The 284,832-nt window shown below is 46.8% G+C and overlaps 6 protein-coding genes and 1 long non-coding RNA gene across 23 annotated transcripts in view; 5 read left to right on the top strand and 2 right to left on the bottom strand.

The window, feature by feature from the left end:
• RASGRF1 (Ras protein specific guanine nucleotide releasing factor 1) overlaps nt 1-30,137 on the top strand; it is a 63,864-nt gene extending 33,727 nt beyond the window's left edge. Inside the window, exons 6-27 of the mRNA XM_081169156.1 lie at nt 751-830; nt 1,099-1,292; nt 2,439-2,548; nt 3,861-3,979; nt 5,034-5,194; nt 7,785-7,848; nt 9,951-10,087; nt 11,276-11,358; nt 12,396-12,644; nt 13,088-13,461; nt 13,733-13,858; nt 14,249-14,419; nt 15,876-15,982; nt 16,370-16,482; nt 18,488-18,548; nt 20,096-20,199; nt 20,540-20,624; nt 23,998-24,195; nt 25,690-25,769; nt 27,336-27,453; nt 27,696-27,764; nt 28,607-30,137. Coding sequence (XP_081025282.1) covers nt 751-830; nt 1,099-1,292; nt 2,439-2,548; nt 3,861-3,979; nt 5,034-5,194; nt 7,785-7,848; nt 9,951-10,087; nt 11,276-11,358; nt 12,396-12,644; nt 13,088-13,461; nt 13,733-13,858; nt 14,249-14,419; nt 15,876-15,982; nt 16,370-16,482; nt 18,488-18,548; nt 20,096-20,199; nt 20,540-20,624; nt 23,998-24,195; nt 25,690-25,769; nt 27,336-27,453; nt 27,696-27,764; nt 28,607-28,699 — 2,896 coding nt within the window. The 3' untranslated portion in view covers nt 28,700-30,137. The remainder of the gene's footprint in view (nt 1-750; nt 831-1,098; nt 1,293-2,438; nt 2,549-3,860; nt 3,980-5,033; nt 5,195-7,784; nt 7,849-9,950; nt 10,088-11,275; nt 11,359-12,395; nt 12,645-13,087; nt 13,462-13,732; nt 13,859-14,248; nt 14,420-15,875; nt 15,983-16,369; nt 16,483-18,487; nt 18,549-20,095; nt 20,200-20,539; nt 20,625-23,997; nt 24,196-25,689; nt 25,770-27,335; nt 27,454-27,695; nt 27,765-28,606) is intronic.
• A 3,177-nt stretch (nt 30,138-33,314) lies between these two features.
• CTSH (cathepsin H) lies at nt 33,315-54,174 on the top strand. Its single transcript, XM_081170304.1, has 12 exons — nt 33,315-33,468; nt 35,279-35,310; nt 37,277-37,382; nt 37,481-37,551; nt 45,858-45,962; nt 46,732-46,818; nt 48,214-48,269; nt 48,902-48,983; nt 49,081-49,149; nt 49,946-50,052; nt 51,263-51,388; nt 53,904-54,174. The coding sequence occupies exons 1-12, from the start codon at nt 33,390-33,392 to the stop codon at nt 53,977-53,979; spliced, it is 996 nt and encodes a 331-aa protein (XP_081026430.1). The 5' UTR covers nt 33,315-33,389; the 3' UTR covers nt 53,980-54,174.
• A 2,966-nt stretch (nt 54,175-57,140) lies between these two features.
• Nucleotides 57,141-81,368, top strand: BLM (BLM RecQ like helicase). 3 transcript variants are annotated; one of them, XM_081170395.1, is made up of 22 exons: nt 57,141-57,245; nt 58,920-59,035; nt 59,818-60,527; nt 61,002-61,167; nt 61,401-61,510; nt 61,874-62,006; nt 62,757-63,454; nt 64,292-64,483; nt 65,545-65,663; nt 66,217-66,330; nt 67,467-67,565; nt 67,668-67,816; nt 68,676-68,782; nt 69,166-69,326; nt 76,468-76,663; nt 77,193-77,383; nt 77,723-77,858; nt 78,356-78,555; nt 78,831-79,026; nt 79,725-79,847; nt 80,282-80,480; nt 81,113-81,368. In XM_081170395.1, the coding sequence occupies exons 2-22, from the start codon at nt 58,938-58,940 to the stop codon at nt 81,267-81,269; spliced, it is 4,254 nt and encodes a 1,417-aa protein (XP_081026521.1). In that variant the 5' UTR covers nt 57,141-57,245; nt 58,920-58,937; the 3' UTR covers nt 81,270-81,368. The 3 variants fall into 3 exon arrangements, with proteins under 3 accessions (XP_081026521.1, XP_081026520.1, XP_081026522.1); XM_081170394.1 differs by having other exon boundaries at nt 62,757-63,478; XM_081170396.1 differs by lacking the exons at nt 57,141-57,245; nt 58,920-59,035 and having other exon boundaries at nt 60,392-60,527; nt 61,007-61,167; nt 62,757-63,478.
• A 3,825-nt stretch (nt 81,369-85,193) lies between these two features.
• WDR76 (WD repeat domain 76) lies at nt 85,194-123,217 on the top strand. Of its 7 annotated transcripts, XR_014002169.1 has the most exons (15): nt 85,195-85,409; nt 87,598-87,957; nt 88,089-88,184; nt 89,190-89,245; nt 91,889-92,015; nt 92,889-92,990; nt 93,091-93,134; nt 93,225-93,378; nt 93,923-94,078; nt 101,624-101,841; nt 103,711-103,863; nt 104,545-104,598; nt 104,932-105,132; nt 121,518-121,614; nt 122,636-123,217. XR_014002169.1 is itself a non-coding variant. In XM_081171153.1 (14 exons), exons 1-14 carry the CDS (start codon nt 85,323-85,325, stop codon nt 122,673-122,675), a joined length of 1,848 nt encoding a protein of 615 aa, XP_081027279.1. In that variant the 5' UTR covers nt 85,195-85,322; the 3' UTR covers nt 122,676-123,216. The 7 variants fall into 7 exon arrangements, 6 of the variants coding, with proteins under 6 accessions (XP_081027281.1, XP_081027280.1, XP_081027279.1 ...); XM_081171153.1 differs by lacking the exon at nt 121,518-121,614 and having other exon boundaries at nt 122,636-123,216; XM_081171152.1 differs by lacking the exons at nt 121,518-121,614; nt 122,636-123,217 and adding an exon at nt 107,099-107,359.
• On the bottom strand, nt 107,080-250,747 carry FRMD5 (FERM domain containing 5). 5 transcript variants are annotated; one of them, XM_081171166.1, is made up of 15 exons: nt 250,433-250,746; nt 134,201-134,305; nt 132,744-132,786; nt 130,892-130,970; nt 124,825-124,922; nt 124,183-124,306; nt 123,253-123,340; nt 119,667-119,755; nt 115,963-116,026; nt 115,236-115,327; nt 113,259-113,333; nt 112,212-112,280; nt 111,669-111,775; nt 109,010-109,362; nt 107,080-108,830 (listed from the first exon to the last, which is right to left on the bottom strand). In XM_081171166.1, exons 1-15 carry the CDS (start codon nt 250,532-250,534, stop codon nt 108,783-108,785), a joined length of 1,536 nt encoding a protein of 511 aa, XP_081027292.1. In that variant the 5' UTR covers nt 250,535-250,746; the 3' UTR covers nt 107,080-108,782. The 5 variants fall into 5 exon arrangements, with proteins under 5 accessions (XP_081027292.1, XP_081027291.1, XP_081027290.1 ...); XM_081171165.1 differs by having other exon boundaries at nt 107,080-109,362; nt 115,978-116,026; nt 250,433-250,747; XM_081171164.1 differs by having other exon boundaries at nt 107,080-109,362.
• Nucleotides 250,748-263,304: 12,557 nt separating this feature from the next.
• On the top strand, nt 263,305-283,956 carry GOLM2 (golgi membrane protein 2). Of its 5 annotated transcripts, none has more exons than XR_014002094.1 (12): nt 263,305-263,453; nt 264,615-264,987; nt 268,588-268,642; nt 269,959-270,061; nt 271,135-271,225; nt 271,959-272,106; nt 272,420-272,500; nt 273,544-273,639; nt 276,446-276,604; nt 280,145-280,312; nt 282,263-282,456; nt 283,127-283,622. XR_014002094.1 is itself a non-coding variant. In XM_081170357.1 (11 exons), exons 2-11 carry the CDS (start codon nt 264,661-264,663, stop codon nt 282,331-282,333), a joined length of 1,296 nt encoding a protein of 431 aa, XP_081026483.1. In that variant the 5' UTR covers nt 263,305-263,453; nt 264,615-264,660; the 3' UTR covers nt 282,334-283,622. The 5 variants fall into 5 exon arrangements, 3 of the variants coding, with proteins under 3 accessions (XP_081026483.1, XP_081026482.1, XP_081026484.1); XR_014002095.1 differs by adding an exon at nt 281,243-281,301 and having other exon boundaries at nt 282,263-283,622; XM_081170357.1 differs by having other exon boundaries at nt 271,962-272,106; nt 282,263-283,622.
• On the bottom strand, nt 269,955-271,237 carry LOC308573450. The gene is made up of 2 exons (XR_014002096.1): nt 271,107-271,237; nt 269,955-271,000 (listed from the first exon to the last, which is right to left on the bottom strand). It is a non-coding gene; the product is annotated as an uncharacterized lncRNA (long non-coding RNA).
• Nucleotides 283,957-284,832: the final 876 nt, after the last annotated feature.

The following is a 284,832-nucleotide window of genomic DNA, read 5'->3' as shown; positions in this document are numbered from 1 at the left end:
AACATGTGCACAGGTGTTCTGAGCTGTGTGAAGCAAGACCAGGTGTTATATACTGAAGTTCTCACCCTGGGCCAGCAGGGGGATACTGTAGATAGTTCAGGTCCACATATGCAAATAAGGGATCGAAAGTAACGTTCAGTGATTGGATAGTTACATAAAGTTGTTACAGTTACGTTGTAGTGGAGCTCTATATAAGCAGGCTGGCTGAACCCTTCAGTTCACTTCTGTTCTGGCCTGTGAATGAACAAGAGCTGTTTGAAGAATCGCTGTGTCGTCTGATATGTTCACCCACAACTTAACACCAGGCTTGTCCAAATGGAAGGAGGCCAGCAGCACCCAGTTGAGCAGGTTTGCTGAAGAAGATACAAATCTATATTGCGACTACCATGTATATTTCTGGCCACCTCACCTCGAAAAGGATATTGTTGAGTTGGAAAAGGTTCAGAAAGGGGCAGCCTAACTGATCATGGGGGTTTCTATGAAGAAAGGTTGTGGCATTTGGAACTTTTTAGTTTAGAGAAAAGGGGAGTAAGAAGCAACATGATAGAAGTTTATAAAATTATGCCTGACGTGAAGAAAGTGGATAGAGATAGGTTTTCCTCCCTCTCTCATAACACTAGGAGTCCTGTGTTTGCAGAGAATAAAAGGTTCATTCTTAAGAACTGAGGACTCACTCCCCATACTTTTTGAACCCTGGGAGCTCCAGGAGGATGCCTAACACAATGGCTTTCATTTTCTTTTCTCTTTCAGTGAGACGATCATGTTTTTACACCAGATCTTTTACCAGGGCCTGAAAGCACGCATCTCCAGCTGGCCAACCTTGGTGCTGGGTGAGTGTCTCTCTTTGCTCTTCATTCTCTTCCTGGTTCAACAGGAGGACAAGTGTCAACCACAACAAAATGTTGCCGCGCAGAGTTGCTCCTTTTCTTCCACGACCTCTCCTCGGATGCTGCATTCCATGCCCTCACCCCCTGGTTTTCCATACCCCTACAACAACCAGCCAATATCCTGTGCCCACTAGGCTCCAGGGTGGAGTCAACAGGGGCTGGCTGCATCTCCTATCCCCGCCGCTTCTCACTGTCGCCTCTTTGCTCACAGCTGACCTCTTTGACATCCTGTTGCCGATGCTCAACATCTACCAGGAGTTTGTCCGGAACCACCAGTACAGCCTGCAGATCCTGGCTCACTGCAAGCAGAACAGGGATTTCGACAAGCTGCTGAAGCACTATGAGGCCAAGCCAGACTGCGAGGAGCGGACGCTGGAAACTTTCCTGACATACCCCATGTTCCAGGTGTGGGAGGAAGCAGCAGGTGTCTGTCACAAGGGGGTGCCCAAGACAGCCTCTCTCTCCTTGCCCAAGTGCAAGGAGAAATTCCAGTGTAGATCCCTGGTGCCAGGGATGCCAACTTAAATAAAATATTGGGGGGCCCAGGTAAGCCCCACTCGCATAATTAATCAAATATTTTATTGGGGGTGTGGATCTGAAGCAGTGGCGTGCAGTGAAATTTTTCATAGGGGAACAGTTAGGGCCAGAGGCGCTAGGTTGCGAAGAGGATGGGGGGGGGGTTAAAGTCATGCATGTGACATTGTGGCGTCCTGACGTCACGCACGTGAGCATCATGCCTGCCTCCCTAAATCGGTCAGAAGATTCCCAGCCTTTGCAAAGGAGGTGCCAGGGCTCTGAAAGTTTGCTGGAGCCCTCCTGCCTCCTTCCAAAAGCCGGATGGGCTTTGGGAAGATGGCAGGATGGATCTTAAACCCATCACAGCCTTCCACCTCCCTCCCTAAGCCAGGCAGAAGCTTCCTGGGCTTTGGGAAGGAGGCACCAGCGGAACATTTAGGGGACTAGTCACTAGCCTAGTCCCCTTAGTCCAATAACCGCACACCCCTCAGTCCCTAGGAGCTGACTCTTATGCCTGTTGCTGGGATGGAACAGAGCGGCAGGGCATCTTTTTAAAGCCTGGCTCTTTCTGAATCAGGTCTCTTAAGTACCCTATTAACATTTGAAGAGACTTTCAGGATATTTGTGACAGGCTGGTTTAGGGTAGATCAGGGCATTGCTCTTGGGGTGGCCATTTGGGATGGAGAGCCTCACTTTTTGAGCAATGGGGCCCAATACATTTTGCCCACCCCCAACACAAAAAAAGAGGTCTGAGTGAACTAGAGCCACCTTCCTTCACCTGGTGCTCTCCAGACATTTTGGACCAATGCCAATGCCATTTTGGACCTCCTGCCAGTGGCCATTCTGGGCTTCCCCCACTTATTCTCAACAGCCATGGGGATTCTAGGGCAGCTCCAAAAAAATGCATAAACCAAATAGCTTGGATCGAAGATGCCCAGAATTTCCTCCTGCTGCTTGCAGGTCTTACCTGTGGACTTTTCTGCATTGCACGGAATTGTTCTTCTACTCTCTCTCACCTGTCTCTTCTTCGCCCAGATCCCCAGGTACATCTTGACGCTGCACGAGCTCCTGGCTCACACGCCCCATGAGCATGTGGAGAGGAACAGCCTGGACTACGCCAAGTCCAAGTTGGAGGAGCTCTCCAGGTGGGGAGATTTGGCCGTTCAGGCTGTCGGGTGGAGGGTGTGGTGTGTTGAATTTCAGGCTCAAATTTTGCCATGAGGTTCTGGTTCTGGAAGGCGAGAATGTAGCCGGGTGCTACGTGACTGTATGTGCACCCCTGAATACTCGTCGCCATCCACGGAGAGAGCTCCCCACAGCACGCTTAGCTCAGCGCCTTAATGAATGCTGAACTTCTCACATTTTTGTATAATTATCACATTGGGGAAAATAAGCCTCCATCTGTACTCCAGCAGAGACACCATGTTCAGGATGTGTGAAGGGCAGGATGACAAGGCAGCATATGCTATTTTAGAAAATGCTGAGAAGGGAAAACACACATCCCCGAGGAGAAGTTTCAAGCTTGCTTGAGAAACTTCAAAGGCGTGTTGGTCTCGGAGAGACTCCCCGTCTTTGGTTAGACCTGGGACTCTTCCACTGGCCAAGGCTTGGCCACATGGGCCAGAGATGGACCAGCTGGTGGGAAAGGGGCTCTGTTGGGTCAGGCAGAGGAAGAGGAGGAATCATAGAACTGTAGAGCTGGAAGGGATCCAAAGGTCTAGTCCAGCCCAGTACAATGGGGGGGGGGAGAGGTGTGAGCATCCTGCCCTTTTCCCCCTCCAGCCCAAGTGATGGAGACCAGCTCTACCATTAGGCAGAGGGAGGTAGCTGTCTCAGGCAGCAGGTGCTAGGAATGTGGGGAATGGCTTAGAGGCCTTAGAATCATAGAACCAGAGAGTCATAGACTTGGAAGGGACCCAAAGATCCATCTAGTCTAACCACCTGCAATGCAGGAACCCTTGGTATCCCACATAGGCTGCCTGCCATCCTCTACTAAGCTGCCCTCAGGGGCACTGGAGGGTGCTGTCACCCATCTTGAAATAAGATTCAACTTATAGAATCCAGTCCAATGAACTTTTGTCCATGGAATGGGAGGGGGGCCATTTTGTCCTTCACCTCAGACAGATGAATGGCTGAAGAATGGTCCGGCGAGTGACCTCCCCTCTTCCCGAATGGCCTTTCTGTTCTCCTTGGGGTGGAGAGAAGGCACAGAGAACAGCCACCTCCCCTGAAAAACAGCTTTTCTGTCAACCCTTTGCCACAAATGGCTTAAACTGGTGGAATGCTTGCTACACTTGGAACTATGCTGAGTGGTAACTCTGTGCCAGGTGCTGTTCTCTCCCCCCCCCCCCGCCCCATCTATGGGTCCATTTTCTGGACTAGGGGTGGGGAAATAAAATCAGCTGCAGCCGTCCCAACGCAGTTGGCGTTTTGCTGACCTTTTCCCTCTTCCCATAGGATAATGCATGACGAAGTGAGCGAGACAGAAAACATTCGGAAGAACTTGGCAATCGAAAGGATGATAATCGAGGGGTGTGAAATCTTGCTGGACACCAGCCAGACATTTGTCAGACAAGGTAGCTTCCCTGCAGAAGAGAGACAGAGTGGCCTTTTTCCAGCCTCTCAGCACAGCACCATTTCCAGGCCATTGCTACCTCCAGTCACCCCTTTGGTCGGGGCAGACCATGATGGTGCCCTCCAGATGCCATTGAACTCCAACTCCCATCATTCCCCTGAGCACTGGCTGTGTTAGAAGTCATTTGTAGAGTTGGAAGGGACCCCAAGGGCCATGCAGCAATGCAGGAATCATAGCTAAATAATCCATGACAGGTGGCCACCCAAACCCTGCTGAAAAGCCTCCACTGAAGGAGAGTCCACCAACTTCTCATGTGGTCCATTCCATTGCGAAACAGCTCTTGCCATCAAAAAAGATATTTAATGATAGCTATCATACCACCTTTCAAGTCTCCTCTTCTCCAGGCTAAACATACCCAGCTCTCTCAACCATTCCTCATAAGGCTTGGTTTCCAGACCCTTGGTCATCATACTCACCCTCCTCTGCACACATTCCAGCTTGTCAATACAGTGGTACCTCGGTTTATGAACTTAATCCATTCCGGAAGTCCGTTCTTAAACCGAAACCGTTCTTAAACCAAGGCGCACTTTCCCTAATGAGGCCTCCCACTGCCGGTGCCCTTCCACCGTTTGGATTCCATTCTTCGACCAAGGTAAAGTTCTCAAACCGGGACACTATTTCTGGTTTTGTGGAGTTTGTAAACCAAATTGTTCTTAAACCTGGGTACCACCGTATCCTCCTTAAATTGTGATGCCCAGAATGGGACACAGGACTTCTGTGGATGCAGCCTAGAATTGCATTAGTTTTATTGGGGGGGGGGTGCTAATTAGGTGTTGTCTGGGACTGATGAGATTCCTACATTACCATAGGTTGGCTCCCCCTACTCTTGAGGATCCCTCCTCTTCCGTTAGAGAGTGAGAGGGGACGATCCAGTCTAGGGCCAAGCTAATGACTCTTGCCTGCTGCCCCAGCCTGTCTCCTGACTGTGGTGCCTGGGAAGGAAGAATGCCATGTGCCCAGCCCCTGTGACCTAGTGTTTCCCCCCCTTCTCCTAGGTTCCCTCATCCAAGTGCCAATGTCCGAGAAGGGGAAGATCACGCGGGGTCGCCTGGGCTCCCTTTCCCTGAGGAAGGAGGGTGAGAGGCAGTGCTTCCTCTTCTCCAAGCACTTGATCATTTGCACCAGAGGCTCAGGTGGGAAGCTGCACTTGACCAAGGTGAGTGGATGGGAGCAGGTGGCACCCAGCCTTGCAGCGGAGGGCAGTGGGTTCCCTCTGCCCTTGGAAGCCCTCTAAGAAGTTGCTGCAGGAGAGGCACTGTGAGCAACATCGTGGGAGGGGTGTCTCTAGGACCAAGGTGAAACTGTCAGGCTCCCTTGTTATTTTTGCTATTGAGTGCTGGGTGTTGTTTGCGTAATCTTGTTCTATTTATAGTATCGCCATGTTGCTTTTTATATGTTATTATATTTGCCATTGTGTTGTTTTGCTCTGTTATTATGACATATTTTTTTTGCACTGTTTACTTTTGAAATGCCTTTCTGTTTTCCTTGTCATAAGTCCCATCGAGCATGATTTTTGTGTTTGTGGAATAACAGCATACAAATAAAATGAGTGGCTGGCAGGTGCGAAAGGGATCCATTTCCCACTCTTTGAAGAAGCTCCAGTCGGCTGTCACTCCCCTGAAAACTCCTCTTGCAGGCCATGCATGTCCCGCGAAAGAGACTTCCACAATTCTTTCAGAACATCTCCAGCCATAGCTTTTTTACACTGTTGGTTTCTACCTTGTGAAGGAAAGCTGAGTGTGGAGTTCCTTGGCTCTGTGGACCCAGGAATGGGGCCTGAGCTGGACTGTGACACCCTTTCAATCACCTTAGTGAATGAACAGTGCACACATACATTTGAATCCCATTATTTTCCCCAAAGGATCCTGGGAAGTGTAGTTTACCCATTGCAGACTGACAGTTCCCAGGACCTTGAACAAAGTACAGTTCCCAGGATCCGGGGGGGGGGGGATAATGGGCTTTAACTGTATAGTGTTGGCATAGCCCCAGTCAGAAACCGCATATCAACCCCCACCCCCACCCCAGTACAGCTTTAGAAACATTCAGTGGGTGGAGTAATGGAAACCCAAATCCATACATGGGGCATAAGAGACATTTCTGGTCCAGAGTGGAGAGCTGTGCCTAAGAAAAACTTGCAATAAACCAGGCAAGGACTCTGCAAACTGGAAAGGGTGAAATCTGGCTTGGCCAAGACACCTACTAAAGACCTTGTGCAAATTGTTCATGTCCCTTGCAGGTGAAATCAAAGGGTAGGTGCTGCCATACTAAAAGAGGTATAAGGGAGTCATTGGAGCACCCCACAATAGCCTAACCTTGGCTCCCATAGGTTCAGGTCAGGGGTCACAAGCAAGAGACTTCAGCCAGGAAATAGAAGCAAAACTGCGCCCAGTAGGCCTGATCTTTATTGTTGCAACAAGACTTCAAACTACCACACAGAAGAAGCAGAGAGAAGCCCCAAACAATGGTTACATCAGTACTTTAAAGTTTCCCAAAGTTTCCCATAATACATTTCCAGAAGCATCGTCAAGACATCTGTAATGGTTCTAGGGGTTGCTCGTGCGTAAGCCAGTGCAAACACCTGGCTGGGTTGCCTGAGTGAACCTTTTCTGTCCAGACAGCCACTCACCCATGGCTGTCTCAATCGCTGGCAGAATCCGTCAGTGGGCGTTTCTTAAACTTCTTCCAGCAAAGAAGCTCTTTGACGCCTAGTCTCCTCCTACTCTCTCTGCGCAAAAGCCTTCTGCGCAAGGAGGGCGTAGGCAGCGGAGGACCCCTACTCTCCCCGCTGGTCCCCGGCAAGGAGTCATGGGACCGCCTCACCGCTTCCCCCATCTACCCCCCTTCTCCACTGGTGCTACGCTGATTCTCTTCCCCAGAAGATGGGCTGCCTCTCCCAATCCCGGGACGCTCTCTGGAATCCCTCTGGATTTTGCTCTCTCCCTCCGGCACTGATGGCAGTTCCCTTACAACATCATAGATATGTCACAGAGATCCAGGCATGCCCCTGTCACTCAAATATAATCTTTCACATGTACTCCATCGCAGTACAAAGGAAAGCATTTACAGTTCTCTGGTCCCCGAGTCAAGTCAAATACACCTCTTTGTCTTGTCCTGGCTTCAGCCCTGACTATCACTATTGTGATTGAGATGCTTATCTGTTTGACACTTTGGGGGCAGGATATCACAGGTTATGAAGATGCCTTGGAAAGGCCCTGCAGATGTGACTGTACAGCTCAGAGATTATGGTGGGCTAACTCACCCCTCCCCTTATACCTCACTTCCCTGGGTCCTAAATGCCATTGGAACTGAGAATATTGATACGATGTGGTTTCTTAGGAATTTCTAAAGTTTTCCCATTGAGCCAGTACATAGATACATTTATCAGTGATTTGCTAATGTGCAGCGGAGGCTCTTTGTCATTGCCTTGTACTGTAGTGCCAATTCTGCCAACTGGAGGGTGTCTATGGGGCAAGACTACCTTGTAGGTAAACTGGTCCCAAGTTGCTAAGGGCTTTATATACTAATAGTAACACCTTGAACTTGGTCTGGCATTTGACTTGACATCCTGACTGATGTAGCCAGAAAGTTATAACATCCAAACCTAGAGAGGCAGGTCTCACTAGGCACCACCACCTCCTGCCCCTCCCCTGCCTCCCCAGGTGGGAGGAAAGACCTGGAAGAGAAACAGGGTGGTAAGAACTTTCCTCTCGAGTGGCCTCCTCCTCATGTTTCTTTCTTTATTCCAGAATGGCGTGATCTCCCTCATTGACTGCACCCTGGTGGAAGACACAGAGAGCACCGATGAGGACAGTAAGTACTACTCAGACCTTAGGCAAAGTCTACAAACCAGAGTGAGCCTCCTTCCTTGCCCCCTGCAAACTTTGGCCCCATCCACACAACACATTTAAAGCAGTACCGCACCACTTTAGTCAGTCATGGCTTCCCCTAAAGAATCCCGGGAACTGTAATTTGGTAAGGGTGCTGAAAGTTGTTGTAGTTTAGTTGTTCAGTCGTGTCCGACTCTTCGTGACCCCATGGACCAGAGCACGCCAGGCACTCCTGTCTTCCACTGCCTCTCGCAGTTTGGTCAAACTCATGTTAGTAGCTTTGACAACACTGTCCAACCATCTCGTCCCCTTCTCCTTGTGCCCTCAATCTTTCCCAACATTGGGGTCTTTTCCAGGGAGTCTTCTCTTCTCCAGAGAGTCTTCTCTTCAGTTATTAGGTAAAGGTAAAGGGACCCCTGACCATTAGGTCCAGTCGTGGCCGACTCTGGGGTTGCGGCGCTCATCTCGCTTTATTGGCTGAGGGAGTCGGCTTACAGCTTCCAGGTCATGTGGCCAGCATGACTAAGCTGCTTGTGGCGAACCAGAGCAGTGCACGGAAACGCCGTTTACCTTCCTGCCAGAGCGGTACCTATTTATCTACTTGCACTATTTGACATGCTTTTGAACTGCTAGGTTGGCAGGAGCAGGGACCGAGCAACGGGAGCTCACCCCGTTGCGGGGATTCGAACCACCAACCTTCTGATCGGCAAGTCCTAAGCTCTGTGGTTTAACCCACAGCGCCACCCACATCCCTTATTAGGAGTTATTAGAAGACCCCTATTTCCTGCATAGAGCTATGGTTCCAAGACTTCACCGGGGGGGGGGGGGATATTGGTTGTTAAATGACTCTGGGAATTGTAGTTCTGTGAGGGGAATGGGGTGGGTGTGTCTCATCTCTTAGTACCTTTATCCAACTATGGTGCAGATGTGGTCTGAAAATCTTGAATTTTCTATGTGCAATTATGTGCACTGCTGTTCCCATCTGCTCCATCTGCACTATACATTCGAAACTGTATTGTACCAATTTAAACAGCCTCTGCTTCCCCCAAAGAATCCCACAAAGGGTTGTTTGTTAAGATGCCAGGAGTTGTTAGGAGACCCCTATAAACCTCCCAGAGCTGCAATTCCCAGAGTTCGCTGGTTGGAAGAAGGATGGTTGTCAAATGACTCCTGGTTATCTAGCAGCTCAATATTGCTGACACAGACTGGCAGTGGCTCTCCAGGTTTTCAGACAGAGGATATTTCCCAGCTGTTGCACCTGGAAATATCACCAAGGAATGAACCCAGGAATTTACACACACACACACACACACACACACACACACACACACGTATAACAAACAAGACTAATAAAGTATTCCATCATTTCAAGGGGGAGAGGGAGAAGTAAAGAAATGAAAGATAGGAAAAATAATACCTATATGAGGGCTAGGCATGCTGTGTGTCTGAGCTTTGTCTAAATGTTATGCAGAAGTCTTTAGAGTTAAAAGGTACTGTATGTAGGTTTAATTCATGCAAGGTGAACAATAAGTGCTCTCTTTTATACAATATGCATTGCATCTGGACCCTAAGCATATAAATTGGTCAGTGAAACTTCTGTGAACGTGAAGAAAAATTATTAAAAGGCATTTAAATGAAATAAAAGAATTTTCAAAAAGAAGAACCTGGGGCTTTTTGCATGCAAAGTAGATGCTCTGCTTTCCCCACCCCACAGTTTAATTGAAGCTGGCCTATGAAGTGGTTAAAAATTGTATCTGTGAAGTTATATTTTGAAGAATGACTAAATTCCAGTGTGGGGGGAATCACAGATGGTCCCTGAGCAAAGACTGAGCCTGGAGTTGCCAGAGAAGACTGAGCTATGCAAATGCGGCAGAGATGGCGGCTCCTCTCCCACAAACAGCTGAGGAGGGTTTGATCCTGATGCTGCTCACAAATGCAGCAGTCACTGTGCCACCCTCTTGGCGTTGCACCAAGGCGGGGCCCAGTGCAGTTATGGTTTGCACCCCCAAAGTTACGCTCACCCACCGTCAATCTGTAATTCACCCTCACAAATTGTCTCGCTGTTCTGTTCTCTCGATTCCAAAGCAAAAGGATCCGGGCAAGATATAGACCATCTTGACTTCAAGATTGTGGTGGAGCCAAAAGACAGCCCATCCTACACAGTTATCCTTGTGGCCTCATCCAGGCAGGAAAAGGCAGCCTGGACCAGTGACATCAGCCAGGTAAGGCGGAGTCAAGCCCAGGGGAGGAGGAGCTACCCAAATCAAGGTGCCGGAGGATTGGGGGGTGAGGCACACCCCCACCCCACAGGCCACTCTATAAAGAAAGGAAAATATCCAAAAGAAGTTGTGGGGTGTAGCCCAGGAGAGGGCTTTCTCTGAGGCCGACCCTAAGCAACGGAATCCCTTCCACAGCTGCATCTGTCATCTTTATTCTTATTTATTTACTGCATTTATGTCCCACCTTTCACCTCAAGGTGTGGGGCACATGGTTCTCCTCCTTATTTAACCCCCACAACAACTTTGTGATTTGAACTTGGGTCTCCCAAGTCCTGGCCCAACATCCTAACCACTAAACCACACTGGCTTCTGTTATACGGATTTCTTTAGGGATTCGCCTCTTTGCCCTGGCCTTTTGACACCTGACCTGAGATATGTGTTTTGGGGACCCAAATTCCTGTGGCTGTGATTTTTTAAAACTCTTTTAATGTTGAATTTTAGATGTTGTAATCCACCCTAGGACCTGCTAGTGAAAGGCTGTTAATAAATTTAGTAATACTATCATCATCATCAAATGAATCATTCAGTGTGACTATAATCTTCAGGCCATCTGTAATATAGGTTATTCTAAGAATATTTTGGGATTGGGGGAGGAGTTTTGAATTGAGCCAGCATGGTGTGCTGCTTAGAGCAGGGTTCCTCAACCTTGGCCCTCCAGATGTTTTGAGACTACAATTTCCATCATCCTTGACCACTGGTCCTGCTAGCTAGGGATGATGGGAGTTGTAGGCCAAAAACATCTGGAGGGCTGAGGCTGAGGAAGCCTGGGCTAGAGTGTCAGACTAGGACCTGGGAGACCAGGGTTCAAATCCCCAGGCGGCCATGAAAATCACTGTCAGTCAGTCACTGCCTCTCAGCCTAACCTACTTCACAGGGCTGTTGTGGGGATTAAATGAGGAGGAAGAGAACCATGTGTACCACCTTGAGTTTCTCAGAGAAAAATGCAAGAAATAAACTAATAATATTTTTTTTAAGGTGTGAGAATGGGTGGGCTTTCCAGACATCCAGACACCTCAGAAAAATTCACCAATGCAGAACTCTGTTGCAGAATTGCAGTCCCTTTGCTGTTTTCCACAGTTTTGAATGCAGCGTTCATTCTCCATCCACCTCACTCTTGTGTGTGTGTTTCAGTGCGTGGATAACATCCGCTGCAATGGCCTCATGATGAATGCCTTTGAGGAGAACTCAAAAGTCACCGTCCCCCAGATGATCAAGTAAGTGCCTGAGACGAACGGAGGCACAGGAAGGTAGTTTTCATGGAGTGCTTTTGACGTTGTTGGCTTGCAGTTCTGTTCTCCACCCTATTAGGAGCTGGGGTCCCAGCGATGCAGTCCTGGAAGACTTGCCTCTGTTGTGAGAGGGATGTGTGAGCATCCCAGGGCCCTTGCACAACCTTCCCTGACCCCAGTAAGCAAGGCAGAAAGCCTAAAAAGCTCTTTCTGAAGCTGGTTTACCCTGCTCTCCATAAATTTATTTATTTTTCAGCTGTGTACCCAAGGTTTCGATCACATAAGTACAGACATCCCCAAACTCGGCTCTCCAGATGTTTTGAGACTACAATCCCCATCATCCCTGACCACTGGTCCTGTTAGCTAGGGATGATGTAGTCCCAAAACATTTGGAGGACCAAGTTTGGGGATGCCTGCATAAGTAAATTAGGCGTAAGTGGCTGGTCAACTTTATTTTTTAAAAAAATTTGTTCAGACTTTTCCCTTTAGATACACAATATGTTTTCAAGAAAAGCAATCTGCCAAACCCTAGGATTCCAGCAATCCAAATTATTAAGATTAAAGGTCTTCTAGAATTTGGCAACACAACCCTGGGCTGCTGTTAAGAGATGAGAAATAAGTTATTTCAAACCCCGTACCATTTCCATAGACAAGTTCAAAAGCACCAGGTGGAAAGATGGAGTAACAGTTTATTTAGTTATCGAAGAGATCTCAGCAAACACCTTATTCCAAAATTCAGCCACCTTTGAGCAGTCCCACCACATCTGTTCATAGGTACTAACTATGGGGCGGGTTGAGGTGTATTCTTGCTTCCTTCGTTTAAAGCGGCTGTGAGCAAGATCCTTGTTATGGAACAGCGGCAAACAAATAAAATGATCAATGGACAACTGAACCAGCTTACCCAGTTTGTCAGAGAATGCTTGCATGGTCCCCATGAATATTCTGGTTCCCCTATGTTCTGTGGCCAGAAGGAAATGATGGTTTGCCATGCTGCCGTTTATCTGCATCTTTTCACTTTCCAGGTCTGACACCAGCTTGTACTGTGACGATGTTGACATCCGATTCAGCAAAACAATGAACTCCTGCAAAGTCCTCCAGATCCGCTATGCCAGTGTGGAGCGGCTCCTGGAGAGGCTGACAGACTTGAGGTTCCTCAGCATCGACTTCCTCAACACCTTCCTGCACTCTTACCGGGTCTTCACCACGGCTATGATTGTCTTGGACAAGCTGATCACTATCTACAAGAAGCCCATCAGTGCAATTCCTGCAAGGTGAGTCTTGCAGGGGTGTCATCTCCTCTTCTCCCCTGTTGGAGGAGGATACTTTCTCCTGAGAAATGCAATATGGGCTTGAGGAGGTGAGGTGAAAACGCCATGCATGGAGGAGAAGGCTATTGATGACTATTAGCCAGGATGGGTATGCTCTGCCTCCACAGTAGGAGGCAGCAACACTTCTGAAGACCAGTTGCTGGAAACCACTGGAGAGGAGAAGGCTCTTGTGCTCAAATCCTGCTTGCGGGTTTCCCACGGACATCTGTTGTTCCACTGTGAGAACAGGATGCTAGGCTAGATGGGCAACTAGGTAGATTTCCCAGCAATTAGAAGTTCCAGCCTCTATACTGCTTGGGGATGGGACAGACAAAAGAAAGGGAAAGGGAAAGTGATATCAGGTGCAGAGAGTCAATGAGGTCTGTTCTGGTTTTGTTGCCCACCAGGTCTCTGGAGCTCCTATTCGCCAGCAGCCAGAACACCAAGCTCCTTTATGGGGAGCCTCCCAAGTCTCCACGAGCCAACCGGAAGTTCTCCTCCCCACCACCCCTCTCCATCACCAAGTCCTCTTCCCCAAGCCGGAGGAGGAAGCTGTCCTTGAACATCCCCATCATCACAGGTGGGAAGGCCCTGGACCTGGCTGCCTTGAGCTGCTCCTCCAATGGCTACGCCAGCATGTACTCCTCCATGTCGCCCTTCAGCAAGACCACTCTGGACATCAACAAGCTCTACGTCTCTGCCAGCAACTACTCCAACAAGATCTCCGATGAGGGGGAGGCGGGCACAGAGAAGCCGGAGGAGACCCTTCTGAACAAGCAAAGTAAGTTATTTCTGGAGGAAGGGGATGTTCCTGTGTAGATCAGGGTCAGGAAGGGGGTAATAAAATTGTAGAACTGTAGGATCATCTAGTCCAACCCCCTGCAATGCAGGTATCACAGCTAAAGAATCCCTGGCAGGTGGCCATCCAACCTTCCAGTCTTAGAGAGTCCACCACCTTCCAATGCAATTCGTTCCGCTGTTGAACAGCTCTTGCCATCAGAAAGTTCTTTTGTGTGAAATCCTTAAGTGATGCCTCCGCTTGCTCCAACCAGGCCCAGAGACGTCTGTCCGAGAAGAGTCTGACATGGATCCCAACCAGAGTGATGAGGCAGAAACGGAGACCTCGCCAACCAAATCGCCCACGACCCCAAAACTGGTCAAAGGCAAAAACTCCTCAGGTAATGCTAGCAGCCAACGAGAGCCCTCTGTTCCATGAATTTGTCCAGTCTTCATCCAAAGCCATCCAAGTGGGTGGCCTTCACTGTCTCCTGTGGAAGTGAGTTCCACAGTTTACCTATGTGCTGTATGAAGAAGGACTTCCTGTTGTATGATGAACATCATCATGAACATCAGCTCTCAGCCATGCCTTTCTGAACACCATTGCACAGACCACTTGAGAGAGGCTGTTGACTCTTGTCAATGGGTGTTTGCCAGTGCAGTTCCTGGGGAAGGATCTGGCCCTCTCTGAGTCTCCTTTAACAGCCAGCAAGTGGGGAAGGAGTCCTTGGGGAGTGTTTCATGCCAGAGGAAAGCTCACTGCGAATTTTCTCTCCCTCTTCCTGATGCAGAATTCCCTTTGTTCTCCTATAACAATGGGGTCGTGATGACATCCTGCCGGGAGCTAGACAACACTCGCAGTGCCCTCTCGGCTGCTTCAGCCTTTGCCATCGCAACCGCAGGTGCCAATGAGGGCACGCCAACCAAAGAGAAGTACAGGAGGATGTCCCTTGCCAGTGCAGGTGAGAGAATGGGAATTCCTCCCCTTCTTGGGGGCCCCACCCCACTTTCTCTGCAGAGAGAAGAGGCCATGGGGACCCTGCAAAAGCCTCATTGATTTGCATGCTCCCTTTGCAGGGTTTGTATCCTGAAATGTAGGGCATTAACACTTGCAATGTGCTGCTGAGGGATTTATTTATTTAATATTTGTATATCACTATTATCATGCTTGTGTGTGTGCTTCACAACACCCCACTCTCCAAGCAGAGTGAGGTTCTAGGAGCTTACCCAGAATTTGTGTTTGCTTTGGAATGAAGTATAGCGGAAATTGTGGTGTCTTTATGATATATGGTTTATTTACACATATATACAACCTGAGCCTGCGATGGATGGGTTCACAACATTAACACCCCAAGACGGCCTTGCTTTTCCTATAGCTACAGCCATGGATTCCCACAGAAATCAGGCATGGCTCTTTCTCTCTGCCTTTTCAACCTGCCTTTAGCTTTTAGCTCACAAAGCTCAGCTCTCAATTCTGGCCTTTTGCCTTTCTAACTGGCAGCCAGTTGAGGGAGTAGAGTCCACCCTTTTGCTATCTAGCACAGAACTATTCCCTTTGTTTCCTTAATGGCTCATTTCCTCACCAGGAAGCTGGACTGGCTATTCCAGGACTTAGACAGGTCTTGACATACAGCCTATTCCCCACCCCGTGCCCCCAAGCTATACATATACCGTATTTTCCCATGTATTGGACGAGGTTTTTTGGCTCAGAAATCACGTCAAAAACTGGGGTCACCCAATACATGGACAGTGGCATGGGGGGGGGGCGTGGAGAAGCTGCGCGCCACCAGCCAGCTTGTTGGTGGGAGTGCAACTTCCCCCAATGCCCCTGTGTGTGGCGGGTGCTCCCTGGATCATTTCCTGTGTGGCAGCATCAGACGAGGTTGTGCTCCCAGGAGCGCAACTTCCCCTGTTGCTGCTGCATGTTGGAAACGATCTAGGGAGTGTTTCCTGCCCACAGCTGCTTGGGGGGAGAGGCTCAACAACTTTGGGCCATCTCCCCTTGTTTTCCTAAAATTGAGTCCCCCAAAATAGGGGGGGTCTTATACAAGGGGGCGTCCTATAGACAGAAAAATACGATATATGCAGTTTCAGCAATAAAAACATAAAACCACACAATAAAAACCATATATAAAAAAGTAAAAACAGACATCAATTAACCATTGTGGGAGGATGTAGTCTTAAACTGGGTGGAACAGAAAAGTTTTCAGCTGGCATTTAAAAGTTGGCACAGAAGGTGCCTGCTAAATCTCACCATCTAGGAGAACTTGGCGGGTCTTAGAAGGCAGGGTCTGGGCAACCCTCCTGACCTCCCAGCTAGGTTGGAGCTTATCCTCCCAGGCATCCCTGCACGGCCTCTTCCCGTCCCCTGCTCTGACACTGACTCAGCCTCCTCTGTGCTCCTTGCTCTCCTTCCAGGCTTCCCCCCTGACCAAAGGAATGGCGACAAGGAATTTGTGATCAGGAGGGCAGCGACCAACCGGGTCCTCAATGTCCTGAGACACTGGGTCTCCAAGCACTCCCAGGTATGCTGCTCCCAGAACAAGTGGAGGCAGGAAGCTGCACCGGTAACAGTTTAATTAATTCAACGAGATGGATGAACTTGGTCCAGTGATTCCAGCTTCTCGAAGTCTGATAATCATTCTCACCTCCTGCTACCCCCTTGCCTATTAGTGTTCCCCCTAGATAACCCCACCGTCCTCCAGGGGGCAATGCCACCCACTTTGGGAGCCACTGCTCTGACTTATGAAAATGCAGAATTGATATAGAGGCTGTTTTTTTTAAACTAAGTCTTAGGTAGATTCATTGAAATGAGTGAACAGGACTAAGTTAAGCCCATTAATTTCAATAGGTGTACTTTGAATGTAGCTTAGTGGAATAACACCCAAACATTTCTATTTTTCTTTTTGCAGGATTTTGAAACAAACGATGAACTGAAGTGCAAAGTGATCAGCTTTCTGGAGGAAGTCATCCATGACCCAGAACTGCTGACACAAGAGAGGAAGGCAGCAGCCAATATCATCAGGCAAGTTACCCTCCTGCAGATCTGTGGTCGGCTGGCAAGTGAGCTGGCCAAGGGCAGGGCTGAATCCCTGGCCACCCAGCTCTTCTCCACTGCCACACTCAGTGTGGTGTGGGTGAGGCTGAGGGTGCTCATAGACCAGGGTACAGTTAAGCGTTGAGACACTGGGCTGGGCTGGGCCTGTGAGCTGCTAGTTGCCACCACTTAAACTAAAGCAGCTAGCAGTGAGAAGGCGCAGAGGGTTCTTCATGGTAGTTCCTCAAAAGTTGGTGGAGGAACTACCAAGAGGGCCCTCTCCTTTCTTTTCACTGGTAGCTGCTTAGGTAGGTCTAGGTGGTGGCAACTGGTGGCCCATAGGAAGTGGCCCAGGGGAGGGCCTTCTCTGTGGCAGCCCCTCAGTTGCGCAATTCCCTTCCCACAGAGGTGCATCTGATACCTTCATTATACAGCTTCCAGGGAATGCTGAAGATGCACCTCTTGATGCTGGCCTTTGCCATTTGAGATGTGTATTTCCAGGACCCACCTTATCCCTGTGACTACAATTTGTTTTAGTTTCTGGATCTTAAATTGCCGTAATCCGCCTGGGGCCTGCTGCTGAAGGGTTGGCAGTACATTATTACCGTATTTTTCGCCCTATAAGACACACTTTTCCCCCTCCAAAAATGAAGGGGAAATCTGGGTGCGTCCTATGGGGCGAATGCAGGCTTTCGGTGAAGCCTGGAGAGCGAGAGGGGTCCGTGCGCACCGACCCCTCTCGCTCTCCAGGCTTCAGGAAGCTATCCCAAGTCTTGCAAGCCCGGCGGGATGTCCCGCGGGCTCGCAAGGCTTGCGGGCAGCAGCCTGCACCCAAAAGCTGGGGACAGCGGGGAGGCGCAGAGCCGCCACCCCGCTATTCCCCGACCTGATCTGGAGGCTGGGGGTGGGAGAAGCAAGCCTGCTTCTCCCCCCCCCCCGCCAGCCCCACAAGTTCGGGGGATAGGGGGATGGCGAAGCGCCGCCACCCCGCTATTCCCCAACCTGATCTGGAGGCTGGGGGTGGGAGAAGCAAGCCTGCTTCTCCCCCCCGCCAGCCCCACAACCTCCAGATCAGGTCGGGGAATAGCGGGATGGCGAAGCGCCGCCATCCCACTATTCCCCGACCTGATCTGGAGGCTGGGGGTGGGAGAAGCAAGCCTGCTTCTCCCCCCCCCCCACCAGCCCCACAACCTCCAGATCAGGTCGGGGAATAGCGGGATGGCGGTGCTCCGCCATCCCGCTATTCCCCGACCTGATCTGGAGGCTGGGGGTGGGAGAAGCAAGCCTGCTTCTCCCCCCCCCCACCAGCCCCACAACCTCCAGATCAGGTCGGGGAATAGCGGGATGGCGGCGCTCCGCCATCCCCCTATTCCCCGACCTGATCTGGAGGCTGGCGGGCGGAGAAGCAAGCCTGCTTCTCCCCCCCGCCAGCCCCACAAGCTCGGGGGATAGGGGGATGGCAGAGCGCCGTCATCCCGCTATTCCCTGACCTGATCTGGAGGCTGGCGGGGGGAGAAGCAAGCCTGCTTCTCCCCCCGCCAGCCCCACAAGCTCGGGGGATAGTGGGCCAAGCTGTCCCTGAAGGCAGAAGAGGGAGACGGAGCACTCCATCTCCCTCTTCTAGCTTGGGATGGTTGCGCAAAGCCTCTGCTGGGCAGCGCAGTGCGCTGCCCCACAGAGGCTTGGGAGGCTGTCCCTGAAGGCAGAAGAGGGAGACGAAGTGCTCCGTCTCCCTCTTCTAGCTTGGGGATGGCTGCGCAAACCTGGGAGGAAATCAATTTTTTTCCTTTGATTTCCCCCCTCAAAAAATAGGTGCGTCCTATGGGCTGGTGCGTCCTATAGGGCGAAAAATATGGTATTTTTAAAAGGGAGGATGTTTTACCTAGGCCTTTCCACCTCGATGCAAAGAGGCTTCTTTGGGGAAGCAATGAAAATCTCCCGTGTGTTTTGGGCTCTTTTATTCCAATGCTGCCATTTGTCTCTTGCACCTCAGGACCTTGACTCAGGAGGACCCTGGAGACAATCAGATCACACTGGAAGAGATCCTGCAAATGGTAACTGTCCTCCCACAATTTCTGTCCTCCCGCGACTGGATCACAACGAAGAGCTGTGCTTATTTTTTATTTCCCTTCAGCCTTTATTTCCCTCCGATCCCTTTGTGTTTTGTGGGAAAGAGATGCTTTCATCGCCCACTAGTGAGCATTTCACAACCCAACATAAATTACGAGAGCCTGCTGGGCTTTTTCTAAGTGTCTTTGGGTGGTTTTTGTGTAACTCCCCGGTCGTCATGCAAAGGGCCATTTTAAGGATACGCCTGCTTGCACCAGTGAGTCAATGCTGGAAGTTTTGGGGCAAAATTCTTCAACAGCCACTTTAGCAGAGAACAGGAATGTCCCTCCTGGATGGCAAGTGGGCTGCCTGCCCAGGAGTCTAGTGGCTTATCCGGGAACATCCTGCACTTTTCTCAGCAAAAAGGAAAAGGGAGTGAGGGCTTTCCAGTCCAGAGCCCCACTCAAGACAAAACCACTTTGGGAAATTCCTCCAAAGAGAAGAGCAGAACAGAGTAGATGTCCCTTTACTTTGCAAGAAAGCGGAGTAGCAGGGGGCATTTTCATTTGCGCAGGAAGTTCCTGCTTTACCTTGGTCCATCTAGGCCAATGATGGCCAAACTCGGCCCTCCAGCTGTTTTGGGACTACAATTCCCATCATCCCTGACCACTGGTCCTGTTAGCTAGGGATGGTGGGAGCTGTAGTACCAAAACAGCTGGAGGGGCAAGTTTGGCCATCACTGATCTAGGCCATATTGTTGACACTGACTGTCAGTAGCCCTCCAGGTTTTCAGGCAGGGAGTCTATCCTCACCCTTACCTGGAGAAGCTAGGGTTCGAACCTGTGATTCTGTGAAGGGAAAGCAGATGCTCCACCACTGAGCTAGATCCCTTCCCCTTCCTGTGTGTGCAAAGAGGCAAAACTGGTGCATTGTGCCAAGCACTTGAGGAGCCCCTTGGAGTGCAGGCTTGAGTCTGCATGGAGTGCAGAGTGGCATTCCCCCCCCCCTCACGTCAACAAACTTCTAAGGTAGGGCTGCCATACGTCTGGACATTATCGGAATTTCAAAGGAGTAACTGACATCTGGGGGGGGGGGGAAGAGTTCCCACTTAGAGAGGATCCTCATCATGAAGCAGGCCTCTGCAGTCCAAGCTCAGCACTACTGTCATGCTGCCTCTTGTTCCAAGATGTAGATGCTGCCACTCTGTGGCACCTGTAACAGTGCCGGTTCTGTGAATCGAAGCAGTGGAATGGGCATATTTAGGGTAAGGCAATTTGTAGGTATTGCCCGCCTGGCCTCCAATGTCAACAGGCCTCAGGGTGAGCCCTCTGTGACTCTAGCTGGTGCTCACAACACACACACACACACGTGTGCACATATGCATAGATGCTCACCCCATTGAAGAAGAGGCTGAGCAAGGCCTGGGAGGAAAAGGGACCTCCCCATAGTAGCTCTCTGAGTCTTTGCTTGCTACCAGCAGATTCTGCGCTTGTTGTCTTTGCTTCCATTGAGGGGCTTAAATAAATGCTGGGGCTGTCTTCTTTCTCTCCAGGCTGCGGGAGTCAAGGCGGAGCCCTTTGAAAATCACTCTGCATTGGAAATCGCAGAGCAGATGACTTTGCTGGATCACCTGGTCTTCAAAACCATCCCTTATGAGTGAGTCACAAAGAGGCTTCTTTTTTCCTCCTTTCCATCTCTGGCATGTATGGAGAAGGCAATATTTATTTATTTCATTTCATTTCTCTTCTTCGCCTATTTCTCCAAAGAGCTCAAGGTGGCAGACATGTTTCCCTGCCCCCCCCCCATTTAATCCCCACGACATCCCTGTGAGGTAGGTTAGGATCCTGATCCTAGGCTCAGATGCTGCTGGCTGGTTTCCCATGGGGACATCTGGGTAGCCACTGTGAGAACAGGATGCTGGACTAGATTTGGCCGTTTGGCCTGATCCAGCAGGCTCTTCTAACATTTCTATATTCTTACCACTTTGCATTTTCAGAGAGTTCTTTGGGCAAGGCTGGATGAAGTTGGAGAAGAACGAGAGGACTCCGTACATCATGAAGAACACCAAGCACTTCAATGATGTGAGTTCGGGCTCTAGGGCTCTGAACAGCTTTGGAGGAGCCCAGATGCAAGAGGGACTGCTCCCAATTTGGGGAAGAGGGAGCGGTGTCGCATAGCATTGCAGTCAGTGGGTGGCCGGGCTGGAGAGGTCCTTGTTCCCAGATCTGCCTCTGTGGTGTAGTGGTTAAGAGTGGTGGACTCGTAATCAGGTGAACCGGGTTCGCTTCCCCACTCCTCCACATGCAGCTGCTGGGTGACCTTGGGCTAGTCACACTTCTCTGAAGTCTCTCAGCCTCTCTCAGCCTCACAGAGGTGTTTGTTGTGGGGGAGGAAGGGAAAGAAGATTGAGGAGGAGGAGGAGGAGGAGGAGGAGGAGGAGGAGAAGAGGAGGAGGAGGAGGAGGAGGAGGAGGAGGAGGAGTTTGGATTTGATATCCCGCTTTATCACTACCCGAAGGAGTCTCAAAGCAGCTATCATTCTCCTTTCCCTTCCTCCCCCACAACAAACACTCTGTGAGGTGAGTGGGGCTGAGAGACTTCAGAGAAGTGTGACTAGCCCAAGGTCACCCAGCAGCTGCATGTGGAGGAGCGGAGATGCGAACCCGGTTTCCCAGATTACGAGACTACCACTCTTAACCACTACACCACACTAGCCTCTTTGAGACTCCTTATGGGAGTGAAAGGCGGGATATCAAGTCTAAACTCCTCCTCCTCCTGTGAGAATCTGGACCTGCTCTCCTTTTCAGAAGGAAAGCACTCAGGCAGAAGTTTGACTTTGGTAGGATTCCAGAGGGTCTGCTTGACATGGAATGGCTGGAAAGCTTTGATGTTTGTTCAGCAAATGGCCAACTGGCTAAACCAGTCTCCAAAACCACCACCCCTCCTTCTCTCTTCTAAATAGGATTAGCACTTGTAAATTACAGTTGAAGTTTTCTCCTGAGGTGCTGGAAATGCACATGTGATTGGAAAGGGCAGAGGCAGAGGCAGGGGGCAGGGCAGGGATTGTTAAAACTGAGGCCAGGTGAAAATGAAATGCAGAAAAGCATGGATGGCCATAATGATATCATGATCATTTCAACCTCCCAGAATTCTCTGAAACTGACCTTACTACTTCGAACTGAGGCTGCCAAGTTTAAACTGTTTTTGAGAACCCCAAAGCTTGCCACACTTTGTGACACTTTCCTCCTTTGTCCTAATAAAAGGTATTATTATCCTAATGAAGACTGAAGCTCCATCCCCCTTATTGACCTCCCTTTTTATGCTGAATTACAGTTCACCAAGAGGTTCAGGGCAGATAAAAGAAAGTCCTCCTTCACGCAATACATAGTTAAACTGTGGAACTCACTCCCACAGGAGGAGCTGATGGCTACCAACCTAGATGGCTTTGAAAGAGGGTGAGGCAAATTCATCAAGGAGAGGGCTATTGATGCCTACCAGCCATGATAACTATGCTCTGCCTCCACAGTTGGAGGCAATTGCTGGAAAGGGAGAGTGCTCCTTCTTGCTGGTTTCCCATAGGCATCTGGTTGGTCTCTGTGAGAACAGAAAGCTGAGATAGATAGGGTATTGGCCTGATCCAGTAGGCTTTTGTTCTCTTCTTATGTTCCGAGCTATTTTTTGTGGATGGAAACAGGACAGAGGTTTTTATCACATGATGTGTGTAGTTGTAGTAGTAGCAATAGTAGTAGTAGTAGTAGCAGTAATAATAATAATAATAATAATAATAATAATAATAATAATAATAATAATAATAATATACTGTATTTATACCCTGCCCATCTGGCTGGGTTTCTCCAGCTACTCTGGGTGGCTCCCAACAGAATATTAAAAACACGATAAAACATCAAACATTAAAAACTTTCCTAAACAGGGCTGCCTTCAGATGTTTTCTGAAAGTCAGATAGTTATTTATTTCCTTGACATCTGATGGGACGGTGTTCCACAGGGCGGGCGCCACTACCAAGAAGGCCCTCTGCCTGGTTCCCTGTAACCTCACTTCTTGCAAACCGCCAGAAGGCCCTCAGAGCTGAGTGATAGGGGTGGAGAAGCTCCTTCAGGTATACTGGGTCGAGGCCATTTAGGGCTTAAAGGTCAGCACCAACACTTTGAATTGTGCTCGGAAACATACTGGGAGTCAATGTAGGTCTTTCAGGACCGGTGTTATATGGTCTCGGTAGCCACTCCCAGTCACCAGTCTAGCTGCCACATTCTAGATTAGTTGTAGTTTCCGGGTCACCTTCAAAGATATCCCACATAAAGTGCATTGCAGTAGTCCAAGCGGGAGATAACTAGAGCATGTACTACTCTGGCGAGACAGTCTGCGGGCAGGTAGGGTCTCAGCCTGCATACCAGATGGAGCTGGTAGACAGCTGCCCTGGACGCAGAATTGACCTGCACCTCCATGGACAGCTGCGAGTCCAAAATGACTCCCAGGCTGCACACCTGGTCCTTCAGTGCCAGGATGTCTGTTCATATGGGCACTGTTCATAACGTAATTATCCCCATCTGTACTTTCCTGTGTCTCATTTCTTTCTGATCTCCCTATTTACAATCCTGTGTAAGTGTGTGTAGATAGTTAGGTTGCAACAGACCCCCAACTCTGGGTAACACTTCATGCACCTGCTGGAAACAACAACAACCTTATGCCATAATGAATTTGTTAGTCAGCTGAAGCAAAACAGCAACCAAGGTTCTTGCGGCACCTTAAAGATGAACATGGAAAACATATGGATTTCAAAATCTTTACCCATCTTAGTTATAGATAGATGTCCAGTAAAAAGGTAAAGGTACCCCTGCCCGTACAGGCCAGTCGTGACCGACTCTAGGGTTGCGCGCTCATCTCGCTTAAGAGGCCGGGAGCCAGCGCTGTCCGCAGACACTTCTGGGTCGCGTGGCCAGCGTGACGATGCTGCAGCTGGCGAGCCAGCACCAGCGCAGCACACGGAAACGCCGTTTACCTTCCCGCTATAAAACGGTCCCTATTTATCTACTTGCACTTGGGGTGCTTTAGAAATGCTAGGTTGGCAGGAGCTGGGACCGAACGACGGGAGCTCACCCCACCGCGGGGATTTGAACCGCCGACCTGACGATCAGCAAGTCCTAGGCACTGAGGTTTTACCCACAGCGCCACCTGCGTCCCTGGTAGATGTCCAGTAGGGGGCAGCAAAAAAATGTGGCGAAACCTTGGCGACCTCAGGCTTTAGGAGCCAGCCTGCGGACAAGTTCTGTGAACTCAGAGCCCTGTCAAGTCCATGCATGCCCCTGAGATAAAAGTATATTTGGTTTCCTGTCCTCATCTTTTTGTGCTTGAGCTCAGGGCTCTGTGATCCTTTTAAATGGCACACAGGCGGTCCTGATGACCGCCGGCCTGTGCGGCTCCCCTCCCCCCCTACAGATCAGCAACCTGATCGCCTCCGAGATCCTCCACAACGAGGACATCACCGCCAGGGTGAGCGCCATCGAAAAGTGGGTGGCCGTGGCCGACATCTGCCGCTGCTTGCACAACTACAACGCGGTCCTTGAGATCACCTCGGCCTTCAACCGCAGTGCCATCTTCCGCTTGAAGAAGACATGGATGAAGGTGTCCAAGCAGGTGGGTATGCCAGCGGGGAGCATGAGGCAAAGCTCTGGGGTCACTTTGGACTCGTAGAATTGTAGAGTTGGAAGGGACCCCGAGGGGCCATCTGAACAAACCCCCCTGCAAGGCAGAAACTGCAACTAAATAATCCCTGACTCTCATATATTGAAATTTTGAGAGCTGTCATAGTAGTAAATAATAATATAAGAAAATAATTGTGGGGTTTATTTTATTTAAATGCATATGCTCACTATTAGTAAAATTGATGCAATAACAAACACATCTATCTATGTATCATCTATCTATCTATCTATCTATCTATCTATCTATCTATCTATCTATCTATCATCTATATCTATCTATCATCAATCTATCTCTATCATCTGTCTGTCTGTCTGTCTGTCTGTCTGTCTGTCTGTCTGTCTGTCTGTCTGTCTGTCTATCTAAAATCATTCAGGGAAAAGGGTTGTAGCTCAGTGGTTGAGCATCTGCTTTGCGTGAAGGTAAAATATTCAGTTCCTGGTGGCATGCCCAGGTAGAGATGGGAGCCCCCCCTGCCAACAAGAACTCTGAAGAGCCATGGCTGCCAGTCACTGTAAAGCTAGAGGGATTATTGGTCTGACTTGGTAGCTTCTGAGAATGCAGATTCCTTCAGAATCATGAGAACTGGGCACCGATCCATGCAGCCCAGCACAATGACTGGCTTTGTTTGATCTTTGACTTCTGCTGCATGCCAGTCTATGTGCAGAGGCGCATGCTAGCTGTGGAGTGCTGAGATTTTTTTACTATGTAGCCACCCCCCTCTCCCAGCCACAGCAAAGAGATTTGCTTGGCCTATTTTGTGCAGCTCCTGCTTCCTCCTTTCATCCAGAACTCCCCTGCCGGACCACTTAAGAGGCTGAACTTCCTTCTTTGCTGGAACTGAGACCTGGCATTCTCCCCGCAGATACTTATCATACGCTCAGATGGTTCCTCATAACACAAAAGTGCAGCCAAACCAGATGCAGCAGATTTCTGGCTCAGCTTCAGTTTCTGCAGAGGATTCACATAAAGAAAACATTAAGCTGGAACCTCTGTGGTCTTAAGGCAATTTCACAAGTGACCCCCACCCCATTTTTGAACTTCTGTGTTGCCTTCAGCCCAGTTGTCTCTATTAGGCAACTTAGCTGTGATTCCAGCATTGCAGGGGGTTGGACTAGATGACCCTTTGAGCCCCTTCCAACTGTACAATTCTATGATTCTAGGGTTGCAAGCTGGGATTATTTGGTACAACTAATAGAACGAAGCTTCCCTGGCCAACTGATATTTGCCCTGCTTCCTGATTTTGATTCCAAACTGCTTTTTGAATTTGCTGGGCCTGCCTCTTCACCATGTTGACCAAAGCGCCCATTTGATTTTCAGTAGCTCAGAAGCTATCATTCCCCAAAAAGGCGGCCCCCACCCCAGCCTGGATTCTTCTTTCTTCCTTAACCAGAGTCTGCACTTTCTGCCTTATGTCTTTCTTTTCAGACGAAAGCTTTGATTGACAAGCTGCAGCGCCTGGTGTCTTCGGAAGGCCGTTTCAAGAATCTGAGGGAGGCCCTGAAAAAGTAAGTGGCTGGCAGCAGAGCTCGTCCGCCTGGGGGTGGTGCCCATCATGCCTTTGTTTGCAAAATGTGAGACCTTGTGTGGTGTCCGAGGTATGTGCATGCGCACACAGAAAGACAAAGCATGGCACACCTGTGAACACCTCCAGCAAGTGCTCCTTCCCACTAGGTATTTGGCAGATATTGCCAGGACCTGATAAAGTTCAGCTTTGTTTGTTTGTTTGTTTGTATTTATATTCCACATTTTTCCTCCAAGGAGCTCCAGGTGGCTCACCTGGTCCTCCCCTTCCTCGTTTAACCCCCTAGACAACCCTGCAAGGTAGGCTAGGCTGAGAGGGAGAGTGGCTGGCTCCCAAGGTCACCCAAGTGAGCTTCATGGCCGAGTGGGGGTTTGAACCCTGATCACTCAGGTCTTAGTCCTCACAACAGCCCTGGAAGGTAGGTTAGGTTGAGAAGCAGGGATTTGAACCTCAAAGCCTCAGCTGAGGAGGAAGAGTCACGGTGGGTAGCATGCTGGACAGCTGGGCTTCCAGCCCCTGGGACTTTGCACGCCCCTCATGAGCAAGGGGAAGGGAAACCAGCTATTTAACCAGGCAAAAGAGACTGTAAAAGGGAAGAGGCCCTTCAGAGGGCAGGGAGGAATGTTTTGGCCTCTGCACTGAATGCAGAGAATCTCATAGGTTCCAGAGTTCTAAGACATTCCTATTTGCGCAAGGGAGAGGGGTCTGCGAAGCTGGGAACTCATTCATACTTATGTGGACTACATTGGAAAGTACCTTATTTTTTGCTCTATAAGACTCACTTTTTCCCTCCTAAAAAGTAAGGGGAAATGTGCGTACGTCTTATGGAGTGAATGCAGGCTGCGCAGCTATCACAGAAGCCAGAACAGCAAGAGGGATTGCTGCTTTCACTGCGCAGCGATCCCTCTTGCTGTTCTGGCTTCTGAGATTCAGAATATTTTTTGTCTTGTTTTCCTCCTCCAAAAACTAGGTGCGTCTTGTGGTCTGGTGCGTCTTATAGAGCGAAAAATACAGTATGGCTTGAAACAGGGAAAGTTTTTCTCCCTCTTTCATAAGGCTACAACTGGCGGGCATCCAATGAAGCGGAACGTTGGATGATTCAAGACAGATAATAGGAATTCCTTCTTCGCACATTGCATAATTAAGCTATGGAGTTCACTCAGGTGGCAGTGGTGCCTATCAACTTGGATGGCTTAAAAAGAGGATTGGACAAAGTCATGAAGGAGGAGAGGGCTATTGATGGCCACTGGCTCTGTCTCTCACAGGCATCCAGTTGGCTTCTGTGAGAGCAGCATGCTGGACTAATGGGTCATTGACCTGATCCATCAGACCCTCCTTATGTTCTTAAGTATCAGACTTGATGTGAGGAGGACACAAAAGCTCTCCCTGCAGGGTGTAATCTGTGGTGACGGTTTATGAACCCATCTGAGCTGACATGGAGTGAGGACAGTGCCTGTATGAACTGTGGCCAAAGAGGAAACTCAGGAGAAAGACTATTGGATCACATTAAGCCCATCACATTAAGTGGGACTTCTTTTCTCCCTTCCAGCTGCGATCCACCCTGCGTCCCATATCTAGGGATGTACCTGACAGACCTGGCCTTCATTGAGGAGGGCACCCCCAATTACACTGAAGACGGCCTCGTGAATTTTTCCAAAATGAGGATGGTAAGTTTCCTGGCACAGTGCCTTTTGGCAGGGAGAAAGGGCAAATCATAAGGAGCTTTCATAAGTCTGATCAGATGTCAAGAATAGCCTGACGACAGGATAGTCCGTGAAGATGTGAACCGCCTGATTACTCCATTCACCAGCCTCAGGCCCTTTTATTTCATGAGCTTTGAGTGTTTCCCCAACAACTTTTATTCCCGGGAGCACAAACATAAGCACCAATTTCTTTTCTTTCTGCACAGATCTCCCATATCATCCGAGAGATCAGGCAGTTCCAGCAGACGGCCTACAAAATTGAGCATCAGGCAAAGGTAACTTCACTGCAGACCCTTTCGGGGGGTCGGGCTTGTCCCTTGCACCCACTGCCCAGAGGTGAGGGTGTCTGAGAGCTCAATTGGAAGCAGCCTTCTCCACCCTGGAGTCCTCCAGATGTTTTGAAGGACATCTTCCACTAGCATGGACATGGTGGCTGGGGTTGATGGGAGCTGTGGTTCAAAACATCTGGAGGACACTAAGTTGGGGAAGACTGTTTGGATAAAAACAATGGCTGTAGCTTGAGATCCACCTTGCAGGCTTCCTATAGGCATATGCTTGGCCCCTGTGAGAACAGGATATATTCCTGAATAATTGTTCCTAGGTAACTGTTGCTGAGGAAGGTACTTATAACTTCATGGAGGAGAGGGCTATCAATGGCTACTAGCCAAGATGAATGCTATGTTCTGCCTCCACAGCTGGAGGAAGCAATGCTTCTGAACACTTCCTACAAAACTAGCTCCCATAAAGAGAGAGAAACTATAAGCAGAGGTAGTCTGCTTCTGAATAGCAGTTGCTGGAAACTGCAGGGGAGGAGAGACGCGGTTGCACTCAAATCCTGCTTGCGGGATTCCCACAGGCATCTGGTTGGCCACTGTGAGAACAGGATGCTGGATTAGATGGGCCATGGGCCTGATCTGGCAGGTGCTTCTTCTGAGGCCATTAAGGAACCCTATGGTTAGTTGGTTGCACGGTATCCCAAGACCAACAGATCTGTTCCCAGCCATCTGACAACAAGCTCACAACACTGGGCTCTCTCCCCTTAGGTCCAGAGGGAGCAGCATTGACCCCTTGCTGCCTCCCTTTCCTTCACCCTCTCTCCATTTTCTTTCTCTTCCAGGTCACCCAGTACCTCCTGGACCAGTCCTTTGTGATGGACGAGGAGGGTCTTTACGAGGCCTCGCTCCAGATAGAGCCAAAGCTGCCCACCTGAGTCCAGAGTGGCAGCAGCCCCCTGGGGGCCCTTCCCTGTACACCATGTACCATATTGTACATAGCAGCTGTTTGTTTCTTTTGGGAACCCTCAGTTGACTTCCTCGTATGTGCTTCTCCAAGACCCCACCACCACCACCACCCCTCTCCTTGTCCTTAGAATCTGACTAGCCACCGTTTGTCCTGGGGAGTCCGGCATAGACCACTTTGTTGACTGCAGTCCTGGTTCCTATTCAGCTATGTTCTCTTTGTTGTTGATTCTTTGCGTGCGTGCACTGGGGGCGGGGGGAGGGACGGAGGGGGTGGCAGCCGGGAAAGCCACCCATGGGGGCATGTGGGGCATTGCACAAGGGAGCCCCTCCTTACCTGAGGAACAGCTGCCTGCTTTCCAGGCCTCTGCAATCTGGGCACGGCCTTCCATTTTGCCGGGAGGGGGGCTACGAAACACACACACTCACTCCGAGTCATTTCGGACGGCAACCGCTAAGTCCCCCAATACAAGTCATGTAATAAGGGAAAGCAAATTCTTGAGGACGCATTTCACTGAGCAGCGGCAGGAGCAGAGAGAGCCAAGGGGACTCTGACCTCCTGTTGCCAAGGAGATAAGAGAGGCTTGAAGGAGAATCTGACCCGTGGTGGTCAACTGGGCAAAACAGGCTTGATAGTGGAAAGATGGTGGCTCTCTTCAATGAGGCCAAGGTGGAGCAGTAGGGTTTGGGTGACAGAGTAGGAAGGAGACAGGCAGGCAGGTCTCCCCTGGGGAACAGGTACTCTTGGTGCAAGAGGACTCCCTTTTGTGGGGGTGCTGTCTGTCCCCACATAAATGGGTAGGGAAGCAGGGCAGGGAGGAGACAACCACCATTTGGGTTTCCTGCCTCAAGCACCCAGGTGGCTTGGGCCAGCCACGAGAGGAAGACAGACAGACAGAGACCAACCATATCTTTGAACCTTCCTGCTTCATCGCCCTCCTGAGAGGCTCTGTGTGAATTTCGCTCCTCCGTCCGTAGACTTTAGTGACTCTTCTTAGTAACATAATGTAGAATTAGAGAGGGGAGGGGAGGGGAGGGAGGGGAATGGCCAAGTGTTTTTATTACATATACTGTAATCCTGTCTAACCACTTGCTAGCAGGACTACAGTAATGTACTGCTTATTCTGTGAATATTATCACGTATTTTTTACATTGTACAGGATATAAGCCCAGGTGAATTTTTGAGTGGCAGGCATGATCCACAGTAACGGAAAACCAGAAGAAGAAAAAACAAAACAAAGCCTTTTGCTGTAAGCAATACCCATTGGTATGAGAATTCTCTTTCAAGACCTAAAATATTTCGACTTACAGCTTGTTTGTTTGGGGAAAAGGAAAAAATTTCCATTTTTTGTAAAAATATATGTTTCCTGATTACCTCTTGCTAATAAATCTATTCTATCTCAGGGTGAACAGTGGCTTTGCAAAGGTGTATTTTGGACCCATCAGGGTGAGCTGTTTGGGATGGGCAAGTTTAAGCAGGGGAGGTTGCCTAGTTCATTAGAAAAGCCTGGTTAAGACCCCCAAAATATGGCTAAGCAGAAGGTCACCTGAGAGGAGGACGGTCTGCAGGAACTCTATGGGAAAACAGGGAGTGGTAACTGTTGTAACCCATCAATCACCAGTTACGAGCCATGCAGCAAAGCTGGGGGCCACGTTTCCTTATGGCAGAGGTTTTCAACCTTTTTGAGTCCATGACTTCCTTGACCAACTGCATTCTTTCTGCGGCAGCTCTGTGGGGCTCAGAAGCCCAGTTATGCCACCCCTTGCCAGCAGAGCTGGCAGCCTCTCATCCTTTCTTCAACATCCTCCCTTATGCAGTGTTACCTCAACCTCCTCTCTTCTCCCCTCTCCTTGAAAGTCCTCTGGGCAGCCGCTGCTTCTGCCCCTGGTCTCTGAGCTGCCCCTCCCTGCCCCAAAGAAACACGCCTCCTCATACTGCCCCACAGGGGCCTGGGACTTGTCAGCCCATTCCCAATAGCAAGGGCTGGTGGACTGGCTGGGCTCCCTTGCCTGTGTACTTGCTTACTCCAAGGCTGCCTCAGCTCCTGGCAACCAGCACCCCCCTGGCCAGCCCCAGAGGCACAATTCACCCGCAGAGCTTGTAGCCAGGGCTGCTGCAACAAACCGCTGTGCGAGCCTTTGGAAGGCAGAGACATGAGAGGGCATCAGAGGAGGGAGGGAAGGAAAGAAAGAAAGAGGGGCAGAGGCCAGTGTTGCCTGTGGCACCCCTGACCATCCTTCAAGGCACCTCAGGGTGCCACAGCAGCCTGGTTGAATACCACTGCCTTATGGGTAACCTTCCAAGGGTCTCAGCCAAGAAGTGGGCGGGGCCAGAGGCAAAAGTGGGTGGTGCAATTAATGGAAATATTTCCTTCCTTCGCTAGCCCACTTTCTGCACACACTTGCACATCCCTCTCTGTCTTCCATCCAGATAAACAAGGCATTGTTTATTTTATTGCTCATTTTAATTACTCCATTTATATCCTGCCCTTCCTCCTGAAGGAGCCCAGGGCAGCAGACACAGCAATTGTGTGTGTGTGTGTGTGTGTGTGTGTGTGTGTGTGTGTGGTTTGAGAGCAAGCATGGTGTAGTGGTTAGAGAATCAGGCTACAACCTGGGAGACCAGAGTTCAAATCCTCACTTGACCATGATACTCACTGGGTGACCTTCAGCCAGTCACTGCCTGTCAGCCTAACCTACCACACAGGGTTGTTGTGGGGATTAAAAGAGGTAGGGAGGAGCCTTCTACATCACCTTGAGCTCCTTGGAGAAGAAGATGTGATATTAAACAAATTATGTCTCTCTGTGTGTGTGATCAAAAACCTAAAAACATCCTAAAACATCCTAAAAAGTTAGAAACTATGGGTGGAATTCAACATTGTGCTTACAAATTTTCTGGCTGCATAAGCATGTCAGGTTGCTAGAGGGAACTGTCCCCTTTCTGCCATGTACTGTTCTGGAGGTTCTCCCAAGCTGCCCCTCGAGTCATTTTTTTTGGCTGGGGTGGAAAAAGGGAAAGCTCTGTTGCACAAGCAGAAGCCATTTCACTCAAGTTTGTTAGGTGAATTTCACCCACTATCTCAACGGATGATCTCAGGGCGGCAGGACCAGTGTCCTTCAGCCACCACATTCACTTGGGTAAATATGAATGTGTTTAAATTCCTCCTCAAAGTCAATAATGATGCTGGCAGATGCAATCTTGCTAGGGAAGGCATTCCACAAACAGGGAGCCACCGCAGAAAAGGCCCTGTCCCAGGTCAACGCCAACCAGATGGCACCACCAGCGAAGCCTCGCCTGCTGATCATCAAAGGGTCTGAGATGGTTGATAACAGAATTCAAAGACACATGTTCCATCCCACCAAAAACACTTGAGGTTTGAAGGAATGTGGCCTGCGGAGAGTTCCAGGGGCCCAACAGAGGGGCTGGAGGGGGGGCTACACTTGGGATTTTCCGTGCATAAGGGGTCTTTGACTGAGATGAACCCTTTGACTGGGATCAATCCCAATGGGAGAGGCAAGGAGGCCTCTGGCAGCCAAAGGGATGAGTTGCTCTAACCTTCTGGTCCTGGCTGGGTTGATGGGAGTAGCAGCTCCAAACACCATGAGGGCAACAGGTTGGGACAGGCTGGAGGTAAGCTGGGGCGGGAGTAGTAGAAGAAAACAGGGAGGGAGTCCAAGCTTGAAAACAACTGGTCCAATTGGGCTCTCACTCTGCTTCTGCCCCCACCAGTGAAATGCAGTGTGGTGTAGTGGTGAGAGTCTTGGACCAGGTTTTAAATCACCACTCGCCCATTAAGCTCATGGGGGCAGGGACTGCATTTCCCAGCCTAACCTACGTCATAGGCAGTGCTATTTTTATGGACAAAGAGGTGCCGGAACTCACCATGAACACCTCCCTCGTTCACTTAGAATGGCAATGGCGCGGGAACTGTTCTGGCTAGTTCCCCCTGGGGGAAAAATCCCTGCTCCCAGGGGTGCTGTGAACATAAGAAGAGGCTGCTAGATCAGGCCAGTTGCCTATCTGGTTCAGCATCCGTTTTCCACAGTGGCCAACCAGATGTCTGTGGGAAACCTGCAAACAGGATCCGAACACAAGAGAACTCTCTACTTCTGTGGTTTCCAGAGACTGGTATTCAAAAGAATTGCTGCCTCCAACTTTGAAGGCAGAGCATAGCAGCCATCAATAGCTCTCCCCCCCCCCCAATGAATTTGTCCAATCCTCTTTTAAAGGCCTCCAAGTTGATGGCCATCACTGCCTCCTGTGGGAGGGAGTTCCAGAGTTTAACTTTGTGCCACGTGGGGATTAAATGAGATTGGGGAGAAGCAGGTCCGCTACCTTGAGCTCTTTGAAGAAGAATGGTGGAAAGAAAGAAAGAAAGAAAGAAAGAAAGAAAGAAAGAAAGAAAGAAAGAAAGAAAGAAAGAAACTCCTTCTTGACAGCCTCCTTGGAAGCACCTGCTCTTCGTTGGGAGAGCAGCAGCGTGGCTTCTGAGCGCGGGCAGAGTGCGCCTCTCGCCTCCCCCCGCCACGGGCTGGAAGGGGCCGGCCTTTCCTCCCTCTCTGCCCTCCCCAGAGGCGGCCACCGCTGCTGCTGCTCCTCCTCCTCCCCGCCGGCGTCCCGAGGCTCGCAGTCCGACTCCGGCCGCCTCCACCGTGGGCGAGATGCGGGCGCAGCTGCTGCCGCTGTTCCTGCTTGCGGTTTTCTCCGCGCTCGGCTCCTGCCTGCTCAGCCACCAGGAAGGTACGGCGGAGCGCGACTGGGGGTGGGGGGCACGAGAGAGTGAGCCAGGACGCCTCCCCCGAGAGGAGCAGGAGGGGGAGGAGGAGCCGGTGACGATTTGTGGGGGGCTCCGAAGGGGGCGGCTGGCGCAATTGGGGGGGGGGAGAGAAAGAAAAACGGGGGCGTAGGAGCCTCCGCGCCTGGCCCCGTTTCTCCCCATTCCCCATTCCCTTTCGCTTTCACTACTTCGTCCTCGGAGGGTTTGGCCAGGAGCGCGCGTGTCCTCAGGCGCCCGCAGAAAAATGGAGGCGGCTAGGGGGAGAGCAGTCACAGTCAAAGTGAGCCTGCCTCCCCACGCTCAGAGTTTTGTGTTTTTATCTTGTATTTTATGCTGTGATCGCCCTGAGATCTCCGGATGAAGGGCGGTATACAAATTTAATAAATAAGGATTATTCAGTATTATAATATTATCTCCTCTGCCTCCCTTCACTGGCTGGGATGGCAGGAACTTGGGTGGGTGGTCACCATCGTCCTGGGCGAGGGGTGTGCGGAGGCGCAGCTTGCTTCTGTGCATAATGTGCGGTGTAGTGGTTAGAGTGTCGGACTAGGGACCTGTGTGAGCAGGGTTCAAATCCCCGCACAGCCATGAAGCTCACTAGGTGACCTTGGGACTGACCGACCTCATAGGGTTGTTGTGAGGATAAATTAGTTATGCCTGCTATCTTGAGTTCCTTGCAGGAGAGGCAGGATATACAGGGTGAATCTTTTAAAAGAGGCCCCGTGGGACATGTGTACAGTACAGTGGTACCTTGGGTTAAGAACTTAATACATTCTGGAGGTCCGTTCTTAACCTGAAACTGTTCTTAACCTGAGGCATCACTTTAGGTAATGGGGCCTCCCGCTGCCGCTGCACCGCCGACCCACGATTTCTGTTCTCATCCTGAAGCAAAGTTCTTAACCCAAGGTACTCTTTCTGGGTTAGCAACGTCTGTAACCTGAAGCGTCTGTAACCCGAGGTACCACTGTACTCTGTATCCACGGGGCCTCTTTTAAAGGACTCGCCCTGTAAATGCTAATAATAAGATGTGAAACAGAATCTTGCTAATTAGTAGCTTAGGGTAGCACTTAATACACATCCAGCTCACACTGAAAGCAGATGACTTCCGCCAAAAGACTTCAGGGAACTGTCATTTGTGAAGGCTGTTGCAGCCTATAGCTCTGTGAAGGGGAAACTACCATTCCCATGATTCTTTGGGAGACGTTAGGTGGCTTACAGCGGCGTAGCGTGAGTTGTCAGCACCCGGGGCAACGCAAGTAATTTGCGCCCCCTAACCCGGGGCAAGGCACGTAATTTGCGCCCCCCCTAACCCCTAACCTGCGAGTTGCCGCTGGCGCTGCCGCCCAAACGACGCCGCTTGCCTGGAGGAGGAGGGGGGCAGAGAGGCGAGGAAAATGCAACGGCCCAGCAGCTGCAGCAGCAGCGGCGGAGGCGGGGCTGTGAGGAGGGGCTGCCTGGCGCGTCCTCCGCGGCGAGCGCTGAGAGCCGCTGCCTGCCGGGCGCCTTCAGCCGGGACGCGTGCACAGCTCGTCGGTTCGGCGAGACATGCGGCTCTGCTACAGCCTGCGCCCGAGGCTCTTCGGCGACTCCGGAGGCAGCGAGCGTGCCCCCCCCCAGATGTTGCGCCCGGTGCGGCCTGCCCCCCTGGCACCCCCCACGCTACGCCACTGGTGGCTTAATGGGGAGTTGGATGTGCATTAAATGTATGGTGCAGATCTGCCCTTTCTTTTTTAAATAGTCTCTCATTTTGTCTTTTTCTTCTTCCCTCAACAGAGGAATTTCTCTTCAAGACATGGATGTCTCAGGTAAGGCCCTCCTGCCCATTCATAAGCCGCCACTCCCCCAAAGTTAGGTATAACCCCCCTATGCTCAAGGCCTGTTTCCCTTGGCCTGGTTCCACTGGAAGGGACTTTCCTGCGGACTTTCAAGGGAGAGTGGGAGGGAAGAGAGCAAGTGCCGCCTTCGCCTGCCTCCCTCCTTCCTTCCTTCCTTCCTTCCTTCCTTCCTTCCTTCCTTCTCTCCCTCCCTCCTTCTTCCTTCTGTGTTGTCCTGGCTGTTCTCTAGTGTGACCCTCCAGAGGGATTTTTTAGGTCTTTCTCAAGAAGTGCTGGATTTGGAGAGTCCCTTTGAATTAAATCGGAACTAATGGGAAATATCTCCACAAGAGTCAGCATTTTGCATAACTGTCTTCCAGACAACCACCTCTTTTTGTCACCTTTCAGCAAGCAGTAAAAGGCAGCTCATTTCCTTCCATCCAGGAAGTACCTCACCCTTCCTATTCTATCCTCCAGGGAGGGTGGTCTGAGCTGTGTGTGTTTTTTCCCACACAGGTGCCTGCCTGCCTGCCTGGAAACAAAGGTGCAAAGCCATGCAGCCCCAGTAAGCCAGTTGCTAGGTCTGAAATGATGACAAACTGGTTTCTGAGCATCTCTCTTTATTATTATTAATAATAATAATAAATACTTAGGATATACTGTTGTTCATAAAAATATATATAGAGTCATACATATAGCCATGCAATAAAAACTGAAATTTAGATTTTTTTGAGCATGTGGCCAAGAGGACCCCATGCTAAAGAATTGTTCGTTACAGGACCAGCTCAGGCACTCAGTGGCCTTTTAAACTGGGTTGGGGCGGGGTTATTGGTTTTGTTTGTTTTTATATTGCAATCTGCCCTATGATCTTTGGATGAAAGACAGTATAGAAATTTAATAATAGTAGTAGTAGTGGTGGTTGTTGTTTAGTCGTGTCCGACTCTTCATGACCCCATGGACCAGAGTACGCCAGGCACTCCTATCTTCCCTCCCAGAGCTCGGTCAAACTCATGCTGGTAGCTTTGAGAACACTGTCCATCCATCTTGTCCTCTGTCCTTTCTCCTTGTGCCCTCCATCTTTCCCAACATCAGGGTCTTTTCCAGGGAGTCTTCTCTTCTCATGAGGTGGCGAAAGTATTGGAGCCTCAGTTCAGGATCTGTCCTTCCAGTGAGCACTCAGGGCTGATTTCCTTAAGAATGGAGAGATTTGATCTTCTTGCAGTCCATGGGACTCTCAAGAGTCTCCTCCAGCACCATAACTCAACTCAAAAGCATAATTCTTCAGCGATCAGCCTTCTTTATGGCCCAGCTCTCACTTCCATACATAGTAGTAGTGGTAAGGTTTATCTTGCCACTACTACTATGTAAAGGGACCCCTGACCGTTAAGTCCAGTCGTGGCCAACTCTGGGGTTGCGGCGCACATCTCGCTTTATTGGCCAAGGGAGCCGGCGTTCAGCTTCTGGGTCATGTGGCCAGCATGACTAAGCCGCTTTTGGTGAACCAAAGCAGCGCACAGAAACGCCATTTACCTTCCCGCCGGAGCGGTACCTATTTATCTACTTGCACTTTGACGTGCTTTCGAACTGCTAGGTTGGCAGGAGCTGGGACTGAGCAACGAAAGCTCACCTCGTCGCGGGGATTTGAACCACCGACCTTCAGACGGCAAGTCCTAGGCTCTGTGGTTTAACCCACAGCGCCACCCGCGTCAGTAGTAGTGGTACTAAATGGAATAAATGATGCCTGAAGAGCCACAGGTTCTCTTACCACCCACCAGTTCCCATGTCTCAGTTCCATGACTGAAATGGCTACTTCAGATTGAAGTGGGGTGGGGGATTTCCAAAGAAGGTGCGGTTTGTGAGCAAGGGAGGGGGAGGCACTTCTCTGTTCTAAATCTGCCCAGGGTTGCACTTTCACTTCTGTGTCCTGCAGCTGCTGTATGCTTCCTCTCTCCCACAGAACAACAAGCAGTACGGCCTGGAGGAATATCAGCGGCGCTTTCAGATCTTCCTTAGTAACAAGCAGAAGATTGAGAAGCACAATGCTGGGAATCATACCTTCCAAAGTACGGATCCTGCTCTTGAGATACCTTTTAAAAGAGAGCAAGGTTGACAGCAGATCTGGCTTCACAACTCCCTCTTCTCTCTCTCCTTCTTTCCTCAGTGGGTCTGAACCAGTTTGCCGACATGACATTTGCTGAATTCAGGAAAAAGTATCTCTGGCACGAACCCCAGGTAAAGGCTTGCGCCTTCCTGCCCTTTCCCTCCCCACCCCACCACCCCCATCATACAAGGAACCTTTGGGGGCTCACCATGCAACCCTGGGCTTGCGTCCTTGCCATGTTCTCTATTGCACATGTCTTTCGGAAGTCACAGGTGTGCGTCCTTCACACCTAATCCTTAAGCATGCTTGTACAAGAGAGGAATCCTTACATGGGTTGACTGTGTGCCTTTGCCCCAGAGAATGCATCTAAGAAAGTTCAAAATCCAGGAAGCCAGACCCACACACAAAGCCCGGGATTGAATGCCAGTGCATCTGTTTATTGCAGCAGGTGGCGGGAGGGGTGGGGGTGGGGATTCAGTTTCACAGCAAGCAATGCACTGCAGCATACCAACATAAATTTATTGTCGTAGTTATCATTATTATGTTTATTTATTTATATCCTGCCTTTGCCCCAGAATGGGACTCCAGGTGGCATACCCAAATTAAAGCAACACAGATAAAATGCCAAAAGCTAAAAACATATAACAGATAATGGTTAAAAAGCAATTCAACTCCGAAAGAATTAAAAATGTATAAAAAACAAATATACAAAAATGCAAATAGTATAAACAGCACAGCAATACAGTTGTACTTGGATCCCGAACACCTTGCAAGTCGAACGTTTTGGCTCCCGAATGCTGCAAACCTGGAAGTGACTGTTCCAGTTTGCGAACTATTTTTGGAAGCTGAACGTCCGCTGGGGCTTCTGCTGCTTCCGATTGGCTGCAGGAGCTTCCTGCAGCCAATCAGAAGCTGTGCTTTGGTTTCCAAACATTTTGGAAGTCGAATGGACTTCCAGAACAGATTCTGTTTGACTTTCAAGGTACGAGTGTATTGAAACCCTTTCCTTTTAAAAGCAGTCCTTTACCAAAGCCTGTCAAAATAAAACAGTCTTCCCCTGCTGGCGTAATGGCAACAAGGAGGAAGCCAGTCTAATTTCCCTAAGAAAGGAGTTTCTGGGAGCAGTCACTGCCAGAGCCCTCTCCCATGTCACCACCAAGCATGCCTCTGAGGGTGGCAGGACTAAGGGAAAGGCCTCCTCCAAAGATCTCAGAGCCCAGGCAGGTTCGTATGGGAGAAGATGATCCTTCAGACAGCTTGGGCCCAAGCCAAATAGGGCTTAATAGGTCCTAACTTGTGCCTTTTGCACCAGCGTCAAAGCAATTATTCTTCAACATCAACTTCGTTGGACTGGTCATGTTGTGTGGATGCCTGATTATTGTCTTCCAAAGCAACTACTCTATTCCGAACTTAGAAATGGAATGCATAATGCTGGTGTTCAACAAAAGAGGTTTAAAGACTCTCTCAAGGCAAATCTTTAAAAATGTATAAACACACACCGACAACTGGGAAACGCTGGCCTGTGAGCACTCCAATTGGAGAACAGCCTTTACCAAAGGTGTCATGGGCTTTGAAGATGCTCAAACTCAGGACGCAAGGGAGAAGCACACTAAGAGGAAGGCACGCTTGGCAATCCACACTGTGATCAACTCCCGCCCGGAAACCTATGTCCCTACTGTGGAAGGACGTGTGGATCCAGAACTGGCCTCCACGGTCACTTATGGACTCACTGTTAAGACCGTGTTCGTGGAAGACAATCTTACTCGGCTACAAGTGATCGCCAAAGAAGAAGACTGTGCTCTTCTACTTTCACAACTATATAGAAAGAATAAATTCTCAGAAGAGGGACTTCCGGGTTGGCGCGATCGGGAAATGGCGGATTCCCTCCGAGCTCCGGAGGGAATCGGCTCAGCGGTGGATGGGTCTTTGCCGTGCCGGCGACACGGGGACCCTTAAAAACCGCAGGCGCGGAAGCCTGCGGACTGAAGACTCGGCGGGTGCCTTAAGCGCCCCCCCTGATTCGCAATGAGCCTTTTTAAAGGCTACGGAGGGGATACAGGGGACGGCGTGGCACTGAGAGTCGACCGCTACCGCCGCTGAGCGAAGCCGCGAGCCATAACTGGAGAGCGCTGACTTCCTTCCTTGAAATTCGGACTGAAAAAAGAACCCGTGAGTAATTTGGAACTGAACTTTAAAACTTTTACCTTTTGAATTTGAGACGACCGGGGGGTGTGCTAAAAGGAAGTCCCCACCCCCCCCCTTGCAGACGATCCAGAGCAACGAAATAAGAACTAAGCTGGAGTGCCTACCCTGTAAAGGGTGAGTTTTAAAAAGACAGTAACTTCCAAGATTTAGAAAGGTAAATTTGAGCAGGAGAGTGGAGTGTTGGAAGAGTCTTTGTTTTGTGGTAAACAACCCTCCCTCCCGGGCCCGGGAGCGACCTGCTTTGGAGCCTGTATAGAGGAGCAGAATTTGACAGCTGTCAAAAGCTGTCAAATGGACTATTAATAGTGAAAAAAAATTGTTGTTTAAGACCTCTCCGGATTAAAAGGAGTTACAATTGAATTAAAATTTTGAGAAACAAAGAAACAATAATAGGACAGAGGATTGTTGGAGAAAAGGTTACTCAGTAACCAGATTCCCTCTAGGGGGAATTCTGTGGAATTACAATGGCTGTGGGTGGAAAGATACTGAGAGAAATCGAAAGAATGTTCTCACTGGTGGGAACCCTACAGGAGCAGACTACAGCTATGAGTAAACAATTGACGACCTTGGATTTGGAAACAAGTAGTTCTGCTGAAAGTAATGAGGGCCTGAGTGAGAAAGAACCCACAGCTGAATTTGAAACAATAAACAAAGAAGAGGAGAAGACAAAACAAGAAAGAGAACAAGTGATCTGGGAAAGTACTAACCAGAAGCCGACATCTGGAGAACACAAGCAAGGAGACTATTGGATTAAATCCACTCTAAGCCTACGAAAGATACAGAAGATGAAAGTGGAGGCCCTGGGACTTTATGGAATTCAGGAGCTCGAAATAAAGAAGTACAATTGGGGCCTCCACATAGACTTTGATTTTGACTATCAGCAAGACTTAGGCCTTGTGGAAATTCCTCAGCAGTTGCCTTTAAATATGGGAAGAGACTATGGACTGATTGGATTGATTGTTAAGGAAATCTTTCGAGACTCGATGATAGACAAAAAGGACTACCAACAAAACCGGCGGAGAGGGACTAAAAGAGAATTGAGAGCCTCGGATATCCGGAATCCAGGCTAAAAACTGTTAATTTGGACATGTCTCGGGAAAGGACGCAAAGCGGGGAGGGGAGGGAGGGAAGTATCAAATTTAAACAACACTCAAGACCAGGGGGTTTAGTATTAAGAAAATTATGTAAGAAAAAATGAGAAATCGAGGGAAGAGAACTGGGGTCCAACTTAGGGAAAATTTATTTTTGTTTTTTATAAAAGGACTAATATTAAGATGGAAGAAATGCCAACTTGCTGACATAAGTTTGGGAATAGGGATGCAGGGGAGGGGGTGGGGGGAAGTCAAGGACTAGGGTTAGAAAATAAGATTTTCGGGAACTATTCTTGTTCGTTGTTTTTTATGCTTGTTTTGGTGTGTTGTTTGTGTTTATATAAAATGTGAAAACCCAATAAAAATATTTAAAAAAAAAAAAAATAAATTCTCAGAAGAGAGGGAGAAACACATTGTCCTGAAGAAAAGGAAGGAAGCACATCAGTTTGGTGCGAAGCTCTGGAAGATAGAACAGAGCTTAAAATTTATCTGTCACAATTGTGTGTGTGTGTGTGTGTGTGTGCTGTATTTAATTTTTTAATTTCATAAAATTCATATACAGACAGTTAAAATGCCTATTTAAAGCATTCAGTAAATTAAAATTATCAGTGATAAACTAAACACAGATTAGAACACAGATCAACATTCAACATACCTGGATAGGCTTTCCTAAATAAAAAAATTACAACAAAGGCTCCTCCCTGTCAATTGGCAGGGAGTTCCAAAGTGTATGTGCTAAAAGACTTGAGTTTTTACACCTCTCTTTCCAAAGGATATACATTGGACTTAGTATTTATATGGCCCCTTTTCAGGTGGTCATAGTGATTCACTTATACTATCTCAAGCCTGAAATTAAAGGTGATGCTGGATTAGCAAGGACCCAGCACCCAGGGGGCATTTCAGGAGGTTCCTTCACCTTCGCATGCCACATTCACGTGCCAGGGGATCCCATGGACCAGGCAGGTGCTGTATGGGGAGTAGCCGAGCACCCAGTTTAAATATGGAGTACTGCATTTTGTGAACACGTTATTACCCAAATTGCATTCAGGTTCTGAAAATAGAGCTCTAACCGTCTAAAAATAAGACATCCTGGAAACACACAAAGTCTGGAGGAGGAAGAGAGCGTGTTTTAAATAGAGGCTTTAAAAATACTTTCCTGTAAGCAATAAAATGCTGGGGTTGTGTTTTGTTTTTTCAAAAATAGGGACTTGAGCAGTTTTATTTCATCGCTCTGTAATGCATTGAAAGTGAAAAATATTTTTGTAAACCATGGAATCGGAAAAAATATTTTCTTAAAACAGGCTAGCCAACTTACTTGTGAATTTTACTCTCAAGTCATTATTGCAATTCCCAGTAGGATTATCCCAGTCGGTGGCAATTTAAATTTGTATTTCTTTCCCCCCCTTTTTTTCTCTTGTTGGGGGTGGGTGGGTGTAATGGATATTTGGTTGGGGATTAATTTTAGTATAATTGTTCTGTTTTTGTTTTCTGTTGTTTTATTGGTTCTGTATAGTTTGTGTTTTGTTTTTAAGGGGCGGGATCAGGGCTGCCTAGGAGTGAGGCCCCAGCCAACACGATGGCTGGGACAAGTTCCACAGGGGGGGAAGCACTGGGACATCCGATCTCGGTGATCATGGGCAGGAGGCGGAGTTACGCTAAGACCAGACCATGTCATTACCGAGGAGGCAGGTTTAGTCATTGTTTGAAGACTATCCCTGCCTCCGGGTCTGGCCTTGACCGGATGGATACTGGAATCAACAGGGGAAACCCACATGACCTGAAGGTGTTGCTGTGTAATGCCAGGTCAATGATGAATAAAACCACTGCCATCCACGACCTGATTGTGGATGGAGGATTTGACCTGGCTTGTGTGACAGAGACCTGGTTGAATGAGGCAGATGGGCCTGTCCTTGCTGCCGCTTGCCCACCAGGTTTCTCTTACGCACAGCAACCCAGGTCATGTGGGCGGGGAGGGGGGGTTGCAGTGATTTTTAGGAAGTCATTAGTTTGCATCAGGCGTCCTACTGGGAAGACCCAGTTTTCTGAGTGCATGTTCTGGAAGTTGGGCAATAGGGGCAGTACAGGATTCCTACTGGTGTACCGACCTCCCCGCTGCACCAAGGATTCCCTGTCCGAGCTGCTTCAGGTCGTGGCGGATGTTCTCCTGGAGACACCTAGTTTGGTTGTCCTAGGGGATTTTAACATCCACGCCGACACGACCTTACAAGGGGCCACTCGGGACTTCGTGGAAAGCATGGCCTCCATGGGGCTGTCCCTGAATAAGTTGGGCCCAACTCATAGTCATGGACATGCCTTAGACCTGGTATTTACCTCTAGTGACGTGGGTGATCTGACACTAAGTAAAAGTGAAACCAAAGAAGTGCCATGGTCAGATCACTTCCTGGTGCAACTGGACTTCTCCGCGACCCTTCCCCTCTGCAGGGAGGTGGGACCAATTCGGATGGTCCGCCCCCGCCACTTAATGGATCCAAATGGTTTCCAGAGAGTGGTAGGGGATGCTTTATCCCATGTTGATGGCCTTTCAGCTGATTCCCTGGTGGCCCGCTGGAATGCGGAGTTAACCAGGGCTATCGACTGTCTGGCTCCGAAGCGCCCTCTCCGATTGCATGGAGCCCGGACAGCCCTGTGGTTTTCTTCGGAGCTGAGGGCGATGAAACAATCGCTGAGACGGCTAGAGCGTCGGTGGCAGAAAACTCACTCCGAATCTGACCGGACACAGGTTAGAGCTCAACGTCGAGCCTACCAAGTGGCGATAGCGACAGCGAAGAAGACTTTCTTCACCGCCTCTATTGCATCTGCAGAAAATAGTAGCAGGAGACTCTTTCAGGTGGTCCGCAATTTAACGGAACCACCTTTACCACCGGGGCCTTGTAAAGACCCCAAGATCTCCTGCAACGATTTTGCAAAGTTTTTTGCAGATAAAATCACTCATATTCGGAAGGAGCTAGACACCACCGTGGGAGCAGGGCTGGGGCGGGAGAGTGCTGGAGCTCTGTCTGGTCAAGTTGCATGGAATCAATTTCAATCCGTTACCCCCGAGGATGTGGACAGGCTGCTTGGACGCGTGAAACCAACCACCTGTCTCCTTGATCCTTGCCCATCCTGGCTAATAAAAGCAAGCCGGGAAGGGTTGGGCGATGGGCTCTGCGGGGTGGTGAATGCTTCCCTCTGTGAGGGAACATTCCCAGATCCGCTGAAAGAGGCGGTCATTAAACCGCTTCTTAAAAAACCATCTTTAGACCCGGCCAGTATGGCCAACTATCGCCCAGTCTCAAATCTTCCATTCTTGGGCAAGGTGATTGAGCGTGTGGTTGCTGAACAACTCCAGGCACGCCTGGAGGATGCGGACCATTTGGATCCCTTCCAATCAGGGTTCAGGCCTCATCATGGGACTGAAACTGCCTTGGTCGCACTGGTTGATGATCTCCGGCGAGCTAGGGACAAAGGTGAGAGTTGTTTCCTGGTTCTGCTGGATCTCTCAGCGGCCTTTGATACAATCGACCATAACATCCTTCTGGACCGTCTAGAGGGGTTGGGAGCTGGGGGCACTGTTATACAGTGGTTTCGCTCCTTCCTCCTGGGCCGTGTTCAGAAAGTGGTGGTGGGGGATGAGTGTTCAGACCCTTGGGCCCTCACTTGTGGGGTGCCTCAGGGTTCCGTCCTCTCCCCCATGCTTTTTAACATCTATATGAAGCCGCTGGGAGAGATCATCAGGGGGTTTGGACTGGGTGTCCATCAATATGCAGATGATACCCAGCTCTACCTTTCTTTCAAATCAGAACCAGTGAAGGCTGTGAAGGTCCTGTGTGAGTGCCTGGAGGCGGTTGGAGGATGGATGGCGGCTAATGGATTGAAGTTGAATCCTGACAAGACAGAAGTACTGTTTTTGGGGGACAGGGGGCGGGCTGGTGTGGAGGACTCCCTGGTCCTGAATAGGGTAACTGTGCCCCTGAAGGACCAGGTGCGTAGCCTGGGAGTCATTTTGGACTCACAGCTGTCCATGGAGGCGCAGGTCAATTCTGTATCCAGGGCAGCTGTCTACCAACTCCACCTGGTACGCAGGCTGAGACCCTACCTGCCCGCGGACTGTCTGGCCAGAGTGGTGCATGCTCTAGTTATCTCCCGCTTGGACTACTGCAATGCGCTCTACGTGGGGCTACCTTTGAAGGTGACTCGGAAACTACAGCTAATCCAGAATGCGGCAGCTAGACTGCTGACTGGGGGCGGCCACCAAGACCACATAACACCGGTCTTGAAAGACCTACATTGGCTCCCAGTACGTTTCCGAGCACAATTCAAAGTGCTGGTGTTGACCTTTAAAGCCCTAAACGGCTTCGGCCCAGTATACCTGAAGGAGCGTCTCCACCCCCATCGTTCTGCCCGGACACTGAGGTCCAGCGCCGAGGGCCTTCTGGCGGTTCCCTCATTGCGAGAAGCGAAGCTACAGGGAACCAGGCAGAGGGCCTTTTCGGTGGTGGCGCCCGCCCTGTGGAATGCCCTCCCATCGGATGTCAAGGTGATGGACAACTACCTGACATTCAGAAGACATCTTAAGGCGGCCCTATTCAGGGAAGCTTTTAATGTATGATATTTTAGTGTTTTTTGGTTTCTGTGGAAGCCGCCCAGAGTGGCTGGGGAAACCCAGCCAGATGGGCGGGGTACAAATAAATAATAATAATAATAATAATAATAATAATAATAATTATTATTATTATTATTATTATTATTATTATTATTATTATTATTATTTTACATATAATTAGTGTAGTCCCTTCTATGGAAGATATTAAAAAGAATAGTAAGAGAATACTGTAATAAAAATAAGGGAAAATATATGGAGAAGGGTTGCCAAGCGTCATATGGTGAACTCATGTTCGTGTTGGTGTCTGATACTATTTTGCTCCTGCAGCTGATGTGAGGCTGCAGGTGGGAGACGGTGGCTTGCAGAGGTGGCAATTGAGCCAGAGACTCCACCGGCCTCCAAGCCCCCTTCTTATTTGATGGGCCGCATTGGATTGTGGCCAACCAACCTGGCAACGCTCACCACTTGTGACTCAGGGGCTTCTGTGTCTGGGGTACGTCAGCTGCCAGCTGAGTGAGGGCTCTCTTGTTGTTTCCAGAACTGCTCAGCCACCATTGGCAACTTCATCAGCCGTGGTGGGGCCTGTCCAAAAACCATAGACTGGAGGAAGAAAGGAAATTTTGTGACACCTGTGAAAAATCAGGTAAGGAACTGATCCTGAAGACCACTCCCCCTCCCCAACTGTTGGTCCCACAGAGCAATTGAAAATATGTTTCCACTGGAGGCTCAAAAGGGTTTTAAATGTAATTCCAGTTGTGGGCTTATGTTTTCCTAAGGATTTTGCTGATAGGGATAGTGCTACAGATATAAACTTGGTTTGCACATAACATTAAAACACAGTTTATTAACCCACGGCTCAGTGTTATGTGTAAACTATAGTTTCTCTACTGCCAACAAACCACGACCTGAAGCCATGGTTTGATGTCAACTTAAGCCCTTGGGCTTAAACTTGGGCTTGGTGTTACATGCGAACGTAGTCCCTTTCCTTAACTATGGTTTGTTTGGCTCCCCTACCCCAGATGCTCACCAAACCACAAAGGCACAAGTTGCTGGAAAACAAGCTGTGAGGAACAAACCATGGTTGGTTTGACTATCTGCGGCACAGCTTTTGGTTTGTTGAACAAACCATGGGTTAGAATTAGGTGTGAACCAGGCCACTGTGCCTTCCTTTACCTGTGGGAAGAGAGTTGTTGCTTTTTCTCATGCCTTCCCCTTCCTTCTTGCCATTTTTTAATTTACTGACATGCTCTGTGTGTTGTATATTTATCTGTCCAACGAGCTGTATTTTGATGTTCTGAATGTTTGCTGTAAGCTGCTTTGGGTGCAACTTATTGTGGAAAAGCGCCATATAAGTAAACTCAGTCAACCAGTCTTCTTCCTTCCTTCCATCTGACTTCTCCCTCCTCTTCAAGGGTCCCTGTGGCAGTTGCTGGACTTTCTCAACCACTGGGTGCTTGGAGTCTGCTATTGCCATCGCAACAGGAAAGCTACTGGACCTGGTAAGGCTCCCCTGTTGAACTCTGGCCTTGTTGAACTCTGGCCTATCTGGTTCCCTCTGTTCCATGTCTGTGTGGCCTGTGTTAACCTCAGGAAAGTCTAGGCCACATCCGGGTTAAGAAAAAGTGGCTTGCCTCTTCAGAACCAAGTGGAGACAAAAGGACTGGGGGCATTCATGGCAGCAAAAAGGGAATGTCAGAAGCTCAACATGCATTTAAAGTAGCTGAAAGCAGCAAAGCTCATGTACGTGAAGGAACACACAGCCAAAAAGCTGAAGGTCTTGCTCAAGGAGATTTTTCCACAGCCAGAGGCAGGCGTTACAAGTTAATTAACAGTTAATCCTCTAACTTGTAATGCCTGTTCCCTTTCAGGAGCCTGCCTCTGGCTGTGGACAAATCTCCCTGAGCAAGAAAAACATCTGGAGGGCTGAGTTTGCCTATGCCTGGATTAATTGAATGCAGGTTTTGGAAGGGACAGACTTCCACTTCCTACTTTTGGTTCAGGCCAATTTACCTGGAAACCAGGGATTGAAGAAACCCTTCTCAGGCTGTAGTTAATGTAATCTTTCTATAAGGTGTGACTGGAAAGTTCAGTGAATGGTCACAGAAATGGACAGCAATAAATATTCGAACCTACAATCTTACAGGCCTTCAAAGTAGCCCCCCTCTGATACAATGCACCATTAACAACGTTCATAGAACTGTTGGAAACTTCTGGAGAAGTCCTCTTTTTGTACTGCTTTCAGTTCCCTCATCACAGCAGCTTGGACATGTGAAATGTTGGGAAATTTGTGCCCTTTCAGTGCAGATTTCAGTTTTGGAAAAAGAGAGAAATCCAGTGGGGCAGACTGGGAGAATATGGAGGGTGGGACAACTCAGTAATGATTTCATGCGGAATATGCCATCATTTGGACGGAGAAATGCCGATCCCATATCAATAACTCACAAACTCTGTTGTTGCCGCCGTTCTGCTTGTCGACGGTCTGCCAGACTGAGAATCATCTTCAATGGTTTACCGCCCTACACAGAAACGCTTAAACCACTCATACACCGTCTTTCGAGTTACAGCTTCATCTCCGTACACAATTGTGAGCATTTCGTGGGTTTCCAGTGCCGATTGTATGTTTGAATATTTCTCACTGTCCAATTTCTGTGACCGTTCACCGAACTTTCCAGTCACACGTTGTGAATTTATAGTACTGATTTTTTTTGTATGTTCTTATATTTGCTACTGCGCTGTTTTATTATGTTACTATAACATTGTTTTTGCACTTTTTGATTTTGAAATGCATTCCTGTTTGCTGTAAGCTGTTACGAGCATATTTATTATTTTTTTGTGTGAAAAGGCAGTACACAAATAAAATTATAAATGAATGCAGGAGTGTCTCCCTCCCCCAGGCTGAACAGCAACTGGTTGACTGTGCTCAGGCCTTCAACAATCATGGATGTAGTGGGTAAGTTCAAGGTGTTACTATTAGTATATAAAGCCCTTAACAAGTTAGTACAAGTTTATATGCATTATCACTTTACCTCATATACACCCACTCAACTGCTTTGGTTGGCGGAACTGACATTGGTGCCAAGTAACTTCTTCTGCATTTGTAATATTCATTCTTTTAGTGTGCCAGCACCTACACTTTGGAACTCCCTGCCTCTTGATATCATTGGACATTTTTCGGTGCCAGCTGAAAACATTTTTGTTTAGATCGGCCTATTTAGACATTTAAAACATTGATGCGACTTTTAATCTCTTTGTATTTTAACTTCCTGAAAGTGTTAAATTATGGTTAATTTTTCTAGGTGATAGTCTTATGGTTTTGTCTTTTCTGTAAACTGCTTTGGGGATTTTCACAATCTAGCTGCATATAATTTTTATGAAATAGATACGTAAGTGGCAGCATCTGGGAAACAACCCCCCCCCCAATCTTCTGAGTAATCTCAGCCCTTCCTTATCATAGTAATACCTTCAAACTCAGTGTTCCATCCCCTGCATCCCCCTTCCCGCAACCTTCCTCAATCTCCACAGTGAGAGAACGAGCTCAGAATGAGCAGGCTGATTTGTGCTGTTGTGTTTCTGTCTCCCCAGGGGACTCCCTAGCCAAGCGTTTGAATACATCCTGTACAACAAAGGGCTGATGGGGGAGGATGACTACCCATACACCGCACAGGTATTGTTGCTAGGATTAGGATTGCAGAGTAGAAGGGGGCAGGCACTGCCCTCCACAATGAGCCATCTCTAATGGGCCTCCCTTGTCTCATGCACAGAACGGGACCTGCAAATTCCAAGGTCAGAAGGCCATTGCATTCGTCAAAAAAGTCGTCAACATTACACTGGTGAGTGACTCCTCCTGCCCTGCATTTTGCTTTTCCCAAGAGGTGAAATAAAATGTAACTGAACTTCTACTGGATGTTCGAACTTGTCCGGCCCCTTCTTAGAAAGAGGGGTAACAGTAAACAGAAAACACCTGGCTGTAGGTGGCAGATAGCTACTACTTTCCCACTTTGCACATCTTCTCTGGCCCTTAGGAAATGGGTCCTGAGTCTCGCCATTGTTTGCTTTGTGTCCTGGGGAGTCCGTCCTCAGCCTTTGCTGAGCCAGGGCCAAGCATTGCGTATTAAGACAGAGGCAGAGAAGAGAAGAGAAAGGACTTATTCACGCAGCACATAGTTAAACTCTGGAACTCTCTGCCACAGGAGGCAGTGATGCCCACCAACTTGGATGGCTTTAAAACCGGATGAGACAAATTCACAGAGGAGAGGGCTATCAATGGCTATGCTCTGCCTCCACTGTTGGGGGCATCATTGCTTCTGATAACTAGTTGCTGGAAGCCGCTAGAGCAGCCTTTCTCAACCTGTGGGTCCGCAGATGTCGTTGGACTACAACTCCCATCACCCCTAGCTAGCAAGGCCAGAGCTCAGGGATGATGGGAGTTGTAGTCCAACAACATCTGCGGACCCACAGGTTGAGAAGCGCTGCACTAGAGGGAAGGGTGCTCTTGTTCTCAAATCCTGCTTGTGGGTTTCCCACAGGAGTCTGGTTGGCTTATGTGATAACAGGATGTTGGACTAGATGTGCCCCTGGCCTGATCCAGCAGGCTCTTCTTATGCTCCTATGACTTTCTCCTTCCAGAATGATGAGCAAGGCATGGTGGAAGCTGTGGGGAGGTACAATCCATTGAGCTTTGCCTTTGAAGTGACAGACGACTTTATGTTATACACGAAGGGTGTTTACACCAGGTGAATATATTGAGCCGTGAACAAGTGTGTGTGTGTGTGTGTGTGTGTGTGTGTGTGTGTGTGTGTGTGTGTAATGGGACTGGTTTATAGATAATGCCAAGGGTCATTGTCATGGCCCTGTTGCTCATCTTGCATCTTTCAGGGCATGTTAGCATTTGTGTGGTTACACCACGAGGACTCAATGTTTGTCGAGCAAAGAAGGGAGAACAGGAAAAGATGCTTGACTTTTCATCTGCTCTCCTACCTGGGTTACTTCAGTCTGTTCTGATTTGGTCAGATGACCTCACCTGGAGACTGCTGAAGCCATCAGAGTCAAGGGTCCACCTGCCTTTCCTCTCCCTCCCACCCACCCACCCCAGTCTGGGACCCTTATAAGGCAAAGATGTTGCTTCTAAATGTACTTTTTCTGACTGATGGTCGAATAAAAAGGTTGATTGATTGATTGATTGATGTTGCTTCATATCCTTGTCTTCTCTCTTAACATTTTTGTAAGGAAGGTTCTTTGCCTTTTTGGCAGGAACATGGATGTGTTGGGTTTTAAATACTGTTGAAATGTTTTGAATCTGTATCCCGTCTGTATTTGCATTGTTGTATTAGAGCTGCCTTGGGAAAGCAGCATATACTGTAAATAAAACAGTAATTTAGCATAACACTTTAGGGCATTCCAGTTTGAGAAGTACCTTGGCACCCTGGATGATGTGTCTAGAGGGGAGCAAGTCAGGGCCTGGAGACCAAATCCTAGGAGGAAAGGTGGCAAGAGTTGGGTATTTATGCATGATGGGGTCTAATAATCTAAAGGGCTGTTAATATATAGAAGGGCTCTCACATAGGTAGGGGTCTTAGGCCCTGCAGATATTGTTGGTAAAAAGTGATTGGAGTTGCACTCAGGCTACAAGATCCCCATCCTTGATGTACGTGATGGACCACATTAGTTTTCTCTTGTTCCAGAGGTACAACCCAGAGCAACAGGGTCAAATTGCAAGAACAAGTACTGAGATTGAACACTAGGAAGCCTCAGTCTGGTCTGAGCTGCTGGACAGCGCAAGGGGCTGTCTTCGAAGGTGGTGGGCTCTCTTTCATGGGAGGGTTTTAAGCAGAAACTGCACGGCCCCTTCCTCTCATGGATTCTGCAAGAGTAGGTTTCCTGGACAGTAGGTTCCATATTCAACACACAGTAAATATTTTTTAAAAAATCATTTTCTTTCTACAGCAAACACTGTGAGAAAACTCCAGACAAAGTCAATCATGCTGTCCTGGCTGTAGGCTACGGAGAGGAGAATGGCCTTCTGTACTGGATTGTCAAAAATTCCTGGGGCCCCTCGTGGGGCATGGATGGGTAAAGTATTTCTCTTTAGTCTCTGAAACCACCTCCTTTGCTACAGACTCTCTCGGATGCTAAGATCTGCAGAAGATGGCCTTTTGGTAACTCCTCTGCCTTCAGAGGCATAGAGTGGTGGCGGCAGCAGCCCAAGAGATTGCCTTCTCTGTGGTGGCCCCTAAGCTGTGGAATGCCCTCCTCACAGTGGTTTGTCTGGCACCTTCATTATACAGCTTCTGGAGAATGCCAAAGACACACCTCTTTCCTGTGGCTTTTGGTACCTGTGGTGTATGTTTTTAGGGCTCACCTAATTTTATGCTTCTGAGTTGTTTTAAATGGTTTTTAAGGCTTTAACCCGCCCTGGTACCTTAGGGTGAAGGACAGGTAATAAAATTATTATTATTAATAAACCAACCTTTGCCAACTTGGTGCTGTCCAGATGTTTTGGGTTACAATTCCCATCAGCCCCAGCTGGCTGGTGAGAGTTATAGTCAGAAATATATAGCTAGACTCAATGGCTGTTTTGGGATTCTTAGCTGATTCTCTGGCACCATCTAGTGGCTTGCTTCAGGGCTGAGGATAATAATATAAAGAATTAGGTTGCCAATTCCATCCATAGAAAGCCCACAAAGGATCCTCCCTGCCAGCTCTCCTTAGACTCTATCAGGCCATAAATATTCAAGATTTACTTGGGCATCATGAAAACCCTGCCCTTTCTCCAAAATCTGATTTATAATGCAAAAGATTCTTTGGAGTTTGTTGAAACATCTTAATCCTGCCTATGCACATGTGTCTATGTCGTCCAGGAGCATTATTATTGTTGTTGTTGTTGTTGTTGTTGTTAAATTTTTCATTCTCATTAGACAGCTGGGATATGGGGCAAAAGAGGGTTTGGGGCTGGCAGCATCAGCTCCCGTAACTTCTAGGCTAGATTACTGCAATGTGTTATATGTTGAGCTGCCTTTGGAGACTGTTTGATGCTAGTACAGAATGCAGTGGCCAGACTACCAATTGGGACTAGGCTGGTTTGAACATAGAGCAATTCTGGCCTGGGTTCACTGACTGATCATTTCTTTCTGAGCCCAATTCCAAAGTGCTGGTTTTGAACCACAAAGCATTGCAGGGCTTATGGTCCCAGTACCTTAAGGAACCTATTTCCCTATCCAGCCAGACGCTCAGATTAACACCAGAGGCCTTTCTCCTTGTGTAGTGGCCCATCAATTGCAGAATACCTTCCCCTGAGGCACCTCTGGCACCAATTTTGTTATCCTTCCAGCGCCAGGCAAAAATGGGTTTATTTTGTCAGGTATTTGGACAGCACTAATGGTCTGGCTTTTGGACATCTATTTTTGGTACTCAGCCTTGTGGTAATGGGGTGGTTATTTTGCTGACTGGTTTTTGTGGAAGAACACTGTTGCATATTTGTTTTATTTTAATGGATTTTTAATGCATAGTGTTCTGCTGTTATGTCTGTAAATTGCCTTGAGACTCCTTTGTGTGAAGTGAGACACTTAATAAATTGAACTAATCTAATCAAGAGACGCACCATCCTTCAAACTGCTTCTCATGGTCTGGGTGCAGCAGGACAATTTTCTAGGAAAGCCTCAAGCATTCCAAGACACACCTTGTCAAATAGAGTCTTAGGAACATAGGGAGCTGCCTTAGACCAAGGGCTTGTCCACACTTCCGCTTGTCCTGTGCCTAGAAATTACGGGTCTGAACAGTTTTGCTTCACTGCTTCCCCCTGGAAAACCAGCTCTCCAGCTCTAAATCGGAGCAAACATTAATTCGTAGAAAAGCCGATTGATGTTTGCTCCGATTCAGAGGTAAAGATTGTGTTTTCTCAGGGGAAAGCTGCAAGACGAGCAGAAGTCTGGATGAGCCCCAAGTCAGAACACTGGTCCATCTAGCCCAGTGTTGTCTGCACTGATTGGCAGTGCCTCTTCAGGGTTTTACACAGGGAGCCTTACCTAGCCCTACCTGAAGATGCCATTGGGGATTGAACCTGAGACCTTATGCAAGCAGCTCTACCTCTGAGCCACAGCCCTACCTGCCCTTAAGGGCCAGTTACAGATAGGTAGCCGTATTGGTCTGCCATAGTCAAAATAAAAAAATTCCTTCCAGTAACACCTTAAAGACCAACTAAGTTAGTTCTTGGTATGAGCTTTCATGTGCATGCACACTTCTTCAGATACACTGAAACAGAAGTTGCCAGATCCTTCTATATAGTGAGAAGGTGGGGAGGGGTATTACTCAGAAGGGTGGTGGGAATGGGTGATAGGCAGATAGATTCCCACCACCCTTCTGAGTAATACCCCTCCCCACCTTCTCACTATATAGAAGGATCTGGCAATTTCTGTTTCAGTGTATCTAAAGAAGTGTGCATGCACATGAAAGCTCATACCAAGAACTAACTTAGTTGGTCTTTAAGGTGCTACTGGAAGGAATTTTTTTATTTTGCCCTTAAGGGTTTTGTGTACTTTCCTCTCTGATAAGGCAACGCCTATGAATGAAAACCTGTTTTCTCTTTTAGATACTTCTATATTGAACGTGGAAAGAACATGTGTGGCCTTGCTGACTGTGCATCCTTCCCAGTCCCTCTTGTCTAAAGCTGGCCTGGATTTTGGTGCCAGAGAACTGGTAGTGATGGGTCACTATGCTGAAAATTGAAGCTGAAATGAAGTTCATCACAGCCAAGAAGCGGGGCAATTTATCTTGTAATGGATTTTCAAGCACACACCTCCTCTACATGTGTATCTGATACTGTGAAAAAGTTTTTGACCCAAGTTGCTGCACTTTCCTAGTTCCCTGTGTATCTTGTTTTTCTAGCACAGTTGCTCACCTTATCCAAAATCATGCTCCTTTTCTTAAGATTTTCTTTATTCCATACCATTCCCCTTGCACGAGCTCAGGGCAGCTCACACAATCATAAAAATCCCAGGGACGCGGACTTAGAAAAAATATTGGGGGGGCCCGGGAAAGCTCATGAATAATAAATAAGCTCATGAATATGCAAATAAAGTGGCTCCGGCCCTAAATAGGGCAAGCCACGCCCCCCCAGCCAGCCGATTGGCTGGCTGGGAGGTGTGGCCAGTCGGGATTCCCCTGTTCTCGCGGGATTTCCGGCCGGGGCTCTCCGATTAGGGCGCGCGGCTGGCTGGCTGGCGAAGGAGCAGGTGGGGAGGAGGCGGGGGACGGCGGCGGCGCTCTGCTGGAAGGGCGCCCGCCCGAGATTATTGGGGGGGCTGAGCCCCCCCAAAAATTTTTTTGAGGGGGCTCGAGCCCCCTCAAGCCCCATGGAGTCGGCGCCTATGAAAAATCCAGCACTAAAACCAAGAGTAAAATCACAGTTTGCAACAAAGTCCAGTAAAAATTAATGTATCACAACCAGCAATAAGTTAGGTAGGCCAATTGCACTTATGTTCTGAAGGCAATCGGACAAATTTTTAACTACTGTCTGAACACAGACCAACTGAAACAAGGTGGGGAAAACAAGTTTCATAACTGGGGGCCATGTGTACCTTTTACACTCTTAGATAACTTCTTGTTGGGCTCATTGCTTTGCCTTTCTGTGCCCCAATGCCACTTCTTCTGCTTTCCAGAAACACCTCTTAGTGACTGACTTGAAATCTGTTCTCTCCCTTTCAACAACTTCAGTGAGGGCTCAACCCATATGCCAAGAAATGCTGAGTTCTGACCAATTACTTTACACTATTGTTGGTTATCAGCTGCTTTCCCCCACTGCCACAAGGGTTGAGTGTCTTTCTAGTGAATTCAGCTGGCATGTGGTATAATGCGCTGGAAGCCTTAGAGCAGGGGTCAGCAAACTTTCTCAGCAGGGGGCCGGTCCACTGTTCCTCAGACCTTGTGGGGGGGCCGGACTATATTGGGGAGGGGGGAGAATGAACGAATTCCTATGCCCCACAAATAACCCAGAGATGCATTTTTTTAAAAAAAAACACCAGGCAGGCCCCACAAATAAGCCAGAGATGCATTGTAAATAAAAGGACACATTCTACTCATGTAAAAACACGCTGATTCCCAGACTATCCATGGGCCGGATTTAGAAGGCGATTGGGCCGGATGCCTACCCATGCCTTAAAGCAGGCATGGCCAAACTTGGCCCTCCAGATGTTTTGGGACTACAACTCCCATCATCCCTAGCTAACTGGACCAGTGGTAAGGGATGGTGGGATTCAAAAAGCTTGGCTTTCTCATTCAGCTCAAGCTGCTTCATATCTCCCAATTCCCAACATTTTCACAGCTTTTGTTATAAGAACCCTACAATAAGAAGCCTTTGTGGAAGAGCTGGCATGCTTTTAAACCAATCCGTTTGTTATACAGATTAGCAAGGGGGGCACTTTTACAGCAAGGGATCGCCTTGTTGATCACAGAAAGAACAAAACAGAGACAAGGCTGGATTTTTCTTTATTGTTCTGTTTGCAAGTGAGAGTCTCTTTCCACCCTTGCCCCCAATGCAAAGGAGGTGAGAATTCTAGAACAATGAGGAACAACTTTACAATACTTCAGAAATAGTCCAGCCCCTTAGCCAAGACCACTCAAAACCATAATTCAAACATCACTGAAATGGGTTGTACATGCAAATCGGATCATGCTCAGGGTTTTGTGTTTATTCAACATTTTTACAAGTCTATTACTCAGAGATTTGAACAATACCTGCTAATCGCTTTTCCAGGCCAAGCATCTTATTGAAAAGGTGAAAACCTTGATGTCATAGATTATTGACACATACTGGCCCCATTCAAGTACAGTATTTTCTTTTGACATGTTTAATTGAGTGCTTGAAAGTGTAAAGATTTGTGGGCTGTGAAGGAGTAATTTTATCTAGAACTTCCTGCAACCTGTTTGGAGGGGTCTCACAGTTCAACCTGAGGCTGAAGATCGCCTTGCTCTTGCTCTGATGATTTGCCTGGTTCATGTTTTATCTGTACACCTATTCCTGAGCACATTTATGTACATATAACCCAATTTTGTAAAACAAGTGGTAATGTCTTTGCTCAGATTGTTTTTAAAATTATTTGAACTGTTCTGCTTGAATTGGGACACTCCTGTATGGTGTTAATATTGTAATGCCGAAGAAATCTTTAAAATGTTGGCTTATCTGAAATAATCAGTTGCCTTTTACACAGTTTATTTACATTAATCCTGTGTTTAAGCCCATAGCAATAAAACCATGGGCTCCTGTAGGTGATGATGATGAAGATCATGGGCTTAGCCAAGTAAAACAATAGAAATACTTAACTAATTTACGAATCGCATCCATTCCCCCCCCCAACAAAGTCTTGCCTCCCCCAACAAAAATCTTGGCTACACCCATGAAGATGGCAGAGCCCCCTTGTTCCTTTAACAGTCCTAATGAAGTGCAAATTCCCGGAAGCTTTTCTGTCCTCTTTGCTAAAACACTGCATCAGGGATCTTGTAATCTGCCCTTGGTTTGCGGGGGGAGGGGCGGGATGTTAATAGTTTCTTTGCATTTAAAAGCCTGATTATTTTTGTAAGGATGATATTTCTAGTTTTGACAAATAAAGGCTCATTGGATTAATAATAATAAAAAAGGCTGGTCTTGAATTTGTTCTGGGGGCGCCGGATCTGCATCAGAATGAATTAACCGGGGGAAATGAGGTTGGGGCGGGGAGCTCCTCGGGCGGAGCCATTCCCCGGCCCGCAAAGGCCCGGAGGTGTCCTTTTCCCACCGGACCTTCTGCGGGCGCTGGACCTGTAGGCGACGTCACTTCCTTTTCAGCCGGGAAGGAGCTCTTCCTTAGCCAATAGGATACTCGGGAGGCTGAGAAGGCGCTAAATGCGAAGAGGAGGGAGCGAGGCGACTGCGGCGAGAGCCGCTTCTGCGGTGAAGGTGGGTCCTTGGGAGCGGTGAAGTCGTGGGGGGAGAGGGGGTGCCACGCGGACCGATGCATCGCAGGGGGTTGGACTTGATCATCCATTGGGCTCCTTTCGATTCTGCGAGAGGCCGCCTGCTGCTGGACGACGACCAGGGTTCTCACCCCACTGCAAGCAGAGCTGGAGGGGGGCGGGAGCTGCGCTGGCAAGCGCAGACTGGGGTTGGGGGGGCGCGGGGGGCGGAGCTCGGAGCTGCTGTGCTCCTGGCAGTGCCGGATTTACGTATAAGCTAAACAAGCTATAGCTTAGGCCCCCCAAAAAATTTAAAGGGAAAAAATGGATATACTGTTCATTTCCAAAATATAAGATAATAAACAAAGTAAAACCTACATACAGCAACAGTGTTTTGTGTTGTGTAGGCTCCTATGATGTAAATAATGGGCCCTGCCTGCTTGCCTTTTGTTATGTGCCAATGGCTTTAGATACCTATTGGGCCAAAAATTACCATATAGCATATAAAAAGGTAAAGGGACCCCTGACCATTAGGTCCAGTTGTGGCCGACTCGGGGTTGCAGTGCTCATCTCGCTTTATTGGTCAAGGGAGCCGGTGTACAGCTTCCGGGTCATGTGGCCAGCATGACTTAGCTGCTTCTGGCGAACCAGAGCAGCGCATGGAAACACCGTTTACCTTCCCGCTGGAGCGGTACCTGTTTATCTACTTGCACTTTGACGTGCTTTCGAACTGCTAGGTTGGCAGGAGCAGGGACCGAGCAACGGGAGCTCACCCCGTCACAGGGATTCAAACTGCCAACCTTCTGATCAGCAAGTCCTAGGCTCTGTGGTTTAACCCACAGCGCCACCCGCGTCCGTAGCTTAGGGCCTCATCAAACCTAAATCCAGCCCTTGTTCCTGGGGACATTGGCTGCTAGGCATCTCCCCGGAACGTGGGGAGCTGCTTCCTGCCGAGTCAAGCCATTGACCCTTCTAGCTCAGTGCTGCCCATGCTGACTGGCAGCGAGAGTCTCTCCAGGGTTTGAGGCAGGGAAGCCTTCCAGGAAACGCTGTTGGGGGTTGTGGTGATTGTGGTTGTTATGGTTGTGATGTTGCTGGGGTTGTTGTTGTTACCTGCATTTATATACCACCTTTTTCTCCAAGGGGTTTGGGGTAGTTTGCATGCAAAGCAGCTATGCTGTTGCCGAGCTATTATGGTCCTTCGTCTGAGTGAATTGGGATCATCTTCAGCAGATATCCCCCTGCCTTTGGCGCTGGGGCAGATGGACTACCTGAAGCTGCCTTATGCTCCTAGACCATCTAAGCTGGCAGTCAGAAGTCCTCCAAGGTCTATGGGAGAATCTTTCTCCCATCTTTTAATCTAGCAATGGCCTTATTATAAGTAAAGCAGGCACTCTGCCGCAAAACTGGAGCCCTTCAGGAAAGCTTGAATGGGAATCTCAGCACCTTTGAACTGGCTAGTGATTACAATTGCTGGGGCATTTGTCTAGCTCAGCTTTGCTGGTTTTGCTTTGGATACCATTGTCAAAACAGAGGCTCAAGCTCCTGCTTCTGCCTACAGTGGGAAATATAACTGCCCTTAAAGTCATTTTCAACTTCTTATTGACCAAAGTTTATTTTCGCTTACGATACTTATGTATTTCAACTGTGTAGGTTTTGTTTGTTTTCTCTCCCCTAGCCTACTTAAAAAAACAGAATGGCAGCCGTTCCTCAGAATAACCTGCAGAAGCAGCTTGCACTTCATTCAGCCAAAGCCCCTCTAAGAAACCTGGCGCCTCTCAAACCCAAGACTATGTAAGTATTGCACCACCCCCCCGAGCATCTCAAACTGAACATGATCAAAAAGTGGCAATCAATATTTACCAGATATTGAGCGTGTACTAGACATTAATGATAGTTACTTGGGGAAATATTTATTTTCCTCTTGCCATAACATGGAAAATACCTTAAGAACTGCATAAAAATAAGGGGGAAAGTAACTCTCTCTCTCTCTCTCTCTCTCTCTCCCTCTCTCTCTCTCTCTCTCTCACACACACACACACACACACACACAAATAAAAGTGAACGATGTATACAAAATCCTTTTAGAAATTTTAAAAATAGGAGTCCCGGAAAGCTTGGGTAAATGTAAAACACATTTAAAGGTAATTTCTGTCTAATTTCAGGCGTTTGTAATGCTTAGAAATAGTTAATGAGCAATATGTTTGGGAATTTAAATACATGGCTTGAAATGAAATGAAAGGCTAATTTTTAAAAAAAATCTGGGCATGCTCACTTTCCTGGTCCAATTATCTGTTTCCTGGTACATACTGTATATTGATTGTTATCTTTCAAGATACTTTGGTCCACTATAAACATGAATACTAATTTGCTGTTTAAAATTTAAACAGAATAAGTGATAAGAAACTGAATGCCAAAATGAGACTAAGATTAAATATCTCATTTATTTATTTTTGCAATGTTTGTATATGGTATTCAAGCATATGTTTGAAAGCAGAGGAAAATACCGTGGCATAAAGAATGCAGGACTTGATGAATCACTCAAAGTCTAAATAAACTGTTTGGCTCTTTTGTAGGGGATTTACATTCAAAAAGAAAACCTCTCTTGGTAACTGTACGCCAGTAAAATATTTAGCTGAAACAAAGGATTTGACCTTAAAAGAGAAGGATGCTAACTCTTCCTTGACAAATGCAAGTGTGTCAAAGGATAAGCAGATGAGAATCAATGAAGTTTTTGAAACAACATTGAAAAAGCAGGAAGGAAAGCACAATTATCCAAATGAGCAATGTCGAGATGTTCTGGATTGTTTCCAGTCTTCTGTAAAAGAAAGTGATGTGGGTAGAAAACCAGATGACCATCAGCTCCTGAAATCAGACCATAATTCTTCATACAATTCAGTTATTAATATTGATGATGTCTGGGATGACACTGATGACTTTGAAATATCTGGTCCGCGAAAGGTATGCTCAAAGCGGCCTGGTTCCTTTTCAGACACCCAGTCTGTAAAAGCTAGGAAGGCTCCAAAAAACCATAGTCCCATCCCCACTAAGTCATTAAAGGCAGATGGCATGGGAAAAGCTAACCAAGAATGTAATGGACCCTCTGTGCGTGAGAAGAACAAAATACAGGTGCTTTACAAGGAACCAGATCCTGCTGTAAGCCAGTCTGTCATTTGCCTTGATTCTCCCACACCCAGCCCTTGTGAAAGCTTTGTAAGTGAAAATCTTCAGGAGGAGAAGCCTGTGGAAAGTCCCTTTGGTGACAAAAAGGAAGAGCATTTGAAAGGTAGATGGCTTTCTTTCTAGTCAAGTCTATTAATAGCATTATTTATTTTAAATGTTTATATAGCATCCTTTGTCCAAGATCTCGATCTGAGTAACAAAGAATCATTAAACCACCCAATACAGAATAAGCCATAAAACTTCATATACTAGTTCATTTTCACACCATGCAAATAGATGTATTCAGTCAGTTATCAAATGCTTTCTAGCACATAGTTGGCTAAATATAGAGGAGCAGGAAGTTTTAAATCTGGGGTCCCACCATGGAGAAGGCCCATCTCCATATGGGATACAGCACCCAAAGGTGGGGGTTTTTTGCAGTGGGGATAGGTGGCTGGGTTTTTAAGTTGTGTCTGTTAGATATTTTTTTCTGGGTGGATTTTATGTATTATTGGGTGGGTTTTATTGATTTTTTAAATTGTCCTCAGTGTGTTTTAAAACTGCTGTTAGTCAAATATTCTTATTGCTTGTGTTAAAGCACAGAATGACGCTGACTTCATCCTAAATGAAAGTGAGGAACCAGATGAAGTGTGGAATGATCCAGCTATGTATGATGCCTTTGAAGATGAAAACTACGTAGACTGCATTCCACCCTCTCCAGAGGAAGAAATACCTTCTTCTGCATCCTCTTTGAAAAGCATTAGGTATGATGGAAATGATAAGTCCACAACTTGGTTCTTTACCAGGACCATCTCTGGTAGAAGTAGCCCGGGTAGGATGGTGAAATCATGGATCTGGAGTTTTTTCATCAGTGAATGACCAAAATGCTGGTGGAACAAATAAGCTTAGTAAGAAGTGTTTTCTAGCTGATGTGAAAAACTTTATTCACAGCAGTGTATTTATACGGGATGACTTAACGACTTCTTTTTAATGTTAGGTATGTTTCCAGAGAAGCTGCTGTTGAGAAAACACTGGCCCCTGGAAGCTTGAAAAGCAGCCTGCCAGACTTTGGAGAAACCACCCATGGAAGCAGTGATAGGCAGGAAGGTAAAATAACTCCTCCTGAAGGGGCTTCACCTGCTTGCTTTCAGAAAGTGCAGACCTCATTGTGGTCTTCAGATACAGACCTGTCTGCAGCCTTGCACCTGACTAAATCACGGGACTGGGTAGTAAGTGCTCAGCTTCTGTTAAGATTTTACAATGTGACTTCAGGTTTTTTTAAAAACACCTAAGAACTGTGTGGTGGGCATGTTTTCCTGTAAAACCTCCTTTGTTTCCCTTTGAATTACAAACATGCTTAAATTCCACTGAAGAGAATTTTAAGGACTTCCTTGAAAAAGCAGGTCATTTTCAGGTTGCTGGTAGATGGTGACTAAAGTGGTGCTTTAACCTTACTGTGTTTCATTTCAGACAAGCATTCACTTTTGGGATGGTCCCTCTACAATGTGATGGAAGACATTTGCAAGCTGGTGGATTCCGTTCCAGAATGGGAGCTGAAGTCTTTGTCGTGTGGAAAAGAGCTCCTTCAGCATAGAGATTGCAGGTCTGTCTTGAGATGCCACTAACCTAGAGTGTGGTCACAGACTCTGTTTATCTCTTGTGTCTCTGAGATAAATAGGTAAAGGTAAAGGGATCCCTGACCATTAGCTCCAGTCGTGACTGACTCTGGCATTGCGGCTGTCATCTCGCTTTACTGGCCGAGGTCATGTGGCCAGCATGACTAAGCTGCTTCTGGCGAACCAGAGCAGTGCACGGAAACACTGTTTACCTTCCCGCTGGAGCGATACCTATTTATCTACTTGCACTTTGACGTGCTTTCGAACTGCTAGGTTGGCAGGAGCAGGGACCGAGCAACAGGAGGTCACCCCATCACGGGGATTCGAACCGCCGACCTTCTGATCGGCAAGTCCTAGGCTCTGTGGTTTAACCCACAGCAGCACCTGCGTCCCCAAGGGGGGCTTTTTTTTGCCACCAGTGTCCCTCCTGAGATAAATACTCTCAAGAAATCTTGGTCTGGCAATTGAGGCAAGTTTATATCAATTTTTTTGGTAAGCAAAGGCATCTTTATCTGGCTCTTTGGCTATTAACCTGACCTATAAAAAGTTGAAATAAGAGGAGACTTGAGAGAAGATATGATAGCCATCTTCAAATATCTAAATGGTTGTCACATGGAGTAAGCTTGTTTTTGCTGAGATCCTTGCATTGCAGGCGGTTGGACTAGATCACCCTTGGGGTCCCTTCCAACTCTGTGATTCTGTGTATTAATAGTTCATTTTTTTTTCTTTATTTCCAGAAGAAAACTCTTAAAGAATGGCACTAATGGAAGTAGAAAGGACAGTGGCATATCTTTGGATGAAAATTGCAAACTTTATTCTGGACATGAAAGATCTATGGATGGTGGTGTTTCTTTTCAACTGGGAAAAACCTCTGCCACTGACCCTTGTAGGGAATTGTTCATGTCTAGACAACCTTCCCCAAAGGTTGCACCCCAGCATAACTTTCATTCAACCCCCTCCTTTGTACCAAGCACTCAAGACTCCAGTAATGCTGACCTGTCAGTTTTTTCCAAGACTTTTGCTATGGAGAGTAGCATCTCGGAAAATGCAGGATTGTCTCTTTTTAAAAGAGGAGTCGAGAAAAGAATCTCCTCTCTGAACAGTTCCACCAAAAATCCAAGGACAGAATGGGGAGAAAAGGGTTGGCTGTGTTCAAAGGGGAATCAAGACCAAGAGAAATTCACTCTCCTTCAAAGTAATTTGAGAGAGAATTCCTCAGCAACAGAGAATGTGGCCTTTGATGATGATTTTGATATTGATGACTTTGATGAGTTGGACAACGTAATAAACACTTCAACTTTACAGCCACCTAGTACTTGCTACCAGCGAGCTGAGGAAGCACAGCCTGCCAAACCATTCCTGGAAAAAAGCTCCCTTACAGCTAAGGGAAATGGTCATTTTTCAAATCCTATTTTTCCCAGAGCAAACTGCCAAGGTGTGCCTGCCAAGAACTGCTTGGGTAAATTATGCTAATTCTCTGTCACAGAAGCTAGTTGTGCCAGGGAGCTATTGTGTAGAGAGTAATTAACTAATCTGACACATTGCTTGAGTTGCAATGGGAATACTATTCATTGCTTCATCACAGTCACTTGGTAGCAGCTTTGCTTTTCCTTCACGAGGTCACACTTTTGTCACTGCATTTCTGAGTTCTGAAATACTTTGAGAAATGTGACACACACACACACACAGGATTTTTCTTCTATACCGATACCAAATTCTGCTGTAGGGAGTGTATAGCATTTTCCTTTTCAAACAGCAGGAATTTGCTCTCACATTAACTTGAGCAGTGACGTTCTCTGGTTTTGCATTGTGGTTGTGCTGCTGCTGCTTCTGTGGGGGTTAGGGCTGCTGTTGTGAAATGTCAGCTTTGCTGCCCGACACTGTTTTGTTTCGAAGATAAATTTTGAAAAGATTCACTGTGTCATTTTCAAAGTGAGAGTTAAGCCGGTGCCAAACTCTGCTGTTATAAATAGCGGGGACCAAAATTGCTTAGATGTGTGAATTAATTACATTCAGTGAGACCAGAAGCATGACTTTGAGTTTAGATTTCACAGGGTCCTATAGTTATATTATTAAGGAATCCAGGATAACTCCCAGCTCTTGATTTTGCATTGCCAACACAGTTGAGGATCACACTCCACCTATCTAGTTCCACTAGTATACTTATAATATAATTATGCAAAATGGGTTAAGAGTAAGCTGTTGATATGCTACAGAGCACACACAAAAACCAAGCAATTGTTATTTATTCTGGTAACCTGTTTTCTTCTAGATCCACAGGTTAAAAATTCACCTTCCAGAAATCCATTGCTAGAGCACTTCAGAGGCTTAGCATTTCCCCATTCTAACGAAATGATGAAGATATTTCACAAAAGATTTGGTCTGCATCACTTCCGGACGAATCAGCTTGAAGCCATCAATGCTGCTCTGTTGGGCGAAGACTGCTTCATCTTAATGCCCACAGGTGTGTGGTGGCAAGGGTGCCTGCCAACCGCATGTGGTCTAGGGGGCTAGTCTGGCAACCTGGGAGGTTTTCAGAAGGCGTGCAATAAGTAAAAAGGTGCGGGAGACTCCTGGCAGATGACCTTTTGCCTCCTGAGGTGATGAAGTGCCACAACCTTTTATTGTGTATGTCAGCAAAGTGAAAGGTGCTGTCCTTAAGGACACACAATGTGCATTTGGACAGCAAAGTTGAAGACTGACAAACAGGTTGTGGGGAGATCTGGATCATAGTGGAGGTGTGGGGTTGCTAAATGCAGGGTGAATTGATTTAAATCACTGAATATAATCCATGAGTTGAATCATTACTTGTACCCGACCCATTTGACTAGGTTGCCCCAGCCACTCTGGGCGGCTTCCAACAGGATATAAACAAGTTGCTAATATTTTCTAAGCTGGCATGCATTCCCACTGGCTCTAACGATTAAGCATGATTCTTTGCAACTGGTTAGAGACTTTATGTGACCTAGACAAAGTCATGGAGGAGGGGCTATTGGGGGCTACTACCCACGATGCCTGTGCTCTGCCTCCACAGTTGAAGGCTGCAATGCTTCTGAATACCAGTTGCTGGAAACCACAAGAGAGGAGCGTGCTCTTGTTCTTTGGATCCTGCTTGCGGGTTTCCCAGAAGAGGCATCTGGTTGGTCGTTGTGAGAACAGGATTCTTTGGCCTGATCAAGCACAACTCTTCTGATGTTCTTATGTAGACAGTGTAGCAACTCTTAAAGCATGACATAATGAGAATTTTTGATTAAAAAATAAAAAACTGTCTGACAAAAGTTACCAGAACTAAAATTCCTAATGCATTGATCATAAAACCTGTACTTAAGTTGTGTTTGCAGTGAACCATTCTTAGTAGGAGTTGAAGGAGTGCAGAAAGTAATTTTGAAACCCAGATTGAAAATTTGTTGAAATATTCTAGGGCGGAGGTTTCTGGCTTTTGCTAAATCTCATCTGGACAACCTGCATTTGCTTACTGCCCAGGTGAGCTTTCCAACTAATCCTTGGTTTTTCCCCTTCCCACAGGAGGTGGGAAGAGCTTATGCTACCAGCTACCAGCTTGCGTTTCAGCGGGAGTCACCATTGTGATCTCCCCCTTGAGGTCACTGATAGTGGATCAAGTTCAGAAGCTAACATCAATGGATGTGAGTTCAAGCCCATGGTTTTCTCATTGATCCTTTGCATGAGGAGAGTTGTCTGCATCTTCATTAGTCGTGACCGATTCTGCTCTTTGCTCTGGGGTATGACTTCATGCAAATTAGAAACTTCCCTTCCTTATTTCCAATATTTGGGCATTGTTATTCAGATTCAAGTTGATCCAAAGTTTGGGAGCTCGGCACCATAGCAGGCAAGGAAGGGAGCATGGACACACATTTAGGCCTACATCATGGAAGCTAGTACTTTATCTGTGTGTACTGTTTTTGACTTACTGTAGATAATAGTATAAAATGAGTGTTGAATTCACCAATCCATTTGCTGTTGCATCTATTTAGTCTATCACTGTATCTCAGTGGGAGAGCACCTGCTTTTCATGCAGAAGATCCCTGATTCATTCTAGGGCTGGGAGAGAACCCTATCTGAAATCCCAGAGAACCGCTATCAGTCATTGTAGATAATAGTAAATGGACTAATAGATCTGACTCGGGAACACAGGGAGCTACTTTATACTGAGTGCAAACAGCTCTTCTTCTGTCATAGATTCCAGCAACTCACCTGACAGGTGACAAGACTGATGCTGAAGCATCCAGAATCTACATGCAGCTGTCGAAGAAAGACCCCATAATAAAACTCCTCTATGTTACTCCAGAGAAGGTTTGTATAAGGTCTAAGCACCACCAGCATTGGGTTTTATCATATACAGGATACAGCCCACCAGGCAAAGGAAGTCAGCAGGTTTGGATGGAGGAGAGCTAGGCTTCCATCCCGGCTCAGACATGAACTCTGCTTGCATGACTAGAGCAGGCCTCTGCTTATCAATGGTGTAGAAAAATTGGGGTTTAGTTTTTTTGCTGCCCAACTCCCCAAGGGACTGAGACTCCTAAGTTCATGATCACTCAGAGATGAGTGGATGGAGGCAAGGATCTAAAGAAAGCAAAGCAGATCCTTATTTATTCTTTTTGCAACAGAGTTCCCTCCCCTCCCTGCAAAGGAGGTAAAAGACACCAAGCGCAAAGAAAAAACATCTCTTTTTAAAGAGCTACATTTTGGCCCCTTTACAAACCAGAAATTACATCACACACAAGGTGGGGCTACAGTGGCTCAGGCAGGTCAAGGTGTGACATTCCCGAGGATTTAGCAAGTTTTACATAGTTCCAGACAAGGTTTATGCAAAATATTAGCATTTGTTGAGACAATCAGGATGTCCAGCCAACATCCCTCAGTGCAGAGCATTTCGACAAACAATGACAATTAACACAAAGGAGGTTCATAGATTTGGGAGAGGAATCCCTTCAGGAACTTTCCCTGATTGCTATCTGCCTATGTGTTCTCAGGAAAGAGGGATTATGGAGGACTCAAATTATACAGTTATAAATGATTTTATACAATGTTCCATAGGAAATTCAGGTTGTCCTTGTTTTAACAGGCTAGAATGAAAGTATACTGGTTCTCCAAGATACTTCCCTCTGCAGAGGAAAACATTTAGAGTCCTTAGGAGAGCCAAGATGGCTTTTTGAGATTGTTCTGTGTGTAATTTCTCTCGAGAAATTTTCCAAATGTTGAAGGGTGAAGGATTAGTTTTCTGTGGACTGGGTGTCTGCTATGTGTGCACCCTAAATTTTACAACACCAGGTCTATCTGAAATGGTGGATGAGGGCAAATGAGATAAGGAGGCTAAAGCACTTTTTATGCTGAAAAGTGATGTAGAAAGGAATTTGCTACGTGCGAATATACAGTGATAGCAATTCTCCACTAAAGTTTCTGGATCCTTGGGTGTGGGTCTTCCTTAGGTCTGCTCGAGTGGCCGGCTGATGTCAACCCTGGAGAATCTCTATGAGCGGAAGCTGTTGGCGCGCTTTGTGATTGACGAGGCACACTGCGTTAGTCAGGTGACCTTCTCTTTTTTGGAAATGTCAAAGGTTGGGGAACCAGCTGAACCCTTGCATTGATCTGTAAGCAAATTAACTTTTTTAAAAAAATATTTTGACTAGTGGGGCCATGACTTCCGCCAAGACTACAAGCGGCTGAATATGCTTCGTAAGAAATTTGCTTCCGTTCCTATGATGGCTCTTACTGCCACCGCAAACGCAAGGGTGCAAAAGGACGTCCTGAATCAACTGGAGATGCTGAAGCCACAGGTGTAAGTTTGATCTACACCAGGAATTCTCCAACTTACTATACCCAGTGGCCCACATGGGATCGCTGAAAACCACCAAGGCCCAAAATGGTGGCGCAGGGCAGGCAGCATTAAAATGGTGGCTAGTGGCATTTGCTGTGTCTGGCATCATCAGCTGGCAATTGCTGACATCTTTTTCTAAGCGATATCTAATCAGTCTTTGGAAATTCTCTGGCACAGCCTTTAGCTCATGAAAAGGAGTTCCATAGGTCAGCTTTCCTCAAGCTACCTGCAGGCATTTGTTCTGGAGGTATTGTGACTCAGCCTTACCATTTTTGTCAGAATTCAGTCCCATTTTAGTCGGGTAGAGAAGGCCTTTTATTTTTATATTTTCCTTGCCCTGCCCCCAAGCATCCCAGAAGTTGTTTTTTTTATCCCATCTCCTATGATATCTCCCCCCTATTTTCCTTTCACACTCAGCTTGAATCTTCTCCCCACCCCACAAACCCCAGCCACTAGTTTTTCATCCTTCTGGCCTATTTCCTTTAGATTGACTTCTTTGCCCTATAACAGATCTGTTATCTCTTTCTCTTCCTTTCTCTTCCCTGTGTTTGTTTATTTCCTTCAGCGCCACTTCTGGCCCTTTCCCTTAAGAGAAAGAAATGACTTACCTGCCCTCCTTGGCCTCTCAGCCTCCTTTACTTAGCATACAAGGAGCTGCTGGTGTGTCCAGCCCAAATGCTATGGCATGGTGGGGGCCATGCAAGTACATGGGAAAGCACTGGTGGCTCTTCTTAAGATATTATTTAAGATACACATATCCTTTAGCAATTTACTGTTTTTTTAAAGAAGAAAAAAATTTCTTGTAATGGATATTTTCCAGGTTTAGCATGAGCTTTAACAGGCGGAACCTGAAATACGATGTTTTGCCCAAGAAGCCCAAAAGTGTTGCGCTGGACTGCTTGGATTGGATCCGAAAATACCACCCAAGTGAGTTTACTTCCTTTCCTTCCTCTGGCAGGATTTATTTGTGTGAATCGAGGCTTTTTTAAAGAATGAAAGAATTGTAGAGTTGGAAGGTGCCCCTGAGGGTCATCTAGTCTAACCCTCTGCAATGCCGGAATCTCAACTAAAGCATCCATGACAGGTGGCCACCCAACCTCTGCTTAAAATCCTCCAATGAAGGAGAGGCCACCACCTTCCAAAGGAGTCCGTTCCACTATCAAACAGCTATCACTGTCAGAAAGTTCTTCAGTTCTGTGAAATGTAGCTCAGAGGGGTGTGCGACTTCCGCTGTCACTTTTAATTTACTTTATTCGATAGGACTGAATACTCCAGCTCCCATATTTTGCCTGTTTTTTCTTTTTCTTTAGATGACTCTGGGATAATTTATTGCCTCTCCCGATACGAATGTGACTCGATTGCCAGCACTTTGCAGAGCTCTGGCCTTTCTGCACTTGCCTATCACGCTGGTCTCACGGACAGCACCAGAGACCATGTGCAGCAGAAGTGGATTAATCAGGACGGATGTCAGGTAAAGGAGACGAAACTGTAGAAGGTGCTGATATCACACACAAGTACAGTGGTACCTCGGGTTAAGTACTTAATTTGTTCCGGAAGTCAGTTCTTAACCTGAAACTGTTCTTAACCTGAAGCACCACTTTAGCTAATGGAGCCTCCTGCTGCCGCCGCGCCGCCGGAGCACGATTTCTGTTCTCATCCTGAAGCACAGTTCTTAACCTGAGGCACTATTTCTGGGTTAGCGGAGTCTGTAACCTGAAGCGTATGTGTCAGGGGTTCAGGAGCAGAAACGCAGAGAAGGGAGGAGACAGAGAGCGAGGGGGAGGAATACGAAGGAAAGATGAGTGGGGATGACGAACCGAGATCGCCGAGCTTATCCAGTGAGTCAAAAGATTCCCAGAAGGGAGCGCCAGCGGTCAGAGCAAGGGGGGAAAACAGGGGGACACCCCAGGAAGAAGGGTCCAGAGAGGGATCAGAGAGCAGCAGTTGGAGATCGGGACCCACGTACCCAGCCGGGAGCAGAGGGGAGGAAGGGGACCAGATATCGGGTTCTGGAGGCTTTCAGAAAGAGGGAGAGCATGAGTCAGGAGTAGCCACGCCCACCTCGGGGAGCGACGAAACGATCAAGAGGAAGGTGGAGAGTTGGGCGCGCGCGCGCCAAGTTCAAATGTAGCGGAAGCTGGCGCAGTAAGCAGCCCAGAGAGTGAGCCAGGTCCCAAAGCCCGCCGCAGGGAGGCGGAAGGGTCAGGGGGGTCCGCGTCAGAAGAGAGTAGGAAAGAAGAGACCCCGGGGGGCAGAAGGACCCAGAGACGGAGGGAAAGGCGCAGGAGGTGGAGCAAGGCTAGGATATTAAGCTGGTGTGCTAGAGGCGGAGACTCAGACGGGTCTTCGCCGGTCTGACCTAGAAGAAGTAGGGCTGCACATTGCAGTTTGGAAATGCAACTTGTAATCCAATAAAGACTCTTTTAACTTGAACGCTGGCTAGCGTGGTCCTATGTGAGCTGGGACTGAGTGGCAGCCCTGACAGTAAGACCCGTCTCATTAAAGCTTCGGACACCTGATACCTCGCAGCGGAGGCAGAAGCAGCGAGAGGAGGAAATTGGTGTTTGGGAGCAAGCTCACAACGGTTGGCAGAGATGACGGAAGCAGAGAAAATTTCAGCGCTGCAACAGGCAGTGACCCAATTGAACGCGGAGGTACAGGCATCCAAGAAAAGGGAGGAGGATGCAGCAGCCGCCTACAGAGATCTCCACGCCAGGTTTGAAGCCTTGGTTAAGCAGGGGCAGCCAGGACCCAGACCGGAGGGGGTTGGGTTGGCACGGAGAGCAGGAGGGCTTGTGGCTCACTTCGATGGGAATTTACAACAGTACCCCAATTTTCGAGCAGACGTAATGTGCGCACTGCAACTGCTGGCGAAAGACTTTAGAGATGAGGAAGAGAAAGTGGGGTTTATACTATCCCATTTGCATGGGGATGCGAAAGCGTGGCTACGCAATTTGTGGAGGGATAAAGATCCGGCGCTTCAGAATGCTGATGCCTTTATCAAAGCGATGGATGCGTGCTTTTTATCTACCATTGACGTGGATCTTGCCCGACGGGAGATTCATGGACTGAAACAAGGGAGGGCGAGCGTACGCCAGTATCACGCCCGCTTTTTTGCGCTGGTCAGTGCCTTAGAATGGGACCGGGATTCGCCCCCAGTCAGAGACCTCTTCTGGGAGGGATTAAGCAGTGCTGTTAAAGACGAAATTGCGAGGGGGGAGAGGCCCCGGAGCACGCAGGAAGTGGTCCAAAGGGCGCTGACTGTGGGGGTGAGGCTGGAAGAACGTCCGTGGTGCAGAGACGAAGGACGTGGAGGGCGCGAAGCAGCGAGAAGTTTCTCTTTCGTTCCCAGGGAAGCTGCGCGTGCGCAATCCACACCTCCGCCAGCAGGGGGAGTGGAACCTATGGAGGTGGGAGGCGCCAGGGCTCAGTCAGCTACCAGAGCCCCTGCACCGGCGGCAGTCAAGACTAAAACTCCTAGAGGGACCAGGAAGTGTTATATATGCGACAGCTCTCAACACTTGGCGAAAGAGTGTCCCCAGAGGAGCTCCAAGCACACTGCAGCCTCCGCAACGGTGAAAGCGGCCACGCAACACAGCGAACAACAGCAGGGAAACGACGATGTCTGGCTGGAGACAGAGGCACTGGGGCCCAGCCAGACGCATCACTGAAGCAGTCCCCAGCAATCTTGCAACCCACAGACCCCCTCCCACCCAAACCAGTAGTGCAACTCACAGCATCTCTCCAGCTGCCCGATGGCGTCACTATCGAAGTGCCGCTTTCTGTGGATTCTGGAAGCAACGCAGACTTTATAGCACAGGATTTTGTGGAGCAGCACGCTATACAGCTATTACCGGCCACTCTGCCCCTGCAAGTCGTCACAGTGGATGGTAGAGAGTTGCTGGGGGGGCAGGTGGTGAAGCAAACGCCGCCAATGGTGATGCGCCTTGGCAACCACAGGGAAGTCATCAGTTTTAACGTCACCCGCCTGTCGGACACACCCATTGTGTTGGGCATGAGTTGGCTGGACAGGCACAGTCCGACACTGGCTTGGTACCAGCGACAGCTGATCTTCGGCTCCTCTTACTGCGCAGAACACTGCATCCTGCCCGAACAGGAGGGAAAGGAGGAGGAATCACAACTGCAGTTGGGAACGTTGCAAGCAGTCCCCCACAAATACGCAGACTTTCTGGAGGTCTTCTGCGAGAAGGAGGCAGACAAGTTACCACCGCACAGGCAATATGACTGCAAGATTGACCTCCTACCAGGGGCGACGCTACCGAAGGGGAGGCTGTATTCCATGTCGGAGGATGAACTACAGGAACTCAAGCAGTTCATAGATCACAATTTGGAGCGCGGTTTCATCCGGGAGTCCAGGGCAGTAGGGGGCAGTCCTGTTTTCTTTGTGAAGAAGAAGGACACGCCCCAAAAAAGGCTGGTGGTGGATTTTCGCCTCTTGAACAAGATGACCAAGCCCTCTGATTTCCCCATGCCCAGGATTGACGACCTACTGGCGACGGTCCGCAAGGGACGTGTGTTTACCAAGTTGGACCTGCGAGGAGCGTACAATCTCATCCGCATGAGGGAGGGCGATGAGTGGAAGACAGCCATGTTCACGCCTCTGGGAACCTACGAGTACAGAGTGATGCCGTTTGGATTGCAAAACGGTGCTCACTGTTTTCAAGCTTTCATGCATCATGTGTTGGCGGGACTCCTCTACAAGAAGTGCGTCTGCTTTCTGGATGACATCCTGATATTCTCCGAGACGCAGCAAGCGCATGACCAGGATGTTCGGGAGGTGCTGGAGAGGTTGCAGCAGCATAGACTGTACGCCAAACTGGAGAAGTGCCAGTTCGACACGACGGAGGTGGATTTCTTGGGTTACAAGTTGTCGGACAAGGGGCTAGCCATGGACAGCGCCAAGGTTCGAGCGGTGTTGGATTGGAAGAGCCCGCGCAACCGGAAGGAGGTCCAGCGGTTTGTCGGCTTCGCCAACTTCTATCGCAAGTTTATCAAAGGGTTCGCGATGCAGACGGCAGCTATTACGGACACGCTAAGCTCCAAGAAAAAGAAATTCATCTGGACGGAGCAGGCGGAGCAGTCCTTTCAGGCACTCAAGCGTCTCTTCGCGTCGGAAGAGCAACTGCTGCATATCGACCCCAGCAGACCGATGCGGGTAGAGACAGACGCGTCCGATAGAGCAGTGGGAGCTGTACTGCTGCAGAGGGACCCACAGGGGGTCTGGAGGCCGGGAGCGTTCTACTCCAGAAAGCTCACCAAGTCGGAGCAGAACTACACCATCTGGGACAGGGAGTTGCTTGCCATTCATGCAGCATTCAAAGCATGGAGACACTTCCTGATCGGCGCCAAGCACACGGTGCAGGTCTGCACGGACCACAAGAATCTGGAGCACTGGCGCACGGCGAAGTTCCTGAACCAGAGGCAGATACGTTGGGCGGAGTTCTTTGCTGACTTCGATTTCCGAATAGAGTACGTCCCGGGCGACACCAACATCATGGCGGATGCACTGTCCCGAAAACCGCAATACCTCGAAGAGGCGACGCCAGCGGCGGCCATGCACATCTTCGCGCCAGCTGCGTGGGCGTGCGCTTCAGCCACAGTAGACCTGGATGCGGTGCGGCGGGCGTTGCAGGACGACTCATTCGCGCAGGCGAAGATGGCCGAGGTGCACAAGGGCACAGCGAAGAGCGACGAGTTCCAGATACGGGACGGCTTGCTCTTACGTAAAGGGGCCATCTACGTGCCTGGAGATGAACTTCGCGCCAAGGTACTGCAGCAGTTGCACGACGCACCCACGGCAGGGCACTTTGGCACGGAAAAAACGGTGGAATTAGTCGCAAGGGACTTTTGGTGGCCCAGACTGAGAGGGGAAGTCGCGGACTACGTCGCGAGGTGCGACACCTGCCAGAGGGCCAAACCGGTGCACAAACCACCGGCGGGACTGCTGGAACCGCTGCAAACGCCGTTTGAACCGTGGGAGAGGGTGGCCCTGGACTTTGTCACGGATCTCCCCAGCTCGAGAGGCAAGACAGCTGTACTAGTGGTGGTGGACTTGTTCACCAAGATGGCACACTTCATTCCATGTGCGAAGGTGGCCACGGCAGAACAAACAGCCAAACTGTTCATAGATCACGTGTTCAAAGTGCACGGGCTGCCGCGGTCTATACTGTCCGACCGCGGTCGCCAGTTCATCTCGAATTTCTGGCAGAAGCTGATGGGTTTCCTGAACGTCAAGATCAACCTGACATCAGCGAGACACCCGCAGACCAACGGGCAAGCGGAGAGGGTCAATGCCATCATGCAGCAGTACCTGAGATGCTATGCCAATCAACAGCCTGCGACGTGGGTGGATTACCTGCCGCTCGCCGAGTTCGCCTACAACAACACGAAGCACGTGTCCACAGGGGTGACGCCGTTCTTCGCCAACAATGGGAGGAATCCCAGAACCTTCCCGGGCCTGGACAGAGTGGGGGAAGGGGAACCGCAGACGGCGGACGCTTTCGCGTCTGAGTTGCAGGAGGTCCACGATCAACTCCGACGGCAGCTGGAGCTAGCGAAGCACGCTTACAAGGTGCAAGCGGACAAGCACAGGCGGGTTGGCGAAGAGATCCGAGTGGGAGACTGGGTCTGGTTGGCAGCCCACGCAGTGCCGACCAGATCGTTAGCCAAAAAGAAGTTGGGGCACAAGCAACTCGGTCCATACCAAGTCGAAGCGCAGATCAACCCAGTAGCTTTCAGGCTGGTGCTACCGGAGGGTTCCAGGATGCATCCGGTGTTCCACAGGTCGGTGCTCACTCCCTACAGGACACCTCACAGGTTCCAGGAACCAGGAACAGCACCGAGTCCGTCTCAGGAGCGGACGGAGGCGGGGAGATTGCCACAGCAGGACCCCATCAACGAAGTCACGGAGATTTTGGACTCCAGGTGGGGGGAAGACGGAGTGGAATACCTCCTAGCCAGAGAGGGCACCCGGGCCAGTGCTAATAGCTGGGTGCCAGACTACGCTTTGGAGGAACCCCTGCTCAAGGACGAGTTTCATGCCCTTTTCCCACACAGACCCATGCCAGCAGGCTTCTTCGACGACTGGCTGTTCACACCCACACTTTCCTCCAGCACGTTCCATGGCTTCGACTCGGACAGGGAGCCCGCACAGCGCACACGTTCCCCAGAGGGGTCGCCGGAGGGTTCGGCGTCCGACACCTCGTATTGGTGGGACGATCGGCCAGAGGAGCAGTGGCGCCGGAGGTGGCTGGAGATGCCAGGGCAAGCGACCGACGCAGAGACTGACATGGACGTGTGCGGGGAGGATCTCGGTTTCGAGCACGGCGGCACCGAAGTGGAGGCGGAGCAGCTCAACGTTGACGAACGTGAGGAGGAAGACTCGGAGATCTTCAGTTGGCGGCCAGCGACGAGGAGCGAACTGTATCCGGCATTCACTCCTGTGATGAGGGAGCACCCAGCAACCACCCTTGAAAGTGGGGAGGGGGGAAGGGGGGGCTTCGAGGGGGGGATGGATGTCAGGGGTTCAGGAGCAGAAACGCAGAGAAGGGAGGAGACAGAGAGCGAGGGGGAGGAATACGAAGGAAAGATGAGTGGGGATGACGAACCGAGATCGCCGAGCTTATCCAGTGAGTCAGAAGATTCCCAGAAGGGAGCGCCAGCGGTCAGAGCAAGGGGGGAAAACAGGGGGACACCCCAGGAAGAAGGGTCCAGAGAGGGATCAGAGAGCAGCAGTTGGAGATCGGGACCCACGTACCCAGCCGGGAGCAGAGGGGAGGAAGGGGACCAGATATCGGGTTCTGGAGGCTTTCAGAAAGAGGGAGAGCATGAGTCAGGAGTAGCCACGCCCACCTCGGGGAGCGACGAAACGATCAAGAGGAAGGTGGAGAGTTGGGCGCGCGCGCCAAGTTCAAATGTAGCGGAAGCTGGCGCAGTAAGCAGCCCAGAGAGTGAGCCAGGTCCCAAAGCCCGCCGCAGGGAGGCGGAAGGGTCAGGGGGGTCCGCGTCAGAAGAGAGTAGGAAAGAAGAGACCCCGGGGGGCAGAAGGACCCAGAGACGGAGGGAAAGGCGCAGGAGGTGGAGCAAGGCTAGGATATTAAGCTGGTGTGCTAGAGGCGGAGACTCAGACGGGTCTTCGCCGGTCTGACCTAGAAGAAGTAGGGCTGCACATTGCAGTTTGGAAATGCAACTTGTAATCCAATAAAGACTCTTTTAACTTGAACGCTGGCTAGCGTGGTCCTATGTGAGCTGGGACTGAGTGGCAGCCCTGACAGTATGTAACCTGAGGCATATGTAACCTGAGGTACCACTGTAGAAATATTTAAAATGAACATAGGGTGTAGCCAGCACAGATCTAAATGGTTGTTAGCTCCTGTGGCAAAACAAATGGCCCCGTCTGTTTAGCTGGTCAGTTTTCAGGCCTTTCTCAATGGATTTGTGTGTGTCTTCGTCTTTACCCTCTTTGAGGTGAGCCTGAAGTCGACCAGAGTATCAAGCCAGAAAGCACTGTGTCAGTTCAGTGTATAAAGTGTGTTTGTGATGCACTGCTTGCCCTTGGCAGTATGCAAATCCTGTTTTTTGTTGTCTTCCAGATTATTTGTGCAACCATTGCTTTTGGCATGGGGATTGATAAACCTGATGTGCGCTTCGTGATCCATGCCTCTCTTCCTAAATCTGTTGAAGGTTACTATCAGGAGTCGGGCAGAGCTGGGCGTGATGGAGAAATTTCTCACTGCCTGCTCTTCTACACCTATAGTGATGTCAACAGGCTGAGAAGACTCATATTTAGTAAGCATTTCTCTGCGACATCTCAAATCTTGTGACCAGAATCATGCAAGAATGGGCTTTAATGTGTGTGTGGGGAGGGGGGTAATTTTATAATTGTCATAGAACAGTGTTAGCAGCCCACTTCAGCCATCATGGCTATACAACATAGAAGCACTGCCTGCAATAGAATGACTTGGCGTTTGCGTCTCAAGTTTTAGGCTTTAAGCGTTTTCATCTAGGTTGCTTGGAACAAGCAGTGTGCAGCATCTAGCCATAGCAGACTATAAATACTGTAAACTTCCTGAAGAATTCCTTTCCCATAAACTCTTCAATTTTTATATGGAAAAAAATGCTGCAGTGTCTCATTCCTTTCTCTTCTGTGTATCCTACTAAAAAGGGTTGAAATCCAGCCCACAAACTTAAAGTTTGAACCTTTTGGCTTCTTCTTCATACATATCTTCAAATTGTTGGTCGGAAGGAAAAGCAAGCACTCGCTCTTTGTCTTGCCTTTATTACGGAAAAGTCAAAAGGTGCATTATTTGAATTTCAGTGGAAAAAGATGGGAACAGCCACACACGGCAGACACATTTCAACAATCTCTACAGCATGGTCCATTACTGTGAGAATATCGTGGAGTGCCGGAGAGTACAGCTGCTGGCCTACTTTGGGGAAACAGGCTTCAACTCTAGGTTTTGCAAGGAACACCCTGAAGTCAGTTGTGACAACTGCAGCAGGAAGCAGGTAAGCCAGTTCTGCTTCTTAACTCTTCAAAACATGTTATCTCTTTGGAGGTTAGAACGCATGTATTTCTGGTAGCGACTGGGCAGGAGTGATTTTTGGGCTGAAGAAACTAAGGATTGCAACTTGTGGACAATGACTTCCAGCTATTTTCTTCAATGTATGACTTGTTTTTTCTTGTATTTCCTTCAGATTAATCTCTCAGATTTAAGCTAACACTTCACTTAGCTTGTATATCTTGAGTTTGGAACAGTATCCAAATTGGGGCCAATACTGTATTGTCAACAGCCAGGTGTAGTGCAACAAATCAATCTTGCCTCCTCAAAACTGTTTTTTTTTTAGGATTATAAACCACGGAACGTGACAGAAGACGTGAAAAACATTGTTAGGTTTGTTCAGGAGCATTGTGGCGAGAAGCGAGTAAGAAGGAATAACACAGGGAGATACACCTTGAATATGATGATTGACATTTTCTTGGGTAAGTTGCAGTGTATGCTGTCAACACTCAGTGTTGGATTTGTTTCTTGGATCACTGGTTCCCAAAGTGGGTGGTACCAGCTCCTGGAGTGGGGGATTACCTAGGGGAGTGCTAAGAGGCAAGGGGGAGGCAGAGAGGTGTCAATTACTATCAGACTTTGAAAAGCTGGTATCACTGGATTAATTTAATCAATTTTGTTGAATTAATTAAAAAGTTTTAATTGGATTTTGAACAAATATGCAATTAGTTGTTACTGTTTTGACTTCTGTTATCTTCCTTAGTGGGTCATGTATGTTAAATAATAATAAATATTCCTTATGTAATTTTCTGGTGAGTGAAGAGTAGCTAGCCAACCTCCCATGTGGTTTTGGTTCATTTTGCCATCTGGCCTTGGTCATGAGAGGGAAGGTGGTTAAATCACTCTGAGGATTCTGGTGCTGAAGCATCTTTCCTGCTTTTGCCTTTATCAAGAAGACACGCTGTGTTTTTCTGTACAGGTACAAAGAGTGCCAAGATTCAGTCTGGCCTGTTTGGCAAAGGAGCAGCCTACTCACGCCATAATGCTGAGCGACTCTTTAGGAAACTGGTACTGGACAAGATTCTAGAGGAAGACCTTTACATCACTGCTAATGACCAAGCAGTTGCATATGTCCAGACTGGTGAGAAAGCTTATGCTGTGCTGAATGGATCTCTGCAGGTGTGTAAGAGCTAAATTCATCTACTTGCCTAAAGTGTCATGCTCTGTCTCCTCCTCAAGTAGGTGTTAGGACCTTGGAGCGACCCAGGAATATAGTTAAGAAAATCTCAAGGTCTTGCAGAGAATGGCTGAAAAAGGAGATGCTCCTTTTCCTCTAATGGGTGCCTTCATCCTCTACCTGTGTTGCTGTCATAGTCTCAAGCTGCATAGAAGGAAACTCCACGTCTTAGATTCAGTTGTACATTAGTGAGATTTTCTTCTTCTGCTTCCTTCAGGTAGAGTTCCATGAAACTGAAAGTGCCAGCAGCATTCGCAAGCACCAAAGGGCATCAGTGATCAAAATTTCCCAGCGGGAAGAGATGGTTAAGAAATGTCTCTCAGAACTCACAGATGTCTGCAAAAACCTTGGGAAAGCGTTTGATGTTCATTACTTCAATGTTTTTAACACTGCCACGCTTAAAAGAATTGCAGGTAATGTTGGTGCTCATGGAGAAACGGTTCAAGTCTGTGTCTGTTAATGAAGTACAGTACCGTTGCATCTTGTATGCACAATTTCAACCTTGTGTAGTTGAAAGCCAGCCAGCTGAAATCCTGCAAATTAACTGCGTGCAAGCTCATTTTACGCTGCATTTTCATGGCGTTGGAAAGAGCTTTTAAGCTCTCAGACTTCCTTACTCAGCTGGCCCAGCAAGATTTTGTGAGAGCGTTCCAGAGCCAGTAAGCTAGGCATGAGCTTAAAACTGCTCTGCCTTGCTTGGAAGGTGTAAGGATGGTCATGCAAGGGTGGTCCCAAGGGAGTGGTTCAGGTGTATGTGTTTTTGCATATATGCGCCATCCCCAGAGCATATCCCCCACGCAAGATGTGGTTGTACTGTAACTCTTTCCCTCTGTGATATTCCTGGTGTCTGCCAGGCTTGTATGGCCCTTGCATGGGAATTTCAGAACAGCACTCTTAATAGCAGAACAGAGAGATTATGCTGTGCTCTTTTTGTATGAAGATAGAAAGCAAATGGACTGTTCTGCTTGTAAAAGAAGTCACCGCCTTGTGTGGTGATCAATCTTTTCAACAACAAAAAATGTTCAGCATATGTATCCTTGTCCCTGCTTATACCAGACATTCTCAGATGTCAAGCCATTTTAAAGATCTGTTTTTCTTTCCTGGTCTCCAGAGACACTGTCTCCAGACCCTGCAGTTCTGCTTCAGATTGATGGTGTTACAGAGGACAAGTTAGAGAAGTATGGAGCAGAAATCATTGAAGTGCTGCAGAAGTATTATGAATGGACACTGCCAGGTATTGTGTGACTTCTGCATTGTTAGAAACATTTTCCGGTTATGCACGTTATTTATTTATAAGTGTAGTCACTTCAGTTATTGTATTTCTCTGCATGATTACCATTGGAACGGGGAACTCCTCGGGGAGCCCTTTATTTGAAATGGCTTTTTAATGCAATCTTGGTCACTTCAGTCATGATGATGATACTTCCCCACCCCCCATGATGGAAGCAACTCAAACCATGCCATGCAGACTGCTCACATATTCCTTTTTCCGTGACAGTGGTGCAAATGGCACTGTCACCCTGAAGTGGTTTTCAGACCAGCAATTCTCTTGCTTTACATCATAACACTATCTGTGCTAAGGGGAAGCGGAGAAGCTGCAGGGTTATGGTCTCTGTTTGGCAACATCCAAAGCCGCAGGATTAAAGACACCTGGGTCTGTTTCAACAGCGGAAAACAAGCCTCTTTCGGCTACAGAAGCTGACGCTGAAAGAAATTCCAGTACTGATGAAGCAGAGGAGGAGCTGCATACAACATCTGCTTATTTCCACAACAGACCCAACAAGGGAAGGAAGAGAAAAAAACCTCAGTTCTTCAGAGAATCAAAGAAGAAAATGAGGTCTGGAGGCCAGCAGGCTCGTTCTAAAGGGTATAGCTGTTTGTTTTTTAATCCTTCGGTGGCAAGCCAGATATAACAGTGGGATTAAAGCCCTTCTACGGTGTCAATTAAGAACACTTTTACAGTAAAGTAAAATATTTTTTATTGTGAAGACCTCACAAGGAGTGAGGAGCACATTGCCATAGTAGCAACATGGGATCACTTAATTTTAAGCCATCCCATGAAATCTTGACTGACAAAGCTGTGATGCCAGCCTGGAAGTGCTGTCCCTTTCAGGGTGTCCTTGTGGAACACAGCAATTCCCACCTTATTTATGTGTAAGGCTGGGTGTGTAGGGCTGGATGAAATGGAAATGGACAAAAACAATTGGGAGAATTCCAAGCACCTAGAAGAGAGGGACAGGCTGGTGCTAAAGGGTTAGTGTATCAGCAGTGAGGTCAAGAGCCCCAATGCCAAACTGAAATCATGTTGGTATTCTGGTCTCCACCTTATAAATGTACAAATGAAACATTTGGCCAAAATGCAGAGCAGAAATGTTGGAGGTTGTTTTTTAGGGATTTAAATCTCATAAGGCTCTTGAAACAACAGATAAAGTATATATGCATGTTTACAAAATTATTGGGTCAATGACCTATTCTATATTTCCCTTTCTAACTTTCTAGGGGTTACAGAACCGGCAAGAAGACATCATCTAACTCCAAAAGTTCCACATCTTATATTCCTCCTGCCAAGCCAGGAATTGGCAAAAGGCCTGCAATTATGGCACCGCCAAAACCACAAAGCAGACAATACCTTAAGCCTTCTTTCTCATTTTTGTAATATCCTTAGAGACTTTTTAATTTCTATGGAAGCTGTTTAACTAATTTTTTATTGAGGTGTAACACTCATGCCTAATGTTAATAAATACATTTGCTTGAACCATACTGTGAGAGTTTCTAGCAAGGCACCTTGTGAGCCACGCTAATAAAGTGTTTGGTGGTATATAAGTCCTCTGTATTGGTTCCCATTTCCCCAAATAGCTTGCTGATTTCAGTATTTTATTCTGAACATTTTGTCCATGAGAGATGGAGAACTTCATGCATTTGTGGATCATGCCACATCTATTTCATTTTACTTTGTTTGTTTAAAACATTCAAAGCAGCCCACTGATAGGTAATGAAGCATGAGACTATTTTATTCCTAATGGTAAGAAACCTTGCAAAATGTATGTTAACAGACAAGCTTCTGGTCTGAACAGCTGTGAATACTAGAGTTTTGAAATTTGTCTTTGCAGAACTTTTTACACAGACGACAATAATTAAATATATGAATACAAACTCTTGAAGAAAAAGACCCCAATGTTATTAACTGATTAATAGGACTAGTAACTTCATGTAATATTAGCTGAGGCTTGCATGTTTTGGGTAAGTGTACTGAACACATCCCAAGGCCTTCCTGACTCCCAGGTTTAACCCTCAGGGCCTGTCTGAGAAAGCCTCCTTCAACCTCTCCAAAATATTTCTCAGGATGCTTGCCAGGGTTCCCACCTGCCTTAACCTGCTCCACATGGATTCTGCCACAGTGCAGAGCTGATCAATGTTCAGTTCCCTCTCTAGGTGTTCAAAATTATCCTTTGATTATATCAAAGAGCAAGATGAATCCTCAAAAATGTGGACTCCATTCTGTGGATACAAGTAGTGCGTAAGATCTGTGTAGAGTTTCTCTCTCTCTCCCCCCAAATTTGTAAGCCAAATTTGTAACTGAACTGGTACTCAATTCAGTTAACACTAAAATACCCCATTAAACATAGCCTCATTAACCACATGGCTAGAGGTATTAAACACATCTTTTGCTAGGATATCTCAAGTAAGTGTTCTAGAACAGGTAAATGCACTTAAAATGCTCCAAACCAATGGCTGCCAAACACCTAAGGTCTAATATTTATGTGACAATAAACAAATTGGTCATTTTACCTAAGTAAATTTGGACTTCTGGGTCACCATACAGTATCAAAAAGGCTGGGAGCCACTAGTCCAGATGAATTCCAATGTACTGCAGATTTCACTGCGCAGCTGTACAAGCTAAGCTGCATCCCTCAGCTTGTCAGCATTAACCTACCTGGCTAGCGGCTGTTCAACTAGTAATCTTAAAATATCTTTTTAAGTTTCACTCCTGCAAACATGGCAGGTGTTCTGTAAGCTGTCACGATAAGAACCCCCTTCCTGTGTTCTGTCAGGCCTTGCAGAACAAATGCATATGAATGCAAATACTGATGCTGTCTTTTTGTAAGTAATGAGAACACGAGTCTTGTCACAGTATATTAAGATATACATGTTACCTGAAGAGCCAAGCAAACAAAATTAATTTAAACATTAATCTGCAGAAACATCAAAGCATGTTGGTGACAAGGGTGGAAAATATCTTTTGAAGGGATGGCAGGCTTGCTTGGCAGAATACTTGGAAAAAAATGTGTAAAATGTATAGTTTTAGCATTGAGTTCATAGCTCACTCTAGCCTGGACATCCAAATCTGAAATACAGCAGTATTGCATATTGCCATTCCTCACTGCTCAGGTTATTGTATATTGCAATCCTAGTTGCTTGCAGTCCTAGTTGGCAAAGCCACCCCCTGGCTCCCCAGAAGGCTTATTCTTGCCCTATTTTACCACCATAACCTTTCTTCACGTGCTGCCAAACTCCAGCACCTTGTAACTGGTGCACAGGTGCAAAGGAGATGAGGTTCCAAGCCGAGGTTTGTGGGAGCCATTTCTGGCTGCATTCTTTCAGGGCAAGCAGGATGCATGCTGTTATAAGAAAAACTGCTCCCTTTCCCTTATGGGGTATTCTGGAGCTCGTATAGAGTCCTTAAGTGGGTTCCCTATCGGTAGGAGAAGATAACATAGGCCAACAAGAGGTATATTGAGAAGCAAAGAGGATGGTAAGCCTGACCTTATTCAAGGAACAGTTGCAACAGGGTCCCCACTCACCACATGCAGGAGGAAGAACCCTGAACAATGGTGCGCAAGCAGTTTTCTGAAATTGCCCACCCTGTAGCCCAAGACCACCACCCCTCAAAACATCATACATACATCACAGAAGGAAGTGGCCTATGGCAAAAATCCTGTCTGCTAGGATACCTACTAATGGTTACTGATTGCATTACCTGGGCAGTCTCTTGCCATTCTTTTGTGATGGTTAATACTTAGTTCCTCAATCCGGGTCACAGGCTCACCCTATTCATACACAGATATGCCCTTACAGCAGGATTTGTCAGTCCCCATTTGCCTCCCTTACTGCAGAGGAATATTTGAGGTCATTGTGAAGGAGCCTTCCTTTGGTTTTTCTTTATTTGATACTAGGAGCATCAGAGACACTGCAAGGAGTCAAAACGACAGCAGTAAAAGGATCATTTATTTTGTCATGACAAAAATGGTACAGACAAGCGTTTGCCCAATGTCTGCCCCCCTCTGGGCGTGCCAGCCATTTATACCCTGTAGAATGGACAGTCATCTGATTTCCGAGAAAACACGTGTTTTACAAGAAATGCCATAAAAATTAGGTTTCGTTTTTCCATATTTGGATCAACTTCCTTATTTCACATATTTCCAGCCCCTCCTTCCTCCTGTTTCAGCCTTCCTCCCTCTGGGGTTACAATAACACCCATTCAACCTTGCTCTTATCTCTACCCACCTAAGCCAGACATTCCTGAGAGAGGCCTATTTTCACTGTAACATCTAAAGCCTTGTTCTTCTGGCTGGTGTAAAAACTCCCCCCCCCCCTTAGGGATAACATGAGAGAGGAAAAAATGCCTCAAAGAGTTTTTGGGATCATTGATAGAACAATATTTTAATGGCCCTTCACTTGGGAGAGTCAAAATGGCTTCAGGATTGCTCTCCCATACTATTTCAGACACACGGTTCATATATGCAGATATGTGTGCATTTATGAATATTCTATATTTGACACCTTAAAATTCTTACAGCCAAGGAGATAAACCTGGCATTGCTATTCTTTCTCTCTCCACCTCTCCACAATAGCTGCCACATGGAGACTTTTTAAAGTGGATGCCTAAGCCCCAGACTTTACCGTTTGCAAAACTTCCTGTGCCTTTTCAAAGCTGTTTGAGTACAATCTCTCCTTATCTGTTCTTGAGGCAAGGCTGCTTTCACTTGGGGAGACCCAAGTTCAACCCCCCCCCCCGCAGCCATGAAGCTCACTGGGTGACTCTGGGCCAGTCGCTGCCTCTCAGCCTCACCTACCTCACAGGGTTGTTGTGGGGATTTAATGGGAAGAGAATTATGTATACTGTACTGCCTTGATTTCCTTGGAGGAAAAGCGAGATAAAAATGCAATAAATGGACAAACAAAACTATACGCTTTAAGGGTCTAGTTGTGTGCATGTGCTTTTCTATTTTTTACAACTAGGTGGTATATAAATTTTATTAATAATAAATATGCAAAGTCAAAATGGGCCGAGTGTTTCCTCCCTGTACCTCTGCATAGCAGCAACCAGCTCTCTCGCCCGCTTTGTGCCCAAAAGGCTGAAGCAAGAATGGCGGCATTTTGACTTATTTGGGGGTGGACAGTATGTGAGGGAGGAGGAATGTCCCGCATTTTAACGGGGCGCTGCATTTGCTGGTGGCTTTTCAGCGTTTGACTCGTCTTTCGTTGCAACCTGCTTCGAATTTACACAGAATGAATTGGATTTTTTTTAAAAAAAAAATAATCACAACGGGCGCGCAAGGTTTTATGAGTGGCCCAAGGCGGGAAGATACGCCGCTGAGCGGGTCACGAGGAAGAGGAGGAGGAGGAGGAGCAGAATTGGCGCCTTTTCCCCGCCCCGCGCGGAGCCCAGGAAGCCGCTTCAGCGCGCGGGAAAGGAAGAGAAGCCGGGATGAGTGAGCCGGCCGGCATGGAGACGGAGCGGATAGTGGTCGAGGAGGAGAAAGAAGCGGTGGCGTTGATCCAGCAGCGGGAGCAGGTGGGTTTTTCTGCTGCCTGCCTGCCTGCCTGCCCTACCTTACAGGGAGGCGGGGAGGGAAGCGAGGTGGCGGGAGGCTCCGCAGGCGCGGCGGGCTTAAAATAGGCAGCGGCCACTTTTAAAATGGAAGCCCCACCTCAGTCGCCCTAATAATGAAAGCGCTGCTCCTCGTGAGGCTCCTGTGGCGAAGGCGGCTTCCTTGCTATTCGTAATAGGCGGCTCCCAATGGACATGCTGGAATTAACACTCTTAAAAGTGGCCATGTGTGCTTTCATTTCAGCGGGTCGCTTCTGAGTTGCACCCAGCTTCGCTGAGATTAGACCCACTGGGCCCAAATTAATCAGTTCATCAGTTGCAGGAGGTTTACTCTTGAGCAACGGTGCATAGGCTGGGACTCAAGCCCTGTTCCTGTTTCAGCTGCTGCAGGGGTCCCTGCCAGGTCCAGCCTCCTAGGGCCGCCTCATCAGCATGAAGGTGAAGCTTTTTAGCCACTGCACGCTCCAAAATTAAGCACTGAAGGACACTGGAAAGGCATGGGGCGCTTTTTGGGTTCAAGAGAATGGGGAGAAAATTAAATTATGTTCCAAACCCTGGAACTTAACAGGAGTTAAGTCACTCCAGAAGAAGATAGTGGAGCACTCCAAATAATTTGTTCCTGGTAGTGCAATTATGGAGTTCTGTGCTGGTTGCTGTAGGTTAACCCCTTAATCACTATTATTGTGTAAGTAATAAGGTTATTGTATAATCTTAGAAAGTTGTATAATCTTGGGAGGGGTGTGGCTGTGACTATCACGAGGGAACCCATACTTCTAAATTTGCCACTATGCTGCACTTAAGTAGCACTAGTATTGGATTATTATTACTTCTTACCTGCTCTTCACTGTTAGGGTCCTGGGTGGGTTACAAGAATCTGAAAATAAGATATTCAAAACAAAGCAGGTTGCAATCAACATAAAAGTCCTAAAATACATGCATATCTCAAGTGTTGGGGGGTGGGGGTGGGTAAAGAGGTCGGTGTTTACTTGGGGCTCACTGGCAGGGACAGTACCAAGTTTTGCTGCGACAGCCTTCCTAGTTGATGTGATGATAATAGAATCAGAGTTGGAAGGGTCCCTGAGGATCATCTAGTCCAAACCCCTTGCAATGCAGAAATATGCAGCTGTCCTTTACTGGGAGGGTTGGTTTGGGATGACAAACTAGTGAGAGGGCCCAGAATGGACACAGGCAGCCATCCTCCCACATGGATGGATCCCAGAGTCTGTAAATTAACAAAATCTATACACTGCTTGAGCATAATAAAATCTCTTTAGTGGTTTACAACGCAATGTTGCACCTTGTTGCAAGGGTCCTTATGGGTGTACTGTTTAAAGAAGACCATGCAGATGGACCTGTGGTACAATGTGTGGCCTTCCCCAGCCAGTGGTTCTCCAAATGTTTTGGACTGAAACTTCCATCAGCCCTGCCAGAATGTGCTCTCTGAGATTGACTGGAGTTGTAGTCCAAAACACCTGGAGGGCCCCAATTCTGTGTGTGTGTGTGGCATTCCTGCTCCCCAGTGTTAGATGTTTGTTCTCTGTGAGCTCTTAATGCAGGCATAGGCAAACTGGCCATCCAGATGTTTGTAGTGAAAATGCAAAATTAGGGGATTATTAGCTAACTCTTTATACTGCATGTTTTTTCGAAGCAACACCCCAAGTGTTCGATGGTGATTACATCTTACATGTGTTTCTGGTCAGCGTTCATTTCCCCACTTGCAGCTGAGCATAAGTACCTCAGGGGCTGAGGTCACCCCCAATAAAATATTTGAGAGAGCTGCCTCCCAATAAAGTTGAGGAAGATTGTCATTCAAATGGGGGGGCATGTGCTGCATCATGTGATCAGTTATGTGGGGGGGCTCCCCCCCAGTATTTTATTCAAGTTGATACTCCTACAACTGAGAACACCGTATCAGATTTTTAGAAGGCAGAATACGTTTTTTAAAAAATTGTGTTTTGGAATGGGGTGCATCACTAGTGATATGATGATCTGGAGTAGAAAACAATTCTCAAATGACAGACAAACTTAAAACATTTCTGCTAATGGATTTCACGTAACTCCCAGTAAAAGTTCATTGGGAATGTATTGCAATAATAAATCAATAGATAAGGAATAGGTAACTGTTTTTTTTAAATTTCTTACACATCTTCAGGAGACAACACCCACTGAAAATCCGACCACATGTCTCCCCAGAAGCCCTGTGAAGAGTAAGACTTTGACAAAACAAATCAGAATTCTTCTCACGCCTGTGTCAGCCACATGCGGAGAACACAACAAGCATTTGCCTCAGAAACGTTTGTTAGAGCAATTTTCCAGCTGTGAGGAGTCTTTCGGTAAAGAACCCAAAGCCAAGAAAATCTGTAGCGATTATTCAAGTCCAGAAACAAGGGCTATATCTCATGGCGTAAGCGAGGTAGTCTCCAACACGGATTCTCACAGATGTGGTTCAGTCGTAGAGGCTGTCAGCAGTGATTTGGAGACCGATGGGGATTCCGAGAGTGACAGAAATGATGTAAGTGTCTCTTAATTTGGTGAGGAAAATAACTGCTTATATACCGTGCTTAGAATTACATGTAAGATATGGCTTAAAACTTCAACTCCTGTGAATATTTTGAAACATAATTGCTTGCTTGCTTGTTGCAGGAGGAAGTCTCAACACAACTATCGGCTTATGAGAGGAAAAGACTGAAGAACATAACAGAAAATGCCAAATTTTTTGCTTCCCTGAAGCTGTTTGAGGTTTGTTGGAATATCTTCTGGATTAGAACAACAAGTTCTGATACTTGGGGTGCAGCCTTGGAAATACCAACCTGGAAGTAAGGCCCATTGAACTCAATGGGTCTTACTTCGGAATAGGATTACGCTGTTGATCTTGGTCTTCATCACAGCCATATTTTTTAGTGGTATAATTTACTTGAGAATCAGTGTTTGAAACTCCTATTGTTCTAGGCGCATTGTGCAACAGGGAATTCCATTAGTGCAAGCAGTTTCTGAGCTTTGGGCGCAGTACTGCGCCTAAGATTTCAGATTAAAACTGCAGAGTGGAAGGAAAGGAGGACCTTTTTCTGCGTCCCCACTTCCAGCTACTCTTTGAAGACTGGAGAAGAGATCCTCTTAAGAATATTAGGGGGTGGGCAGGAGTAGGACTAGGTCATGTGAAAAATGAACATATTTTAGCTGCAGTTCATTGATTTTCAGCTTTGTATTCTTGTTATAAAAAAGCGCACCTAGACATTCTGTTGTTGCGCCCATAACCTAGGTTTAAGGTGGCATTTAGCTCCTAGCTTTCATATATCAGGTTCTAACACTGTTGAGAATCTATCTTCAGCGGTGGTTCCATAGCTAATAGTTGATACAGCAAACATCAGGGCCTTCCAAACATTTCCAGTAAGTCATAAAGCAGAATGGGTGGCATTGAGTTAAGTTTTGCCAAATTTTGCCAGTCAAACTGGTGAATGGACCTACCTTAGTTATGTTCATTAATTTTAGTGTGTCTACTCTGAGATAAACTTAGTTGAGTACCACTCATTAAAACAGTAACAGCAGTTGACATCAGTAAAGGGTATCGCTAAAGCCAAACGCAACAGAAATAAAAATACCTCAGAGGTTAAAAGCCTAGGGAAATAAAAAGATAAATGTGGGATATAAATGGAATAAATTGAAGCAGAAACAATAATTTTCAAATTTTATGAAGTGGATAAATCTTACATTATATGCATCTGATCTTACTCTCTCACTCTTAAGTCGGCAGCAAGTCTTCGTAATATGACAGCCAGAGTGCAGTCTCCGAAAATACAAAGGTAAAACTACATACCCATTCATTATGGTTAAATATTTTGGCAATTTTTTTCCCTTTCCCTCTTTATGTCGTGACAGTACCTGAATCTACTTAACTAATTAATACTGAGAGCTGAACTCCTGCTGGTTGGCTATTGGGAATTCTTACCTGCTGTATTATACAGGGGTACCTCGGGTTAAGTACTTAATTCGTTCTGGAGGTCTGTTCTTAACCTGAAACTGTTCTTAACCTGAAGCACCACTTTAGCTAATGCGGCCTTGTGCCGCTGCTGCACGATTTCTGTTCTCATCCTGAAGCAAAGTTCTTAACCCGAGGTAATATTTCTGGGTTAGTGGAGTCTGTAACCTGAAACGTATGTAACCCGAGGTACCACTGTATGTGATCATTTTAAAAGTAGTACAGTGGTACCTCAGTTTAAGAACAGTCCTGTTTAAGAATTGTTTGGTTTACGAACTCCGCAAAACCGGAAATAGTGTCTCAGACTAAGTCTAAGAACGGAATCCAAACAGTGGAAGGGCACTGGTGGTGGGAGGCATCACTAAGGAAAGCACACCTCGGTTTAAGAATGGTTTTGGTTTAAAAATGGACTTCCGGAACGGATTAAGTTCGTAAACTGAGGTTCCACTGTATTTGGATTAATAATGTCATGACTGTGACAGTAGGAGAATATGCAGTTGCTCCGTCACCACCTCCTTGTTCTTGTTTTAGCATGTGGGACTCCAGTTTTACTCTTGGCAAGTGAGAGGGGGAGAAGTGGAGTAGCAACATAATGTTTGCTATTTTGGAGCATTGACAGCTTCGTTGCATTTTTGCTGTTTCATTTCTAAAGTACTCTGGGAGTTTCATTGCAAACCGAATGGTAAGCTGTGGGTTACCGTATTTTGCGCCCCATAAGACGCTCCGGCCCATAAGACGCACCTAGTTTTTTGGGGGGGAAATAAAGGGAAAAAATTATTTCCCCCCCAGGCGCGGGGCTGGGGCAGCCCGAGCTTCCCCCGACCCCAGCCCGCAAACAGGCAGCTCTCTGCAAGCCGTGGGAGCCCAGCGGTGGTTCCCGCTGCTTGCGGAGAGATCCGCGAAGCCTGCACGCGCTGGGATCAGCGCGGGCAGGCTTCGGGATGCCTGCAACTCTCCCCAAGCAGCGGGACCGTTCCCGCTGCTTGCGGAGAGATCCGCGAAGCCTGCAGGCGCTGGGATCAGCGCGGGCAGGCTTCGGGATGCCTGCAACTCTCCCCAAGCAGCGGGAACGTTCCCGCTGCTTGCGGAGAGATCCGCGAAGCCTGCAGGCGCTGGGATCAGTGCGCGCAGGCTTCGGGATGCCGGCAACTCTCCCCAAGCAGCGGGAACGTTCCCGCTGCTTGCGGAGAGATCCGTGAAGCCTGCAGGCGCTGGGATCAGCGCGGGCAGGCTTCGGGATGCCTGCAACTCTCCCCAAGCAGCGGGAACGTTCCCGCTGCTTGCGGAGAGATCCGCGAAGCCTGCAGGCGCTGGGATCAGCGCGGGCAGGCTTCGGGATGCCTGCAACTCTCCCCAAGCAGCGGGAACGTTCCCGCTGCTTGCGGAGAGATCCGCGAAGCCTGCAGGCGCTGGGATCAGCACACGCAGGCTTCGGGATGCCGGCAACTCTCCCCAAGCAGCGGGAACGTTCCCGCTGCTTGCGGAGAGATCCGCGAAGCCTGCAGGCGCTGGGATCAGTGCGCGCAGGCTTCGGGATGCCGGCAACTCTCCCCAAGCAGCGGGAACGTTCCCGCTGCTTGCGGAGAGATCCGTGAAGCCTGCAGGCGCTGGGATCAGCGCGGGCAGGCTTCGGGATGCCTGCAACTCTCCCCAAGCAGCGGGAACGTTCCCGCTGCTTGCGGAGAGATCCGCGAAGCCTGCAGGCGCTGGGATCAGCGCGGGCAGGCTTCGGGATGCCTGCAACTCTCCCCAAGCAGCGGGAACGTTCCCGCTGCTTGCGGAGAGATCCGCGAAGCCTGCAGGCGCTGGGATCAGCACACGCAGGCTTCGGGATGCCGGCAACTCTCCCCAAGCAGCGGGAACGTTCCCGCTGCTTGCGGAGAGATCCGCGAAGCCTGCAGGCGCTGGGATCAGCGCGCGCAGGCTTCGGGATGCCGGCAACTCTCCCCAAGCAGCGGGAACGTTCCCGCTGCTTGCGGAGAGATCCGCGAAGCCTGCAGGCGCTGGGATCAGCGCGCGCAGGCTTCGGGATGCCGACAACTCTCCCCAAGCAGCGGGAGCATTCCCGCTGCTTGGGGAGAGGTCCGCGAAGCCTGGAGAGCGAGAGGGGTCGGTGCGCACCTACCGCTCTCGCTCTCCAGGCTTCAGCGAAAGCCTGCATTCGCCCCATAAGACGCACCCACATTTCCCCTTCATTTTTGGAGGGGGAAAAGTGCGTCTTATAGGGCGAAAAATACGGTATATTAAATGTACAGAGGGACAAGCAAGGTCTCCAGGTTGTAATTTTGCAACCATTGTGGTGTCTTGATGGAGGAAGATAGAAAAATACGGTGGAGGGAGATGGAAAGCAATAACAGAAAATGCAGAATAATCTAAAGGAAGAAATAAGGCTAAATCTTAGCGGCATGAATGAGGAACACTTGAAACCCTGCAAGGACTTAATGGAGAAATGATGTTGTCTCCGTAGAATTAAACATTCCAAGGCAAAAACTGAGACAACTTGTCGAAGATCGATGCGCTTGCAAAAAGTGGATCCACTGAGCATTCCCCTGCCAGAAGCACAAGCACCTCCAGAACCTTCAGTTGACGAATATGTAAGTTGACAGATACAAAGGGAAAGGGCTTTATCTTCAAGTGCTCTCACTGAAATACCCAGACTTGACTTTGCAAGAGTATTTCGTTCATTCATTGTATTTGTATGCTGATTTTCCACTCAAAAATCACGCTCAAAGCAGCTTACAACAAAGAAATAGGGCTGCATTTCAAACAAACACTACAAAAAATTCAGAAACAATAACATAGCAATGATTTCATAATACAGCAACAATTTTATGATGGCATAGCAAAGCAGTAGCAAATATAATAGATATAACAAGATACCGTAAACAACATGCAGCTTCCAGTGTAGCAAAAATGGCAGGGAAGCTTCACAATTTCACGTAAGTTCTAGAAACACCCCTCCCATGATTTTGCTCACAGTCCTCCTGCAGCCACTTGCAAGGCATTTTACTCTGAAACGTGAGGGGTTGCTGAGAGAGCTTTTCTGCTGTCTAGCACTAATTTGGTCTGAGCATCCTTAGACTTCCTTGGTTCCTCACGGATCAAGTGTATAGTTGCTTCAAACAAGTCTTAAGAACTTGGCTTTGCGAAAATAATTGGGGTTGGTGAATAAAGTGGAAAGATTGATTGTGATGTGGGAGAATAAATTTTTATTCATTATTTAACAAAAATTGTATACAGCTTAACTAAAAGAAGCCCATGTGGTTTACAAAAAAGCATAAAATATTTAACTTTTATCAATAAAAGTCAAAGTTAAAAAAAAACCCTGAAAATACAATTTAAAAAATTGAAAATACAATTATTATTTTTTAATTAAGTGGCTCTCTTCGTTATTTTCTGTGGGGTGCACTGATGAGCAAGTTGTAAAGCAAGCCAGTGATGTTTTGTGCCATTTCCTCTCTTGAAAGCCTCGTTTGCCACCCGGACCGCTTCAGATGATACCCATAGATCAAGAGGAAGGAAATGATGTAACTGAAGGTTTTCTGAATATGTGGGCAAAAATAAGTCAGGTATCATTGTTTTGACATGTAGCGAGCCTAAATGCTTTTTAAAAAAATTAATTCAATATCTGCATGGTAAATTCTTTTTGTTTTCCAACCAATTTTACAGGTAAAGCCTAAGGTGATTGAGACGCCTACATATAACTTGGAAAGGTAATTTAAAAACCAGTTTTAACTCCCTCCCCCCCACCCCCCATTTGCTTGTTTTTTGTGGATGTTAACATTCTAATGATTTTGTCCCAGTTACCAGGCTCGTCTGCGTAAAATGGTCCTCCGAGAAGATTCTGTAGCAAAAGTGGTCCGAAACCGGATTCACTCCGTGGCTATCCATCCATCTGAAAGCAGAACTTTAGTAGCAGCTGGAGACAAGTGGGGACAGATCGGTCTCTGGGATTTGGTAAATAGCTTGCGCTCTATTGTCTTTGCTATCTATTACTGTTTATATCATAGAATCATAGAGTTGGAAGGGACCCCAAGGGTCATCTTGTTCAACCCCCTGCAATGCAGGAATCTCAGCCAATGCATCCAGGACAGATGACCATCCAACCTCTGCTTAAAAAGCTCCAATGAAGGAGCGGTCACCACATTAAAGCGTATTCTGCTGGGTCAGGCCAAAGGGTGCCTATCTAGTCCGGCATCCTATTCTCAAAGTGGCTAATCAGATGCCCCAATGGGAAGCCCACATGCAGGACTTGAATGTAACAGCAGCGCACTCCCCGCTTGTGATTCCCAGCAGCTGGTATTCAGCAACAGTCTGCCTTCAGCATTGGAGGTAATACATTGCCATGGTAGCTTTGAGCCATTGATAGTTTTGTCCCCTGCAAACTTTTATGGCTCTGTCTTCTAACTGAGAAGGGAACCACACTGTAAGTTCTATTTCCAATTTTGAAAAGAGAAATTATGAGAAATGTACTAATTCTGTGTCTGTTTGTACTTCTTAGGACAGCGGATTGGAAGATGGAGTACACACCTTTGTTCCCCATAGCCAGGCAGTTAGCTGTATGTATTTTTCTCTGTCTAATCCTGCTCATCTTCTATCTGTGAGCCACGACGGCACGTTACGACGTGGGGATGTAACCAGAGCGGTCTTTGATGAGGTGAGTGTTGGTTGCAACGTTGCATCTATTGCAAGGTCTCAATAAAGATTATTTATTCATTTATTTGATTTCTAATTCACCCTTCACCGTAAGTTCCCAGGGTGAGATACAATCATTAATGGAAAATAGTCATAAAAACAGATAAAATAATTAAAATTATAAAACAAGTAAAACCATTCCAAATGGAACAGAATAGTATACTGCTGCAATGACTTCTGCTAAACAGTAAAACTGAAAGAATGGAAGGAAATGTCATAAATTATGTGGTCAAACGTTAGCAGAAACGCAACAAAATCGCAATATTCCCTTGTTTAGAATGAGATCCCTTTGGATGTAGAATGCAAAATCAGATATGGTATTCCTCCATCTTTCTATCTTGCTCAAGCAGCTCCTCCAAGATGGATGGAAGATGGAAAAGAGCAGCTGTCAGGGCTGCCACTCAGTCCCAACTCACATAGGACCACGCTAGCCAGCGTTCAGGTTAAAAGAGTCTTTATTGGATTACAGGTTCCATTTCCAAACTGCAATGTGCAGCCCTACTTCTTCTAGGTCAGACCGGCGAAGACCCGTCTGAGTCTCCGCCTCTAGCACACCAGCTTAATACCCTAGCCTTGCTCCACCTCCTGCGCCTTTCCTTCCGTCTCTGGGTCCTTCTGCCCCCCGGGGTCTCTTCTTTCCTACTCTCTTCTGACGCGGACCCCCCTGACCCTTCCGCCTCCTTGCGGCGGGCTTTGGGACCTGGCTCACTCTCTGGGCTGCTTACTGCGCCAGCTTCCGCTACATTTGAACTTGGCGCGCGCGCCCAACTCTCCACCTTCCTCTTGATCGTTTCGTCGCTCCCCGAGGTGGGCGTGACTACTCCTGACTCATGCCCTCCCTCCTTCTGAAAGCCTCCGGAACCCGATATCTGGTCCCCTTCCTCCCCGCTGCTCCCGGCTGGGTACGTGGGTCCCGATCTCCAACTGCTGCTCTCTGATCCCTCTCTGGACCCTTCTTCCTGGGGTGTCCCCCTGTTTTCCCCCCTTGCTCTGACCGCTGGCGCTCCCTTCTGGGAATCCTCGGACTCACTGGATAAGCTCGGCGATCTCGGTTCGTCATCCCCACTCATCTTTCCTTCGTATTCCTCCCCCTCGCTCTCTGTCTCCTCCCTTCTCTGCGTCTCTGCTCCTGAACCCCTGACATCCATCCCCCCCTCGAAGCCCCCCCTTCCCCCCTCCCCGCTTTCAAGGGTGGTTGCTGGGTGCTCCATCATCACAGGAGTGAATGCCGGATACAGTTCGCTCCTCGTCGCTGGCCGCCAACTGAAGATCTCCGAGTCTTCCTCCTCGCGTTCGTCAACGTTGAGCTGCTCCGCCTCCATTTCGGTGCCGCCGTGCTCGAAACCGAGATCCTCCCCGCACACGTCCATGTCAGTCTCTGCGTCGGTCGCTTGACCTGGCATCTCCAGCCACCTCCGGCGCCACTGCTCCTCTGGCCGATCGTCCCACCAATACGAGGTGTCGGACGCCGAACCCTCCGGTGACCCCTCTGGGGAACGTGTGCGCTGTGCGGGCTCCCCGTCCGAGTCGAAGCCATGGAACGTGCTGGAGGAAAGTGTGGGTGTGAACAGCCAGTCGTCGAAGAAGCCTGCTGGCATGGGTCTGTGTGGGAAAAGGGCATGAAACTCGTCCTTGAGCAGGGGTTCCTCCAAAGCGTAGTCTGGCACCCAGCTATTAGCACTGGCCCGGGTGCCCTCTCTGGCTAGGAGGTATTCCACTCCGTCTTCCCCCCATCTGGAGTCCAAAATCTCCGTGACTTCGTTGATGGGGTCCTGCTGTGGCAATCTCCCCGCCTCCGTCCGCTCCTGAGACGGACTCGGTGCTGTTCCTGGTTCCTGGAACCTGTGAGGTGTCCTGTAGGGAGTGAGCACCGACCTGTGGAACACCGGATGCATCCTGGAACCCTCCGGTAGCACCAGCCTGAAAGCTACTGGGTTGATCTGCGCTTCGACTTGGTATGGACCGAGTTGCTTGTGCCCCAACTTCTTTTTGGCTAACGATCTGGTCGGCACTGCGTGGGCTGCCAACCAGACCCAGTCTCCCACTCGGATCTCTTCGCCAACCCGCCTGTGCTTGTCCGCTTGCACCTTGTAAGCGTGCTTCGCTAGCTCCAGCTGCCGTCGGAGTTGATCGTGGACCTCCTGCAACTCAGACGTGAAAGCGTCCGCCGTCTGCGGTTCCCCTTCCCCCACTCTGTCCAGTCCCGGGAAGGTTCTGGGATTCCTCCCATTGTTGGCGAAGAACGGCGTCACCCCTGTGGACACGTGCTTCGTGTTGTTGTAGGCGAACTCGGCGAGCGGCAGGTAATCCACCCACGTCGCAGGCTGTTGATTGGCATAGCATCCCAGGTACTGCTGCATGATGGCATTGACCCTCTCCGCTTGCCCGTTGGTCTGCGGGTGTCTCGCTGATGTCAGGTTGATCTTGACGTTCAGGAAGCCCATCAGCTTCTGCCAGAAATTCGAGATGAACTGGCGACCGCGGTCGGACAGTATAGACCGCGGCAGCCCGTGCACTTTGAACACGTGATCTATGAACATTTTGGCTGTTTGTTCTGGCGTGGCCACCTTCGCACACGGTATGAAGTGTGCCATCTTGGTGAACAAGTCCACCACCACTAGTACAGCTGTCTTGCCTCTCGAGCTGGGGAGATCCGTGACAAAGTCCAGGGCCACCCTCTCCCACGGTTCAAACGGCGTTTGCAGCGGTTCCAGCAGTCCCGCCGGTGGTTTGTGCACCGGTTTGGCCCTCTGGCAGGTGTCGCACCTCGCGACGTAGTCCGCGACTTCCCCTCTCAGTCTGGGCCACCAAAAGTCCCTTGCGACTAATTCCACCGTTTTTTCCGTGCCAAAGTGCCCGGCCGTGGGTGCGTCGTGCAACTGCTGCAGTACCTTGGCGCGAAGTTCATCTCCCGGCACGTAGATGGCCCCTTTACGTAAGAGCAAGCCGTCCCGTATCTGGAACTCGTCGCTCTTCGCTGTGCCCTTGTGCACCTCGGCCATCTTCGCCTGCGCGAATGAGTCGTCCTGCAACGCCCGCCGCACCGCATCCAGGTCTACTGTGGCTGAAGCGCACGCCCACGCAGCTGGCGCGAAGATGTGCATGGCTGCCGCTGGCGTCGCCTCTTCGAGGTATTGCGGTTTTCGGGACAGTGCATCCGCCATGATGTTGGTGTCGCCTGGGACGTACTCTATTCGGAAATCGAAGTCAGCAAAGAACTCCGCCCAACGTATCTGCCTCTGGTTCAGGAACTTCGCCGTGCGCCAGTGCTCCAGATTCTTGTGGTCCGTGCAGACCTGCACCGTGTGCTTGGCGCCGATCAGGAAGTGTCTCCACGCCTTGAAGGCTGCATGAATGGCAAGCAACTCCCTGTCCCAGATGGTGTAGTTCTGCTCCGACTTGGTGAGCTTTCTGGAGTAGAACGCTCCCGGCCTCCAGACCCCCTGTGGGTCCCTCTGCAGCAGGACAGCTCCCACTGCTCTATCGGACGCGTCTGTCTCTACCCGCATCGGTCTGCTGGGGTCGATATGCAGCAGTTGCTCTTCCGACGCGAAGAGACGCTTGAGTGCCTGAAAGGACTGCTCCGCCTGCTCCGTCCAGATGAATTTCTTTTTCTTGGAGCTTAGCGTGTCCGTAATAGCCGCCGTCTGCATCGCGAACCCTTTGATAAACTTGCGATAGAAGTTGGCGAAGCCGACAAACCGCTGGACCTCCTTCCGGTTGCGCGGGCTCTTCCAATCCAACACCGCTCGAACCTTGGCGCTGTCCATGGCTAGCCCCTTGTCCGACAACTTGTAACCCAAGAAATCCACCTCCGTCGTGTCGAACTGGCACTTCTCCAGTTTGGCGTACAGTCTATGCTGCTGCAACCTCTCCAGCACCTCCCGAACATCCTGGTCATGCGCTTGCTGCGACTCGGAGAATATCAGGATGTCATCCAGAAAGCAGACGCACTTCTTGTAGAGGAGTCCCGCCAACACATGATGCATGAAAGCTTGAAAACAGTGAGAACCGTTTTGCAATCCAAACGGCATCACTCTGTACTCGTAGGTTCCCAGAGGCGTGAACATGGCTGTCTTCCACTCATCGCCCTCCCTCATGCGGATGAGATTGTACGCCCCTTGCAGGTCCAACTTGGTAAACACGCGTCCCTTGCGCACCGTCGCCAGTAGGTCGTCAATCCTGGGCATGGGGAAATCAGAGGGCTTGGTCATCTTGTTCAAGAGGCGAAAATCCACCACCAGCCTTTTTTGGGGCGTGTCCTTCTTCTTCACAAAGAAAACAGGACTGCCCCCTACTGCCCTGGACTCCCGGATGAAACCGCGCTCCAAATTGTGATCTATGAACTGTTTGAGTTCCTGTAGTTCATCCTCCGACATGGAATACAGCTTCCCCTTCGGTAGCGTCGCCCCTGGTAGGAGGTCAATCTTGCAGTCATATTGCCTGTGCGGTGGTAACTTGTCTGCCTCCTTCTCGCAGAAGACCTCCAGAAAGTCTGCGTATTTGTGGGGGACTGCTTGCAACGTTCCCAACTGCAGTTGTGATTCCTCCTCCTCTCCCTCCTGTTCGGGCAGGATGCAGTGTTCTGCGCAGTAAGAGGAGCCGAAGATCAGCTGTCGCTGGTACCAAGCCAGTGTCGGACTGTGCCTGTCCAGCCAACTCATGCCCAACACAATGGGTGTGTCCGACAGGCGGGTGACGTTAAAACTGATGACTTCCCTGTGGTTGCCAAGGCGCATCACCATTGGCGGCGTTTGCTTCACCACCTGCCCCCCCAGCAACTCTCTACCATCCACTGTGACGACTTGCAGGGGCAGAGTGGCCGGTAATAGCTGTATAGCGTGCTGCTCCACAAAATCCTGTGCTATAAAGTCTGCGTTGCTTCCAGAATCCACAGAAAGCGGCACTTCGATAGTGACGCCATCGGGCAGCTGGAGAGATGCTGTGAGTTGCACTACTGGTTTGGGTGGGAGGGGGTCCGTGGGTTGCAAGATTGCTGGGGACTGCTTCAGTGATGCGTCTGGCTGGGCCCCAGTGCCTCTGTCTCCAGCCAGACATCGTCGTTTCCCTGCTGTTGTTCGCTGTGTTGCGTGGCCGCTTTCACCGTTGCGGAGGCTGCAGTGTGCTTGGAGCTCCTCTGGGGACACTCTTTCGCCAAGTGTTGAGAGCTGTCGCATATATAACACTTCCTGGTCCCTCTAGGAGGTTTAGTCTTGACTGCCGCCGGTGCAGGGGCTCTGGTAGCTGACTGAGCCCTGGCGCCTCCCACCTCCATAGGTTCCACTCCCCCTCCTGGCGGAGGTGTGGATTGCGCACGCGCAGCTTCCCTGGGAACGAAAGAGAAACTTCTCGCTGCTTCGCGCCCTCCACGTCCTTCGTCTCTGCACCATGGACGTTCTTCCAGCCTCACCCCCACAGTCAGCGCCCTTTGGACCACCTCCTGCGTGCTCCGGGGCCTCTCCCCCCTCGCAATTTCGTCTTTAACAGCACTGCTCAAACCTTCCCAGAAGAGGTCTCTGACTGGGGGCGAATCCCGGTCCCATTCTAAGGCACTGACCCAGCGCAAAAAAGCGGGCGTGATACTGGCGTACGCTCGCCCTCCCTTGTTTCAGTCCATGAATCTCCCATCGGGCAAGATCCACGTCAATGGTAGATAAAAAGCACGCATCCATCGCTTTGATAAAGGCATCTGCATTCTGAAGCGCCGGATCTTTATCCCTCCACAAATTGCGTAGCCACGCTTTCGCATCCCCATGCAAATGGGATAGTATAAACCCCACTTTCTCTTCCTCATCCCTAAAGTCTTTCGCCAGCAGTTGCAGTGCGCACATTACGTCTGCTCGAAAATTGGGGTACTGTTGTAAATTCCCATCGAAGTGAGCCACAAGCCCTCCTGCTCTCCGTGCCAACCCAACCCCCTCCGGTCTGGGTCCTGGCTGCCCATGCTTAACCAATGCTTCAAACCTGGCGTGGAGATCTCTGTAGGCGGCTGCCGCATCCTCCTCCCTTTTCTTGGATGCCTGTACCTCCGCGTTCAATTGGGTCACTGCCTGTTGCAGCGCTGAAATTTTCTCTGCTTCCGTCATCTCTGCCAACCGTTGTGAGCTCGCTCCCAAACACCAATTTCCTCCTCTCGCTGCTTCTGCCTCCGCTGCGAGGTATCAGGTGTCCGAAGCTTTAAAGAGACGGGTCTTACTGTCAGGGCTGCCACTCAGTCCCAGCTCACATAGGACCACGCTAGCCAGCGTTCAGGTTAAAAGAGTCTTTATTGGATTACAGGTTCCATTTCCAAACTGCAATGTGCAGCCCTACTTCTTCTAGGTCAGACCGGCGAAGACCCGTCTGAGTCTCCGCCTCTAGCACACCAGCTTAATACCCTAGCCTTGCTCCACCTCCTGCGCCTTTCCTTCCGTCTCTGGGTCCTTCTGCCCCCCGGGGTCTCTTCTTTCCTACTCTCTTCTGACGCGGACCCCCCTGACCCTTCCGCCTCCTTGCGGCGGGCTTTGGGACCTGGCTCACTCTCTGGGCTGCTTACTGCGCCAGCTTCCGCTACATTTGAACTTGGCGCGCGCGCCCAACTCTCCACCTTCCTCTTGATCGTTTCGTCGCTCCCCGAGGTGGGCGTGACTACTCCTGACTCATGCCCTCCCTCCTTCTGAAAGCCTCCGGAACCCGATATCTGGTCCCCTTCCTCCCCGCTGCTCCCGGCTGGGTACGTGGGTCCCGATCTCCAACTGCTGCTCTCTGATCCCTCTCTGGACCCTTCTTCCTGGGGTGCCCCCCTGTTTTCCCCCCTTGCTCTGACCGCTGGCGCTCCCTTCTGGGAATCCTCGGACTCACTGGATAAGCTCGGCGATCTCGGTTCGTCATCCCCACTCATCTTTCCTTCGTATTCCTCCCCCTCGCTCTCTGTCTCCTCCCTTCTCTGCGTCTCTGCTCCTGAACCCCTGACAGCAGCTCTCTCTTGTGCTCTCTAACTCTCCCCTTTTCACTTCTGTCTCATTAAGGACCATAACATAGTATTACAGCACGTGCTTTACAAGCATAAAGCCTGAGCTTCAATCCTTGGCACATCCAGAAGAAAAGGGGTGGCCATGGTGGGAGGGGGCGGTAATCAAATAGCAGGTGATAGGAATGACCTCAGCTTGAGACCCCAGAGAGCTACTGCCAGTCAGAATAGACAGAACTGGGTTAAGTGGACATACAGTTCCACATAGCACAAGGCAGTGTCCTGTTGTTTTTATCCATTGCTACAGGCAGAATTCAGTTTCTTAGGCGGGGATGGGAAAGTCAGGATTTTTAACTCTGTACGTTTGGAAATCTTGTCTGTCTGCAAGCGTGCTTGTAGTAATTGGAAAAGAGGATTGAGGAAACCATGGTGTGGCAGCCGGAGAATCATCCTACAGTTGTAGGGTATCCTACAGCTATTGTGATATATCAGCATAAAATTGGTAATTTGAAATAGGTTTAGACTTCACCTAAAAGTAAACCTCTTTCTCATTCTCAGGTGTACAGAAATGAAGAGGACAACCTTTCCTCATTTGATTTCTTGGCTGCAGATGCCTCTACTCTGATAGTGGGAATGTGGGATGGAGAGGTAGCTGTAGTAGATCAGAGAACGCCAGGAGCTTCCGCTGAGCTTTTCGCAGAACTTAATTCGAAGACGACAAGGACCATCCATACCAACCCACTTAGCAGGCATTATTTCGTAGCTGCTGGAGCAGGGTAGGTACAAGCTGTGATACACGATTGCTTGTTACAGTACATTAGGAATTTGGATCCCAGAAATCAAAGAGATGTGATTCTAGTAAGTGAATAGAGGTCTCCTCTTGGGACTAGAGTCACAATAGATTCTTCCCAAGCCAAAGACCTCTGGACATTCTCTAAATTTAGGGGAGGGGGGACTCTGAAGAGATTATAGTGTTGTTATACAAAACAACTGGTCACAGCCATTGACTAAAATCTTTTAAGTAGTTTTGCTTTCCTGTGCCCTTTAAAATTCATTTCCACCCCAAAAGAAGTGTCCTGCACAAATTATAGCATTACATACATTGTTTCCCTGTTTTTAATTTACAGAGAAAATAGATCTATGGTAAAAGATTGCACAAACTTACAGATTTTATGTGGGGCACAGAGAGAACTTCACGTGCTCCAAGATGATGAATGCTTTTCAGAGATTACAGAAAGAGTAAGCCTTTCTGTAAGAGCAAGCTTATTTTTATCTCCACATTCTTCAGTGGAGGGGGATATCCTGGTGAGGACACCCCTCCCCCAATGAACGCAGAGCCATTACTCTCTGCCCCCTCCTTTGGAGAATTCAGTTTTTGGAGGAAGAGGAGCTCATTTAACACAGTGGTAGATAAAAACTCTTCACTTCGTTCGAGCCCTGGATAAACAGAAGCAAAATTCCCAATCTCAGCCTTGGCAGAGGGACATAAATATGGGAAGGCCCTAGGACCCCATGGTTGCAGGGGAGCCTGAATGGCCATGGAAATTAGGAGTTACAAGAGAGGAGGTGATGTCAGAGAGCTGTACCCAGCATGCTAGCTAGCATCACAATCTCTCGAGGAACTTGCGACCTCACAGACTGGTTGAAAAAAGCTGTAGCAGACAGTTGAGAGTAGTAGTTTTCTCCCTCCCTTACTTCAAAACTTTTAAAAAAGTTTTGGCACTTCCTTTTGCTTTCCCTGTGTTTTCATTTCCCGTGGACATCTAATTGCAATGAGAGAAAGGAAGAGGAGAAAAGCGACTGTTGCCAAAGAAGGGCAATGCACCCACCCACACTGCACACTTAGGGACCAATGAATCCACCAGCCAGGACGGATACTCGCCCCACCTCCACACCCCGAAGCAAAGAGGGAGCAGCACCTTGGACTGCTGTGGATCTTGATCCAGCAGACTCCTGGTCTTGAGAACACAGCATAGGCAGAAACAGTGCTCCCCTTTGAGCCAGAAAGTGGGCACCGATTCAGAGATGTGGTCTCATGGGTTCTGCGGAACCTTAGGCATGAGGTCTCCTCTGAGCTTTAGCATGGCATCTGGTAACTCATCCACAATGGGAGGAGGAAGTGAGTGTATATTCTGAGCAGCTCCCGTTAACCACCTGATCTCTCTCATAGGAGGAAACTTGTTTCACTCAGAATTCGTACCAGTGTATTAAGATACTTTTATATGTTTATGATATCAAGAACATAAAATCAAACAGATCTGCAATTTATAGGCCAAAAGGGAAACAGGGGTACACACAGGGACATCCCATGACTTTTTCCTTCCCCAAATAATTATTGTCTCGATTGTAAGCAAACAGTGGAATCGTCCTCAAATTCTGTTATTCCCCCCACCCCCATATTGATACAGTGGTTTCTCATTTTCTTAAGTGCAGTTTGTCCCAGTATTTTGTTTGACACCTGCAGGGTTTTATGTTTTCAATGGCCTTTTCCCCTTGATGTGTGAGGAGCTCTCACCACCACAAGAGACAGGAAGTCTAATAGATTAGCTGGATAGTCCATTGGGAGATGTCCCATTCAGGACATCCTCCGAGCCACTGAAGAGACACCCAGGATGAAAGTCTTAACGTTCCCATTTATGCCGCAGGGATGTTGATATTTATGATGTTCGGCACCTGAAGGCGAGTGGCAGCAAGCCCGTGGTCTCTCTTGCCGGGCACACCAAGAGTGTTGCTTCTGCTTATTTTTCACCTGTGACTGGCAACAGGGTGCTGACTACTTGTGCTGACGATACATTGAGGTATGTGAGAGTGGGAAGGGAGCTGGCTTTTGTATTAACAATTTCCTCCTGTGAAAGTCCTTTTTCACAGATAACTGAATTTGCTGCCGTGAGACTTGGCTGTGGCCCGTGGCTTATATGGCATCAGTAGTGGAATTGAGCAAGTTAATAGGACTGTTGAAACATAGGGCTGCTGTAGATCCTACCATGTTCAGAGGCAGTATATTGCCAAGGGTGGGAGAGGTTTGGAACTCATGCGTCTTGCTGACCATTGTTGGAAACAAATGTAGGAGATTCTGTGAGAGATGTGTATGGCTGAGTTACGGCAATTAAATATTTTGCATTGAGGTGTGTGGGCCCTTGCTTATGACCTTTTAAAAAATCTACCTCAAAATACTTGCTTGTATTTAGAAATCTATAGCATATTTTCACTCAATGAGCAGTAGGGAGACCCCTTGCAATATAATTGTTTACATAGTCTAAACCAGAGGGTAGGGAGCTAAATGTGGCCCTCAGGATTGTCCTCAGGCAACACACCTTCCTTGAGTGTTTTTGCCTGACTGGACTGTGTCCTTGAACTCTTTGATAAAGTTTCCTGTTGATCCTCATGCTGGATTTGAATAAGTAAATAAGTAGTTTTTTGGGGGGCTAAATCGACTATTTAGGGTTTTTTTTAAAGCCCCCACTTTTTGTCTCTTGCAGGATCTTTGAAACCACATGTATATCATCTTCAGTCCCTGTTCTCACAACTATCAGGTGAGTTAGAATAGGATTTGCTCTGGTGCTAAGATTCAAGTTTGGTGGAGGGGATTATGAGATCACAGTGAGCAAAACACAATATTTGACCGTAGCAGAGTGGTTTTTCCATTAGAGAGCATGTGCATCAGATTTAAGAACCCTGGTTTTCTAGATCATCCCTCCCCACCTAGTGCCCTCCAGATGTTTTGGACTACAACTCCCCATCAGCCTTAACATCATTCAGTTGAGTTGGCTAGAGCTGCTGGCATGTTGCTGTGCAGAACAACTGGAAGGCAGCGATGTAGATGAATCTTAACTATTTCTCTCCCCCCCCTTCCCCTTTCTGAATAGGCATAATAACTACACGGGAAGGTGGCTCACAAGGTTCAGAGCTATTTGGGACCCAAAGAGGGATGACTGCTTTGTGGTGGGGAGTATGTCTCGACCAAGGCAAATTGAAGCCTTTCATGCGACAGGAGATTTGGTGCATTCCTTCCTCAGCGAAGACTACCTTGGCTCTGTTTGTTCCATCAATACCTGGCATCCTACCAGGTACATTCTTGCAGGTGGTAACTCTAGTGGCCGCCTCCATGTTTTTAAAGAGTGAAAAAAAGCTGAAGAGAATGTTGAACCTTCAGGTAACAAAGAGTATGAGTTGCATTTTGGTTGTGTTAGGACTTTGTCCCTGGAGAAAGACAAATATATTCAATTTCAAAACTTTCTAAGTGATAACAGAAATAAATAAGGCTAGCCTTGTTATTCAAATGCAGTGACTTATTGCAGGTTTCTGCAAGGTTGTTTATGTGAAACTGTTAAATGGTTTCAATATATTTAAGTTCATTCATAGTGGCTTAAAAATCTACAGAGCAGGCTGTGTACTAGATCATGTTTAATTCAGAGGTCAATTGCTAACAATTATTCTGAGATCAAAGGGGTGTTTTGGTGTGTATCAAGAGTGGTGAGAAGGTACAGGCTTTCTCTTAACACCCACTAACTTGAACATAAGCAGCATGTTAATAATGCTTATGCATCGTTGCAAGATGGAAAATGCAATTATGTCTGGTGTGTAGTAACACCAGATGGCACCTTACACCAGGGAAGCATTCATAGTAAATGAATCAGTGTTAGACCTGCTCGTCATGTTCAACTTTTTAAAAGTACGCACAATAAATGCTTTGGAATCTGTGTAGCATCATGTGGTGGTTGTACCAAAATCATATGGATGATCTGGCAGCAAAAATATATATATCCAATTTAAGTTGGTTAAGCATTCAAGTTCTGAAAACTTTAAGGACAGAGAGGTTGAAAGAAATTTTCCACAGTAGCAGGTAGCATTTCGGGAATTGTCTAAGCAGACATGTCACATGAGCAGAAGCATCAATTTACTCAACAGAGAACATTTTCATCATAATTAAATATTTATTTAAATTTAAAAATACTTCTATATGGCACCAATGATTTATGCTAACTACAGGTTGAATATGTAGAAAAAAGGTACATTATTTTGAAGGGAAAATGTAACACAGCATTTGGCACATGAAAGGTTAACGTCTATATTGTTATGAAAACTAAAATTCACATTTTCAGGTAACTTACTTCTACTGCTTTTAAATATGCAGTACGCTAGTCCTTATTAAGAGTTTGTTTCCTCTGATACAGCAACCTATGGAAACCACCACAGTTTATACAATGAGACCAGGAACAACTTAGTAGTAAGTGAAACATGAAACGTAACATGGGGCAAAACAGGAAAAATGACTTTTTTTCAGTTGCCAGCTGGAAAGTTTTCAGGATAAAACATTTGGCAAAAACGAGACACAATCCATTAGGAAGAGGTTCTGCAGTGCAAGCCCCAGAGAAATGAAAGTGCACGGGAGACCTTAACTCTAGGATTGTGGCCAGAATTTTTAAAAAAGTAAAATAACTATCTAAAGCCACCATCAGTATTCTTAAGTTGTCCACTTTGAAAATGAAAATGTCCATTGTACAAAATAGTTACAGATAACAGGACAGGTGTGTGGCATGATCAACAATACCAACATTAAAACATGAAATAAATACTGCATCGTTATCTGGGATGGAGAATGTTAAAATTAAGACTTTTCACTCACTGCATAGAAGCATCGTTTACTACAGACTGAGGTAGGAACACTACACTAGAAGTTAATTTTGTTGCTGTGTTGCATAAAACAGTGTGTATCCTTGTAAAATCTATCCCTTGTATCTTCCTGGCAGGCATTCAAAAGTTTGTTTTTATGTACCTGTATAAGCAAAAGTGAAAGCCAAAGTCTCTCTTGGCTCTTGTGACTTCCAAGCTGGCAGTTGCAGTTAATGGTCAGTAATCAAACAGATCCTTGTAGCACTTCCACGATGTGTTCAAATAACAGGGAATCCTTTTCTAGTGTACCGTACACCCACACCCACACCCCAGTCTGCGTCCAGTAACCTTTGCCAATATTTAGTGTATTGCTAATAGTGTCATTGTGCTCTTTTTCCCCCCCAAATGATGAATGACCAGCTGTGGGCAGAGTGTAACTGAACTTGGAAAGGAAATTGGTGCTTGAGATTCCCACGCCTATCCACGCACCCTCCCATTGGGCAAGTCCTGGCAGTGCTTCAGTTCTGCGTGAACTTGAAGGGCTTGTGTGCCTGCTGAAAATTGTAGTAGCCAAGTCAGAGACAAGATAAATGAAACCAGCCTCTTGAAATATTTCTGATTTAGATTCCCAAGTGACTTGAAATCTCTCCCTGAGATGAAATAAAACACTTGCCAGTCTGATTTCATTCTCTTGCTCTGCTCATCTTGGTGAGTACTCTCACCATGTTTAAAATTTATTGCTCCTTTTACAAATGAGCTGCTATTTGTCAGGCTTTTAGATTAGACTATCCACATCACAAGACAAAAAGTAGGAAAAAAATTTCTGAATTGCCTTCAGGATGGAAACGTGTGGGTCAGATTGTTCTATGTGTTTTCATTCCAGTGCTACTTCCCCCACATCCTTAAGTTCTCCATCGTTTTAATGGCACAAGGTAACCCATTTTCCTTCCTCCAGAAGTTATGAATGGGTTAGCTTGATGCTCAAATTCCATCCTAAAAACAGCCATCATATTTTGTTTACCACCAATCACTTTGAATACCACACTATATTCACCTAATTCATAAAGTAAAAAAGACTTGGTTTGCTCGTTAACAAAATAGCATTTTGTTCTTAAAATATATAGGTTGAAACAAGTTTGTTCTTTTGTAGTACAAAAACAAGTACAGCTTTCTGAGGCAAAATGTCTTTCAAAGAAATTGGATATGATCACTACTACTAAATACAGCAAGACTCGGTCAAGTATAATCAAATACATATATTTATTTCCCCCATATACTAACTCTTGCTTTATATGGGGACGTTACTGCTCTAAGAAAAACTGCATTTCTGGGATCCTAAAGGTCAGAAGTTGAAATTCACAAAGGACAGGTTTCTCCTAGTCACACTTTTCAATGCTAGGGGGAAGAATTAGATTTACACCTCGTTGCTGCCTCCTTGTCTCGTGCCTTACCTATTGCTTATAAAGAATTGAGTGTGTTTGGGTGACCATATGGTGTCAGAACCTTAATCCCCCCTGCCCCCACCTTCAAAATTCCAGATTAAGCCAGAAGTTTGATTGGTAAAATAGCAAGACTATGTTTAAGGTGGTAGTGCTGTACACAGTGGCAGTTTTAACAGAATAATAAAATACTAAAGTTACAACTCAGTAGCACCATTACAAAAGCTCCTGCATAAAATGACGCTGCCTTCTTGAACTAGTGTCCTAGCTGGAGGCTGGCACTTAATGCAATAATCAATAGTAATAAAATAAACTCTCTTTACTTGAAATTTTTGAAATGGCCACCTCTAGGAAAGCTTAAAATTAAACTTGGAAGAGTGCAGAATAATTTAAAAGTTGGAAAGCAAACCAGTTGAAGACACTTCCAGGAAGAGGACGTGTAAAGAAATGGGCATTGTTTGAATCTGGCGCATGTGAGAAAGTCTTATCCCTTTCTTCTGCTTGGAAACAACTCTCCTAGGCCGCTGTTTACTTTGATTCATGAAAGGAGGACTTATTTTATGTGCCGATGGTGCCACGATGTGTCCCATTTTTCTGGGAATGGGTAGCAGGGATCTTCTGCAATCCACCTGGCTAGTTACTAGGAGGAGTCCTGCCTTCAGGTGTCAATGAGTAGGCTGAGCACGGAGCGGATTTTGCAGGCAAACCATCGCCTGAGGGGACAAAAGTATTGATAATGGAATTGTTCAAACTCGGGGGTCTGGCGAATATCACGGAAAAAGGCAATGTCAAGGTCAGACTCGGTAAGGATGATCAGGAGGAGGAGCAAAACAAAGAGGAGCCCACCGGTCACAAGGAGCAAACGGAGGACACTGAAAACAAACTTATTCACCTGTTCTGCTTGGGCTCCGCCACCGCTGCCCACACCCTGGCACAAGGCTCGGAGCTCCCTCCCCAGCTCCTCGGCCTCGGCCACCGTGGGCGTGTTGGCCTCAGACTCCTTTTCTTCCTCTATGCTGCAAGGGGCTCCGTTGATCTGCCTGGAGAGCAGCATCAGCTCAAGGCTCTGCTCAGCTACCGGCGTGGGAAGGACGCTGTCCGAGGGACTGTAGATCTCGTCCGAAATGATGGTCACACGCTCGCTGCTCTCGGCCCGGTAGGCCCGTGAATGCGGCAGGAAGGCATCGCCATGGGAGGCTGACCGTACTGGGGTGGAGTGGGCACTGTCCCGCAAACACTCAAGCCCTGGAGAGAGGGAGGGAGAGAGGAAGAAAGGGGCTGGCTATGGAGAAAGATGAGGGGAGTCGCCAACGCATTAGCCAGCCTCAGCATGGAGACACGGAAGTTGGGCTTTCAATATAAAATACTGTTTATCCCAAGATCAAGATATCACTGTAAATTGAACATGGAAGTGAGGGCTATAATCTGGCCAGGTTCAGAAGAATCCTGGAGGAAGTTAACCTTCGGCAACCTAATTCAAAACATTCCTTAGATTCCTCTTCAGTGGTTCTGAATGCCAGAAATTCAAGCACAATGCAGGCTTGTGCTTTTTAGTGGTTTGGTGGAAATCGGTTGCATATTCCCAAAATCTGAAACTCCAAAAATTCCTCATCTGTATGGTAAGCAAATTTAGGGCATGTTTGTGAACACCTGGAGGCTTCCTGGCTGGATTCTCCTTCCCAAAAGAAAGAAATGGCTGTCACTGCCCTGAGCAGGCTGAGAGCATCTCTGAAGGCTTTCATATCAATGGCTTATTCTGTTCTGGCCCAGAGAGCAGACCTAGATCTCATGGCCTTAAATTAAAGGTAGATTTTGGTTGGAAACATTTTGATGAAAGGAGCGACTCAACAATGGAACCAGTTGTGTGTTTTAGGAGGAGGGCTGTTATTTGCTGGGCAGCCATGTCTGCAAGGCTAGGTGGTCTACACAGCCTCTCTGCAGCACTTCTATGATGATAGAATTGGTCACATAAGAAAAGCAGGCCAAAGGGGGGCCTTCTGGTCCAGAATCCTGTTCTCTTAGTATCCAACCAGATGCCCGTTAAGGGACACCTGAAAATAGAACCTGTGTGCAACAGCAGTGCTTATCTCATTTGTGATTCCCGGCAGCTAGTATTCAGAGGCACATTGCCTTCAGCGCTGGAAGTGGAGCCCAGCATTCATGGCTAGTAGCTTCAATGTTGCCCCAACCTTGAGAAGAAGTGACGTGGAGCTAAAACACATGGAGAAAATGGGGGTGCATGGAGCACCACAAGTGATTGCACATAATCTTTACTGCTTACCTGGTTCAGAAGTTGTGGCCTGGGTGAATTTGCAACAGCCCAGACTGCCCTTTAAAGTTCAAGGTTTTTAAATTTTTCTACTCTTTTAGTTAGGCCTATCATGTTAGTGGCACAGTACACACCATTGCACACTGTTCGCATAGGCCCTAGGGAGTGACACTTTTTAATTGGGGGAATAACTTGCTTGGCTGATAAAATCTGCCAGATTTTACCCATTGTGGTTGTACAACAGATAAAAGAGGGCTATCTCGTTTCGCAAGTTAAAAATCCAGCATCTTGCTAAAAGGTTCCATCAGTGCTAGCATTTCCACCTGCCTGATGGAACCACCTCCTTTCCCACCTTCCTGTATGCTGTTCAGGTGGGGGGGGGGGGAAAGCCCCATTGCATTAGCCAGAGCCCTTTGTGTTGGATCTCCCATTAGTGGAACTGCTTAGATGAAGCTGGCTCTACATAAAAACTGCCTTTTTGTAGCCCAAAGGACACTACAGAAACTGGCAGTATACCCATGAAGCAGCCTCTGGCTTCACCTTGGGTCTTGCTCTTGACACTGACCCAACTTCAGACATTAAACTCCCGAGCTCAGTTTAGCAGGTGCAACCCTGATGCAGATCGGCTTTTAATTTCCTCCATGGGGCCTTGCCAGGGGTCCACCTTTAGCTAGTCTGCTGTATGTGTAGAAGGGGAGAAACCCTTCCACAGCCATGTGAGAAATTTCATTTAAAAGGGTCAATCTTGCACAGGATTTTGCCTTTCCCCATTAAGATGCAGGTGGCAAAGCATTTGTAGCAAGCACACAGCATTCTAAAACCATACACCAGCAGAATAACAATGCATGGAGCTGGCCAGCCCTCCCTACGGAAATTAGCATAAGTGCATATGAAACAGTCTCCTGTCCTTGCGTTCCATAAATCACTTGAGACAGCTGCCTCCCAATTTGGCCACAAGAGAGTGATACAGCACATACGAAAGGACTCAGTGGAAAGGCAAACCTGGCATTTGTGAATGTCTCTTTCATTAAGACTGAAACTGAAATCACATTTAAAATAACGCTCCTCGCCCCCGGTAACTACAGTAGTTCCACAAAATAGACTCAGATTCCATTCCGAGAAAAGATTAACAACGGATGAGGAGCTTGTAGCCCAAAGACCATCCTAACACCCCAAGGGAGGCGAATGTACAAATGTGCCCTTGGCTTTGTTCAGAAGAGAGATTAAATCTGGAGAGTGTGCTGCAAAGCTACACGAAGTCACAATTGTGTCCAGACCTCACCTTCCATGATAGAGATGTGCACAGCTCTCCTTCGAGTTCTGGGGACGCTGCTTAGCCGTGGCCCATGAGTGATGGAAGGACAGCTACGGCTAGGAACCAGCCCTGCCCTACAGAAAGGAAGCACACAAAACGGTGTTGGGAATGCAGCCTTCCATTCAGAATCAGAGGCGAGCCTCTTTAAGATTATGAGCCAAACCCAGGAAATGGCCCCTTCCAGAAAATGCAGGGGTAGAGCTGGAAAACACATCCCGGGTGGATTTTGCAACTAGCAGAGGAACAGTCTGCTTATACTGGGTCAGACCACTGGTTCGTTCAGGCCAGGACTACACTGACTGGTGGCAATGGCTCACCAGCCCAACCTGGAGATTGAATATGGGGCTTTCTGGATGCTTTGCAACTGAGCTATGGATCTTCCTCTATGGGGAAGAGAGATGGGGAAGCTGCCCCCCCATTTGTTACTGAACTGCCACCAGCTGCAGCCAGCGTGGCTTCTCGCAGGTGAGCCCACAGCTTGTCTTCCAAGCTGCCTCTGCTGAGCCTTACCTGTGTATTTCTGGAGGCTCCCTCTTGATCTTGGCACTAGACTCCATCACTTCTTTTGCAACTCGGCCACTGAAAGTGGTTGGAGAACAGAAGCCGTGACAATAGCAGAAACCACCCTTTCCCCCTCCAGAGTTTCTGCTAGCAACTTTTGCCTGCTATAGACAGAGGAATCGGACTTGCTTGAAGCTCAAAAGAAAAGCCATCCTTCCTGGCAGACCCATTCAATGAGCAGAAAGGACACCCCCAGTATATCGGCTGTGCTATTTACTTCGAAAAGTTACGTTGTTTTCCTTCCCTTGTTGCATGGCCTTTCCTGCAGCACTTTCCTTGTCACCTATTACTGGCTTTTGCTTCTTGGCTGTGCACTAGAGTGCATGGAAGCAGAATTTGGCCCAGCTACGGCAGTCCTTTTATTTCAGATTTTTACTTACTGTATTTATATCCCACCTTTCATCAAGGCGGCTTTGTGGCTCTCCCCCAGTTTAACTTTGCAACAACCTTCTGAAGTAGGTTAGGCCAAGAGGCAGTGACATAGCCCAAGGACACCCAGCATGTCCCATGGACGAGTGAGGGTACCAACCCTGGTCTCCCAGGTCCTACTCTAGCACTCTATAACCACTACACCTCACATTTAAATTCTGGCATACAACAAAACAGCTCGCTCAGAAAACAAAGGGGAAGGCACCTCTTGAATCCCTGCATTATATCGGGAACATCAGATGAGCAGCCTTGCCTTAGGGAGGAATCCAACCTCACCCTCTTCCAACTGTTTAGTCAGCACCAGCATTTTAACTTGCCTGATGAAATGATACCCGCCACAACCCCGTGTGCTGTTCTGGGGGTTCTCCCAACCTCCCTCCACAGCCAATTGTGAGCTAAGCTAGAAGGAGCTCCTATCGCACTGGCAGGGCCAGTTAGTTGGATCTGGCCCGATAATTTTATCTCAAATTCAACACAGCTGAACTTATAACAGACTCGTTCCTCAAGCCACCCAGAGGAAGCATCCAAGAACATACCCAGTAACTGCTACTTACGGTCATTATTTACCTGTATCGGAACCGACTCCCTTTGAAAAATAGGTTACTGCTGGACACAGTGCGGACTTGGCTTGACTTCTCCAACCTGAAACAAAAAAGCAGGCGTTGGCAGAAGGCCCATAACTTGGGTTTTGACAGCATTCTGCTGGCAGACTTTGTTGGAAATGATGTCAAAGCTCCTGCTCTGGGAGCAAGTAGAGAGATACAAGAAGCCCTTGCGCTCCCCTCGGTTTGGTACTCCTGCCAGTGTCCAAGGTGAACAGTTTTTTAACTTGGCATCTTTACTCCTCCAGAAGCTGCTCTTGACTTCCCCCTTTTTTTGCATTCCAAGTCAAAGCGAAGGGTCTGGACATGAGAATATAAAAAGAGCCTGCAGGATCAGGCCAACAACCCTATCTAGTCCAGCATCCTGCTGCCACAGTGGTCAACCAGAACCAGATGCCCCAATGGGAAACTCACCAAGAGGACCTAACAGCAACTTCCCCCTCCTGATGTTCCCAGCAACCAACATTCAGAAGCATTGCCACTTCCAAGTGTGGAGGCAGAACACAGCCATCATGGCTAGTAGCCACTGCACTTGTTGCCCACCCTGCAGTGCCTATGCATGAATTTCAGGCTCATGTCTGAATTTCAGACTCAATTTCAGAGAGTGAGGTAACTTAGCTGCAGAGGAGAAAGAGGTGCAAACTGATCCAGAGTGGTAAAGCAAATGCAAAAGTCTCTCCTTCAGTGAGATCCACAATGGAACATTATCGGCTAGAAAAACATTCCGCCCAATCTTCCTCACCTAGAAGTAACTGGGCGTGCACAGGAGGCTTGGGGTTGACACCTCACTGCTACCAAACTGCTGGAGCTGATCAGCAACTAGGAGGAGGAATGGGCTTGCTTTTTAGATAAGGATACGGGTTCTGGCTGCTTCCACACTGCCACTATTTTGCAGGTACACAAGTAAATTTCAGTCATGTAATTAAAGTAGATTTTGTGCTGTTATAAAGCAAACCCAGCTTCTGGGGGTGGTGGTAAGGAAAGTTTTGAGAAAATGCACTGGAAAGTGTGGGTTAAGTGGGACATCACATAGCATCATACAACCTCCACGCAAACAGAGAGTGAATGCTCACAGTGGGTGTTGTATAAACTTCCACACACATTTTAGCTCAACAAACAGGTTGTCTGGAAGAGCCCCTAGCCTAGAATCTTTAGGAGGGTTGCTTTGGGTGAGGCACTGGTTCTGTATAGAGGGGATCAAGGACAGAACAGAGCGGTCTTAATTGCATCCATCATCTGGTTTCTGGGGATGCATAAGCAGAAGACAATGTACCAGTGCTGCTATTCATCTGGAAAAGAAGCAAAAAGATTTGTGAAGCAAAACGGCAGCTGTGCTTCATGTTAATATAATGAGAAATGAGACAGCCTGATTGCAGCTTACCCAAACAGAACAAAGCAGCACACATTTTCTTGCAGCCCACCGACTACAAGGAAGCACACTAGAGAAAGCAACCTTCTATTTTATAAGCAAAACACCAAATTAGAGGGAGAGAACAAAGGATTCTGTTTGGGGGCTACTAGAGATGAAACGCCTCTTCACAAATAGTCCATGTTTCTGGCCCATTGTTCCTTAGTTACTTCTCAAGCTGGCTGTTCAGTTGCTGGTCAGAAACTTTCTGGGGCCAAGATATTCTTGCAACACCCAGTCAGCCTACACCTTGCCCTAGATCCAAACTGCAGCTAAAAGTGGGGTGGCCTAGGCAGAAGTGAAAAGGAAGCTGGCAGGAAAGCAGGCCTGATCCCTTCCTGCAAGTAGTTTTGTTGTTTTTTTGCAGAAAGGAGGGGGGCAATCCACATTCAGAGCAGCCCCCCCCCCCCGCATATACACAGTTTGCCCAGGCATGTTTCCACATCCACACCCAACACTGTCAGCGGCTGCTGGGAATGATCACAACTGCCCCATGGACAAAATTAATCCTGGGGAAATTTATTTCATGCTTACTTATAAAAGGCTTGATTTTCAATCCCACATTTCCAGAGGTGCTTGCAGGCTTCAGGAGTTGGAGCAAAATATGTCAGAACAATTTTCTTTTCCTATAGAAAGCCCAGGGGGGGGAAAGCCGTAAGGTTAATTCACAAGCTTGGTTCACAGACAGCATGCTCAGTGAGCTAGCTTTAAATGCAAATGCCCCGAATGCTATTTGAACGGAAGAAGGATGGGAAAGCAATTTCCCTGAAGGAGCTGTGGGTTTGCTTTCCATAAATAAATATATGTGGCTCTATAAGCAGCATCACACACTCTGCAAAACCTGGAAACTGCTCAGCATAAGATGGCGATGGCATACTACAAGTGGTGGTGCGATTTTTACTTGGGCCGCGTAAACAGTGGATGAGATTGTAATGCTATTTGTGAGGAGTCTTGCACAGAAGGCTCTGGTTGTTTGTTTCCACTGTCAGAAATGATGGCAGGATTCGAATTCCTCCTGGCAATACCAACAATGCTACCTTTGCAAATGCATGTGACTCTTAAGGATACCTAATAGAAGTTATTATAAGGCCAGTAAGTATTAGATTGAGCATCCTTAAACTTAGCCGTGCCTCTCAATATACGTGGTGCTTCAGGATGGAGTGTGGCCAGAAACAGTCAGGAATCCTAAACATTGCATTTCTCTTGGAACAGAGGCAAAAACTGTACCTACACAGTTACAGCGGCTGAAGAAGGTACTCACCTCTTTCTGACTTACATATAAATAGAACGTCTTGCCTTCAAATTTCATTTTTGTCACTTCGTTCCTACAAGCACAAAAAAGGCACTTGTGTAAACCAGAGGACGCAGCCCGCCTCCCATCGCACAGCATTACGAATACAGAGCCCACACACAGCGTGGAATAGATTCCGGCAAGATGCAGAAATTGAAAACCAAATTGTTTGCATGAAACGCAAAGTCAAGAAACAAAATGTTTTAGAGGGCAGCAGTTGCAGGAGTTTCAAGTCCAACATTTGCAGTTCATCCAAAGTGTAACATGGTTAGAGAAGAGGACTCCTGGCTCAAAAACAGTGGCTGAGGCGAGAGAGGAATCTCAGCGCAAAAAGGTGAGTCTTAAGTGGGGGGTGTCCAGGAGCCACCTTGCAAACTTTTGCTTTATTAAAAGGGGTGCATATCTGGATGAGAATACCAAATGTAAGATAACCACACTTAGCTGATGAGGCCAAAATCTGAGATACAGCAAAAGGATGAGCAACAATGCGACCAGGTCTGGAGCAGGGTCTGGAGGGGCTTTTAGGTGACTGTGCCAATAAACATGGACAATGCAGTTCAATGCAGACAGATGTACAAAATAATACATTTTGGGGCAACAAACCAAATATTGAGAGTACAGATTACATGGAACAGTCATGCAGCGTACTGACCAGGAAAGGGGTTTAGGGGTTATTGTAGAAAAATCCTTGAAGCCATCAGCCCAGTGTGTGGCTGCAGTAAAAAAGGCAAACAGGATACTGGGGTACATCAACAACGGGATACAATACAAAGCAAGAGAAGAAGAAGAAGTGACACTAACTACATTGCATGGACCAGATCACAGCTCTGCTTCTTGTGCCCTGAGCAGCGGGGTTGGGGGTGGGGAAAGAGGCACTCGTGCCCCTTGTGACAAAACACAGCTGAGGAGCCCCCAATAGGTATGGCGGGGGGGGGGAAGAATGTCATTCTTTTCTTCCCTGGGAATTTCAGGGGAGATTATCCAGCATGGAAAACCCACAGGGGCTTTTTTGGAGGACGGATTCTCTGATTAGCTATGGGCGTTCTGTACAAAACACCATGGATCATGCTTTCTTACTAGGTAGGTAGATGAAAAACTATCTCATCGGAGGAGAAGGAGGGCAGGAACAAGAATCTTGCATCACTGCATGGCCATTTTTTTGCATGGCAACAGTAGGATTGAAGGCCCAGGTGAAAACTGGTTCATAAAGACATCAGAGCTAATAGGTGAACAATCTGTCTTGGGAATTCCAGATGAAGCATTTTGCATATTTAAAAAACCACAGAAATAACCACAAAGGAAAGATCTTAAGGAAATGAACAGTATTGCGCAATATTGAGTTGCTCCCAGGAATGCTGCTCCTATGTATTGCCCTGCCCAGCTATCTACCTTCGGGGCAAGGACAGCTTTCAGGGTGTCTTGGTCCTTTGTAAGGAGAGAAATTTGACCCTGGTGAGTAAATGACTTCTTTGGAAATAGCCACTGGTAATTTCAGAAATAACAAAAAAACTGGACAACTCTGAGCCTTAGTACCCATCAACTAGGTCCCTAATTACCAGGAACTCTCTTAGAGAAACATAATATGCTTTCAATAAGCAAGGGACACAGCTCCTTGGGTTGTGTCCACTGATTGCCAAAGCATATTCCCTCCAGCAGCTAAAATGCAATGCCCACAATCTTTAAACAAGGGGATAAATTCTGGGAAGGATAACTGGTGGAGGGTGGGGGATCCTAAGGCAAAAAGAACAAGTAGGCTTGGGTTTTGCAGAATGACAAGATTTTGGCTTTTCACTTCCAAAAATGAAGTGTTGTTGCTGCTAGCTCTGAGAGCAATAATGTGGTGCTAATAGGACACAGATTGGGCAGATGTCCCAAGTGCTGCATGCTAATGGCTTGCCTAAAGCTTTTCCTGGAACAAAATGCCTAGCAGCCATTTTCACTAGCCATAATAAAGTCTGGAGCGACAGTGTGTAGCTCAAGGCCAAACACAGCTTCCAGGGTTGCAGACAGCCCTCCACAACCTCATTGCATGAGGACACCAGGATTCTCTTCCAGGTACATCAGATTGCTAGTTGCCTAGGTGTGAAACTGCACCAAGCTGGTTATTTACCTGTCACTGAAAAACTTAATGTGGTCACCTGTGCACTCACAACCCAACTTCCTTCCCTACTACAGGTCCTCTGACTTTAGAGTGGATGCCTTGCAAGGAAATGGGTGGGAAGGTGCTAATCCTGCCCCCCTTGATATAAGTGCATAAGTCAAAAAGTCCTGGTGCTCCAACTCCCTGGAAAGAGCTTTGGGATGTTCCTAGAGAATGACACAGGGCAGGTGAGAAACCCAGAGATAGGTGGGACTGTACAGGTGACCACTCAACACTAGACTGAGAGAAGTTTCACAAATTCAAAGCTGCACTTCTGAAAATTCCCCAGTTTTTCAGAACAAAATACTTGTACGTTATATGTAAAATTAATAGTACCCTTTACATCTCTGCTGTCCCAATAAAAAGGATGACTTGCCACATTGTCTCATATCCGGCTGACTGCCCATTTGCTTTTAACCACATGATCCCCAAGAAGGTCAAGGGGACCCAACTGCTACCCTTGGGGAACAGGTGGATCCATGGCAAGTGTCTTCCAATATAATCATGACTTGAGAGAGGCCATCAGGAACACGGCGTCCAGTAGAAGCAGGTGGGACCAAAACCTGCTACCGTATTGGCCCGAATATAAGCTACACTCCCCCCCCCCCAAATTCTGACCATGAAAAGTTAAAGTGCGGCTTAAATTCGCGAGCTTACAAAAATTGGCTTTTATGATATCGCTGCCGAAACAGACATACAGTAAAACGGAACATTTGCCATTTGTGGGTGTGAGTGCCTGTGGAATTTTAAGGAAGTGGCTTATATTTGGGTATTCTTCCCCCCCCCCCCAATTTTAAAGGTGTGGCTTATTTGCAGTTGCGGCTTTTATTCAGGCCAATATGGTATATCTGAAATTATTTCCTTGCATTTCAGGTATCATCCCCAACTCCCAGCTAAGTCAGCTCCCTACCCTCTGCACCTATTGCATTGTTTAGTGGGAAGCAGCTGCATGCTGGGTTGCTAAGTATTTGTGCCCAGTGGAAGCTGGGTTGTCCATGTAGAGCAGAAGCAGTAGCATGCCTCTCCTCCCACACATGTTCTGGGGACTGCAGTTCTGGCCCCGATTCACCTTTTTTAAAGTCACCAGTTGTACTCTCCACTAAGTGAAATGCAAATGGTACTTGTCTAGGACAAGAATTAGACAAACAATTAGTTTGTGTGCGAGTGTGAGTTCCAGCTCAGTTCCAGCTGTAGAATTTAGTCATGGGTTCCAGGAGAATGGAATGCTAAATCTGACTAGAAGAGGAAACAAGGAAGGCTCAAAACCTGAAGCTCGCACCCCCACATTAGAAGCAGTCCTGTCAAAACACACCAGTTGGCTGTGAAGGCCTTCCAGCCTCTGAACAAAAGGGGCAGGGCAGAGCAAAAGTGGGATACCAAGCCAACTAGAAGGTCAGATCCTGTCTTGGTCAGTGGGTCTCTGTTCTGCACCAAATGAGGGGGTAAATGAGGGGCAATAGGGTGATATCAGAGAAAGCTTCCACTGCCACCCAAAAAGGAATGGTAGAACTGGGGTTTCCAGAGCAGAACTCACCATTTGATGAAGTGGACTCGCTTGTTTCCTTGCAGGACAACAAACCCAAATGGGGTGAAGGCCAAAAAAGCAGCATTTCCAGACACATCCTGCAAGAGAGCAATAACTTCTCGTCACACAGCGCAGAGCCAGTAAGGCTTGTAGGACAACCTCCACTCGCATCTACTGGCAAAAGAAGCTGTTGTGTAGGAAAGAGCTGACAAGAGGCCTGTGCTGTGAAAATCTCCTTTTTCAGCAGCAGATAAATGAATCAGGGACGAAAGCAGATCCCACGTCTCTCCTCTTGAACATGGGGAGGAGTGGCAAATTCCTCACCTGCCCTTTCAGAAGATTTAACAGCCTCAGTGCCTTGGATCATGTTCCTGGTTTCCCAAATAACTTTATCCATCATTTCTTCACATCATTTACTGTATATCAGGTCATATTCTTTGCTCCCTCCAGCCCAGCCAGCCAAGGATCCTGCCCCAAAGTCTAATAACCTCTTGACCACCCTGGAGACAAGTTAATTGCTCTGTTTTTAATAGTTAGAACCTCACGGGAGGTTTTCATACAGAGGTTGGATGGCCATCTGTCAGGAATTCTTTATCTGTGTTTCCTGCATTGAAGCATGGGGTTGGACCAGGTGACCCTCGGGGTTCCTTTCAACTCTGCAATTTTATGATTCTGTATCTTGCAAGTCCCTTTTTGTTCTGATGTCTCTAGCCATGAGGCACAACTCTTAAGGCAGGCTGGAGAATTCACACAGGGCCAGCCCAAGAGATTTTGCCACCTGAGGCAAGGACAAAATGGCACCTTCCTCAATTCCAAGCGGGAAAGCCAACCACTCAGGCAGTTGACCTTCAATGTTGGCAACAGGACACCAGAGTGCCACGTGGCACACATCCCTGTAGCGTTTGCCACCCAAGGCAGCTGCCTCCCTTTGCCTCATGGTAGGACTGGCTCTGGATAGAGACATTATTGGGAGCAACCTCAGCCTTTGTCAGAGAAGAACTGGGGCCTCCCTGAGGCTTTCCCTCCAGCTCACCCACTTGCTTGAAGGATGGAGATTGTTAAAGGACAAACCCCCTGGCCTGGAGGTGGGCACTTCTCTGTGGCCTCTCATTAGCCACATTCCCTGCATGACTGAGCAGGCGTGGGAGGGTAGTGTGGGAGGTACCCAATTCCTCAGGCTGAGAGGAAGGCGCCCACAAGGGTTCCGCAGGTCCTTTACTCCTGACAACCAGCCTCCTTGGTCCGAGTATCAGGATGAGGAGCCTGGTCCAGCTCTTTAGATGTTGGCACAGAAAGCCTCAGACTTGGTCCATCCACTCGCCTCTGGCTCCAGACCAGGGCCAGGAACCCACAGGGGTTGTGAGATCAAAAGACTGGCTAGAAAGAAACCTTTTGGGGGGGGGGGGAACAACTGTGATGCGAGAATTCGTATTGTCAGGCTTGTTAGTTGGCTAAAGTGTAATCTGACCCTAGCAGTTGTTTTGGAAGTAGGATGCACCCAGTTATTTCATGACACCTGATTATCTTCCTACAATGGGACAAACTGAGGCTCTTATGCGTTACCTTTTCAAATGCTGAATTTATTTATGAATTAGAGCTAAATTTCTAACACCATTTGCTATCAAGGTGAGGAAGATGGGCCAGACCTTCAAAACATTAGCTTTTTTCTTAGCAAACAGGTGTCTAGAAGTACCTCTTTAAACCAGCAGCTTTTGCAGCTTTTACTGAATTTCTCGGCACAAAATCTTCCTATGATCATGGTAGTGGCTGTTTGTCCTATCTCATGCCTATTGCAACACTCTGCAAAGAGATGGTTCCATTAATAATCATTTAATGTACTTCATTTTCTCATCCTTCTAGTGACCTGTGGCCAATACAGAAATGAAAATGAATGGAAAATTTAGATCCCTTGAAGTTGACTCATCTGTCTTTTGCAAGGGAATTCCTTCACGGACACGTAAATAGTGTGTGTGTGTGTGTGTTTTGCGGGGGGGGGGGGATTATGCTAGAATCAGACCAGTGCACAGCTTCCAGCATGCCAAGGAGCAAGTTGGGGGCAGTTGGTGGCAATTCTCTGGGCTTGCTGCATTGGAGCACACAGCCTACCAAGCACAGACCCCTCCTCCAGGGCTGACAAGGGGAGTGTGTATGGGGAGAAACTGGTACAAATTACTGGGGCCCAGCAGTCCAAAAGGGGCCCCAACTATCTTGCATATGTTTTGTGCAATTCTTAACAAAATACATATTTCGTGTTCAATGCATGCACAATTCTAAATAGCGCCTTTGCAAACTTCTGTTGTGACCTGAGCATTTCTGACTCTCTACGAACATTTGCACTTTGACAGTACGGCAGCGTAGTCTCATCTTATTAAACACAGTCACATTCGTATGTTTTCATAAGTGCAAATACAAAAAAGTTGTGTGGTGCTCATTGTGTTGCGCTGCATGTACAAGTTTAAAGTTCAAAGTGTCTGGTTAGCTCAGCAACGATGGTCTGGGTGCTTCTATTATTGATAATAGTCATTAAGATCTTAGTATTTTCAACAGACACAACTATTACCATATTATTACCATAAAAAATGAGACCACACTTTTATTTCACACTCTATGTAAATATTTTTAGCCTGTCTGCCCTTGCTGGGGGGATCCCACAACCTGCTCTTGGCATCCCTGCCCTCCCCCCCCCCATTGTGGCAGAACCTGTGGCACCCACTTTGCGTTCATCACATCCACCCACCCCCATCTGAATTGCAGCCACCTTCCACAGAGAGGCCTGCCAGGACCCCCTGGGGATAAATTAGTGCTTTGCCCTGCTCAGCCTAATTAAATGAACTGGTAGTTTCTTCTAAAGATGAAGATCGCTCCCTAGGAGGGCAGCAGTAGGAACAGGAAAGGGAGGCATGACACTGGTTAGGTGAAAGTGAAGAACCATGCAAATTATGACTGTCTTTGTGCCATTGTTAATATTCTATCCTCAGGCTGATTGCAACTCAATTTGCTGAATTGTGGAATGCTTGAATTGGGGGATATTGTAACATTAGACTTTATTGCTGGCTGCCCTGAATGCTTGATCGAAGACCAAAAGCAACAACCACCAAGCATAGAAGTTTTACAAAACCATCTCATTGCAAGTCAAAGCTAGAGGGAAAGGGCATCTGCTTTGTATGTGGGACATCCCAGGTCCAGTTCCTGACAGCATCTCCAGGTAAGGTGGAAGAGAATGAAAGACCCCTGCCTGAAACCCTGGAGAGCTACTGTCAATCGCTATAGATGGTACTGAGTGGGATGGAGAAAGGGTCTGATTCTACTTAAGGCAGCTTCCTATGGTCTCCAAACTGTCCATGGGCTGGTCTCCATTAGTACTGGGCCTAGAGTACTTCCTTCAAAGGAAGATGGATACAGCCACCAAATTGTAGTTTATTTTACTCTCTGGTTGCATGGCCAACTGGTATGTGTTTGAAGCAGCTACTTCCTCCGTTACTGACCTGCAAGGCCAGCTAACGTCTAGAAAACAGCTCCATGTAGAAGTGACTGAAATCCTACAAGAGATCTCCCTAAGGCACCGCCAAGTGTCAGGGAGGTTGCTGCTTTGTACCTTACACGGATGTGGGTCAACTCCGTACGTCTCCAGGGTCTGAGCTTTCCTTAAAAAGTTTAGCTCTGAAGTAGCTGGTGTCTGACCACTGGAAGAGAGGGGGGGGGAGAGAGAAATGGGGGCAATCAACTTGAATCAAAACATGCCCTGTTTACATTCATAGGTAAAGAGACAGTAGTATACAAATGAAGTAGTATACAAATTGTTGAAATGAAATGAGGAGAAAAGGAAAAGTTCACATCTTAGCCATATGGTGCCTGTTGAATTTCTGCCTGTCACACAGCTGTTAAAGAACAAGGTGCAACCCTTAGGAAGTCCCAGGGTACCCAATCTGGGTTGCTGCCTTGGCCTGACCTCTGTCGTCTGCCTGTGGCCTTTCCCTTTTGCCAGTGTGGGGGTGCCCATCCACAGTGCATTGGAAGCATCCCAGAATTGTAGAGTTGGAAAGGACCCAAAGGGTCGGCTGAGGAATCCCAGCTAGGAGAGTGAGCCCTGCTAGGCCAACTGCATCTAAGACCCTCTGGGCTGCTGCAAATGGTTATGCAAACTGGCCTAATTTTCTTTTATAAAACTTTACTTAGGTCTTCCTGTTCTAGTTATTAACAGCTGCATTTATTATGTTGGGATTGTTTGATGGCTTTTACTTCATCAACACACGGCAGCTAATAAACCTAATATATAAATAAATGAATGATTTCCGACTTGGATGGCTAGCGGAGCAGGGACAGCTCAGAAGGAGCAGCCTAAGTGGATGGGCACTACTCACCCCCCACCCCACCCCACCCGCCTAATGCCCTCACCCCCAGGCACGTCCCATCTCAGGGCAGATTTGTGTCCGCATGATTTTCACTGCAGACCTAAGAATGGATTGCGTACCCACCCCCTGCCCCCAAGTAAGGATCTGGACTAAGCACAGAGCTAGAAGGTCACCTGAGCTCAATCTTGTGGATCTCTGCAATCTTCCTTTCCAGCTTTTCTGAATGCTTGGGAAAGAACTGGAACTTTGAGCTGTAGCCCTCAGGGTGCTTTCCAGGGTCATAGTCGCCAATCTCCGCTGAAGGACAGGAAAGAGAGAGAGGACTCAGCCACAGGCCCAGGCAAGGGCTGCTCTGTTCCCTTTCAGTATATGGAGCAAGTCAAGTCAGAGAGCACTAAATGCCACAGCCTTCCCCAAGCTGGTGCTCTCAAGAAGAGCCTGGCTGGATCAGGCCATTGACCCATCTAATCCAGCATCCTGTTCTCACAGCGGCCAGCCAGATGCCTGTGGGAAACTCACAAACAGGATTCGACTACAAGAGCACTCCCCCCCCCCCGCGGCTTCCAGAAATTGGTATTCAGAAGCACTGCTGCTTCCAGCTGTGGAGGCAGAACATAACATCCATCATGGCTAGTAGCCATCCATATGGGACGTATAGGATTCCACCAATCCCTGCCCCGGATGGCAGAGCAGCCCAGAAGCAGGAGCCCAAGACAGCAGCCATATGGCATTCCTATGCACGCTGCCCTTGTAGATGAAATTATGCCATCAGTACTTATCATGGAAAGCAAATGTACCTTGCCAAAAGGCATTACCTTGAAGGATGTAGGCAGCTAACAGAGCAGCGTCTGATGTCTTGCACAGGAGGCGGCCGTGATAGAGATCTCTTTTGATCTGCAAGAAGACGAGATACCTGACAAGAGAACCACAGCAAACAGGGAGTCAGTGACGCCTCTCATTAGACCCAACCTAGAGTAGCTTCCGCTACGCAGTTCTTGCAAGGATCAGGGCTTCATAGCAAGGCCTCTCCCATTTGTTCCACTTGCAGAAATAAAGAACAGAAGGAAGGTTTTCACAGTGGCCAGCCAGATGCCCCCAAAGGGAAGACTGCAATGAGGACTTGGGTGCAACAGCCCTCTCCCCTCCTGCAGTTTCCAGCAGCTGATAATCAGAAGCATCGCTGTCTCCAACCAGGAAGGCAGAGCATAGCTATTGTGGCTTGAAGCCAATGACACCCATATCCCCCTCCATGAATTCATATGATCTTTTAAAGCCATCCAAGGTTGGTGGCCATGGGAGAAATTTGGGTAGTTAGATCACCTGCCATTATGCATCTGTAGAAAACTCTGTATTGCCCACTGTGCCTCAGCAATTTGCATATAGATTGCACCAATCTAAGCATTAAAGCAGGGCAGTCTAACCTCCCAGACCAAATGGGCTGCAAGAGCACTTTGACAGATAACCCGACAGCCACACACTGAATTAAATTTCCATATCATAAATTAAAGTGTTTGCAATATAGTTTTTTTTAAAAAAATAAAATAAATATATACACAATTAATGTATTTAATTAAACATATATATTTAAATAGAACAACAGATTTAATTAGATACAAAAACTAATAGATTTAAAACACTTATTTATTAAACAGATTTAATACGCAAACAGATGCATGCATTTTTGTTAACAATGCAGACATCAGTGGGATGCACGAACTAGAGAATTCTTCATATGTTGATCAATGTCCACCTTGAGGTTTGTTGTTGACATCCACAGGAAAATCTTGAGTGAATTGTGTTGCTAAGTTGTTTAGAGTTTTGGACTTTATGAAGTTCATGTTTGAAAATGCTTGTTCACAGACCTACCCCATGCTTCTTGGCACCAAAACTCCTTTCTCTCCCCCACCAATTGGTGCACCTCAAAGCTCAGACCTCTCTGTATTGCAAGAAAGAAAGTGAAGTATTCCATACTGAAACAGACACAGACACACCATGCTTCTTATCTGTATTGCCCGCATCCCAGGAAGCTCCAGTGCTCCAGAACCTGTCAGTCTGGTGATGCAGCCACACTCTGAGTGGGCTCAAGAGCACAGCCTGGTGGCTTCACAGAGCTCGTGCAACAGCGGAGGAGGAGGAACAGTAGCCGCATCAGCCTGCCTTCAGCGGCAGCACACACACTCACTACTGTCTCCCCCAGCTTGGCTGTGTTGCCCTGGATGAGGTAGAGGGTGGGGAGCGGGAAAGCCACCAAGATTGGCCTCAGGGGCTGTGTGTTGGACCACTCTGCCTTTGGAAAGAATCTTTCTTTGGGTTCCTGTTCTTCCAACAACTGGGAGGCAGGATAGGTCTGTGCACAGTTGGATGCACACTGTTCTATTCCTGCACTTTTGCAATGGAATATTGAGCCACACTAGTCAAGACAGGAGCAAAGGGGGCCCCTAGGGTGTTCAAATCCATTTCCCCAAAGAGCTGTTCCTCCTCTGAGCACCTGATTGCTGTCCAACCTTTTCAGAAGCACTTTAATTTCATTTGCTTATTAAAATGAGAAGTTTTACTTTGCCCTGGTCCTTGCTTTGCCCTAGTGAAATCAGTGCTCAGTTGTGCCATTTTCCCTTTTGATTTGAAGCGTTCCAGTAAATACAGAGTTTGCCTGTATCTTTAGCAAGCAGAAATGATCATCTTTCTTCAATAAACCCGAATTAAGAAACTCTTGGATTTACTTTCACTGGAGATATTAAGAAATGACATATTTTTCAGCTGAAATGAACTGACTCACCAGCGGCCAGGCAGTTAACCATTTTGATTCCTACTTTCTCATTTGTTACATTCTCTGACTTTCCAACCCAGAAGATTTGAGAGACGACATGAATTAGCTTACAGACATGCCAGCTAAAATTAGGTTTGCCCCCATTTAAAATCTCCTGGCTATGAAAAGCAGAAATTGCTGGGTTGCAGGGACAGAGAAAGTAATCTAATTCCTCACCTGCACGAGGGAGATATGCCAAGAGAGGGGGCCAGGCAGCCAGAAAATATGTAAAGCCAGATTATCCGGGAGCCAGGGCAGCAACTGGCTCCAGCCCCCACCTGCAGCAACTCAGCCTCCTCCTCTGCAAATTCTGGGATTGCAAGGATTTGTTTTGATGACCTGAAGTGGTTGGGTTTCCATTGCCTCCCCAAATACATTTCTGGATGGGATTTCAATTTGCCTTATTATCTTTGATGACTGTCAAGGCACTGACCTCTGAGCAGTCCTGATTAGCATATCAACCATGGACATAATGCCAGCCATACCTCCTACTGGCCATTCCACATTCAAATTCAGGCCTAATGGATGCACAATGCAGCAGTTGCTGAAAGAAGCATTTACCATAAAATCTGCAAAAAACAGGGCAGCTGTGAGGATGACTTGGAAGCCTGGGATGCATCCTGGCAGATTCCAAGGAGAAGGGAGTTGGCACTTTTTCCAAATAAGCACCCAAACTGAGCTGCCACCACCCAGATTGTACCCTGTTATTCTGCACTCAGTTAGGCTTGAAGAACCATCAATTGCAACAGATGAGCAGCCATGGTGGACTAAAATGGGTGAGAAGAATAAAAAAACAAAACTCTGCACTACTTTGTACAGGTTGCTTGCCTTTTTTTTTTTTTTTTTTTTGCTAACTCTAGGTAACAGTTGTGTGGCATCTTGGATGGTGTTACTATTGAAGGGAGCATCACAGCACCAGTAAAATAATGACAGCCAGAGTGGTGCAGTAGTTAGCATGTCAGACTAGAATTTGAGAGACCAGGGTTCAAATCCCCACTTGGTCATGAAACTCACTGGGTGGCCATGGGCCAGTCACTGCCTCTTAGCCTAACCTACTTCACAGGCCTGTTGTGAAGATTAAATGGGGAAGGAAAGAACCATGTGTACCACACTGAGCTCCCCCAGATAAGTTTTGGTAATCCACAGCCTGCATCCCACTTCGGCTCACCTAGGTAACTAATCTTCTCCTGGTCCAGTTCCTGATCATGATGAAAGTTGTACAGAGCATCGTTTTCTTATTTTCTTTCTTTCTTTCTTTCTTTCTTTCTTTCTTTCTTTCTTTCTTTCTTTCTCTCCCTCCCTCATCTCTTATTTACCTGCTCCCTCCCAGCTGTTTGGGTAAAGCAGGACATTATCTCAAAGTGCCCAGTAAACTACAAAATAACATAGATTAGAAATGAACCATGGAATTTAGAAATTATGTTTCACCAGCAGATGGGCTGTGGAGGCTAGGAAACCAAATCTTCAGTTGGGAAAGGAAATAAACTTTTTTAATTGGAGCATTGTACAACAATAAACACATTGATTTGCTTCAGTTATAACCTTGAGTGTGGAGTTATCTTGTTATGCTTTACTCCCTGTGTCACTAGTAGTGAGCAAATTTCAATCCCGATTAGATTCCCAAATTAACCGACCCAAGCCAGAGGTGGACACCGACATACTGTCAATAACTCAGATCTTCCTGGCAGCTGTTTTGGGGAGGAAAAAGCTAAGCTCATCAACTTCGCTGTTCAAGACTCCCCAGGCTGCCTCATCTTTCCATCTGATAATGTGTTTACGGACCACCTGAAATGGCCAAAATCCATGTTTTCTACACTTGCACTGGCTGCAAGCTGCCCCAACCAAGCCCCACTTCAGAACAAAATAGGCTTTTGCCTGCTGCTCTGATTTTTGGCAAGGGGGGGAAGGAAGCAGAGCCAATGTTCCACCTCTGATCATGATGGTGAGCATATCTGCAAAAAGCCACCTTCTCAATGCACACAGGTAAAAGACCTTCTTTCCAGAAACTTCCACGAACTTTCCATGTATATGACTTACAGAACCTTGCACTTGCTCAGTGTGCAGTATGTGCAGTCATCAATGAAAACAAAGGAGTAGCAATTCAATAGCAGTTCTCTGTGAGGCTCCAGGCACCCCCTCCACACCCTTTTTGGCTTCAGCCCTACAGAAAAGCTGATTAGAATGAGGACTGAGCATGCTCATGTCCCACTAGACAGCCTCAGGGGACTCTCAGGGAGCTTCCAGGCAGATGTTTACTGAGAAATGGGGGCTCCTCATTCATGTAAAGTCTGTTGTTGTTTTTTGCAGCATTGACATGCATAAAAACGCAGGCCCATAATTCCCTCTGCCACCGCTTTAATCCGGATTTACCCTTTAAAAAATATATCTCAAAAACTGATGTGGCAATACTAGAAAAAAATGAGAAACTGAGAAAAACTGGAAAGGACAGAATCCACCCATCCCTGTTGGAGGACCACGAATTTGGGAGCCAGAGCAACTGGCCAAAGCCTCACCCTGAGGCATTCAGTACTGGACATTTTGCACTGCCAAAATAAATCACTGCCTGTTCCAAAGTATGGCATTCTAATTCTGGACCAAGACCTCAGAGAGTTTAAATCTTGCAAGAGGCTTTTTTTGGAGGAAGAGTCAGGGGAGGCCAGGTGAAGCTGTCCCAGCCCAGTAGAACACTGGGAAATCGGGGAGGGGAGAACGAGATAGAGAACAGGTGGCCATTATTGATTCATGAGCATCCTGCTTCCCTCCTTCAAGCAAAACCATGACTATTCTTCTTAACGTTCTTCTGTCAGATGTCATCTGGGGCCCCAGAAACAGTTACAGAACATCACATCTTGCAAATTAATATTAAGTGGCATTCAGTTTTTTTAAAAAAAGGAGAGCAAGTGTTGGTGAAGATTGATCAAAAACAACATTATGCCCTACATTTTTGGAAAATTCAGAATAGTCTTCTAGATTTTAAAAATACCTGAGATATAAGAGGAGCAGCGAAGAAAACCTGGCTTCCAATTTATGGAACAGAGTGCAGCTTTACAACCCCAAACACGACTTTGTTTCCTGCTATACAAATGAGCAAGAGCTCATCGCCACACACAATTTCTCAGTTTGAGAAGAACCTAAATCGCTCTTCTCTTACAATCAGAGAAGCTGACTTGGCACAATGGGAGTCTGCTAAGAAATCACAGTGTCCTGACTGTCAAATAACTTTTTTTTTTTTTTTTTTTTTTTTTGCGTTCAGGAAAACGGTTAAGTGGATCATCTGCTTCCAAGGCTCCGCAAAGCTCTTTTTCTAGAAAATGGCAACATCAGGAAAATCTGGGACTCTGCTTTTGGTGAACCAAACAGCAGTAAACAAAGGTGCCTTGGATGGGAGAGTTGGTCGCTCAGCAGCACAGCACCTGCTTTGTATGCAGAAGGTGCCCCTTTAGGCAGGGCTGGGAAGGTCCTCTGCCTAAAACCCTAGGGGCTTCTAGGGTCGACAGTACTAAGTTAGATGGACCCAAGTTCTGACTGGGTATAGGGCAGATTATAATGTCTCCACAATGTCTCAATATGCAGACACTTTCTATGTCTTTAGAGTGGGGAGGCAAAGCTACTCCTTTGCAAAATGCCCAAGGATCCTCCACATCACAATCAGCTCCTTTTGTGGCCAGACCCAATGATGTGGGAGGTGTTGGATTTCTGTTTTGTGCCACTGTGCAGTGCTTGGAGTCACAAGACTCTGTTTACATTCCAGAGATTCCAGACTGTTGGAAGTCTCATGGGAGACGGATGTTGATATTACTGGTTTCCTGTTCCTTTGTTCCAGTTGCCTCTCTGCTTTCACAAAGAGAGGATGTATATTTCTTTTCTGTCTGCATAGTTAGAAATAAAACTCTTAGCAAAGTAGCTCCTATTTCTCATCCTTTGCTGATGCTTGAATACTCTGCGTAATGAGGGAACGTGCCTGGAGCATCAAAGGCTTAGGTCGTTCATCACCATCGGAGGGCTCGACCGTCGGAGTAGCTCAGCTGAACGCAAGTTCTGACAGGAGGCACACACACACACACCCCTCGCTTTACCTGGTGATTTCCTCTTTCAGGGCCGCAGGGTCGGTAGGGTAGAACTTCACCCGGAAGCACATGGTGAATGGAGGCTGTGCTGCAGGAGAGAACAGCATCATGATTAGCATATCAGCTGGAGAATCAACAACAGCCTCCCCACCACCACCACCACCCATGACCTGTTAGAAGCCTGTCCCTCCAGGCAAGATCCAGGGACAAGGCACAGCTTGGCAGTCTCCCTAACTCCGTCTTCCCAAATGCTACACTCAAATTCCAGTGAGCAAATACACTCTTCCTCCTGGTGCAAGCTCATCTTTGTAATGACCACTCTAGCAAGTCATTGCAACAACTTTGTACTAAGAAAGAGCACTTATTTCCTCCTCCCCATCAATCCGCTTTCCTTTTGTGCCATAACTTTTCAACAGAGGGCTTAGAGTTTCTTTTCGCTGATATTTGCAAGCCGCTCTGGGAGCTGAAGAGCAGAAAGGAAAAACGTAGGCTGGGAACTGGACACCCAAAAATATGTCTAAATGAGGAAACTGAATGGCTGAAACTAGAGGTGAAGCTTATGATGAGGAACTTGCCCTTGGACACAGACACAAGTGCACTCATGGCGACATGTGCAGAAGAAAGAATGAGCCTTCTGTGCATCAAAGTGATGTTATTAGGAAGAGACAGATTTGTTTGGAGTTTGTGGTTTAAAAAAACACCAATACAGTGGTACCTTGGGTTAAGTACTTAATTCGTTCCGGAGGTCCGTTCTTAACTTGAAACTATTCTTAACCTGAAGCACCACTTTAGCTAATGGGGCCTCCTGCTGCCGCCACACCACCGGAGCATGATTTCTGTTCTCATCCTGAAGCAAAGTTCTTAACCTGAAGCACTATTTCTGGGTTAGCGGAGTCTGTAACCTGAAGCGTATGTAACCTGAGGTACCACTGTACAGGAAAAAGTCAAGTCGAATAATACATGGTGTGAGAAGTGGGCTCAACTAGTTCCTTAGAAGCAAGTGTGGTAGCTCCTAAAGTCCAAAAGTGCTTAGAAAATACCAGGAAAGTTTGATGTCCCATGAGGACATTCATGTACAAGCAGAGTCCCAAAGGTGGATCCAGGCCAATGACCCATCTAGTCCACCATCCTGTTCTCACAGAGGCCATCATGGGAAATCTGCAAGCAGGATCCGAGCCCAAGAGCCCTCTCCCCTCCTGTGGTTTTCAGCAACTGGTATTCAGAAGCATTACTGCCTCCAACTCTGGAGACACAGCATAAGCATTGTGGCTAGTAGCCATTCAAAGCCCTCTCCTTCAGGAATTGGTCTAATCCTCTTTTAGAGCCATCCAACTTGGTGGCCATCACTGCCTCCTGAGGGAGAGAGTTGCATACATTGACTGTGGGCTGCATAAAGACATACTTCCTTTTATGTGCTTCATGAAGAAGTTATTTCTTTTATCCGGCCCGAATCTTCCTACATTCAGCTTCATTGGATGTCCACGAGTTCTAATCTTATGAGAGGGAGTAAAACCTTTCTCTATCCGTTTTCTCCATACCATGCCTAACTATAAACTTCTACCATGTTATCTATCATTTGCCTTTTCTCTGAACGAAAAAGTTCCAAATGCTGCAAGCTTTCTTTGTAGGGGAGTCACTCCATAAAGCACTGTCCAGACCAGTGCAGAAGCTTTTTGCTCCTATTTTATTTTAGTAATTCAACAAAATGTAAATACAACTTGATTGCAATAAAACCTCAAAAACACTTTGCAACAAAAAGACATGCCACCCCCAACCCCCTTGGGCAGAATCGAAAGCTGCTTCCTCCATCACAACAGGGGCTGCTTCACTGTCTCGGCTCTCTTAAGGAGGCAATACTTACATCGCATTTGCTTCACAACAGACTTTGTGAATTCCAACCAGTGCTGAAATGAAGAAGAAATCAGTTTTCAAAATGGGGGGAAGCAAAGTACTAGCTACAAAACCTGTGGGGAGGGCCTCATGCAGACAACCAAACTGGATTACAAAGGGTCCTGACCTAGATGGACCAGGGTGAATTTCAGGGGCAGTCTTACTGGGATGTTTTGGTTGGTCGTGTTGTTTTAAGGAGGCAGCCTGCAACTTGGATTGGAGGAACGGCCAAGGGGAAAAGATGCATAGCTTTGGATGGCCATCTCACTGGATCTCTTGGAAGATCAGCAGCCTTTGGCTCCCCAGCTACCACCTACAGTAGCAGCAACCATTCCATCAGGCTGCAACGGAAGGAAGGAAGCAGGGCCACTCCACTGGCTTTGCTGAGAGACCAGCTGTGTCCAGCTCTTCCTTTACCTCAGCTGTCACTATCGGCAGTTCTTTCATCAGGCTGCCATAGAAGGAGAGAAGGGAAACAGGGCCACTGTATCAGTTCTGCTTAGTGACCAGCTCCTTTTGGCTCCTTCCCTCCCTCCCTGAACTGTGTCCATCCCAGCTGGAACCACTACGAGACTTTTAAAAATCAGTGATTAAGTTTATTGGTTTTCCCCCTCTTCCCTCCTCATCCCATTTTCCTTACATATCACATCTTTTAGATTGAAAGCCTGAAGGCAGGGTCTGTCTCATTTCTTACTGATTTGCTTTTGGGAGCCTTTTTGAATGCAGAGCTAAGTAAAACACTTTACATAAATAAGCACACAAACCTTTTCCGCATGGGCCATTTTTTTCCTGTTTGAAATGAGATCCCTTCAACTGTTTTTCCACCCATGAAAGCAAAGATGCAATTATCTTTCCCCCCCAGTGCTGCGAAAGCAGCTTAGGGGATTTTAAGTAAGAAAATGTCCAGTGGGGTGGGGGGTACAGTACGCATCCTCTCTGCTCAAATGTGCAGCAACCCCAGGGCTGCTTTTCATTTAAAAATAACAAGTTGGGTGACTTGGAAGAAAGGTGAGATATAAATGTAATTAATAATATAAACCCTGACAACTAAGTCAAGCAATGGGAAGGGTTCCCTGCAGAGGGGAAAGCAGAGCACCAAACTGGAAAAACCAAAGCCAGCCTCAACCCCACCCCACCCCCACGGTCAGGAAGCAGGAGTTGGGGCTGTATCCACATTTTGCATTCTCTCTCTGGAGTGAAGGGCTGGCTCACAGTTGAATGGCAGGCAACCAAGAAGCCCCATGCTGCAGAGCAAGGAGGTCAGATTTTGCACCCTGAATAAATTTTGCAAAGCCAGCCAATTTGCATAGAGTGCTTTTGCTTCTGCATAATTTATTTGTTCTGCTTTCACTGCAGCACCAGGCCTTGCTAACTCCCACTCCAAGCTTTGAAGCCTGACCAAGCTGGGCCCTTTTCGGCAGGACTCACCCGTTGCTTGTCGGGGTCCACGTAGCGGATCCCAAAGTAGTCCTTCTCCAGCAGGTTCAGGTGATGGCAAAGGAGGTCGAAGAGGTACTGCCCTTTTGCATCTCTCTGCAAAACAAAGGAAGGACCCTGATCAGAGCAGGAACAATAACCACCACCGTGACTGTTACCAAATGGCCTGAACACATACATGAACCAGGAAGGGCTCAGTGACAGAGCATCTGCCTTGCATACAGATGGTCCCAGGTTTAATCCTCAGCATCTCCAGGTAGGGCAGGGAAAGAATCCAGTCAGTGTAGGATGCAGAGCTAGGAGGACCAAAGGTCTGATTCAGCATAAGGCAGCTTCCTATGACATGTGGAATCGCCAAGATATGTGGACAAGGGGACATGATAGCATGAGTCCTACCCCAGGGCACCTGGGCTTATGAAAGGGACCCTGGTGTGGGAAAATGATTGCTTGTATATGAGAGCATGAGCAAAGTTCTTATTGTTGCAGGGTGATCTCATAGCTAGAAGCATCCTTGGAGCATGAACAGCGCGTGAACAGCTCGTGCTGTCCTATATGATTGGCTAACGTAGCATGGCCTGATCGCTCGCACGGTCTAGTACGAAGGTCTTTATCTACTGGCTAGAACAAATTGCTTGGCTTGTATTTTGTATCTTTCCTTGGCTTGTATCTTTCTGATTTCACACAATAAAAGCTGAGCTGCCATATTAGCCCTAGGAGCAGCCATATTTCGGAACCCCTCATGGTGTGAGACTGATTTTTCCCTGGATGCCGAGCTGCAACTCGACACCCTGGACCTCCAACAGCTTTTGCTAAAGCCAGGTTGGAACCTTCTGAGGCACCTTCACTGCTTCCCTGGGCTAAACCAGCCATATCAGCCGTTTCAGACCATTGTTTGGCCAGGTACACCTCTCCTAGTAAATCCCACCTTGTGCTGAAGCAACCTCTTGCACATAGGCGGAACAATGTTCTGAACAGATCTGGAATTGGCAACAGACAACTAATTACACAAATCTATAGAATCGAGGGAGATCAGTGCTTAAACTACAAATGTCAGGTTTACCGTTTTCCAGCAGGTAAAGAAAGGGATAAATGCACTGCTGATGGCGGAGCATTTGACAGCAATGTCAATATATCCAACCTTCAGGCTCTGCAGAATCTTCATCCTTCCCAGAAGACCCTCTGGGTGGATAAATAACCTCTTCCATCTCCTTAATTCTACAATACCCACTTTCTGCTTTCCCCTCTAATGTCCGCTGCCATGTTTGGCATCTTTCTTCCACCTGCCTCTTGCCCACAGGAGGCAGAGCTCTCCTTCCGGCAGAGACCACATCACTCCTCGTCTTCTCTGCAACGCCAAGCACCCAACTAGCACTCAATCCCTGTTAAGCAGGCCAGCCATTGATTTAGTTGGCACTGTCTATTGATTTAGTTGGCACTGTCTATACCTTTTAGACAACAGGGAGCTATTGTAGTGCTCTCCAGACATTGTTGGACTACAGCCCCCATAATTTCTGACCAATGACCCATCTAGTCCAGCATCCTGTTCTCACCGTGGCCAAACAGAGAGCCCTGTAGGAAACCAGCAAGCAGGATTTGAGCACAAGACACCCTTCCTTCCTGCAGTTTCCACCAACTAGTATTCAGAGGCAGTTCTGCCTCCAACTGTTGGAGTAGAACATAACTATCATGGCTCAAAGCTATCAATAGTGCTCTCCTCCATGAATTTGTGTAATCCTCTTTTAAAGCCATCCTAGTTGGTGGCCATCGCTGCCTCCTGTGGGAGGGAGTTCCATAGTTTTAACTATGAGCAACATGAAGGAGGACTTTCTTTTATCTATCCTGAATCTTCCAGCATTCGGCTTCACTGGATGTCCATAAGTTCGTGTTGGGAGAGAGCGATAAACATGTTTCTCAACCCACTCCCTCCATGCTATGCACCGTTTTATAAACTTCTATCATGTTGATTCTTACGTGTCTTTTTGAATGTCCCAAAGGCTGCATCCTTTCTTCATAGGGGATTCGCTCCACCCCCTTAATCATTTTGGTTGCCCTTATCTGAACCTTTCCCAACTCTACAATATCATTAACCTCCCATCAACTCTGTCTAGATGAGACAGATCCCATTTTTATGAGCAACCACGGAAGGTAGAAGGGCAACCCATTGCCAACTCCCTCCCTGGCCCTTGCAGGGCCCCCAGTGTGGGCACCTCTCCCTGCTGTTGTTGGGGAATCTGGTAGCAGCTCCTTCCTGTTCCTCCCAGCTCCCTTCAGGGCGCCCTCGACGACGTCCCTGCAAGGCGGAGAGTGCAGCAGACCGAGATAAAGATTGAGTTTAATTTCAAGCTCTGTTAGGAATATTCACTGTTGCCAGAAGGAAGGAAGGAGAAATGAAAGGAGGAAGATTAGCTGGGGAAGAGGCAGCCTTGTCAAGAGGCCGCCAATACTAAGTTGTGGCACTTCACAGTTCACACACGTTCAGAGCTGCCTGTTTAGGGTGTGTGTGTGTGTGTGTGTGTGTAGACAGCAGCACCCCCTCCCTTTTGAACTCATGGTAAAGGGAGCCCAAATCTACAACTAACCATTTAGCACAGGGGAAGGAAGAGAAACCTTTTTAAACTGAGGGCCACATTCCCTTCCAGGCAGTCCTCTGGGGGCCACATAGCAGAGGCAAAAACAGGCAGAGAAATGCATGAAAATGCTGCCTTTGGCCCATCATAAGAACATAAGAAGAGCTCCGATGGATCAGGCCAATGGCCCTTCTAGTCCGCCTCAGTTTCTAACTTGGGCCAGTTCTTACGGAGAATTGCAGCCCTGAGCCCAGCTTGTTGGCTCCTTCCATCCTGTGCCCGCCTGCCATCCAGGAAATCCTGTATTTTCCAAGCAATTTATGGTGTTCTATTAAATCAGTCCAGTGATGCCATCCTATGCACATCCAGGGGAGTTAGGTGCATTCGACAACCACAGTTTCTCTGCAGCAGCGAACTCCAAACAAAATCCTCTCTGGAAACCTGTTTGGGATACTTTTGAGTGCTTTGTGTCACTAAAGCGCCAAATGCCCTTTCGAAGAGGCCAGGGGAAGACAGAAAATACAGCTTGCGTCTGCAGCCAGTGGACTGATTAATTGTGCTAATTGATTGATTAATGCACTTGGCCTGGCTTCCTTTGGGTTCAGCATCTAGCAAGATCCTCAGGCCAGAATCCTCCCCATGATTCCTCTACGCACATGCAGGAATGTGCTGTCTTCATGAAGTCCAGGATCTCCAAAGCTCATGCCCTCCCCCCCACTGCCTTCTCTTAGTGCTTATAAAAGCAGAAGGGCACTGCTTGGCTGCTGTGACAGAATGTGCCAAAACAGAATGTGGGGCTGCTGACCTGACAGAGATCTAATCCTCCTCCTTTCACACAGCACATGCTGGGATGGGGAGGTGCTGGCTGGCTGGCTTGGTGGCATCCGTGCCTCCCCTCCTTCTTGCACATGGACTGAGCAACTGGGCTGTAAGTGATCAAACAGCCTCCAGCCATGGCGAGTTGTGCCATGTGACTTTGGAGCCCCCCCCCCCCCGGTGGCTTGGGCCACTGCTGCTTTTCCGGGGTCTCTGCCGCTAAATGTCACTGCATCTGGAATCGTCAACAAGCCCTGCCTGGATTCCGGCTGCCGCTGCAATGACAAGCTTGATGTTCCCATTTTGCTCGCTGAGAGAGGTGACCTTTTGCAAACAACTCTCCAAACTTCGCAAAGGCCACCACGACTGCAAGGAGAAGCAGGAGGGTGCATGGAGGATGGTATGGAGCCTGGCTGAGGGCTAAGCTAGACCTCTGGGCCAGGCTAGCTTTCTCTAGCCGATGCTCAGGGCCAAAATGTGCTCAACGAAACACAGACAATGCACACAGCACCTGCATTCTTGGCGCTGTGAAAGCTGCAGCCCCCTAAAAACCAGCAAAATCAAAGGGAAGCTGCAGCTGCCTCAGGAGAACAGGAGAGGAGGCTGCTCCTTGGCTGCAAGAATTTGATCATCAGGGACATGGCTTCTGCCCTGCTTCCCACCCGCAGGCATCACACAGCCCCAGGCAAATGCTCTCCTTCACTGCTCCAGTCTTTGCCTTCAAAGGCAAGATTGTTATCCAGCACTCAGCAGCACTGACAGGAGTCAAACGCAGCAAAGCTGGGGGGGGATATCAATAGCCCTCTAGATAGCCTCAACACCCCCCAGGCCTCAGCTAGCAGGGTCACACCAGAAGGTGCCAAGTTCCCTGCCCCTTGATGCATGGACCTGCCTCTCCACTGCTGCTCTAATCATTTGCTGCAGAGAAAGAGATCTTGCCCGAGACTTTTCGTTCTTTAAAAGCAATCATAAGAAAGAAAAGGAGACATTTTAAAGTTCATACATCTCGTTCCTTTGAACCACTAATAATATCCAGCTGAACCAATATCCTAGAATCAAAGGGCTAGCCTTGCCTTTGAAAACCCATCAAGACTTGGAACAAGGGTACCTAAAAAATGGCTGGTTCCCCAATCAGCTCAGGTGGCTGCAGGGTTTTCAAAGGGGGCTTATCTGCGGTGGCCTCAGTTGTGGGACCCTTTCCCCAAGGAAGCTCACCTGGGCCCAAGGGTGCCTTCCAACTCAACTGTTCTACGATTCTTTGCAAGCTGACCTGGAAGCGTCTTTGAAGAGGAAGGCAGAGTTCTGTAGGAAAAAGGAGCCACAAGGGCTCGCCTCTTTCAACAGAACCACATTTCTGAGGTTTCTATATGCAGGGGAAGGAAACGTCTGTGCTGCTGTCTCACTCCTTGCAGCATTGCTGGAACCAGAGGACTGTGTGCTGTTGTCAAAGCAGCCTCTCCCCCCCCCCCCCTCACACACACGGACATCTCTGTTTATGTACATCAATCCCTTCATTGAAAACCATCTGATGGTTTGGTTCAAGAGGCTTTGTTAGAACAAGACACCCATTTTCTTTTTTGACACATGATGTGGAACCTTGGGGTTGTTGGATCAATCAAAGATTAAGCCATGAATCACCACCTTGCCTCCACTTACTCCCCTTCACGGATGAGCAGCCCCTAATGGGCACCACACTCTTTTACAACGGCACCTTACACCAGTGTTTCCCAACCACTGTTCCGCGGCACACTAGTGTGCCGCGAGATGTTGCCTGGTGTGCCGCGAGATGTTGCCTGGAGGGAGGCGGGCGAGTCGGGCGGCGGCGGCGAGGAGAGGCCGCCCAGCGCGGGGCTCTCGCCGTCTGCCTGCCTGGCTGCCTGCGAGCTCGGCGGGCAGCGCCTCCGTCCGCAGCGCCCGCCTCGCGGCTCTCATTCCCTGCCCCTGCCAAAGCTCACCCAGCCAAGCCGCGCTCTCCTTCCTGCCTCGCTTTGCTGCCTCCTCCCCCCCCCACCCCCAAAGCTTGGAGGTTCCCCGGCAAGGGGGAGGGGGAAAAATTGAAACTTACACTTTCGTGCGTCCCTCCCGGCGTGACGCTGCGCGCTGACGTCACGGGGCTGTAATGGTGGTGTGCCTCGAGATTTTTTTCATCAAACAAGTGTGCCTTTGCCCAAAAAAGGTTGGGAAACACTGCCTTACACCACGTGCGATGTGGCTGTGCGTTATCACGAAGGCAATGAAGCAGGCATCCCGCTGGAGATCACAAAGACAGCCTTCCGAATAAAATGCTGAAACTTAGCAAGGGCTGCTTAATGCTGCCACACAAATGTATGGTGCGGCTGCATTTGGAATACGGTGCACAGTTCTGGTCGCCCCAGGATATTGTAGAGATGGGAAAGGCTTTAAGAGTAATTTAAACGATCAAGGGGATGGAATGACTCCCCTATGAAGAAAAGTTGCAGCTTTTAGGATTTTTTTTAAGTTTAGAGAAAAGGCATGTAAGAGGTGACATTATAGAAGTTTAATAATGATGGTGGGGGTGGTGATGATGATAATAATCAGTGCCTCCCCCCCCCCCCGGCGGTACTCAAGGGTACACACTACTGGCACCTTTTTTTCCTAGAAGAAAAGCACTGATAATGTTATTTGTACCCCACTCAACCTAGATGGCTTTAAAAGAGAATTGAACAAATACATGGAGGAGAGGGCAATCAATGCCTTTCTTTCTTTCTTTCTTTCTTTCTTTCTTTCTTTCTTTCTTTCTTTCTTTCTTTCTTCCTTCCTTCCTTCCTTCCTTCCTTCCTTCCTTCCTTCCTTCCTTCCTTTCTTTCTTTCTTTCTTTCTTTCTTTCTTTCTTTCATGAAATGGCATCACCGCCCGATTGTGAACTCAAACAAACCTCACAATAGTATACAAAAATAAAAAAAATTAAACAACTATTTAAAGCATTCAAAAAGAATTAAAAATCAGTGATAAACTAAAAACAGATTAAAACACACATCCACATTCTGCGTATCTGGGTAGTCATGTCTATAAAGAAATATGTTTTTAGCAAGTGGCAACAAGAGTCCAGCAGAAGCACTTGCCTGATGTCAATAGGCAGGGAGTTCCGAAGTGTTAAGTACTTCCCTATGAAAATATCGATTTATTACAAATGCAGAACGGGTATCACGTGGCACCTGTAACAGAGCCGGTTCCACATGAATGGCAGAGATGTACAAGATCAAGAACAGTGTGGAGGAAGTAGCTCGTATTATGAGACAGCGAGAAAAAGTCTCAGAGGCCAGAGGGGTCATCTAGCAATGGAGCAGACAGGCTCAGGAGGTGATGGTGTTTCCTTCACTGGGGATATTTAAGCAGAGATTTGACAGCATCTGTCAAGGATGCTGTAGTTCCATCCTGAGCAAGGAGGGTAGACAGGATCCTCCAAGATCCCTTGGGACATTGTTTTTTATCTTGCCATGACAAATGGTAACGTTTCTCATTATTTCCAAATGCAGACAGCAAGATCCCAGGAAGCGGAGGAAAAGCAAACGTTTGCACCTTCTTGAAAATTTGATCTGAAGTTATAATGCAGAACTTTATGCTTCATTCAATAGAGAACTCTCTCTCATTCTCTCTCTCTCTCTCTCTCTCTCTCTCTCTCTCTTTCTCTCTGTCTGTCTCCCTGCTTGGGCAGCCATGCAAAGCCTGAAAGCTGCATTCTTCTGATATTGTTGCAGCAACTTTAAATAGTATTTTACTGTAGTGACAGCAAATGCTGCTAATAACCCAGGAAGGCACCAGAGGCTGCAGGATTTCCACTTGAAACAGACACTAGCAGGCAGCAGCCCATACTCTCTTCTCCATCCTGCTTCAATGTTTCTTAAAAGGATTTGCAGGGGGAAGATGCTCAGAGTTCATCCTGATGCCTGCAAGATGTTTTCCATTTCAATTTCAACAGAGAAAACATCACAGAAAACAAGTCAAACCGCATCCTGCTGAACTGCAGAGAAATGAGGTTCCAGTGTCAAAAAGCAAACACTGATATGCATAAAATTGTTTCCTCTTTGATCTCCCTAACTTGAATTAAACAGGTTTTAAATTAATCATTAAGAATGTGTCCTCCAAGGAGTTCTCTGCATTCTTATGAAAGTAACAACTTGAAAAGGGAGGCAAGTCCCATCCAGAGATCCAGATTAGGAGGTTTTTGGGATCACTGTTTTTCATCTTACAGAAATGAGATTTCCATCTGTCTTAGTTGTTTGGCTGCTCTCTTAAATTGAGTGTTAAGTCCTTTGCAATTTGGAAACCGGGGTTGGAAAAAAGGAAGGCGTTTGCTTTCCCACTGCTATGTCAGTTCAAAAGCGGCTCAATAAGCACCACCAGTCTCTCAGAAATCCCTAACACAAGGTTTCCACATAAATTGTCAGCAGGGACCAAGCAGGCAAACTCATTCCAGAGCACTGATGCTGCCTCTGGGCACCAACTGGGGGTAAGAGGTGGTCTCCATCCATTTGCACCCTTTGCTGTTGCACCTGAGCTCCAGGAGCTGCCTCAGCAGCAGAGGGTTATTGAAATTGGGTATTTCTCAGCATTGCAACCATTTCCAAAACCCTTCATTTGCAAATGCTCCACGACAGTGCAAAATGCAGGTGTTTTCAATCATCTGCAACTTCCCCTTTGCAAACAGACTGTTACTATTTGTGTTTCAAATCAGCTTCCTCTACATATTCCTGAGATTATTATTTTTTATCATTTTGGGTTGGCACAATAAAAGCAAACCACTCTGCCTGCTTCTGATCTCCCATCCCTGGGGAATAATGCAGGAGCCACTCTTGACTGAACACTGGATAATAGACACGTCTCCACTACGAACACCAGCCTGTCTGTGCAAATGCGCACAGATTGCCTGCATGGATCAGAGAGGAGCTTGACCCTGTGGGTTTCATTTTATTGACAACCAGCTCCAAGGAAGCAGCTGCTCTAAGATAATCATCTGGAAAGAGCAGCTCACTTCAGACACTGCTTTCTTTCCAAAAAGCCCATCCTTGCGACAGTGGGGATATTTCTTGCAACTGGGAGGCTGGCAAGGCCTCGGGCAGGAATGGGGAACCTGTTTCAACTCCAAAGCCACATTCCCTCATGGGTAGACGTCTGGCGGTGTGGGAGTGTAGCGCATGGGCAGGTAGAGCAAAGAATGATGTGTCTGTTCCCTTTGTACAATTGGCTTTGCAAAGCTCACAGGTACTACATGTACTCAGACAACCCTTTCTCTGTCTACCCAGGCAAACACAACAACATTTATACCCTGCCCATCTGCCTGGGTTTCCCCAGTCACTCTGGGTGGCTTACAATACAGTGGTACCTCAGGTTACATACACTTCAGGTTACATCGCTAACCCAGAAATAGCACTTCAGGTTAAGAACTTTGCTTCAGGGTGAGAACAGAAATTGTGCTCCAGCGGTGTGGCGGCAGCAGGAGGCCCCATTAGCTAAAGTGTTGCTTCAGGTTAAGAACAGTTTCAAGTTAAGAATGGACCTCCGGAACAAATTAAGTACCGGTACTTAACCCGAGGTACCACTGTACAGATAAAAACGTAGTAAAATGTCAAACATTAAAAACTTCCTGATACAGGGCGGCCTTCTAAAAGTTCTGTAGTTCTTTATCTCCTTGACATCTGATGGGAGGCTGTTCCACTCCGAGGGCAGTACTGCCAAGAAGGCCCTCTGCCTGGTTCCCTGTAACTTCACTTATCGCAGTGAGGGAACCACCGGGAGACCCTTGGAGGTGGACCTCAATGCTTTTCAGCATCTTATTTCTTGTCATTTGAATTCCTTGGTTCGGATCCTACCCTCGAGCAGCAGAAAACATGCTTTCTTGGAGCAGGCGGGGAGTTCTCTTTTGCTTCCCTTTTTAGGATATGCTGGGTACAATCTTCCCTGCACAGGTTTTCAGGCAAGGAGAATGGCATTAATATTCCTAACTGCAACTCAATTGTTCTTTAGATATAAAAGAGAAATTAATGAGATTCTGGCTGGTGTCACAGTGGTATTTATGTAATTACTTTTGATAATGCCGCCAGCTTCAGGCAGTTGGGGATGAGATCTCCTAATCAGCCCTCTGCAAGCGAATGACACCATCCAGCCCAGGCAATTGGGAGGCTCTGTTAGTCATCAAGCCATTCTGCAAAGGTGATGGTTGGTTAAACCACCGACAAGATCCCCCGTGCATGCAAATACCATTCTCTCCCCCCCCCCTCAATTTTGCCAAATTGGTTTGTTCCATCGCAGCAGCCTGGCTCATTCCTTGCCTTGCACTTCGCTGTGTGTGACTGAAGAGGACATGACTAGGCACAGGTGAGGACAAAGCGAGCTCAGCTGACAGCACCACCTCCAAGGCTGAAAGAATCAGCTTTGCCAGTCCTCAGAGCCACAAGCAAAGTGATGGGGATTGGGCAGACAGTTCAGTTATTAGAGCACGAGACTCTTAATCTCAGGGCTGTGGGTCCGAGCCCCACATTGGGCAAAAGTTCCCTGCATCGCAGGAGGATGGACTCGATGACCCACATGGTCCCCTTTCAACTCCACAATTCTATGATACCAAATCTGTTTTTTTGGAGGCAGCAATGCTGGATACCACAGGAAAGGAGAGGGTTTTTGTGCTTGAAACCTTGCTTGGGGAATTCCCACAGGCATCTGGTTGACTACTTTGAGAGCAGGATGCTGAACAAGACAGGCCATTGGCCTGATCCAGCAGCTGCTTATGTTGATGCTGTTTTTTAGGGTTACAGAGCAAAGGCTGTGGAGTTATTCATATATGATATACAATATCTTTATTACAGATAGGTAGCCGTGTTGGTCTGCCATAGTCAAAATAAAAAAAATCCTTCCAGTAGCACCTTAAAGACCAACTAAGTTAGTTCTTGGTATGCGCTTTCGTGTGCTTTTCTTCAGGTATCTGAAGAAGTGTGCATGCACACGAAAGCTCATACCAAGAACCAACTTAGTTGGTCTTTAAGGTGCTACTGGAATATCTTTATTGTCATTGTCCCATACAGAACAATGAAATTGAAAATCTACATAAAACATTCAAAAACCCCTAAAAACTCTGAAACCCCATTTTAAAATACAATATACTATAGAGACTCCTTATGCTGCGTTTAGAACCAGAATTGCATTTGTGTAGAAACTGTTTCTCAGGCGGCTAGTCCTGGTCTTTATAACCCTATACTTTCTTCCTGAAGGCAGAAGCTGAAAGAGATCATTTCCAGGGTGCGTACTATCCTGCGCTATCTCTGCAGCTTTCTTATGGCACCTGACAGCATAGATTTGATCTAAGGGTGGTTTGCAGGAGCCTCTCCCATTCTGGTACCATCCAGATGCATTGCCCTCAGGTCCTGCATGTGGGCTTCTCATCTTAAGAAGGTCTACTATGACAGCAGAACCTCCAGGCCCAGAGACAGTCTACCTCTTAATACCATAAGATGGAAAACTGCTGTTGGAGAGCTGCTGTTGCTTGTGGGCTTCCCATTGCAGTATCTGGTTTGCACTGTGAGAACAGGAAGCAGAACTAGACGGGCTCCTTTCGGCCTCATCCTGCAGCTTCAGGGCACTTCTTACATCATCACTACTCTTGCTGTGCTTACAGATCTGCTCAGAAAGTCAAGGGAGGGAAGGGTGCAAAGTTTCTTCAATCTTTAATCTCAACTTTTAAGTGGTGATCTTGACATATTTGAGGCAAATACATTTTGAGGCTAATTCCTTTTTCCTCTCTAATCCTCCTTCCTGTTAACTGACATTTTAATCTCTCCCTTCAAGGCTCATTATGGGAGGTCTTTTTTCTCCATATGTTTATATAAGCCCGCAGGAAGAGAACTTACTTAAGAGAAATGAGCTTCAAGTGCCTCTTGGTTCCTTAAGCCCCAAATTAGAGTCTTTATCTCTTTAAATTTTAATTCGTGCGCTGGATTTCAAAAGTCTTTCATCTGCCTTCACCCTCTCACCAGGTGCTCTCAGTGGGACAGATTCCCATTTCCAACTTCTCTCTTGCTCATTTGGGCAAATGTCAACATGCTGAAAACCCTCCACTTTGTTCTTGGACTCTTCTCCATCCTCCCCCAAAAATTCTGGGAGTTGTAGTTTGGTAAAGATGCTTAGCATTGTTAGGAGACCCCTATTCTCCTTCCGGAGCTACAATTCCCAGAGTTCCCTGAGAAGAGGGATTGATTGTTAAACTGCTCTGGGAGAAGAATAGAGGTCTCCTAGCAACTCTCTGCACCCTTAACAAGCTACAGCTCCCATAATTCTTTGGGGGAAGCCATGACTGTTTAAAGTGGTGTCATAGTGATATTAGGACAGGTAAAATTGTTTTTGTATACAACCACAGCTGCCAGGATGTTCTTTGCCCAGTGGTGGAAAGAGGACACTGTCCCAACAAAGGCAGAAAAGCAAGTAAAGTTAATGGACTATGCAGAAATGGCAAAACGTACGGGAAGATTAAGAATTCAAGAAGAAAGAACTTAAAGAATGGGGGAGACATGTGGATTATTAAAAAATATATTGTAAACATTTCAATACATTAGCAGGATTAATTCAAAATCTAGTGGTTAAAAGGTGACTTTGGAAGACTTAAAAAGAGTGATAAACAAAAGGTGCTAAGGAAGAGATACCGTTTTTGCAAATGTTTGTGTAGGGAACCAAGGAAGGGGAGGAGGGAAGTCTAAACAACTACAACTATGTATGCAATCGTATTTGACGGTTATTGCTGTCAATCTGAAAAACTGAAAAATAAAATTTATTTTAAAAATAATTAAAAAATAAAGTGGTGTTATAGTGCTTTAAATGTACGGTGCGAATGTTGTATTGGTGTAAGGCAACTTCCTGTGTTCCAGTTAATAAAAACTAAGAAGATCCCTGCTGGATCAGGCCCATGGTCCATCTATTCCAGCCTTCTGTCCTCGCAGTGGCTGACCAGATATCCCAATGGGAAACACCCAAGCAGGATTCGAGCGCAAGACCCCTCTTTCCTCCTTAGTTTCCAGCAACTGGAATTCAGAAGCATTGCTTCCTCCAACTGTGGTGGCAGAGCACAGCCATCATGGCTAGTGGCCATTGATAGCCCTCTCCTCCCCCATGAATTTCTCCAATCCTCTTTTAAGGCCATCCAAGTTGGTGGCCTCCTGTGGGAGCGAGTTCTAGAGTTTAACATTCCGCAGTGAATGAAGGTCTCCTTCCTTCTCTGCCCCCAAAGCCATCAGAGTTGGAGAAAAAGCCCTAACCAGCTTGTACCAAGGCACCTCCTCCAAAACAAAGGAGAAACCCAGGAGCGCTGACCTCATCTGCCCCCGAGCCCAGGGTGCGTCAATCCCTCTGGCGTCGTGGCCATCTGTTTCCTGCTCCTCCGTGGCTCCCAATTAAGGACACGCCGGAGACACGTTTGTGCCGCCAGAACAAGCCACTTAGCACCATTCAAATATTCATAATGAACGGGGCGCAGAGGAATGCTTCAGAATGCATTTTTTTTTAAAGACAACATTGCACTCGGCAGAAGCCGCAGGAGCCTCCAGGCAGCCTCCTGCGGAACAAGCCAGGCAACGGAGGATGTGTCAGAAAAGCAGAGTTCCTGCCATGAAGGACTTTAATAAGGAATCCGTCAGCGCTGGGGAAAGAGACGCTCCTTCCACCCCCTGGGATTTGTGTCCCATTACCCACACTTGGGTTATTTGTCTGGATAAGGCAGCCCTGCTGCGCTGGGGATTGGCATCACCGCAGGCCACTGCAACTTCTGGCATCCGAGGAGTTATGAGAAGAGGAAGGAGCGGGAGCAGCTCAGAGAAAATCCAAATTCCCATTTAGATCCTTCGCTCTCTTGGTTGCAGGAAGGAAGCACAGGTCGCCGCGACCCCATTATTACAGAAAATTGAGTTATTAATACATGCAGGAACCTAATAGCCGAGGAGTGGAAATCTGCCTCCCCAGCGACATCTCCAAACCAGAGGCTGCCTCATTTTTAAAAACAATTATCTAGAAAAGGGATGTCGCTTTCTTTCCTCACCATGTTAATTAAACGGTGGGGCAAAACCAACCTCCCTCCACTTACAAGGAGTCAGATCGAAAGGCCTGCAGATGTTCTGCTCACTTTCTGCAAAAAATCATCATTTGGGGATTTCAGGCCAAACCTTCTCCATCAAAACAGGTCACGGGGAGCTAAATCAGGGCTGTCACATATGAACACGCAGCTTCAGGTCTTGAGTGAAGGAAGTGCAATCCCAACACACCGGCAGGAAAAACGAACAAGGCTGAGTTCTGAAAAATCTGACTGCTAGCAGAGAAACAACTGAATTGAACTTCAGGTGCCCCTGTGAGGTTCTGTCTCGTTCTTGGTTAATTTCACAGAGTCCCTCTGAGGTTGAGGCTGTCACATTTGAACCACTGCGCGAAGAGCCTCTACCAGACATATACCGTATTTTTCAGCCCATAGGACGCACCGGCCCATAGGGTGCACCTAGTTTTTTTGGGGGGAAATAAAGAACCCCCCCCGGCACAGGGCTGGGGCGGGAGAAGCCTGAGCTTCCCCCGACCCCAGCCCCCAGAACAAGCAGCTCTCCACAAGCCATGGAAGAGCTGCGCGACTTCGCCTCCCACGGCTTGCAGAGAGCTGCGCAAAGCCCGAAGCCTGGGGGGCGCTAAGCTCCCACGCCTTGCGGAGAGCTGTGCAAAGCCTGGAGAGCGAGAGGGGTCGGTGCGCACCAGCCCCTCTCGCTCTCCAGGCTTCAGCGAAAGCCTGCATTCGCCCCATAGGACGCACACACATTTCCCCTTCATTTTTGGAAGGGAAAAAGTGCGTCCTATAGGGCGAAAAATACGGTAAATACAACACCTGCCCATCATAACAACCTAAGGAGAGGCTGATGGGATCAGGCCAATGGCCCATCTAGTCCAGCATCCTGTTCTCAAAGTGGCCAACCAAATGCCCCAATAGGAAACCCACAAGCAGGATTTGACCACAAGCACACTCTCCCCTCCTGTGGCTTCCAGTCACTGGCATTCTGAAGCCCTGGTGCCTCCAACTGTGGAGGCAGGGTATAGCCATTGTGGTTAGTAGCAATTGATAGCTCTCCACTCCATGAAGTTGATGCTAGTTCAAGTATATCCTAGGAAATTTATGGACATGATGGTTTAGAATTAATGTATTCAATCACTGTTACTCTTATTGCAGAAATCTAGATCCAAGCTAGGCACTTTTTGCTTTGAAGTCCACAGATGCCTCTCCTTTGAAGGCTCCCATTTTTTGCCTGGAGGAGAGCAGCAGAGTACAGGGTGACTCTCTGCTTAGCATCTGCATAGCCTGTGTCTTGGCATAATTCCACTTGCAACCACTGCAAACGCTCAAAGGAATACCTATGAGCTGGTGTCCATGGCATTGTCACGACAATCAATTTTCCAGAGTTGTTTGTGTGATTCAACAGAGCGATTGTCTGATGAACACAAGACCCATGCAATACTCAGGTAATACAAAACCCATTCCACGGCTCATTCACCTCACCAGTTATCATGGCAGCTATTATTTATTTATTATTATTATTTCTTCATGGGAGAAATGTTGGAGGGTATGGAATCACAGCTATGGCATTTCCCAGAACAAAGTCTTCTCAGAACAGCTCACAATCATGGAATCCTGATGTTTAATCAAAATACCTTTTCATGCAATTCGCCCCTGCTGTTATGTTTCCTGCCTTCTGGAGCAACAGAAATGAGGTCCATCACCTTTGTGAGAGTCCTCCTATATGTGATGACTATTTTGCCTCCTCATCTCAAAATGCCCAACTTCTCCTGCCACCTTTCCTCCTAGGATTTGACCCTTCAGCCTCCTCACCATCTCTGATGCTCTCCCCTTTGGAAACATCCGAAGGCACCAATATCCTTAAAGAGGAATGCCTAGAAGTGGACCCAGCACATCAGGTAAAGTCTGACCAAAGTAGAACACAATGAGGCCATGACTTCTGACCTTCTGGATAGTATATTTCTTGTTGATGTAGCCCAGAATCACACTAGCTCTTTGTTGCAGCTGTACCACACAGCTGGCTCATGTTCAATTTGACATCTACTGGAACCCCAGGTCCTTTCCCATTTTTTTAAAATCAAGGAAGGTGCCACCCACCAGATATATTTGTGCATCTGATCTTGCCTCGCGAAAAGGAGGATTTTACATTTATATTGGTTGAAATCCATTTGGTTGGCTTTGGCACTGTTCCCCCATCCTGTTGTTTGTTGAGGGTGCTGGTAATTGCAGCTCTGTGAGCGCTCTCTCTCAGGTTTCTTTGGGAAAAGCCATGTGCTCTAAATGTGTGTGATAGCACACGGTCGTTGCCTAAAGTCAAGCTAATTTGGTCTCAATAGGAATGAGACAGAAAATCTGAGTTCCAGCTGAAAGGATGCGTGCTTAGGTTAAAGCTAAGCATGTCTCTCTCTTGGGTCTGGGCAAAAAATAGTAAACCAGGTCGCTTAAGTTAAAAAGTTAACCATAAAACTGTAGATTTTGGAAGGGACCCTAAGGGTCTTCTAGTCTAACCCTTTGCAATGCAGGAATCTCAGCTTAAAGATTCCCTGGAGATGTCCAATTGACCTCTATTTAAAAGCCCCCAAGGAAGGCAAGTACTCCAGCTTCTAAAATAGTCTGTTCCACTGCCAAGCAGCTCTTACCGTCAGATAGGCCTTCCTAATCAAAATAACACCGTCTTTGCTCCCATGGCTCCCAAACAAGCCCCATCTTTCACATTTCACAAGCATAGCCAAAGCTTTGCACCTTTGCCTACACAGCCTTGCACCTTGCAATGCCAGCATGGAGGAGCAGGAGCAGAGAAGAGAAGTGCCTTGGGCTGGATGTTTGCTGTCCTCCCCGGACTGCACAGCCTCATAAAATAATGACTCTCCTAAGAAGGTGCATTTGCTGCAGTGATAAGTGGAGCCAGGCGTCTTGCTTGCACTCCTGATTGGAGAGGACAATAAGCTCTAATCAGCATAGCCCTATTTCCCCCCTGCGTAATCTTCCAAAGCTGTTTATGGGAAGATTTCTGCTCTTTCGCTCCACTTCCAGACACAGCCTCCTCCTCTCCCCCCCCCCCCGCCTCAATTAACATGTTTCAAAATTTAAAATCTTGGCTCTTGGAGTTGGAGAGGAAGCAACAGCGCAGCTCCCCACCACCCTGATGTAGGAAGGAGCGGGGGTCTCTTTCCCATCAGCAACAGGAGCAACCCTCAAAATGCATTATTTTAGCAGTTGCTATTTTACCATGGGACACGGGTGGCGCTGTGGGTTAAACCACATAGCCTAGGGCTTGCCAATCAGAAGGTTGGCGGTTCGAATCCCAGTGACAGGGTGAGCTCCCATTTCTCCGTCCCCTTTCTAACTATATAATTCTTTTATTCTTTATTGTGGACAATTCCTCACAGCACCAGCCACAAATTGAGCTGCTGTCGTGCAGGGCAGGGGGTGGGACTGGGAGGCTCTCCTCTGTCCTCCTTAGCTGTTTACCAAGGATCATTCCTGTATGGAAGAATTTCAACCTCATACTTTTCGTTTGTGCAAATACATCTCCCCAAATACCATAATGCACATGCCTGCCTTGTCTTGTGGAAAGGGCACACGGCTGTATATGTTGTAACAGTCTGGTGCCTTCCAGATGTTTGGGACAACAACTCCCACCAGTCCCAACCAGTAGAGCTGAACGATGCTGAGGCTGATGGGAGTTGTAGTCCAAAGCATCTGGAGGGAACCAGCCTGAGGAAGACCCAGCCCACAACTGAACAGACCTGGCTGAAACAAAGCCGAGAGGGGCCAGGTTTTGAGGACACGTCTCAGGGAAAGAGTTCCATAGCTGTGGAAGAAGAAGACCTTGACAGATTAGAAAACTGGGCCAAAACAAACAAGATGAACTTTAACAGGGAGAAATGTAAAGTATTGCACTTGGGCAAAAAAAATGAGAGGCACAAATACAAGATGGGTGACACCTGGCTTGAGAGCAGTACATGTGAAAAGGATCTAGGAGTCTTGGTTGACCATAAACTTGACATGAGCCAACAGTGTGACGTGGCAGCTAAAAAAGCCAATGCAATTCTGGGCTGCATCAATAGGAGTATAGCATCTAGATCAAGGGAAGTAATAGTGCCACTGTATTCTGCTCTGGTCAGACCTCACCTGGAGTACTGTGTCCAGTTCTGGGCACCACAGTTCAAGAAGGACACTGACAAACTGGAACGTGTCCAGAGGAGGGCAACCAAAATGGTCAAAGGCCTGGAAACGATGCCTTATGAGGAACGGCTAAGGGAGCTGGGCATGTTTAGCCTGGAGAAGAGGAGGTTAAGGGGTGATATGATAGCCATGTTCAAATATATAAAAGGATGTCACATAGAGGAGGGAGAAAGGTTGTTTTCTGCTGCTCCAGAGAAGCGGACACGGAGCAATGGATCCAAACTACAAGAAAGAAGATTCCACCTAAACATTAGGAAGAACTTCCTGACAGTAAGAGCTGTTCGACAGTGGAATTTGCTGCCAAGGAGTGTGGTGGAGTCTACTTCTTTGGAGGTCTTTAAGCAGAGTCTTGACAACCATATGTCAGGAGTGCTCTGATGGTGTTTCCTGCTTGGCAGGGGGTTGGACTCGATGGCCCTTGTGGTCTATTCCAACTCTATGATTCTATGATTCTATGATTCTATGCACCCGAGTGAGCCTGTCATGCAAACACAAAGCATCTTGCAGCACCTTAAAAGAGGAGGAAAGGGAGCTTTCTGGAAATGGGGAGCCCTTGTCAGCAGAAATGGCTGCCTGTGACATAGCCAAGGGTGGCTGGAAGGAGGAAGGGGGGTGGGGCCTGGTCTTTTACCTACCAAGGAGCTGCCTGCCTGCCTGCCTGGAAATCTCCCTCCTAGAAGAAAGTCCTCAGGAGCCCTCACAGGATCATGAGCTCCTGTGTCGTGAGCAAACCAAATACATGTGTCCTCAATGACTCTCTTGCTTTGCACTCCATCTTTGAAAAGGAAGGAATTGTTAAGCGCCCCCATGTGCAAAGGAAGGTTCCATCAAAATGAGGAGGGATGGGGAATAGATGAGAAGAAGAAAACCTCCAGCCAGGAAGCGACCACCTGATGCGAAATAAGTCATTGTACGCCAGGCAAACGAGGTGGAAATGAAGGAATCACATAGTACATAGGCTTTTTAAAAAAAGGCTTCTTCAGCAGAGGTCAGGCATCCTCAGAATCCCACCAGCAGCCTTCCTCTGCTGCAGCTGCTCCCCCTGAAACCAGGACCACGGCATCTCCACTCCCCTTCAGAGGCTCACAGACAGTGTCACAGCTCAGAAAATGCAACCAGGGAAGCATGCTGGCCAGGAAAGGAGGCAGGACCTTCCCAGCCCCTCAAATCAAAGAAAGGGTAAAGAGAGAGAAAGGGGAGTCAAGGAAATAACCCCACCACCACTCAAGTCATACTCAGAGGAGACCCATTGAAATGAATGCATCTGAGTCAGTTGTGTTCATTAATTTCAATGGATCTACTCTGAAAGGGATTAACACTGGACACAACCCCTTGGTTTCAACACTGCTTTAGGCTGAGCTGCTGCTCTTACTCAGGAGTAAGCCCTACTGTGGGACTTGCTTCTGAGTTTGTTTATGATTATTAATATTGTTTTATGGATTATGAGTCATGTAATGCTTTGTGAACTTTATGACTTTTCTTGTGGTTGTGCTGTGGTTTTTAATGTTTTAATAGTGTTTATTTAGGACTTGTTAATTATTTCGTATAATTTATGTTGCGATTGTGATGTTCTACTATATTCTTTATTGTATGTAAGCCGCTTTGTGACTCATGTGAGTGAAAAGCAGCATAGAAATAGAATGAATGAATGAAACTGAAATATACTCGGAGTCGAGAGTGGATTTCATGCTCTTTATTCAGCGCATAGTGGTGAGGAGGAATGGAAGTTCCCCCAGGATGTCTGCTTTATATACATTATTTACACAATGGGCCCCATGTGATTGGCTAATTCCGGGATTCTCCTGTAGGCCAATCAGGTTGTGGATTCACTTCCACCTGGAGCTGGATTGGGTGGCTCCTGCGGACCAATCAGACTGCTGCATTGTTCTAGGACCAATCAGACTGCTGCATTCTGAATCCTATTGTTCTAGGACCAATCAGACTGCTGCATTTTGGATCCTATTCAAATCAGTACATAACAGAAACACACACCTGGCCCCGCCCTTCATGCAGGATACATGGGTGAGAGTGTAGAAACCAACCTACAGCACAAAGGCAAAATTTACATTTGTTGCTCCACCTCCTTTTGCCTCTGTCCCCATCAGCCACTGGCCCGTGGCCCCCAGAAGGTTGCCCAGATGAAAATGCGGCCCTTGGAATGAAAAAGGCTCCCATTCTTCTGCTGTCACATTGTTTAAAACCATTTTTATGCTGCGCTGTTCTTGTGGGCTGCTCTGGGCTCCCTTTAGGGACGGAGGAACGCCAGCTACCACCGTGAAATCAGACAGAGCTCTCTCCTGTGGCTCCTCCCCTCAGAGCAACCCTTGAGGATAGTGGCCTTGCTTCTGCCGGCGCTATTTGTCCCCATGTGCTTTTAGGGTCCTTTAATAACATTTTAATCATTCTGATTGCTGCTTTAATGTTTTATTGCTGCTTTGATGTTTTAATTATGGAAGCCGTCTATAAAAACCCTTTAAATGCAGAATAAAAATGGCTGTATTCATTTATTTAATGGAAAATAGCTGTTGGTAGACCTTTTCTGCATGGATCTGGCACTTAAATGGGGCCAGGAGTCAGACTGTCAGCAGTGAAACTGTTCCTTTGCAGGATTTTTGTCTTCTTCCCTATTTTAAATATTGATTATATTTTTATGGGTTTCTTTTTACTTGCAAACTCATCCTGCTATAATGGAAGTGGTGAAATACAACCAACCAATCAAGGAAGCCATTTAGGTCATTGGCAAGTGTGATGTCCTGAGGCAGCGAGTTCCACAAGTTAACTCTGAAATGCCATAAAGTTCTTCCCTTTGTCTGTTCTCAACCTCCTTAGCCCATAAACTTCTCAGTGACCCAGAGTCCTTCTATTAGGAGGGTGTGGGTGGATGCAAACCTTTCTACAATGTTCCTAGAGACAATATATAGCTATTATTACTAATAGCCATTGATAGCCTTATTCTCCATGAATTTGTTTAAGCACCTTTCAAAGCTGCCCTTGGTGGCAGCTATTAATACATGCAGGGGCTATATAGGATTTCAGACAGGGAGTTTTCCCCAGCGCTACCTTGAGATGCCATCAGGGACTGAACCTGTGACCTTCTGGATGCAAAACAGATGTTCTGCGCTTCCCCTCACGGCGGATCATTTATGAACATGTTCCAACTCATGGCTCCCTACTGCTGGGCTGAACTTCTGAAAATCCTAAAGTCTAGCCTGGAAGGGAGTTTGCATAGGCATGGGTAGGAAAACTAAGGCCCGGGTGCCAGATCCGGCCCAATCACCTTCTAAATCCGGCCCGCGGACTGTCTGGGAATCAGCGTGTTTCTACATGAGTAGAATGTGTCCTTTTATTTAAGATGCATCTCTGGGTTATTTGTGGGGCCTGCCTGGTGTTTTTACATGGGTAGAATGTGTGCTTTTATTTAAAATGCATCTCTGGGTTATTTGTGGGGCACAGGAATTCATTCATTCCCCCCAAAAAATATAGTCTGGCCCTCCACAAGGTCTGAGGGACAGTGGACCAGCCCCCTGCTGAAAAAGTTTGCTGACGCCTGGTAGAGGGAACAAAGTCCTTCTGGGTCTTTAATAAGAGGAAGTTGCATGACTTAAAACAGGTGCTTTTTTGTATGGCAAAATGTTCTAAAAAGGTGCGCAGCAGCTCTCTGCTTGCCATCTCAAGGAGCTTCTTACTTTGCCTGCAGGGTTTAACATTTCAAAACGAGAATTCATTTAAATGTTTTTCTTTTCTTTTTTTGTTGTTGTTCCCATTAGGGACTTGACACATACAAAAATCTTGCTGAGGTAATGTTGAATTTTCGCATTAATTTCTCCTTCCTCCTTGATCCTCTCCTTAACTTATCAAAGCCATGAAACAGGACTCAGTTTCCCACCCAAAGCTGTGAGATGAAGAAGAGTTGGAGATGGTTGAAGATGGAGGCTCAGCACCCCTGAAACAAGGTCAGGGTGCCCTTTTTGCCAGAGACACAATCGATGCAGGCAAAGAAAAAACAGTGTGGGATGGAGTTGTAAGTGTTGAATTACTAGGACCTGGGAGAACCAGGGTTCAAATCCCCACTTGGCCATGAGGCTCGCCGGGTGACCTTCTGCCACTCACCGCCTCTCAGCTTAACCTACCTCACAGGGTTGTTGTGGGGATGAAATAAAATGGGGCAGAACCACGTGCACCACCTGGAGCTCCATGGAGAAGAGGTGGGATATTAACACAATATATAAAATAAAAAAATGAACGGCACAGCTAGGTGGCAGTGAGAGAATATTGCAGAGGCAGGATTTTAATCTAGAGTAAGGAACACAATCGGAGATGGAGGCAGCATTTCCAGGGAAGGAAACCCACTCATTTCTCCAAGCCACTGCTTCGCTGCTGCTGCTGCTGCTGCTGCTGCTGCTGACTTCCTCTCTTCCAGAACCTGTATGCATTGGATTATTCAAGGTGGAGTTGTGGGGCAGACAGTCTCCAGGGCCTGGCTAATTCAATTGCACACATCCATTCATGCAAGGTGTGCGCAATCACCCCGGGGCCCAAAGGAACCAAAGCGTGTGGCTTGGTGGCGCATGGTGGCGCTCCTGACAATGAGCCCCACACAGCCTCCCTGCACCTGAAATCACACAACCCGGCAGCTATATTCGTGACACACGCCTCCTGTTTCCCATTTATCAGCTGAGCACCTGTAATGAGAGACCATCCAACTGCCATTAAATAAATTAGTCTTCTCAGGCACAGATATGCAGAAATGCTCCCCCAGCCACCAGCATTTTACGACAGGCCTTTCAAGGTGTGCTCCCTGAAATTTCCTGTTGCATTAAGGGACCTAGTCTGCCTGCCTGCCTCTCCTGCTCCCCATTCGGGCCTTAAAACCCCTCATTCCCTGGTTTCATCTTCTTGTACTCTCCCATTGCATTGCTAAAGGGTCTCTGCAACTGCTCCAAGTGAAAGCCACTGTCCCCTTTGATATGACCTAGAGAACAGCTGCTGCTCCAGGGATGCAGATTAACGTTGTGCCTGATTTGCTCTGCCTTTGAGGTGGAGTAAGAGGCATCCCGGTCTGAACTCCAACACAAGAACATAAGAAGAGCCTGCTGGATCAAGCCAGTGGCCCATCTAGGACAGCATCTTGTGCTCACAGTGGCCAATCAGATGCCCTTATGGGAAATCTGCAAGCAGGATCTCAGCACAAGAGCAACCCTCCCCTCCTGGGGTTTTAAGAAACTGGTTTTCAGAAGCATCACTGCCTCCAATTGCAGAGGCAGCGCAGAGCTATCATGGATGGCAGCCATCAATAGCCCTCTCCTCCATGAATTTATTTAATCCTCTCTTTTAAAGACATCCAGCTTGGTAGCCATCACTGCCTCCTGTGGAAGGGAGTTCCATAGTTTAACAATGCACTGCATGGAGATGGGCTTTCTTTTATCCACATCTCAGGTTCCTCTTTACCAGCCGACTCCCAGCCAGCCCTCTTTCCAAGCCGAGCCATGACCGTGCTGATGATCCCTTTGAAAAGAATGCTTTCTTTGCGGATAATCGGAACACACTTTCGCCTAATTAGAAAGGTATGTGGCGCTCTCTGCTGGTCAAGGTGGGGAGGAGCAACCAAAGGAATTACTAAAATTAAAATGGAAAATGCATTTGCTTCTGGAAGGAAGGGCTCAGCCCCATCGGTCTACCCCTTTCAGCATGATGCACTTCCTTGGAATAATCTGAAATGTAAGGTGTGAAGAATGGAGGTAGGGGTGCTCAGGAGAGTCTCCCATACTCCCTCCCTTACCCAACTGCAACACAACAGCCCTGCAGTGCTGCTAGTTGAGTCTTACTCTCCAGTACCTGCTGCCACCGCCCCCTTTTTGTCACCCACATCCCCAGAACCAAAGGGGGAAAACGGGCTGCATCAAAGCGCTTAATTTGAAAAGGCTCTGAGACCGTGCACCTGGCACACAAATTACTGGGGAACGCAGGGCCAGCTCCCAGCTGCCTTATCCTGGTCCAATTTCAAAGCATCTTGTTTGATTCCCTGGCAGACCCCCACTAACTACCTAAAACACAAGAACTCTGAGGCCAAAGCACTCTGCATTTCTCGGACAGTTCCCTTATAAGCCACTCAGGGCGGAAAGGCAGCCCACACTCCCTACACTCTCCCAGATGTGGGAAGAATGTGCTGGTCCCTTGCAACTCTGACCCTTCGTTTTCAGGAGCATGGAGCCCAAGCATCTAGGCATGCGGATTCTGAGGCTGGAAGGTTCACACATTTCAGTGGTGAAACTGTGGAACTTAACTCAAACTAAATAGTGGGGTAGTAGAGCTGAAAATAATGCCAATATGTTTAACATCTGGCAGGCAAGTCTAAAAAGCCTGGGACACAAATTTTCACAACCCTCTAGCAGCTATGGTGGCTCATAGACCAGAAGTAATGTATTTAGCGTTAACTCTGAAAGTGTATACTCGATTCTGACCAAACTACGCCTCCTAGAGCAAAATATACATCAGAGAGAACGAGAGAGAGCAAATCAAACTTGGAAGTTGGGAGTTTTTCAGCTGAAAAGTTTTAATTCCCAGAAGACGTGTGTGTGTGTGTGTGTGTGTCTGTGCTATTTTTGTCTTACTTAGTCTGAAAATCTCCGCCAGCTGCTAGACAATAGACACACACATGTGGCCAACTCTTGACCTTCATGAGGAGAACTGTCAGATCAGAATGAACTTCTGAGAAAATCTGATCGAGGGGATGGTTATTTGGACTGACAGTCACAAGAACCAGAAGCAGCTTGGTATTTCCATGGGACTCGTGCAAAACACAAATCCTGTTTCTGGGGGAAATTAGCAAAACAAGGGCAAAAATTTCATCATCACAAAGAGATCAATCTTGTCTTCCATGTACTTTACAGAAGACACTACCCTTTACAATCACGGAGGAGAGGGGGATGCTATAAATAACTGAATTCTGTTTATTACAGGGGGAAAAAATGCTATCCACTCATTCATCACACCTGAGTGATCTGCTATCTTAGCACCTATGCTAATCCCCACAATGGTGAAACAATCTCCCTGGTCTATAAACCCCCATTTTCCATTCATTTCAATAAAGGCCTCACTAAGGAATTTTGTCAACCCCTCTTTATGTGGAAATCCTGAGTGTTTCATGAAGTGAAAAAATTCCTGTCGTTCCCCCCCCCCCAATCTTTCAGTGAATACCCCAACATGAGTATTTAACTTTCCTTTCCCTCCAAATCTCTTATTTCAGGTTTTGGAAACCGTGTCAGCCTTCAGCAACCAAAACGCCCTCCATTTCCAAATAATTCCCATCAGCCACTGTGTTAATTTGTCTCATCTCCTTTTAAAGTGAGCTTCTATCATCAGCCTGTCCTGCAGCAGGCAGTTCCACCAATTAATTAAGTATATGCTGTGAAAAGAAGTCCTCCTCTCTGCCAGTCCAGAATGCCTCAGCGCCACTGGCATTCACAAGGATGAGACAGAGAGAAAAAGGTATCTCTCCCCACTTTCTCCACACAAGGCATAATTGTATACAGTGGTACCTTGTGTTACGTACTTAATCCGTTCCGGAGGTCCATTCGTAACAGGAAACCGCTCGTAACATGAGGCGCACTTTCGCTAATGGTGCCTCCCACTGTTGCCGCATCGCTGAAGCGTGACTTCCGCTTGCATCCCAGGGCAAAGGTTGCAACAAGGGGCATCTACTTCTGGGTTAGCTGAGCGCATAACCTGCAGCATTCGTAAGGGGGGGCGGTACGTAACATGAGGTACCACTGTAAATGTATGTCATGTCCCCACTGAAGTAACCTTTTTTGTAAACTGAAAACAGGTAAACAGGTTCCTTTCCTTGTCAGATTACACACACCATTTAGAGGGCACTTTCCCACATTCCTTTCCAGTTCTACAATATAAAATTTAACAACAGCAACAACAACCACAACATCTGGTAACCTTAACCTGCATGTACTCAGACAACCCTTTCTCTGTCTACCCAGGCAAATACTACTACTACTACTACTACTACTACTACTACTACTACAAAAACATCCCGCCCATCTGGCTGGGTTACTCCAGTCACTATGGGTGGCTTCCAGCACATATAAAAACATAATAAAACATCAAACATTTAAAACTTTATTGAGACAGGTTTGTCTTCAGATGTCTTCTAAAAGTTGTATAGTTATTTATCTCCTTGACATCTGACAAGAGGGTGTTCCACAGGGTGGGTGCCACTACCAAGAAGGCCTCCTGAAGGCCCTCGGAGCTGGGATGGGAAGATCAGAACAGCACACAGTATTCCAAGCAAAGCTACCCCATAGATTTGCATGAAGGCATTTCCATTCCTTTCCCTAAATTATTCCTAGCATGGAATCTGCCTGCCCATAAGACAAGAGCAGCAGGGAAGCAGGTCTCCTAGGGTGATTTGCCTAAGATGTCGCTGTCTTCCTACAGCCAAGTGCAAAGGGTCTCATGCCTGTTCTGTAGGAATCTGCCTTATACCAAGTCAGAACGCCAGTCCATTTAGCTCAATATTGTCTACATTGACTGGCAGCACCACAGCAGGGTTTGGGGCAAGGGACATTCCTAGCTCTACCTGGAGACGCTGTTGGGATTTGAACATGGGACGTTCTGCATGCAAAGCGGGTGCTCTACCACTGAGCTACGATGGTTCTACCATTAGAAAGGGTAAGATTATTTTTTTTTTTTTTTTTTTTTTTTTATAATGATTTTTATTAATTTTCCAAACATATAATAAAACACAAACAAAACAAAAGCATACAAAACATACAAACAAATAAACATGTATAATTACTTAAACTTATTTTCCTAAACCTTCTTTCCCGGACTTCCCCATACCTCCCTTTTTCTGCATCCTTATGTTAACCCTTTCTCAGCAACCCTTCGTTCAATTAATTCGATCATTTTCATTATGCATTCTTTAAAGTTATGGTTTACTGCTGCAACTCTTTTTCTTATAACCATGACATTTCAACCATCATCAATTTTACAACAGTCTTTAAGATATTTTTTGAATTTCTTCCAGTCTTCTTCCACCGTCTCTCTCCCCTGGTCGCGGATTCTGCTGGTCATCTCTGCCATTCCCATGTACTCGATCACCTTCGCTTGCCATTCTTCCAGAGTGGGTAGCTGCTGCGTCTTCCAATACTTTGCCAGAAGAATTCTAGCCGCTGTGGTAGCATACATAAAAAATGTTTTATCCTTCCTTGGCACCAATTGGCCCACCATGCCCAGGAGAAATGCCTCTGGCTTTTTCAAAAATGTCCACTTAAGGACTTTTTTAATTTCATTATAGATCATTTCCCAGTAGGCTTTTACCCTCGGGCAGGTCCACCAAAGGTGATAGAAGGTACCTTCAGTCTCATTACATTTCCAACATTTGTTACTGGGCAGATGATAAATTTTTGCAAGTTTGACTGGGGTCATGTACCACCTATAAATCATTTTCATTATATTCTCTCTTAATGCATTACATGCTGTAAACTTAATACCTGTATTCCACAACTGTTCCCAGTCATCAAACATTATGTCATGTCCTATATCTTGCGCCCATTTAATCATGGCTGATTTTACTGTTTCATCTTGTGTATTCCACCTCAGCAGCAAGTTGTACATTCTCGACAAATTCTTAGTATTGGGTTCTAACAATTCTGTTTCCAATTTCGACCTCTCCATCTGGAAACCTATTTTCCTGTCTTGTTTAAATACCTCGTTTATCTGATGGTAATGCAGCCAGTCTCGTACCTTAGACTTTAATTTATCAAAACTCTGCAATTTAACTCTTTCACCATCTTGTTCTAAAATCTCAGAATACTTTGGCCATTTGGATTCCATATTTAGTTTTTTTGTCTCCTTAGCCTCCATTGGTGATAACCACCTAGGGGTTTTACTTTCCAGCAAATCCTTGTATCTTATCCAAATATTATACAGTGCTTTCCTCACAATATGGTTTTTAAAGCCTTTATGCGATTTTACCTTGTCATACCATAAATATGCATGCCAACCATATCTATTATCATACCCTTCCAGATCCAAGACATCTGTATTCTCAAGAAGTAACCATTGTTTCAGCCAGCAAAAAGCTGCCGATTCATAATAGAGTCTCAAGTCCGGCAGGGCAAAACCCCCTCTGTCTTTTGCATCAGTTAAAATCTTAAACTTTATTCTGGGCTTTTTGCCCTGCCAGACAAATTTTGATATATCTTTTTGCCACCTCTTGAAGCAATCCATCTTATCCAAGATCTGGAGTGTTTGGAATAAAAACAGCATTCTAGGCAATACATTCATCTTGATGACAGCAATTCGGCCTAACAAGGAAAGTCTCAACCTTGACCATATTTCTAGATCTTTTTTCACCTCTGTCCAACATTTTTCATAATTGTCTTTGAATAAATTTATATTTTTAGAAGTCAAGTTCACACCCAGGTATTTCACCTTTTTTGTTATTGTTAAACCTGTTTCACTCTGAAACTTCTCTTTCTCTGCCGTTGTTAAATTTTTCTCCAACACTTTGGTTTTTTGCATGTTCAATTTAAATCCTGCTACTTGACCAAATTTCTCAATTAATTCTAACACTCTTTTAGTACTAGTCTCTGGCTGGTCTTCCGTCAGTGTCTCTCGCTGGAATAATCTAATTGCTTACATTTGGTACTAGACTCTGTTCAAGGGAATCATCAATCTGAGGACATAGGCAGCTGAGTGCAATAAGAGATTTTCGCTTTGCTAAATACTAGGCTCCAAAAGGCACCCATTTGGAGGGTGGGGCAAGAGGGGGCCACCAGCCTTGATCTCACACAAAATGCAGTTTGGTGATCCTCAAATGCATCCCAGTTGACTCTTTGTTCATTGGGAGAAGCCAACAGATTTAAGCAAAAACAAATGCCCCAAAGCTGCAAAATAATCACCTGCAATATTGCTTCGGTGGTTGTCGAAAGCCGCGACGGCAGAGCATGCAGCTTAAACCGCTGAGCCTAGCCTAGCCCAGGCCTCCAACTCCAATTACATTCGTGGCTTTGCTTTTAACAGCAGCAAATACAGCTCACCAACAACCTTTTCCGCAGGACTCAAAATGTGCCCAGACGGGGCCAACCCAAACTGCCTGCAGGATGGAAATAATTAGCAGAGCTGCACGCTCTGTGGTTTTCCTCAATCGCCTCAACCATAAAATGGGAGCAATTAGAACCCAGGCCCATTGGGGATTGTCGGAAGGGGAGGAGGAAGACGCTTCTCCGAGCTGCAAAGCAGGAATGGAAATGGAAGCAACTTTTGTTCTCTGTCGATAGCAAAGTCCGTTTTCTGACTCTCCTCCAGCCTCCAGTATAACCACCCTCCCCAAACAAGGGCTAAAATGCATTGCAAATCCCATTACGTTAAGTGAGGAGAGGTCAGCCCCTTCAATTACTGCAAGGTTTTTAGCTGGGTGATAAAGTGTTCCAGGGAGAGATGACAGCGATGCCTTTGGAGCCTCCCCCACCGAGAAGAGCAATCCTTTTTGTGACACACACACGCACAGTCCAGCGCAGCAGAGGCTGCCCAGCTCACAGACACAGTGCTCAGCCATCCCAACACGTCTCCACCAGAAGGATGCTAACGGGGCACAATCTCCGCTCTGTGCTCTGAGGCTCCTGCGCTGCTCAATGGCAGCTTTGTGCCTCCTCGCTTGTGCTTCTGACATTTGGAGCCTGCCCTTGCAAATCCTACCCTGCTGCTGCAAGAGAGGAACTGTGAGCAATCTCATATGTGAATCATTTTATTTGTAAGCCGCTTTCCCACAAAAAAATATCATGCTCATAGCGCCTTACAGCAAAGGAAGCAGGAAAGTATTTCAAAAGCAAGGCTGCAAAACAATTTCATAACAACCCAGTAGCAAATGGAACATACCAAACGTAAGTTACCTTGTTATCTAACAGCAACCATATTCAACAGCAAGGGCCACCCTTTTCCTTTTTTACCTATTTTTTTTTAAAAAACCCAGCAATGATGTTGCTCACCGTCTTCTCTCATCATGGAAGGGGTCTCTCTAGGACCAACGTAAAACTATAAAGCCCCCTTGTTATTTTTGGTCCTGGATGCTACAAATGTAATCTTATATTTATGGTACTGAAATGTTGCTTTTTGTAAGTTATTATATTTGCTATTGTGTTTTGCTGTATTGTTGGGAAATTGTTTTTGTACTGTTTGGCATTCCTGTTTTCTTTGCCGTAAGCTGCTTGGAGCAGTGTGTGTGTGTGTGTGTGTGTGTGTGTGTGTGTGTGTGTGTAGAAAAGCAGCATACAAATAAATGAATGCATTTTAAGCAAGGCAGGGAAAGGGCAGTTTGCAACTTGACCCAAAAAATTCTGCTGCAAAAAATCAGAATGGGGGCCTGATTATAGGGCTGCCCACAAGGCTGTCCACTCTTCTCCCAATAGCCAAATGATGCTCCTTCATGCCCACTCTCTCAGTGTGGCCATGGCTGTTCCTGGAATAGAAGCCCCCTTCTTGGGGAAAACATCCTTCCAGGGCACTGCCCCTCAACCTGGTGCCCTGCAGAAGGTTTGGATTACAGCTCCCATCAGTCTCAGCCAGTACAGCTGTCCAAATCCTTCTGGAGGGCACCAGCTTGGGGAAGGATGGACTGGGGCATCTCACAGCTTTTCTACTCCTGTGCCAAGGCCAAGTTCAGGCTCTGTCTCTGAGTGCCACCAGCCTGGTCTCCACGTCGCCATTTCCCCATTCTTCTGTTCAGCCACTCTGAGGACAAGGCTGTGCACACACTTTTGTGGACTCTGCAGCCAGGGTGCTCCCACTGCTGGCTTGGGAAGGAGTGTGCACACATCTGCCAAATCCATATTGTTGTGATTTTGGCATGGGTGGTGGTGGTTAAGTCTGAATGTTGCCCTGAGTCTCTTCCCATTCTTGGGTTCCTGTAACCGTGGGGCTAGAGAAGGCATAGGCAAACTCGGCCCTCCAGATGTTTTGGGACTAAAACTCCCATCATCCCTAGCTAACAGGACCAGTGGTCAGGGATGATGGGAATTGTAGTCCCCAAACATCTGGAGGGCCAAGTTTGCCTATGCCTGGGGCTAGAGGGTATGAGAGCAAGTTTGCCAGAATAATCCCTTTGCCTAGCAATAGTTTTTGGCTAGCTAGTCATGGAAGAGAATAATAGGATTGTCAAGATTAAAGGGACCAGGAGTGTCATCTGGTCCAGTCCTCTGTAATGCACCATGTTAAGCACCATGTTAACCAAAGAAGTTTTACCAAACCAGCTCTGATCCGGATAACTGTGCACATAGCCCTAGTTTCAAGTTGGCTCAGTTCAAGAGGAAGCATGAAGGACAGCCAGCCATGTGTGAGACCCATCCCAAGAGGACTATTCCAAAGAGAGTGGAAGCCTTCCTTTTAGGGGTAATTGGATCAGAAGCACCAAAGAATCAAATGAACTTATTTTTGCATGTGACCACTGCAGTGAGAACATTATATACCCAAATGTGGCAAAATGATGCAATACCTATGAAAGAGGAGTAGCAGGTGAAATTGATGGAATACATCGAATTAGCAAGTTTAACCAGTAAAACTAGAGAACAAGATGAGATAATTTTTAAGGAGGATTAGAAACTATTCGTAGATTATTTTAAAAAAAATCCTATTGTATGTTTAAAATGCTAGGCGGTTGGGAGTAAGTGCAGCAGTAAAAGCTATTTTGAGAATAAGATGGATGAAAGATGGAATAGAATAATTATAATATGCAGCAGCAATTGATAATTTGAGGAAACCATGGAAGGGTGGATGGGAAGTTGATCATTAAGGGAATATATATTGGAACTGTTTGACTAATTGTATTGTATTTTTGGAAAATATATATAAAAAAGAAGAAGCGTGCAACCCATCCCAGAGCTCATTTCTGTTTTCTCTCAAAAAAGCCTTCCTTGCAAGATTAAAGATCTCAAGCCTGTTTCTTGCATAGCAACCTTGTGCTCCTACAAGGCTGCTCTTGCTTGTTGCAGCTCCTAACGTGTTCAGGTATGAGTCAGAGCTCTCTCTGTGTTGCAGAAGGAAGATGCATAGAGCCGAGTTCTGGGGATTTTGCTGCTTTAGGGTGGTATACCAAATGTTTGGGCACCTGTGGTCTGCACACTTAACCCCTATGGCTTCCCCAGGTAATGCTTAAATCTTCCATGCATAGATAGCCATAGCAGGGAAGAGCTGCAGCACAGAAGAGAGCATCTGCTGGGCATGTAGAATCATAGAATCATAGAATCATAGAATCATAGAGTTGGAAGAGACCACAAGGGCCATCGAGTCCAACCCCCTGCCAAGCAGGAAACACCATCAGAGCACTCCTGACATATGGTTGTCAAGCCTCTGCTTAAAGACCTCCAAAGTAGGAGACTCCACCACACTCCTTGGCAGCAAATTCCACTGTCGAACAGCTCTTACTGTCAGGAAGTTCTTCCTAATGTTTAGGTGGAATCTTCTTTCTTGTAGTTTGGATCCATTGCTCCGTGTCCGCTTCTCTGGAGCAGCAGAAAAGGCCCCAGATTCATTCCCCAATGGCATCTCCAGCTAAGTCTTGCCTGAAACCTTGGAGAGCTGCTGCCAGTCAGTGTGATCAATACTGAGTGAGATGGACCAATGGTTTGACTCAGTAGAAGGCAGCTTCCTATATCCCCTATGTTCAATCTCTGGGCCACTTCTGGTTTGAACAACACTTTGCCTAACAAAGATCCAGCAGCTTAGCAAAGAAGAGGAGTGCTCTGGAGGTCCACACCTTCTCAAAGAGGGTGCCATGCTGGCATAGACAGGGTGGGTGGGGAGTCTAATTAGCTTCGCACTCCTCCCTCGGGCCTCTCTGGCTGAGATCAAGGCGCTCACGTGTTCAGAGGGCTCCACAGAGAAGCCTGACTCTTGCTCTTTGCAAACACTCAAATTAGAACTGACAGGAAAACAGAGGCAAGATCAGGAGCTGCCCAGGGATGCTTACAGAGTTGCACTGCTCCCTTGGGAGCGCAAGGGGGGCACCTGCTGGCCACGGGGGGGGGGGGGGAGCTGACCTGACAAGCAGCAATCAGGTCACAGAACATCACGAGGGTCATAACTGTGTCCGGCTTGCAAGGAGGCTATTTCTGTACAAGGGGACCCCCACCTTTAAAAAAGCGAATCAAGGCTGTTTTCCAGCCTTACTTCCACCTGAGGATTAAAGTTTCCTAAATTGGCAAAAATGCTTGCAGAAAGTCGGCGGTTAGAATCCCTGCGACGGGGTGAGCACCCGTTGCTCAATCCCTGCTCCTGCCAACCTAGCAGTTCGAAAGCACGATAAAGTGCAAGTAGATAAATAGGTACCGCTCCGGTGGGAAGGTAAACGGCGTTTCCATGCACTGCTCTGGTTCGCCAGAAGCGGCTTAGTCATGCTGGCCACATGACCCGGAAGCTGTACACCAGCTCCCTCGACCAATAAAGCGAGATGAGCGCTGCAACCCCAGAGTTGGCCACGACTGGACCTAATGGTCAGGGGTCCCTTTACCTTTACGTTTTACAGTATGGTTGCTGCATGGTTGGAATTAGGGATGTTTCCAAAATTCTCCTCATGCAAATTCCGGTATTTCAGAATTACCTGATCCAGCTTCCAAAGAGGAACAGATGTGTTTGCAATCGTTTCCCGTTTTTATTTCCAAATCTGTGCAAAGCACTTTGTACACATTCCTTGGGCTTGAGAACCACACTGCAAAATTCAGAGAAGTGTGAATTTCAAAGGGCGGCTGTGTTTTGCTGTTTAGGGATTGTTTCAGAAAGTTTTTGAGTTAGGTAGGCTTGCCTTTCAATGCGAACTGCATTGAATCCATACCACTTCCATGCCGCAATCAATCCCTAGCCACCAGCACATGGCAATACAGTCAGAAGCTACAAAAAAAAAGCCCAAATCCACTTCCCCTGGGCTTGTGCTGGAAGCATAAAGCCATTTTTAAAAATTCATTTTGTGGGACTGCAGAGAAATTAAAAGGCACAGGATGGATGCAGTTGAAAATGGGAGAGATGTAACAGGATGGAAATTACCAACAGAACCAACTGTTTTGCTTTGAGGGAAACCCTGTGATGTGAATCAGATTAAGAACTTCAAAATGACAGGTAAGATGTTGACTGTAGCCCAGATCGGAAGGAAAGCAAATATATGGCAGAGGATTTTCGTATATAAAAAAAGCTGACTGCAACAGACTTTTTTGGGGCGGAGGGCAATCTAAATCAATCCAGGGCATTTAGGAACGCCGGCACAGCTTTATAAAGCCCCAGTACAGAAATACCAATTATGAAAATGTTAAGTGGGAGGAATTAAAATGTAATTTAAGGACTTGAGAAAAACCAGACAATACCTTGTTTTGGTTTTTTGAATTGCTGATCACCAGGGACTGCTGAGTTGTTGTTTTAAAGCAAGGTTCATGACTGCGTAACTTTCTGGATTTAAATTATGATGATCTACAATTTAATGCATAGTTATACTTCATGTAAGAATGATTATTTGATTACTCAAATCAGCTCTTAAGACTACGATAATTATATTATGTCCTGGTTAATTTTATACATTGCCCTTGGCCCAAAAGGCACCCAAAGCAGTGAAAAATACAGTAAATCAATTGAAACCGTTTCAAACAGCAAAGCTACCAAAATACCCACCGATTACACTGATACACATTCATGAGCTGCCTCTGTGTTCCCACCAATATCAACCTAACAGTGCAATCCTACTTCTGTCTGCTCAGAAGTAGGTCCTATTGAATTCAATGGGGCTTACTCCCAGGAAAGTCAGGTTAGGGACTGCAGCCTTAGACAGGTTTCCTTCATACTGATTTTGCTGTGTACTTCCTTTGTGTGCCCAGTTCCTTAGTTTTAATAAAACAATCCACCATACAGCTGTACTGTCTGGGGCCGATGTGCACTGTAGTCCAAAACATCTGGGGGGCACCCAGTTGGGGAAGGCTGGTCTATGCTCTCCCTTGCTTTTTTCCAGCACCCTTAAAGGCAGACAATTTAAAGTAGAGTAGAACCCAAGTAGGAAATGCTACAATTTGCAAGATTCAAATGAGAGGGGGGGGGCATTCATAAGGTTTGGGAAATGCTACCTTCCACACACCCCTAAATACATTTTTACAGTGTGAAATCTCTAGCCAAACTTCTTGTTTCAATAAACAAAAAGCAGAGTGCACCGTCTGTGTCCATCTTACTTTATGAAGCAAGGAATAGGTTCCTTTATGCATCCAATGAAGCTGAATGTTGGACATATAAAAGGAAGTAATGTCTTTATGGAGAGGAGGGCTGTTGATGACTACTAACCATGATGGCTCTGCTCTGCCTCCACAGCTGGAGGCAACAGTGCTTCTGAATACTGGTTGCTGGAAGCCACAGGAGGAAAGAGGGCTCTTGTGTTCAGCTCCTGCTTGCTGGCTTCTTCCCATTGGGGCATCTGGTTGGTCCCTGTGAGAACAGGATGCTGGACAAGATGGGCCATTGGCCTGATGCAGCAGGCTCTTCTTATGCTTTCTGCTCCAAGGACACAGGAACACCAGAAGAGGGCTTCTACCAAGTCAGACCACTGGCGGTCCCATCTAGCCTAGTACTGTCTCCAGGGTTTCATGCCAAGAGTCTCTCCCAGCCATTCATGGAGAAGACCTCGGGGACTGAACCTGTGAGCTTCTGCATGCAAGGCAGGTGCTCTTCCCCTGAGCTACGCGAGTCCTTCCTCCCAAAGGACCTTGCACTCTAAATGTAGATATTGAGCAACGGGGGAGGAGGAGGCATCCATGAGAGGGGAGGAGGGAGAGGGGGCACCATGTTGGTGTTCACAGAGACGCAGATATGAGCAAAAGGGACAGCAAAGGAGAAGAGCTGGGATTCATTTTGAAAAGGCCCTTTTGGAAATTAGGTCTGCACGGATTCCTTCATCAGTTTTAAAGTTAGGCACACAAAGAAGGTTGGGCCTCGGGGAGAGTGTCCCATCCAATAACAGCTCCAGCGAGCCCCAGAATTGCCGCAACCATTTCCCTCTCCTTTCTCAGAGAGATGCCAGATTGGGCAACTCAAAGGGAGCTATATTTATCCCCTCTGCTATGATCCAGGCACTAGGAAGATCCTGCTCTCGTCCATGCTCTGAAGGTAGGTGTCGGATCCAATTTTGTTTGCCTGAAAAGAGTGATATAATTTGCCGCAATAGGATCAAAAATGTCACCCCAATCTCGGCTGAAGAGCAGCAACTCTGCCGTCTTCCACAGAGCCTGTTTTCCCCGAGCCTCCTGGCTGCATCAGGCCGGCCGGCCGCTTATCTGCCCTGGCACTGCGTTCAAGGAGCCACAGATTTGCCATCTCCTAAAGGCGCCACTCGATGCCATCATCCAGCCCTGGGCCTTCTGAAATCCAGCCCCCTCCTCCACCCAACCCAAGACGTGCGTAATGCTGCACCTCACAGGTCACTGGCCCATATCAGGGGTGTCTTGTGGCTCCCACCAATTTTCCTAGGACAGGAGACGAGTCAGCAGAGTCGCTGGAGAGGAAGTGAAGGTGGCACACCTGTGAGTCTGCCTCGAGATGGCAGGGCCCGTTTTGAGAAACTAATGGCAAATCTAAGCAACTCGGTCACAAGAGCCTTGGGAAATCCAGAGGGGCACTAAGGGGGACCCTATTGGGAAGAAGACATAGAAATCTCAATGGCTTCCACTCACAAAGGAGCAAGTGGCAGGTGGGGTGTCAGCTCAGCCCACCCTGCAGAAGCTATGTTCTTTGCCACAAACAAATTGCACCCTCATTTGGAGCCAATCTGAGCACATCTTCATGCTGGGTGAAATTGCATACTCTATAATGTTAGGCAGGAAGCTTGAACTGGCAGCCTCAGGATCATTCTGTGAGTCAGTGGGGGCTAGTCCATGAAGGCTAACGACTCACTGCCACACCATAAAAACCTACATCTCCTCTCTGTTGTGTCATGGTCAGTGACTACTGAAGCTAACTGGGCCCCTTTAAATGAAGAGGCATCTCCCACCAAAGACAGAGCCAGCTATTGAGACAATGCTGCTGCTATAATATAAGGCACAGTCTGAGGCTGGCTGGCGCTGGCGCTGAAGCAACATCTGAGCTCTCCTATCAGGAAGTCTCTAGTCTGAATGCTGCATGGAGCTGTCCAGGGTACCACTGAATCCTCACATCAGTACAGTTGAGGCTCAAATTCAAAACAGCACAGGGTCCAATGTAGGAAATGCTGCAACAGACATCATTCTAATAGCAAGGTGGCAGAACTAGAAATGTGAATCATGTATGTGGATCCTGGTGACTTAAGACGCCCGCCCCCCGCATGCATTGAAAGAGGAGAGTTTTGGAGGCATGTGAGCAAGTGCCACCACAATGCTTCCCTGCATGATCCGCTTTTAAAACAGTGCTTTGCTTCGATCTCGAAATGATCTTGGTTGGGGGGGGGGTTAAGTTGGATTTTATTTTGCTTTTTAAATTCTATTTTCAATCTTATTCTCTACTTCAGTTTACTTTTTTGGTGAAAGCATCTCCTTTTCTAGAAACACGGGCTATACATTTGTAAATTAATAATGCACAACTAGGCTGCATGTTTAACTTGTTTTTATAGCGCTGTTTCTGGTTTTATGTTTCTATCTCTGTTTTTATGATACATTCATTCATTCATTCATTGTCTACTCTAAGGTCCCTGGGTGGGTTACAGAATTAAAACACAATATTAAAAACAGTTTAAAACAACTTAACAATTGCAGAAATAAGGTGGGCCTGGAAAATGTACCCCCCCCAAGTGTCAAAAGCCAGGGTCGAGAGCTGCATAGGCAGCATTCTCTAGAAGCTATACAATGAAGATGCCAGAAAGCCTCTGCGGGGTAGGGCATACCACAGCTTAGGGGCCACCACAGAAAAGGCCCTCTCCTGGGTTACTGCCACCCACTGTCTCAGAGTGGAGGGACTACCAAGAAGGCCCCTTCTGCCAATTAAAAAAAAATCAAGCTGTTTAAAAAGGTGTTTGAATAAATGCTAGAATTCTGAGCAGACTTGTAGCTTGCCTGTGTTCTGTTCTTGGGAGCAGTGGTGGGATTTCAGCTCAGCTGAGAGCACTGCCTCCACTGACCCTTTGGGCTGAAAGGGCTCACCTGAGCTTCAAATGGCCCTAGCCATCAAGGAGAAGGAAAAACAGAAAGCAGTTCAGACCATCATTTCCCATCCAAAGCAATTTCTTGGCAGGAAGCATATTGCAGCAACAATACATTATGATAAGTGCTTTTGTGCTACATGAATGGGACAGCTGTGGCTCTTCCTCAGTGGGCCCGTTTCACGAATAACAACAGCACAGACCATGTCGAGGAAGGAACCAGGAAGAGAGGCTGGTGTTTGTCTGCTTAATGACGCAAGTGCTGTTTTGTCAGCTCTACCTGGCTGCAATATCCCACGTTCTGTTGAAGAAAAAGGAGGGGTTGTTGCCCAACTGGTGTTTTTCTGCAGGTATAAAAGAGTTCAGATCCAGCCTGTAAAAACCCACATGCTAATGTTTACAAACACACCTAGGAGTCCCTCCTCTTCCCAGGACGTTCTCTGTGGTTCAAGGTACAGTGTGATTGCATCTTATGGAATGGGTTCTTTTCCAAGGGTTTTGCATGTATGTGAATATGGTGCAGACCAGAGCCATTCCACAGCTAGCAGGTGAAGAGGGCAGAGAGAATCCCCAGCACTCAGAGAACACATGCTCTGTGCAGGCCTTGTCTGCCTCTCCCCTGCCCCGCCCCCAAGCCAAGCAAGATGGGGAGCTTAAAAGCTTTTTGTTCCAGGTCTGCTTGGGTTACTTTGTGGGGAAAGAGCTTGGTCCAACTAGTTCAGTGTAGTCTACCCTAACTGGCAGCAGCTCCCCAGGATTTCACGCAGGGGCCTTTCTCCCAACCCTACCTGGAGATGCCAGGGATTTAACCTTCTGCTTGCAAGGCAGATGATGTACCCTTGAGCCATGGCCCTTCCCCAATTATGAGCTATGGTTCATCTCACCAGTGCTGGCCTTGTACCTCCCTTGTGAAAATGATTTTTGGGAAACAAATCATTTCACCGTTAGTACAAAGAGCTGGGCAATTTCTGGAAGGAAAAAAAACGCAACAGGCTCCTGTCCCACATGGCAGTCAGTTAACGCACCAGTATCTGTTCCAGGCTAAGATGCTTCAGTGACCTTGCTAATTTAACATCTCTCCGCCCAGCAGAGTTCAACTTCTGGGTCTCTGGAAAGGTAGCAGCATTTGCCTGGAAGAGAAACCCCATGGAATGTCTGCTTCTTGCTCCCAGGAAACTCAGCGGTGGCCTGCCCTGGATTGTGTGTGTGTGTGTGTGTGTGTGTGTGTGTGTGTGTGAGAGAGAGAGAGAGAGAGAGAGAGAGAGAGAGATACTTAGGAAGATGATTTAAAGTGCTAATTACCCTACAAACACCACTCCAAAGAATAATTAGAGCAAATTGAACTGGTGGGAAGAGGGCACAGGAGACTGGGAGAGGGAAATGTGGCTTGTGGTATTTCACACTGCCATTGCTCAGCCAGAGTGGAGAGCAAAGCAGCTAGGAGAGAGAAGGAAGCCACCCATCTGAAAGAGAAAAGGTCACCTCTAGGTCTCGAGTCAGTCTCTTGCCGAGAGTCCCTCTTTTTGCCAACTTCTGCAACCCAGGCTCCTCCGTGTCAATCAGCCTGCCCCAGCCAGGTGCTGAGTTTAAGCTGCTGGATCAGGGCAGTGGACCACCTAATCCCCACAGCCCACTTCTCACACTGGCCACACAGATGCCTCTTCTGGGAAGCCCACCAACAACTTCAGAGGTGTTTACTGCCTCCAGCAGTGGAAAAAAGAACAGACATAAAATCAGGCCAATGGGCCATTTAGTCCAGCATTCTTTTCTCACAGTACCTAGCCTGTGGGAAACCCACAAGAAGGATTTGAGCCCAAGTGCCCCTCCTGCAACTTCCAGCATCTGGCATTCAGAAGCATTGCTGCCTCCAGCAAGGCAGAGGCATAGTTATCGTTCCCCGTAGTTGTTGATAGCTTTATCATCCTCCATGAATTTGTCCAATCCTCTTTTAAAGCCATCCATGTTAATGGCCACCACTGCCTCCTGTGGGAGGGAGTTCCACAGTTTAACTATGCACTGCATGAAGGACTTTCTTTTATCTGTCCTGAACCTACCTACAAGACATTGTGGTCAGTAGCCATTCCATGAATTTGTCTATTCAGGGTAGGTGACAAACCTGGACTGCCACACTTCGGCATTTGGATCCTTCCTAATAATGGAGTGCCAGTAGTGATGTATGGAAGTGAGAGCTGGACCATAAAGAAGGCTGATCGCCGAAGAATTGATGCTTTCGAATTATGGTGCTGGAGGAGACTCTTGAGAGTCCCATGGACTGCAAGAAGATCAAACCTCTTCATTCTTAAGGAAATCAGCCCTGAGTGCTCACTGGAAGGACAGATCGTGAAGCTGAGGCTCCAATACTTTGGCCACCTCATGAGAAGAGAAGACTCCCTGGAAAAGACCCTGATGTTGGGAAAGATGGAGGGCACAAGGAGAAGGGGACGACAGAGAATGAGATGGTTGGATGGTGTTCTTGAAGCTACTAGCATGAGTTTGATCAAACTGTGGGAGGCAGTGGAGGACAGAAGTGCCTGGCGTGCTCTGGTCCATGGGGTCACGAAGAGTCGGACACGACTAAACGACTAAACAACAACAACAACAACAATAATGGAGTGAACTAAAAAATCAACACCAGAGAAAATGGCTTGTGTGGAAATAGCTGAAGGGAACATCACAAGTCTTGGAGAGGCCACATCAGAGGAGATAGCCCAAGCAAACGCCCACTCCCTCCAGGGGCCCCAGACCACTGCTTTTCTTAATTTAGTTTACTTATTCCATTTGTATCCCTCTTCCAAGAAGTTAAAGATCTCCCCTTCTCCATCTTATCCTCAGAACAACCTTGTGAGGTAGACTATGCTGAGACACAGTGGCTAGCCTAAGATCACACACAAAGCTTCATGGCCAAGTGGGGATTTGAACCCTGGTCTCCTAGGTTCTAGTCTAACACCCTACCCACTGCACCACACGGGCTTCTAGACAGCCAAGGAAAAGTCTGGGTCACAAATCATCATCATCAATAATATTTATACGCTGCTTAATATGCAAAATCCCTGGCGGTTTACACAAAACACAGTAAGGTAGCTTAAAAAAGGAAAAGGGAAATGAATATACAACATTTAAAACCAGAAACACAAATACATCAATAAAAATAGGAGCCATCAATAAAACATTCAGTTAAATATCAATAAATAATGAAACAAAACAATGTGATGAATCTTATGCGTCCTGGAATGCCTGCTTAAGTGAGACTTTAGGAGGTTTTTAAAGCCAACCAGTTTCTGCCTCATGAACAGCACACAGAAGGGTGTTTGACCACTGACTAGTCGGACTGGGGCAGATGACAGTCCAACAATAGCTGGAGTGCCACAGGTTCTCTATTCCTGGTTTAAAAGATACACCGAATATCAGGATAGGAGGGGGCTCTCAGACAAGGGATCCTCCATGGAACCTCTTAGCCCGTAAGAAATGGGCATGCAATTCTTTCCCAGTCCCAGTTCTCCATACAAAGTGAGAATTGTGCCTGTAGCCAGACATTTTATGGGTGATCATTGCAGGGCAGCTGGAACATTAGCTGGAGTAGTCCAACACCTTTGCTTCATTGTGTTAAATACTAATATGTAAAATGTAAAAAAGCGGGGGGCTTAGTGCTTCTCTGTTATTCCAAAGAACATCCATGATACTTCCTGTTTTCAGAGATGGGAGGAACCAACAAAAGCCAGAAAAGGGTGGGGGCCTTGCCAAATGACATCCAAGGTGGCGAGGAAGTTGTGGAGTCTAAAAGAGGACCAACAATATTGTAGCTGAACAGGCAGCAGGTAAGGAAAGCAACCATAAGGCTTAGACACACAGGTGAAGCATGATAGCTAATCAGAACATGTGTGGAAGAATAAGCCTTGCTGAAGGACAACCAGCACGGCTTTGGCAAATGGAAGCCCTGTTTCACTAACCTATTAGACAGGGTATTCAGGAAAGAAGAGGAATCCTTTGCAGCCACAAGAGAGAAACTGGAGTTAGGGGATTAAGAGCCATCATCTCCCCAACACACTATTTTAAACACACACACCAGTTAACTTTTGCCAAGAGGCTTTCCCACGTTGCTCAATTAGTGTTCAATTAGCATACTGTAAGCCGCTTTAGGCACAATCAGTGTAAAAGTGGCATACAAAGAAATGAATTCGCATTTTGTTGCCTCTCCAGTTTCTACATGGTTCCACATTTCAAGTTTTTTTTTTTTGTTGTTGCTGTTGACCATTCAAGCTGGAAAACTGGGTTTATCCCACCCAATCTACTTGCCTTTCTCTCAGGAGACCTGATGCAGCGAATTACGTTGCCAGCTAGAAATTCATTAGTATACATTGTCAGCAACAGCAGAACCCACTTCATGCATATGGATGGGATTTCTCTAAGGGGGAAAGTATTTTCAGCTGCATTGACTTTTAAAATCCCTGCCCCGCCTCCAAAGCACTGATTTTGCGGCAAACAGGTCATGTTCACAGAATGGAAGATGGCAGGATCCCCAAGGATGTGCTCTATAGGGAGCCGGCTTCAGGCACCAGGCCCATTGGCAGACCAACTCTCCCAGTTGAACGACGTGGCCCAGGGAGAGAGGGAAAAATAGTGGAAGTGAACAGCTGGCTTCGCAGATGGTGTAAACAGGAACGGTTTGGATTCTTAGATCACGGACTGCAGTTTCTTGAAGATGGACTTCTGGCAAGCGATGGGCTGCACCTCACAACGGTTGGGAGAAATGTTTTTGCCAAAAATCTCAGAAACCTCATCAGGAGGGCTTTAAACTGACTAATGTGGGGGAGGGAGACAGTGCTCCTGAAGGTAGGAGCCTATCAATTGATGAAGATGATCATCCAAATGTCATAGACCAAATGGAGCAAACAGCACGCAGACCTAGTGGTGGGAGGAAAAAATCCTTAAATAAGAGACACGGGGGAATGATTAATGGACTTCAATGTCTGTACACTAATGCGCAAAGCATGGGAAATAAACAAGATGAGCTTGAGCTCTTGGTACAGCAAACTAAATATGACATAATAGGCATCACTGAAACCTGGTGGGATAAGTCCCATGATTGGAATGTAATAATGGGGGGATACAATCTATTTCAGAGAAACAGACCAGACAAGAAAGGAGGAGGAGTGGCGTTATATGTCAGGGATGTGTATACCTGTGAAGAGATCCAAGATTCAGAACCTCAAAGCCAAAGTGAGAGCATTTGGGTCAAAATTAAGGGAGAGAAGAATAACAGGGACCTCATTGTGGGAGTTTACTATAGATCCCCAAAACAAACGGAGGACATAGATGATGCCTTCCTGGAACAGATGGCCAAGCATGCAAAAGGAAGGGAGATAGTAGTAATGGGGGACTTCAATTACCCGGATATTTGTTGGATGTCAAACTCAGCCAAGAGCATAAGGTCAAACAGATTCCTCACTGGCCTTGCAGACAACTTCATTGTCCAGAAAGTGGGAGAAGCAACAAGAGGAACAGCCATTTTAGATCTGGTCCTAACCAATGTTGATGATCTGGTTAGTGGGGTAGAAGTGGAAGGATCATTAGGCGCGAGTGATCATGCTCTTCTGAAGTTTACTATACAGCGGAAAGGAGCAGCCAAGCATACTAGGACTCAATTTCTTGACTTTAAGAAAGCTGACTTCATAAAACTTAGGGAAGTGCTGGGTGGGATCCCATGGACAGTAATACTAAAAGGAAAGGGAGTTCATGATGGCTGGGAGTTTGTTAAGAGGGAGATACTAAAAGCACAACATCAGGCAATACCAATGAGACGGAAACATGGAAGGTGCCTAAAGAAGCCAGGGTGGCTATCTAAAGAACTTTTAACTGAGTTAAGATTAAAAAAGGATGTGTACAAAAAATGGAAAAGGGGGGAAACCACCAAAGAGGAATTCAAACAAATAGCCAGCACGTGTAGACACAAAGTCAGAAAAGCTAAAGCACAGAATGAACTCAGGCTTGCTAGAGAGGTTAAAAGCAACAAAAAAGGCTTCTATGGGTATGTTCGTAGCAAAAGGAAGAACAAAGAAACAGTGGGGTCACTCAGAGGAGAAGATGGTGAAATGCAAACAGGGGACACAGAAAGGGCTGAACTTCTCAATGCCTTCTTTGCCTCAGTCTTCTCCGATAAGGAAAACAATGCCTGACCTGAAGAATTTGGAGCAAATGATTCAGCAAAGGAAACACAGCCCAGAATAACTAAGGAGATAGTACAAGAATACTTGGCCAGTTTAGATGTATTCAAGTCTCCAGGGCCAGATGAACTGCATCCAAGAGTATTAAAAGAACTGGCAGATGTGATCTCAGAACCACTGGCAGTCATCTTTGAGAATTCCTGGAGAACAGGCGAAGTCCCGGCAGACTGGAGGAGGGCAAATGTTGTCCCTATTTTCAAAAAGGGGGAAAGAGAGGACCCAAATAATTACCGCCCAGTCAGTCTGACATCAATACCAGGGAAGATTCTGGAGCAGATCATTAAGCAAACAGTCTGTGCGCACCTAGAAAGGAATGCTGTGATCACCAATAGTCAGCATGGATTTCTGAAAAATAAGTCATGTCAGAGTAACCTGATCTCGTTTTTTGACAGAATTACAAGCCTGGTAGATGAAGGGAATGCAGTGGATGTAGCCTACCTTGATTTCAGCAAGGCATTTGACAAGGTGCCCCATGATATTCTTGTAAAGAAACTGGTAAAATGCGGTCTTGACTATGCTACCACTCAGTGGATTTGTAACTGGCTGACTGACCGATCCCAAAGAGTGCTCATCAATGGTTCCTCTTCATCCTGGAGAAGAGTGACTAGTGGGGTGCCACAGGGTTCTGTCTTGGGCCCGGTCTTATTCAACATCTTTATCAACGACTTGGATGATGGACTCAAGGGCATCCTGATCAAATTTGCAGATGACACCAAACTGGGAGGGGTGGCTAACACCCCAGAGGACAGGATCACACTTCAAAACGACCTTGACAGATTAGAGAACTGGGCCAAAACAAACAAGATGAATTTTAACAGGGAGAAATGTAAAGTATTGCACTTGGGCAAAAAAAAATGAGAGGCACAAATACAAGATGGGGGACACCTGGCTTGAGAGCAGTACATGTGAAAAGGATCTAGGAGTCTTGGTTGACCACAAACTTAACATGAGCCAACAGTGTGATGCGGCAGCTAAAAAAGCCAATGCAATTCTGGGCTGCATCAATAGGAGTATAGCATCTAGATCAAGGGAAGTAATAGTGCCACTGTATTCTGCTCTGGTCAGACCTCACCTGGAGTACTGTGTCCAGTTCTGGGCACCACAGTTCAAGAAGGACACTGACAAACTGGAACGTGTCCAGAGGAGGGCAACCAAAATGGTCAAAGGCCTGGAAACGATGCCTTATGGTGAACGGCTAAGGGAGCTGGGCATGTTTAGCCTGGAGAAGAGGAGGTTAAGGGGTGATATGATAGCCATGTTCAAATATATAAAAGGATGTCACATAGAGGAGGGAGAAAGGTTGTTTTCTGCTGCTCAAGAGAAGCGGACACGGAGCAATGGATTCAAACTACAAGAAAGAAGATTCCACCTAAACATTCGGAAGAACTTCCTGACAGTAAGAGCTGTTCGACAGTGGAATTTGCTGCCAAGGAGTGTGGTGGAGTCTCCTACTTTGGAGGTCTTTAAGCAGAGGCTTGACAACCATATGTCAGGAGTGCTCTGATGGTGTTTCCTGCTTGGCAGGGGGTTGGACTCGATGGCCCTTGTGGTCTCTTCCAACTCTATGATTCTATGATTCTATTCTATGATTCTAATACAAAAGTGTCTGCAGACAAGACATGAAGGCTGGCAGCATCAACCAGCTGACCACAGTGCATGGAGACAATCAGGTTGCGCATTATTATTATTATTTCTTATATATATATATATATATATATATATATATATATATATATATATATATATATATATATAAATTTTTATTGGTTTTACAAATTTTTTTTAAAACAATACAAACATATAAAAAGACATACAAACACATATAGTTTCATGACCTTTTTTTCATAAACCTTGTTTCTCGGACTCCCCCATACCTCCCCTTTCTGCATCCCAGTGTCCAAAATTTTCCAGCAACTTCCAAGTTAGATTATTATTATTTCTTTCTACCCCGCCCATCTGGCTGGGTTTCCCCAGCCACTCTGGGCAGCTTCCAACAGAACATTAAAAACAGAATAAAACTTCAAGCATTAAAAACTTCCCTAAACAGGGCTGCCTTCAAATGTCTTCTAAAAGCCGGATAGTTGTTTATTTCCTTGACATCTGATGGGAGGGCGTTCCACAGGGCGGGTGCCACTACCGAGAAGGCCCTCTGCCTGGTTCCCTGTAACCTCACTTCTCGCAGTGAGGGAACCACCAGAAGGCCCTCGGCACTGGACCTCAGTATCTGGGCTGAATGATGGGGGTGGAGACGCTCCTTCAGGTATACTGGGCTGAGGCCGTTTAGGGCTTTAAAGGTCAGTACCAACACTTTGAATTCTGCTCAGAAACGTACTGGGAGCCAATGTAGGTCTTTCAGGACCGATGTTATATGGTCTTGGCAGCCACTCCCAGTCATCCATAGCAGTAATCAGAGGAGGAATGACGGCTGGGAGGAGAACAGAGAGAAGAAACCCCATGGTGCATTTGCAGCAGCACAACCTGATGGCTTCGTCTGCCCCAGCTGCAACAAAACATGTCTTTGCCTATGGCCACAGCAGGCATTGTAACTCTTCACCCCCAAAAGGTGCACTCCTCCATTGCCTCCCGAGACAGACGGATGCCAACAGGTCACTTGGTCCGTCACAGAGTCTGACCTGATCTGGAAGCTACAAGAGGAGAGAGTGCTCTTATGCTTGGATCCTGCACGTGGGTTTCCCACCGAGGCATCTGGCAGGCCACTGTGACACCAGGATGCTGGACGAGATGGGTCCTTGGCCTGAGCCACCAGCCGCCTCTTAGGTCCCCATCACTGCAGCCATCCTGACTCTCACCTGAAACTTTGCAACAATGGATCTGTACCTCAAAAAGCCGAGCTCATCAACCAAGACGATCCATCAGGTCAATTCCAAATCCAACCACATCCCTGGAAACAGAAATGCTACATAATCTCCAGGGAACAAGGGAGAGCAGCCGAGCCAAAGAAACCCCAAGTCATCCTTTTTGCTTTTTACTCACTACTTCAAAAAAACCTTCTTGTTATTTCTAATCTCATTTTGGCTTTTGTTTTTTTCTGATATTCTCTCAATGTATTTTTTTATTTCAGGGATTTATTATGCTCCCTTTTTTGACGAAATCCTCCCTGAAGCAGCTTATGTTTTAAAATACAGGCTTCATATACAGTGAGGGGGGAAGTATTTGATCCCCTGCTAAATTTGCCCGTTTGCCCTCTGACGAAGAAATGACCAGTCCATAATTTTAATGGTAGGCTTATTATAGCTGTGAGAGACAGAATACAGGTACTGTACAGGTACTGTAACGAGCTGGGATTACAGGTAAGACCTCTCCATTACAGCAGGTGCTTCTAATCTCAGCTCATTACATACAGTGAAGATACCAGGTAGCCTGACATCTGGCTGCTTGATAGGGGATCAAATACTTATTTCACTCATTATAATGCACATCAATTTCTGACTTTTGTCTTCTGAGTTTCTGGGGGTTTTCCTGTTATTCTGTCTCTCACAGCTACAATAAACCTTCCATTAAAATTATGGACTGGTCATTTCTTTGTCAGAGGGCAAACGGGCAAATTTAGCAGGGGGGTCAAATACTTTCCCCCCTCACTGTAACTTTTTAAAAACACATAATCAGCAATGAGCAACATGAAAACCAACAGCACAGAAAAACAACTTAGCCAGCTACTCTTCATTCTGTCCCAATCAAAAGTTTTTAAGGAAAGCTAAGTTTGTTAAGTCTTCTTAACACTCACATCCCATAATTGCAAGACTGCCACTGAGAAGACTCCCACTGCATTGTCCTGAACTCCTGTCCTACCTTTTGGTATGTCAAGTCCCCTCTCCAGAATCAATCCATATGTTTAAACATAGCACAGTCCCACTGAGATCCATCAACATAAACAGCTGAGCAGACACAGCCCCTCACCTCTGCTTCCCTTTTCTGATTTGCCTGCTGATTGCAGCATCTGGGCTTAATGAGGCAGGTGACCATCACCTGTTTCAAGCCAAATCCAGCTGAGGAATCACACACCCCTCCTCCCAGAGCTAGCAAGCCCCACCTGGTCAGCTAGGGAGCTGGGCTGGGATCCTTGCCTGCCTCAGCCTCCTGGAGCACCCTGCCCGCTGCTCCCTATGCCTAAGAGCCCACAGTGTTTGGGGAGACAGGGGCTCCTCTGGTGATGGGTCCTGCTGCTCTGGTTCACGTGTACTGACCTCCATCCGCTTGTCAGCCGCTGTCACCTTGTGAGTACTTCCTATACCAACCTCTCCTTCCCTCTCCTTCCCCAGGCATGCCCATGTGTCCCAGTCCCAGCTACACCCCCCACCAGGATCCCCTTCCTCCTCCCAGTTGTCCTGCCAGTTCATGGCATGCATGTGCTCCCCAGTTTAATGGAATCAAATGAACTCCAAAATGATCAAAGGGATGGAGTAACTCCCCTATCGTTTGTTTGTTTGTTTGTAGAAAATGTGATAAGAGGCAACATGACAGAAGTGTATAAAATGATGTGGAGGAAAGGGGCGGAGAAAAGTTTTTCTTCCTCTCTTCTTGTTGTTTAGTCGTGTCCGACTCTCCGTGACCCCATGGACCAGAGCACGCCAGGCACTCCTGTCTTCCACTGCCTCCCGCAGTTTGGTCAGACTCATGCTGGTAGCTTTTGGCTGGTGGCCAAAGTCTTGGAGCCTCAGCTTCAGGGTCTGTCCTTCCAGGGAGCATTCTTCCTCTCTAAAAACACCAAAAACTCATGGGCATTCAACAAAGCTGAACATCAGAAGATTCAGGACAGGCAAACGAAGATCCTTGTTGACACAATGCATAGTTAAACTATGTGACTCACTCCCAAAAGGAGGCTTTTAAAAAAGGATTGGACTAATCCATGAAGGAGAGGGCTACTAATGGCTACTAGCCACAGCGGCTATGATCTGTCACTGTGGTTGGAGGCAGCAATGCTTCTGAACACCAGTTGCTGGAAACTGTAAGAAGGCAGAATTGCTGTTGCGCTCAAGTCCTGCTTGCAGGCTTCCTAGGAGCATCTGGTTGGTCACTGTGAGAACAGGATGCTGGACTAGGTGGGCTATTGCCTCATATGTTTCCCACTAAAGCAGGCTTTCTTCTGAGCTAGATCTTAATGGATGAGTAGGACTGCCTGAGTGCAGGTGAGGCTTTGAGTAACCTGGTTCCAGGTTGTTTGGGGTCTTAAAGGTAACAGCAATCAACAATTTGACTTGGGCTAGAAAATGGTAACCAGCACAATGGATACAAAATTGGCGTAGTATGTTCTGACCATCACCTGGATCACCTTCTATAACAGTGAAAGATTCCAGACCCCCTTCAAAGAAAGCCCCACACGAGCTCACGGGCAACTGAGACGAGAACCAACTTGTCTTGATAGTCTGGTGCATCAGCTGGGGCCCTTCGCAGATCAAGGACCCTCCCAGGCAGTGATGAGTACAGCAGCATCCCCAAATGGCAAACATGACCCATTAAGGAGGGTGCAGCCCTGACAAAGGCAAGTTGACCACAACCCTCCAGGATTACCATTCCTCCACCTTGCCTTGTTTAAACGTCAGCTTGCTTCCCATCATCCAACCCAAAATGGCCCCCAAGCACAGGCTTAGAAGTCCCACAGACTCCCTGGGATGCACAGGTGGAAAAGAAAAGGCAGAGTGGAGTGTCATCTGCATAGAACATATGAGCCTCCTGCGTCAGGCCAATGGACCCATCTAGTCTAGCATCCTGTTCTCACACTGGCCAACCAGCTGCCCTAATTTGAAGCCCAGAAACAGGACCCCAAGCACTCCAGGCCCCTTCCAAGCCTACAGTTCTATGACTGTGTCCCATTTCCATTATCCAAAAAGAAGCATCGCTGTTCAATGCATATACAAACAGATTTTGAACAGGTATTCTGCTGTCTGCCTTTCCTTTTTGTTTTTAATGGAGGCAAATGGTTTTGTTTTGCTTTCTGCTTGGATTCCAAAATGACAGGCACATGAAAGGCAGGAAGATCACAGAGCGGGAACGCTGAGCTTCGTGTCGCCACGCTGTTCGACGAGGAACGCCAAGTGTCCTTCATGGATTTTTAATGAGGATTTTCCAAAACACAGTAAAGATCTGTTCTCGTAAGCGCATCTGGGCTGACATCACTGATGCTGTTAATTGTCCAACCCCAGCAAGCGCAGAGGAAAGGAAAGCACCGGATTTGGGTTTCTTAGCCCTCTGATGGTGCTGCCTTCTGTGTGATAAGCACATTGGTGTAGGAGGCGCTTTAGAGCACACCTGGTGATGCAGGCTGTCTTCAGAAGGAGGGAAGTGGCAGGCAGGGAGATGGGAGAAGTCGGGCAGTGAGTCAGACTGCATTCAGGAAAGGAGTATTGGAGCTTCAAAATCACCTGTAAACCATATCCCCTGGAAAGCTGGAGAAGTGAGCTTGGGAAACATTAGACTGGGACTGCTAGTTTTCAGCCACATTACTGAAGTTTTCCTCACTTCCCCTATTGGTGCTTTCCCATTCCGAGAGTCCCCAAGGGCCACTGTGATCTCACAGGGTCAAAATGACTTGGAGCTTCCAATGAAGCCCAGTCAGTGGTGAGGTGGTCTGGAGTCACGGGAGCGGGATGGGTTGGAGACCTATTACTATTTCTGCAGCAGGGTCCCTGTCCCCAGTGCCCAAGAGCTTCTCAATCAGCATGAAAACAGGGGCTTTTTAGCCACAGTGTGCTCCAAAATCAAGCACTGAGGAACGCTGAAAAGACAAGGTGTTTCAGTTCACGAAAATGGGTTGCAAGTTCTGTTAGGTGTGATGCAATTTCACAGAAAACACAACTTGGGTCACCCTGATATAAGATGCAGGAGCACTGCAAGTCATTTGTTCCTGTTTGTGCATGGAAAATTCAGATCTTGCTGAAGGGCAACACATACAAGGTCTGACTTATCAATTGTTATTATTATACAATAATTGTATAATCTTAGATGGCTGTATATCATAGAATTGTAAAGCTGGAAGGGACCAAAGTGGTCATCTTGTCCAACCTCCTGCAATGCAGGAATCACAGATAAAGGATGACGGACAGATGGCCATCCAACCTCACCTTAAAAACCTCCAATGAAGGAGAGTCCACCACATTTGAAGGGGGCCCATTCCACTGTCAAATGGCTCTTACCTCAGGAAGTTCTGAATTGATTTTAGAATGTATTTTAATTCATTGACTGTGCTATTTTTACTTGTTGTTAGCTGCTCTGAGCCCGGCTTTGACTGGGGAGGGTGGGATATAAATAAAATATTATTATTATTATTATTATTATTATTATTATTATTATTATTATTATTCCTAACATTTAGTAGGAATCTTCTTTCTTGCCATTTGAATCCATTGGTTCAAGTCCTTCCCTTCTGAAGCAGAAGAAACCAAGCTTGTTCCATCTTCCATGTGACAGCCCTTCAGGTATTTGAAGGTATTTGTTCCAAAACTTTCTGTGCATTTCCCCATCACATTCCAAATCCTAAAAAGTGAGGTGTTTTTTGTTTGTTTGTTTTAAAAAAGCAAGTGGTCCATTTTGTCCACTAGAACTCATGGACATACTGTACAACGAAGCTGAATGTTGGAAGATGCGCGGCAGATTAAGAAAGTCCTTCTTCAAACTGCACATAGATAAACTACGGAACTCTCTCCCATAGGAGGCAGTGACGGCCACCAATCCAGTTGGGCTTTAAAAGAGGATTAGACTGATTCATGGAGGGAGAGGGATATCAATGGCTATTGGCCACAATGGCTATGCTCTGCCTCCACACAAGGCAGCAGCAATGCTCCTGAATATCAGTTGCTGGAAGACAAAGAAGCAGAGAGTGCTGTTGTGCTTGCATCCTGCTTATGGGCTTCCCACTGGGGTGTCGCGAGAACAGGATGCTGGACTAGATGGATCATCGGCCTGATCCAGCAGTCTCTTCTCATGCTCTTATGCCAGCCTGGAGGTTGCTCCTTCTGCTGATTCTGCTGTTAAAGAATCTCACCCCCCCCCCTCAAGGCATTTGATTTCCTGGAATTTATGGGCATCTCCTCCCTCACTGCATAATTATTGCCTGTTTTATGTTGCAAGGTGACAAATGCAGCATAACAGGAAGCCTCTGTGGCTGAATCCAAAGAACGCCTGGCAGTCCAAAGCTGCCAGCAAAGGATTTGAAAGGCCAGCATCCCTCCTACAGAGGCAGTATTTAATCCTCCGACAGCAATTTCTTCAAAAATTATTTCTGTATTGCAGAACAAGCACTGCCTTTCTTTTTTTATCTTTTGGGTGGAAATGGGGCGTGGGGGGAGAGAGAGAGAAGGGAAGAACTACTGAAAAATCTCCACCTGATCAGTAAGGATCAGTTCAAAGGATGTCGCCCATTACAAACTGGCTCGAGCCCAGGCTGCCCAGCAATATATTTAAGCATGGATCTGGCCCAGTTATGGAGAAAGAGGGGTGGTCAGGACTCCCAGCTCTGTCTCCAGCATTAACTCCACTGCATATTCCAATGGGAAACGCAGCCATAGTTTGCATAACAAGGACAAAAAAAGGATGGGAGGGGGGAAGGCTCAAAGAAAATATTTTCCCATGCCAATTTGGAAACAGGTTATTCTTCAGCAAGCCATTCCAACCACTTTTCTGACATTGTCTAAAAAGAAGCCAACGCAACCAGAAAGAGTTAGACCCCCTGCTGATTTTGTATTCTTAAAGATGCAACTCACAAAACTTTGGAAGCGGCAGAGGAATCCCAAAAAGAAACCCAAAATATAAGGAAAGGAGGATCTAATGATGCCTGAAAACAAAATCCAGCACACTTGGAGAAATCGTTCCTCCTGATTTGAAGGTAACGAGCCTTTGTGTGATGCCTGACACCAATTATACAGAGCCCTCTAAGCCTAGCCTGATTTGCACTATCAAGAGCAAATCTGTGCTAAGACACCATATACAGCAGAACCAATACCTCTTTCCCAGTCGGATGTCCCTGGACGGGCAGCTGTGCTCATTTCGCCATCCCTGACCCCGACAACCGGGCACACGCCGCCTCTGGCAATACAGATCTTCACTTTTCCCATTAGGCAACCCCCCAAAAAAAATCCTAACCAAATATCTTGCTCCTAAAGGCACACCCAGCTCACCCTTCCTTTCACCCACAAGTTTGCTAATGAAAAGGAAAAATCACCATCAGCAGAAAACAGAGGCACTTTTCTTACAAATGAGGATTACTTTTTTTTTTTAAGCCACCACCTTCCCATTATTCTGCAACTTGGCCAGAAATAAAGAGAAGAATCAGCTGGCATCTCAGCATGAGATCAAATGAGGAAGTATCGCTGAACCTCTGACATGAGGTTCTCTTCTCTCATCTTCTTCCTAAACCTCCAGCAAAAGCACAGGAGACTTGGAAAGGCAGTGGAAGAAGACGATGCTCCCATCTTTCGGGGGGGGGGGGAGGGACACAACTCTGGGGAATGCCCACAACACCATGGCAGCAGAGAAGGACCAGGCAGGGATGAATGTTGGGGCAGATAAAAGAAAGTGCTTAATAATAAATTTATTCCTCTTCGTGCTTCTTCATAGCTAAACTATGGAATACGCTCCCAGAGGAGGCAGTGATGGCCACCAACTTGGACAGCTTTAAAAGGGATTAGAAAAACTCACAGCAGAGACAGCTATTGATGTTCTGCCTCCATAGTCCAAGGCAGCAATGCTTCTAATTTCAGTTGCTGGAAACTAGGGGGGCGGGAAGGGAGAGAGCTCTTGTGCTCAAATCCTGCTTGTGGGGTTCAGTCACAGTGAGAACATGATGCTGGACTGCATGGGCCATTTGCCTGATCCAGCAGGCTATTCTTACATTCTTATGATGCACCCCCACTCAAAGATACCCACTAAATAAGCCAAGCAGAGGACTCAAGATTTTTTTTTCCCCAGAGTCCCCATGCCCCTCAAAGAACAGCCCCATTTTTACTCTTACCCCATATACACCCGCTCAACTGCTTCGATCAGCGGAACTGCCACTGTTATAGGTGCCACATAACCCATTCCACATTTGTATGAAATTGGTCTTTTAGTGTGGAGGCAACTACACTTTGGAACTCCCTGCCTATTGATATCAGGCAGGTAGTCGTACCTCATGTTATGTCTGCTTCATGTTACGTTCTTTCAGGTTATGTCCCGCGGCAACTCGGAAGTACCGGAAAGAGTTACTTCCAGGTTTCACCTCTCGTGCATGAGCAGATGCGCAAAATGACGTCATGCATATGCGCAGAAGCGGCAAACCACAACCCGCACGTGCGCAGATGCACCATTGCGGTTTGTGCTCTTTTCATGTTGCGAACAGGCCTCCAGAACGGATCCCATTCGCAACCAGAGGTACCACTGTAGTCTTTTTGATGCCTACTAAAAGCATACATTGGACAAGTTTTCCCAGATATCGAGAGTTTTAATATGTTTTTAGTCTATTGTTATTTTAACTTTTTGAAAAATTTGAATTAATGTTAATTTTCCTTATTGGTGATTTTATTGTTTTATTTCCCCCCGAAAACCACTCTGAGGGTTTTGTTTTGTTTTTTTACAATCAAGAGGTGCATACATTTTATGAAATGAATAAATAAATACTCCATATTCTGCCCCCACCCCAGTGAACCTGGAACAGCAATAACATGCTTGTCTCCTTGCTTGACGGAGTAGTGGGGGCTCTTTTGGAAGAATGAGTGGGCAAGGCGGAAACTGAGGATGTGGCGTTTGCTGCCGACCAGCTACTCACAGAGACTCCTGCTTGTGTTTGGACTCAGCAGCCAAAGGTAATCTGAACATAATCAAGGGATGGATGAAGGTCGTTGTGCTGTCTGGGCTACGCAAAACAAAAGTCAGCACACAGACGCTGCCAGCCAGAGGCCACAACAGGATGTCCTCTCCTCCTCAGATGACCTCCATATAGCATCACTTCGCAATGTGCTGTGACCATCCTGGGGGCACAGAATCCAGCTTTTGGCCTGGCAAAGACTGGTTGTTGTTTTTTTGTAGTTCCATGTCACATTTTGGAGCATAATCTGAAGCATCCAAGCATGAGCTCCTTTGTGCCCAAAGTGTCCCGAAAGCCACTTCCAACAGTGAAGGAAAATGAGATCTCAGCATCACAAAAGGGCTGCCATCTCCCTCACCCCCAGGAGATATTTCAGCAGCCTCACGGCAGGCAGAAATTCAACTAATGCAGCTTCCCTTCACACCTCACTGGGTGCAGTGTTGTTTTGCTTTCACAACTCCCCCACAACCTCCCCACCACCTGCATTATTGATATTATTTTGGCACCAGGAATCCCTGCAGAGCCTTCCCAAGCCCAAGCCCTGGGAGACAGAGAGGCCTTGCCTGTTCCCGTGTTCAGGTTCAATGCGCGGGCCTTTTCCTCCAGCACTAACATCCTTTGTCACGGAAGGTGACCTTGCAAGACTTTCTCACAGGTGCTGGAAAAATACAAGGGGAGGGAAGAAAGTGCGAGTTGGGTGCTTCTGCCCTATTTTTGCACAGGAGAAAGCGACTTCCAAAGCTGATTCACTGTCCACAATGACATAAGGACCTGGCATAGCTCAGGTGGTAGGGCATGAGACTTTTAACCTCTGGGTTGCGGGTTCGAGCCCCACATTGGGCAAAAAGATTCCTGCAGGAGGTTGTTCTAGATATTCCTTGGGATCCCTTCTACAATTCTGTGATTCTCTGATTAGAAGAGTGTGCTGGATCAGGCCCACCTAGCCCAGCATCCTGTTCCCACCGTGGCCAACCAGATGCTCATAGGAAACCCACAAGCAGAATCCAAGCAGCTTAAAGCAACTGGCATTCAGAAGCATTGATACCTCCAATTGTGGAGGCAGAACATAGCTACCATGACTAGTAGCCATTGATAGCCCCCTACTCCATGGATGTGTCTAAATCTCTTTTAAAGTATGGTTACCATGAGGCATCAGGCATAAGCCTGCATTTTATTAATGTTTGATCAGGACTTGTATATTAAAGAGGGCTTAGATTTTCAAAAGTAGATTTTCAAATGTTTCATGCCAGGCAAGAAGGCTAGCTGCTTAAGAAAACAGTGTTTTCCTCCTCTTAGACAAGGGGCCCCTTTTGATTGATAGCAGAAAGCAATTCTCAAAGTCATAAAAGCTGAAATTACAGACTGAGTAATGACACTGACCCTACATGTTACAGAAGATAACAAAGGCAGAGATAAATATAATTAGGAATGGGCAAATAGTAAAATGATACCATGGACCTCTCTTAAACCTTGAGCTGTATTTTCTAAGGCCAGAGGCAAATGGGGAGAAGCATCTAGCTGACAGAGAAAGAGAGGCTTTTTTGGGAAGTCTTTTTAAAACTGTTTCTTTCTTAAACTGAGAGAAAAGGCAACTGGCTTGGCTGGGGAAAAAGAAGCTTCTTCCTATTTTATTTTGAGGCTGGAAAGGAGGGTGAAAGGGGGAGGTGTAAACTAAAGAGCCTTCTTTAAAAACTGTTTTTTTTTACTGAGTTCCTTCCTTTCTACTTTGAGAAGCTTTATTCTTTTAAAAGGTTACCTATGATAATGTATGAAATATATTAGCTTAAATATATTGGCTTAAATGTAATTATGCAAAGGATTTAACAAATGCTAGAAGAGTTGTATTTATCCTGGAATTAAGTCAGCCAGCAGTTTAGCCCCCCTGCCAGACAGGAAGACGCCATCAAATGCTGTCCTGATATATTAGCTGTCAGACATTTGTTTAGAAACCTTCAAATGAAGGATATCTTTCAATGTTGATGTGAAACTCAAGATCCTTGACATATGTTTAAGATAAAAATTTAAGATTAACCATTTGTTTTAGAAGGCAATAGGGCAGGGAGGGCAAGAGGTGAGCTGGTAATTAAGATTCCTTGTTGAGACACATGTAAGATATATTACTACTTATTTGTCATTTATAGATGTAACAATATATAGCTGTTTGTGTTCCATATAAGGACAGGAGGATGTGGGTGTATCTTTTAGGATTGGATATAGCAATCAGCCAATAGGAAATCCAACTAGGCTGATTGGACAGAGGCAGCCACAGGAGGAGCAAAGGGGGCTGGATTAAGGGAATATAAGGGCTGGCCATAATGGCAGGAGCCAGGCCAGAGCTTGGTAACCATATACCACTGTGCCTCTCATTTATTTGTCTGACAAATAAATTATTATTTTAATTTCTCTGTTGCTGCGTTGAATATTTCATTCCAGCTAAGCGTTAACCACAAGCAGGGTGCTACATTTTATGGTGCCTGCGACTCGGATCAGTGGTCTGCTGGAACGCAGCTCCTTCGCCTCACTGGGCGGGGTACAAGAGAGAAGACAACTGATTGCCTACCCAAGCGCGCACTGGGAAAAATTTTTCCAGGGGAACGCAGCAGTCTCGTCTGTCTGATACCCTGCCCACCGACGGCGACGGACCGGGGGGGAACAGAGAAATAAACAGGGAACCAACCAGGGGTAAGTGCACAAAGGGATTTTTGGCCCTCCAATTAATTGGGAGGAAGAGAAGTCTTGATCAAACTTCTGCGTCTCAGTAAGTGGGAACTGAGTACGCTAGGTGGTTGGATACATCAGATGGTGATCTGGTGGGGGAAAAGGGAAGAATGGGAGGTAGTGTGTGGTGAAGTATCTAACGCATTGTATGTGTGAGAAAGTACAGAGCAATCTGTAGCTGACCTGAGTGTGGAGTGGGTAGTACTTCGGTTCCCAGTGAGGCGACTCCATCTGGGCAAGGAAACCCACGAAGCGTGTGTGTGAGTGACTGAGTGGATACTTCACAGGGCCATACAATGGGAGTTGGGGGTTCAAAAGGGGAAAATACACCTCTTGAATGTATGTTAAATAATTTTAAGAAAGCCTTCTCAGGGGCGTATGGAGTCAAAATGACGCCAGAGCGCCTGAGAACGTTATGTGAATTAGAGTGGCCGAAGCAAAATACTGAATGGCCATCTCGAGGAACCTTTGATATAAATTTAGTAAGCAAACTTTGGTCTAACATCGCCAAAGAGACTGGAGGGTGCCCAGAACAATTTTCACATATAGATTCTTGGCTGAGCACATTAAATAAAAATCCTCCATGGATAAGGGAATGCAAAGTCCAACGATGCAAATTATTGGCTGTAAAAGCCAAAGCTAGGAAAGGAATCTTGCCAAATAAATCCAAACACTCCACCAGTTGTAACCCCAAGGCAAGAAAGTGGAATGAATAATGGGGGTGGAGTCACAGAACTTGATTCCTTGATAGATTATGAAAAATATCTTCAGGAGGCATTGGAGGCCTATAATAAAGCCCAAGCAGAAGTGGTTATTCCATCTGTGAGTCCCAGTAGAACTCCATCTACAGTCTCTTTTAGTGAAACAACTGATTGCCTACCCCAAACCCCTGTACATCCAAGTCCTAGAGAATTATTACAGAAGTTACAGGGAGACCTTAATCGGTCAGCAAGCAATACAGCCAGGCGTATAAAGCTGCTAAAAGAACGCCTTGGGACAAATACCATCCCCTATGATTTGAGGCCCCTAGAGCAAGGCGAAGAGAAAGATCACGTAGTAGCCCCTCTCAGAAGAGTATTTGATGCACTTGAGGAGCCTGTGCTGGTTAACGGGCAACTCGGACCACGGCCACCTCGAACTTCGACCCTGCAATATATTCCATTCACGACTACAGATCTGATGAATTGGAAAACACACACCCCATCTTTTGCAGAAAAACATCAGGCTATGATGGACTTGGTGACTTCAATAATAAATACTCATAGTCCTACTTGGACAGATTGCCGCCAGCTCCTGAATACTCTGTTCACCACTGAGGAAAGGAGAGACATAATTGAAAAGGCACAGATATATTTGCGTGAGCAGGCCAGAGTGGGAAATATTTATAATATTGACCGTCATCTCCAAGACAACTTTCCCTTGGAAGATCCTAATTGGGATCCAAACAATGCAATTCACCTGGCCAGGCTTACTACCTACCGCCAGACGCTTGTGCAAGGTATCTGCAGGGCATGCCAGAAGCCCACTAATATGTCTAAAGTCTCAGGAGGGTAGACGTGTTACCCATAACACTGTTTCGTGTTCGGTGCACACCCACAAAAAGACTTAAGTTGTCACCTTTTGAGCTCCTGTATGGGAGGCCGCCCTCCTTTGTTCAGGATATTCCAACTGACCTCCAACAAATAGGAGACCATGTGACACAGGGACAAGTGCAATCTCTCTCCCGTGTTTTTGTTTCTCTTAACAGGTGGGCCCTCGAGCGCACGCCGTGCAGCATTGCCGTGCCGATTCATCAGCTTCAGGCTGGCATAGCATATGGGTGAAAGAGTGGAAACGTGATCCACTTGCACCTAAGTGGCGTGGACCTTACACCGTCTTGCTCTCTACTCCAACAGCGGTGAAGGTAGCTGAGGTGACCCCCTGGATTCATCACTCCCGTTTGAAGAAGTCCGAAGGCAGTTGGACGTGCAAAGGTGACCCCTCTAATCCTCTTAAACTGACTCTCTCCAAAAACCCCTGTATCTAGCCCTACCGGGAACGGGCTAGGTCACGGGCAACATTAGACGACCGGCCTGCTGCAGCCACAACCTGGAAGCTGGCTGACCTGCGCACGCCTGAAGCTTGAGGAGCATCTGAACCAGCGATTGTGAAAGGACAGATTCTCTTATACAATTAATTGACTGCCCCCCCCCTTGTGGAACAATTATCAGAGATATTACTCATTGGGGATCCTCGGGATATATGTTTTGGTCTTGGTGGTTCCCCATTTCTGTCACTGGGGGAATTATATTGGGACTAATATTTATTTGCTATCACAATAAGGTAATCTTTTGTGGGAGGAATGCATATGCTAGACATCAACATGATTCTATTAATCCTGATCCCTTGGGAAGGGGAAGGGTCCTTGAATCTGACCAAATTTGCTAAATATGGATTCCGCTATGACCACAATATGTGGGTAGGTTTAGCTGAAATGGTAGCCAATGTTGCAAATAGGACCAATTGCCTTGTTTGCTCTCTCGGGCCAGATGATTCAGAGGGAGGTATGCCCTTATTACCGATACCATTAGATGCCATTGGTATGGTAAGCGAAATACCACACCAAACAGAAGTACAGAATTTCCCCGGATGGAACTCAACTAAACATTACGAGTTATACCTGTACAAGGGGAATTCTGTGTACATAAATCATCAGATGCAGCTGATTCTACCATGATAGGCTCTTCTCATTGCCACTATACTTGGGATTATATTAAGAATACCTGGGCACACGATACTACCTATCGAACTCGGGATGCCTTGCCCTGTGCACCTCCTTTTATTCATGCATGGAAAGTGGTATGGAACATAACTGTGACAGAAAAAGGCAATCTAACATACTGCACTGTGAACTCTCTACCTCTTTTGATATTTCGCCTTATGCACTCCACATACCAAAACCCTCAGACCCGATGGTTGTGGTGGATATGTGGAGAATGGGCATACAAGAAACTCCCTTCCAAATGGAGTGGGACTTGTTTCCTGGGATGGGTATTACCACCAATGTGGATTATGCCCACTAGTTCAGCTAAGCGAACACGAAGAAACGCTGATATTTCTCATATAGCAGGAGGAAGTACCCAAAGTTGGAGCGGTACTGATGATTGGCCACCAGAGCGCATTATAGCCTATTATGATCCTGCCTCCTGGAATCCTGGTGAGCTTATACAAGGGGCACGGGATCCTATTTATAATCTAAACAGAATAATTTGATTGCAAGCAGTAGTGGAACTTGTAACCAATGTAACGGCCCAGAGTTTGAGACTTATTGCACAACAGTTGGATGAAAGTAGAGCCGCATTTTGCAGCTGAAAATGGGAATGGATTATGTACTTGCCAAGCAGGGAGGCCTATGTGGAGTCATGAACTTGACAGGGAATGCCTGTTGCTTTAACATTTCTGATAATGGTGAGGCAATCCGTGTGTTGGCCACAAAGATGGAGAATATAGCACATGTCCCAGTACAAACATGGGAAGGATGGGATATGGGATGGCTCACCAATTGGTTACCTAATGTCACAGGACTCAAAGGGATACTATTGTCTTGCTTGTTTTTCTTGACAGTAGTGGTAATGGTTTTATGTATGATGCCATGTATCATTTCATGTTTTAGAAGTACAATTAGCAAGATGGTTTCAAATGAAACTCTACCTCATATCATGGCCCTATACAGAGCTTTACCTCAGGAATATGATGAAGGTCAAGCTATCAAGGACACTTGGGATGAAGGTCCTTGAGCTTGAAAGGGGGGAATGAGGCATCAGGCATAAGCCTGCATTTTATTAATGTTTGATCAGGACTTGTATATTAAAGAGGGCTTAGATTTTCAAAAGTAGGTTTTCAAATGTTTCATGCCAGGCAAGAAGGCTAGCTGCTTAAGAAAACAGTGTTTTCCTCCTCTTAGACAAGGGGCCCCTTTTGATTGATAGCAGAAAGCAATTCTCAAAGTCATAAAAGCTGAAATTACAGACTGAGTAATGACACTGACCCTACATGTTACAGAAGATAACAAAGGCAGAGATAAATATAATTAGGAATGGGCAAATAGTAAAATGATACCATGGACCTCTCTTAAACCTTGAGCTGTATTTTCTAAGGCCAGAGGCAAATGGGGAGAAGCATCTAGCTGACAGAGAAAGAGAGGCTTTTTTGGGAAGTCTTTTTAAAACTGTTTCTTTCTTAAACTGAGAGAAAAGGCAACTGGCTTGGCTGGGGAAAAAGAAGCTTCTTCCTATTTTATTTTGAGGCTGGAAAGGAGGGTGAAAGGGGGAGGTGTAAACTAAAGAGCCTTCTTTAAAAACTGTTTTTTTTACTGAGTTCCTTCCTTTCTACTTTGAGAAGCTTTATTCTTTTAAAAGGTTACCTATGATAATGTATGAAATATATTAGCTTAAATATATTGGCTTAAATGTAATTATGCAAAGGATTTAACAAATGCTAGAAGAGTTGTATTTATCCTGGAATTAAGTCAGCCAGCAGTTTAGCCCCCCTGCCAGACAGGAAGACGCCATCAAATGCTGTCCTGATATATTAGCTGTCAGACATTTGTTTAGAAACCTTCAAATGAAGGATATCTTTCAATGTTGATGTGAAACTCAAGATCCTTGACATATGTTTAAGATAAAAATTTAAGATTAACCATTTGTTTTAGAAGGCAATAGGGCAGGGAGGGCAAGAGGTGAGCTGGTAATTAAGATTCCTTGTTGAGACACATGTAAGATATATTACTACTTATTTGTCATTTATAGATGTAACAATATATAGCTGTTTGTGTTCCATATAAGGACAGGAGGATGTGGGTGTATCTTTTAGGATTGGATATAGCAATCAGCCAATAGGAAATCCAACTAGGCTGATTGGACAGAGGCAGCCACAGGAGGAGCAAAGGGGGCTGGATTAAGGGAATATAAGGGCTGGCCATAATGGCAGGAGCCAGGCCAGAGCTTGGTAACCATATACCACTGTGCCTCTCATTTATTTGTCTGACAAATAAATTATTATTTTAATTTCTCTGTTGCTGCGTTGAATATTTCATTCCAGCTAAGCGTTAACCACAAGCAGGGTGCTACAACCAGACATCCCCATTTCCTGGGGACAGTCCCCGATTTACAAATCTGTCCCCGGACAAAATCCGTTCCCAGAATGTCCCCGGATTTCATTTAATGTCCCCGGATTTATATTTTAAGTGTTGTAGATTTATTAGCAGGGAATGAATGCTGCGTGAATGGTTCAACGGCACAAGACACATCATATGGGGGCTTCTGGCGAGGCAAAATGGCGGGTGCCACGGCAGCGAGCAGCTCCTGAAGCCAGCCAGAGCCAACTGCGCTACCAGGCTGGCTCTGGGCTGCTGAGGCTGCTGCTGCCACGGCCACTGCTGAGGGGGAACTGGGGGTGCCCGGCGCATCAACTGGGGGAACTGCTCCCCCCCCGGTGACCCAAATCAAGCTGGGAGCAAGAGCACCCGGCCGACTGCCCAGCAGCGCTCTGGGGCCAGGAAAGCCCCGGAGCCGATGCAGAGAGAAGGAGGAGAGGAGAAGTAGAAGGTAGAGAGAGAGGGAGGAAGGGGGAAAAAGAGGGGAGCCCGGACCCTGCCATCCCACCGCTATGGGGAGGTAGGAGAGCACAGGGACGGCAAGAACACATGGCTGAGTCCAGGCCCAACCCGAGCCTACTCCATAGTGGCTAGCGCTCCAAGAGAGCAGGCCGGGGCCCAGAGGAAGGCTGTGCGACAGAGGAGACAGAGGAAAAAATCTTTGGAAAAAATCTGGTAACCTGACTTAAAAGCCATCTAGGTTGGTGGCCATTCTCTGGCTCTTGCAAGAGTGAGTTCCACAGTTTAAGCTCAGGCACTTGCCCAGGTGCTTCGTGGCCCAGGGCTAGGGCCCTGCTCTGACCCAAGACCTGTCTTAATCAACCCAGATGTCAAAGAGGGCACAGATGCCTGCAGCACCATCAGAGTGTGGGTTGCCTTGCGCTGTTTGTAGTCTGTGAGGGGCTAACACCGAGCGCAGGAGAAGGCAGGCACGCGATGCCTCTACTTGCCACCCAGCATGATCCTGGCTGCCTTTGAACTTGACTTCAACCATCATGAAGCTCACGGGGCCCCACCTCACACCCCCTTGGAGGTGCAGAGAGGCGAAGATCATTACTAAGCCTTCATGACAATATGGAAATTCACTACCATCAGCGACGGAAAGGCTTGCCAGCCGTGCCAGAGTAGGTTCCTGCCTGCACCCGGCTGCCGCAGAAGGACTTTGGGAGACAGCTCGGAGTATTTTTATGCTGCTGTGACAAACATGCTCAAACATGTCACTTTGCTTCACGTCACGCAAAGGTCCATGAATAAACTCTGGGCCCCATCCAAGGTTATGCAGCCATCTGTATCCTCAGAAGAGCAGCCAGCCTGTGGGCATCATCAGTGAACCAAATCCCTGGACCCATCTCCCCCCCTTCCCTTGCCCACATCCCCTGGTTGCCACTTTTCTGAGCTTAACAGTAGACTGAACCCGTCAGGACAGAGCTGTCTTCCTTCCTCTATAAACTAACTCCCAGCCCGAAAAGGCTCCCCCCAAAGAAAACTAAAATGGGGAAAAAGTCCTGCTTTCCTTTTTGCAAAAAATAACAACAGTGGCTTCTTCTATTTAAGATATGAAATATGTGATTTATCTATTTCAATAGTAATTATACTCTGTCTGCTGCCAAGAGAGAGTCAGTGTGGTATCATGGTTAGATGAGGACCCAGAGGACCAGGGTTCAAATCCCCACTCGGCCCTGAAGCTTGCTGAGTGAGTGATCTTGGGCCAGTCATCCATTCTCAGCCTAACCCACCTCACAGGGTTGTTGTGGGGATTAAATGAGAAGGTAGAGAAATTTGTATGAGATATTTGAAATGCAATAAATGAGTCAAATAAAATGGTAGAAAAACACTGTGTTGTTGTTGTTTTAATTTTATTAGTATTTTCCACACAACAACAACACAAAAGATATCAAAAAATAACAATACACAACACACAAAAATCAACATTAGAAAACTAAAGAAAGCAACAACAACAAAACACAAATCCATCTTACAAGTTAATATTATAAACAATAAAACGACAAGACATTGACTTCCACCAATCCCACAGCACCTCCTTTATCTCTCATTGTGTCTTCCTGATTTCCTGTTTTCTTTATCATCTCTATCCTAACATCTAGATATAAATCCTTCTTTCATATCCTTTCACTTCACAAGGTTATTCCAGACTCAGCCAGATTTCTGCCCTCGAACCTTGACTTTTGAGGTATTCATTTAGGCACTCCCATTCTTTTTTTACTTCACTTTTTGGTTTTTGTCTTATTATGTCTGTCAATTTGGCTAATTCTAAGTATTCTGAGAGCTTACATAGCCACTGTTAAGGATAACAGTGGTGATGTAAATATACAGAGGCAAGGCAAGGCTTTTACAATCTCATCGTTATGATTTTAAAAGGGGCCAAAAAGTTTATTAAATAAAGGTGTCTAGAAGGAGAGAAATTGTCACAATGTTGATGAACACACTATGCGTGCCCCCCCCCAAAAAAATTAGCTATAAGACGGAATGAGGGGCCAGCCCTTGTGTGATTTGTGGGGTGTGTATGTGTGTGTAGCAGACCATGCAGGGTTTGTGTGTGAGCACACAGCTCTTACTTTCTATTTTTAACTGCCTGATGTTCTCAGCTGTCAAAACCTGCTCATCTCTGTGAAACAGACAGGAGAGCCAGATGTTGCCCTTTGAAAGATGTAAAATTGAAATAAAAAATTACTGAAGTTGAAGCACTGAGGGATCTCCAACGTGGGACCAGCCCTCACTGACCCTCTTCCATGCCCTTCACCTGCCTGGTGCTTCCATGTTTGTTAAAGCAGAATCAGAAGCTCACCTGGCCTAGGTCCACTGCTTCCTGCCAACGGCATTGCACAGCGAGGCTTTGTGATCTGCACCTTGACATGCCATCACCTGTGAAACGGATGCCCAGAGCCTGGCTGAGATGCAGCTTCTGTACCTGTCCAGTGAATTATCACCTGCTCTAAGTTCCAAGTACAAGTAGGCCCCCTCTGTCTAGTTTCCTTTTAAATCCATCTGAACCCTCCAAAGTCCTGCTCAGTGATCCCACAGAAGAGACACTGGTACCACTTTAACCACCGCAGAATCACAGAAGGGACCCAAAGTGTCACCTAGTCCAATCCCTGCAAATGCAGGAATCATGGCTTCCCCCCAAGAACCCTGGAAACTGTGGTTTGTTAAGAGCACTGGGAACTGTAGCTCTGCGACAACAACTCTCTTCACCCTTAACTAACTACAATTCCCAGTATTCTTTAAGGGAAACCATGACTGTTAAAATTGGGGTAAGAGTGCTTTAAACGTATCGTGTGGGTGTGAGCCCTGTCATGTATAAGTGGTCTCAGTGCCTGTTTCAGGACAACGCAGAAGGTTTTCTGCTGTCACAGATCCAGAACGGAGAGGGACTTCAGGCACTCTGGCACCTTGAGAAGGTCTTGAGAACAACAGCCCCAACTCTCTGAGCTTCCAACCATCCAGAATTTGTTCTGTTGCAGTTGCATACATGTAGTCTATGATCTGTGAGGGACAGCCTCAAGAGCAGACCTTGAGTTTTGGGAGTTGAGACTAGATGACCCACTGGGTCCCTCCCACTTTGACAGTCTTATGATTCTATGTCAGGTCACCTGGACTACATTTTAAAGCAGCAGCAGCAGCATGGCAGGAAAGAAAAAAGGCTTCTGTTCCCTGATTCACATGAGCTTCCCCAGGTTTTAAGATCTTCAAGAGGGGCGCTTGTGTCCGTCCCACCAACATCCAAAGCATATTTGCTGGTAACTTGAGAGAGGACCTTCTTTGTGGTTGCTCCCAGGCTCTGGAATTCCTTGCCACAGGAAGCCTGGCTGTGGCCGTCTCTAACAGACTTCCTTCAGCAGGCAAAGACCAAACAGGCCTTTGGTCCATATGTTAAGCACTTTAGAAGAGTCCTGCTATATCAAACCAAAGGGAGCCCATCTGTTTCCACAGCAGTCACCCAGATGTCCCAACAGGAAACCCACAAGCAGGACCTGAATGCAACAGAGCAACGCTCTCCCCGCCTGGTATTCAGAGGCAACGCTGCCCCTAACACTGAAGGGAGGACATAGCCGGATCCTCCACCAATTTGTCTAATCCCCACTGAAAGTCATCCAGGTTGAAGGCACCTTTTATCATATGTGGTGGATATGCAAGATAGTAAAAGCATTTCGGGAACTGATATATAATGAATTGAAAAAAATGTTTAAAATAACTTTTATTTAAAAAAGCTCGAAGCTTTTCTTTTAGGAATTATAGGTGCAGAAATTCCAAGGGAGCAGAAAAGATTATTTATGTATGCAACCACAGCTGTGCAGATGTTATTGGCCCAGAGATGGAAAGAAGACAAAGTCCCTACCAGAGAAGAATGTCAGACTAAGTTGATGGATTCTGCTGAAACGGCCAAAATGACTGGAAGAATTAGAAATCAGGAAGGCCAAATTTTTAATAAGGAATGGGGGGAAATTATAATTTATCTTAAAAACCATTGTAAACAGCTAAAACCGTTAGTGGGATTAGAGTAACACTTGTAGTTTAATGGTGAATTTTGGACATAATGGAGATGTAAAAGATTTGGAATATCATAAAAGATTTAGGAGGAAATGATTAACAATAGGGCCCACAAAGGGGAGGAGGGAAGTCCAGGTGATTCTTTGGAATCTTGTCTTTATGTTGTATGTTGGATATGTGATTGTAAAAAATTAATCTGAAAATGAAATAAATAAATTTATGAAAGTCATCCAGGTTGGTAGCTGTCTCTACATAATGTGGCAGCAAATCACACAGTTTAAAAAGGCAATGCATGAAGAACTTCTTCCTTCTGTGTGTCCTGAATTTCCTAACATTCAGCTTCACTGGATGACCCCACTGAGTTCTAGTATTATGAAAAATGTCTGTCTTCACCGTCGAAGATGTAAGGCCAAGTCTGCCCTGACATTTTTGGGCAGCAAGTCCGAAGAACTGAGGCAGGTGGCAGTGATAAGCGATGTTCCAAGTCTTACCAATTAAAATTAACAAGTCACCAGGTCCAGGTGGCATCCACCCAAGAATTCTTAAAGAGCTCATATGTGAAATTGCTGGTCTTCTAACAAAAATATGTAACTTGTCCCTAAGATTGGCTTCTGTACCTGAAAACTAGAAAGTGCTCAATGCTATACCATTATTATTTTTTTTTAAAAAAGAAAGGGATCCAAGGCTGATCCAAGAAATTGCAGGCCAATTAACTTAATGTCTGTTCTGGGAAAATGGAAAGCATTACAAAAATTAAGAGAAGAACAAGCCTTGCTGAAGCAAAACCAGCATGGTTTCCAAAAGGGTAAGTCTTGTATAACTAAATGTGTAGATTTCTTTTTGTGTGTCAGTAAGACTGTGGATAAGGGATGCGGGTGGCGCTGTGGGTAAAACCTCAGTGCCTAGGACTTGCCGATCGTATGGTCGGCGGTTCGAATCCCCGCGGCGGGGTGAGCTCCCGTCGTTCAGTGCCAGCTCCTGCCCACCTAGCAGTTCAAAAGCACTCTTAAGTGCAAGTAGATAAATAGGTACCGCTTTATAGCGGGAAGGTAAACGGTATTTCCGTGTGTTGCGCTGGTGCAGGCTTGCCAGCGCAGCGATGTCACGCTGGCCACGTGACCCGGAAGTGTGTCCAGACAGCGCTGGCCCCCGGCCTCTTAAGCGAGATGGGTGCGCAACCCCAGAGTCGGTCATGACTGGCCCATACGGGCAGGGGTACCTTTACCTTTACTTTAAGACTGTGGATAGGGGTGATTCTATGCAGACTGTGTACTTGGACTAACAAAGGCCCTCAGCAAAGATTCCTGAGCAAACTTAAGACTCATGGGGTAAGAAGAAGGGCTTTCTTATGGACTGGTAACTGGTTAAAGAACAGGAAGCAGGGAGTAGGAAGGAATGGGCAGTTTTCACATGGAGTCCCCCAATGAATGGCTTTAACTTGTCCGGAAATGCTATTAGGCAAAACCAGAAAGCACACTATGATGGAGATGAATTTTCATGCTGACTTTTGAAATCAATCAATCAATCAATCAATCAATCAATCACAAACCTCTGCAGAATTGTGGTGCACTGATCTTAGGTTTGGGGAAATGCGTAATCAAGACGCTGACACTGGCAGATTTGTCCATCACCCAAAGATTTCTTGAGCTGAGCCTGTCTCATACTTTATTAGTCTCGAGAGAACAGAGCAGCCAACCCACAATTCAGGCCTTACTACCCAAGGCCCGTCCTCCATACTCAGCCACTTCCACGAGGGTGGGGAGAGGTCCAAGAAGGCCTCAGGTGGAAGCTTGGAAATGCAAGAATGGACTCCAGGCTTGGCTGCCTCTTCATGAAGGAACAACAGCAGGACTTGCATTTGCTCAGAAAATATGGCAGAGCCAACAGCCTAACAGCCTAAAAGTCTCCAGCTTGGTTCTTTTCCCTCACAGTTCCAATTATGATGATATATTTGACTATCGATTTGCTACAAATGGCTCGCCTTGTGTTTTAGTCTCATTTAAATTTCCACCTTGAGCAACTCAATGAATTAAAAACTCAGGGAGAGAGAGAGAGAAAAGCCCTTGTTTTTTTGCAACAAGGCGCAGACTTCTGCTGTGCAAAGCATTTATCAGCCCCATCAAAAGAAGAAGCTGCACCAAGGAGGGGGAGGAGCTTCCTCACCAGCTGCATCAAAAGAAATGCAGCAAAAACTTTAAATCAATTACTTGGATTGGAGAAAGATGCAGCAGAAAAAACGGGCCCCCTGGAAACAAAGGGAATTCCTCCACTGAGTGGGTGGGTGGGTGTTGGGGGGGTGTTAATGGGTGCTGCACAAATGGTAATATGCAGTCTGGATTAAAAATAATAAATTCAAAAGCCCTCCCCATACAGATATTCTCTCTCTCTCTCCATCCCCCCCAATCTCCCCAACTTCATCTCAGATGCTGCAGTTTCCTGGGAGAAGGAGACAAAACGACTCCCCCCCCCCCGCCATTTGCCTTCTGGCTTCTGAAGCTCCTCAACAAACAAAGAGCAGCATTTTGTCAGGTAGGGAACAAGGTAACCTCAACCCTCACAAGGATCCAGATCTTGGCAGCACTTTTATGTCTCACTGCGTGCTTTGAAAAACACATCGGATTTTCCCAAGGAGCAAAAATAAAAATAAAACAAATCTGTATTAACAGACAGCTCGAGATTTCTGCTGACGAACCAGCGAGAGACTCTTCGCACTCGGGCTTTGCAAAGGCACCGTTTTGGACAAGTCAAAACTGCTACTCTTTCGCACACAAGGACGCGATGTGTTAAGGAGAGGCACCAGTAGTAATTGCTGCAAATATTTCAAGCACAAACAGCCCTTTATTCTTGCCAGAATCTGTATCTCTTTCTCACTCATTCGCCACAAGTGACATACCAAAAAACCTGGGTGATATTGCACAGGACAGAGGAGCCTGCCTAGATCAGTGTTCATCAACCTTTGCTGACAGGGATGAAGGCAGTTGTAGTGCTTGGAGACCCAGGGCGGAAGAATTCTGGGCTGGACGGTATTCAGATCTGCCGCAATGGTTCTGTAATGATCACAGCAAGCTCGCTAACACTGTGTCAGACGCCTGGTCCATTTAGCTCAGTGTTGTCTAAAGTGACCAATAGCAGCTCTCCGGGGTTCCAAAGCAGGGGACATTCCTGCTGGATACTGAACCTGTGACATTTTGCATGCAAGACGATGCTCCACCACCAGACAATGGCCCCTTTGCTGGTGTGGATCTGGCTCAGCTGGGCCACTGACATTCTGACGCAACCAAGACTCAACGCCACATCCTTCTGCTGTCCAGTCTGCTTGGGCACACATCAGACCTTGTCTACGTCAAGGTGTCCTGCTCCACTGGCCATGCATTCCCTCCTTTGGCCAAAAAAAGGGGGGCCTCCCTGGTGACCTGCTCACCTGCTGCTTGCCTCATTTCCCTGCCAGCTCAGAAAAGTCTCTGATTCCTCCACCATTTCTCTATTCCAATTTATGCATCTCACTGCCTGAGCTGAGATAGGCCCATTCATCAGTTCTGCAGCTGGTCTTTGCTTCATCACAAAGGGCAGATCACCGCAGGAAGAGAAGCAGCAACAGCACCAGACCCGGCAACAGCCACATGGAATCTTGAAACACACACACAGCTACCAAAACTAAGCCACTCCCCGAAATAAGCCACCCCAGTGAAGTAGATGACTGCTCTTGAAAGCTCCAGCTACAGTAAGCATGTTACCCGTTAGAGCAGGCTTCCCCAACAAGTGCCTTCCAGCTGTTTTGGACCACATCTTCCATCAGCCCCAGCTAAAGTTGCCACCTTTGTTCTGGCAAAATACAGGACAGGGCGGTGCGGTTGAGGGACGATATTTTTTTTTCAATCTGGTGATGAAGTAATCCATTACAATCTATTGCAGCCCAACAGGATGGCTCATCTGAAATTTGTCACACATGCTCACAGGCACAACATTTTATAAATCTGTCTATGCTTGCCTATCCGGAGCTTAAATACATGACATTTCACACACACTTTCAATCACATGTATTTGGAGAGGATCCCAGACTTGGCAGAGACAGACAGACAGACAGACAGACAGACAGACAGACAGACAGACAGAGAAGACCTGAAACACAGGACTAAACTGTATCAATACAGGGCGTAGCATCTTACACTGAAATACAGGACAATCCTGTATTATAAAAAAGGTAAAAGGTGATGGACCCCTGGATAGTCCAGTCAAAGGCGACTATGGGGTGCGATGCTCATCTTACTTTCAGGCCGAGGGAGCCAGCGTTTGTCCACAGACAGCTTTCCAGATCATGTGGCCAGCATGACTAAACCACTTCTGGCACAACGGAACACCATGACAGAAAGCAGATCGCACGGAAACGCTGTTTAACTTCCCCCCGCAGTGGTACCTATTTATCTACTTGCACTGGCATGCTTCAAACTGCTAGGTTGGCAGAAGATGGGACAGAGCAACGGGAGCTCATCCTGTCGCGTGGATTCGAACCGCTGATCATCCAATCAGCAAGCCCAAGAGGCTCAGTGGTTTAGACCACAGTGCCACCCACTCCCAGGACATGTGGCAGCCCTAGCCCCAGCTAGCAACATTTGAAGGGTATCAGAATGGGGAAAGCTGCTTTGGGGAGCCACAAGGTCCTTTCTATCTAGCCAAAGCCACCATTTTGTAAGGTGACCTGTGACTTAAACACTTTGGAAATTGAGACAGACTTCCAAAGAGGTACATAAACGACATTTTTTTCCCTTTATGTTTGTCAAACACTAGCCTGACTGGTGCACAGAAAATCATTCTGAAGCTCAAGGCAGTCTAGAGAGAATCTCACTGGATTTGACATCCGCAAGGGAGAAAAGCTTGCTGTAAAAGGGCAAGATTTGACACTCAGAACCAAATACCACAGGGCTATAGTTTAATCACAGAGGCTGAGAGCACACACAGTGCTGGGCACAAGATGATCAAGGGTCTGCAAACCAAGTCCCATGAGGAATGGTTGAGGGAGCTGGGGGTGTTTAGCCTAGAGTGGAGAAGACTGAGAGGTGATATGACAGCCACTTTCAAATATCTGAAGGGCTGTCACATGGATGATGGAGCAAGGTTGCTTTCTGCTGCTCCAGATGGCAGGACCTGAAGCAATGGATTCAAATGATAAGAAAGGAGATTCTGATACAACATTAGGAAGAACTTTCTGAAGGAAAGAGCTGTTTGACAGTGGAAAGAAGGTGCTGGCCTCTCCTTCACTGGAGGCACATTGGGAAAAACCCAACAAGCAGAAACCTGAACCTTTTCACAGTGGAGAAGGAGGAGGATGGCCTGACACTTGGTTTTGCTGTGACCCCTCCTGCCCATATATGATGACCTGCCACCGCTCACCCAACTTCATGACAGCACACTGCTCCTGCCACAGGGTGAGCAATCGTGTTGGCAAGGCAGAGGCACACACACAGAGGCTTAGCTGTGGAAATCAAATATGGCCACAGGGAAATATTCCCGTCTGCTGCGACTACACTCAGCAGCTGGAGTTTACACAGAGTCTTATTCAATAAAGATGACAGCAACCATTTCTGTGCCTAGGTCTGAAAAAAGAAGCAGAGAGGGAGGGGAGAAAAATGTGTCTCGCCTGCTTTTCTTCACCAGGTGCTTCTGTTCAGGGGGAGGACAAGTTCCAAAAAGGAAGTGAGCAACTAGCCCAAGCCAGGAAGGGAAGCCAATGCGGGGAGCAGCCTCAATTTGAGTCACTATGAACAAGAACGCAGAGCCCCCTCTTCCAAATGGGAGGTGAGCAACCACTCCTTCCTTGGAACATGTTAACTGACTAGACCAGAAGCTGTCTAGTCAGTTTCACAGCTTTACTGTCTTTTCTGGGGCTAGGGAAAGCAGATGCAATTAGGAATAATTAACAGGCTTCTCCGTCGCTGTTAAGTCTATCCTGTTAAGTCTTGGGGCTAGGCTACCCAGAGGGTCATCTCATGAGAACATAAGAAGAGCCTGCTGGATCAGGCCAGTGGTCCATCTAGTCATCATCATCATCAAACCTTTATTGCATTAGCATACAGCCATAGCAAAATAAGACAATACAAAAATGCTAGAGACAAGCAACCAAGCAAAATTCAAGGCGATATTGCTGGCGTAATGACATTTAAATTACCCTAAGACAATAATGCAAAGATTTAGTTGCCAGTGCCAGAAATCTAATATGCAGATATATATAATGCATAAAATGGCCCCAAAATAAGCACGGCACATTGAATTAAAAAAAAGGGGGGGGGGAGAATGTAATAAAAAGAATTAAAACAGGTCCAGGTCTAGGACACACTACCCTGTCAGAGTAGCCCTGAGTTTCAGAGCCTGCACTATGAAGATTGCCACCCCACGTGAAATTTGGGGATTTGCGTCCACAAGAAGTGATTTCAAACAGTCTTCCTTAGATGTAATGGTGGACGGGATCAAGAGGAGGAGCTTAGATCTTATTGGCTCATAAATAGGGCAGTAGAAAAAGAAATGTATGAAGTCCTCTACTTCATTCATTGTGCATGGACATAGACACTGAGTAATAGGGGTCTTAGAGTAAATCCCCTGAAGGAAGGCCGTGGGTATAGAATGGAAACGGGCCATAGTAAACGCTCTTCTCAAATTGGGCTCCGTCAGTTCTATCAAGTAGTTGGCAAGTGATCTTACCACTTTCACTTTAGGGAGCCACATGGAGAGGCGGGCTGTGGTGGACTGTAGTCATAAGATCATCGAATTGTAGAGTTGGAAGGGAGCCCAAGAGTTATCTAGTCCAACCCCCTGCAATGCAGGGATTGCAGCTAAAGAATCCCTTACAGATAGCCATCTAGCCTCTGTTTAAAAATTTCCACTGAAAATGAGTCCACTGCCTTCTAAGGGATTCTGTTCCACTGTCAAACAGCTCTTACCACTGGAAAGTTCTTCCTAATGTTGAGCTGGATTCTCCTTTCTTATAATTTGAATCCATCGGTTCAGATACCACCCTCTGGAGCAGCAGAAAACAAGCTTACTGTATCATCCATGTGATAGACCTTTAGATATTTAGACAGGCTATCCTGTCACCTCTCAGTCTTTTCTTCTCCAGGCGGAACATACCCCACTCCTTCAACTGTCCCTCACAAGGCTTGGTTTCCATACCCTTGATCATCTTGGTCACCCTTCTCTGCTCATGTTTCCAGCCTGTCAATATTGTTCTTAAGCTGTGGGGCCCAGAACTGGACACAAGGCTCCAGTTGAGGCCTGGCCATGTTCTTTCCCTATCCAGCCATGGAAGGATGAAGCACCATCAGCCACAGTAGAACAGCATTACCTAAAGCAGCAGCAAGATGTAGCCTAGGGAAATACTCTCTCCCTCTCCAAAATCACCAGGAGGAAGATGATCTGCAGATCTGAATCACCAATGGGCCATTCTGGACCCATCTGTAACTTGTGAGACTTCTTAATTTAAGCAGTACCTACCAGCAGCAAATCCACAGACCTAGCCCTGTAGCCATGGAAACATAAGCTAACACAAATTTTAAAAGTACAATTTAAAAAAAAATGATCTGATTTCTGATTTTTGATCAAGAAATCTGCAGAGGCACAATGTCGTTGAAAAGCCGGCACACCCTATTTATCATGCATCATTATTGTCTTTTTAATGAGCTCTCTAGGAAACCCTGAAGTACGTTGACAGAATGGACAAGAGGGAAGGAAGGAGCATTTGGGGAGCTCAGTGCTTCGGTTCGCCAGTTATTCCCTCACCTCGGCCTGATTAACGATTGATAACCAAGGCCTTTACAAACAACACATTCGGAGTCTGTTTTTGTGCCATTTCCTCCCCTGCCTAAGCATTTGATGTGTCGGTCGTAACAAGATCCATACAAGATCATGGTGTATGTTAACACGCTGAACATGGAAACTCTCTCTCTCTCTCTCTCTCTCTCACACACACACACACACCACTACCCCTGATCAACTCTTCTCATCAGGCCTTGGGCACACAAAGAGCAAATATCCCTACCTGTGCGCACTATACAGTATGTGCAAGAATCACCACAATCAGCTACTCAGCTGTTATGACGTGGGCCAAAAGAAGCATGAGGCGCTTTGGGTTCCACATCTACATTTATGTAGGCTATAGGTTTATAAACATGGAATCTGCTGTTGCTGTTGCTGTATTTATATTAATATTTATATCCTGACTTTTCCCAGCCCAGAACTCAAAGTGGGTTACACAGACAAAGAAAACATAGAAAAGATGATCACTAAATGTAATTAAACCCTAACGGAATTAAAAAAGTGTAAAAACAGCCATTAAAAACACCGAAAATAACAATAAAAACAACCCTTTCCTCAAAAACAGTCAGTTCCCAAAGGCCTGTCAGAGTAGAAATGCCATCAAATGCCAGCAGAAGGGCAACAAGGAGGGAGCAAGTCTGGCTTCTCTAGGGAAGGAGTTCAAGAATCTGGGCACAGCCCTATTCCACAGCAAACATCAGAGTGCATACGAGTGTCCATCTCCTTGGCACTCAGGTGCCCGCTTTGAGCCCTGGACCTCACAATCTTGATGCCCTCCACCCCACAATCTTTCATGAAAACCAAGCCAAATGAGCATTTGCATATTGCAACCCCTTGGAGAAAAGCACAATCAGATTCCTTCCTGAAGACAACAGAGAAGTTCTGGCAGAGAAGAGACAAAGGCCCCAATCTGTGGAATCTATAACTCATTTCATAAGCCGACCTTGAGGACTCACTAAGGTCGTTCCCTGGACTCCTGGCCATTGGCCCAAACAGAGAGTTGCTCTTTGCCTGCGCTATTGCAGTTGTTTTGTCATTCTGGTTTGTTCTGTTTGCTACTCATGCTGACTCCCCACAGAGCAGAAAAGCAGCGACTTAACTGCCCCAGCCTCAACCAAAATCACCACCATTGGCTCCCAGTTCTTACAGAGATTGCTGGCTGATTTTGAAGAGTACCAGTGCCATCTCAAGGCTTTCTAACAGCCTGGCTAAACAGGAGGCTGCACTTTGGCTCCCAAGATTTTGAGCTGAAATGCGTTCAGCAAGGACTTCTGAACAAGGCATAATGGTAATTACGTGGGGTTTTTTATTTTTTAAAAAAAATGTTAGAAGGAAGGAAAGGAAGAGACATATTACCCAAGGGAGAGGGGGAAAGAAATGGTTTTAAAGTGTCAAGCAAACTATTATCTACAGAGGAATGGGAGCAGCCCAACCTTTTAGTGGCCTTTTCTGATCATGAAAGTCACTCGGTGCTGCCTGCTAATAATTCATTTTTCACTATGGCAACATATGAATTCTCCAAAACAGCCTGTCACCAATACTTGACATTTTTGAAAAGAAATAATCACTAACTGCCGAGGCAGTTTAGTCAACGCACGGGGCCTTGACAGGAGGTTGGTTTTTTTTAAAGCCAAACACATTTTGTCTTTACTGTGATAGCCGTGATCCAAGAGACCCCCAGATGCCAGACTGGAAGGCAGCCCTGGCAAACAGTTAGTACGTTTTTGTTTTTAAGTGTACTAGGCATGCACCATCTCAAACGGGTCTTCACGGCACATTGTTTGCAGAGAGTATGCTGGGCTAGGGCCGCAAGCAAGATTGAGCCCTGAGCCAGGCTCAAAAGTCCTGTCAGCCATGAACTCACAAGGTGGCCTTTGGAACCTCTCCTGTAAGCCATTCCACATTGGCAAGGGTTATTCTTGTTATAGGCTACTGAGATAATGGACTTGCAGGACTTCCAAACAATCCAAAAAACAGTGGCTGATATGCTTAGAATTATTATTTCACAGGTGCCAAAATTACAGCCCCAGAAGCTCTGTGTCGTGGCACTAAAGCAGGAAATCTTGAAGGAATCTCCAGGCGCTGGCTGAACCTTGGAGAAGATGGATCCACTTTTTGGTTCATCCCATGTAAAACCAGAGGCACCAGAGCCCACATCTCCACCCATGAACTCCAAGGAGACAACTTGGCCACCAGACTCCAACGATGGGTCCATAGACTCCTTAGAAGACCAAGAGAGCCCTAAAGATCTACCCCAACTTCTTGGAACTCCATGGACTCATATAAGTCAACAGCTGTGGAGGAAGGTACTGGCTCCTTAATGGGAAAATGAAATATTTGGGGGGAGTCAATGAATACATAGCTCAGGCTAGAAAGATTTGCCAGTTGTTCCCAGACCCTGCTGAAACAATTTGCATGCTCTGCCACAGCTTCAGGGCCTCTAGCCATGGTCCTGAAACCTACAAGTACTTCCCTCTCCAAGGTGCTGATCTCACCTTTCCGCATGGAGTTCTGGGACTCCTGGGCTCCCCCTTGCTTGAGCCATCACCTCTCTATGGCACTGGGCATCCCCATGAATAAGGTAGGGATGCCATATGTCTGAAATTTCCAAGATATATCTGGGATTTGGCTGTCAATACTTCAGATTTTGCCCCAAAAGCTCAACGTTTTGAAATATGGCAACCCTAGGATAAGGATGCCCTAAGTTATATCAGGAGAAAGGACCCCTTTGTGACCATACTAGAACATCTGCCTGGTTGGCAAAGACTGTCCTATAACTTTATGGCAATAGTATTAGGACTTAAGGAGAGACAACAGTCAATCACTGGAAGGAAGTCACTGGACCACCCACTACCACCAAGAGGTTTCTAGATAGAGGAACAGCCCTTCTAAACCTTTGCAAATATGCAAGAAAAAAACAAGACAGCTGCCTCTACTGACTTTTTTCTTGCCTGGCAGGGGTGAGGTGTCTATTTTCAAAGTCAGGCTCCTGGCTCCAGTGGAACCAATTTGGTAGTGGAAAGCTCTGACCTCTGTCCTGGGCTCTGCCTCTTCTCAGAAAAGAAATGGCCCAATTCAGAGAACGTTTGTTCCAGGGTCAGCACTAAGAGCCAGAGACTCCCAGATTAGTGTCCAGGCTAGGAAAAATGGCAAAAATAATTGGATACTTGAACTGCAAATGCATTCCTGCATACGAATCTGCCCTGAAAATTTGGCTGGGCACTCAGCATAATGGAAGGATCAGACCTTTGTTCCAACGGCTCTCGCAGGAGGCCACGCTCAGGAGCGGTCTCTGGCCTGTGTGTGTGTGACTAAAACGGTTGCCAAAGCCTTTCAAGAGCCAAAACCCATTTGCAAACGGAGCACAGGGATCCCCTCTCCATTTCAGTATGAAACCAGCTCCAGCTTTTAGTTATTTCACTGCACATTTTTATGGGGAGGAAGATGATCAGTCGGTTTTCATAAATCCATCAAATAGACATGAACCTCTGGTGATCAGCCTTATTCATCCAGCCTCATGATTTAACTGATGCTGGTGCTTTCACGCACTTGGGCTGTGCAAGAGGATGCCACATTAGCCTTGGCTGTGTTGCTGGGGAACATGATGCACATCCACCAATGGCAGAGTCCCCAAGGACAAAGCAGCTGAAGTCTCTGAAAGCCACCAGCTGGCCTATGCGTGAGGAGGGGGAAAGGAGGAAGCAGCAAAGCCAGAGTTTTTTGTTTAAAAAATCACCCCAGTCTAACTGGCATGAAAGCTTCAAGGGGACGACTTGGTGGAATTCCAGTATCCGAGGCTGGAGAGGAGGGGAGAATCTCTTTGCGTGGCTGCAAGGAAGGGGTGTGCACGTAAATCTGGCATAAGCAGTCGTGTGCGCATCAGAGTGAAAAGGCCTTTTGTGCCACACACTGGAGTGTTTTGTCCATCAGCCAGTGGTCTTTGCAGAAGAAGCGCTGCTTCAGAGAACCGGCCAAGGCTGATGTCAACCGAGGTCATCCGTCACTCACAGGAAAGCTGCTCATGACTGAGCAGCAGACATCGTTGGGTGATGGGGTGTGCATTTTTCACACTTTGTCATGTTTCATTTCAGAACAAGGCTTTCACTACCCTCTTTCTGGCACACATAAGGGGGTGCAGCTCCTCACGCAGGACACAGCCACCCCCAGGAACAGTAGGAACAACAACAAGCATACATTGCAATGAGTAAGTGGAGATAGTGGACGTGAGAAGGGTTTTGGAAGCACGGCTGGATAGGGAAAGTCCTGAAGGCCGTCTTGTATCATCACAGAGAACATCAGGACCCACTGATTGTTGCAATTGGCTAAAACATCTAAGCAACAGAAGTTACTTATCTGCACACTGCTATTGGCTTCTAGGGCACTCAAGAGTAGTTTTGCAACATTTATTTCTTACATTTATATCCCTCCTTTCCTCCAGGGAACTACCTACTTCTCCTCCTACCCATTTTTTATCTTCACAACGGCCTGTGAGGTAGGTTAGGTTGAGAGCAGTGTTAGAAACTCAGGTATATAAGCTGCGCACCAAATGGCTCCGTAAACCAGGGTTACAGTTGCCGAAACAGAATGATGAGTTGCTGTTTGTGGACCAGACGGCTCAGAAGTTGTATTTTTCAATATGACTTTTTGGTTCCTGAAATTCATTTGGATTGTGCAAATAAAATACAGCTGATAGAATTCTACAGGATGTGTTATTAGCGTGTGAAAACGGGCAAGAGTCAAGGCTCCCCAGGCATGCACCTCCAGATGGGGGAGACATCAGGTGCCATCCTGGCGCCTGGGCATCTTCACTTGGTCGCAAGTGGGCAATGGCCAGGTGCAAAATGCACCTGTTACCTGGCAATTTTGAATGCTGGTTGAGAGTGGCTGATGGCTCTGCTCTGCCTCCACTGTGGGAGGCAGTAATGCTTCAGAATACCAGTTTCTGGAAACCACAGGACGGCTCTTGGGCTCAAATGCTGCTTGCTGATTTCCCAAAAGCCACTGTGAGGATGCTGGGCTAGATGGGCCACTGGCCTGATCCAGCAGGCTCTTCTTAAGTTCTTCGTAACCCCCATTTGGAATTTGTTAACACTTCGAAAGCCCAAAGCAGAGCAAAGCACATGCCCAAACATTTCCCAGATCACTACGATCATGAACAGCTCATTTAGCCAGATCAGAGCCGGGATCTCCCAGAAGTCCAATGTGGGTGCTTTTAACATGATAGGACTAGCCTTGGGAGTGTCTTTTGACTCTTCCTTGTCCCATTCGCTTTGCCCCAGAAAATGGAAAGAAGTGTGGCTTCCTTCCGGACTTGCTCATTTTCTGACCCATTAATTGGGACTTATTTCCATGCCTTGTTTCTCGCGGTTTGGCTGGTGGGGTGGGGTGGGAGTCACATGGGCTGCCATGCTACGCCACTTGTCCTGGTGATGTCCATTAGCTGTAATGAAAAGCTACATCTCCATTACTTCCTATTAGAACTAAGTGGGTGTTTAACTTGGTTACTTTGCAATGGGAGGAAGCAACTTTGGGATCAACAGCCACAAGCAAGCTGAGTTTATATCCAACACCAGTGGTTTCCAGATGTTTTTGGGCCACCCCCTTGGTTCCATAAACGTATCCCTATTGCCTCCTACCCTATGAAAAACATAGCTTAGAATAGCAGTTTGCACAACCCACAGAATAAGATAGCAACACAATAAAATTCAAAACAGTAATCATGAACTGCACATTTATTCAAAATCCAATCAAAACTAAGTAGTTCAATTAACTAAACAAAATTGATCCAGTGATACCAGTTTCTCAAAGTTTGACAGTCATTTATACTTCCAGTTCCCCCTTCCATTTCCTTGCCTCTTAGCGTAATGTCATCCCGCCCCCCAGGGGGCAAGACCACCCTCTCTGGCAACCTCTGCTCTACACCCTTGCTCCAGTAAACTCAGGAAGGTATCGTATTTACCTGAATCTAATGTGCCATCAAATCAAATGCGCACCTCAATTTTCAAAGCCTTGAAAACAAAAAAGTATTTGCTGGTGAATGTAAATGTGCCATCAAATCTAATGTGCACCCTAATTTTTGTGACGTAATTTGGCCAAAGATGGTGTGCATGACATTTGAGTAAATACGGTATGTGTGAGCCTTCTCCCCACTTCCACTTTATCCTCAGAGCAATCCTGTGAGGTTCTGAGAGATCAAAGTCACCCAGTGAGATTTGTGTCAATCTGAACCTGGCCTCTCCATTCCTAATCCAATATTTGGACCACTAGCTCTCAGCACCATCTGGTGTGATCGAACCAGGAGGTGACTCTTTTTTTCCGTGGGTGGGAGGGGGACTTACGTAAGATTCCACTCATGTCCTACCCTCTCTCACAAATCTCTCCAGCACCTCTAACACTGGGGTCACCAGTGCCCTACTACTGGCACCCACAAAAGTTATACACTCCCAGGGCTGGACTTTGGTGGTCTTTCATAATATGAGACCCCCCTGGAAAACCTAAGTGTGTGAGTGGTTGGTTCACTATCTCTGTGAACAAGGGCGCATGATTCAGAGGGAGGGGAGGATGCACCTGGACCAGGTGGTGCCGGCACGCCCTCAAAATTCCACATGCGCTCACAAGGTCTCTAAAGGCTGGTGACCCCTAAGCTAACATCTCACTCTCCGGAGTCTTTCACACCACGCTGCTGCTTTGTCGAAACTGCACTTCCCCAAAGTGCTCCCAAGAGGACAGGGATATTATTTTTAGTTCCCACTCTATTTTTGTTTTGGAATCGACTACAATGTTGACCTAGCATCCAGCGCGAATGGTGAGAAGTAACTGCTGAACCTCGCCCCCCTTCTAGCAACAGGCTGGGCTGCTCCAGGTACCACCAACCAGACCCCACCCCCACCCCCACCCCCTTCTATCATGGAGGGCTTAGAAATGGCTGCTTTGAGGAAGGTGGGGTGTTAGTTTTTCAAAGGATAATGTTGATTCCGTGCTCCCCCCTCCATCAGCATCTAAAGAGCAGCTACCTAGGACTTGCCGATCAGAAGGTCGGCGGTTCGAATCCCTGCGATGGGGTGAACTCCTGTTGCTCAGTCCCAGCTCCTGCCCACCTAGCAGTTCGAAAGCACGTCAAAGTGCAAGTAGCTAAATAGGTACCGCTCCGGCGGGAAGGTAAATGGCGTTTCCGTGCACTGCTCTGGTTCACCAGAAGCGGCTTAGTCATGCTGGCCACATGACCCGGAAACTGTACGCCAGCTCCCTCGGCTAGTAAAGCGAGATGAGCGCCGCAACCCCAGAGTTGTCCGCAACAGGATCTAATAAGTCAGGGGTCCCTTTACCTTTTTACCTTTTCAGTACAAGATTTTCAACATTAGTAGGCAAAAGCCAACAAGGGCCCTAGGTTAGTGACCTTGGCACACTTAGGGATAGCCAAAGTGGTGGTTAAGAAGAGAAGCCTGATGGATCAGTCCATTCACCCATTTAGTCCAGCATCATCATCTCACCAGATGCCCATTATGGGAAACCTGAAAGCAGGACTTGAGCACCAGAGCCCTCTCCCCTCCTGTGGCTTCCAGCAGCTAGTATTCATAAGCATTGCTGCCTCTATAGAGCCATAATGGCTAGTAGCCAACAATAGCCTTATCCCGCATGAATTTGTCCAATCCTCTTTTTAAAGCCAACTAGGTTGGTGGTCATCACTGCCTCCTGAGGGAGGGAGTTCCATAGTTTAACTATGTGCAGTGTGAAGAAATACATTGTTGGGCAATGTCTCCCATTGTCCCTGACCACTGGCCATGCTGGGGGTTGATGAGAGGACCAGTGGCTACCCTTGCTCTGGAATGATCCCTGCTCTCCTAGTCTGTTTTGAAGGAGGAAAAATCAGCCCCCTCCTCCTGCCCCCCATGACATCCTTGGCGGCTGCCAGACCTCCAGACATTGTGGGCAAATGAGCAGATTGTGAGATAGCTGCTGCTTTCATTCCCAGAAGGCTGGCCACAGACTGAGGCTGCTCTTGGATCTTTGGTGATGGATAAGTGCCTCACAGCCAGGAGTGCTGAGGACAGAACCTGGCTACCCACCCAGAAAAGGTGACTGAGAAAGTGTGGAGGTAGAAATCATCTGGAGACTGTATTAATCCTGTTGTGTTTACTGCATGAGTTGCTGACCTGGGCATACCAGGAAGGAAGACCAGAGCAGTGACTCAAGCAGATGCCCAACAGGCAGCTTCCTCTGCCAACGTTGGCACCTCTGCTGAGCCTCTAAAATTGACAGGAGCAAGGGATCCAACTGCTCAGCTGTAGAGGTGGCAGGGCACAGCACGCAGCCTCCATTGTGGATGGATATGCCCTGAAGCCCCCAGTCCGCACAGAACCACCAATATTTGAAAAATCATAGGAACCTGGGCAGCTGCCTTATATTGAGCCAGACTATTAGTCCATCGAGCTTAGCATGACCTACACTGGCCGGCAGCAGCTATCCAAGGTTTCAGACAGGGAGTCTCTCCTAGCCTAACCTCGGGATTTTTATTCATTCTTTTTCAGTTTCTGTATCGTTCGATTGTAACAGCAACTCTAAGTGTGTGTCTTTTTTTAATTGAAATTATCAGACATTATTTTAAAACATTTGAAAAAGGATTAAATTTAGCCAACAGGTAAAAAGAGATTAAAACACATGCCGACGTTATGCATGTTTGGATAGGTTTCCTGAGCAAAAGAAATGTTTTTAGAGGGTGCCAAAAAGAGCTCAGTGAAGGCACCTGCCTGATGCCAAAAGGCAGGGAGTTCCAAAGAGTGGGTGTTGCCCTGCTAGAATATCAATTCTTTACAAGGGCAGAATGAGCATTATACAGCATCTGCAGCAGTGCCAGTTCCACAGAATGAAGCAGTCGAGTGGGAATATATGGGTAAGGCAATCCCACAAGTAAACTGGTCCCAAGCTGTTAAGGGCTTTGTATGCCAAGAGTGCATACAAGGGACGCGGGCGGTGCTGTGGGTTAAACCACAGAGCCTAGGACTTGCCAATCAGAAGGTCGGCGGTTCGAATCCCCGTGACAGGGTGAGCTCCCGTTGCTCGGTCCCTGCTCCTGCCAACCTAGCAGTTCGAAAGCAAGTCAAAGTGCAAGTAGATAAATAGGTACCGCTCTGGCGGGAAGGTAAATGGCATTTCCGTGCGCTGCTCTGGTTTGCCAGAAGCGGCTTAGTCATGCTGGCCACATGACCCAGAAGCTGAATGCCGGCTCCCTTGGCCAATAAAGCGAGATGAGCACTGCAACCCCAGACTTGTCCGTGACTGGACCTAATGGTCAGGGGTCCCTTTACCTTTATGCCAAGAGTAGTGCCTTGAATCTGACCTGGTAATGAATCATCAACCAGTGCAGATCACTGAGCAAAGCTCATAGAAAAATAAAACTGCAGATTTGGAAGGGAAGCCAAAAGTCATCTAGCCCAACCCCCTGCAATAACAAGGATCACAGCTAAGGAATCCTTGACAGATGGCCACTCAATTTCTGTTTTAAAACCTGCAATGAAGAAGAGTCCGCCACCTCCCGGGGGAGTCCGTTCCACTGTCAAACAGCTCTTACTGTGAGAAACTTCTTCCTAACATTTAGCTGCAATCTCCTTTATTGACATTTGAATCCATTGGTTTGGGTCATGCTTGCTGGAGCAGCAGAAAACAAGCTTGCTCCATCTTCCATGTGACAGCCCTTCAGATACTTGAAGATGGCTGTCATAGAGAATTATGGAATTGGAGAGTTGGAAAAGACCCCAAGGGTCCTCTAGTCCAACCCCCTGAGAAGAAGAAGAATTTGGATTTGATATCCCCCTTTATCACTACCCGAAGGAGTCTCAAAGTGGCTAACAATCTCCTTTCCCTTCCTCCCCCACAACAAACACTCTGTGAGGTGAGTGGGGCTGAGAGACTTCAAAGAAGTGGGACTAGCCCAAGGTCACCCAGCAGCTGCATGTGGAGGAGCAGGGAATCGAACCCGGTTCACCAGATTGTGAGTCCACCGCTCTTCACCACTACACCACACTGGCTCACAGCCAAAGAATTCCCGACATCCAACTTTTGTTCCTGGTCTTCTTTTTTTCCAGGCGAAAGAGGCCCAGCTCTCTCAATTGTTCCTCATACGGTTTGAACGTGTGGCCTTCTGCATGAAAGGCAGTTGCTCCACCCCTTTCCCAAGTGTCAAAAAGACCAGGAGAAGTGGCTGCAGGTCGCCGGAGGTGGGTGGTCCCTTCTCCCACTGCAGCCGAAGGAATGCCATGCTCCTCTGGCGATGCACGACTGTCAACTCAAAGAGGGGTGCACATCCACGCTGCCTCCAGCTCTGCATGCAATATTGAAGAGCCTTCTTAAATATTTTAGTGGAAGGGTGGCCAAGTGCCTGCACCCCTCCTGGCATGCTTGGGCTGCGTGCTCCATGCCAGCTGCTTCGCTGGCTCGAAATCCTCCTGCCAGCACACAAGGGAGGCGACTCCGGGCCCCAGAGTCTGTTTCTGGATGAGGAACAGCCAAGCTGAGTCTGGCCAGGGAGCCTCCAAGTTCAGGCCACCCAGGCCAAACGCATTCTCTGTTCAGAAAGCAGGTCACCTCTGTATGTGCAGAATGAGTGCCAAAGGCTTCCTATACATTGCAAACTACAAGCAGGGCATCTTTTTAATTGGACACAAGGACATAAGAAGGGTCTGCTGGATCAGGCCAATGGCCCATCGAGTCCAGCATCCTGTTCTCTCAGGGGGCAACCGGATGCCTGTGGGAAACCTGCAAAGAGGATTCAAGCAAAAGAGCCCTCTCCCCTCCTGTGGTTTCCAGCAACTGGTATTCAGAAGCATTGGTGGCTCTGAATGTGGAGGCAGAGCAAAGTCATCATGGCTAGTCACCACTGATAGCCATGAGTTTGTCCAATCCTCTTTTAAAGCCCATGCAAGCTAATGGCCATCACTGCCTCCTGTGGGAGCGAGTTCCAGGTCAACTATGTTTAACAAAGCAACCCCAGATTCTGTGCAAATGAAGGAATATGAATATTTCCATTTGGGAATTTGGGTTTTCAAAGGATTTGAAAATTGGGGAAGAACAGGGGCAGCCAAGGGAAAAGAAAGAAAAGCAGAGGTTGGCAGATGGGCAACAGGCAGCATATCAAGGAGAGGGGACAGGTTGGCTTCATCACAGATGGAACAGTCTCTGAGTCTGGCTGTGTCCAGAGAGAGAAAGAGAGAGAAGAGGAGATGAAGGAGGCAAAACTTAAATGTAGTCCGGACAAGAATGGCTCGTCCACCAAAGTTCCATCTCTCCTGCCCTGGAATATCTGCCCTGCCCAGGCCCATTCTGGTTTCAGACACCGCCTAAAACTTGGTCATCTTTCAGAACTGAGGACTGGGAACTTTTAAAAACAAAATACTAAGGATCCCAGATTCAGCTTTTCCATGGAACAGAGCTGTTCACAGGTTTAGGGAAGAGTGGAACATCCACCATGTTTCTCCATCACCTTATAGACAGTTGAAGACTGTTCTATTTTAATTGGCCTTTAAGAAGTGACTGCTTTTTAAGGAAAGGGCTTTATAACAGTGCTGCGTTTATCTGCATTTTAAGAGATTTTTAAATATTGTTTTAATTCTATTACTGTTTATTTTTAACGATGATCTTTTATATGTTTTCAGCTGTTTGTATTTTATCTGCCTTGTTTTAATGTGTGTCCAGGGATAAGGTGGGATAGAAATAATAAAAATTAATAATAAAAATAATAAAAAATAGCAAGAGCAACCAGTAACTCTGCTGCATCTGTAATACAAGAATATCACAAAGGCTTTGGGGCTGAAAAGATCTATCTCGGAACGTAATGCTACAGAACATTTCTATTTCGCCAATGTCAGGAAATCTGAAGCGGAGATTTCAGTTCCTGCCAGCTCCTGCCGCAGCTTCAAACTCTTTTCCCCGCATATCGGCAGCCATGGGGGCACCTGGGGGAGAGTGGAGTGGCGGCTGTTTTGCTGCACAGGCACTGGAGATGGCCAATAAATCTCTCTCCGGAAAAGGCTGCTGCAGCAGCAAGTCTGGCAAGGATCCTCCTGGAGGCCCAGCCCAATAACTGGGCCAATCCCTGCAAGGAGCACCCAACCAAGGCTGCCCAGGAAGAAGGAAGGGAGAAAGCAGAGCAACAGTGGACTTGGATGATGCTGACAGTGGCATGCATGGGGACGGGTTGGTGGGGGGAGTCTGGCTCCCATATTAAATGCAAACCTAACTCAAATTCATGCTTCCCAAAATAACGCCTGAACCAATATGCAGCTACCTTTCCAAACCATCCCTTCTCCACATTTTTTTTTTTTTTTGCAATGCAGTTCTCCAAACAACAGTTGTGTGCAAAAGAAAAAAAGGGGGGGGAAGCATCTATTAGAGGGAAATGCCCATAAGAATGCACAATATTAGTGGAATCAAACAAAAATGCATTTTGCTAAGGGAAATGGCTTGCAAAAATGTGCGCATTGGGCAAACCTGCATTTAAAAAGTGAATATTCATTCTTATGACACTTGAAACCAAAGAGTCTGTTGGTTGGGGGTGGAAGGAAGGGATTTAGTTTTATTTCAATTAGTCAGCTTATTTTTTTATAGCGGTTCGCTTGCTGAGTGAGGGAAGTGTAATGCAATTGTACAGAGGAACAGATAGCTTCCTCTGCTTATATATTTACTTACGTATTCTTGAAAACCTAATAATATTTAAAGGTGAATATTGAAAGAAAACAGCACTAAAATTTGCTGTTGTTTAAATTGCAAACTGATGCAGAAATGTGGCAAACCGAAGAACAGAAAAATGAAGAAATGAGAGAAACTGAAATTGACAGATACAGCCATCCCTAGTTGACAGGCAACCAAATATGACACTCCAGGTATTTAAAAGCATCTCTCAGAGATATTTGTGTACAGGAACCTGAGGCCACCAGGGGCAAGTAAGACAATAAACCCAGCAAAGTGCAGAATGCAGAGCTGAAGCCGCCACAAATCAATCTCTGAGAAAGAAGAAAGAGATGGAGAAGCAGAGTGGTCTGGCAGCTGGAGCTGAAAAAAGAGGCGTGGGGGGGGGGAGCTCTCCAAGGGGTGTGTGTGGAATCGACACAATTAACCAAGCTAGGCTCCTGCTATCAGCAGGAGGAGAAGCTTAAGGGCTGTTCTACAAGAAAGCAGTTAGGGGGCTTTTACAGCACCCCAAAACCTGTTGGAGACCCCAAGTAGAAGACCAAAGAAAAGGGGGTCAGTGTGGCTCATACCACCTCAACCTGATCCAAGGGGAAAGGTGGGCTTGGGCCAGGCATGTCTGCAGGGTGCTGTAAGGGGGAAGAAACTGCATGTAAAATGGTTTACCGCAGGAGTGTTATCGGTCTCCAGTGACCTTCATTCAAGGCATGTGCTGGGAACCCCCAAACCCCTCACTACTTAGAGATAGGGGGCAGCTAACAATACTTGGGTCTACAGCAGCTGCAGTCAGCTGTTAAGCTCCTCCCCTTCTATTCCAGTATGCATTAAGCCAGGGTCAGCAAACTTTTTCAGCAGGAGGCCGGTCCACTGTCCCTCAGACCTTGTGGGAGGCCAGACTATATTTGAGGGGGGGTGGACGAATTCCTATGCCCCACAAATAACCCAGAGATGCATTTTAAATAAAAAGGACACATTCTACTCATGTAAAAACACACTGATTCCCGGACCGTCCGCGGGCCGGATTTAGAAGGCGATTGGGCCGGATCTGGCCCCCGGGCCTTAGTTTGCCTACCCATGCATTAAGCAGTTATAAGTGATGCCATCTGCATGCCAGGCTGGAATCAGAGATGGGTTTTACGTTGCTAATTTGCAGTTTAGTTTAGTTTTCAATTACAGAAAATCTGCACCGTGCAGAGAATTTTTCTTTTCTTCTCCTCCCAAACTAAAATGCATCCTTTGTTGCATCCTAGAGGGACCAAAATCCCCTTTTAACCTTGCTGCATGAGTCTTCTCAGACAAAACATTTAAGACTTATTTCAAATCCTCTGCCCGCCCAGTCCCTGGCTCTCTGCAAAGATGTAAAAGGGGTCTCTTTAAAAGGAGTTTCCCAGTAGACTATTCCAAAATCTCCAAACGCACACAGGCGCACGTACCGAGGCGGAGAGGGCCCTTTTCGGTGTGCATGACGCACTGGATGCTGATTACATGCCGAACATTCCTGACCTTTACAAAAAAAATGAAAATAAAATCCTCAAGGACATTTCCTCAGTTGTGTCAAAGTCATTTGCCTGATTAGATAATTGAGTCATCTTTCATGGTGCTGTTTCTAGTCGTTCTCAAATTTCTAAGCTACACCTTCCAATTCCAGCTCCCCCACCCACCTCAAGACACATTAAAGGTACCTTGCAAGGAGATTGCTGCAGAAATGATGCCAAATTCAAAAGCATTAAAGCCATCATTTGGCTAAGGTCTCGCTTACATTGGCTCCCAGAACTGTTGAGGAGAGGAAAGAGAAGAACTAGTGTTCACTTGGGGACAGGCCATAGTTCAATGGTAGAGCAGCAATTCACTTTAATCTACAGATAGGACTGGAAGAGACCCCTGTATGAAACCCTGGAGAGCAACCTGTGTAGACAATGTTGAGCCCGAAGGACTCCTCATAAGGCAGCTTGCTATGTTCCTAAGGAAAGCCAGAATAGGAACGTAAGAAGAGGCTGCTGGATCAGCCAGTGGCCCACCTAGTCCAGCATCCTGTTCTCACAGGGGCCAACCAGATGCCTGGAGGCAACCCACAACCAACACCTGAGTCCAAGAGCCCTCTCCCCACCTGTGGTTTCCAGCAACCAGCATTCAGAAGCATTGCTGCCTCAGCTGTGGAGTCTGAGCATAGCCATTGCAGCTATGTAGCCATCAGCAGCCCCCTCCTCCATGAATTTGTCCAATCCTCTCTTAAAGGCATCCAAGTCAGTGGCCATCCTGCGAAAGAGAGTCCCATAGCTTAACTATTTGTTGTGTGACAAAGGAGTTCCTTTAACTCTCCTGAATCTTCCAACATTCAGCCTCATTGGTTGTCTATAACTTCTAGTGTTATGAGACAGGAAGAAAGAGTCCACTTTCTCCAGGACATGCATCGTTTTATAAACCTCTTATCATGTCATTAAAAACACACCTCATTATGTCCGGCTGTAAATTTACAAGCTACAGCGGTGTTCACGTAAGGCAGCAGACTCCAAAACATAACAGAATTTTGCTTCTGTGAATTCTGGACTCCCTTGCTGGCTTGCTGTGAGAGGCAGAATTGTGCCTTTTCCTAGCAGTACCTTCGCTGATAAGGGAAAGTAATTTCCATCAACCGCTATCTCCCAGATCCCTTTCACTCAAGCAAAGTTCCCTAGAGTTTAAAAGCGGAAATCAAGTCTCCGGTTTGCATTTCAGAACCCGCATGAAGGTGCTTCTAACTAAAGCAGTCCGGAGATGGAAGAGGATGTCATGACAACTTAGGTCACTGAGGAAGATTTGAGGGTGATTGGTTTTATTCAGCAACAGGCAGCAGGAGCCATGTATGGCTGTGCCCAGGGCTAGCCTACTCAGAGTAGACCCGCTCAAATTAATTAGCATGGCTACCTTAGGTCTACTCTGAGTATAACTTCATTGGATCCAACTCTTAGATTCTAACTTGCACCCCCATAATAAATAGCAAGCATAATGTTGGGGTGTTCATCTTTTAATAGGGTGCTCCCTATTTTTGCATTTTTCACCTGTGGTCTCTCTGGATTATCTGGGGGGGGGCAGGGGGTCTTATGGCTCCTGGTTGGGAAACACTGAACTAGATGACCCTTGGGATCCCTTCCAACTCTAGGATACTAGGATTGTTCAAAGTAACTCTGGCTTATTCCACCTTCCTCCTTGATTGGAAGAACTGCTGCAGTGTTTCTTCCCTGCAGTCCTTCAGCCTGAAGGACACTGAAAATCTCAAGCTGGGCATTCACTTTTTATAGGGCATCTACTTTTTATAGGGCATCTACCAGAGGGATCAGCAGAATGACCCACACCTTCGCAGACAGATTATGGCCCAAGCAAGGGAAGTTAAGTAGTCCAAGCAGTCAGGAAGGAGAGGAGAAGCAGGATCAGCACCTTTGAGAGGGACCCCTGTGTGGGTTTCAGGACCATGGCTAGCGACCCTGCAGATAAGGCTGAGCTTGCAAGTTGTTTTAGCACTGCACTGTCCTAAGGTGAAACTGGAAGGTCTTTATAGATAGGGATAGGTATTCGTTGATTAAATGTCCTACTCCCCGGATGCTGAACATGGCTGGTTAAAGAGCTGGTGCCTTCCTCTGAAGCTGCTGGCTTCTTCTTGAGGCATTCACGGTGTAAGAAGATCTCAGTGTTCTCCTGAGAAGTCTGGGGACCAGTCATCAGTCTCATAGTGGAATTCTCTCCTTATGGTTCAGAGACGACATGCTGGCTCCGGTGACCATGGCTCCACATGCGATGGAGCAGGGAGGGGACTCCGTCTTCTCCTCAGGGCTGCTGCCATCAGAGGGCTCTCCCTCCAGTAATTCCTGGTCTGAGGCCATGAAAGTTCACGGAATTAAGGTCACCCTGCATTTCCTCCATGGCTCTTCCACCTTTCCCATCTGCCCTGAGAAATTCAAATTAATTTAAAAAAAGAGTGGAAGAGGAGTGCAGTCTCCCATCTTCATTTAGAGCTTTATTTATTTAATTTAGAGCTTTATTCAGAGCTGCAATTTTGACCCCTGAAATGACATAAGGGAGACAGCCATGCTCTTTTACTTCTATTCTTGAGCAATTGTTTGCCATTTTTACTTCCACCTTTGCAATCTGGGGTGTGTGCATTTTAATTACTCTGCTTGATTGTTCTAATTGTCCTTTGATTTCTTATGAACATTACGACAAGGCTAAATTTAAGGAAACTCCACACACACACACACACCCCAAACTCCATTTCCCACCCCATCCCCCCTTAATGGAAGGGAGAGGGGATGACCTTTTGAGTTCGGGAGAGTGCAAAAGAGTATGCCATTATTTCTTTTATTTAACAAAATGTATCTGTTGCTTGACTGGAAACAGAATCTCTAAGTGATTTGCAAAATGTGTTATAGAATCCACATACTTGCAGAAGGTTTCTCCCTACTAGCAACCTGAAGTTAATGTCACCTCATCCAATATGTTTCTCTGACAATCGCATTAAGATGAGATAGTCTGGAGACAAAACCTGGAGGGTTGCCGGATCTGTTACACCAGGGCAAAGCAACAGCCATGTTTAAGTAGCTAAGAGTCCAGAAGAGTCATGCTTGTGTGTGAGAGTATGAATGAACATATAGGTGTGTGTGGAGTGTGAATGTGAAACAGAAAGAAGAGAGGTTCCTCTCCATCCGAAGCCTGCTTCCCTATGCTTCCACTATTCTACCACTCCATCCTTTTCAAAATATCCCAAATTATAGAAACACCCCTCTCACCCCCCCAAAAACCCCAGTCTAAAGGAGCAGCGCAAATGACACAACAGCACACCCACAGCACTCCTTAATTGAACACCATTTGAACTCTGCTAGCTGGTGCAGACTTCAACTTCCCCAGGGAAGAGAGAGGCTTGTAGATGCGGTTTCTCCTGAAATCTGCCTGAAATGAATCAATAGGAATGATTTCAGGACAAACCTAATGCCAGAATTAGTGGGATCCTCTTGCCCAAGAATCTCGGGTTGCAGCACCAAGCTGGGTCAAAAAAATCTGAGGTTCTTCACCTTCCCAAGGAGCAGATCAATGTGCAAAAACACCTCGGTCCTTGCCGCGATGGCTGCCTTTTCAGGGGGGAAAAGTGGCCAGCCGGTCTCTGGAAAGCATGGAAGACCCAGCCAACCTCCAGCTCCCTGGCAAGGTTCATGGAACCAGTAATGACAAGTGGGAGGTTGCCAGGGTGCAGTCAGCCAACCGGCTGAGATTGCTAGGAAAAGGAGGCCTCATTGCACCAGCAGATAAAGCTTGGCAAGCCCTCTGGTTCTGCTCCTCAGAAGGCTGCTGGGAGGCCAGCATAGGAAGCTGCCTTATACCAAGTCAGACCACTGGTCCTTCTAGCAGCAGCTCTCCAGGATTACAGAAAGAGAGTCTCTCCCTGGCCTACCTGGAGATGCTGGGTATTGAACCAGGGGATTTCTGCATGCAAAACAGATGCTCAACCACTGAACCACACCACTGCCCTGATATGCTCACAGAAAGACCACAGAATGCTTGCAGCACTTTGTAATGCCTGTGTCCCAGGGGCTAACCGAGAGGCGAGGTCCGAGTCCAGTCTGAGGTCGATGGTGCAATATGAAGGCAGTCCATGGGCGTAGAAGCTGGGTGCAGGGCAGGGCGTCGGATGAGGTCAGGACCAACGATGTTGCTCCTGCAACTTGGGACTGGGGCTGGCTGGCTTTTATCTTCCCTGAGGCATAGGGCAGCCCCGATCCTCAGGTGACTCACCTCTCCTGGCCTGGAGGTGAGCACTCCTCCTGCGGGAACTTAGTTCCCTCCGCCTCTCTGCCCTGAGCCTCTGCAGTTCAGGAGAGGCTGGAGGGTTACCGAACCCAGAGGCAACCTCAGCTTCCTCTGATGGGGCTGAGGGTGAAACACCTGCAGGCAATGGGTCTTCCATCCCCTCAGGAGCCAGAACAGACTTAGCTGGTGCCTGCACCTGAGGATCCAGCACAGGTGAGGACCCTTCAGGCTCATGCCCCAGCCCCAGCTCAGCTGGTTCTGGAGGCGGGGAATCCTGTGCAGGCTGGGATTCCTCAGGTTCAGCATCCGAATCCAATTCCTGGGCCATCACAGCCTGGTTCATTGACAGATATACACAGAGAGCATAAGTGGAACCTGGGGCCAGGAGACCCAATGTAGGACCAGGAACCCAGGAACTCAAGAGCCAGCCCTGCAGTCTTGACAATCAGGCATTTTCTCTCAGACTACACCATTTGCAAGACACCAAACTCACTGTAAGGAGCACTGTGTCTTTGTAATTGTCTATAGTAGGTGTGTGTTTGTAACCTGGGGGGCTGCAGGTGCCCCTTCTCTTGCGAGGGTTTGTCATCAGGCACACTAATGGTGCATCCAGGTGTGGACTTCCAAGATGGGTGGCTGTGCCATTCAGACCTAGACTGGACTCCCAGGATCCATCCCCTGGAAGTAGCATTGCAAAAGGCACCAGGGCTTTCACAAACAGCCCCATCTTTGGGACCACACAAGGGCAAACAGAGGAAGAAAGTCAAGCCAACACTACTGGCCTTATATTTATAGCCCGTCTTTTTTCCTCCAAGGAGCTCAAGGTGGTGTACATGGTTCTCCCCCTCCTCATTTAAACCCTCACAACAGTCCTGCGAGGTAGGTTAGGCTGAGAGGCAGTGACTAGCCCAAGATCACCCAGGAAGCTTCATGGCCAAGTGGGGGTTTGAACCCTCACCTTCCAGATCCAAGTCTGGCACTCTAACCTCTATATCATACCCTATATCACAATATGTTCTTGGCATGTTCCTAAAGTGTCTTGCGAGCAGTTAGCATGCCTGGGAGTCTCTTCCGCATGACTCCCTCCTTCTGCTAAAGGAACAGATGCAAACTAAATGGTCATTTTTAAGTCAATGGCACCAATAGCCACAACCCATTCAAAGAGAAGCTTCAGCATCCTTGCTTGGCTGGCTCCCTACACGTCTGCAGGCAGATGCAAGAATTGCTCGCAATTTTCGTAGCAGGAGAGGTGGCTCACTTGCCTACCGCAAACACTCACACAAAATGAAAGGAGGCAAACGCTCCACCACCACCCCACTTTAAAACAATGCAATTTTCAAGGAAACTTGTACAAAGCTTGTTAGCCTCGTGATGAGTCAATCAGCTCCCCATCACAGAATTTCCCAGGGATTCGGGGGCAAGACCCCCTGGCCTTCAACCTACACCCGCGGGCACCTCTCCCTATCTTGTGGAAGGCAAGAGACCTGTCATAAGAGTGCAGGGGCAAGTCATGAGAAGGGCAAGGCCTTCTCCAGGAGCTTCCTGCTGTTCTCTGTCCTTCCATCTCTCCCCAAGGAGGGCTGCCATAAAGCTGACGTTCCATTTTCAGCAGAGAAACAAAAACAACCTTCAAGCCACCCTGAAGCAGCTAACTCTGCCCTCCCACCCCAAAACCCCTCCTTCTTCAGCTGCTGAGAAGAAAATTGCTTTCTGATCCAAGAGTCCCTTAAGGCTCAGCGCTCCGAGCCTCAAAGGCCCCTCCTAGGAGAACATGCCCAGTCCAATATTTCACTCTCAGCTCCAAGCACCAGGGAGCCACCTGGGCATCCCTCCTGGAACAGCAGCACCAGCCTCAGGGCAACGGGGAAGCTCAGAGATGCACAGGTGTGCTTAGGCATATTGGCATGCAAAAGCAGGCAAGGAAGCGCTAAAGCCCAACCCAGGCTGTTCCCTGCAGGAAGGAATGCAGGTTTGGATTTCACCTGGAATACCTGGCACTCCCCACACGCACATCTCCACACTAGAACTTGGGGGCATCCAAGGAAGCTGAACATTGGAAGATTCAGAGAGATAAAAGAAAGGACTTTTTAAAGCAGCACAAATTGTGGAAACCCGCTCCCACAGGAGGCAAGGATGGCCACCAACTTGGATGGCTTTAAAAGGGCACTGGACAAATTCATGGAGGGCTATTGATGGTTACCAGCCACAATGGCTATGCTCTGCCTGTGCTGTCAGAGGCACTAATGCTTCTCAGTACCAGTTGCTGTTAACTGCAGGAGGAGAGAAGGCTCCTGTCCTCCGATCCTGCTTGCTGTTTTTGCATAGGCGTCTGGTTGGCCACTGTGAGAACAGGATGCTGGCCTTACACGGGGCATTGGCCTGATCCAACAGACCTGTTTTTCTATTCTTGTGTACTGCCTGCCACTATTTTGAATCCAAGACTTGCCCTCCTTTCTCATATCCTTCACTAGAGCCACCACACACAAACACACCCCGACCCTCTCCTGCCCCCTTTATCCCTCTGACTCCGACTTCCTTCACTCTGTTCATTTAACTCTTGAGACCTGCACTTCACACTCAGGAAAATTACCAGACAAACCCAATTTAGTATTTGCAGAGACTTGAAAAATTGGAGGCTCACCCAGAGCCCTGGCAATTATCTCTTGCTTTCAACAAAGCGTTGGGGGGAGGGAGTGGGGGGGGATCCGTGCATCTTCCTCATGCTTGGCTTCCTACTCTCCATACACACACCCCAGGCTAGAAGTGACCATAAGCCTCTAGTTCATCCCCTTCTTCCCATGAAAGGGAGTGAGTGGTGCCTTTGGCTCCAGAGGGCATCGCCTGGGCAATACGGCATTCATCTCCCCCTGTCCCCGTTCCCATAGCAATGGTGGGCCCTGCAAAGGTCAGCTCCTCGTTTCTTAAAAGACTCACAAAACAAAGGCAAAAGGGAAACCCTTAAATATTCCCTCATGGGGTCAACATGCTGACACCCCATTCAACACACACATTTGCACATCCCGTAATCTTGTCTGAAAGATCAACTGGAAATCTTTTATTCACCCTCCCCCCTTGCAAAACAGAAACCATTTCTCCTGGTTTAAATCCAAGTCAGGCAACCCATTTTTTTGTGAGACCCACAAGTCACAGAATCTTAGAGACAAGGAGTCATCTAGTCCAACACCCTGCAGTGAAGGGATCACAGCTGAAGTCACTGGTTCAGGCCCAGCCATGTGGGCACAACACACCTCCCCACACCTTCCCCTGTGTCACAGAGTCAGATTTTAGCTGGGATGTGAAAATCCGATCTGGCAGAAAGGTTCTTCTGGAGATGTATAACCCTGCTCTTCACTGAAACGTTCCTTTCCTTTTCTCTGGCCGGAAAAATGCTGAAGCCCTTGGGTGAGGGGAGGAAAGCAGGGTGGGAGACAGGAATCCCTTAACTCCTCCTGTTCATAGTAACACTGGATCCGTTTCCCCTTGGAGTCATACCCTCTTAAGCCCCCTCTTCCACAGCAGAAAGGGGTGGCTGCTGGATCTACTCAGCAAGCAGACTTCAGGCTTGCAGGGCCTGATGTTTCGGTAAATCGGACACCAAGATCCACCCCACAGAGCCAAAGAGCAATCACCTGATAAGGACTACATACTCTTAGGATTAGAGAACACAAGTGCCTCTGAGCACATGCCAGCCCTCAGAGAGAGACCACAGCATGGTACTCAATGCTACTCCAACTCACAGTAGACCGACTGAAGTTAATTGCAGGTTGGACTGGATGACCCTTTAGGCCCCTTCCAACTCTACAGTTCTATTACTCTAAGACGCATGGCTTAATCAATTTTAATGGGTCTACTCTGAGTAGGATTTAGCTGACTACAACCCACAGTTCCGCTGCACTAAGATCCACTCTTCGTTTTTGCCGTAAGCTCTGCTCAACTCAGCAGCCTAATTTAGAAGGCGGCTTTTCGTTCTTGCTCTTGTTGAACAACTTGAGAGTGCTCTTGTGCTCAAATCCTGCTCGAGGGTTTCCCATTGGGGCACCTGGTTGCCTAGTGTGAGGACAGGATGCTGGACTAGATGGGCCATGGGCCTGATCCAGCAGGCTCTCCTCATGTTCTCATGAAGTTCTGCTCTCATAACGACCAGAGGGAAACCAAATATTCCAAACGAATTAATTCAAATCAGTTTACAGGGGAAGCCCCACAAACAAAACGCAACAAATGAGACCAGCCTTCAGCACCCTGGCGCCTGCAAAATGTTCTGGACTACAACTCCCATCAGCTCCACTCAGGATGGCCATATAGTGCTGGGGCTGATGGGAACCAAAGTTCAAAACATCTGAAGGGTGCAAGGTTGGCAAAGGATGGGAGAGGCAGTCCTTTTTTGTAAAATGAAAAAGATGTTCCGCACCACAGTTCTCTCTGCTGCTCCACTCTCACTTTCTCAACCAATTTGAAGCCAGAGCCTACGCAATTGCACAGGCTGGAGAGTTGCAACACGTTTAAAGTTTAAACATATTGTTGCTCACTTGGAGCTTTTGGGCAAGTTCCAAATCTAAATTGGTTCAGGAACTTCAAACAAACAACACAAAACCCAAACTGAAATATTAAAACAGGAAAGGTAGGGGAACCAAAACACAGCAATCATAATCCGAGTCCCGATGCAAAATGTAAGCAAACTTTGTCCCTATTCCAATTATTACGCTGCGAGGAATTTCCTTGGATAATTCCACCGATCAGCCTGTTACATGATATGAAAGGCTGCTCTTCAGATTGTGCAACCAAAGTTCCTTTATTTGTCGAAAGAAACAAACCTGTGGTATTAACAAGTCCTCGTTTTCACTCCTGCATGACAGCTACAGAACTCCATCCTCAGAGGACGCTTTACCCAAAAGCAACGTTGCAAATAACTGCCAAACAGAACATCTCCGGAAATGGCAGGCAGGAAAAAATAATATAGATGAAGTCCCTGTTTGTAGGGATGTATCTGGAATGTACTTAAAGGGAGTCTTTTATTAGCACTTTATTTATAGGTGCTACAAAGCACCTGCTAAAACTCTGGCTAACTGAGATGTGGAAGGAAGTGTCTACAATACCATTAGAATTCACACACTGCTCTCGGAACAGTTGCTGAGAAAAGCCACAACCCTACACTGCCTCTAGGGCAGCTTCTGCCAGCCTAAAGAAACCTGATCTTAATGAAATCTATTAACACTCATTCAGGGCAGGAATGAACAAGGGGGTTGTCTTAACATGAGAACATAAGAAGAGCCCGGTGGATCAGGCCAATGTGGTCCAGCATCCTGTTCTCGCAGACGCCAACCAGATGCCTCAATGGGAAACCAACAAGCAGGATTCAATCACAAGAGCCTTCTCCCCTCCTGCAGTTTTGACCAACTGGTATTCAGAAGCACTGCTGCCTCTGACTGTGGAGGCAGAGCATAGACACCCAAGTTATCCAATATTTCTCTGGTTGGAAAAGTCAAGAGTTGACGGGAAAAGCCAATGAACCTTCAGAAGGGAGTTGCTGCCATGGGCATGATGTGTACAGTATATGTATTTTAATGAACTGAATAGAGCGAAAGATTATGAGTCATGGGGGTGTGGAGAGTATGTGCATGAACTTAACAGTGCTTAGCTCATTTTTTGGGGTTGCTATTTTGTTAATGTTGTTAATCTTGTTTTATAGATTATAAACGCTGTTTTGATTTAGTAATCTTATAATATGGCATTTGCTTTAATCGGTGATGTTTAGCTTACAGTGTTACCTTGGTTCTTAAACTTAATCTGTTCCAGAAGTCCATTCCAAAACCAAAGCGTTCCAAAACCAAGGCACACTTTCCCACAGAAAGTAATGCAAAATGGATTAATCCGTCCAGACTTTTAAAAACAACCCCTAAAAAAAAGCAATGTAACGTGAATTTTACTATCTAACGAAACCATTGATCCATAAAATGAAAGCAATAAACAATGTACTGCAGTTACACAATCAATCAATCAGTGGCTGAACTGGGTTCCACACAGTCACCCCCCCCCCAAAAAAAAGAGCCACAAAACCGCAAAATAAATAGCAAAAACAGACGGAGCTCAACGTAACACTCAAAACAGAAATGTGGCACTCAAATCAGAAGTGTAATACTCAAATCGTCAGCGTAACACTCAAAACGGAAGTGTGGCATTCAAACTGGAAGTGTAACACCCAAAACGGAGCGCATTCGGCTTCCAAAAAACATTCACAAACCAGAACACTTACTTCCAGGTTTGCAGTGTTTGGGTTCCAAGTTGTTTGAGTACCAAGGTATTTGAGAACCAAGGTACCACTGTATTTTTTTAGCTGTTGCTTTGTTAACAGAGTTTCATAGATTGCACTTGTTTCACTGAAGATTTTTTTATTATTCTAGATGATTTATGCTGCATTTGTGATGTTATACTTATTTATTGTTTCTAATCTGTTTTGGGATTCATGTGTATGGAAAGAGGCACAGAAACATGGTAAGATTCCCATACTGAGTATGGGAATTTACCCACCCGACCTCACATCCCACCCCCAGGAGCTTCTCTGCTTTGCCACTGCTCCTGGCCAACTCACAAGGCAAAAGAGATCCTGAGATTCATACCTTAATGCTATTTTAGCTCCTCGGCTTTTGGCCACAAAGGCATCATCCACAAAAGCCAGTCGTAGCCGCTGATGGCGAAGGAGGCTTTGGAAAATGTGCTACTATCTCTGTTGAATCAGTACGCACACAGAGAGGGAGCAATCTTATAAAAAGATCAGAGCGTCAGAAAATTGCAGCTGGCGAAGAATCTGCAACAGAAATGTCACATGGAGAAAGACTGCAAGATGATGGTCGTCTTGAAAGTGTGCTTGATGCATGCATGCTGGGCACTCGGTTCATTATGTGCTTGTAACAGCACACATACCTCATGCTCATCTTGGACAGGTAGATGCAGGAAGCAGGTCCAAACAACCCACCAGCTGCAGGTACCACTTGGCATGCTCTGCCAACCCAACAAAGTACCATATTTCTCCGTGTATAACACGCCTCCATGTATAAGACGCCCCCTCTGTTTTGGGACTCCAAATAGAGAAAATGGGGGGAGATGGCCTCCGTGTATAAGACGACCCCCACTTTTTAGCATTAATTTTAAATTTAAAAAAAAAACCAGCCTTATACACGGAAAAATACGGTAAGTCCCAAAAGCCAGATCTACACTGTCAATGTGAGATATGGATTCCTTGTAGCACGTCAAGTCAATAATAGGATTTGCCACTTCCAAAGCTTCCTGTTGAAAATCATTAACTTAAAATAAAAATATTGCTATCTATCCTGTACCCAGAATACTGTATAAATAACTCATATTGAACCAGTGTGTAAAATGTTTGGTCTCCAAGTCCACAAGAATCAATAGGAAGCTATCCATGCCCACCCTTTCATTTACACTCAAGAGGGGTTCGTTTCCCAAGCCCTGTATTTCAGCTTTAAAACGGACTTTTTTTCTTTTTGTTTTACATAATTTCTCTCTAGCTTACAGGCTGGTGATTGACAGGTGAGTCATGTCTTTCCCTGAGGGAGAGCATCATGGCCCTGGACCAGAAATTGTCCGATGCAGAGTCCTCCTACAACAGGAAACCAGAGGAGGAGCTGGATCGACTCCCTTGTCCTTCCCATGTAAATCCAATGGCAACACAGGCCATATCACATCCCTCAAACTCCGACTCCAGACTCCAATGACTGGACCACGGACTCCTGAGAATATCAAAATTGCCCTGCAGGAAAAGTCAGCAGCCCATTGGTGGTCAAAGCCAACCTCCAGGGACCTGGGTCTTCCACCTTGAATCCTGAGTCCAGAGCTCTGCCCGTTGCTCCAAGACAATGCAGAGTCTGTTTGGTGTAGCGGTTAGAGTCTTGGACTAGGACCTGGGAGACGAGAGTTCAAATCCCCACTTGGCCATGAAGCTCACTGGGTGACCTTGGGCCAGTCACTGCTGCTCTGCATAGCCTTCCTCACAGGGTTGTTGTGAGGATTACATGTGGAAGAGGAGAACTATGTACAGGCAACTCCTCATTTGCCTGGGGGTTATGTTCCGGGCATTCGCAAGTGTCAATGAAGCACACATAAGTCCGCCCTGCCCCTGTTCTGTTCTGCCCTGTCCTGCCCCCCATTCTGCCCTCTTCTGGGTCCAAAATGACCCATGTGTCAGCGGTTGCATATCAATCAAACATGCGCAAAATGATTGCCATTTGTGCACCACCTTGAGTTCCTTAGAGCACGGGTGTCAAACACAAGGCCCGCGGGCCGAATCCGGCCCGCCAGACCTCCTCATGTGGCCCGCGTAGCCGCCGTTCTCGCCCGTCCAGTGCACCATCGCCTGGTTGTGCGCCGCGTCGCCTTTCAGCACGAAGGAGGTGGTGAGCAGAGAGGCCGCCTCCGGAGGTCCCCCACCGGCGCGACCCCGCAGGCCGCCCGCCTCGTCCCACGGGCTGTCGCGTCTCTGGCAGGGGGGGGGAGGCTTCGCAAGGCTAAAGAGGAAGCCAGGGCAGCGAGCGCGATCCATCCCGTTCGCTGCTCTGGCTTCCTCTTTAGACTTGCGCGCCTCTCCAGGGGGGGGGGAGGCTTCGCAAGGCTAAAGGGGAAGCCAGGGCAGCGAGCGCGATCCATCCCGTTCGCTGCCTTGGCTTCCTCTTTAGCCTTGCGCGCCTGGGGGGGGGGGGAGGAGGCTTCGCAAGTCTAAAGAGGAAGCCAGGGCAGGGAACGCGATCCATCCCGTTCGCTGCCCTGGCTTCCTCTTTAGACTTGCGCGCCTCTCCAGCGGGGGGGGGGAGGGGGGAGGAGGCTTCGCAAGGCTAAAGAGGGAGCCAGGGCAGGGAACGCGATCCATCCCGTTCGCTGCTCTGGCTTCCTCTTTAGACTTGCGCGCCTCTCCAGGGGGGGGGGGAGGAGGCTTCGCAAGGCTAAAGAGGGAGCCAGGGCAGGGAACGCGATCCATCCCGTTCGCTGCTCTGGCTTCCTCTTTAGACTTGCGCGCCTCTGGGGGGGGGGAGGAGGCTTCGCAAGGCTAATGAGGAAGCCAGGGCAGCGAGCGCGATCCATCCCGTTCGCTGCCTTGGCTTCCTCTTTAGCCTTGCGCGCCTGGGGGGGGGAGGAGGAGGCTTCGCAAGGCTAAAGAGGAAGCCAGGGCAGGGAACGCGATCCATCCCGTTCGCTGCCCTGGCTTCCTCTTTAGACTTGCGCGCCTCTCCAGCGGGGGGGGGGAGGGGGGAGGAGGCTTCGCAAGGCTAAAGAGGGAGCCAGGGCAGGGAACGCGATCCATCCCGTTCGCTGCTCTGGCTTCCTCTTTAGACTTGCGCGCCTCTCCAGGGGGGGGGGGGAGGCTTCGCAAGGCTAAAGAGGGAGCCAGGGCAGGGAACGCGATCCATCCCGTTCGCTGCTCTGGCTTCCTCTTTAGACTTGCGCGCCTCTCCAGGGGGGGGGGGGGAGGAGGCTTCGCAAGGCTAAAGAGGGAGCCAGGGCAGGGAACGCGATCCATCCCGTTCGCTGCTCTGGCTTCCTCTTTAGACTTGCGCGCCTCTGGGGGGGGGGGAGGAGGCTTCGCAAGGCTAATGAGGAAGCCAGGGCAGCGAGCGCGATCCATCCCACTGCCCTGGCTTCCTCTTTAGCCTTGCGTGCCTCTCCAGCCGCAAGAGATCTACCAGAGGTAGATCTTAACCCTTGCCTCACCTGGGAGCTTCTCTGGGCAGGAATTCCCTTAGCTTAAGTGGGGTGGGGGAAGTGTGGCAGGTAGGGGGGTACCTGCCTAGACACTGAAGCCACATGTCTCTCAGATGAAAATTGGGAGTGGGCATTGTGTGAAGCGGTCTGATGGTGGGCATTGTGTGAAGTGCTCGGATGGTGTGGGCAGTGTATGAAGTGCTCTGATAGTGTTTCCTACTTGGCAGGGGGTTGGACTTGATGACACTTGTGGTCTATTCCAACTCTATGATTCTATGATTCTAAGTGGCTGTGGATCTCCTGCTGCAGAACTGTAGGACTGTATAGAGTTGGGAGGGCCACCCGAGGGTCATCTAGCCCAGCCCCCTCACAATGTAGGAATCACAGCTAAAGAACGCCAGACAGATGGTCCCCCAACCGCTGCTTAAAAGCCTCCAGTGGTGGAGACCCCAAACACCTTCCAAGGTCATAGAATTGCAGGGTTGGAAGGGAACCCCAGGAGTCATCTAGTCCAGCCCCGGTGGACAGCGGGCGCAATCCATCCCGTTGCGCAAGACTAAAGATGCTGCGCAAGGCTAAAGAGGAAGCCAGGGCAGTGAGTGGGATGGATCGCACTCACTGCCTTGTCTTCTTTAGCCGCGCTGGAGAGGTTTAGCTCCTGGCTGGAGAGGTTGCGCGGCTATGGATCCCGTGCGCTGTCTTGGCTTCTTTGCTCTTTGGGGCTGGTGGGGGAACCCAGGCTTCCCCCGCAGCCCCGAGAAGCTCTGGGAGAAGCAGACAGGCTGCACGCAGCCTGTCCGTTGCTCTTTGGGGCTGGGGGGGAGGGATAATATTTTTTTCCTTGATTTTCCCCTGTAAAAACTAGGTGCGTCCTGTGGTCCGGTGCGTCCAATAGAGCGAAAAATACGGTAAAAGCCCATCAACTTCAGGGGTCTCAACCTGCTCAAATATTTTAGGCCGATACAACCGGCCCTTTGAGGGTGACCAAACTGCTGGTGCGGCCCCCGATGAATTTGAGTTTGACACCCCTACCTTAGAGGAATATAAATGCAATAAATAATAAAATCAATACAGCTTGCATTTTGTGCCTGTCTGCAGGACTGCTAACCATTGTCCAGAACAAGCACTTTGGTCTTCATCCAAGGTCCTGACCTTGTCTTGCCAGACGATCCATTGCAGAACCTCAGGTCTGTCAGCCCCCACCTTGGCATACGTGGCCCGAGCACCCAATATGCTTTTTGGGAGTGTCAACCCAAAAAACTTCAACTCCAGCTGTTGAGAACTGGCCTCTTGAGACAGACTGGGGCAGCAGTCTCCATCCAGATGTTTTGGATCACGACTGCCATCAGCCACAGCCAGGCTGTCATCAGCTCCAGCATAATACAGCTGTGCTGACTGGGGCTGCTATCTGAAACATCTGGAGGGCACCAAGTTGGGGAAGGTTGGGTGAGCTCTGCCCTCTCTCCCTCTGCTCAGAGAATCTTTCCAACCAGATGCACAGAATTAAAATGGGTGCCAGACTTGCAATGAGACCATCAGTTAATACCAAGGACTGGCTGTTGAGTAAAGGAGGAAGCAGAATCCATCGCTCCAGGAATAAAAATGACTTTTTACATAAGACGGCATTCCAAAGAGGGAACTCGAGCCAGCTAAGATGAGTGGCCAAAAGGCAGAGACAGAGAAGAACCTGAATAGAAGGACTCTCTCTCTCTCTCTCTCTCTCCCCCCCTTCCCAGTTGAGAAAAGGAACAAACTCTGAACAAGGAACAAGCTCTCTAGTGTGGGTGCCAGAGGAAAGCCACTCTGGCAAAGGCAAATAAGGAGCTGGTTTTGCAGGCACTCTGCTGCCTTGTCTAGGCTTGATGGTGTGTTTCTTTCAGAGCCAAGGCCTAGGGACTGAAGCATGCAAAAGATATCCGTGGACAACCGTCAGTCATGCAGAGAGGGAGAACTAGACTATAAGATAAAGGTAAAGGGACCCCTGACCATTAGGTCCAGTCGTGACCGACTCTGGGGTTGCGGCGCTCATCTCGCTTTATTGGCCGAGGGAGCCGGCGTACAGCTTCCAGGTCATGTGGCCAGCATGACTAAGCCGCTTCTGGCGAACCAGAGCAGCGCACAGAAACGCCGTTTACCTTCCTGCCAGAGCAGTACCTATTTATCTACGTGCACTTTGACGTGCTTTCGAACTGCTAGGTTGGCAGGAGCATGGACCAAGCAACGGGAGCTCACCCCGTCGCGGGGATTCGAACCGCCGACCTTCTGATTGGCAAGTCCTAGGCTCTGTGGTTTAACCCACAGCGCCACCCACGTCCCACATTCCTCTAGGTAGCCGGAACCAAAAGGCTGAGCAGCACTGTTGGGAGGCCTCACTCTCCAGGTGCATCCAAAACGGAGAGGGAGAAAGCTCGCCACCTCCTCCCAGGCCACCTGCTTTAGGGAACCTATTCCTCCAGCTGGGTTTTGAGAGCCTGGCTGTGTACGTGTGTGTCCCACTTTCCCAGCCTCTGCCTTCAGTGACCAGCTGGCAAAAAGCCCCCTTAAGATGTGGGTGGCATGCCTTGAGACCGGCCTCCTCCCTGGCTTAATCGGAAGTGGCATCCATCAAAGCATCTTGGTAATCTGTGTGATAGTTTCACTCGGGACAGCAGCTAGGCTGGAATAATGTTTGCATGTCACTCTGTAAACTTTGTAATTTGACTGACAAGCCACTATATATCTTGGAGGGAAAGATGGATGCACACTACTCTATGCTCAAGAAAGAGGCAACCCGGAAACTATGAGGGTGAAGAGACGCCCAGATGTGAAGTCTCCTCTGGGGCAGAAGCGCCCCGATGAAACCCCTTTAGGAAAGGAAGTGGGGAGAACAGAGCGAGGCCACTGCCCCAAACTCTGCCCTTGACCTTCCCAATGCTTCTGTCACAGAGTGGCGCTGGACCCAACTGTGTAAATGCAGGAATCAGAAGAAAGTAATTTCTGCAGAGACTTCTGGAGTTCTTTATGAACAGCAGGCTAGAAGTTTTATTCAGCTACAGTGGTACCTCGGGTTAAGTACTTAATTCGTTCCGGAGGTCCGTACTTAACCTGAAACTGTTCTTAACCTGAAGCACCACTTTAGCTAATGGGGCCTCCTGCTGCTTCCGCGCCGCTGGAGCACGATTTCTGTTCTCATCCTGAAGCAAAGTTCTTAACCTGAAGCAATATTTCTGGGTTAGCAGAGTGTGTAACCTGAAGCATATGTAACCTGAAGCGTATGTAACCCGAGGTACCACTGTATTACTCAAAGAGGATCCATTGAAATTAATGGACCTAGGTTAGTCATGGTCATCGTTTGAAATGCATCTACTGTAAAAGTTGGTTGGATACAACCCAAAATGTTCAGTCCCAAGGGCTGCCCCATGGAAGATGCAGCAAACTTGGTTTCTGCTGCTCCAGAGGGGAAGAACCCAAACTAATAGATTCAAATGATAAGAAAGGAGATTTGATTCAACATCAACAGTAGAAGCTGTTCCACAGTGGAATGGACTCCCTTGGAAGGTGGTGGACTCTCCTTCATTAGAGGTTTTTAAACAGAGGTTGGGTGGTCATCTGTCAGGGATTCCTTAGCTGTGATCCTGGCATTGCAGGAGGTTGGTCTAGATGACTCTTGGGGTCCCTTCCAACTTTACAATTCTATGATTCCATGACTATAAAACAGCCTTTCCTGGCATCTTAGGGGCCTCTCAGGCTGAACAGAAGCAATGGGCATCATGCAAATACAAATGTCAGTTGGAATCAGAAGGTGCCAACTCAACTGAGCAGCACACAAACAGCCATGAGATTCTCTGCTCCAATAAAAAGAGAGTCCAAGTTTCACTGAGCGGGGAAACAAAAGGAGACTGTGAGCATTCAAGCCTCAGGCAGAGCTGGCACAAGGGCGCTCCTTGCATCGATACAAAGCCACAAGTGGAAGAAATGTTGTGTAAAAGGACAGCACAATGCCCAGAATGCAGCTGTGCAACCACGGAGCAAGTGGAAAGAGCAGCGGGGTGGGTGGGTGGGTGTGGAATTGCAAGGGGGTTGTTGCAGCACGGAGCACAATGCTGGCCACACCAGCAAGACCTTTGGCACCAGTGCAGCACCAGTATGCAAGTACATCCAAAGGCAAGAGCCAGCACCCAATAGAACTTGTACCCGAGCTTGCATCTTTCCTTCTCCCTCCTGATCCATTTTTCTTCTTGTGTCATGTCTTTTTAAATTGTAAGACTGAGAGCAAAGATGGTCTTCTTTTTGGAACGATCTGTATCCTGCCCCCAGAGTCTTTTTTTTTTTTTTAAGCCAAAGAATGGGACAAAAGATATTTAAATAAATAAGTCAGCTTGCAACCCGGGAAAGGGGAAGAGAAAAGTCATTTCTAACCAGCCTCTTCAAGATCATTCTCATCCAGATAAAACTAGCTTTTGAGGCTGTGGAATAGGCAACACAACTCTGAATGACCAAGCGGCCCCTCCAACTGAGTGGTTTTCTTGCAGGTGTATTCTGCAACATATAATTATTGACAGAAGGATAGTGCATTAGTGGAAGATTTACCCTGGACAGTTCATGTGTCATTCCATTTGACTGCCTCCCCTATTGAGCCATTTGCGCTGCCTCCGCCTACCTGCCACATTCATCCGCCACCCAACCAGGCACACTAATAGAAACTTCCATTTTGAGAAGATTTCCATTGGGACAAAACACTAGGGATCCAAGCCACCCCAACTCTGAGCAAAAAGAAACAAACCCCAAGCCATCTGATTATTTTTCTCAACTGTTTTAAAGTGCTTTTGCTGCCGATCCAAATGAGTCATTTTTGTCCCTTCTGTTTGGAATCCAATATCTTCCAAACAACTTGTGACACTTAAAATTATTCCATTAACAAACAAGTGCTCTGTTTTTAAACAAGGCCAAATTTCTACTTTTCATGCTTGCGTGGGCTTGTTTATGACTACTGTATATAAAAAAAAACCAAAATAAAATTTCAGTCGAGGTTAACAAAGATTCTGTCCAAGCTGCTGTTAACATGATGATCTCCTACCTATTCACCCTTTACTTCCATCAAAGATTCCAACTAGTGTCTCACAAGGTTGTTGCAAAAATAAAATGGGGGGGGGCATTTATACCACTTTGAGTTACAAGAGAGGTAGGATATAAATGCAATTGAGCAGTGGTTCCCAAAGGGGCAGGGGGATTACCTGGGGGGTGCTAAGAGGTCAGGTGGAGGCAGGGGGTGCTGGAGGTGTAAATGACTCCTAGACTTTCAAAAGATTGTATATTGCATCAAGGTCATCGATTTTGTCGAATTAAACTAAACATCTTTCACTGGACTTTGAATAAAGGTGCAATTAATTGTTTTGAGTTTCATTGTGTTATTATCTTCTTTGCCGGGGCGCACAAACCGCTATTCTGAATCATGCTTTTTATAGGGCATGGTAGGGGGCACTGGGGATGAGCTTATGGAGCCAGGGGTGGGAGCAGGCAGAGCCTCCAAAAAAGTTTGGGAACGGCTTCAATAGATAAAATTAATAATGTGATAGTTATCTTTGCAGCACAAAGGATGAATAGATGCATCCACTGCTCGTTCCTGGCATCTCCAGTTCCACCAGGTTTGACTCTGGAAGAGACTGATGGGCAACGCTGCCTGCCCTTGGCTCAGCAGCTCTCAGCCCAGCAGCTCTACCGTGGCGGACCTGAAACAATGCTCAGCAGCTGTGAGTCTCTCCTGGTGCAGCGGGTAGAGCATCGGCGGACTCCCATTTATAACAAGTGACAGCTCCTTCTCCGCAGTCCCTCAGACCTGCAAGCCTGGCCATTCCACGAGCCTTCTCCCTGCGATAATTTAATTTCCTATTCTGAGGAGACAGCGGCGGAAACAAAGACGACAGACTCGCCTCTTAATGAGGTCACACCATGCATATCCTTGCTCCATCCTCCTGGATCTGGGTTTCCTCCGGGACTGGCCTATATAAGGCTAAAATAGAATCACGAGGCTGTCATGAACCCAATGGCCACCTAGACCAACTTTCTGCAGAGAAGGCGGAATTCGCAAAAAAAACACACACAAAAAAAACAACCCCCAAAAGGAACAAAGACATTGGGCACCAAATTCAGGCTCACCTGGTTCCTGCGAATAAGCCTAATTCTCTGCGGCTCCATGGCTGGAAACCCAAATCTGTACCTTAGGACTAGCAGCTTGAGGGATCTAACACTTCATAGCAGGATGGGAAACCTGTGGCGCTCCCAATGTTGCTGGATGCCACACCACAGGCCATGCTGGCTGGGGTTGATGGGAGCCGGAGGGTATCAGCTGCCTCTCACTTGTGAAGGCTCATGTTAGCGCATAGGTAGAGTGTCTGCTTTGCATGCAGAGGGTCCCGTGTTCAATCCCTAGCACCTCCTCTTCGGTGTTCAAAATTGCCCAGGTGGATTTTGCTACTAGCATGGGTCCAGTTGTGACTACAGTGGTACCTCAGGTTAAGTACTTTATTTGTTCTGGAGGTCCGTATTTAACCTGAAACTGTTCTTAACCTGAAGCACCACTTTAGCTAATGGGGCCTCCTGCTGCCACCGCACCGCCGGAGCATGATTTCTGTTCTCATCCTGAAGCAAAGTTCTTAACCTGAAGCACTATTTCTGGGTTAGCGGAGTCTGTAACCTGAAGAGTATGTAACCCGAGGTACCACTGTACGTGGATATTTCTGAGCACCGGGTTGGTGACTGATATTTTCATCGAGGCAGCTGACTCGTGAACAGCAAAAGACAAGCGTCTTGTGCTTCTGTGCTGCAGCACGAATCATGGACCCCTTTGCTGGGCATCTTAGTCCTCCATCATCATATCAAGGAAAGTAAGTGTAGGGCTGAGCACAGATACATTTGACTGTGCTGCAGCCATTCCACAGCCCACCCAAATAGAACAAAAAAACAACAGTTTAAAAACCTCTGCCTTGGTCCATAATTAATACCATTTGGAGCCTAGCTTATATATCTGAGTTTCTAACTCTGCTCCTTAAGGCTGGGAAATGCAACCCCCCATCTAAAACCCTGTAGAGCTGCAGCTAGTCTGTGCAGACAACACAAGGCTTAGATGGACTTGGCAAAAGGCAGCTACCAGCAAACCAGACTCTGGTACTGAGGGATCTGAGATCTTGAACAACTCGTCAACAAAACACCCCAGCATTACCACCACCAAGGCGGCCTTTCACAGGAAAGAGTTACATTCGCGTAGCCTGAAACTGGCCCATTCTTCTCATCCCTTATGACCCCTAGCGAGCTCACTGTTGCCTTCAGTAAGCAGAAGGCCAGTTCCAAAATCACAGGGAGTTTGGCATCGGGAACGAAACAGCAGATGGCATCTCAAAATGCCCTGTGATGGAACACACATTCCCAACTAATCGAGAACATCGCCTGTGTTCAAAGCATCCACTCTAAGCACCAGAGTCAATAGCACCGGAAGGCCGAATTTCTGGTACGTGAAAGATCATGTTCGATGTATGTGCATAAGCAGCAGGTAACAAATAGGTCAATGCACTAAGTGAGGAGCTTGTCTGTGTTCCTGGGGTTAGCAAACAGGATAGAGGTGTACCTTCAGAGGTATTAATTCTCAAGGCAAAGAAAGAATTAGCCATAGGTGAATTTACCCTGACTGAATTCAGAATGGAGCTCAGAAAGCTATGTTACTGTCTAAACACGGCCGTGCACATGCTCCTGTTTACTCTGCATCCAGTGCACTCCCGTTGCTGGTTTGGGAAGAGGTGTACACATGGTGTCAGCCACAATCCACATTAATCCTGTCCTTTCTGATTAAATACTGCATTTGGGCACATTTCCCCTCCAAATTGGGAAAAGGAATGACCTAGGCTCTTTTTCTGAGTCCGGTTCCAAATCTGGGAACCCGTTATTCTCCTATTGATTTATTTATTTAATGCATTCCCCCCCTACACTCCTCTGTTGAAGAAGACTCTCAGAACAGCCTGCAAAGCTAAATACAGTGGTACCTCGGGTTAAGAACTTAATTCGTTCTGGAGGTCTGTTCTTAACCTGAAGCATCACTTTAGCTAATGGGGCCTCCCACTGCTGCACGATTTCTGTTCTCACCCTGAAGCAAAGTTCTTAACCCGAGGTAATATTTCTGGGTAAGCGGAGTCTGTAACCTAAAGCGTATGTAACCTGAAGCATATGTAACCCGAGGTACCACTGTAATAACACAACCATTGCTTCCAGACTTAACAATTTAGAAAAGGCACAAAAAGAAAGGGAGTTGGGAGGGAAGAGGAAAAAGAAACAAACTCAGGCACTGGTTCTTAGTTACATATTTGGTTTGCTTTCAATAACCAAAACACCTTCTCAGGAGTGGCTGTGATGCTGAATTTTCAGGGTGGGACCTCAGACTTCCCGGCCCTAGCAGAAATCTGCTTGCAACTTGTCAGTACTTCCCTGAACAGTAAGGCTCAAGGTGGTCTAAATGACGGACACATACAACCCCCCACACACAGAGCAGATGGAGCTGCTGCTGGATACTCACAGTTCAAGACAGGCCTTACTGAGCCATCAAAAAAGACGCTGGATAGGCTTTCCTAAACAAAAATCTTTTTAGCAGGCACCAAAAAAGAGTATAGCAAAGACATTTGCCTGAGATCAACAGGCAGGGAGTTCCAAAGTTGCAATGCAAGTGGGAGTTACTGACTCAATTGGGTGGGGTCTTCGCCTTCAGGGGCCTCACTGGAATCTGCTGGTGCCTCGCCATTCCCCCTCGTGCCAGGAAACACTCAGGAGGGGGATGACACCCGCCACCCCAGAGCAGATGATCCTGTAGGAAAGCGGAAAGCTCAGCTATTCCCACAATCTGAACTTATACCCCTGTGAAGCCTAGACCCCCTCCACCTCTACAATCTCTCTCTGGGGTCCCGCCTCTGGAAGGTGGAAGAACAGAGATGTCCGTGGTTCAGGCTGCATTCAAAGGCAGCCAGGATGAGGGAAGGGGATTTTTCATTTTTCTTGCATTAGGAGAGCAGGTCATTAATGTAGGGAACATGAGAGAAATTCACTTTTGGAAAAGGGAAAAATGAATCAGGGATAATTCATTAATGGGGTTATTTTGGGAAGGTCCAGGACAAAAATTAACTCCTTAGGATTAAATCCAATCTAAAATTAAATCCAACTGAGAAGGGAAATTAATCTGAAAAGAGAGGAGACAGAATTATGCAGTTTGAAACAACCCCAAGGGTCATCTAGTCCAACCCCCTGCAATACAGGAATATTTTCTTAAATAAGCATATTCTTAAATGAAAGCAGAGCAGCAGTAGCAGCATGGTTCAGGGTTTGGGCTCTTGCAGCACACAGGAAGCTGCCTTATACCAAGCCAGACTCATTGGTCCACCCAACTCAGTGTTGGCTACACTGACCGGCAGCAGCTCTCCAGGATATAAGGCAGGGGACAGTTCCATCAGTTTGACACTGATTTCAGAAAGAACACATCAAATGTCCATTTTCCACAACAGAGTGCAAGCTACAACTGCATTTTGGATAACGTCATGCGAACACAGATTAAAAGCCCGGCAGTGAGTGTCCAGTCCATGAGGGTGTGAACTCAGCCACAGTAAACAGGGAAGGAATCCCAGGAGCAATAGAATTATTTTACCCACTCATCCGCTGCAAAGTCAGGCTCTACAATTCTCATCTCTCTCCCCTCAACTTTGGGTAGAGTTGAAGTGAGGTAAGGTGGGAGCGGTACTTGGAAGCGGTGAGGCTTGGAGCCCCCCACCTTTGAAGAATCACCAGCCATCAGCACGGATTTATGCCTGAAATCATCCCACCCAAAAGGTTCCTTACGATGCAACAAGACTCTTCCCTGGCTTTGCTACAACACAGACCAGCACAGCCACTCTTCTAAAAATAATCCAATGTGGTACCTGGATTTATTCTTATGTGGTACCTGGTCAGGCACAAACCAGAACTGTACCACTGCCAGTTTTTCAGGAGCCCCCCAAAAGTGCTGATGGATTCATATCCACTCTTATCTGGAAGGCTACTGGGTCTTTCTGACAAGCGGGACGGGACCCCTCCCTCAAAGGCAAATGCTCCCCAGCACAAAAAGGGACATGCACTTCAGATGGGCTCTGCCATCATTTGAATCCACCACCCCAATCCAAACACAGCACAGCCATGAGTATGGACAGATCATTTATACAAATCCTTTCAACTCAATCTCCAACAGTGAGTGTTCAAATATATCTTCTGTCTTGGAAACCTATTATTCTTCGCCTGACTTAATTAAAACAGTATGAGGGACAAGAAAGTGCATATACCTGCATTCATATTTTTAAAAAGTCAAAATGGTGCATATAGGGTGGTTTTTTTTTAAAAAAAAATGCTCTTGAAACCAAATCCCTGAACCCAAGTAAGTGGATTCGGCATTTTCCAAAGGAATGACCTTCAGAACTCACTCTCGGTTTGCAAGACTGCACACCGAGCAGGCAGCAATTCCTCTCGATTGTGAAACATTACCCATCACCATTGTGCATACAGATGTCCATTTCTCACAGCCTGCAAATGCTTTTCCTCAGACCGAGCATGCGAAAAACAGGGTTCACAATCTTTCACTCTCTCCCCCTGATCCACGCAAACAGACAGGCGCAGATGTGACTGCAGCCACCCAGGTGGCCAAAGGAACACCAGCTAATCATTTCTATCCTCAGTGCAGCGGAACCACCAGAACCAAGCAATTGGATCACACACTGGATGCAGCAGCACAAGAGGCAGAAATCTCCATCAACTGCAAAAGGTGGCTTCAATTTTCTTTCCCCACCAGAAGCCAAAACCAAAACATTATATGCCGTGTGGCCCCCACCTTGCAACCTTGTTCATCCACTTCATTTACCTGATAGACATTCTATCCCAGATTAAGCATACACAAAAGTCAATTGGGGTTAAACAGAAGAAGTCAGTTTGTCATCTGAAGAGTGTGGCAGAAAAGAGATCCACAGAACAAAGAATATTCCCTCGGCAAATGACCGAAACCAGCATCTGTTAATGCCCACCCCCCTCTGGTTACAAGCAAGAATATTGTGTCCCCAAACTCTTCCTTGTAGCAAATAAACCAACAATGTATTGTAGATGTCTACACGCAATATCGAGACACAGATACACATCCTAGGGGGCTTTGCAATACTTGGCATTACCAATGCACAGAGAAAGCCAGAGGAAAATTAGGCTGCAGTGCACTCCTACCTACGAATTAGCCCCTGTGAACATAGCAGGTCTTACTTCCAAGGCAACGTGGATTGCATTATTAGAGGCAGCTGGAGTGATGCATGAATTACACATTCAGCCCCAAACCTTGCCAGCCTTCGCTCCTGCTCACACATTGCAGCAGTAGCAGCAGCTGCTACTACTACGAGCTTGGCGAGACCCACATTCGTTCAGAAGAGTCCAAGGATGAAGCTGCCTTCAGTCCACCTGGGCTCTCACTTGAAATGGTACATCAGCTTTTGGAAACACACAAGGGACGCACCCCCCTTCTGCTGAGGGTACTGTGATTAAGCCACATCCAGGCCTTTGTGCTCACAACAGACAATGTGGAAAGAGAAATGCCACCTAAGAATGCACATCCTTAGGGGTAATGCACATCCTTAGGGGTAAAACAGACACGCACTGACAATGCAACATGTAAAAAAACAGTGGGAGAGGAAAGAAGAGAGCAGACTGTGTAAAGAGAGACTTTCTCCGGCATGGGTGTCGTTCCTCCAGTGACCTTGAAGAGAATGTGCCCGATTACCTTTACAGATCACCTGAGCAGGTGCTACAGTATCTCTCCAGATCTCCTACCTAGGACATTACTGCTCAAGCACAACATGAGAACTGCACCATTTGCTTCAAGTGAAAACTAAAAAAGTGTCTAGTCCTCAAGGATTGGGGGAGGGGGGATCATGGGGAAAGCTCTGGCTAGATCAACAAAAGCCTACAAAGTAAAGTAGGTGTCAGTGGGAATTATAGCCTAACCTCTGGGTTCTAGACTAAACAGTGGGTCCAGGGGAGTCTGAAAAAGGGCCCCCATGAGATTTAATGCCTCCATGTAATGGAGAGGAACTACTGAGCCCACCTGGGCTAGGGGGGGCCCTCAGCCTTCCGGCTGCTGCCCATAAGTCTTAATGATCTGGCCCTCCTCCCCTCTGCCCAAGATGATGGCAATGCAAACAGAAAGAGTTCAGCGAGCATCCCCATTAAAGAAAAATAAGATGCATCCAACCCCATTAAAGGCGAAAGAATTGTGGGCACGTCGTTATCTCTCCTAAGAAGATCTGCCACTCTCGGGAGCTGGACAGCCTGGGGTGTTTTCAGGCTCTTTTGCTGCACCCAATTAAGGAGCCCGCCCTGCTGGAAGCCAGGAGGGGCCCCCAAAGGGAGAGAGGGTGCTCCATGCCCCGCTCTCTGGAGACAAAAGAGGTCGCCCCCCTCTTGCCCAGATTTTCGCCGGTCCCAGGCTAAGCAGAAGCCCCCAAAAGGTCTGCGCTCCCAGGCACCTATGGGCGCCCCTCTTCTCTCGGGAGCTCTGCCCTTCCTCCACCACCCCGGGTCTGCTAGGTCTCCCTTTCTCACCCTTGGGAACGCAACGGAACACCGACGGGTGGGGGAGCCACCCCCTCCCCCCACCCCACCCCCTTTTAACCAAAAAGGCACGGAGCTTTGCAGCCGAGGTGGGATTCTCTCCCCGCCCCCCTTTTGGTGCAACGCCAGCCCCGAGGGCGCCCCAAGAGAGAGAGAGAGAAAGCGAGGCAAGGAGCGCGCGGCTCCTTCGCCTGGATGGCGGCGGCGGCAGGAGAGCCACAGGTCTCGCCTCCGCTTTGTTCTGCGCCGCCGCCGCCGCCGCCGCCGGCTGCAAAGTTAGCGCTGCCAGCGGGGAAGTTGCGCCGCTCTGCCCTCCGGCGAGCTGGGCAAGGCGGGCGGAAGAACGGTCGGGGATCCCCGCTGCCTCCCCGGCGGCTGGGGCAGGAGGCGAGCGGGCACGTCGGGGCGCGGGTGCCCGGAAAGGCGGCGGCGGCGGCGATCCTATCATCCCCCCACCCCCCCCCACATTCGGTCGGTCAGTCGGTCTCCCGGCGCCGGGACGCACCTGGATGGTGCAGGAGTACTCGCTGTCGTCCAGGAGGCGGACGGTGCAGCTGTAGTCGCGCTCCAGGCTCCTGCTGCTGCCGCTCATCAGCCGGCTGAGCATCTTTGCCTGCCGGCAGCCCGGCCACCAGGAGGAGGAGGAGCTGCTGCGGGGAGGCGGCGCGGCTCCGGCGGGCCGGCGAGCGGGCCTCTCACATGGTGGGCGCCTGCCTTTGGCCGCCGCTGCTTCTGCCGCCGCCGCCGCCTCCTCCTCGCCTCCGCCTCCTCCTCGCGTTCCGTCCGCACAAAGCCCGGCCGGGAGGAGGCGGGCGCGAGGCTGGAGCGGTGCAGCGGCGTCGGGCGCAGCGAGGGAGAGGCGGGAAGGTTGCGCTAGGGCGGCCGTCGACCGCGGCAAAGGCCAATCCCAGCGCCGCAAAGCGTCTGATGGGCTTCGGCGCCGACCAATAGGGCGCCGCCTGGGAGGGTCGCTCTTGGACGACTCCTCCTCGCGCCCACCGCCGGCGCTGCGTTTGCAGTTGCTGCTGCTGCTGCTGCTGCTGCTGCTGCTGCGGGTGACCAGGGCGCGCAGCACCCTCAGTTATTGCAGCAGCAGCAGCGACAGCGGCGGTGTCTACAAGCGCTCCGGTGCAGCAGCAGCAGCAGGACCCCCGCCCCCCCCCGAGAAGACTGCAGGCCGGGAGAGTCCCGGGTTTCTTACTGCTGGGGGACCCGACCGGTAGCTTGCCTGCGAGGCAGAGCGCTTCTCCAGGGCACTGCCGAGAGCTCGCCTCTTGCTGCCTTTGGCCTCGACCCTCTACGGGTCCCGGTACAAAGGAGGGGGCGGGGTAGAAAAGGCAGGCATGTGCTCAGAGGAACGGGGGCGGGGGAGGCAACCGCCAAGGGAGAACAACCCAAGGGGTGGGGGGGGGGCGGAAGACTTCCTCCTTGCAGGAAGGCTCCGGGGAAAGACGGGCATCTCGAGGATTCAGGGCCAGTTAAAGATGGGACATGCTTCTGGCCAGCTATAGCAAAGCCTCTCTGCCTTTTTGCCATAAGGCCACAAACCTTCAAAAGCGGGTGAGTGAAAATTAACCAGACAGGCCTGCTGTGATGGGGAGAAGCGTCGGACGGCTCGAACCCAAGCCCCCAACGCCCGTCTGTAAATTTCATCCAATTCCGTCAAAAGTGTGTGTGGGGGGGTAATAGCCGTTGTTTTTTGTTTTAATTCCCCTAAGAGTGAACAGAGAGGAACAGATCTTAGGTTTTCCCGAACTGGTACATCAGAGCTGAACTGGAAAGCCTCCAAGTTGTTCCAAGCCTAGTCAGACTGTTTCCTAAACCATCCAATTGGGGGCTGAATTATCTTCTGGCTGGTGCACTCTCCCAATTTAAATTCATTCCTGAGTATCTGATCTGTTGTTTTGTAAATTCGTTTTGGACCTGTGGGATCACTTATACATCGAATAGAAGAATTTGGAGCTGTCAGCCTAATCTTCCTCTTCACCTAGAGTTTCAGTTCTTAAGTGCTCAAAGTGATCTCTCATATATATATATATATATATATATATATGTCATTCTAGAACATGGCATCAGGCCCTGAATTTTAATTTTGAAAGGGGGATCCCCAATTATAACGAATGCCCAAATGTTTGGCAGCTTGCTTGTGAAAGGGCATGGAGTCCTCTTGAGAAATATTGATACAGGTGTGTTTTTATACAATAGTTACAGCTTCATAAGTTCATAATACAGTATATTGTTGGTTTAAGGGTACTGTACATCACACAAATCTGATTGTAATACAATAGAGTACAATATATAAAATAAAAGCAGCAATTAAAATGCAATTAAAATCAATATGAATATTTAATGCAGACATGCTATAGTTCACCTAAATAAAGTTTGTCAATCACAGTTTTGGGACCCCTTGGCTTTATATGTATGTAAGACACCAGAAAGTTCTGCCTATAATGATAATATCACACTTTAAATAATACAGAAACAATCATCCAGTTATCACTTCAGGTCACATTGAGTTAAAGTGTACAGCTGGATATTATCTAGAAATTTCAAATTCCAATACTGTAGTTTATAAATGAACTCCATCTTTTGATACATCTATCATCAGCTCATCCTCCTCTGACAGCAGTGTATTTTTAAGTTTGTAAAAAACTATATTTCAGATTTTCATGTACTGTTACATTGTATCTGATTAATTGCTATCACCAACTTTGCTGGAATTAATGTGAAAGCGAGTTCTTAAATCTGTCTTCCAAATGATACCTTTTAGGCTACCAAGGAACATTTACTTTGGGTCTAAAGCGATATTAGATCTAATTATATCACTGATAAGATTCAAGATTTCCAGCCAAAAGGGCTTGTCTCTTAATTCTAGTGCTCTGAAGCAGCCATCCTGATCATTGGCTAGCCATGTACATGCACACACAGGAACATCAGTTTTGCTCCTGGGACAAGCACAAGCACAAACATCTGAAAAGTCGGATTGTTGGAGAATTTCAGCAGAAAAGGACAGAAATTAACTGTGTCTGTTTTTTCGTCCCATGTCTGGAATGGAAATCAATCCAGTCAATACAATCAGTATTCACTGTTGTTTTCAGTTCACAAATAGTACCTACTACACCCATTTGCACTGCATTCCATTTGCATTTAAATGATGTGGAATGACATAATTGTAATTAATTACACAGAATTTTGCCACAGCCGGCAGCAAGACAGATAACGTAGTTTTCATTGGAAGCTAAACTGCAGTGGAATGGAAACAGCACTTCATGCGAAAGACATGGGGCAGAATGGAAACCGATGCTTTATTACGCAAGAGCATTCATCTTTTATTTGTGTCAAGTATACTGTGTTTTCTATAGTGGTGTGTGTTCATAGAGTTGGATCTAGAAGCCCTGCTAAACATTTTTGTTCTGTATGAGGCAAGAGAGTCCCTCAGTGGTCGAGTAAGCAAAGTCAGTCATAGCTTGAGGCTAGTCACAGCACCAAGGCTGGCCTTCTCCTCCATCCACTGTGCGGCAACATCTCAGCATTTGACAAGCACTGGATTTAATTTGCATTTCAGCTAAACTACTCCTGGCATTCCTTGCTTTGAACTATGCTGGAATCTTCCAGTGTCTGATTTCGAAGACCCAGTTGGAATGGATGCCTTCCCAGCAGCTCACGCACAGCATGGCTCCATGCACACTAAATGCACATTCATGCTTCTACCTGTTGCATTGCTTTATCAGATCAACAAGGCAGGCAATTTGACCGGGGGGCGGGCGGGCGGCAGTGGCCTACCATGACTTTTCATGATATAGTGATTTACTTTGGATCAACTGATAGGTTTAAAAGGCAAAATATCAATTAGCTAAACGGATTTCATTGGTGCCTAGGTTGCATCCTTATCAGAACATTAAGCAACTGAATTTTTTCACCAAACTTGAAACCTGTCCGAAAGAGCTGGGGAAAGGCTCCAAGATGCTGTCTCAAACTTCCTTGACTACTATTCAAATTTTGTGAAGAAAAAGCTGCCTTTTACCAATCTGGCTTTTAAATAATGCCACAGTTATTACAACATTTATATACAACCTTTCGACCAAGAAGCTGAAAGTGGCAGACATAGTTCTCTACATCTTAACTTCACAACAACCCGATGTGGTGGGTTAGGCTGAGTGAGTGACTGGCCCAGGGTCACTCAGTGAGGGATTTGAACTCTGTTCTCCCAGGTGCTAGTCTGACACTCTAACCACTACACCACACTGACGCCTTACAGTAAAATGTCAACATATCAGTTGTTAGCAGCACTTTGTTGTCTCTCCCCGCCCCGCCCCCCGCAACCAATTAGCAACCAGACAGACACTCATGAATCTCAGAATAAGATGGCATGTTTTGAGTGTGACTTGAAAAGAGCATGGTTGGTTCTTTGGGGTCACCAAGTAAATAAATGCTGCAGTCTTCCTTTTGGTATTCCTCACTCTCATTCATACTTTCTTGGTAAGAAAAACACTTAATGGAACTGTGTATTTGCTGCTACACGTAAAACGCTTCACACTTCCTCACGCACAATCTAGGAAGATTCAGCGCTGTTTATATTGATGTCATCTAAAAAATCAATACCTTGATGCCTTGAGTGTTTTTACTCAGTATATGGCAATTTTCCAATAAAAACATGGTTATAAATAACTTGATGCAGACCATTTGAGGGGGCTGAAGTATTACCAGAGCTTGATATGGTCAAGGAAGAAGTGCCTTTTTCTAAGACAGCATCCATCACTCACTGCAAAGGAACTCGGGCTTTCTGTACTCCCAAGGTGAAACAAGTAAGCAAGCAAGCCCACCCTCATTTTCTTCATTATCTGCATTCCTGGATATGTGCATTTGGAGCCTGGAGGACCAAAGCGCAAACATGAAAACACTAAGATTTAAGATGGCAGTTCTATAGGATGCAGCCAAGTCATTTTGGGGAGGACCTGATGATGCAGCTGCTTCAAACAGTGCCTACTATATCCAGTGGTCCCATTTTGTCACAATCACAACCTTCTGCCTGAACAAAAGGTGCCATTTGCTGGCATTTCATGCAAGCCTGAACCAGATGTTTCAACTTGGCATTAATGTTGCCACCAATCATAGAACTGTAGTGTTGGAAAGGACCCTGAGGATAATCTAGTCCAACCCACTGCAGTGTAGGAATATGCAGCTGTCCTATACAGGGATTGAACCTGCAACCTTGGTGTTATCAGTAATCATGAGCTTCCTTCTTTGTTTTCATTAAGAGAAATGCAATCCCTTAGGAACAGTGGAAGAAAAATGATAAAGTATTAAAAGGAAGTTGGTAATAGACAAGAATTTGATATATAATGCATTGGAAGAGTTTGAATAAAAACACAATGGCGGTGAGGGTGGGAAGTCAATACATGAAACTGCAACTATTTAATTAAAAGCTAATTTGGAAAAAAAATCCATAAAACTATATTGGAGAAGTGCAATTCCACATTTGCTTATAATTATTCCCACCCTTCAATTTTTTGCATCTTTTCACACAGCCCTTTGGAACTGTCCTCTGCATGCCATACAATGATTGGATTAGCAGGGCACCACCACCATGACTTTTCATGTACCATCTGTTTGAGGTTTGAAATGATAAAACCTTCATAAAATGACTGGCAATTCTGGCCAAATTTTCAGCTGTTTGGTTGGCTTGCTATTCAGTAGTTTACTCCATACCCCAAGGCACACAAACCCTTATGCGTCTCCCAACCACCTGCATCTGCTTTAATAAAAACTGGCCAGTTTAGGTAAGACAGTAGCATAAGCGTTCTTAAGAACACCTGCAGTTTTTGATAAGTTTGAGTCTTTCTGCTTCTGCCAGTTATGGGCAGTGTGTAAAAAAATCTGCAGGGCTCTACATGTCTCACTGAAAATGGGCTGCTGTTCTTTGTATATTGCATTTAGCAAGGAAAGTACAGATTGTTCACTCTTTCCCACTTACCTGTAGCAGAACAGCCTGGCTCTGTCATTTTGGGTTTCACTCGAGTCTGTTGTGGAAGTCTTACAGACTCTCATTCTGTTCTTTCCATCTTCCAAGTATTATATGCTGCTCCATAGACCCATGAGGACCAATTATACTATTGGATACACAGTTTTTCATACCGTCCTCATGATCTACTAGTTACAAGCATTTATTTCCTCTTTCTTCAAATCTGAAAAATAAACAGCTACTGATCTCTTGTCTAATAATGTTATATTTTGAGCTACCGGGATTTAAAAGAATGTAAGTGCCTTTTCTTTTGCTTTGCTAAATTTTACCTAATGACAGGGGCATTAACTCAGTAGATTTAGAATCATGGCTAATATACAGCAGCCAAAAAGAAATACACACAAACACAGTTATTAAAGATGACGTCTTACAAAAGCAAAACTCAGGAAGTGACCTGAAAATTAACTTGTTTATTTTCACTGTCTTGAACTATAAACAACACGAGTGAGCCACTGCAAAAGAGGAGAAGAGCAATGCAAATGCCCCGAGTGTCAGGCAAGATTCAAACAGAAATGAAAGGACAGGAGTGGACTGCTGAATCTTGCTGACTGGCAGTATAAGAATAAACCTTTCAAACAGACCTGAATCTGCATTGTTCTCAGATGTCAAACTGCCTCAGCTAATATGGTCATGGCTTGGGACAGTTAGACCAGGTTAACCAGGCAGCCAGGGAAGCAAATGCAATCCCAGAGCAAGGATATAGTTCAGTGTCTATACAAATCAAATAAAAGATTAAGTTATTAGAATAGCCACACCAAATAATCATCATCATAAACATCATCTACAGTATGTCTCAGTTTGGAAGTTTTTTCTTATTGGGCATGTAGACTGAACCACAAACTGAAACTAATAAGGGATGAAGGCAATGACCTCTGGTGGGATACAAATTCAATAAAAAAGAAAGAAAAAGATGTTTGTGGAAGGGGTGTGTGGATCCTGAGAGGTTGGTGGGAACCCAGGTAGCTGGTGTGGGGCAGGGGTATCTGGATCCAGTGATCTGCTGTGTTGTAAACAAAATCTGCCCTTATTCCCTTATGGGGGACACAAGAGCCCTTATAGAGTCCTTTGTAGGTTCTCCATCGGTAGGAGAAAATAACAGAGGCCAACCAGAGAATACCGAGAAGCAAAGCAGCTAGTAAGACTGATCTTTATTGAACTGTTGCAACAGGGTGCTCCCCTCACACAGGAGAAAGGAGGACCCAGAACAAAGGTGTGCCTGCCCTTATATAGACATTTTAAATTGCCTTCCCTGGAGCTCAAGACCACCCCTCCATACATCACACATACATCACAGAAGGGGTGTAACCCAAGACCACCGCCCACAAACATCATACCTACATCACAGAAAAGGCGGTATACAACAGGAATTTGAATGTTGTTGTTTTTCCTGTCTGCCAGGTTATCTGATTGTCTTTCCTGGCAGTCTGGCCATTCCTTTGAGATGGTGATTACCCAATTCCTGAGACAACGGGAAGGTTCCCTCACCCCCTCCCTCCTTGCAGAGAAAACATTTGGTCAGTTTGGGAGTCAAAACGGTTTCAGGACTGTCTTCCTGTGCTGCTCCAGACATGTGGTCCACATATCTATGTACGTGCTTGGTTGGTACATTTATGAACATTTATTATATATATATATAAGACCTTAAATTTTTTATTACAGCTGGAAGAGGGGTACTCTCTTTGCTCCTCTGAGACTCCAGGTTTGATGTCTGTGCAGGGCTGAACCGTGACAATAACAAGTCAGCCATGTTGAAGGTGACTGCTGCAAGGAGTAGATGATAGCAAAATAAAAATGCAATAATGAAATTGGGGCAGTGGGGTGAAGCATCGAAAGATGCCTTGTACATGCTAGGGATGTGCAATAAATCACCATATCGTTGAAGGTGATATACCAGTGAACAAAAGGTGGAAACTTACCCAGGGGGTAGCTCAGCTGAACAGATACTTTACAGATAATATGCAGGCAGGGTGTCTCCAGCTTTGTTTGCTCCTTCCCTCCTCCCTCCTAACTGATAAGAAATGAAGAGAGTACAGTGGTACCTCGGGTTACAGACGCTTCAGGTTACAGACTCCGCTAACCCAGAAATAGTACCTCGGGTTAAGAACTTTGCTTCAGGATGAGAACAGAAATCGTGCTCTGGCGGCGCAGCAGCAGCAGGAGGCCCCATTAGCTAAAGTGGTGCTTCTGGTTAAGAACAGTTTCAGGTTAAGAACAGACCTCCGGAACGAATTAAGTACTTAACCCGAGGTACCACTGTACCCCTCACACAAACCAGCAAACTCACCATATATTTCCACAGTGTTGGCCAACACTGACTTAAGAGCTCAGCTACTGTAATTATGCAGAGCCTTAATAAATAACAAGATGAAAGATGAAAAAATATTTTTTAAATAATTCCAGTGGCACCTTAAAAATCAACTAAATATAAGCTTTCAAGGTATGAGCTTTCGTATGTAATACACACTTTGTCAGATACTCTGAAGCAGAGTATTTATGCAGAGCCTGTTAAAAATACAGAAGAGACCTCCCCGCCCATGCTAGACAATCAAAGAGGCAAAGTAAACAAAGAACTAGAAAGCACTTCTTTCTTCCCTCACCAGTGAAAAAAAAGAGGGGGAAGAGTTTTAATTTTTATTTTCTGGTGGTGTTTACCGGTATGTTGTTGGTTTCCCCTAAATAGCTTTCCTCCATTTTATAAATGGTGTTTTTTAATTTAAAGGAGACTACCTTTTTGTATGCTTGCTTGCCCTCCCTCCTTTTGATAAAAAATGGAGATATTGGTGGGATGAGGGCTTTTGGGGGGGCCCTTCTGTGGGGGTGGGGGCGTATGGACGGGAGATGATGTAGCTGGCTGCCTTATGCTGAAATGGGAGATTAGGTACTGTGCGAAAATGATGGGGAGGGTGTTTTTCAGTAAATGCATGTCTACTCACAAGCAAACCCTACTGAATTCACTGGGGTTTACTCTCAGGAAAGTAGAAGTTTTTGAACTCAGTGGGGCTTATGCATGCACAGATTCCACTTAGACCTCTGAGTGGGGAAGCAGATGCAACATGACTAGTAAATCACTTAAACTACTCATAAATTAGTTTAAAATATATTAAATATAATATATGGAAGTTTATTTAATATTTTAATTGAATCTACCACTTCCTTACATTTTAGGCCCTCCACCGCTGCAGGGAGCCTCGTCAAGACCCTCTGCTGCCATGGGGAAGCGGGGTGCAGCCTCCGCCGCTGCAGGGAGGTATGGTCCCCCCCCCCCCCCGCAGGCCCAGCAAGACCCTCTACCACCACAGATATATTATATTTAGCTGGCGATATATTGTGATGTTGAAAACCAGATATCGCTCAGTCCTAGTACAGGCTATAGTGGGGGTGGCGGCGGCGGCGGCGGCGGGGGGGGGGGAGAGAGAACAGAACTGCTTCCTCCAAAGCCCTCTGTACTTGCCAGAAGATATAGGGGAAAGGGATTTGTGGCAACCACAAATAGAGATTAGCCAGTGATAACCTGTGGTAGAGTAGACCCTTCCGCAAGCTGTTGAAGACTCTTTTATTGCAATAGGCTTTTGCAGCCTGAATGTTTTTTTTAAAGAAATGGGCATTTAAATAGCACTGTGCTGTTTTTACTATTTGTGTTTTAATAGATCTGTTTGTATATTGTTTAATTCTATAACAGTTTAATTACTTTTTAATTATTATCTTTTATACGGTTTTAGCCTTCAGTATTTTATCTATGTTGTTTTAATTTGTGTAAGTCTTCTTGAGTCCTGATCTGGGGAAAAGGTGGGATATAAATAAATTAATAGTAATAGACTGCTGATAGAAGAGGGGGAGGCACAAAATCAAGAAGGATGAATAGCTTGAAGAAGAAAATGGGGTACATTGGTTTAGTACTTGTCAAAATTAGAAGACATCCAATCAAAGCTACACACAAACATCTACATAATTTAGCACACACTGCCACGATTTTTGACAAAAGTCAAATGGAAATGACTAAGCAGACTTTAGGACAAACATTTTAATTGCTTTAAACAACATTGGGGTGGAGACTCGATCACGCACACTTTTTTTCTTTTGTCCAGAAGGCAGGACTAAAAGGTGGAAATTGCAAGGAAGCTGATTTGGGGAAAACATGAGGAGACAGTCCCTAATGATACAAGCTGTTTGCCTCAGGAAGTGTGGGCTCTCCTTTGCTGAAGGTATTTAAGCAGAGCCAGGAACTTCTGGCAAAGTTAAAGACATGCCACAGCACTGTACAGACCTTTATGTTTATCATGTCCAGGAAGTGTTGCCAACTGGAAACTGAAGTCATTTGGGCATTAGTTTAACAGTGTCCCTGCCCATAATCCGTTATTCCTAGATCCATATAAAGATTCACTTCAGAGTGGTTGAAGCTGTCATCAAGGATGGCATCACATGGGGCCAGCTTCCTCACTCCCTTTCCTTGCCCAGCAGATGGTGCCCAAGCCACATGGAGACAAACACAGAGCAAGCCTTCAACAATGGTGTTTTCGAAATGTGAAATAAGATAGGGACCCAGGGAGCTGACTTTTGCGAAGTCAGACCAGTGGTCCATCAACCTCAGGGTTCAGCAAACTTTTTCAGCCATGGACTGGTCCACCATCCCTCAGACTATATATTGAAAAAAAATATGAACGAATTCCTATGCCCCACAAATAACCCTTAGAGGCATTCTAAATAAAAGCACACATTCTACTTACCGTATTTTTTGCTCTATAAGACTCACTTTTTCCCTCCCAAAAAGTAAGCGGAAATGTATGTGTGTCTTATGGAGCGAATACAGGCTGCGCAGCTATCCCAGAAGCCAGAACAGCAATTCTGGCTTCTGAGATTCAGAATATTATTTTTTCTTGTTTTCCTCCTCCAAAAACAAGGTGTGTCTTATGGTCTGTGCATCTTATAGAGCGAAAAATACGGTATGTAAAAACACCAGGCAGGCCCCTCAAATATCCCAGAGGTGTATTTTAAACAAAAGCACACATTCTACTCATGTAAAAACACACTGATTCACGGACTGTCCGCGAGCCGGATTGAGAAGGCAATTGGACCGCATCCGGCCCCCGGGCCTTAGGTTGCCTACCCCTGATCTACCTCATCTACTCTGACTGGCAGCAACTCTCCAGGATTTCAGGCAGGAGACATTTCCAGTCCTACCCAGAGACTGAATCTGGAGCATTGCATGGAAAGTAGAGGTTCTACTGCTGATCTATAGCCATTCCTGGGAAAGAGGAAATGTATTCACAATGCCACCTATGATTAATCAGGTTTCAACAGCCAAAGAAATCCCATGTTTTATGTGCCACTGGCTTCAGCACAAATGACTGTGAATGCACAGCTGTACACTGACATCTTTAGGCAAAAATGGTTTTAGATTTTTATGTAAGGTATTTATATACATCTTTTCAGGCAAGCCTGAAAAGGTTTTAAAAACAAGCACCAGTAACTCCCTTTAAATCCATATCAGCAAAAAGAAAGTAACTCACTTGGTACCTAACACCACGTAAACTGGTGCTGCTATGTCCAGGAACCTCACCAAAATGCTGGAGAGGCTGCACCTCCATAGGCACATACCTCCACATCTGGTGGGAATGCCCCCAAACCCAACTCTTCTGGACAGCAATCGTACAACAAATAAGCAAAATAACTAAACAGGTACTAGAAGTCAGCCCAGAACTGGCCCTACTGAACACACTATAAAGAGCTCATAATCCACCTACTCTCAGCATCCAGAAACATCATAGCCAGACACTGGAGGGACCTGTCAGGAATAAACATGGAACACTGGTATCAAGTAGTATGGGAAACAGCATTACTAGAAAAGCTAACCAATAGACTGTAACTGATATGGGGACAAATAGAAGAGGACGTCTTCACTCTGGTATGGCTCCCCTTTATCACATACACAGCCCAACAAGACAACATGAACCCACCGACATCACACAATTCAATATGAAAATTCCTTTCAGTAGCACCTTAGAGACCAACTAAGTTTGTTATTGGTATGAGCTTTCGTGTGCATGCACACTTCTTCACATAACAGTAACAAACTTAGTTGGTCTCTAAGGTGCTACTGGAAGGAATTTTTTTATTTTATTTCAACTACAGCAGACCAACACGGCTACCTACTTGCAACTAGAACAATTCAATATGGTTAACTTCACCCAACAACCCCCTCACATTCACACAAACAAATCTAACTGCAGCCAAATAAAGAAAATCAACCACATCTAAGGCCACCCCAACCTGTCTCACCACCAAGGAAACGTATAGAAAGAGAACCTACCCAAGTGAGAGTTGACACAAAAACCCCATGCATACACTAAGTAAAAGAAAATAAACTTTAGCGCCCCTTCCTCTCTTTTGCCCCCTCTTTTCTTCCCAACCCTATGCTGCATATAACAAACACCAATATCTCAGGGCAAATCTGATCTGTAGAAGACACAACCTGAAGAAAGAGACAATGCATGTGCTTTTGTAAACGAGGAAAATCTTTAATATTTTTTTTTGTTATTTTAAAAAAGCACCAGCAATGAGTGTGCAATGCAAGAGAAAAGGCAAGAGACTGAGGATTTTTATTTTTGAAATTCTGGTCTTTTCATGCCCTAGTTTTAAACTAGGACATCTCTCCTCCTTTTTAAGTAACTGGCTGGCAGGCACCTGGCGCATCTGGATAGGGACGGCAGCTCCATTTCTGAACCGGGACTGCAGTGCCACCGACTCCCGCCACCTCTCCTTGCCCCATTATCAGCAGTGAGGCTCCTCTGTAGCTCCGGACTCGTCCACACAGCCCTTCATTACCCCGCCCCGCACCCCTCAACTGACTCTTCCCCGGTCAATTAAGAAACTCAAAGCAACCCAGAAGGACTGCGTCCCAAGATTAAAATGGGTTTGCCGAAGGGAGGTTGAACCCAAGTCCCGCCGCCGCCGCCGCCGCCCACCTCGCGGCTCTGTGGGAACCCGCTTCCAGGCAGGCCTCGGGGCTCCGCCGCGGCGGTACTCTGGGCCACCGGACGAACAGGCGGCAGCACCAATGCAGACCGGGGCCTCCCCTACCCGTGTGGGCACCTCATTGAGGCGGCGGCGCGTCTGGTGTGAAGGGCGCCCTTCCTCGGCCGCCCCTTGCCTGAGAGGCCTCCTGCCAGCAGCCGAATCCCGCCCGGCAAAGCCGAGACCGGATCATTTTCCTATCCGCGCCCGGCCACTCTGCCGCTTCATCTCCTCAGGGACGGCTCTCGCTCTCTCCGTCGGGCAAGACGGAAGCCTCGCGAGACCTGGAGCGGGAACGGGGAAGGAGGAGGGGGAACCTGCGCTGCTTCCGCCGTTCTCGCGAGAAGCGGCTCCACGGCGACAGGAACGCGAATACGGAAGTGGCGGCGGCGCCGCCGCTGCATCGGAAGGCGAAGACGGTTGGAAGGCGAGGGGGGCAAGGGCCAGGAGAGGCGGAGGCGCGCGTGGCGCGGTGGCCGGGGGAGCAGAGGAGGTAGAGCGGCGCCTCCCGCCACCCCCACCCCCCGGGTAGTGGGATGGGCCTCTTCCTCCCGCATCAGCCCCTCCTTCTCCCCTCCCGGCGGGGACGCGACCTCGCGGGGCTCCTCGCTCGGCCTCTCTCGCGCTCCTGCAGAGGCGGCCCGAGCGAGAGAAGCCTGGGCAGCTGCAGCTGCTGTTCTTTGCACGGCGGGCCTGGGAGCTGGGAAAACGGGGTGCGGTGGGGGGTGGGCGACGTTGGCTGATAGCATCTCCCCCACCCGCGGCCAAGAGGACTCAACTGGGGAGGGGTTAAAATGTAGAGGGGAGGCGGGGAGAGATGCGGCCAGCACAGCAACGGAGACAATTCGGGGGAAGCTCTTGCACGCAGCGCTGAACCAGCCCCCTCCCCTCTACGATCCCTTCTCCTACCTATCTTCCCGCACCAAAGGTGGGCGCAGTGTTCGGCTTTGCAGATGCAGAGCATGATTTAGACTGAGCTAGGACCTGGGTGCTGTACGGGCTTTCCCCCTCTTCCCCTCCTGCCCTGAAAAGTGAGAGAGGGTCCATCGTCTGGCCTCACTTTTGGTTTCTGTGACGGTTTCTACGTTGCCTTTATTGACTTGGATTTGGCTTTCTCTAGTCCAGTGGTTGCCAAACTCGGCCCTCCACATGTTTTGGAACTACAGTTCCCATCATCCCTGACTATCTGTTATCTAGGGATGGGAGTTGTAGTCCCAAAACATCTGGAGGGCCGAGTTTGGCCACCACTGCATCAGTCTAAACTTTATTTTAACCTGCCCCCATAACCCTGGCATACAGAAGAAAGGACAAGCTAGGCAGTCCCCTCTCTGCACTGGCAAGCCACTACAGTAATCTATGTGCTGACTAAAAAAAGTCAAATTTCAAAATCATCCTTCTATTTTATTAAGAGCTGGTTTTGGAAATTAGGAGGTAGTTGCCTTCTCTCCTATGTTAAATAAATGCTTTAGATTATTTCTCAGTACTCCTTAAGATAAAAACAAACATGTTTCTATTTATATACATGCAATGGAAGCTGAACACATCCCAGTCAATGATTCTGTGTATTCCTATTTCTTATATTTTGTTTCTGAAAAGTCAGTGGGGTTTTTGTTGTCTTTCTCTACTTGTGCTGACTTGGGTACTTTCTTTCCAGGTAGGTGCAGTGAGAAGCTGAAGCGCCCCCCTCCCCAGCCTCCCCCATGGTGGGGTTTGGGGCCAACCGGAGGGGGGGCCGTCTCCCTTCGTTCCTCTTTGTTGCCTTGCTGCTAGTCATTGCGGTCCTTGCCTTCAATTACTGGACTACCTCATCCCGCCAAACGGTCCTGCAGGAGGAGGTGGCAGAGTTGCAGGGCCAGGCCAAGCGCAGTGATGTTGCCAGGGGGCGCTTGGAGAAGAGGAACTCTGAGCTCTTGCTCCAGGGGGAGCTGCACAAGAAACAGCTGGAGCAGAAGGAAGCTGAGCACAGCCAGCTGAGCAACCAACTGCAAGCCAGGGAAGGCCAGATAAGGAAGTGTGAAGAGAGCAGGGTGAGGTGTCATTGCATATGATGGTTGCTTGTATCTATTTTATGCTGTCTAGTACTGTATATTCCAAACAGCATGTCCGAAACTAACTGGTCACCAGCTGCCTTTTGTGAGAGCAAGGGCAGCTGTTATCAATCACTGACCTTCTAGCTTTCCCTTTCCGAACTACTCCCATGAAGCCTTTTGATATGCTGGTACCTTTAGCCTATATAAAAAACTTTCATGTGGTTTCTGCCCACCCACCCCCATCTCTCCCTCTGCCGCTCCCTTTTCTCCACTGTTTATGAGGCATGTTTTTAGTTTTCAGCTTTGCTTTCTGTTCCTAGATAGATTCCCCTCCTCATCTTATTTCAGAAGAGAAGGGTGTGCTTTTAAGCAAAATGAGCTTTGTTTTGGGAGAGAGAGGGAGGGGGAATGAAATCAAGGAAGTTGCTTTGTTGTTGTTGTGAAAAGCTTACTTCCTTCTGCTTGTGGGCATTCCTTTCTTTTTTACATAATGGTTTGGGACCTTCTCTCTTCACCCATCCCCCATTATTTAGGAGGTATATTATGGCATTTTAAAGACGTAACACATTTAAGCCCACTTGGTCAGACTGCTGAATGCATTTCATGAAGGCAACTGTAGCCTATAAATGCTTGTTTATATCACAGAAGTCTGACAACTAGTTGTTTTGTTGTGTTGAATCTCTTAAGACTGGAGTCCCATTAGCTGTATTTACACAAGAAAACACTCTTGAGAGGACATGGCACCCATCAAGGGAGAGAGAAAAGATGGTGCTTACATTAATCTTTTAATGTTTTAAGAGATTCTCAGATTCTAGGTTTTCAAAGGAAGGTTTGCAAAATGCATTAACATTTACAGAATTAGTTTGCTATGATAAATGTGGCATTCCAGATACCCATAACTTTTCATGTAACAGAATTCTGAAGGCTGAGATGTACAGGCAGTCCTGCAAAAAAAATTTCTTTTTGTGGAGGAGTAAATCGTGGCTGGGAGTAAGGAGCCAATTTGTCTAAAGCCTTGGTTTTCATAGATTATTCCCTATTCCCAGGATGTGTCAGAGCACTTCATTGTTCCAGCTGCCAACACTTTCATTGTGTGATCACACAGGAATAATTATGTGGTAGCAAAATGCTTTATCAACCAAGGCCATATTCCAAATGTGAATGCCTGGGTAGTACATTAATATCTGACCTCCAGGTACAAATGATATCGAAAGTCAGAAGTAGTAGTCATGGGATTAACATTGCAGCCTAATTAATGTAAGGCAGGCATGTCCAACAGGAAGATCACGATCTACTGGTAGATCACAGGGTGTCCCAGGTTGATCGCCACCCCCCAGGTCAATCTCACCCCCCCAAAAAAAGCTCAACAACTCTGGTCCATCCTTCAATGACAATGGGTAGATCATTGCCAGGTTTTTTTTAATACTGTGAGTAGATCTCAGTCTCTTGGTAGTTGGACATCCCTGATGTAAGGTAATGCTTGTTAAATCATATTGACATAGCAACTAATGTGCAGGCACTCTAGGTGGGGAGGCTGATTATCATGACTTTTTTGGGTCCAGAATGATGTGTGACTTCCTGCAAGAGTGACAGGAGAAGTGTGACTCTGTGATCCTCTTGGATATGCAGCACCTTTTGAAACTGTTGAGCACAGAGGACTGGCTCTTTGGGTTGGGAGTGCAGTGGTTCCTCTCCTCTCTTCAGGAGCGGAAGGTAGCCTTGGGAGACTTCTGTTGGACCCCATGGCAGTTGATCTGTGGAGTCCCTCAGGGTTCCATTCTGCCCACAACGCTACTAGCCATGCAGATTCTCAACCAATGTCTGGCCACTGTAATAGGCTGGATGAGGGAGAATAAATTAAAGGTGACTTCGGATAAGATGAGGATGCTGTGGCTTGGTGGTTTCTGAGTTCATGAATTAGCACCCGACAGTCTAACTTTTCATACCAAGTGGGCTGCAAGAGTACTTCAACATGGAACCTGCTGGCCGCACACTGTGCGGGTGGGGTGCATGCCCAAAATCTGATGCCCCCCGCATCCCTCACATTGCCTTCCCAAAGCTGGGAAAGTTCTCACAAGGATTTGAGAAGAAGGTGGGAGGACTCTAGGAACCTGCCAGAGCCTTCACACCTCCTTTCCAAAGCCCAGCGCCTCTGCCTGGGCTTTGGGAAGGCAGCATGAAAACAGTTATGGGGCATAAATATTGCTGAGGGATGGCTCTTGTGCCACACATTGGACCATTCTGAATTAGGAGAACAACCTATTCTTGGTGGGGTTCAATTCCCTTGAAGGAGTAGGTACAGATTCTTAAGGGGTACCTCTGGATCCATATCTCTTACTGGAGACAAAAGTATTCTCAGTACAGTGGTGCCTCGCAAGACGAAATTAATCCGTTCCGCGAGTCTCTTCGTCTTGCGGTTTTTTCGTCTTGCGAAGCACAGCTATTAGCGCCTATTAGCGGCTTTAAGAAAAAGGAAACAAACTCGCAAGAACTCGCAAGACGTTTTGTCTTGCGAAGCAAGCCCATAGGGAAATTCGTCTTGCGGAACGACTCAAAAAACGGAAAACTCTTTCGTCTTGCGAGGCGTTCGTCTTGCGAGGTACCACTGTATTGTGCAGTGGCTTTGCTCATCTTTGGCTGTTCCTGGACAGGGTTAGTTTAGCCACAATGATCTGTGTTCTGATAACTTCCTGTCTGGACTACTGTAATGCAGTAGTCATTACAGTATGTGGAGCTACCTTTGAATACTATAGTACTTGGGAACTGCAGCTTGTGCAAAATATAGTTTTCCATTGTTTGAGTGGGTCCACCAGCCAGAGTGGTTGTTACTCGGGTTCTTAAGGAACTTTCTGCGGTGGCTGCCAGTACATTTACAAGTCAAATCCAAGGTTTTTCAGGTGATGTATAAAACCCTGCTATGCCTTGGGACTTAAAATCTTGAGGGAGTCTCTGTCCTTGCGTGGGAGATTAGTTGGGGAGGGGCTCCTTAGCATCCCACCACTAGGTTCTGTGCACTTCACTGGGATGTGGGGTGGTCCTTTTCTGTTGTGGTATCTGTAGGAAGGGACGCCCCAGAATTTGGTTGATACCTTCACTGCCGCCTTTTAGATGCTTGGTTGAAAATGCAGCCTTCAGTGCAATAGTGCCACTCACATTGACAAATATTTCAACTGCTGTTTCTACGATTTGTTGTTGTTGTTTATGTTTGGTTTTATGCAATATTATTGTTACCTTCCCAGAGATCTGTGAAAGTGGGGCAGAATATAAATGAATTAAAAAAATCATTGATTAATCTGCATTCTAAGGAAATATTGAAGTGGTATTTTTAAAACAATCATCCCCCCCCCCCCGAATTTGAATGGCTACTGGGGTCAAAGTAAAAAATGTTGCTTCTTGTTGTTTTGAAGTGTAAATGGATTGTGTGCAATATCTTGAATGAAAAAGAAAATAGATTTTGGGAAGCCTTTGTTGAAACTTTAGGCTATTTAATAAGCTCAGTGTTTCATCAAAGTCTTGTTTACCATGATCATTTTGATATTAACTGTATAGTCATAATATGACCACTAATTTGCACAGTATATATTTCCTCCTTTTCAGATTAAGCTTCAGAACAACATATCATACCAAATGGCAGACATACATCGCTTAAAGGGTAAGGAGTCAAAAGAAAGGAGAAGCATGCAGCAGTTAAACCTACTAATTCTGAGAGCAGTATAAAGAAAGTATACTGGTAGCAAAGTAGCAACTGGTGATGTAGATTATTTGGAGAATCGTGAATTGGAAAAGTTTCTGGTGCCCTAGAGATCCAATCTAGCAGGTTTATTTTACTTGTATTGGTAAGCAAAGCTTAAAACTTTGCAACTGTCAAGTTTTCCTAATACTCTTCCTCTTGACATGAGCTAGAGCCTTTCTTTAAAAAATATCATGCTGTGTTTGTTTATCTGGCACAGAAGGGCCATTGCCTCGCTTGCCATTATCCCTTTTCTGTTCCTGCCTCAAAGATGAGAGCATGAGTTCTGTTTTGTTACAAATTCTGCAAACGTGCCCTCAAATGTCTCATAGACCTTCGATATGCAGCAGTGTTTTGGTTTTTAAAGGGAGAGTTGAAGTTATAGCATAGGCAGTAATTTCTATCTGTTGTACAGCCAAGTGCTATAACATTAAAATAATTTAAAGTCCTCTGGTGGAGATCTTACATTGCTATAAGTCAAAGAATTGCTTTGTTTATGCAACAACACACCACTGTAGTATGGTCTCTAATTTGGTTCATTACCGCTGGTAATCTTCTTACACGGCTTTGTCAGGTGAAGTTACAAAGTCATGTTCTCACAGAATGGAAGTCATGTGAAATAAATAACATTATGTCATACCCTTTCCAACACTGATATTTGTTCATATATAAAGGGTGCTGGAGAGTAAATGGCAATGCTTTACAAAGATAGATGCACATGCAGACCCACGTTAAATCCCCATACATCCATGAAGTTGATTGGGTGATCTTGGACCCTAATCTACATTAAAGTGTTGTGAAGATAAAGGGGGAGGGGAAAGAAATATGTACACTCCTCTGAGTTTGAATGATGGGCAGGATGTCAATAAGTAAGTGCTGTGGCTCCTTGGGCTCTAACATTATAGTTTGCAAGATGTAAGAGTCTGCTTTACTAAAATACAAGCATTACATACTAAAAATCGAATGTGGCATCACTGAGACCGTATTATGCCGCGGAGACTCCAGAAAGAAAAGTAACACCTCTTTCACACACACACAAGCTTTCTTCTATTTTGTAATGAGGTTCCTAAACAGTTATATTTTAGGTTTCGTATCACTTGTCCAAGACATTAGCGTATACAGAATATTCTATTTTAGCAGTGGAAAAATAACAGTTTCCCAACTTGTGGGGGAAAGTTGCATTTAAGTTATGAAGGCATTATTTTTCTAACCATCTTGACTTTTACACTTTGCCTTAGAACAACTTGCAGAGTTGCGTCAAGAATTTATTCGTCAAGAGGACCAGCTTCATGAATATAGGAACAACAATACACAACTTCTGAAAAGGTTGGAGTATGAAAGGTGAGCATAGTACTATATAAATCTCAACTGATGCCAATGTACTCTAATAATACAGAGTTCTGCAGAGTGTTTCCAGCTTAGCTGTGCCATGAACTTTCAGATCAAAGTGGAGTCCTGCTTTTGACATCAGCGTCCTATATGCAGAAGGAGTTAGAAGAAAAGCATATTTTAGGACAGCTGTGGTAGGGTAGTGCCCTTTCTGCCCTCACTGAAAAGGAGACTAGTGAAACTTCATGATTTTGACTTGCTTGCTAAAAGAAGCAAAAGAAATGGTGCTCAGAACCCGTTAATCAAGGTATCCAAGGTAGAATTCCTGAGGGATGGCAATCTCTGCACCAAAAATGTATTGATTATCCTACAGCACCATCAGTCAACACAGTGGAGGGTGTTTCACAGTTTGCTATGTTATGTGGAATGGAGGGAGAGCCAGTTCCATGTTCCATCTCCTGACTCAGGCAAGGAATAAGCAAACACAATGATAGGGAAAGGTCTGACAGGAGATTTCAATTCTTGTGGCACTTATTCATAGAACCATAGTTGGAAAGGACCCCCCCCCCCCAGGGTTATCTAGTTCAACCCCCTGCAATGCAGGAATCTTGAAACTATACCAGTCCCTGCTTAACTTTGCAAATGTGCTAGCAATTTTATTGCTGTTCATGTGTCCATAAGGAGAGTCACCTTAATTTAGAACTTAAGTCTTAGTAGAGGCTGCAACTCTTTCCTTTGCAAAGAGCATCTGCTTTGTATGTAGAAGATATGAGCTTCAGTCCCTGGCATCTTCACTTAAAAGGATCTGTGGACTTCTGTCATCAACTCCAGGATTCTATGATCTTGGGAAATATCCCTCTTGCCTCAGACTTTAGAGAAACACTACCAGCTGGTGTTGATGACTTTTGCTATGCTAGATGGACTGAAAGACTGGATTCATACATTCAGTGCCTTGCAAGGAAAAGAGATACTGTTTTGTTCCAGAAACAAATAGTACTTCAGCGGAGAGCATATAAAACATGTGTCAATTTTGGGAAAAAGTTATAAAATTTGTTACCTGTGTTGTACATTATCTGTTCTGCCAGTTTTCAGTGTGGACATCAGATCAAAGAACTGAGGATGCAGCATGAAGAAAATATGAGAAAGTTAGAGGACCAAGTTACACAAGACCAAAAGGTACATCATCTAAATGCTCAGTTGTTTAAGTCTGTGAAGGGCCATAGTTGAGGGGTAGAGAGAGCATCTTCCTTGGATGCAGGAGGTCCCGCGTTTAATCCCCAGCATCTCCAGGTAGTGCTGGGAATGTCCAAGAAGGTATCTTCATATGTTCCTATCATTTTTTATGGACACTTGAGAATGGTTTGAAATACCATTTTCCTTTGGTAATTTCCTCTCTACTTACTCATTAAGAGAAGGGTCAGGCTCTAACCCAGGCATAGGCCCTCAGCCCTCCAGATGTTTTGGTACTACAGTTCCCATCATCCCTGACCCGTTAGCTAGGGATCATGGGAGTTGTAGGGCCGAGTTTGCCTATGCCTGATATAAGCAGCTTTCGCTCCACTTGGGAATGGATAGATTGCTTTGCATCCTACCCTTCGCTGCTCGCTGCATGATTCTAGGATGGGTTGCCAGCACCCCTGTTGCCATGATGATAATGATGATGATAACAATCATGATTATAATAAAATTTATTATTTATACACTGTCCATCTGGCGTAGATCAGTTCTATCCATAAATTTGATGTTAGACTTTGTTATGAGAAAAGAACAAAACTTGGTTGAGATAGAAGTAGAAGTGAATTTCCATTGACAACAGACTGAATCATCCTAATGGAGTTGCAGGCACACAGGATGCCTAATTCAAATGTGAACAACTGTGTTTTATAGTTGGTTCTTTACATTTTTGCAGCAGGCTGCACACAGAAGCCAGTCCAGTAAGGATATTGAGAGCAACCTGAGCAATAATCCAACAGTATTGAAGACAATGCAACAATTGGATGAAAAGAATGTAATTAGGAATGAAACACCTTCCATCAACAATATCTCAGATGGCAAAGGTCTGTCTAGTACAATTGTGGGTCATATCGCTATGTACGTCTTAAGTGTCTTGGGAGAATGCAGAGTACCTGGCTGGCTAGGAACTCCTCAGTCTTGAGGCACAAATCTGGTGCCATATTTATCATTGGCCAGCAATGAAGTCCTTGAGAGAGTTGCCTGCCTTTGCAGCTAGCTCACTGAGGGAGATGTATTGCTTTTTGTTCCGAAACTATGATCTACTACATCTAGTCCAGTCCCTGTAACAATTCTGAATCCACTTAGAACTTAAAAATAAGCAGCAGTAAGGAGAGAAATTTCTTCTTGTCTTGACAGAGAAAATGAAACCAGATGATGATGCAGGCATGCCTGGGATAGAAGAGAACGACGCTGCTAAAGCTGAAGATACACTCACTGGTTAGCAAAGCTATATATATTTTACTACTACCATGGTACCTTGGGTTACAGACGCTTCAGGTTACAGACTCCGCTAACCCAGAAATAGTACCTCGGGTTAAGAACTTTGCTTCAGGATGAGAACAGAAATCGTGCTCTGGCAGCGCAGCAGCAGCAGGAGGCCCCATTAGCTAAGGTGGTGCTTCAGGTTAAGAACAGACCTCCAGAACAAATTAAGTTCTTAATCCAAGGTACCACTGTACTACTACTATTATTTCTAAGTAATCTAAAATCTATTATTTTTAATAATTCTGAAATAAGCATTTCCTTCCTCGGCAGTTTGTTTTTTTTAGATGGGTTACTGATTTCAACTCCAGAGAAAGGGCTAGCTAGTGTCAGATTTCAGTTTGTTGCCAAAGATGACCAAGGTAGTTTACAAGAGGACTTGCCTGAAGAGGGGTGAAGTGCTATTGGCTAAAGCAGTTATCAGATGTGAAATAAAAAGACAGATGCTGCACCAGAGTCTCTGGATTCCCTGTTGTCTTGATTCTTAGTATAAACTGGCAGAATTACTTGCCACTGATTCTTGCTCATCAATAAGAAGTATAAATAGGGAGGGGGAGCTTTCGTCTTTTTTTGCAACCCCGCAAAATTGCAATTAAGTCTTCTCGGCATATGAACGCTAGCAAATGCTGCCCTGACAAAACATTTCAAACTGGTGAGAACGCAAACTTTTGTTATAGTATACTGGATTCTGGCCCTTGCAGGAAACCCCCTGCTTCTGTATGGCTTATCTTGAAAATAGAGAAGAGCTTCTCCCAACAACTGCATTTGTACCAATCTTGGTTCACTTGTCAGAAATCAGCCCTTTGCAGAACATATAACAACAACAACAATTTTATTATTTATACCCCGCCCATGTGGCTGGGTTTCCCCAGCCACTCTGGGCGGCTTCCAACAGAACATATCAGTTTTCTTTTTGAACAGTGCGCTCAGTGGTTGCCTTAGGATGTGCCATTGGTATTAGTAGATCAGTGAGTCATAGTGTGGTTTTGTTTGTTTAGCTTTGAAGAAGCCACTTGTTTCAGCTTCTCAGAATGAACCTCAACCCAATGGAAATCTTCCAACAGAAAAGCCCCATGCTCCAAACCTGGCTCAAGGTAAGAAGTCCCTGGTGTATCTTTAAAACAGGAGTAAATATTCTCCTTCAGTGAAGGGCATTCTAAAGCAGGTTATCCTTCACTCTCTTATGGCGGAATGAGGTCACCAGTTCTTCCCCAGCCTGCTAAGAGTCAACGGGGAGGACCGCCGGCTCCCTCGGCCAATAAAGCGAGATGAGCGCCGCAACCCCAGAGTCGTCTGCGACTGGACCTAATGGTCAGGGGTCCCTTTACCTTTAAGTTATACGTACAGCAGACTTGTTGAAATAAATGGTCTTAAGAGAAAAAAGTTGTTCTCAGTCTGGCCTCTCCTTTAGTCTTTATGCAGAGCTAAGGTGAATGTGATCTAAAACTTCTTTAGGAGTGTTTAAAACCACCACCTTCCTTCTCTGTTTCTCAGGTTTAGCAAAGACATTACAAAGCAGACATTATTTAGGAATTAGAGGCGTGAAGGTGTACATGTGGGCAGCTTTTATTTGTAAAGTGAGCAATCCCAGGGAACAGAGAGGCGATAATCACCAGAGAGTGGAAGTGAGAAGCAAATACTGACAAGGTTAATTTAACTTGTAAAAGGGCTGAAGTTAATCCAGTTTGTTCCCAATGTGGGGTGGGGGCAATTTGATTTTTAGGGGGGCAATTCAAGAATGGGTTATTAACAGTGAATGGCCTTTTAGGCTTCCTCCACTTGAATAGGAGTTCACTTTTTGAATAATAAGAATTATATGTACCGGGGGGTGGGGGGTGTCAGGATTTTAGAGATACTTAGGTGGGGCATGGCCAAAAATAGGTTGGAAACCACTGCTGTCCCCACACCATGCATTAAATTAAAGAATGGACAAAGTGGTTTGAGTGACACAAGTGGTCACTAGACTTGGTAATAAAGTAACGTCCAGGCATAGAGAAAGCATTCCTCTTAAGCTTTTAAAAGAAGTGTGACAGAACTATCAATAGCTGATAATGGATGACACTCCTCCTTCCCCATTCTCTGCCTTGACTACTGAGAAAATGAAAGCACAGGTGTCAGCAATGTTTGTTTAAAAAACACACAAAAAAACACACCAGGGGATCCCTTGCCCTTCAAAAAGGACTTACCGTATTTTTCGCTCTATAACACGCAGATTTTTTCTCCTAAAAAGGAAGGGGAAATGTCTGTGCGTGTTATGCAGCGAATGTGTGGTCCCTGGAGCCGAAAAATCAGGCAAAACTCAAACCGCGCTTCAGTGAGAAGGGAAACCTGAAAAGAGGAAGTGGTGGCTTTCCTGCATTCTGCCTCAGGGTCTTACTGCCCACCCTCTCTGTTTCGTTACTGTGTTTGCTCAAACGGAACAAAGAGCAGGGAAAGCCCCTCCCCTCCAGGCAAGAAGAGGGGAAAAGCAGAGCGTCCTTCGTTCTATCCTGTCCCTGCTCCGGAGGGAACAATGTTTGTGAAGGGAGAGAGATTACAGGTTTGGCTTAAAATTCTGATTTGACTTCCTGCTTTTTGTTTTTGGAGACACACAGCATTCAAATATGCTTTCTTCCATTTAAAAGGATGAAATCCTTAAACAGTGTTTTGCCTGTAAATTCATGCGATCTGGAAGATTACAGTGTCTGTACCTCTTAAGGGATGGCAAAGCTTAGGTTTCGCTGCTAAATAGTTCTTAATGCAGTTAAAATGCTTTCTTCTGTCAAGGCAGTTAAAAAAATACGTATATATCAGGCAGCCGGAAAACATGCAGCTGGGAGGGAGAGGGAGAGGGGGAGAGAGAGAGAGAGAGAGAGAGAGAGCGAGCACGCTGGCTGGCTTGTGTGGGTGGGTGGGGGGAAACTTTTGCCTTCCTTTCCTCACGTTACAGCCCTCTCCTGCATTCTTAGCCTTCTGTGTTTTTCCTTCCCTCCCCACTTAAAATGTGGTTACAAAGCATGGATCCACATGGATCCTCAGGATCTTTGCATTGGGTCACCCCAAATTCACCATCAGAGCACACAGCATGTCCATGGCTACAGCCTGCCCCCCCCCCCAAATCACACACCCACTGTTGCCTGGGGCTGCAATGGTGCAAAAACGTGGTTACAAAGCATGGATCCACAGGGATTCTCAGGATTTTTGTATTGGGTCACCCCAAATTCACCATCAGAGCACACAGCATGTCCATGGCTACAGCCTGCCCCCCCAAAATCACACACCCACTGTTGCCTGGGGCTGCAATGGTGCAAAAACATGGTTACAAAGCATGGATCCACATGGATCCTCAGGATCTTTGCATTGGGTCACCCCAAATTCACCATCAGAGCACATAGCATGTCCATGGCTACAGCCTGTCCCCCACCCCAAAAAAAATCACGCACCCACTGTTGCCTGGGGCTGCAATGGTGCAAAAACGTGGTTAAAAAGTATGGGTCCACATGGATCCTCAGGATCTTTGCATTGGGTCAGCCAAAATTCACCATCAGAGCACATAGCATGTCCATGGCTACAGCCTGCCCCCCAAAAATCACGCACCCACTGTTGCCTGGGGCTGCAATGGTGCAAAAATGTGGTTACAAAGCATGGATCCACAGGGATTCTCAGGATTTTTGCATTGGGTCACCCCAAATTCACCATCAGATCACATGTCTGTGGCCACAGCATGAAGCACAAAAATGATACGTCCACTGTTTCATTCAGAATATTTTTTCCCTTGTTTTCCTCCTCTAAAAACGATGTGCGTGTTATGGTCAGGTGCGTGTTATAGAGCGAAAAATACGGTAATTCATAAGCTGCTTTTCCTTGTGCCTGAACAGTGCAATTAGTCAAAGTGTTTTAATTGTTTTTGTGTGCTTCCAGGTGTAAACAGTAACCAGGATGGAAATGCTGACATCATAAAGCAGATCCCACCAAATCCTCTTCAGCATTTGATTCCTGATCATGTCCTAGATAATCAGAAAGCTGAAAAAGAACATTTAAAAAAGGACAGAATCAGTGACTTCCAAAGAATGAAGCAAAGTAAGTTAATCAGACCCTTGCTCATAATTCTGACTCAGACCCTCACTCATAATTGAAGCAACACAGTAAAACCAAAGTGTGGATTTTCTAGATGAGTTAATATTCAGGTAATGTTAATAACACCAGATCTTGTGGGGGTGGGGAGCTTTAGCTGTGCCCTCTTCACTACCATTCTCACTTTCACTCAGTCTGAGCACTCTGGTAATTTTGAGGATGTGTTTGATCAATGGAAAAGAAAGAGACAATAGGTCACATTTCCATTGTGAGACACTGTGAATATGAACAGCTTTAGATAGGCACAACTTTCAGAATCAAGCTTGATTCCAAACTTTCTTTCCTTGAATTCTTGTGGCTTGTTATAAATAGAAACTTAGTGTGCTTAAAGTGTTGTTTAGTTCCAAAAGTGTTGCCTACTCTTTTTTGCAATTTTTCTTGAGGGTTTAAGGTTCATTTTCACCATATTATGACAACATCTAACTTCAATTATTTCATTGTGTTAAACCTAGAAATACTTTCTTAGGCTGCAAATCCTGTTACAGGTAGTGAAGCATATACTTCTCTTTGGGCGGGTATAAGATTGCACTGTTAAACAGTTTAATAAACTCATGGATCCCTTTCTTTTCATAGTGCTTAACAATTTTGAATGGCCCAGAAACTGATAAATCCATGCAATGCAAGCTATAGTCTTAACTCTTTTCCTCAAGTTAGGAATTGCTTGCATCACTGAGGGTTTGCTTTAATATACCTCTTGGAAATTAAAAAATAGCTGAGCTCTGGTCTTGTGATACAGAAAAGTGGAACTTTTCATGAGTATCTTCTGTAGCTTTAAGTGAAGCAGGTCAGTTTGCCTTAACATATTTATTTTAAAACTTCTGTATCCTGCCTTAAAGCCCAAGTTGGAAAACAACGCGAGCCAATATTACAGAACCACTTCTGTAACAGAGTGAAAGATTACAAAGATTACCAAGTAGACTAGCCAGTTTTAAAATTACTGTCACAAGTGGGATCTGCAACAAAAATGTTGTCGCATGGCATGCGTCATGTCCACCTCCAGGGCTTTCTATTTTTTCCTCCCTTCCTGAGGGTTTTTCAGTGATGTTTTTTGTCCTTCTACAAGCCTTTGGGTTTCCCCTCACTCTTATATGTGGATGGTGCCATTTTGCTTACATAAGGATCCAGAATGTTCCATAAAACTTCAAGAATAGGGGGAATGGTGCCCCAAACTCCCACAGCTTAGTTGAAATGACAAACTGAATTGACTCATCTTTGCCATGCTGCAGAAAGCCATTGAAGATAGTGCAAGGTAGGCTCCCTCATGAAGGTACATAGGTAATGAAGAAGGTCCTGTATGGCTACAGTCAGATGTACGGTTATAGTTAATGGGACACACAAGAGTATCATCACCAGCACTTTGAAATGGTCCTGGAAATAAATTAAAACCTAGTGGAGCTGTTTCAGCAACCTAGTGGAGCTGTTTACACCTGACTGCTGTATCCTGGGCCAGTTGACTATATTGTATTTCAATATATAGTATTTGTTGCTCAGATTCTATTTGTTGAAGATTAGTTATGGCTGTCCGTTTTCTCCCACCATATTTGGTATGGGTATTCTCCCCCAAACCACACCCCTGTGACATATAATGTGAAACTATATTGCTATGTAAGGGTCTCAAAGTAATGCCCGCCTATGCAACTTAGCAAGATTGTTGTGTTTGAAAACAGCCTTGGGCTTATAATCTCTTTAGACAGATGCAAATAATTCAAGCGATTCCAGGAGCTTTCCACTGCATTGATTTCAATTTATTAAATGCTTCCTATAAAATATTTCTAAGCAATTTAACTATTAAGAACAGTAACAATAAAAAGTGATTTTAACTTTTAGACATGGAAACTTCAGAGTTCTCCTGTGTGGCTGAATGGTAATTGAAGAATTTTTGAGAGAACTTAAAAATAACCACAACAAATGCTAGGGATATTACCATAGACCAAGCCAGGGCTGAGGAACCGGATCCACTTTGAAGACCAGACCCTGATCTGTTCTGTTCCCTCCATCTGCCGGTCATTTTGGCAGGTGGGTCATGTCAAATGACACCCAGTGATTCAGAGTTCAAGCCACAGGGTCATCTCCAACTCTAGTGTTTATAGTCCCACAACTCTAACATAAGAGATGAGCTTCTGCCTGCTGCCTTTCCAAGAGCAAGCAGGTGCTTATCACTGATCTTAGCATTGTGATGCTTAATGCTATGAGTAGAGATAAGAGATCACTCTTCTCCAATCCAAACTTAGCACTTTGTAATCTTGGGCCAGATTCAGAGGCCTGGTGGGCCAAAGATTCTCCACTTTGTACCCCCAAGTACAAACATGTTTTATGTGAGCATGAATTCCTCAGTGCACCTGTTGGCACTTCTGGCTCTGAGCAGATTATCTGACAAGGAAGCATTTAAAATTTCTCAAAATACTTTTAAAATTGCTTCATAGTTTAGCTGTGGCTCTGGAAATGAACTCTTGAGCCTTCATTTTTTTCAGATCTGCAACGCTGGACAGGCATTTCGGAAATAAGTTGTAAATTATTTTCATTTTATGAAGCTTCTAATTGTTTGCTTCAGTCGTGCTTAGCTGAAATTTTTCAACATATAGAAAACAGATGAAGCGTGACATTGTAACTGGAGAACTCTCAATCGTTGACTTCTTTACTTGCCACTTACTGTTCATTTCATATGGAAGATTTAAGCGAACTTTATTTGCTTGCAGCTTATTGTCAGCTCTCTGCAGTAGTCCGTATTTCCGACACTCAAGTGTGTGTGTGTTTATCTTAGCTGTTTAGCTCAAGTGTTCAGTTTGTAAATATTGTTATTGGAAAACACCAAAGGCCTATGCAAGTTTTCATCTTCTGGAAATGTCAGTAGCCTTCTTTTGCAGAATCCTACATGGCTGAAAGATAAACTTTGTGTTGGGCTCAGACCTTTGCCCAGAGCTGACTCGTCCTCTGCTACTAGCATGACACTGAATCTTACTTTTTGCTCATGCGTATAGTGTGAGATGTATTCTTTTCTTTGGTTTAATCTATATTTCACTGTGTAGAACTTTTCCATTTTTTAAAAAGTTTCTAAAGCTTTGAAAAATTCAGATTAGAAAATAGTTACATTAAAGGCTATAGTATACAAACGATTATAAAGCTCAGATCTTGTCAAAGCAACCAAAATATTTTGGTAAAGTTTCATTAATACAAGCTGCTCACTTATTCCAAAAAGGCAGTTGCCTTCTTTTGAGGCAAGTGTTTTGTGTCTTAGATATAAAACACTGGAGATTTTAAGGGGCTAGAGATTATAATGAAAGGTCATAAAATTTAGTGCTCTGAAGTTCCAGACAAAAGGATTTTTCTCAATTTATAGTGCTGCAAGGATTATTTGCAACCACTTTTAAACACTTTTCTGAGTTCAGATTCCTTCCTGCTTCTCTTTACTCCGCTTTTTTCTCTCCCCTTCTCTCTCCCTCCCCTTCATCCTGGCCTCTGACTATAAATCCTTTGCCTACTTCACAGGCCGGTTCTTTGATGAGAATGAGTCCCCTGTTGATCCGCAACATGGCTCTAAACTGGCGGATTATAATGGGGATGATGGGAACGTGGGTGAGTATGAGGCAGACAAGCAGGCTGAGCTGGCCTACAATGAGGAAGAGGATGGTGATGGTGGTGAAGAAGACGTCCAAGGTGAGCTTGGGCCTTGTCTCCATCCCATTCATGTGATTCCCTCACTTGAGAACCATGCTGCAGTGGTGTAAAGTTCCACTATTTAGCTGCTTAGAAAGGTCCTGCTGTGAATAAACAACTGAATTTTGACTGTGTCATCTTCTAGCAGTTCAGCTTGTGAAATAACTCTAGAACTTGAAGCAATTTCTAATTGGTAGTAAATACGGTTTTTTCCAGCAGTCTTGAATTTGTACCAGAGGGAGTCAAGGGTACTGTGGTGAAGCTGGTTCTTGCCTATGCAGGGCATGATAAAACCATTCTTGAAGGTGCTGCTGCGTTTTCCTCCTTATTGCCAAGGACTAACACGGTGGCTGTCCTGGAATTAATTTGTGCGTCTAGCTATTAGGAAAGCATGCGGATCTGGCATAAGCCCAAAGCTGAATCTGTAGCCATCACTGTTGTGATTAACTATAGCTATCTGGAATGTTCTTATGCCTTACTAATATACATAATCGGTGGACCTCCATGGTGCATTTCTGTTGCTTCCAATACCTAAGGTGTTCTCATGCATGCTCTCATCTTGCACTTGGCATATGCCTTGGTCTATCACCCTCTTTTACCTGTTTGCTTCCATTGCTTGTGTGTGTGGTGTGGTATCGCTTCCAAACCCTAAACTGCCTCTACCAACTTGAAGAACAAAGTAGCACATAGTAATTTTTTTTTGTACTGCAGAAGACTCTAGAAATCAGTAAGAAATAGCTTCCACAGTTCAGTTTTCCAAATCACATTAGGGCCCAAACTGGTATTCATGTTAACTAAACCCCTTTTCTCTCTTTACCCTGCCCTCCCCGGAATACAGCAGTTTTCCCATTCATTTCAAGGGCTCTTGTGGAGACATCCTCTCATTAAATTATGAAATGTGAAATACAAATTTATTTTGCATCTTCCCAGGATAAGATGTTATCATTTTCCAAAGCTTCATTCTTGACACTGGTGTTCTAATCTTCTAGGTCAGTTGAAATTCTTTTAAATTGGCCTGCCTGCAAGTACCATAGAATTTTAAGAGGGTGTTTTTGTTTAGTTTGGAATGAAGTGCTGCTGGCATTTCTTTAAAAATATGCTTTTTTCCTATCAGAGAAGTTGGTAGGTCCAGCACACATTAAGTGACAGAACAACTTCTATTAACTTACAGTCACATTGTAAGCATAATTGTATGTGAGATTAATCTGTTGGGAGACCATAGGAGAAAATGATATTAGTAGTCTCTAAATACATTCCCGTCTGAATCCCCTCATGTAAGTATTGGGTGATAATGAAGTTTAAATCAAACTAGGTGCTATCCTTCAAAACACTATATTTGTGTGCAGATTATATTGCAGCTCTTTTTATGCCTCTTGTACCTATGAACAGCATTCGTCCACAGCAGTTGATTGTGGGAGGGTTACTTCTGGTTGGATGGACTCTGCCTTTGCAGGGTTTCAGACTGGGTGTGCATGTGTAAGATGTCTTAAGGTAAAGCTACTGTTCAATTAATTCTAGTATGCTGTAAAAGCCTAGAGGGGTATGGAGAACACCAGTTCAGAATCAGTACAGCTAAATAACTTACTCATCCTACTAAGCCAAAGGGGTGGGTAACCTGCAGGTTGGTTTGCTCACAAGCTCCTGTGAATCCTCCTTGGGATTGTGTTGTGTATAAAATGATACAGATGGGATGGGGAAGAGCAAATAGGAAGGAAAACAGTGGTTCAAAGCAGAAAGTTTACAGAAATGCAGACCTCTAGAACAAAGGATGTTAAGTAATTGTTTCTCTTAGTAAAGCATCTTGCATACAAAAATTCTGGATATGCACACTTCACACACCCATAATTTATATGGAAAGGCAGTGAATCGTTTGTTCTCAACACATGGCTCTGTGGGTTTCAGAGAACTTACTTTAAAAACTTAATGTTGGTTTGCCTCCTTTGATTCCAGATGATGAGGAGAGAGAGCTTCAAATGGATATTGCAGACTACGGAAAACCACACTTCAACGATGTACTTTAAATTCCAAATTACCTTTATCTGAGGGATTCTGCAAGAGGGAAAAAATCGCAACCGATTTTTCAGTATTTACTGTAAGAGACACTGAAAAGAATGACAGCAAAAAGTTGACAGTGGAAGGAAAAGGTAAAATGCTGTGTATATGTATATAGTTGTACTTATTTCGCAAATGAACAGAACCAGAGATGGTTTGTTCTTTTAGGAGATGCTTAATAACCTGAAACTACGCAAAGTTGGGTGCACCTGGCTCTTTATTGGACTGGGCAGTAAGACTGTTCCTTACCTGTAACCTTTGAAATAATAGCTAACATTGCAAAATAACTTAGGTCAACATGTTTCTGAAACTAAGCCACTTTGTAAACTGGAGAACTTTGTACAGTTTGTATCTTATATATGAATTACTTCATTGCAGGAATAACTGTACAGATGGGACACTCTTTGATACCACAATGTATTTAACCCATGCAAGGAAATTATTCATTTCTCTTACTGTTGTGACTTGCATTTTAGAGACTACATTTCATTTTGAGAAAGTTGACTGAAAATGTGTTTGTGTTTTATGAAAGAACTTTCCTTACTATAACTAAGGAAGGTCTGTGTGATACATACTACATTAATTCTATACGAGACAATATTGTTAACTCTAGGAGAGTGACTAAAGTTATCCATAGTAAAAATGCAGCAACAGTGTAGTGATTTTATAGGATAATTACCAGAGTTTAAATCTGCAAAACCTACAACCAGTATTTCCAACACATAAAAGCTATAAATATTTTATTTGCCTTTGTTTTTACAGCAGTGATTTCAATCTTATGCAATAATAGCCGAATGTAATGGAGAGTGGCTAAAAGTGCAATCTCATCAGTTTCTTCATTCATTCCTGTCTGAACCTCTGATGTGTTTCAGAATTGGAGTCATGCTCAGTTTGTTTCAACTTCAGTGCTGTAGTATGGATTACTCAAAACGCTGGGCATGTTCTATGTTCTTGCAGTTTTGTACTGTGTTTTTGTGTAAGAGGTCTTACTTTGTTTTTTTTGTTTGTTTTGATGTTTAAGCACTTTCTGAAGTTCACAGAAATGGTTATGCCCATCTATATCCTGAGCAACAAGTTATTAACCCTAGTTATCAACAAGGGCTACTGTGAATAAAGAATTTAGGTCCTATGACAGGGTTGATTGTACTTCATGATTTCTGCTGTACTCAGGTTATTGGTCTCTTTGGTAAGTTAAAGTTAATTTGCAGTAATTTAATTAACAATTTGCATTGAATAAAAAGGAGAGATCTGTTTAAGACTTCCCTTAGAACAGTGTTTATTTCTGACAACAAATATGGTAGTTTGTGCTTGGGCACTTCTCAAGCACACAAACCTGGACACATGAGCGGTGACTGTTCGTCTTAGTTTTATTTTCAAGCTGTAAAACTTACAAGGCTGAACCTGCCTTAGAGGTAGTTTCTCTCCCCCTCTCCCTGCTACCATTCCTAACACCTCTTTCTCCATAAGTCTTCAGTGTTGTACTTTGTGAATTGACCAAAATGTGTCTGCCCTAAATTAGGTGTAATTTTATTAGGATTTTGCTGTTGAAATCCAAAATTTAATAGGTTCTAATAAAACTTAATGCAGTTTTAGTGCTTGTCTTTGTGTCCTTTCAACCATCCAGTGAAGGAGGGCAGTTCGTTCCAGGGATGTGCTGCTCTCCATTCTATGAACCTGGTCAGCCTCACAAGCTGTCCATGGGTGAATTTTTATGATGCACTCAAGGCATAAGTCATGCTTCTGTGGTGTAGTGAGAGCCAATGTGGTGTAGTAGTTAAGAGCGGTAGGCTCATAATCTGGGGAACTGGGTTCGCGTCTCCGCTCCTCCACATGCAGCTGCTGGGTGACCTTGGGCCAGTCACACTTCTCTGAAGTCTCTCAGCCCCACTCACCTCACAGTGTGTTTGTTGTGGGGGAGGAAGGGAAAAGGAGAATGTTAGCCACTTTGAGACTCCTTAAAGGGAGTGAAAGGCGGGATATCAAATCCAAACTACTACTACTACTACTACTACTTCTTCTTCTTCTTCTTCTTCTTCTTCTGCTGCTGCTGCTGCTGCTGCTGCTGCTGCTGCTGCTGACCTTTTGGCATAACAGACTGCCTTCCTGAACAATGGTACCTCTAGAAGGTTTGGGTTTCAATTTCTATCAGCTCTAGTCAGCCAGAGGCTGAAAGTTGTAGTCCAGAACAGCTGGAGAGCACCAGGTTTGGGAAGGTTGGTATAAGTGTGCTGGTTCCTGAAAAGGGGGAATTGAGGCTTGCAGACAGACAAAAATCTGTATCTGAACAGAGATTGATTTCAGCTTTAAGACCCATACCAATTAACACATTATTTGGTAGTCTCATGTTTAAAGAACATCAGTTCTGCGGTTCAGTTTAATTGCAATGAATCCCAAGTAATGCTGCTTCACACAAAGAATTTCACTATGCAAAGTGCTTAGGTGTAGGAAAATTATACAGCAAAATGCAC

The sequence above is a fragment of the Podarcis bocagei genome (genome assembly GCF_964188305.1).
Source record: "Podarcis bocagei genome assembly, chromosome: 14".
Taxonomy (NCBI): Eukaryota; Metazoa; Chordata; class Lepidosauria; order Squamata; family Lacertidae; genus Podarcis; species Podarcis bocagei.
This window is presented reverse-complemented; position numbering and strand designations above follow the sequence as displayed.

Bases quoted from the DNA above. Each gene is read 5' to 3' on its own strand.
- BLM (XM_081170394.1), top strand. From the start codon at position 58,938: ATGGCAGCCGTTCCTCAGAATAACCTGCAGAAGCAGCTTGCACTTCAT. The intron at 59,036-59,817 runs GTAAGTATTGCA...GCTCTTTTGTAG, and splicing joins CCTCTCAAACCCAAGACTAT to GGGATTTACATTCAAAAAGA. The intron at 68,783-69,165 runs GTGAGTTTACTT...CTTTTTCTTTAG, and splicing joins GATCCGAAAATACCACCCAA to ATGACTCTGGGATAATTTAT.
- FRMD5 (XM_081171164.1), bottom strand. From the start codon at position 250,534: ATGCTCAGCCGGCTGATGAGCGGCAGCAGCAGGAGCCTGGAGCGCGAC. The intron at 124,923-130,891 runs GTAAAGCGAGGG...TTCTCTTGTCAG, and splicing joins CTGAAAGAGGAAATCACCAG to GTATCTCGTCTTCTTGCAGA. The intron at 116,027-119,666 runs GTGAGTTCTGCT...TTGTGCTTGTAG, and splicing joins CGAGTCCACTTCATCAAATG to GAACGAAGTGACAAAAATGA.
- WDR76 (XM_081171151.1), top strand. From the start codon at position 85,323: ATGAGTGAGCCGGCCGGCATGGAGACGGAGCGGATAGTGGTCGAGGAG. The intron at 87,958-88,088 runs GTAAGTGTCTCT...TGCTTGTTGCAG, and splicing joins CCGAGAGTGACAGAAATGAT to GAGGAAGTCTCAACACAACT. The intron at 101,842-103,710 runs GTAGGTACAAGC...TTTATGCCGCAG, and splicing joins TTCGTAGCTGCTGGAGCAGG to GGATGTTGATATTTATGATG.
- GOLM2 (XM_081170356.1), top strand. From the start codon at position 264,661: ATGGTGGGGTTTGGGGCCAACCGGAGGGGGGGCCGTCTCCCTTCGTTC. The intron at 264,988-268,587 runs GTGAGGTGTCAT...CCTCCTTTTCAG, and splicing joins GGAAGTGTGAAGAGAGCAGG to ATTAAGCTTCAGAACAACAT. The intron at 271,226-271,958 runs GTACATCATCTA...ACATTTTTGCAG, and splicing joins AAGTTACACAAGACCAAAAG to CAGGCTGCACACAGAAGCCA.
- CTSH (XM_081170304.1), top strand. From the start codon at position 33,390: ATGCGGGCGCAGCTGCTGCCGCTGTTCCTGCTTGCGGTTTTCTCCGCG. The intron at 35,311-37,276 runs GTAAGGCCCTCC...TCTCTCCCACAG, and splicing joins TCAAGACATGGATGTCTCAG to AACAACAAGCAGTACGGCCT. The intron at 48,270-48,901 runs GTAAGTTCAAGG...CTGTCTCCCCAG, and splicing joins AACAATCATGGATGTAGTGG to GGGACTCCCTAGCCAAGCGT.